Source organism: Narcine bancroftii, chromosome 5, assembly GCF_036971445.1.
Source record: "Narcine bancroftii isolate sNarBan1 chromosome 5, sNarBan1.hap1, whole genome shotgun sequence".
Classification (NCBI taxonomy): Eukaryota; Metazoa; Chordata; class Chondrichthyes; order Torpediniformes; family Narcinidae; genus Narcine; species Narcine bancroftii.
In genome coordinates this window covers 100,853,050-101,141,407 of record NC_091473.1, presented here as the reverse complement: position 1 = coordinate 101,141,407, position 288,358 = coordinate 100,853,050, and the positions used below count along the sequence as shown (strand labels likewise).

The 288,358-nt window shown below is 39.8% G+C and overlaps 1 protein-coding gene and 1 long non-coding RNA gene across 2 annotated transcripts; one reads left to right on the top strand and one right to left on the bottom strand.

Moving 5' to 3' along the window:
• Nucleotides 1–47,052: 47,052 nt before the first annotated feature.
• Nucleotides 47,053–48,956, bottom strand: LOC138762763 (uncharacterized). Its single transcript, XR_011357125.1, has 2 exons — nucleotides 48,878–48,956; nucleotides 47,053–47,163 (listed from the first exon to the last, which is right to left on the bottom strand). It is a non-coding gene; the product is annotated as an uncharacterized lncRNA (long non-coding RNA).
• A 4,169-nt stretch (nucleotides 48,957–53,125) lies between these two features.
• Nucleotides 53,126–266,786, top strand: frem1b (Fras1 related extracellular matrix 1b). Its single transcript, XM_069938520.1, has 35 exons — nucleotides 53,126–53,283; nucleotides 88,495–89,049; nucleotides 92,155–92,249; nucleotides 94,351–94,643; nucleotides 95,122–95,321; nucleotides 104,940–105,263; nucleotides 107,291–107,399; nucleotides 119,562–119,693; nucleotides 121,048–121,392; nucleotides 122,888–123,030; nucleotides 130,185–130,381; nucleotides 138,452–138,542; nucleotides 160,923–161,090; nucleotides 163,169–163,377; nucleotides 169,328–169,421; nucleotides 170,959–171,211; nucleotides 177,007–177,201; nucleotides 182,782–182,967; nucleotides 184,976–185,172; nucleotides 201,907–202,132; nucleotides 204,599–204,743; nucleotides 206,671–206,812; nucleotides 211,467–211,662; nucleotides 222,417–222,681; nucleotides 224,042–224,456; nucleotides 231,039–231,240; nucleotides 231,941–232,085; nucleotides 236,030–236,159; nucleotides 238,417–238,489; nucleotides 241,611–241,760; nucleotides 244,103–244,167; nucleotides 245,010–245,165; nucleotides 253,010–253,125; nucleotides 256,736–256,821; nucleotides 265,716–266,786. Exons 2-35 carry the CDS (start codon nucleotides 88,792–88,794, stop codon nucleotides 265,922–265,924), a joined length of 6,210 nt encoding a protein of 2,069 aa, XP_069794621.1. The 5' UTR covers nucleotides 53,126–53,283; nucleotides 88,495–88,791; the 3' UTR covers nucleotides 265,925–266,786.
• The last annotated feature ends 21,572 nt before the right edge of the window (nucleotides 266,787–288,358 follow it).

Sequence of the window (288,358 nt, the reverse complement as noted above, 5' to 3'; positions counted from 1 at the left end):
GGTGTTTTTCTCATTGGCAATCAGTGGTGAGTGGTGTACTGTAGGGGTTGGATCTGTACCTGCACCAGTTCACGATGTACATTAATGATCAGGAAGATGAGACTGTGTCTAGTGTATCTAAGTTTGCTGATGACACTGTTAACTTAGTTCTCAAATCTTCCCATAATAATATTCTTTTTAAACCTTTTCTTGCTCCTGACATTTTTAGAAAGAAAAGAAGCAAATAAAACAAATCTATTCAATCTATGCTATAATTACCGTTCCCTCCATTTATCATTCCTTGATTTAGTCTTTAGTATAGTTTAGCTTTTAAACATAATCAGATCATACAAGAATTGCAAGATCAATACAACTAATAAAATAACAGCCAGGAAACTCAGACCCTGAATGAATGTCATCCACCATCCTTTGAAAGGCCTCCAAGATGGTCCCGGGTGGTTGTAATTATGGAACTGTTCCCATATTTTCTGGACCTCACATATTTGTTCTCTTATGTGGTTCACCAAATGGGTGATACTTTCAGGGGTATCAAGGAGGAAGGTGCAGTATTCCTGCCTTACTGCACATGTACTGCCAGCAGATCAAGGGCCATCCAATTCTGCAGAGCCACGGTTCGTATAGCCGCTACCTCCACAGCGAGTTCACGAATCTGAGTCTGCATATTTTCTTCCATCCTTGCAGTGGTGTTGGCAAGCTTCTCTAGGGCACTGATCATACTGATCAGTTCCCAACCGGCTTTAATCACACCATAATTGGGAAAGAGAATTATAAAGAACCTTTCAGTTTCAGAGATAGCTCTTTGTACTCTATCCTGTACCAAAGAATAGTTGTAATATCCTCAAAATCCCATATCGCTGTAGCAAGGTAAGTTAAATAATTACACCCTTGCCAATAGTATGGCAATCATGGGCACGCTTTTTGTCCATCACAAATATAGGTTCCATTTAAGGTTATTTCCTCCGTAAAGTAGCCAAATCAATCACCTATTTTGGTACAATGGCCTGTTCTTGTCCTAGTTTTATTTCCCCTGCACAAACAGGTCTCCCTATAGTGTACTTGTTCAGTTTAAAATAAGGAATGTCTTGGACAGATCAAAGTTGGGCTTATACCAATTGTTAAACAAATGTTTAATGGGTTGGCATTCAAATGTTTTTAGAATTCTTAATGTCCAATTAGAGTGGCATTTCCAGGCCTATCATGGGGACTCCCTGACCACTGTAGGTTGGACCCAACAAAGGGACATGTTCATAGTTCCATCATACATCAGGGATATACATGGGTAAGAGTGCTCATGCCATTCTCATTTCGACTTTAAGGATTGTGAACCTGCCTGGAGATTTAATTCCAGACATTCTTTTACCACTAACAGGACAGTCAAAAAAAATGACAAGAGCACCCAGAAATATAATGAGCTATCACGTCAACCATTCATTTGTATTGCCCTTTAATCCCTTTGCTCTTATCAGAATCTTGTTTTTCCTCCGTGGAAACAATCCTTTTGCAATCTGTGCCAGTCTAAACCAACGAGGCTGTCCTTCTGCAGTGAATGTGGTTAGAGTTGTTAGTAGCATTTGGAAGGGGCCCTTCTGCTGTGGTTCCTACTTTCTCCAACCCCAGTACTTGATAAGGATATAATCTCCTGGCACAAGTTGGAGTTGACCCTCTTCAGACTTTATGGATGAAAGGAAGGTAGAGGGTTATGGGGCAGGGAGAGTTTAGTATTTTTTTCGGAAGGAATATATGGGTTGGCATAACATCGAGGGTTAAAAAGCCTGTACTGTGCTGTATTGTTCCATGTTCCCTCTCTTCTGATTCCTTGTAATAGATGTGGAGTACCTGCAAATGTAAAACATGAAATAATTAAGTTAGTTCTTTGACATACTGAATGAATTCTTCTCCCAGGGACAACAAATCACATGCTGCAATTTTCCTGGTCTGTGCTTCCCACGGTGTCCACGCGGGTCACCCATAGATTATCTCTGCAGGTGATAGGCTGTGGACTGGTTGTGGAGAGACACGCATTTCAAATAATGCGAAGGGATATCACCTTGAGCCAACTTAATCTAGTTTCCTCCATTAATAAGTGTTTAATTTTCAACATTCCATTGGCCCGTTCCACAATTCCTGCCGCCTGTGGATGACGGGAGCAATAGAATTGTTGCTCAACATCCAATTGGTTACACAGTTCCTCATTTACTTTAGCCACAAAATGAGGACCTTGTCTGAACATTGTCTCAGGAAGACCGAGCTGGGGTATAATTTCCCGTAATAGTACCTTCACCACAGTTAGAGCAGTATTGCCTCTCTCCATAAAACATATATTATTACTAAACAATGTTTATAACTATGTACACATGGAAACTCAATAAAATCAAGCTGTAAGAACAAAAGTTGTCTATCTGGCAAGAGTGTTTGTCCTGGGGAAAGATATCCCCTTTCCAGGTTATGTTTTTTTTAACATATCATGCAGTCTTTAGCCTTTTTAGTTCATAAATGGAAATTATGTTTGACTGGATTTTGAGGATCCTCTGAGGCCTCTCCCTCTCGGGTTTTCTCAGTCCCCCCCACTGCCTTGGCCTATCTCCTTACCCGGGGCTGTGTTTTTGCTGATCCTGCAATGCTAAGGATTGGACTGGACTTGGGGCCTGACTCAACAATTTCCACTGCTTGGGAAATGGTGGCCACGACAGCTGGAATATCCTGCTAGTGTGGTGAGTTTAATGGTGCTGTGGGTTGGTGGGGTGGGGGGTGGGTGCAAATCTTCCTCATTGTCATTGGGGACAAAGAAAGTGGCTAATCCAAGCATATCATACGGGCCCAAAATCTTTTTTATCATGAACATTCACTTGTTTAACCATGGTTTTCTCCTGCCTCTTCCTTTTTTGTTTCTGTTGTTTCTTTCTACCATCGGCCCATTCGCATTCAGCCTTCAGAGTTTCCCATGATTTGGGTTTCCCATCAGCAATACATACATCTATCCCTTTCTTAAATGCATTGTCCCTCCAACACACCAGCATTTTTACCATTCCACCTTCTTTATGTCTTTAGGTCCCATAAATTTATCAATTTCTTCCTCTTTGATCCCACATCTTTTCTCCACAACAATTGCACTGCCTTTCACATTGTTCAACATTCTATGTTCCCGCTATTGGCCAACATTCTTCACTCAAACGTTTGGTTTATGCATTACATAATTTTCATAGAATGTTCTCATCTTCTGAGTACATATTACACATTGCTTGAATAGCCGACCCATTTCACTTTTATCTAGACCTTGTCCCATTTCTCTATTCTTACTTCTACAAAATGTTTTTCTCTGTGTTTCCACAGTTTTCTCCTCTGCCTTACAGGAAGTTGCTGTATAATCCTGAACCTACTTAATTTTTTCCTCTGCATTTTTCTTTAACAGTTCTCACTAACCTTGAGCTCCTTATACTTCCCATTTGGTTCTTGTGGGGTCTCAACAGGGCGACAGGTCTACTTCAGGAGAGGGATCATACCGATCAGGAGATCTGCCGATAAAAAGGATTCAATGGATTCTCAGGTGCCTTGATTTTCTTCCCGGTCCACCTTTTCCGGTGTCGGCCATTTAGTTAGTCCGCAGGTGACCTCCAATCCCAGCAAAGCCCTGCTCGCAGTGCCAAGTGTTAACATAGATCAAATATAAAGAAGTGTAGGACAAATAATGTGAGTACAACACAATTTTATTAACTTTGCAAAGCAGGGTGCTCCGTTACACGAGAAGATCTGTTGTAATCTACAACAGGATTTTTCTGCAAGAAGGCCCCTATACAGATGGGCACAAGGCTTCTTATATGGTTTAGCTTCCTAGTCTATGGCCTGTTCAAGTCTATTCACATGACCTGCAATCTGCAGACTTCTACCACGAGTTTCAAGAACAACATGGCCTTGGTTCTCACGTCTTGCAGCTGCGTGACAAGAAGAAAACAATTTCTTTAACAGACTTAAGTATTTTCCCATAAAAATATTCTTTTTAAACCTTTTCTTGCTGCTGAAATTTACAGAAAGAAAAGAAGCAAATAAAGCAAATCTACACAATCTACATTATAATCTGTCAACAATAAATTGAGTGGTAAAGCAAATTGTGCCGAGGATACAGAGGAGAGAGGTATAGATAGGTTGAGTGAGTGGGCAAGGGTCTGATAAATGAAATACAATGTTGGTAAATGTGAGATTATTCCCTTTGGAAGGAAAAATGGCAGATCAGATTGTTACTTAAAAGGCAAGCAAATGAAGCATGCTGCTGTGCAGAAGGACTTGGGAGCACTGGTTCATGAATCGTAAAAGGTTAGTTTGCAGGTACAGTAAAATATTAGGAAGGCAAATGGAATGTTAGCCTTTGTGGCTAGAGAGGTTTCATTTTGGAGCAGGGAAGTTTTGCTGCAAATGTAAAGGGTACTGGTGAGGCCGCATCTGGAGTACTTCGTGCAGTTCTGGTCTCTTTCCTTGAAGAATGGTAGACTAGGTTTGGAGGCAGTGCAGAGGATGTTCTCAAGATTGATTCCAGGGATGAGGGGGTTAGCCTATGAAGAGAGGTTGAATCGTCTGGGACTATATTCGCTGGCATTCAGAAGAATGAGAGGAGATCTTATAGAAGCGCATAAAATTTTGAAAGACATATATAAGATAGAGGTGGGTAAGTTGTTTCTACTGGTAGCTGAGTCAAGAACTAGGGGGTGTGGCCTCAAGATTCAGCGTGGTGGATTTAGGAAGGAGATGAGGAGGAACTGCTTTTCCCAGAGTGTGGTGATTCGATTGAATTCTCTGTCCATCGAAGCAGTGGAGGGTCCCTCAGAAAACATATTTAAGGCAAGATTGGATAGATTTTTTCATAGTTTGGCAATTGAGGATTATGGTGATAAAGGCAGGTAAGTGGAGGGAAGCCTATCATCAGATCAGCCATGAACATATTGAATGGCGGAACAAGCTCGACAGACCGCATTTCCTTCTCCTGCGCCTATTTCTTATGTATTTGTCTATGTTTTCACAGTAGCTTCATGGGTGACTGTAAGGCAGACACAGAGTTTCCACTTTGTCCAATGTCCTTCACAGAAACCTACAGCACCTGGTGTTCCAAGGCGGTCTCCCCTCCAAGTACTGACCAAGCCTGAGCCTGTTTAGCTTCCGAGATCAAACAACCTCATGCATATTAGGCTTCTGTCTAATAAAAATTTCAGGGAATAGGAAATGTAGGAAGCGAGTGGCCAATATATTAATTATGTTGGCATGCTTATGTTGTGAGTGGGGATATTCAAAAACATTATGATCTCATTTGGATGATATTGATAAAAGGAACAACAAAAAAGAAAATTTATAATGGAAATGATCTCTTTCAGATGTCAAGGTAGAAAACCAATTACCAGTACAACAATATCATTGTACATTACTATACTTAGACTGGATGTATCTGGTATCAATTAATTCTTTGGTATTTGCATTTTCCCCCTTACTCCCACAAGGTATGCATGCAATAACAGAAACATGATATATTCCTGGAATTTTTTTTTTCATTTGGACACAGAGAGAATTATTTCTGCCTACTACCTTTCCAACAAGGGAAAGGGGATGCAACACAGTATGACTGAATACAATGTTTCAAGGCAATATGGTCAGGTACATGTTTTATAATCCTGACCTCTGATCAGATTATGATTAGAATCATATCAATCTAATCCAGAAGTAACCACTCAGACAGCTGCTGTCAGTCCACTTGTAAATCTGGGTTCAGGCCATAGAGTGGCACTGTGGAGCATCAGTTAACAGCAAGTTGGATTCCATCCATGCATGGAAGATTCTGGTATGTGGGTCATTTAAATAATTTAAAATAAAATAATTGAAGGGTTCTTTCTTGGACAAAAATTCTCCCCAGTTGGTCAACTTCAGGAACCCTGTGCAAAACTAAATAAAACTGAATCTTTCACTTTAGTCCTTGGTCCCTTGTTTGTAGAGATGTTCCTGTTTTTTGGTTCACTTACTCCCACCACACGCTTTCCCAACTTGGTTTTCTAAAATTTGTTCACATTATATCTTTCAAAGTTTCAAAGAAAATTATTTTTAATTAACATCTTCATTGATATCCTCCTGTCCATCTTGCCTCATAACTTATTGCATTAATTCTCTGAAATAATGGAGGCCAGAGAGCAAATATTATTTATGAAAAAAAACTATGTAAACCAGCTTTTTTTTAATCCTGGCTTTCTCAAGAAGCCAAATTTACTTTAGTTATACATTAGTTTCCCTTTGTTGGAGTTGATGTGCCTGTCTACTCCCTTAACCTACCAGGTGAACTGATCCATATCTAGGCTGACATTCCCTCCATTGCAGGGATTATGGTCAAAACATTCATTTTTCACTTGATGTTTTTGGCTGGATTTATCTTCTTTCAATCTCAATCCTCTGGCCCAATTGCCATCATTATGGAACAATTAGCTTAACAGTTAGCACAATGTTGTTAGAGGGACAGTGACTTGGGTTTGAATCTGTAAGGAGTTTGTATGTTCTCCCTATGTCTGCGTGGGTTTCCTCCAGGTGCTCTGGTTTCCTCCCATCCTCCAAATCATATAGGATTGTGGGCCAACAGGGTGTAATCAGGCAGAATGGGCTCAAAAATTTAAATGTAAAATTACCTTCAAATTCAGTCTACAAGGTCCCTTTCAGATTGCAGCCTCAAACTACAATAATGACGATTCCATTTGCCTCTGGGCATCTGAGAGGTACTGTGGTTTGAGTTGTTTTGTTTATTATGTACTGTATTTTGATGGAACCCATACTCACTCATATCCTTGCTTGGCACCATGTACCTTTTCACTCATTGCTCCATTAAGTCAAACCTTCATGGATGCATTGGGAGACATTTCTTTTCAGCAAATCAGCTGACTGCCAAGATACCACTTGCATGCTCTAGAAAGACCTGACAGTAAAACAATCAGTTGGTGGCCTCTTCACTGTCATTGGCAATGCAGTCCAAGTAGTGCATTCACTCCATTGGTTTCCATTGGAGATGAGTTGGCATGCCTTAGACATGGTCTTGCATTCTGAGAGTGAATTGCATTGAGTGAGTTCAAACACTGACACTATGATATTAGAAAGTTATGACTTGAAAAATTCATGTTTCTTAACCCATGTTACTTGATCAGTTGAATATTTGATTGCAATTTAGGTTCTTATTTTAAAGTTTCATCTTTATTATATTTTACTTTTCAATTACCCTTAGAAATTAACTTTGCATGTGTTTTATATGACTATGTTTAACAAGAAAGGAAAATAAATTTTTGCTTTGTTATTTGTGGATGTCATGAAATTATTTTCAAATATTTGTACTAGGTATATCCTATTCATTTTTTATTTCAGCTATACTGCCATATTTATTCATTTGCAGGTTCGGATATCGGCAGTGATGTTGGCATTTATTCCCCTGCTTTTTTGAACTTAATAGTTTGCTGGACCATTTGGGAAGCAGTTAAGAATTCACCACATAGATCAGACCAGGTAAGGCGAGCAAATTTTCTTCTCTGAGGGATTTTATTAATGCATGCATTTTTATAACATTTTCATTAATTTTATATTTACCATTATTAATGTAAACTTAAAAAAATGTTTTTAGCATTGCCTAAGTAGAATTTGAACTCATGTCTCCAAATCATTAGTCAGCTGTGTAACTGGTTTGTCCCTGTTCCTGAATACACAATGGTACAGGTTCACTACACAATCAGGGAACATTTTATCCAGGCTCAGTAGCTTTTATTTGAATATTTGAGGCCAAAAAGCAAACAACTGGAGCAATTCAATTTGTTGGGTCTTGACTTAAAAACTTTGACCATCCCTTTGTATCTACAGATGTTGTCTGGCCCATTGAGTTCCTCGAACAGTTTTGTTTTTTTAGCCCAAAATATTCAGTCTCTTGTGATCCATTTGAATATTGGGATTTATTCTGGAGTTTTATCAATGAGACAGAATTCATTGTGAAGCAATTACATCTTTTACCTGTTGTTCACTTTTTGTCCATTTGAATCGACACATACCGGTGTTTACTGAATGTTTACTGGATTTGCAGCCTGTGAGAAATGATGGAAAATTAAATGTGTTCCTTACTGCGACAGCAAATCCTCAATAAGATTTTGATTTATCTTAGAAAAATAAGGATTTTCTTAATTTTCTTTTCTTAATTCAAAAGAATTTGATGAAGTAGAATCTGAGGTGATATTTTGACTAGAGGGTGAATTAAAAGGCAAAGGGCATATTAGATTAGCTATTTAGGAGGGAAATCAGGACATTTCTCCATGTAGAGATTTATAATTATTTATCCCAGAAGAATATGGTGATCAGAAAGGCTGGATTATTTGAGACAGAGACTTTTGTTAGATAAGGACGTCAAGAGTTGTGGAGTAAAGATTTGATATCTATATCTGACAAATCCAAACTGTGGTACTAAGAAGCTCAGCAGGCTGAATGATCTCTTCTTTGTTTGTTATTGTGTTGAAATTCTATAATATTATAATGGGAGCTGCTTTAACATAACCCATTAAAGTGAATAATAGTAAAATCAAATGAGATGTAATGTGGCAGATGTAACCCTGAGCAATTGCTAAACATCACCCATGTGCGCGCGTACACACACACACACACACACACACACACACACACACACACACACACACACAAATTTATGCTAAAAATCTTTTCAATGATACTGTGTGGGTAAAGTTGTCTGAGGTGAGATTGGTAAAGATTCCCTAATTTAGTTGTTTCCTTCCTGTGTGGCCATGGGATTGCCCCGGTTGACATCTGTCCTAATATCTGGGATAAACACACACACACACACACACACACACACACACACACACACACACACACACACACACACACACACACACAAGCACAATCGCACACATATATACACATGCATGCATGCACACAAATGCACATACATACATACACATGTCCACACACAGATGTGCTAGTGCTCACACACACACATGGTTGTTCATTGCATTCAACTGTTGAAACTGTTTATGTGAAGTAAATTTGTGCAATTATATTCTGATTGTTTTAAAGTTGTTACTTTCATATAAAGCAATTGCTGATTAATGAATTATATGGAATAAGAGATTTTAAAAACCAGGTTCTCGTTTTACACAAAGAAAAAAGTAATTTGATGGTAGAACAGAAAGACAGTTAATGTCACATATGAGAGAGAAAACCAAAAATTTTTAAGAGTTAAGGCAAGTAAGTCATTGGCAGGAATTTAATAAAAGGTTATGTCAAACTGGGAAACAATTTTTCTCTGTCAAATCATAACTCATCAACAATATGTTTAAACTATATTAGGTGCTTTTTGCCTGCTCTGTGGAATCTCTATGTTTAAAAATGCAAAATATTTTTATCAGAATCTATTAAAAGTTTCTACCAATTAACTCAGATGTTTTTGGGGACTGTTGTAAATTATTGGAAAGAGTGTGTGGAAATGATTAAGATATGAAGTGCCAAAGACAAATTTGTAAAAGTAATTTAGTGGAAAGCTACATAGGAGAGAAAGGAATAGAATGGTATCTTAATTGATAGTGTGAAATTAAATAAATTGTAGAAATGGAGTATAAACATTGACTTATGTAAGAATCTGCAACGTTAATATATTAGTGTAGCCGCGTGCTCCTTGAAAGAAGACACACACACGTGGTGTGGTCAGGTTAAATTCTGAGTTTTATTAGGCCTCAGAACTGACTTTTATACTTGCACTGTTCCTGCCGTGGCCCCCCTTGGCTGATGTCACCACATGCCTAACAAAAGCGGGTTTCCCACATTCGGGTACTTTCCTGCATAACAATGCCCTTCTTCCCCGCACGCTGTCCCTGTCTATTGGCTGCTCAGCAAGGCAAGTGCCATTTTAGGGTCACTAGCCTTTAAGCTGCCCTTGCAGTTCACCCGCCGGTTCACTTGTTGGGGCCAGTGCCACTGCGCAGGCTGCTGGCCTTTGGTTGCGCTTGCCGCCCGGAGCGCCAGCTCAATTGCAGCCATGGTGGGCCGCCACATGAGAATGATTTAACAGGGTGAGATGAAGTAAAAGTTCACATTCCCTTTTCCTACCAATTTTCACAGCTCTATCCTCATTCTCCAACAAGTGGCAGCTTTATTTTCACATCTCCCAATAATGATTCTTCATGCATCATCCAAGACTTGCAGCAGTTGGAGGGACTTGGGCAACATCATAGCTGGGCCAATTCCATTGCCAGTCAGTGCCTAAACCTGCACTTCCAACAAATATCACAAGTTAATAACCTGAATTCAGCACCAAATTCCCAGATATTAGGACAGATGTCAACCGGGGCAATCCCATGGCCACACAGGAAGGAAACAACTAAATTAGGGAATCTTTACCAATCTCACCTCAGACAACTTTACCCACACAGTATCATTGAAAAGATTTTTAGAATAAATTTGATGAGCCCTGGCTGCCCAAATGAGAGTAGCTACAAAGCCCTATATCCACATATAAGCTGAATGAACACTGGCTATGATATTTATTTCACTGTTTTGATTACGATACCAGGCAGCTGGTACAGGCAATTCTGCTTCTTGAGGGCTGGCCTGCCAGTAGGCCCCAGATCATATTGGCCTGTGTTTACTCCATAAAGCCAGCAGTTCTTGATGTTTAATGCGACTTCAGAGACAATTTCTGAACTTGTTCACTCCTTGTTAGCTATTGCTTGCCCTAATCCTCCACTTGGTATACAATTCTTATTTTCTCCTTCATTGCCTCATGTGGGGTACATGCAAATGAATGAATAATTGTATATTGCTTGTAATCCCAGAGTTTCGGAATGTACATGCAGTGCCCTCAGCTCATTCACTTACAATAGAGGTTATAAAGTCCAGGCACATTCTGAGAGTTCAAGAAGTGAATCTGAGAAGCTTGAATGCTCTGTACATTACTGTTGCAGTCGAATATGAAACTCATGGGGACAGGCTTTGGTGGTCCTTCCTTCCTTAATTTGTTGGATCAAGAAGAAAAGGTTCAAAAATAGAGGAGCTAGGAAGATACCATCGCACCCATCACAACTACTTGCAAATGTCAATCCCCCAGCAACCTTTTCAATATTGCAGGCTCAAGCTTGGCAATGTGAATGGAGAATTGGCTTCAAAGGTTCATATTCAAATTCAGCCAGGAAACAATTATAGAATTGTGCCATCTGCTGCAAACTGATCTGCAAACCGCCTGCATGGCAGTAAACACACAGTTCAAGTAGTCAAGGTCTTCGCTATCCTCAGCTTTCATGCCTCCAGCTCCTTTGAGATAGCATCTGCTGTATTGGTCAATTTACAGTAAATGTTATAAGTAAAGTGAGTTCTTCTGGAACTGAAGCAGGTCCTGCAATGTGCTAACAGATCAAGTTAGTTGGATAAAGCAGAAACTTGGTGGAGTCCACACCGAACCTGATTGGCACAGAGCCTGAAGCAGGTACAAGATCTGGGCTGACATTGTATCTGTTAACAGTGGGGCTCAGTATTTTATGAAGCTAGAATGAGAAATAAGAAAGATTATTAATCTGTATATGCCCATAAAATTATGGGCTTTGGAATATGTTACGGCAGACCATTGTAATGGGAAGGTATGGGAGGGATCTTGTCCCATACTACTGTCTATCAGTTAATAGGAAGAGAATATTAATTGCAAATTACTGTATACCATGAGGCTTGCACTTGCATTTGCTAACTTGTTAACTGTGCTACATAATTTTGTTTTAAACACAATATCAAAGTAATATTAAGTATTATTTACATTTTTAATAAGAAAACTATTAATAAATTCACTTATCCAGCCACATGAGGGCACCAAATATAGTATTTCAGAGATGGCCACTATGGAACTGCCCATTCCTTTGTTAAATTAAATATCCAGCTTTCAACTATTTTAAAATTCTTTGTCGAATTTAGTAACCACCCAAAATATGCATTTATGATATTTTGGGTCTTTATTGATCTTCTGATAAAAGCAATTTGTCAAAAAATATCAGGCACCATATAATATTAATTATCTTCCCAAATGTCTCTGCCAAAATTCATAAAGTACCTTTTCTCCAGGCACAGTGGCCACAGGGAGGTACTTCTGTCTGATTTTCAGCTCCAAGCTCATTTCTGAGTCATTGGATACATTGAGCTTGACGCCAGAGGAATTTTTGCTGTTGGGAACATTCTCCAACAGTACTGCTGCCTCAGCTCCGGAATAAGTAGCCAAGTGTGCCTTGAGATAAACCAAGGGATACACAGACCCATTAACCCTTTTTTTGAAGGTTGTTCCACCATTGACCTCTACTGAGTAAATCAGTTTGAATCTGCAGTGTGGAAAGGAGGTCCTCCTTAATACTGTCAATGCAGCCATGATAATTGTGTTCTGTAAACTAGTCCTGCAAATTGCATTAGCTCAGTTGGACAGAGGGAAACAGATTAATTAATTAGGCCCTTCCTCCAACTATGTTGGCCATACTGTCAGCACTGTGACAGCATTGTTACTGTGCTTTCCATAATCCTGGGATAAAGACACACTTTTCCTTTATTTGTCCCTGTGCTCCACAATTTTAAATTTGTAATCAAACAATTCACATGTGATTTAAGTGCACGTTCCTGATTTTATTCAAGGTTATTTGTATACATTTTGGTTTGGCCTTATATTAATTTCAACACTTTCTATACATAGTCTCTTCTTTTCAGGGCACCATAATGTTTGGGACATTTAGCTTCATGGGCATTTGTGATCACTCAAGTATGTTTAATTGCTTCAGTGGTGCAGAAATAAGAGAGCTTGGATTGCTTCAAAGCTTTTGATCACCTTTGGAGTCTGTAATTGCCATTTTTCAACTTGAGGACCAGATTTGTGCCAATAAAAGTCAAAGAAGCCGTTACGAGGCTAAAATACAAGAATAAATCAGTAAGAGAGATCACCCAAAATTTAGGATTACCAAAATCAACAGTTTGGAACATCATTAAGAAGAAAGAGTGCACTGGCGAGCTCAGTAATCGCAAAGGGACTAGTATTCCAAGGAAGATCTCCACTGGTCATAACGAAAAAAAATCTCTAAACACATGACCAACAATAAGAAACACTCTACTGAAGCAGATGTGGATATATCAATAACTACTGTCTGCCGAAAACTTCATGAGAAGAAATACAGAGGCTATACTGAGAGAGGCAAACCACTAGTTAGCCACAGAAACAGGATGGCCAGATTACAGTTTGCCAAGAAGTATTTAAAGAAGGCTGCTGAATTCTGGAAAAAGGTCTTGTGGACAAACGAGACCATGATTAACCTGTATCAGAGTGATGGCAAGAGTAAAGTGAGGAAGCATAAAGGAACTGCCCAAGATTAAAAGCATTCCAACTTCATTTGATGTTCTTTGATGTAACAAAATGATGAGGAAGACTTTAGCAGCATCTGTTACATTTACACTACCTTGGATGAAGTGTGGGGTGTCACCTTTAAACAAGGTAACAGAGTTGACAAGCAGGTTAGAGTAAACTATTGAAATGGATAGTTGGCCCATCTTAGCATATGAACTCAACTTGATTCAGAAGAATATGGTGTCAAGCACTGTGAATGAATAGAAAAACAAATGAATTAGAGAAAAGACATGCATCAACATTTCTGATCTGATAGGGAAAAGTACAGCAACAGAATTTCTTGAAGAGGAACCAAGTTAGATTAGGAGAAGCAACTGATTGGGGGAGGGCAGCATATAAACGTTTGAAGGGAACGGGTGCTGGTGTTTGCATGGAAAGATTAATAGATGGAAGAAGATTGAATTTGGCTTATTTTGATAAACAAGGAAATTCAGGAAAAAAATCCTTATTTTTATAATGCTAAATAGGTCAGATAAAATAAATTGAGCAAATTTGTTTAACTTGGATTCTGATCTGATAAATATTATGCAACTCATGTTTAAAATTAATTAATTTCAAGTGAAATTGGAGATTAGAAGAAACTTTTCCCAAGGGATTTGTTGGTTCATATTTTCAAAAAGATTTGGATGATCCCCAGAAAATAGTTTAATCATGTTTATTTCTTTTACATTAAACCCATTAACTGCCTCCCTGTGACAAATCAGCATTGATGACCCTCAACCTTTACCTGAAGCTCATGACACTCCCCATTAGGTTTCAAATTACATCGGTTCTGTACTGACACTTACTCCTCCACCCCCCCATAGAAGCTTTAGACCAGTGAAGCAGCACATACTTTGCATGTGACCTTCATCCCAGCAATGTTCAATTGTGTACAAGGCCCAAGATGATGTTCATAAGACAACAGGCTTTTAAGGCATGCAAATATCTTTCCTCCACTGTTTTCTACCACTATGTACCAAGAAGGGGAAATCAGATGAGTTACAGATTGTACATTGCAAAGGTGGTGATAGGAAGTTCCATTGAGAAAGGGCAGTAGAGGTAGGAAAAGCCAAAGATATCATCTGGATGGGCACCCTGCATCATCACCACAGGTCATGTTTCTCTCTCTCTCTTTTTTTCTTTCTCTCACTTGTTTCACTCTTTGCCTCTGTGTTCTTATGCGAGACTACCTGCAGTATTCGGATAGAGTCAATGTTGTATATGACCCCTCGGATTCTCTGCGCCCAAACATGTGTCAGGGGTGCAAGAGACAATTCATCCCTGAACTAATTAATAATTAATTGCATCAGGATCTCAACAATATATACCAGTAAACTTTTTATTTCCACTCACATATCACCTTAAGTAATCCCTATACCAAAGGTGGTCTGTGATTAGTAAGAGATTACTTAAGGTAGTCTGTGAGCGGGAAGGCAAGGTTGAGAACCTCTGCTCTTGACCCAATTGTTACTGAAATATTTTGCTTGAGGAAAAATTGCCATTGGCCTCTTTCCTTTGGAGTAATGAAACTGTGCACATAATGAATCAATTACATATGATTAAAACAGTGGTTTTCAAACATTTTCTTTCCACTCACACACCTCCTTAAGGAATCCCTTACTAATCACAGAGTACCTATGGCATAGCGAATACTTAAAGTGGTACGTGAGTGGAAAGAAAAAGTTTAAAAACCACTGATATATACTCATGCCCTCCATATACCAGGCTACATCTTCACAATGTAAATGCTGAATAATCTCCAAGAAAGAATGCTCCATTTATTTGCAACAAACTTCACTATTCAACATCCTGCATCAATTGAAAGATCAAATTAGAAGAGTGATTTGGGATGGGCATTTAATCTGATTGCATTGCAATTACCCCTGTATGGTTTTAAAACAATGGTTATGAATGCAGGGTATCACAGATGTGTGCTTTCTCTTCATGCATGTGGTTTACTCATAACCACTGTATCAGGACATTGGATGATTAGAAACTACAAACAATGAAACAAATAACAGGAGTGTTCTCCATATATTTCAGTTGTGTACTATTAATTAATTCACAAAATGGTTAGTTTTGACAAAATCTGACTCCTGTTTTCTCAACTGCACCTACTTCCACTACATTATACATAAACCTATGCACAGAAATGCACCATTTTGCAAGTTATAATTACAATATATTCTCTGCGAAAGACATATAAACACACACAGGGGTCTGCGCAGTAATGCATATTAGTGTTAAGTACTGTAAATGTTGCCACTAATTAAAATGTCATGCTGCCTCTGCTCTGCTCTGTGACTACCAAGGGATGACAGTGCACTGATGAGCAACTGGAAAGACTTAATACAACAGTGGACAAGCAGATAAGATACACATCATTAAAGTCAACATATGGCAAATGCCTTAATGCAGCATCTCCGGGGAGAAAGCTATCAAACAATTGGTGCTGTGACTCTATCGGTATTCATTTGGCTGATGTTATTGCCTTTCCTTGGTGTGCTCTATCACTAAAATGTAGTGACAATGTTGTTTCATTATATCCCCTTCTGCAGGCCCATACTTATTGCATCATCAAACCAATCCACATTGATTTAGCATATCAAGTAGTTATTCATGGATTTCAGTGGAACTGAATAGATTCTATGGGGCATTATGAACCATGCCTGAAGTACATGGGGTCTATTTTCCTAGCATCCAGAACACATCCCACATGCCTGCTGCAAAGAGACATGAGGACCCATTTTGTCACTGGAATCTTATTTTCCATGAAAGACCATCTATCACTTCCTTTTGCTAGTCTGCAAGATAATGAATTTCCACCAATCCACCATATATCCAGCAACATGATAAAACTGGGACCTGCGACATAGATTAGCCTCTGGTTCAGTTCTGTAATTTACCAATACATTTAAAATGTGCTGCTTAAATCTTGCTGCTCTCACTTGTGGCCTATTCCAGTTTGATTGGAGCCGATACTGGCAGTTGAAGACAAATTATAATTATCAGACTGGAATTCCAAAAACCTGGAATGACAATCTTGGGATAAGTGTTCAACTTCCATTATAGATATACAACTTAAATTCAGAATAATCTGCAATTTGGAATCAAACTTCATCGACTAGAAAATGACTGGATTGTAGTAAATGTCCACTAAGAGGATGAGAGGAAATCATCCTTGACTGATTTGGCTCGTAGGTGACTCAGATTGACTCTTAAATGGCCTATGTCGCAATCAATACTGCCTAGCAAGTTTGTGCATGCCATTTACTCTCAGCATGACTATGTCCTCAGTAATAACCAGGAACTGGTGTCTTAAGCCAGAGAGAGTCAGAAAACACCCTGACCTAGTTGTCATCAGAGAATCTTGCTTTTCTGACAATATGCTAGATTACTGCATCTCAAAGCATGGTCACAATTCCTGGTGGCAGAACAGGACCCCCAATGCTTGTGGTGGACAGGAGAGAATAATCATAGAAGTCCAAATTGATTCCAAATCCCGTGACCTTTCATGGTATCAGATCAGCAAAGAGTCAGAATTTTTTTCAGACTAGGATCCTCTGTTAACTGATGAATCCACTCTTCTTCATATCAAGTAACAGTTGGTAGAAGCACTGGTATTGCCCAATGCTCAGGGTGCACACTAACTGCAGGTTTTCGTTGTGCATCACTAAGAGTGGAAGGACACACCCCTCCATTGGACCCATGGCAGGTAGCAAATAAATGAACACATATAACAAATCTATTTAACCCTCTCCTGGTGAAGATTAGAGGTGTCCAATGCACTGTTCTTGTGAAAACAAAATTCCATTTTTATACTAAAGTCACCCTTGATGTTGTAGTCTTCAATCTGTTATATCACATTCCAAATTAGCCCTTGATCTAGTTGACCATCTCTTGTTCAATGAGAAGGGTAGAAATTCCAACCTGGTGAAGCTGGAACAAAGACTGCATTGTGTAATACAGTACATATCCGATTATCTGGAAACTGATTTACCAAAATTCTCAAATATCCACATTTTTTTTTGGTTGAACATGACATCACAATTTGAAAAAATTTGAATTTTTTTACCCACCATACTCAAGTAGGGGTCTGACGAGCAGTTAGCGCCATTTTGAATCAACGGTGCTCTCATGTACTGGTCAAAGATACAGCTGCAAGACAAAGTTTCATCCAACTGCTCAAACGGGGCTTTCTCACCACTGGAATCAATGGAATTCTTGTGGACTGTTCAAAGGTGGTGGTCTGTCACATGTTTTGTGCCATTGGAATCAATGGAGCTCTTGTGTACTGTTTTGTTCAATGATACAGCTCTGGTGGGGGTCTGTCACATGGGGAGCACCATTGGAATTAATGGAGCCTTCATGTAATATTCAAAGATACAACTTTGGTTAGTGTCATTTTGAATCAACGGAGCTCTTGTGTAGTGTTTGAATGGCAATGGCAAAAAGGACTGCAGATAGCACTGTCAATGTCAGTGAGAAGAAAAGGAAAAAGCGTTTAGGTCTGTCTATTGAACAGAAAGTCAAGCTGCTGTGGAAACTGGACTGCGGTGTAGTGTGAAACGTCTAAAGGAGGTGTATGGTGTTGTAATAATCACAATCTATGACCTGGGGAAACAGAGGGATAAACTGTTGAAGTTCTATTCTGAAAGCAAAGAACAGAAATTAATGAAAGACAGAAAAACACTGCTTAAAGGTAAAAATGAAGAACTGAAGCATGTATTGATGGAGTGCATAAGACTGCGTCACAGTAAACATGTGCCACTTAATGGCTTGCTGAACATGAGAAAAGCAAAGCTCTATCATGATAAACTGAATATTGAAGGGAACCGAATATTCAGTAGGCTGGTTCAGCAGATTTAATAAAAGAAACAGCATTAAACTATTCAAAATGAGTAGCGTAAAAGTATCTGCTAATCACGAAGTAGCGGAGAGATTCATCGACGAGTTTACCAAGATCATCAATGATGAAAACTAACGCCAAAACAAGTCTATAATTATGATGAAGCATCATCGTTTTGGTGCTTTTGCCCCAAAACAACACTGGCAACAGCTGATGAGACAGCTCCTATATAAATTAAGGATGCCAAGGACAGAATAACTGTTCTAGGATGTGTTAATGCAGCAGGCATGCATGTGTGTAAACTGGCTGTGATAGGCAAAAGCATGTGTCCTCTTTCTTTTAAAGGTGTGAATTTCTTACCTGTCCATTGTTATGCCAACAGAAAGGCATGGGCCACCAGGGATATCTTTTCTGAATGGTTTAGCAAATATTTTGAGCCAGCGGGTTGTGCTCATTGCAGGGAAGCTGGACTGGATGATGTCTGCAGGATTTCTTTTACAACTGTTCTGCTCATCCTCCATGTGAAAGTCTCTACAAACATAATGTTTATGTCATGTACCTTCCTCCAAATGTGACTTCCTTCATTCAGCCATGTAACCAAGGTATCCTTGGATCACGGAAGAGTGAATATAAAAACACTTTCTTGAAAAACATGCTGTCAGCAGTGAAGAGTATTGGATGTGGCAGGTTTCCAAATGGAGTTTACCATAAAGGATGCCATTTATACTGCTGCCAACGCTTGGAGCAAAGTGTCTAAAGACACAGTTGTACATGCCTGGCACAATCTCTGGCCTGCAACTATGTTCCTAAATGAAAAAGATGATGGTGATTTTGAAAGATTCTGTGTGTCATGGGAGAAAAAATGTTGTCTGATCTTCTTGCAAATACAAGCAAAAAATACCTTCAGAGTCCATCAGTAAGTTGGAAGAAAAGGATAATAAAGAAGTTTTTAACATTGATAATGATGCTCCAGTTGTTCATTCACTGACTGATGGTGAAATAGCTGAACTTGTTCTGCATACAGGCGAGCACAATGAAGAGAACCTAAAAGTGAACACGTGTGATGGACTTATTGATGCAGAAGGCATTCATGGTGGAACAAGAAATCATGTCAGAGTATAGAATCAAAGACAAAAACCATTGTTAATGAGGCAGATGACACTGGTGGAAACATTGAGAAAAAACCATTGTGCAGAAATGGTAGTGTTTGTTGCTGCCTTTTGTAAGAAGTAATCAAATTGTTTTTTGGTAAGAATTAAAATTAATAGATTAGATTCAACTTCATTGTCATTGTGCCAAGTAAAATACAATGAGCATCCAACTAGAAGTTAAAAAATAGTGCTATATACAAATAATTATGTGCAAATAAAAACAGGTGCATTCAGCAATCAAACAATTATAAAAGTACTGACAGTACAATGTGAGTGAAGTACCACTCAGTGCTGTGTTTTAAGGTTTACTGGGATCACAGTCTCAGGGAAAAAGTTCTTATTGAGCCTGCTGGTTTGAGAGCAAAGGCTCCTGTAGCACCTACCAGATGGAAGAAGAGTAAAAAATCCATAGTTAGGGTGAGATGCATCCTTAATTATAATCTTCGCCCTACCCAGACAGCATTCCTGATAGATGTTCTCAACGGTGAGCTATTGAATACTGATATTGAATGCAGGTTTTCACCACCTGCTGAACTGCTTTACGGTCTGATATGAGTCAATTGCTATTCCACACTGAGATGCCATAGGTAAGTATGCTCTCAATGGTACAGCGGCAAAAATCCATCAATATCCTGAGACAGGTGCACTTTCTTCATGCTCCACAGGAAATTGGATAGTTTCATCATAATCTTTTGATCGGGATGAAGAAATTTAGGAACCAGGTGAGATTATCAGAAATGTGGACACCAAGGAATTTGAAGCTTGATACATGTTCCACCGCAACTCCATTGATGTAAATAGGGGCATGAGTGTGACTCCCAGTGCGCCTGAAGTCCACAATGATTTCCTTGGTCTTCTGAGTGTTAAGTGCCAAGTTGTTGTTGGCACACCATGTGGCCAGGAGCTGGACCTCATCCCTATAGGCCAGCTCATCATCCCCTCTGATCAGACCAACCACAGTGGCGTTATCTGTGAACTTAACTATGCTTGATAAACCTTCTGTTGTTATTTGTTGTTGTTTAACCGTGGATACTAATGTTCTGCCGATGGTACTGATCTGCTTAAAGTAATTTCTCAATTACCCGAAAAGTCCGGATAACCAAGATAGACCATGTCCCAAGCATTTCGGATAATCGGAAACCTACTGCATATAGCAAAAATCATATAAAAAACTAAAATAAGCAATCTCGCTATCAACAGACCAAATCAAAGGTCTGCAGACTAGCTACAGCTTGTCTTGATTAACTATTAAGCAGCTAACAGCAGGAAGAACCAAGGATGTCCTCAATTTCACAGTCACGCTCAGCTACAAATTTTAATTAGTGATTCAGTTTGGCTTCTTGGTGAAGTATCTATCATTCCATCAGGCAGTTTTCAGCTAATTTGCTTCGTTTCTGTGATATTAAGAAACATCTAACAGGACTGGATAATGGAAGCAAAGGGGCTGATCAATCCCCTGGCTCTGGTGTAGAATATTAGCTATAGAATATCTAGTTATGGGAATTATGATGAAGAAATCATCACATAGACGTTGTCAGTAAGCTGGGAGAGAGGGTAACCAAGGACATTCCAGACAGGAATCAATTCTCACCTCTTCTACTGAGCCATATCCTAATGCCTGCCTGAAATTTTTAACACAATCGTGCTAACTGACTACTACCCATTAGACGCAATCCAAGGGCTGCAATAAGCATCCAGCACCACTCAGTCCCTGAATGGCATTGTTTCAGTGCTGAAGTTTTGGTCACCATTGTCAACTTTAAGAATCTAAGATTATGATGAAACTATTCAATTACATGTGTAAATTGGAAACCAGAAATCAGACAGGTAGAGAATAGATACTGACGTGTACAGTGAGAAACCCTTCCAGACTTCTGTTGATTCTGTTAATTATAACTGGTACATGAGATTAAATGACCAACAATAAATCATTTCCCTGTCTTTAGGAAGAGGATGTGCAAAATGTAAAACATAAAGTGTAGCAATACCTTCAAAGAAGTGTTATCCAATTTGTATGCAGGGAAATGCCTTAAATATTGTATCCTGTGACTGTGTTCTTTGAATGAGGTTCAAACAGTAGTAGTGAGATGACTCTGTCTACCCACCACTGGCACCCCTCATTCCTGCTGGTGTGATGCAAAAAAACCTGCGTTTTGGACTTTATAGCTTGTTACTCTACCTGTCAGAAGCACGACTTTAACATTGGATAATGGAAGAAATGGGGCTGGCTCTGGTACTAATGAACTGTGCTGAAGAACTGCACTTTTAGCCAAGCTGTTCAAGTACAGTTACAATGCTGAATATTGCTGGGAATGGAAAATTGCCCATTTATGTCTTGTTCACAAATATAAGCAAAATCCAATCCCTCTAATTGGTTCCTATGTAATCTACTCTCAATTGTTAGCAACTTATGGTAGATGTCATCAACAAGGCTATGATATGTAGCATCCTCACCAACAACCTGCTCATCAACATCCAGTTTGGGTTTCACCAGAAGAACTCAGCTACATCATAGCCAAAGAGTTGAATTCCAGATGTGAGGTGACAGCGACTGCCCTTGACATCAAGGCATTTGATTAGATGAGGCATCACTAAGCAAAGAAGATCACTGTGGTGGTGAAGTGACCTTCCTTGTGTTACAAGTCAAAAGCTGGGATGTTTGCTGACAATTGTGCAATGTTTAATTCCACTCAGATTTTTTTAAATGAAGCAGTTCATGTCTGCATGCATAGAGCAGAGAACCGTACAGGAACAGACCCTTCAGCCCATGATGTCTGTGCTAACCACAATGCCAAATTAAACTAATCTATCTGCTTGCACATGGTCTTTATTCCTGCACCGTGTTCATAAGTTTGCCTGACTATCTCTTAAATGCTGCAGCTTAATATAAAAACGAGGAAGTATTTATTCTCTCAGAAGGCTGTGATCATTGTATTTCTCTATCTCAGAAAGATTTGGAGGCTGTCATTAAATATATTCAATGTATAATATTCATTTCTGTACAAAGTGAATGGAGAAAAGTTTAGGGGAAACATCAGGGGTAAGTTTACACAGAGAGTTGAGGGTAACTGGAATGCCTTGCAATGATGGTGGTGGAGGCTGAAGTATTAGGGACATTTAAGAGACTCTTAGACTGGCACATGTATGAAAGAAAAATAGAGGGTTATGAGGAAAGGAGGGGTTTTTTTTGGTGGGGGAGAATGTATAAATAGATTGACACAACATCAAGGGCCAAAGGGCCAGTACTGTGCTGTAATGTTCTATGATCTATATTTGGGCAAAGATGGGCAGATTTTGGGACTGCAAAGGTTAGTGGAAACAGATCAGATCAACTGTAATTCTACTGAATGGTGGAATAGGCCTGTTTATACTCTCATTTTTTTTTTGTAAGTTCTGTGAGATTAACACAAAAATGCTGGGAAAAGTCATCAAGTCGTGCAGCATTTTTTATGTAACAAAGCTAAAGATACATAACCAACCTTTGTCAAGGTATGAGCGAAAAAGCAGGCACCTGAATAAAATGCTGGGCAGAGGGGCAGGGAGAGGAGTACACAGCCACAGGTCGTGGATTGGGAAAAAAAAGATGAGAAGAGCTCTCTGAACGGAGAGGGAATGGGGTGGAGAGTTGGAGGAAAGGAGACAGAGAGATAGGAACGAGAGAGAACATGGAAGGGCCTACCAAAATCCGGAGGAGTTTACGTCTATGCCATTCGGCTGTTTTGGGGAAATATTTTCTGTGAAAGTGTATTTATCCAACCTCACATTTTAGTTCTTGCTCCTTATTGGGGGAAGTTTTTTGAAAAAACTCCCTGAATGGCTACAATGAAATCCTCTCTGCTTATTTTTGAGAAAATTGGAAAAATATAAAGGCAGAATAACATGCAACTGTGAATGGATGGCATGAGAACAAGGAATAAGATCAATTGACAAACTACTCAGAACACATAATGTTAGTACTTTTTTTATGCTGATGCCCAAAAAAGTTGGCAAAGCCATCATTCACAAAAACAAAATGCCATAATTGAGAAACATGGGTACAGGTAAACTAAAAGGATGGACTAAAATGATGCATCAATTAATAGGGCACTAAACATCACTAAAATAATGAATTTATTGAGCCAGACATTATACAAATTAATAAAGCAGTGGATAAATATAAAGGATTAAATAACAGGAAGATCACATTATAAGTTATTAAATTCTAATAATTGAATGCCAGAAAATGCCAAAATACTAAAAAATGAATTAATGAAGCAGCCATAAATCAATTAGTTAATGACTACCAACCAAAACAACATTAATTACATCTCATTTACAACAATTATAGAATACTCCAAAACATGCACTGCCATTAAATGTATATCTAACAGAGCATAAACCAGCAGGGAATCAATACTTTAACAGAGCAGGAGGCAGCTGGAAAAGTATACACCCTGGCCAGAAATTCATAAATTAGTACATTAATGCAGAAGACTGTTTCTCAAACTGTGACATACGGACTATTGGCAATCCATGGGTTTGCTATAGGTGGCCCACAGTGACATGGCAAAGACAAGAGGTACTAATGTAATAACTACATATTGTACAAGAGAAGGTTGCAAGTTTGATGACAAAATAGAAAAAAATAAACCTCAGATGCTCAAAATAATTTCCCACCAAAACAAACTGAAAATCTTGTTGGTGGTCTGGGAAGGGGTTCAAGCATTGGAGACTGCTTTTTAAAATCAATTTTTATGAAGTTAATTGAAATGAATCTTAGTGGATATGCTACTTAAACTTCAACAAAGGACACAAAAATGTACAAATTTCACAGCTTTTCCTGAGCAGAAAGTGGATTTGGCAGTGTTGTTTATTCTGAAAGAAATTCTGACCGTTTTTAAAAGAAAATTCTGCCTGCATCCTCTGAGTATGGCTCTCGTCATTTAGGTGAAAAATATGGGGCACAGCAAATTTTCTGTCGCTAGTTCAGCAGCTGCCTCCTTCTCAATATAAGAAATAGAAGCAGGTGTCTGCCTCCTACCCTATCTGATTGCTCCGCCATTCAACAAGATTATATCTGATCTGGCCTTAGATTCCATGAGGAACAGATAAAGGTGATTCAGTGGATGTTGTTTGCATAGATTTTCAGAAGGTTTTGACAAGGTGCTGCACTTAAGGCTGCTAGATAAGATAAAAGCCCATGGTTTTGCAGCAAAACGTGTTAGCATGGATGGAACATTGGTTGTCTTGGCAGAAGGCAGAAAGTGATAATAAAGGAGGCCTTTTCTGGTTGACTTTTCAGCTGTTGGTCAGACCCTATATGGAGTATTGTGATCAGTTTTGGGCTCCATATCTAAAGAAAGGGTGTGGTGGTATTGGGAGAGAATGCATAGATTTGTGAGAATGACCTTGGGGGTGAAAGGGTTAATATATGAAGAGTGTTTAATGGCTCTGGGCCATTAAGTTTAGAAGGATGGTGAGGGGGTGGGGCGGGGGAGGAGGAAAAGAGGAGGAATCCCATTAAAATATAACGATGAAGGGGCTGGATAGAGCAGATGTAGAGAAAATGTTTCAAGTAGTGGGAGAGTCTGGGACGAGAGGGCACAGCCTCAGAATAAAAGGCTATCCCTTCAGAACAGATTGAGGAGATATTTTCACAGTGGTGAATCTGTGGAATCTGTCACCAAATCATTCGCTAATATTTAAAGCTGAAGTTGATTGGTTCTTGATCAGTAAGTGTGTAAAAGATTAAGGCAAGAAGGCCTGAAAGGGGGTTGATAAACTCCAGAGGGTTGACTGAAATTTTGGGGTCAAAAGAACTGTAGAGCCCGAGGTCCCCGCTTCTGCCTGGGAGCCCAAGATCCCTGCTCCTGCCTGGGAGTCCTAGACGATTTCTTCGATGCAAACAGCACCGTCCCCAATGCTGAAAATGGAATCGACATCACTGACTCCGGCTGCAGCTGATGCTGAAGACTTGGACCCAGCTCCGTTTTGCATCTTCCTGGCCAGAAGTAAATAATTTACACTACATTTTGTTGCTTGGCCATTGGGATGTTGTAACAAAGTTTGGGTTGTTGCTGGGAGGCCAGGTTTGGGAAACGCTATCCTAGATGAAGAGGTGGAAAGATGGGTCAGCACTACGAAGGTTGGAGGAGTTCTGGACAGTGCTGAGGGTTTTCATAGGTAACAAAAGGATGAAGAGTTGAGTGGAAAAGTGGCAGGTGGAGTTCAATCCCTATAAGTGTGAGGAGATGCATTTTGGAAGGACAAACCAGAAGGATGGTTTGTCCTTCTGGTTTATGGTCATTTACTTATGAGTGTGGATGAATGGAGAAACCTTGGGGTCCAAATCCATGCATTCCTCAAGGTCGCTGCACAGGTTGATAAGATGGTTAAGGAGACCTATGGATTGTTGGGCTTCATTAATAGGGGTATTGAGTACAAGAGTCAAAAGGTCATGTTACAACTCTACAAATCTCTGGTGGAACCACACAGAGTATTGTGTTTAATTCTGGTCACCTCATTATAGGGAGGATGTGGAAACTATGGAGAGGGTGCAGAGGAGATTTACCAGGATGTGGCCTGGATTGGAAAATAAGTCTTATGAGGCAAGGTTAGTAGAGCTGGGACCTTTCTCTTTGGATAGAAGAAGGATGAGAGGAGATTTATTAGATTATGAGACCCATTGATAGGGTGGACAGCCAGAGCCTTTTTCCCAGGGCGGTTATAGCAAACACCTGAGAACATATGTATAAAGTGAAGAGAGGGAAGTTTAGGGGAGATGTCAGGGGTAGGATTTTTTTTTTTTAAACACATAGATTTGTGGGTGCCTGGAATGCCTTTCCAGGGATAGTGGTGGAGGCTGAAACCCTAGGGCCATTTCAGTGGATGGAAGAAAAAAATAAAGGCTTACTAGGTAGGGAGGGTTTAGTATTTTTTTAAAGGATAATGTGGCTCAGCACTGCAAAGGCTGAAGAGTCTGTACTGTGCTGTAGTGCCCTATGTTCTATGATGTATAAAATAAAACATGAAGGGTTTGAACAGATTCTGCATTGGCGTTTTTCGGTTTCACCTGGATATTGAAAGTCAATTACCATCAGCTAGATTTGATGATATTTGTATTAAGCTTCATGGACATCAGTTAAAAAAAATCATGGTTTCAGAGGAGTGAATAATTAATATTTATATCTGTGTAAGTTGGCTGTCTCTAGTAAAATATTCTGTGCATTGTTGCATTCTTAATATTAAACAGAGACACCTTAAATTAAAAAGGACAATTTGTTTGGATTTTGACAAAACTTTATGCTGTCTCCTTCATTTCAAAAAACATTTAATTATTCAATGATTATTCAGGAATCTGATGGCAGCGGGGAAGAAGCTGTCCTTGGGCTGCAGGGTGCTTGTCTTTAGGCTCCTGTACCTTTTTCCCAATGGTAGCAGAGTGAAGAGGGCATGGCCTAAGTGGCGGGGGTCTTTGGGGATAGAAGCTGCTTTTTTTAAGACACCACCTCATGTAGATGTCCTGGAGTGAAGTTCATTGTTATCTCACGTTCAAGTTCAAATTTATTTATCATCTGATTATACAAGTACAACCCGACGAAACAGTGTTCTTGCTATTCCTGATGAAGAAGTTTGGCCAGACCCAGCCCCAACAAAATCTTCAAGTTTGCAGATGACACAAGAGTTGTCGGCCTCATCAACTACAATGATGAATCGTACTGCAGAGAAGAGGTGAAAAATCTCTTGAAATTGTGTGAGAATAACAACCTGAGTTTCAACATGAACAAGACAAAGGAGATAATAGTGGACTTCAGGAGGACCAAGGTCGACTACCCTCCAGTACATATTAATATCAAGGTAGTGGAGAGAGCACCAGATTCCTCGGAGCCCACTTAAGAAGTAACATAGCCTGGATACACAACATCTCCGCACTTGTCAGGAAGGCACAACAATGACTGCACTTCCTGAAAAGTCTGAGACAGCCGAGGCTACCTATTGGTCACCATCCTGTCAACTTGCTGCAGGAGCTCTATTGAGAGCACCCTGGCTGGTTGCATCACAGTGTGGTACGGCTGCTGTAGAGCAGGGATTCCCAAACATTTTAGCTCATGGAACCCTTTTGGGGAGCCCTTGGAAATGGCAGAACTCTAATTGTTATATACAGTTTGAAATACCTGGCATATAAAAAATATAGTAAGAAATTAAATAAACTTAGCATTCTCCAAGGTGAAATTATTTGTTGCCTCTAATCTACATTTAATGGGAGGAATTATCCTGTCTCTTAGTTTTTTTATTTAATCCTACGATCCATGGTTCATAATATTACACACATGGAATATCGGTAAAATATGGCCAGCTCCTTTACTGGCTTCACGCCAGAAGAATTTGGATTCTCATTGGTTAAAAATGATGTGCAGGCTTGATGTGTGCGCTGCTGATGTCAGGCCTCATGAGGCCATCATTTTTCTTCTTGGGCTGGAGTGTAGTTTGCTGCCGTCCCAGAAACAAATTGAATTAAGGGCAGAAGAAATAAGTAAATTAAAGAAAAACAGGTATCACGTTATCACTCCCTACCACTTCTTCCACAGAACCCCGTTTGGGAAACCCTGCTGCAGAGCATCAGACCACATGTCAATCCATAGCACCAACAGAACAGCAGAGAGTGATCTCCCTCCCCTTCTCCCTCTCCATTGATGGAATTTACCGGGATCATTGTCTAAAGGGGGCTCTCAAAATTAGGGAGGACCCCTACCACCCTAAGCACATCTTTCAGCTACTCCCCCGTCGGGAAAGTGATATGGGAGAATCATAGCCAGGAGCAGCAGGCTGAGAAACAGCTTCATCCCACAGCTGTTTGAGTACTAAAGACTGAATGAACTCTTCCTATAAAGCATCCGTGACTCAACTATAATTTTTAATTATTTTTAATATTTGTATACATGTTCTGTGGTTATGTATTTTTAGTAATATTTGTTTGCGATGTGTTGCTCTGAGAGCCAGTGAATGCTGTTTCATCAGGTTGATAAATCAACTTGAACTTGAAACACTGAATTTCTATTGCTTTCCATGAGCAAGGCCACTTAAGCCATCGAGTTCCTCCAAAATTTTGTGTGTAGTTACAACTTTAAGCCCGTTTGGGTTCTGCCACATTTTGGATTAGTACTGTATGCTGGCTGTGCTGTGTGAAAAGGTTGTTGCAGCCATCATTCTCTCTGTTGGTTCATTAATTTTTCTTCCATTTTGCAAAATCTGAGATTCACAAATTTTGTCTCCAATTGCTTGGCTTCATGGTCTTGCAAGTATCCCGGCTTCTAAATATTTTAATGTTTTCATACTTCTCTTATCGACAGGCCACAAGACATGAGAACAGGTTCAGGCACATCTGCAACTTAAGCCTTATGTTCCATTCAATAAGATTATAGCTGATCTGACCTTTCACTTCAGCTTAAATATGCTGCCCAATCCTCAAAATCCCTGATGCCACTGTGGTACAAAAATCTTACATTTTGTGTAATTAGTTCAATTAAATTCCTGGTTACATATCACACAGAAAAGAATAGGTTTCTCAACAAATTTATTCTCTTCCACTAATTTACAGGATGTGGGATTCACTGGAAAGGCAATGATTGTATACCATCCTGAATTGCTCTTGAGAATCTCGCGGTGAGCCGACTTACATCACATTAATGATTTCATTTGCGGTGCTACCACTATGTGTATAGATGTATGTATGTGCTGTATGGGCTAGCTTGCCCACTTAACCAGTGACTCCTCCCTCCCAGATATCCCCATAAAGGCTGATATGCCCAAACCCCTCCCTCAGTACCTGCCATGGAGACGGGCCAGCAACATACAAGCTGTGCTGACATTTTAAGGTGATTAATTTCGATTCTCTGTCTGATTGTGGTTGATTGGTAGTACAATTTAATCACCTTAAATTTAGACCATGGACAAGGTAATATGGGCAGATAAATTAGACACCGACCCCAAGGATCCAGAGGCCTCAACTAAATTTAACCAGTGGGTGCACTGCCTCAACACATTTATGAGGCACAATGACATGCGGAGCGAAGAAGATAAGAGGGAAGTGCTCTTTGGTCAGGTCGGCCAAAGGGTTTTCCAAGTGATAAGAGACTTTTCTACTTACTCTGAGGCGATGGAGTTCCTGCAGAAGCAGTACCAGACCCTGATGAACGTCATATACGCACGACTGCATATACATATGCATGTACTGCTGAGAAGTCTCTGTGATCGCCCACCTCAAAGGCCTAACATAGGGTGTGTGCGTGGCCGGGTTCAGCTCTGACTACATCAGACAGAGACTCATGGAAAAGGGCGATCGGAGCCTTCAGTAAATCGCTGGAGACAGCAAAATGAAGCACTGAAGCATTCTCTTCAGGTAACATGGTCGCCGCATGGGGGGCCCACATCACTGCCATCACTATCAAGTACCAGAAGTGCTACTTCTGTGGGCATGGGAAAAGCTGCCCACCCGTAAGTGCCACATGCTCCGCTTGCGAGAAGAAAGGTCACTACGCAAAAGTGTATAACTCCAAACATTCCCCCAGCAGCGCTGTGTGTAGCTGACAGCCGTCGCCATCTTGGACCATCCCACTTCCGGCTCTATCTCAGAAGTTACTTCCGTTGGCCGGGGACGGATCGACAAGGCCCTGTGGACAACAAGCTTGGGTGGTGACATTCCTGGCGGCAAGGGACACCACTGTGTGCGCGACATGGTGGTGGCTATCTTGGTGAGTACCCCCAAACCAACACAGTAGCGGCTTGGACAGTGACCACATGCTTTCCTCTGTCATCCTTGAGAAAAACAGCCCACATCAACTGGACAAAGCCATGATGAACATTGAGGTTAATGGCCATCCTACAAACTGTTTATTTGACACCGGAAGCACTGAGAGCTTCATCCACCTGGGTACTGTACACCAATACACCCTCGTGATAACCCGATGCAAAGTAAAGTCTCTTTGGCCTCCAAATCCCACTCAGCCGAGATCAGTGGGTGCTGCACCATGATGCTGACTGTGCGGGGCACTGAGTACAAGAACTTTAAACTTCTGATCATGCCACACCTCTGCGCACCGGTCATACAGGGACTGGACTTCCTGTGCCAACTACAGAGCGTCTGCATGCAGTTCAACAGTCCCCGTCCGCCCCTCACGGTCTGCAATTCCAACCAGCCAACTCCCCTGAACACGATCTGTGGTCCCTCTACTCTCCAGGTCTCACCATCACCCTTGTTCGAGAACCTCACCCCTGACTGCAAGCCGATAGCCACTAGGAGCAGACAGTACAGTCCCGAGGACAGAACATTAATTAAAGCGGAGGTCAAACAACTTCAAGCGGAAGGGGTCATAGAACCCAGCATCAGCGCTTGGAGAGCCCAAGTAATGATAGTAAAGAGCAGAGAGAAACAATGCATGGTCATTGAATACAGTCCGACCATAAACCGCTTCACCCTAATAGATGCCTACCCACTTCCCATCATTGCCAATATGGTCAACAAGATTGTCCAGTTCAGGGTTTTCTCGACCATTGACCTTAAGTCGGCTTATATCCAGCTAACAATCCGGATGGAGGACAGCCCATATACTGCCTTCTACCACTTCCTCCATGTCCCTTTCAGAGACACCTATGATGTCTCTGTCTTCCAGAGGGAGATGGACCGCTTAGTCGATGACTATGGACTCAAAGCCACATTTTCCTATCTGTGAACAATGTGACCATCTGCGGCCATGACCATCAGAACCATGATGCCAACCTGCACAAGTTTCTCCAGGCAGCCAAAAGCCTCAACCTGACCTATAATCAAAAGAAGTGTGTCTTTAGCTCTCCATGGCTGGCCATCCTGCGCTGCATGATGGAGAATGGCGTCATTGGGCCTGGGCCAGACCCAGACCGCATGTGCCACCTGTTGGTACTCCCATTACCCCAGACCTTCAAGGCCCTGAAAAGATGCTTGGGCTTCTTTTCCTAATATAACCAGTGGGTCCCCAATTACACAGACAAAGCGCGCCCCCTGGTGAAATCAGTCATTTTTCCCTTGTTGCTAAAGCCCAAATGGCATTCACGTGCATCAAGGGCAAATCGGCAAGGCAGTGATGCATGCATCCCCTTCCAGGTGGAGAGTGATGCGTCCATCTTTGCCCTGGTCGCCACGCTCTTCCAGAAAGGCAGGCCCATGGCATTCTTTTCCAGAACCCTCCAAGGCCCCAAGCTCCAACACTCAGTCATCAAGAAGGAGGCCTAACTATAGTGGAATGTGTGCACCATTGGAGGCAATATCTGGCCAGAAAACTGTTCATCCTGCTGACTGACCAACGTGCAGTCGCTTTTATTTTTTTACAAAAAACAGCAGGGAAAAATTAAGAACTGCAAAATCCTAAAGTGGAGAATTGAGCTATCCACCTACAACTACATGATCCTGTACCAGCTGGAAGCTCAACAAGCCTCCTGATGTCCTGTACTGGGGGACATGCGCCAACATGCAGCTGGACCGTCTCCAAGTCCTCCACAACAACACCTCTGCCAACCCAGCATCACCAGGCTCTACCACTTTGTCAGAGCTCACAACCACTCCTTCTTGGTCGAAGACATCAGGGAGTTGACTTGCAACTGCCCCAGTCTGCACTGAGTGCAAACTCTAGTTTTATCAGCCGGACAATACCTTATCAAGTCTACCTTATCTAGTCTACCAACAGCAATGAATACTTTCTAAACATCGTAGATGAATACTCCTTTTTCCCCTTTACCAACCCCTGCCTGGATATGGCCATGGGCATAAAGATGGTACGTGGCATATTCGCTCTGTTCAGTTACCCTGCTATATCCATAGCAACCAGGGCTCTTCCTTTTTGAATAAGGACCTGTGGCAATATCTGTTGGCTGAGGGCATAGACACAAGGACTCTAACCCCCAGGGAGAACAGGCAGGTAGAGAGGGAAAATACCTCTGTTAGAAGGGTGGTCCTCTTAGCCCTTAAATCGAAAAGACTATCCACCTCCCGGTGGCAAGACATCCTCCCTGATGCACACCTTGCACTTGGTCCCTTCTCTGTTTGGCCACGAATGCAATGAAAGGTATTTTACCTTCCCTAGGAAATCGGAATTCGGAACTACTCTGTCATCCTGGCTGACAAACACTGGGCCGGTGCTGGTCTGAAGGCACATCAGACTCTGGTCAGGAAGGGTACCTCCTCCACACCAACCCCAAATATGCTTACATAGAGTATCAGGATGGTCGACAGCACAATATCTCCATCTGGGACCTGGTGCATGCAAGAGACCCCTTGACCAACCAGCCAAACCCCTCCCCCCGGTAACCCCGACCAACCGGACCCACTATCAGTGCCTGATTTCACACCCCAAACTCCAACCGACCTGAACAACACCACAGTATCAACCCCCCAACCTCAGCCACCAGAGGCACCACCCGGAAACTGACTGCTGTGCCACAGCAGACCCTGCGATGGTCACAGTGACAGACAAGACCACCGGACAGGCTGAATCTGTAAGGGACTTTGGAACTGCAATGAACACTAAACCACACCACCCCAACGGACTTTGTTTAAAAAGGAGGGGTGAATATGGTGATCTCACTATGCATATAGATGTATGTATGTCTGTATGGGCTGGCCCACCCCCCTGTACCTGTGACTCCTCCCTCCCAGATATTCCCATAAAGGCAGTTACACTCAAACTCCTCCCTCAGTACCTGCCTTGGAACCAGGCCAGCAACATGCAAGCTGTGCTGACACTTTAAGGTGATTAAAGCCTATTAAGCATGACTCTCTGTCTGATTGTGGTTGATTGGTAGGAGTTTCAGGATTTAGAGCGTGTCATTTTGAAGGTGCTCCAGTATATTTTAACCATACTCGTGTGTTGCTTGCATGAAAACTTGCAGTTGATTGTGTTCCATATGCTTCTTAACCTCATTTGGTGATAGGGCCACAACACCTCTGCCAACCCGGCATCACCAGGCTCTACCACTTTGTCAGAGCTCACAACCTCTCCTTCTTGGTCGAAGACATCAGGGAGTTGACTCGCAACTGAGTGCAAACTCTAGTTTTTTCAGCTGGACAATGCCTTATCAAAGCCACCCGCCCCTTCGAGTGGCTGAGCGTGGTCTTTAAGGGACCCCTCCAGTCCACCAACAGCAATGAATACTTTCTAAACATCGTAGATGAATACTCCTTTTTCCCCTTTACTATCCCCTGCCTGGATATGGCAATGGGGATAAAGATGGAAACATGAAGGAAATATGGCAAGTAACAGGAGTGCATTTTATGCTCTGTAAGTGGAGTGTGATGGCATCAGAGGGACTGCATTTTCAATGTGCTGCAAGGGGTGTGACAACTTCACCCTGGATCTTGTCAATCCTTATTGGAGTTGCACTCTTCTGACAAGTGAAGAATATTTAATAATAACCTTTGTGTTTTCTGGTTGATGAAAAAAACCATGGAAAATCAGGAGGCAAGTTGATCTCCAGAGGTCTGTTATAACCCAATGATTTTCCCCCTACTTGTGCATCTGACACATTCCTCATGTGTAATCAAGGCCTTAGATTACAAATTGTCTTCAAATATTTGTATTTTTGTGGTGCTTATGTTTCTGGAATGTAAACCCCTCACATATTAGGGGCAGGGACAATAATGTCACTGAATGTCAGTTTTAAATGGATAGATCAACACTTGGCAGGAGTGGTCATGTGTGATGCTGATATTAATTGCCACTTGTCAGTCTGAGTGGATTCGCTGCGTGCAGGCATGATGCGTCATCTGTTGAATGAAACGTAACATCGTGCTTGAGTTGCAAATGGAATCGGATGCTTTCAAGGTCACGCTGGTCCTTACTGGAAAGGATGGAGGCGGCTGAACTGATTGGATTTCAAAATCCAGAATCATCTTCGTTTCCATTCTTTGGAATTTCTATGTTTCTTTTTAGTTCTTGAATTTTCTGCATATGTGCTTTTGTCTCCATATCTGACACTTATGAAGTTAACAGCAGCTCTGGGTTTCCTTTAATTTGCATCAAATTTCTATGCTGCAATGGGAAACTAGCATTGAGGTTGCACTCATTCCACAGAACAGCATCCACATTTCCTTTTGCACACAGAGGAAAGGCATTTCCTCTGTATAGAAAGTCTGTGAGAGATTGATATCAAGCAATAACTCAGGGCAATAGAAAAAATCTAATTCAATCTTAATTAAACATTATTTTCATGTTTTACTTTTTACAAACGGGTACAGGCAGTCTCCAGGTTATGTTCCTGAGAAATATCCGTGAATCAATTTTTCCATCAGTCAAAAAAGAATATTTTCCCCAAAACCAAGATTTAAAAACTCATTGCCTGTCATAATCCAGCCTCCTCTTCCTGATAAATGATCATGTTTTCTCTCAATATTGCTTTGTGCTGTTATCCATTTTTATAACTAACTATATCATGGCACTCTGATATAGTTTTAAATTTTTTTCTTTGGAACCTTGCAGAGCCCTGCGTGTTGCTCCCCATCCTGCAGCTTCACGAAGGCTTGGATCTTAAAATCTTTCTTTTTGTGGAATATCTCTATGTTCACCCTAGCCAATACCCATAATTAAATTATTGGAATGTATACTGCACACAGTTGTTGATAAATACCACAAACATTTTAATATTATTTGTGAGGCAAACAAAACATTTATTTTCAAATGTTAGCTGAAATCATAAACAATCAAATTGCAATTGTGTTAAAGAGAAGGGGTGCAGAACTGAAGAGAGAAATGAGAAGGTGCAAGATTGTGGAGATTTAGAAGGAACAGAATGTTCGGTCTTCCTTAAAATTGACCAGATAATGTTTGGATAGTGGCCTTTTTTTTTCAGTGAAATCAGATATTTATAATTCAGGTCTGTTATAACCCAATGGTTTTCCCCCTACTTGTGCATCTGACACATTCCTCATGTGTAATCAAGGCCTTGTAATACAACAGTTTTGCCAATGAATAGTAAATTTACTGCTGGATTTCACTTGGTGATTGAATATCACCCAACAACCAGTTGCTGCAGTTTGAAGAAAATCTGTTTTCAGACTTTGCCCCAGAATTTCCAGTGAGTGATGAAATGATGGTGTTTGTAGTTAGCCTCAAGAAACTCGCACACGGATCAAATGATCATTGTGGTTAGAACTTCCCCTTAGCTGGCTCACCAGCCAAATCATGTAAAATATTTCCCACAGACTGCATGCCAGCAAGGGAAAAAGATAATGGTTATTATTTTTCTGGTGCATGAAATAACAATTGAAATCGAGGGTATTATTAAGGCAGAAGCCAACATGTCTCCATAGGGAGGGGGAGACATCAAACTTGATGAAAGATGGCATTAGGTCAGGCAGTTCTTTTCCATCTGATCTGGACGCAGTAGGGTGCCTTGTAGGCACTTCTACTTTATGACTTTTCAGTGACTTCAAGATTCTTCGATGTGATTGTTTTTTTTGTTCCATTTTAAAATATTAATGGGAAGAAATCACCATAGGATTTCAGAGTGGATAATTTTCTGAATTTCTTTGACTGTAAGGGGTGCCAGGCAATGCCCAATGATGAACCATTTTCTGCCTTATGGCAGACTAAAGACAATTTTAATATTAATTTCTGCTTTACAAGTGCCACTCTGTGCTGATGCTCCACCTATCCCAGGAGTTGTGAAGGATGGGCATGGCCCCATTACCATACAATGTTCCAGTCAGCTGAACCATGCCACATCACCTATCCTTCTTGGAAAGGTTTTGGCAGACCACTACCATTGACTGCAAGGCTATCAGGCAGTGGCCAGCATGGAATATCCTGCATCATTGAGAGAGGAAGGCTCAATGGACATGGTGGGGTGGTTCCCTGAGCAAACGGTCCAGGTCATCTGACGGAATGCCTCATTGCCAGTTCTCATTAACAAGCACCAGGATTTAGCCTGGCTGGTGGGGAACACTCCAAGAAAGATCCCTCTTTAACAACTGGAACATCACTCGCAACGCACGTTGTCCCTAAGAGGAGACAGTCATCTACATCTTTTCAGGTTCGCTAAGAATGTGTGGAGAAGGATGCAAGAGCCCTTGTCATGATTCATCCCCAGCAGCAGTGACAGAGGCTCTGATTTACACGCTCCTCCTGGGGACCCATACGGAGTCAGTCATCCAGAAATGCCGAAAGACCCAGTGAAAGAAGTCCTTTGGTCTGCCTGAAACCTCTTGGTCTTTCAGCACAAAAAAATTGTCAGTGCAGGAAAGCTGCTGACTGGTACATTCCAGGCTGTAGGAGTACATGATGAGGCATGTGCTGAGGCTTGGTGCTGCCAATACAAGGGTGCTGTGGGGGGAAAATTAAAAATCAGTCTAGTCCTTCCATTATCGGGCATTGAGGGGATGAGACTGAGGGGAGGGACAGCAGTGCCACAGTAGTCTAAATAGAAATAAATGGAACAAAGTACAGTGAACGAAATGTATGGATATGAAACAAAGGGTGGGAATAAACTTTGAATGGTTTTCCTTTTGTAAATAATTAATTGTGAATAAAGTCTACTTGCATAACAATGAAGAGTGTCTGATCTGAATGATGACAGAATTATATTTAAAACTCACTTGGAACCTACAATAAAGTAGGACGTCTTTAGATCTATTCGAGTAGGTATAATTTATAAATATCTCAAACTTGCATCTATTCAAATGTTTCATCTTGATTGTTGAGGAGGAGGTGACGTGACCTGTAAGCAGCTTTAGGACTCGACTGAACTGTCTGCACAGAATATTGCTGCCAATTTCAAAAAGTAATAACTAATCATTTCATTGTCAATGCTATCACAAGATCCACGTTACCACATTCCAGTACATGTTTTACTGAATTCCTGATAATACTGCTTTATTTTGCTGGTGAAATTGCTACAACTACCATTGGGCAATGTTGTAAGAATATGAATCTTCTGGTGGGGTTTCCTCAATAAAAACATGCCTGAGGTTTGAAAGACCCAGCACAGTCTAAAATATGTTTTTTCAGTAAGTATGATTATGCCAGTTACTTTCAAGTGTTTAGTTACTGACTTCCTAGATGTACATCCTGAAAAGTAAATGGTTATTACTTTCTCAGGTTAAATCATTCATTCTTTTCAGTACTAATCCTGCCACTTAACTTTTTTAAAAAACACGGGGAGAAAAATGTGTAGATTAACAATGATTCAGTTAAATATCTACAAGAGAACAATGTGCTTCTTACAACAGACAACTTTCACAGCAATGTAAATTAAACTGCATTAATATGGCACTCAACTGAACTTGCCAGGTTTTGTTCCTTTTCACTTGTAAGCCTGGAATTGTCTGAATTTCTTAATAAATTATTTCCACTAAGATTGAAGATTACCATTAGCCCTCCTAAATAATTATAATAGAACACAATGCATGACAACATACAATATTGGCATTTACTTGACCAAATAATCCAATGAAAGCTTATATTTTTAAATGTAAAAAATCCGAGTGATTATACATTTTAAAATATGAATCATTTTAATAGATTTGTTGTTGTATTTTATTAATGGCTATTACATAGATAATTTACTTTTATTCACCTTTGTCTTTCTGGTCATTTTTCTTTTTAAAAAACCTCATTGTTTGGTCACACTCAAAATCAACTCATTTGTTTGCCGCACCAAGTTAAAAGAAAATATGGCTTCCCTTTTCCTGACAGCTTAATGACAAAAGCAGATGCCTCGACCAGCTGACAGCAAAGCCCTTTTCTCGCATACTGTCTCTCTAAAAGGAAGTCAGTGTTAACTGCCATAAATTACATTGACAAGGCAACTCTGCCAGAAACTTCTTGTTAGCACGATCTGATTAAGGTCTTCATTTAAATATAAGGAAGTTATTTTGCATTGGTAAAACTATTTATTATTTTTGACAGCACAAGTGTGACTTTGGAAATTTTTTTTATTAATGAACCAGCAACAATATTGTGCTCAGTTATCTAAATAATGCTTGTATGTGCACTCATTCCATTTAAACATGACTGGGTGAGGTTGGCAAGGAATGCTATCTCGTATTGCTTGCATTCGCACTGTGAATGAGAGCGTTTCTCAGGACAAAGAATAAAAGAGGTTCAGCAGACCCCTTGGAAATGATATATTTTGCCCTACTGGAATTTATGCTGGAAACCAGCTGGTGAAACTATTTCCTGAGAGAACATTACCTTATCAATCAGAGTCCAATTCATAGCTTGTTTAATTCAGTTTTTACTTCAATTTCTGCATTGACAGGGTAAGATAGCTCTTAGATGTTTGGTTCCTAGTTAAAGTGAATATTTTGATGACTATTTCACTTTACATTGTGGCATTGTAACTTGAAAATTATTTCATACAGGCATTAGGAAAGTGGCAGCAACTTCCAAAAACAAATGCCTTTTGATGCATTCCTGTAGCTGAAACAGCATGGGCGTCAAATTGCAACTCACACTAAATATATGACATGGTATATCGTGGCATTATTTTTTTTTTACAATTCCATCAAAAATACGAATACCTATTTAAGAATGAAATGAGGAATAATTTTATCTCTCAGGGATAAAATCACTGATATTATCCGACTCGAATAATTATGAACACCAAAACATTGTCAGAGTTTGTGGGATTATAGGAAAACTTAGAGCTCTAATGACCATGCAGGAAAATGGTGTTGAAGTCAACAAGATGATCATCTATATTATTCACATTGAATGGTAGAATAGGAATGGGGACAGTAAAGCTTCCATCTCTTATTATGCATGTTCTTCTGTGAAAACAAAATGACAGACAAGCATACCCATTACCTTTCATCAAAATAAACTGAACATAGCATTTTATGAGACCAAAAAAAATCTTGGCAAGTAAGTGAAATTGGTTCTCAACAAAAGCAATAGATTAAAAGTAAGACAGAAGTTGACAGATGACATAAAAGATTATTCTATTTAATTTGGAAATCCCTGTGGGGTGCAAACGTGACAATTTAAAGGAAGGAACTTTTCAGTGATGAATGAAGTTGCTGGTTCAAATCCTGCACAGAAGGTTATAGACACAAGAGACATGCAACATGGAAACTAGCCCTTCACCCCACCAAATCCATGATGATCGTCAACATCTCCTTTGCACTCACCCTTTATTAATCGAACATTGTACATTAATTCCGAGAAACGAAGACTGAAGATGCTGGAGTGAGCTGCCAGAGGAACTCATTGAATCAGGCACCGTCCATGGATAGAAATGGTCAGGACCCATTTATTTTTAGACTGAAAGAGGAGGTGACATTTCATACATGAAGGGAGAAAGAAGCTAGGGAGAGCCAAGAGGTGAGAGGGTATTGGTTGGAAGGTGGGAGGATTGGCGAGGAGGAGACTACAGGGGATGTGAGGTTAGAAGAAAAGTAAGAAGGTGAGTTAGTAAAAAAGAGATGGGAACAATGGAACCATGTAAAGGTAGGGGATTACCTAAAATTAGAAAAACCTATGTCCATTCCAAATCATCTCACTACCATTTTTACTTTACTCTCATTAAAGAGTCCCAAGTTGAAATGTTGATGACCATATCTACCTGTGCATGCTGCTATTACCCCCAAGTTCCTTCAGCAGCCCGTCATTTGCTTGTAGATTCATTCTTCCCACTAACTCACCAGCACCCACCCTCCTCAGATTCCACCACTTAGTTATTCAGGGTGGACAATTTACAGTGGCCATTTGTTCATTTACCAACTTCCACAGCTTTTAGCTGTGGGAGGAAACAGGACGTGGTATAAGTTCACACCATTACAGGGTGAATGTGTACATTCCACTCAGAGGTTGCTGTGAGGTTGAGGACCTACTAGCTGCCCTATATTATGAAATTCAATAAAATTATGAATCTGTAGATGAACACAAGAACAGGGCAGGTTGAATGCTTTAAATTCTTATTGTGTTAAGCAATGTTAAAAGAAAGCAACCCTGCTACTTATCCTGAACAAGTAGCAAAATAAGTATACATGATAAAAATCAGACTAATTAAAACAAATAAATTGTGTGACGCACCGTCAATTACTCAAAGACTGAGGTTGAGAAACCAATAGGCTTTTATTCGCTAAAGAAGAAATGCTCGTCCATACTGCTCGACTGTCCTGCACTAAGGAGGCGGCTGTGGAACAGTCACCTTTACACAGGAGCCTATGGGAGGGGTCACAGATACAGCCAGCCAATGGATGTGCCAACCAGACAAATACATACAACAGTGGTTTACCACATCGTGAACAAAACATTAGATAAGATTTGGAAAATAGTGATTATAGCCATCTAATAGTCAAGCCAAATGCACAAACGTGGAGATAATTTTGCCATCAAAACTGACCTTGCTTACTGGGAATATGTCTTACATGGCAGCAGCAGGATGCCCTGGAGAGCAGAACTGGAAGAATATAGAGAAGAAGGAAACAATTGTATGAATGGAGAATGAATGGAAGGAAGGCCATGAAGAGACCTTGCACAAGGATGAGAGTTTTAAAACCATGGCATTGGTTACTGACAACCCCTTTCATACAAGTGAAATTTGGGATATGGGCAACATTTTAAAAAGGTCAAGGTTCAGGAACACAAAAGAGAGGAGGCTGTCAGGGATGTTTTTGGATAAACATCAAACAAAGAACATTGCAACCAGGCCCTTCAGCCCATGATTTTTGTGCTGACTGAGAGAAAGCAACACAACAAACTAAACCTTCCCTACCTGACAATTTTTCTTGTATCCATGTCCCTATCTAAATCTTTTAAAGTTCTCCATTGTATCAGGCTCCACCGGGCCTAGCAATGCATTTCAACCACCCACTACTGTGTAAAAGAAAACTTACCCCTGACATCCCTTCTAAACTTTCCTCCATTCACTTTGTACAAATGTCATCTGGTGTTCACACAGGACAAAGATGTTTGCTGTCCACTCTTCTCTCTGCCTCTCATAATCTTGTAGACCTCTGTTAAGTCACCTCTTAACCTTGACTCAAAAACATATTCACCAATCTAGATAAAGCAAGGTCAGCTGCAGTTGACCTGAGACAATGTTATGGGTGGCAGAGTTGATTGGTTTGGTAATGGAATGATTAGTAAGTCAGCAGCTCATTGCCAAACAAGGCCTGAAGATTGAAAGCAGTGTTGATTAACCAGCAACAATGGCTGGGAGAGAAATAGTATTTTAATCGTGGCATGGAATTGAGGTCAGGGGCTAAGGACAATGGTAGTCGAGCAGGCAGTGAACTGTTGGACTAAGGTTTCGTTAACCAACAGTTGGATTTGAGTTGTGTTATTGTGCCCTGCTGATTTTCAGAAGTGAAAGTTAAAGGTTCTTTGTAATCGTTCAAATGCAACAAAAGTATCTGAAGCTTATTTTTATTGCTCAACAAGGAATCAACCGTAAATACAATTTGGAGCATTTTGCTGTTGGTTGAAATACAATGCCGCTCCTAATTGAAGACATCTGGACCTTGTATGTTAACTGATTTAATGAGAAAGTGGATCGTAATTTTGTAAAGGTCAGATCACAGCTGCTAATCCATAAGTAAAGCATGCCCTGGATCTGACAGTGCCAAAGGATCTGACTCATGTTTATTGTGAAAGCTCTTTGAAGAGCCAAGCCGACATGTAGATCTTCAGAATTGAAAAGATCAGAAAAAATAATGGGAAGATGATTAGCTTGAAAGAAGCAGCACAATCTCTACAGGAAAAAGACAAAAGCTGAGTGAGTAAAGAATGCAAACAGATGAAATAGATGACCATGGCGTTAAATCTTAGAACTTCTGTCTAAAAGGCCAGGATAGCAGTCAGACAGGTGACAGTACATCACTAACCGGTTCCTTATCAGAACTGATGTGAGTGTTCCCATCTTTGTTGGGTCCTCATGCAGTTATCCCAGGCATCTGCCTGTTTCCAATGGTGAACATAGTACTCTGGTTCATTTTTTTGTTACTGTTAATCGAATATATTCATGCATTGAGTAGGAGCAAGAAGTTGGACATCCAGCCCATCAAACCTGCTCGGTTATTCAGTGAGATTGTGGCTCATTTGATGATGGGCTCATCTCCACCTATCTGCCTTATCCCCATATCCCTTAATTCATCTCATAAAAATCTATCTAGCCTTTTCTTAAATATATTCGCTGAGGGAATATATTCACCATCCTCTGGGAAAAGCAGCTCCTCCTTATCCCCGCCTTAAATGTACTACCCTAGATCTTGAGGCTATGACCCTTAGTTCTAGTCTCCTCCACCAATGGGAACAACTCTATCTTATCTATGCCCTTCATAATTTTATACATTTCCAGAAAATCTGCTCTCATTCTTCTAAATTAAGCCCCTAATGGCTCAATCTCTCCTCATAGGATAACCCCTTCAACTCTGGAATCAACCTGGTGAACCTCCTCTCTGCATCGCCCCCAAAGCCAGTACATCATTCTTCAAGTAAAGAGACCAGAACTGTGCACAGCACTCCAGATGCAGCCTCACCAGTACCTGTACAATTGCAATCCTTCAAGCAATGAAGGCCAACATTTCGTTTGCCTTCTTGATAGCCTGCTGCACCTACAAACCAACCTTTTTGCAATTCATACACAAGTACTCCTCAGTCCTTCTCCATGGTAGAATCCTGAAATCATCTGATGTTACATGTTCTATATTGTGTCAGGTCCACTCCACAGAGAGTCTTCTTGCTGGTTGAATAAAATTCCTCTGAGGCATTACTGTTCTAGGAGATTTAAGATTCCTTTTATTGTCATACTGTAACATACATGATATCGCTCTGGTTTTGCTTGCCTTAAAGTCAAACAAAGGGTTGTCATTAGTATTGCCCAGCGCTCCCAATAAGAGGAGGAGAAGCAAAACGAGTCCTTTCAGAAATTCTGAAAGTCTGTGGATTCACCTCCAGCCTCACAGATTCCAGTTCAATCCATTAGCAACCCGATCTCAGATCAAAATCTCTAATATTATCAGGAACCATTCAGTGCCAATGGCCCTTCGAGAGCCCTTCTTGCCCCCAGCATTCTCTCAAATCCCGGTTCCAATGCCTGGTTCCCATGAACCTGTCTCCAGCAGCCTGCGGCCTGGTGTGAGCCCTTTGACTGCAAGTCGCCAGCAGCACACAGCCTGTGTGAGTCCTTCAAATGGAAATTGCCAACCGCCTATAGCCACTGAGCTCCTTGCTGGTCCAATGCTATGCTTCCCTTCCTATCGGGTTGTCACTCAGGCTTCTCTTTCTCAATGGGGCATGTTATCTTCATTTCTGGTGCCCTGCACCAGTTCATTGTTTCCCTGGAGTCTGTAGCCCTTCATGGTATGCTGCCCAGCATAAGCACCACCATCTTGGGCACTGGGAAATTCAAATGTTATGGTCTGGCCCTTTCAATCAAAGAGATGCACATTGAAGTCATTTGCCAGGTGATGCATACAAGCTGCTCTCTGGTCAATTCCAATGTATGAGGCTTGATTTCAATTGAGCGACCATGAAGGAAAGTGGAAGAGCTTGCAGAACCCAATGTGTTGAGACTTAATGAAGAGGAGCAAAAGAAAATAAGATTCTGAACTATGAAATAACATAAGCAAAGCAGAGCTGGATGAGAATAGTTACCATGTTAAAGAATTTTTTTCTTCTTTAATGGTCAAAAGTTCATATTTTAGAAATGCATAATTTCTATATGTAGGCAGAAAATGGTTCAGAGGAAACCCAAGAGAGAGAATGATTGCCTCTTCAATCAAACTCCTTGTTTGCTACAAGGGAGTTACTGCTGAAGACCTTGAGAATCTCATAATGTCCAATACTTAAAACCTTTAGGTTGGTATCAACGCCTCTGAATTTTTAATAGGTAGGCTAGTGGGATTGGCTCCAAGCATCAGGCTTGTGTTAGTTTTAGAAAAGAAAGATTGAGCGGCAGTTCCAGGCAGTGGGTGGGCACACCAGCAAGATGCAGCCCATAATCTTGGCAGATTTTTCAGAGGGACACTGGGAATGCTGACACCTTTCAAACATGTGATTAAAGGAAAAGTGTGTCACCCGGCTCAGGAGGCTACAAGGGATCTCATAGCTCTGCTCAACAGCAGAAGAATTTTCTCTTTCCGAGCCAACCTACCTCAAATAACACCATTAAATAAAACTGTTAACTTATGGTGTTGCTGTTTGTACAAATTAGTTGCCAGACTTTTCTATATGACAATTTTGACTTTATATCTTCCATTTGAGAATAGTGTAAAGTACTGTAGTAGAATATTTTGTAGACTAATTAACTACCTCCATGCGATAAGATGGTTCATCGTAAATAGCAACCGAAACACATAGGACGAAAAGTAAGAGGAAATGGATTGGTTCAAGGTTGATGATGCTATCTGGCTGGTTGCCAACAACATTAGCTGAGGAAGTTGTTGTCTCCAAGGCCTGCTCCATCATTTATTAAGACAGTTTTGGTTCCAAACCTTTTTTTCCACTCACATACCACCTAAAGTAATCCTTTACTAACCCCAGAGCACCTGTGGCATAGGATGCCTTCAGATGCTATAGGTGCTCTGTGGCAAGAAAGGGATACTAGACAACAGACTCGCCAAGGCAAATAGCGCCTTTGGAAGACTACACAAAAGAGTCTGGAAAAACAACCAACTGAAAAACCTCACAAAGATAAGCATATACAGAGCCGTTGTCATACCCACACTCCTGTTCGGCTCCGAATCATGGGTCCTCTACCGGCACCTCCTACGGCTCCTAGAACGCTTCCACCAGCGTTGTCTCCGCTCCATCCTCAACATCCATTGGAGCGCTTTCATCCCTAACGTCGAAGTACTCGAGATGGCAGAGGTCGACAGCATCGAGTCCACGCTGCTGAAGATCCAGCTGCGCTGGGTGGGTCACGTCTCCAGAATGGAGGACCATCGCCTTCCCAAGATCGTGTTATATGGCGAACTCTCCACTGGCCACCATGACAGAGGTGCACCAAAGAAAAGGTACAAGGACTGCCTAAAGAAATCTCTTGGTGCCTGCCACATTGACCACCGCCAGTGGGCTGATAACGCCTCAAACCGTGCATCTTGTTGCCTCACAGTTTGGCGGGCAGCAACCTCCTTTGAAGAAGACCGCAGAGCCCACCTCACTGACAAAAGGCAAAGGAGGAAAAACCCAACACCCAACCCCAACCAACCAATTTTCCCCTGCAACCGCTGCAACCGTGTCTGCCTGTCCCGCATCGGACTTGTCAGCCACAAACGAGCCTGCAGCTGACGTGGACTTTTTACCCCCTCCATAAATCTTCGTCCGCGAAGCCAAGCCAAAGATGTGTGATAGTACAGATTCTATCACCAATGTGTATATGTACAGATTGTAGTGTAGGATGACTGTGATTGGCTGAGAGCGTAGCCATACCTATTGGCAGGTCTTAAAGGATTGCTCCTAGCCAGACCAGGTCATTCTGGACTGGTCGTCCTACTTGTGATAGATATGCTCCAGTCTTTTAGTTAAGAAAAGTCTTGGTTTGGATCAACAAGTCTTTGGTTCTTTCGACGCGGTCTACAGTATGTAAGTGGAAAAGAAAGATTCAGAACCATTACATTAAGATCATGCCTAAACCTAAGTCCATGTTGCTGCTAAATTCCCATATACTCCAAGTCTCTAAAAATCTATTGACTACAGCTCGACATCCACATCCCTCTGAACCCAAGAACTTTAAGGAATTCTCTTAACCTTCACAGTACTTAGTGTGAAGATTTTGTTTTTGCCATCTCAGTCCATAGCAGCTGATCTCTTATGTTAAAACTTTTCCTGTGGCACAATGTTCTCTTGCTACAGTTCTGTTTTTCTCAATGAGATCACTCTATTTCTTCTTTTCCTCATTGAACAAGATTGTTCCTTCAAGATACAGTATTGCCTCTTCACCCTGCTGTACTAAGTCTAGGACAAGTTTATCCTTATGTAGAATTGATTACAGGCCATTCCCAGGTTACGAAGTCCTGACTTATGGATACTCCCACATAGAGTCGAGCTTCCATATTAAATTTAAAAGTCTGAAGTAGGTACAAATGTTCATTTCTATGAACAGTAGGATTAGCTTCCTCTCTCTTTCTCTCTCTCCATTCTTAGTAATTGTACTTTCTTATCAGACCGTGTGCTTTTGATGTCATCCATTATGGCACTGTGGAGTTTAATTACGATATCAAGTGAATTCTGGGCAAAATCAGCATGTACATGTGTAAAAATGGAACCCATTTATCACCTGGAGACAGACTGTACACACTACTCTGAAGGGAATTCCATCCAAGCCATGCAGAATCTCTGCAGTTTTATTCCAACTCATTTTCCTTTCCAACTGCTTATTGTCCTCGCATTTTGACTTTTTGTGACTATACCTGGATGTGACAGGGACATGATGGGGAAAATGGTTTTTATCTTCAAGTGAGCATTTTTTCCACTATTTAAAAATATCCACCTTCTCTGTCCTTCACAAGGTACAGTTAAAAATTGGCAGGTACGATGTTGTGGACATTACAGAGTCATGATGAAGGGAGGATTACAGCTGGAAGAGAAACATATCCTATCAGGTAGCTGGGCAGATGGAGTGGGGTAGTTCTGTTGGTAAAAAAAAATCCTGAGTGATAAGGGACATAGGATCTGAAGATGCAAAGACTCGTGGGAAGAAATCAACTGTTACTGTCAACATTTAAATTTAATTTAAAGTTGAGCAACTTCAAGGATTAAAAAAAGACCCTGAATGGAGCTGTAGATGGACCTCCAGATAGCAGCCAGGATGTGGGATACCTGGAAGATAAAATGCCATGTAAGGAAGGCAATGTCACGGTAGTCATTATGGTCTCCATTATGCAGGTTGACTAATAGAATCGGGTTGGCACTGTACCCCAAGAAAAGGAATTTGTGGAGTGCCTACAAGATGGCTTTTTAGAGCTGCTGTGGTCAAGCTCACTAGGGAAAAGGAAGTTTTCGATTTGATGTTGTGCAATGAACCAAGCTAGATTGTGGAGCTTAAGGAAAAGGTAAACTCTGGAGGCAATGATCCCAATATGATAAACTTCACTCTGAGAAGCTAAAATTGGAGGAATCAGTATAAACAGGTGACTACAGGGGCATGAGAGATGAGCTGGCCAAAGTTGATTGGAAGGTGACCCTGGCAGGGATGATGGTAGAGCTGCAGTGAAGGAGGTTCCATAGTTAGATGTGGAGGCCAAGCAATAGGGTAGATTTAAAGCAGAGGTTGATAGGTTTGTGGTTGATCACTGTAATACGTACATTATACTGGTTGGGCTGCCCCTGATACTGTAATTCCTTCCCCTCAGAATTTCTAATAGGGGCAGTACCACCCAATCCTCTCCTTCAGTACTGCCTTGGAACTGGGCCAACAGTATATAAGATATGCCTGTAAGTTTATAGCCATTAAAGCCTATTAATCTTAACTTTTGGTCTGTTGGGTTTAATTGATACCGCCACAATTTAATCACTTTAACTTTGTGCCATGGACAAGACTATTTCAACGGAGAAGCTGGATGCTGACCCTAAGGATCCAACTGCCTCCATAACATTTGACCAGTAGCCGCAATGCCTGAACGCATTTATGAGGCGACATGATATTCAGGAAGAAGTCGACAAGAGAGACCTGTTGTTTCCTCAGATCGGCCACTGAGTTTTCCAGATGATCAGGGGCTGAAACACCTACTCACTTGCTATGGGGCTCCTGTATAAGCACTACTGGGCCCTGAAGAACATAATCTATGTCAGATATCTCCTGGGCTGCTGTCAACAAGCACCTAGTGAGTTTGTTGATAAACACATTCAGCCCTTGCAGGAGCTGGGGCGAGCATGTGGCTGCACCGACATTACGGCAACCATCTACCAAGAGGAGCTGATCGGAGATGCATGTGTGGCCGGCTTCAGGTCTGACCACATCAGACAAAGGCTCCTGGAGAAGGGCGATTGGACGCTGGAGGAAGTGGTCGATCTCAACAAATCACTAGAGATAGCCTAACGGAATGTAGAGGCTTACTCCTCCACCAATGTGGCTGCCACGTGGGGATCAGAGGCACCGATATCTTGGGATGCGGTGTCCCAAACAGCAGCCGCTATCGCCGAGCACCCAAAGTGCTATTACTGCGGCCAGATGAAACACCCGTGGAAGAACTGCCCTGCCAGAAGCACAACTCCTCCAGCTGCAGAAGAAAAGGTCACTACACAAGGGTATGTAGGCCCAGACTTGCCCCTTACAGCACTGCATGCAGGCTTCAGCCATTGCAATCTTGGACTGCATCAAATCCAGTTCCACTACCAGCCATGGACAACAACACAGTGAGAACCCTGGGATAACAGCCCGGGTCGGTGTCACTTAGACAATGAGCTGATACTGGCATCTATCATCTGGACCAGAGCAGCCCACATCAATTAGCAAGGTCCACCACGGACATTGAGGTAAATGGCCACATTACAAACTGCTTGTTTGACACGGGAGGCACTGAAAGCTTATTACACCCAGGCATTGCACAGCGCTGCTCCCTCAGAGTGACCTCAGTCCAGTGTAAAATCTCGTTGGCTTCCAAGTCCCACTTGACCGAAATCTGAGGTAGCTGTACAGTAATGCTAACTGTGGGTGGCAGCGAGTACAAGAATTTTAAATTGCTTGTTATGTCACAATTCTGTGCACTGGTCATACTGGGGCGGAACTTTCAGTGCCAATTTAAAAATGCTCTGATGGAATATGACTGCCCCTACCCCTCCCTCACAGTCTGTAATAACCAACTTTTATATCACCCACCCGTCCCCCCTGAACACAGTCAATCAGCGACCCGAACACTGCCCACTGCTCACAACCTTCGGTCTATCCACCCTCCAGGTCCCACTGCACTCCCTTTCGAAAACCTCACTCCTGACTGTAAGCCTGTGGCAACTACAAACAGACGATAAAGCCCTGGGTACAGAGCCTTTATCAAGGCTGAGGTTAAACAACCCCTGGCCGAGGGCATCGTAGAGCCCAGCACCAGCCCTTGGAGAGCACAGGTAGTGGTGGTAGAGAATGGAGAGAAGCACAGGACCATCATAGACTGCAGCCAGACCATCAACCAATTCACACTTTTGGATGCTTACCCCCTCCTCCCGCATAGCCGACATGGTGAATGAGATCACCAATACCAGGTCTTCTCCACCATCGACCTCAAGTCAGCCTATCACCAGCTCCCAATCCACCCAGATGGCAGCCCATACACATCATACTCCACTTTGGAGTCACGATGGGGTTTCGGTCTTCCAGAGGGAGATGACTACCAACTGAAAGCCACATTTCCCTACCTGGACATGTATATCAGAAGAAATGCATGTTCCACACTACACTGGGGTGCGTGGTGAAGAATCAAGTAATTGGACTCGACCCTGAGTGCATTCAGCTCTTGCTGGAGCTCTCACTCCCCCATAGCCTCAAGGCACTGCAAAGGTGCCTGAGGTTCTTCTCACATTATACACAATGGTCCCTAATTATGCAGGTAAAGCATGGTCTCTGGTAAAACTACCACCTTTTCCACATCGGCAGAAACCTAAATGGTCTTCACTCACATCAAAGGTGACATTGCCAAGGCAGTGATGCATGCTGTAGACAAATCCATTCCATTCCAGGTGGAGAGTGATGCATCTGACTTCGCCCCGGCTGCCACACTTAACAAGGTGGGCAGGCCGGTGGCATTTTTTCTCCCAAACCCTCCAGGGCCACAAACCCTGGCATTCAGCCATTGAAAAAGAAGTCCAGGCCATAGTGGAAGCTGTTCATCACTGGAGGCATTATCTAGCTGGCAAATCGTTCACCCTGCTGACTGACCAACGTGTAACAACAAAAAGTGGGTAAAAATTAAGAATGACAAGATCCTGAGGTGGAGAATTGAACTGTCCACCTTTGAGATCTTGTACTGGCTCGGGAAGCTCCCATACTAGGTTGAGCACTTCAGGGAACCGACCCACGGCTGCCCAACCGCACTTCTACTGGTTGGAGAAAGCTCACCTGATCAAGGCCACCCACCCTTTTGAATGTCTAAGTATGAATTTCAAGGGCCTCTCCCCTCCATGAACCAGAATGTGTATTTTCTCAACATTGTTGACGAATACTCACAATTCCCATTCGCCTTTCCCCTGCCCAGATATGACTACAGCCACAGTTATTAAGTCCCTGTGTAACCATTTCACACTCTTCGGATACCCCCGTTACATCCACAGTGACCAGAGGTCCTCATTCATGAGCAAAGAGTTGTGCCAATTCCTGCTGGCCAAAGGCATAGCCACCAGCTATAACCCCCTGAGGGAATGGCCAGGTGGAAAGGGAGAATGGCACCATTTGGAGGGCATTCCTCCTGGCCCTCAAGTCAAAAGGGCTATCTGTCTCCCATTGGTAAGAGGTTCTACCAGAGGTGTTCCACACCACCAAATCCCTCCTCTATACAACAACAAATGCGACCCCAGGAGGTTGGCATCGGGAACAATGTTACCAGTCTAGCTGATTACTCCAGGGCCTGTGCTACTCCGGAGACATACCAGAACCCATAAAGCAGACCCCCGGTCAAGAAGGTCCACCTCCTCCATGCGAACCCCCATTATGCCTATGCACAGTACCAGGATGGGTGGAGAGACACTGTCACTGATACGTGGCACATGCAGGAACCCCTACAACTGAGGCAGTCGCTGGACTGACCACTTTCAACTAACCAGCACCCCCCTTCCCCCACGGCCCCAACATTGGCACCAGTTGCACCACCCCAATCCCAACCCTTACTGCCTTTCCCCCAATACAGCCCCAACTGATTTTATTCACCTATCCAAATCGCAAATCGTCACCCAGAGCACTGCCCAGGAGCCAACAGCTACACCACAGTTGGCACTGCAATGGTCAGTTTGACAGACAAAACCACTGGACAGGCTGAACCTGTAAATGGACAATGAATGAACTCTTGACACTTAACAAGAGTGGTTGCTATTAGATACGCCAGACTTTGTTTCAAAAGTAGGGGTGATTATCATGAAACACTGTAATACATGCATTGTACTGGTTGGCCCACCCCGATACTGTAACTCCTCCCCCTCAGGATTTCTAAAGTGGTACTGCCCTGGAATTGGGCCAACAACATGTAAGTTGTGCCTGTAAATTTATAGCGATTAAAGTCTATTAATCTTGACTTCTGGTCTGCTGGGTCTAATTGATAGCGCCACATGGTTCCTGATTAGTAAGGGTGTCAAAGGTTCCAGGAGAATGCCAACATTATGCACACATTCACGCGAATCCAGCCTTAATCCCATGATTTATTTTTCCTGCATTCTCGTCACCTTTCCCCAGATTCAACCTGCACACAAAGGGGCAATTAACACTGGCCGAATAATCTACAAAACCACATGTCTTTGGGATGTGGAAGAACACACAATGGAAACCCATTGGGCCACAGGGAGAACATACAAACTTGAATCCGGATGGAACCCGGATTTCTAGTGTGGCGAGGCATTGGCTCTACTACCTCAGGAGTGGCACTGTAGAGCAAAATTTCATGTCTTTTCAGTTTGAAAAATTCACTCCCAACTTTGTTTTGATTTGCTTACTTGACACACTTTTTTTCTATTTCATCAGATTAATGTTTGAAATTCTTTTCCACAGCTGCTTCTCCATATTGTTGTCGAAATGTCATGGCTGATGTGAAGGCTCTTACAATTTGTATCCTTCAACCCACTCAATTATTAAGCCCCTTACCTGGATTTGCCTCTGAGCAAAGATTACTGTTAGGTTTCTTGAGCCATTTGCTACTGCTGTGTTCTGCTGAAGGATGAAATAATTCTGTAGATTTGCTGGAACCTGTTAGTGCTGCTGGCTAGGATGACCGTGGCTAGTTGCAAGTGGTGAGCAATTCTTTCAAACGTTAGTGGAGAAAAGACTAGACAACAGAAAATTAAATATTTATGAAGATATTTTAAAATGCTTCATCAATCAGTGAATAGTTTACACAGTTACAAGGTGCAAGTTTTATTTTTATGGAATTATTTTTTATCCTAGTTCAGTGGGGGTTTTTTTATGGAGTTATTTGGACAATTGTATCATCAATCTTTTTAAAGAAAATCGACAAAAAGAATTGAGAGTCTAATTGAATTTACAACACAGTTTGCAAACTTAGGTTCTACAAATCTCTTATTCAACAATTCTTCCTTCCATTTGAACTATTATTCTTTAATAGCTGAAGTTCTTGAAAACATTTATTACATTATGTAAACTGCAGAGTTCGGCAATGGTTAGTTTCTCAGTCATCAAGGTGTTATATTATCTGTTACTTTGTGCATATAATTACATTTTTAATGGAACAGGACAGCTGGAAATGTGAAGGAAAACTAATCCATTGCATTATTTGCTAGTGAGTAGGGGTGAGGGGATTGGTGTCAGTCTTTCTGGCTTCTGTTTATTTAACCCATTACCTTGATGGTTAATGGACAGGAGGGAATGGGCTTGTCATTATTTAATAACCATGGAACCTGTAATCCAGGCCACAGATTCATTATTACACTAACTTCTAGTAGTCTAGAATGCGTATCTAATAGCAACCAATGCCTTTTGCTATCTTCTCACATGAAATCCTTTGGGGAGTTGAGAATTTCTATCCCATAGAACCAGTACTGTTAATGTGTAGAAATTCTGTGAGGAAAGTTGCAAACAAAATATCCTCATTGTTAGCACTTCCCTCCCACCAACCCCACCCCCAACTCATGAATGCGGGCCAGCTGTGTTTTTCCTCTTTTTAAAATGGCAATTGGTTGTGGGAGAAGTAAACAGATAAAGGTTATTCTTAAGGAAGCCCACCAGGGTTGTCAGAACTCTTCCTGCAGTTTGGAACAAGATTGAGAAACCACAAGGAGGTAACACTGCAGGTATGTCTCAGTTTTCCTGTTGCCCAATGATTTGCTATGTTCTCTGCTCCTTCCATAAAAAAATATTTGATCCATGAAAAGCAAGCATGGAGTTCAGTGAATGCAAAAAACACATGTGGCAAATGGATGTTTGAAATAATTCATCATTTCTCATTTGTAGCACTGAAATAATTCAGCACTGGTTTTGGATTAATCAATCTGTGGAATTGGGTATTGTTGAATATGTATGTTTTAGATTAATTTCACTTTTTTAAAGAGGTACAATTGCAAAATCATGGAATATTCTATATGGTGTAAATAGAATAGAAACCGTTATTGGAATGTTTCTGCAGACTTTATTGCGTATAATATCAGTTTTAAATTAATCTTTTTGACATTTACTTATGTTAGCCAATGAGTTTATTCAAGTGCATTCGCATTTCTTTGCCTGGTGAACTTGCACGATAAGTTTACAGAGACCTGCAGTTTTTAAAAGAAAATGTTGGTATAGTTGAAGCAAGAGCCAGTTTAGTTATATAAGTGACTGCTCAGAGGCATTGCAGTTCCTGTAAAATGCATTTTTTTAAACTGAGGAATATATTGAAATATTTGAGCACCCTTCTAACCCAGGTGTTGTCAGGCCAGCTTTGCTCTGACCTGGAGCAATGCAATGAACAATCCAAATTGATTAGCAAGGGAGATAAAGAAGATTGCAAATGCTGGAATCTGGAGCAAAACACAAGATACTGGAGGAACTCAGTGGGTCAAGCAACATCTGCGGAGGGAAAGGGAATATCATCTTTCTGTGATGAAGCCTTGCATCTCAATACAGGGTTTCAACCTGAAATGCTGACATTTCCTTTTTCTCTACAGATGCCGTTCGACTCAAGTTTTTCCAGCCATTTTTGGTTTGATAAAGGAGAGTGAGTCATTGAAATTTAATTTAAATAAAATCCAGTCCTGAATATTAAGGATTCTATGAAAGCAATGCATGCTTTAGTGCCACATTGCTCTTTTAAATTCTTCATGTCAGAATATTCTTCTGTGAAAATTTAGCTAACATTCCATATATGCCAATGCATAAGTCTATCCTTGAACGTTAAAAATGTCACCTCAAAACCAGGGGTTGTCTTATAGGCCAAGTTTAAAAGCTGAACCTTAAGAACAATCTCTTAGTGTTCCCCCACGCCAAATTTAAAATCGAATTCTAAACAGCGAAGTCTCAGTACTCTTCGGCATCAAGTATAAAATCCAAACCTTAACAGCAAAGTCACAGCACTCCCCGGGGTAAGTGCCAGACTTGGGGAAGTCTTGAACAATGAGTATAGCTCAAAACCTACATTTTAGGTGGAAATTCAAGAGGTTGCCTGATACGCAAGTTGTCTTGTATGCCGGTATGCATAGTAATTAGTTCACATTATAATTATTTTAAATTTTCCTGCTTAGCTCTTGTTTTTGTGGTAATTATTTCAAAATACTGTTGATGAGGAACAATATTGACCTTAAGTTGTTCAAAAGCATCTAAAGGGGTCATTGTGCAGCACAGCAATGACATTTTTGATCATGGTCTTGCCAATGAAAACAGAACTAACACCTGAGATCCAAGGTAGTGACAATATTTCCTTTGCATGCTGATGTGCGCATCAAGAAAAACTATTAGATGACTAGAGAATGAAGTTTGGTACACCCGCAGATCCAACCGTGAGTGAGGGTATGGCAAGGTGAGATGTAGGGAAGGTGTTGGGTTGGGGGGTATTGTCCCACAGCACCATGCATTCAGATTTTGAGGTACGAATAGCTAAGTTTCTTTTATTCTTTATATTTTGTGATTTGAAACTGGTTGTATGGAGCAACAATTAGAGCACAGTGTCCTCCCTTCATTATACTTTAAGGCGTGGAAGTGATTACACATCATTCCTCTCCCCCGCCCCCTGGTCCAATTCTACAAATCTGTTTCTAAAAATCTGAATTCTACAAATCAAGCATGCATTTCTTAAATCATTCTGGTAAAAACTGTAAATGATACTTCTAAAATAACTTAATAACCTTACACGTATGTTCAGTGTTGGCGATCATCACAATTGATGAACTGAATGACAAAAGCATAAGCTTGAAATAAAAGAATAAATGATTAGCTACTTTTTGAAAGTATCGATAAAGGAAAGGATATTGGCCAGAAAAAAAATGGGAGAGCTTCTTGATATCCAAACATAACCATCTTTTCTATCCATCTGAGGAGGAAATGAGAGGCTGATTTGGATGTCTCAAGCAATAATACAGGACTCATTGAATATAGCAGGGGTATCAGTATCTGATATGCATTTGCAGAATCTCTAGCAGACATTAAAATTTTCTCCTCAAGTGGTGGAAAAGTACATGAGCACGTTTGGTGAAAATATGAATTGTTTTTGCTGAAAATCTGGAGCAAATTCTTAATTAAAGAAAAATTTCACATTAAAACCATAACTTTTGCTCTTGTTTTAGCCATTCAGTATTTACCTTGGAAATTCCATGAAAAACAATTGATTATGGTTCCATCATTTTAGAAACTAATTCCAACATTTTATAAATTGTTACTCGAGCGTCTTGACTAACTAGAAAAACTGACTTGTATTTCAATTAGATTATTCATGAGATTTGTATGTAGCTGGTATTCTAAATTAAAAACACAATGCTGGATAAACTCAGCAGGTCAAACAGTGTTCTTTATATGGCAAAGGTAAAGATACATCACCAACATTTTGGGCTTGAGCCCTTCATCAAGGTATTACCAAAATGTAGGCAGACACCTGAATAAAATGGTGCAGGGACAAGGGGCAGGGGTGAAACACAGGCCCACAGGGGTGAGGATGGTCCATAGAATTTGGTGAGGGAAGCAAAGAGAGCACCAGTCAATGCAATCCAGATATTTGAGATCCTTGTGGGGGTTAAACTGGAAGGCTTGCAATCGGAACTGAAAGCCATGAGGTACAAGATAGCTACGGAGACAAGTAGTGAGGGAGGAAAAGCAGCTGTGGAAGCAAGTCTGGGTGAGTAAATGGTCATAAAACTTGTGAGCTCAGGGATTACTGATGGGGAGTAGTGAGAAGGATTCCCACAGAGCTCCCTTCAGAGAACAGAGAAGAAGTTTTTCAAAGAAATTTTGCAGATTTTTGCAGTTGAATGGAGTAAAACAAGTGATCCCCCAAGTGTGGAAATAAATACAGTGCAGCATATAGAATGATATGGAGGGAATAATGAAACAAAAGATCAGGCTTTACACCTTGTGGAAGGGGTCATTGGAAGGAATGAGTCTTTGGGATTTCCTGAAAAATGAACCTGGCCTTTCCAAAGTGACTGGTTCCCCTGAAAGGCCGAAAAGGACAGAGAAGAGATTTTTGGTAGTACCATTGATGGTGGATATAAGCAAGGTGATCTGAAAGCTGGCTAAATGTTAGAGGCAAAATGCTGGAGGACTCAGCTGGTCTTTTCAGCATCCATAGAAGACAAAAATATATTGCTGATGTTTCGGGCCTGAGCAGGAATAACCAGAATGAGCCAGAAGCAGGAAATCTCAGAAAGTCTCAGAATTCAGGCAATGCCGGATGGGGGAGGAATCCAGACCAACAAAATGTGTTAATTGGACATAAGGGATGGGATATAAATTTATCATGTTTGTCGATCTCTGAATCAAAATCCAGACTGCCAGGATAGGTAACAACTTCTTCTCACAGGCTGTGAGATTGATGAACAGTATCCTATAATCATGTAAATCATCCCAAATATTTATATACATTTATTTTGATTATTTATGTGATCATTATGTATTGCGTGCTTATCCCTGTGTACCGCAGGGGTCAGGCTGGGCCTGCAACTGTTCACAATATACATTAATGATCTGGAAGAGGGGACAGAGTATAGTGTATCTATATTTGCTGATGACATTAAATTGTGGAAAAGCAAATTGTGAAGAGGATATGGAGAGTCTGCAGAGAGATATAGATAGGTTCAGTGAGTGGGCAAGAATCTGGTAGATGGAGTACAATATTGGTAAATATGATGTCATCCACTTAAAAAAAAAGGAAGATCAGATTATTATTTAAATGGCAAGCAATTGCAGCAGGCTGCCATGCAAAAGGACTGGGAGTACTTGTACATGAATTGCAAGAGATAGGTTTGCAGGTGCAGAAGGCTATCAAGAAGGCAAATGGAATGTTGGCCTTCATTGCTAGAGGGATTGAATTTAGGAGCAGAGAGGTTATACTGCAACAGTACGAGGTATCGGTGAGGCCGCATCTGAAGTACTGTGTACGATTTTGGCCTCCTTCCTTGAGGAAAGATATACTGACTTTGGAGGCAGTGCAAAGGAGGATCACCATTGCTGATTCCAGAGATGAGGGGGTTAGCTTACGAGGAAAGATTATGTCGTCTGCAGCTATACCTGCTTGAATTTAGAAGAATGAGAAGAGATCCTAAAGAAAAGTATAAAATTATAAAATTATAAGATAGAGGTAAGTAAGTTGTTTCCATTGGTGGGGGAGACCAGAGGAGGAAGCAGTGCTTTTCCCAGAGGAGTGCATCTATGGAATTCACTGCCCATTGAAGCCGTTGAAGATAACTCAATAAATATATTTAACAGAAGGTTAGATAGATTTTTACATAGTAGAGGTATTAAGTGATATGGAGAAAAGGCAGGTAAGTGGAGATGAGCCTATCATCAGATCAGCCATGACCACAATGAATGGCAGAACAGGTTCGATGGGCCAGACAGCTAATACGTACTCCTTTTTCTTATGTTCTTTCAAAGCTTAACTTTCTCTCTTTATTTAGCACTTTTTTTCTCCTTCTGAATTAATAACATTGTCTCTAGAACTGAGTTTTACAAACCACGTCTAGAAAATTATTTCCATGAAAATATGATTGGTATTGTCAAGAATCAAGACTCACTCCCTCAGCACTATTTGTCTCTGGATATGCCTTTCTCTCTTTTCCAGCTGAAACCCCCAACCATGTCAGTTAAACATGCATTTAAGAGAGGTATAGAAGATTAAACAAAACTAACAGGGTGAATTCTAGTAACATCTACACGTACACATAAATGTTATTGGAACAGAAACTGTTATGTATACAACATCTACATTTTGATATACAAATGTAATGTGTAGAGCAATGAGATCTATATAGCCAAAATTTTAATTAATGTGGAATTTCAGGTTTGCGGACCGAGGTTATTTTTGTGCACTAAAATATTGCAAATATAAATACCATCTCACTAACAAAGAAAATACTTTTCAGAGTGCCATCTACTGGAGTAGCAAGTACTGCAGGTTTCTCTGAAGGTGTACATTTAGTGCAGCCATTCTCAACATTTTTTGGCTATGTCCCCCTTAGGATTCTGCTCATAGTTTATGGACCCACCCCACTTCCTTGTGAAGTAGTCAAGTTTAGACAGTTTCTTCTGTACTTCTCTCCTACCAACTACATAAAAAACATTTTTAAAATTTATGATTTCAGTCTGTTCCTGCCTCCCCCTTTCTTGTGCCTCCAGGGAGGCTGTTTGGCCCACATTGAGAATAATTGATTTAGAGGGTAGTGCCAATTACTATTCGATCTGGCATAGCCCTTCATGACTACCAGCAAGTCTGGGGTTGCATCGTATGTGACGTAAAGGTGGAAATCCTCCACTGTATTCCTCCTGGAGCATAAAGTTGCAGAAATTACCTGGGCAGAGACTTGTCCATCAACAAGGTGATGGAGTTCTTATTTTTAGATTGTTTGTGATGGAGTTTATGAAGATGTTTTTTGTTTTAGATGATATCGAATTTTTTCTTCTAATCGGATAAATATTTCATTGATTTGGATCATTTTAAATCCTTTTTGAACATTGCCACACATCAAAAACTTCCTTGGGTTTTTAATAACTTAAAGGTCAGGGGCCTTGGGTAGGGCATCTGTCACTTTGTCCTACTTCCTCCATCACCTCTACAACCCCACGGGTACCTCCACAGAGGCATTATTATCCCCATTTCTATGATCCCATGACTTAATTTGTTGTTTTATCTAGTGCTATCTCTCATAAAATTATTTTTTTTGGCCATCAATAATTGATCAATTTTTCTCTATATGGAAAATCAAAGGTATTATTTCTTTTGCAAATTTATTTAAGGTTGTTCAATGTCTTTTGAACAGCTGGAAAGTAAAACTTACCAAATATTCATTCTTTAAATATATTTACTGATTAGAAATTTCTTTAATACCATAGTACAGGACTTTCCATTTGTATGTCCACTAGACTTAGTTGAAAATATTTTTCCATTGAATCCTTCACAGAAAGGATTTATTGGAATTATTTATTATAGATTATTGAAATTATATCCAATACTTCATGATAAGATTAAATAGACTTGGGAATTGGAACTTGCAAGTTCCTTCAGTGGAAAAGATAATTGGCAGGTCTCTTCCTACCATGAAGGACATCTACAACACTCAACGCAGGCGAAAGGCAATAAACATTGTGAAGGACTCCACACACCCCTCATGTAAACTGTTCTCCATCCTGCCATCTGGTAGGAGGTACTGCAGTACTTGGGCCCTTATGTCAAGATTGGGCAACACCTTTAACCCCAAGCCATCGGAATCCTGAATTCCCAGAACATTTGTGAATAGAGTACTGTGGACTGTTACTGTATACATCTTAATATTCTAATATTTTAAATGTGTGTAATTTCTAGTCTAACTTTATACAAATTTGCTCCATGGACCTGGAGAAAAGCTATCTCATATTTACTGTGTGAGCATGGTATGAACAATAAATAAAGGTGACTTGATTTGACTTAACCTTATAGGAGGATCTACAGCACAAGATTCTTAAACTGGTGAATATATCTTCAATTTGTGCCTGACAATCATTAATCCAATTCAGTGGTGCATCATGTTCACATGTCCAATATGATGGCTTATATCTTTTCTAATATTAACCCTACTTGTGACAGATGCAAATCTGATATTGCTACATTGACAGATTTGTTTTGGTTTTGTCCATCCTTAGAAACCGATAGGAAAGAAATCTTTAATATCTTTTCAACTGTATTTCAGGTGGTGTTATGGCCCAATCCAATAACTTCTCTTTTTGGGGTTATTGAACCAGTCATAGGGAGTTTTTCTGTACCTGTGCAATGGGTTATGGCCTTCTCTACATTGTTGGCTAGAAGAGCCATTTTATTCAAATAGAATAGACCTCCAACCATGTTTCAATGATTCTCTCATATTATGTCCTGTTTAATTTCAGAAAAAAATTAGATATCATGTATTTGATTTTTCGGTGAAATTTTAAGATATATGGTGACCTTTTATCTTATTTTCATCTGATGTAAATGTTTTTAATGTGATTAGATGTACTCACTCTTCCCGATAAGATATAGTCTTACCTTTGTTTTTTGATTCATGGCGTGAACCAAAAACTACAAAATATATGTAACCCTCAGGGTTAGTTTTCTTATCTTTAATAGAGTAGTTTAGGTGGGGTTTTTATGTATTTTGATGTCTTTTCCGTCTTCACCCAGTGCGGTGGAGGGGGGATGGAGTTTAAACCATTTGAATTTTTACTTTGAAATATATGATATTGTCGTTTCAGTTGCATTTCCTTTTCTTCATTATATTGTATTTATTATAAAAAAACAATAAAAAGATTGAAAAGAAATGTGAAGTGTGCTTTGATGCATTCCATCACCAGACACTGAAAACATTTTATAATAGTGAGGTACGTGCCACATGGCAATAGTCATTGAGACCTCTTTTGTACCGGGATGTCTTGAAATCCAAGGGAACGATGAACTGGTGTGGTGAAAATGTCCTTAAGGACCTCTGTCATTTGGTCTGTGTACTCCTTGAGTACTCGATTCACTGGTCCCACTGCCTTGTGTGGGTTTACCTTGGATAGGGTTCTCTTCACCTCAGCTTCAGCTATGCAGGAGACCCATTCATCAGAGGAAAACAGATTTTTTTGGCGTCAATCTTTGATTCTTCTCATCAGACCCTGCATAGAAGATTCTCAGTCTGTCCAGAAGTTGTCTTTGACTCACAAGGTTGTCTTGTGGTCTGTTATAGTTTTGATCCTTTGCCACATGTGTCTCATGTCACTGGTGTCACACAGCTGACTATGGATCTGTGCATGCTCACATTTTGCCTTCCATATTGCATGGGAGAGTTCAGCCCTGGTTGATCTTAGTGTCCTCTCGTTCTCTGTCCTGAAGGCAGCGTCATGATCTTTGAGAAGGGCCCAGAGCTCTGCATCCAACCATGGTTTCTGGTTAACCTATTTATGAAGCATTTGATCTCGGTGACCTCCTCAATGGACTTGTTGATGTTGCCAATCACTGAACTCATGTAGTCATCGATGTTGACATGGTGTTTTAGATGGTTGTCTTCCTGTTGAGACTGTGGTAAGAGTGTTTTCAAGTTGGCATAATTGAAATTGCCAGTAACAATCATGGCACCATTAGGGTGGGAAGTCTAGGCTTCATAGATGCACCATAAAGCTTCTTCATTGCATCAACCTCATTAGTTGAAGGGGGAATGTAAACTGCGGCAAATAGCATGGTCGAGAATTCCCTGAGCAGGTCTAAGAGTCTGCATTTCACCATCAGGTATTCTATCTGTGATGAATAGTAAGTCATTATAACAGTGATGTTTGTGCACCAGTTTAAATTGATGTAAATGCACAATCCCCTTCCTCATGTCTTGCCAGAGCACCGACATCTCTGTCTGCAATTAAGGAAATAAGGCCATCCAGTTGGATTGCTAAATCTGGAATGGAGTCCTGGAGCCACATTTCCATAATAACCAGAGATCAGGTGCCCTGCAGTACTTTCTGTTTCAGATACAGCCTCAGGTCATCCATTTTCAAAGCTCCAACTGGATCTCAGGAAGTTGGGTGCTGCAGACAAAGACTGCCCAGCCCACGATAGTCATGGTGGGGACAGGCTGTCCAGCCCATGATTGTCATGCTGGCCAAAAATTGACCTTCACTTTCATTCTATTTCCCATTTTATGGTCCATGTACCAGTAAACTATGGTTCCTATTAAAGGTGATACATGTCTTCACCTCTACCACTCCATTGTGCCATCAATTCTAGACACTAACCACTTTTGAGCAATGCAATTTTCTCTCAGCATTCATCTAAACCTTCTATCAAATATCTTGGATCTGTGCTGCTTGGTTCCTGACTTTTCTGCTCTGAATAAAATAATTTATTTCTGATTATAAGACACAAAATGCTGGAGGAACTCAGCAAGTCAGGAAGCATCCATAGAAAACCAAGACAGTCGACATTTGGGATCGAGGCTTTTGGTGAAATGGTGACTATTTTTGCCTTCCACGAGTGCCGCCTGACCCATTGATTTTCTTCAGCACTTTTTGCGTTGCTCCATTTTTCCAGCATCTACAGACATCTTGATTACCTTTATTCTGGTTTTCATCTCTGGACCTCAATACCTCTTCAGACAATTTCTTGTTCCAATGTTCTTGGCAATGTTTTTGAAAATCACTTGTTTTTACACTCCTTCCTGTAGAATGGTGATTAGAATTCTACATAATTCCCAAGTTGTGACCAAAATAATATTTCACCTCTTTGGTTTCCATATGTGTTCAGAAAGATAAGGATTTTAAATGACATAAAATGATTATCTACCTGTGCTACTATCTTCCCTCTCATGCTCTAACTTTCCAAATATTCTGCCCTGCATTATTTGCTTGACAAGTTATTTCAGATTTCTTTAATCTGAATTTGACTTTAAGCCTATGTAACCAATCTATTGATACTTTCCTGCACCCTTGAACTTTTATCCTTGCTGTTAACAAGAGGGGCAGATTTGATAGGATGGACAAATGTTACTTGTGGCCCCTATATTTATATCCAAGTAAAGCAAGGAGCTTACTATTGAACTTGTTAAACACCAGTGCATGGAGTCTTCCAGTCAATATAATTCTTGTTGATTAGTATTCTTTACTTTGAGGCATTGGACAGTATAAAACATAGTTTCCCTTGGTTTCTTAATGAGCCTTCAGTCTACAACTTTCTAAACAGCTCACTAAAACCTAGATATCAGAATCAGAATTTATTGTCATGCACATGTCACAAAATTTGTTGTTTTGTGGTACATTACAGGTTCAAATATTGCTATAAGTTGCATTTTTAAAAATAAAAATAAATAAATTGGTGCAAAGAAAGAGAAAATGAGGTCATGTCTATTGTTCATTGTCCATTCTGAAATTGGATGGCAGAGGGAAAGAAACTTTTTTGTACCATTGGGTGTTCATCTTCAGGCTCCTGTCCCTCCTTTCTGATGGTAGCATGGGTGAAGAGGGCATGGCTTGGGTGGTGAGGGTCCTTGAGGATACAGACTGTGTTCTTAAAACACTGCCTCTTGTATATGCCTTTGATGGAGTGAAAATGGATGCCCATAATGGTATTGGCTGAGTTCACAACTCTCTGTAGTCTTTTCCTGTCCCATGCATTGGCACCACCATACCAGAGAGTGTTGCAACCAGTCAGTCCTGTCCACTGTACACCTGTAGAAAATTGAAAGAGTCTTTGTTCCTCACAAAGTATGGCTGCTGGTGAGCCTTCTTCAAGATTGGATTGACGTAGAGGCCCCAGGATAGATCTTCAAGGATATTGAAGATATTGAGATATTGTGCCTTAATATAGACAAAAAAATTACATCAATTTAGACATGATCTTTTCTTCACAAACCAGTGTTGATGTCCTTGATTTACATCTGTGCCTCTCTAATTTGTTTATAATAATTATACTTTGCTCATTTCCAGCTTCACAAATGCAATTGGTAATGGGCAAGGAATAATGATTCTACCAACGATACCCATACATTACTTCCTTTTTCAATTAGCTGTTAGTAAAATGAAGAATGAATCCACACTGGGGTTTCGGAGTCATAATTCCAGTTGCCAAACTCCAACCTTTCTCACTCATGGAAGACTGGCCATGAGTGGAAAAATGTAATTTTCTCATGAGTTGTAAAGTGGTGATATTGTTTAGTTACTGAACTAATAATCCATAGCCCTGCATTTATATCCACGATGGTAGCTTTGGACTTTCTTTGTAAGATATTTTTATTGAGTTTAACATATAAATTGTGCATGCAAAGTCACCTAATATAACATACAACAGGTCATATCATATACATATCACAAATTAAACATAAAATGTAAATCTATAACCCATCCATAATGGTTTATTTAACATTTTTTAAAAAACATCAAATTCTATCCATATGGTAATTAACAGTTTATCCCTTTCTCATAATATATCCCAATATAGTTCTGGATAGAAAATAGATAGGACTAAAATTAAACAATCCCTTTTTATAAACAAAGGGTAAATTCTATCTTAATTAATGATATGATCCATGACAACCAAGTTTAAACCCATGTTTAATTAACTAATCTTAAAAAAAGAAAAGATAAAAGAAAAAAAAAATCTTCTTACTAATCTAACCTCTCCCTCTAAACAAGGTTAACTAATAAAATTGTAAAGATATGGATCAAATAGCATCCTTCAGACACTGGATAGATTTCTGGAGCATCCAGACTTCTTAAACCTTCCAATTATTTTTTTTTCATGGAGTGAACAGAGCAAGCCCCTATTCCATCTCCCTGGTCCAAAAATCAATTTAATATATAGTCCCTAGATAAGGGACGTATCAGATATTAAACTATGATAGTAATCTATGAATGGGCCTTACATCTTATCAAATTGAAACTTTATCTCTTTAATGTTGTATCTAAATTTTCTCCAAGCTTAAACAGGATATAATATCATGTAACCACTAGGCATGAGTAGGTGGAAAGTCATCCTTCCATTTCATTAAAATTGCTCATCTAGCTATTAATGACGTAAAAGCTAAAATATTCTCATGGGTTGAATTCGAGAGTATATCTTGAGAAAAATCAAACAAAGCAATGAGAGGGCATGGTTATAATTTAATCTTTGATAAAGTCTGAAAAATATCTTTCCAAAATTTTTCTAAATGAGGGCATTCCCAAAACAATTAGGGAGGCTTCAAAGATCTTAAACTTATCAACATCCAGTTAAAAATTAGATAATTTGACTTTGGACATGTGTATCCTATGCTCCACCTTAAATTGTTACAAACAATGTTATGCACAAAATGAAGATTCCTTGTTCTCCCATAGTGCTGCAGGCCCAGGAAAATGGCACCGAATCACTGGATAAAAATGACATGAAACAACCAATGATCTACTCTCCTGTTGATGATTGAAAAATCAAAATAAAATATTTTTTTCAAAAAAGATGGCGCCGGTTGCATGGTCCAAAATGGAGGTTCCCATGACTCACACATGGCATCACTGCTCCGCAGAGGGGATGGTGCCGATTGGGCTGCCCAGGTGGTGGCTGTCTTCATGGGACCCTGCTAGGTTTCAAGGGTGGTTTAGACTGGCAGACCTTTGCGTAATACCCCCTTTTCCTGCATCTAGTACATACCGCCTCCTTGTCAAGGCAGCATTTCCTCAAGTTCTTGCCCTGGTCGCAGAAGTGGAATTTGGGGCAATGACCCACCACGGCGGCCGAGGTCAGGTCACTAGAGGAATGCAATGATGCCTGCGACCATTCGCTCATGGCACGAAATGATTTCCGTCCCAAGATAGTGGGACCCATAGCAGCCAAGAGTGAAGTCTCTCTGCTTTCAGGTTTTGCTCCTTTTCTTTGAAAAATATAGTCAATAAAATTGATGCAACATCAATTACTACAAAAGACTGAGGTTGTGAAACTGATGGGCTTTTATTGACTATAGACTGAAACAGCAACCAACCTCATCAACTGATCATGGCAGAAGAGTGGGGAGCATGCAGAGGGGTAATGGGCAGGCTCGGTCTCGAAACTAACATCTAGCCAGCAGTAGCCAATCACAGTATAACAGTGGTTTACCACACTAATATTTGGAAATGATAGAGCCCCATTCCATTTAGTCGTTTGAAGATTATCTTCATTTATGCAAGGTTGTTTTCCTTGGCATATTTATGAGGAAATAAATTAATCCATTGAATCAAAAAAAATATTTAGGAATGAAGATTGGTATAGCTTGAAAAAGATATAAAAACTCAGGTAAAATGTTAATTTTAATACGTCAGCTTTAGACTTTGTTCAATTATTTTAAAATAAACTAACTATTACTAATGATAGTCACAAAATTGTTCTTGAAGGGAGGAAAATTGCTAGGCTGATCTGCTCTGGCCTACCTGTGAGTCAGCATCCTTCAAATAGCTACTGAAGCGGTCCTATAAGTTGCTCTTTTTTTCCAGGCCTTTTAAGAGTGGGCAATAAATTCTCCTTTTGCCATGATGTCCAGATCCTAAAAACAAATAAATTTTAAAAAATGTCATTTAAATCCTGTAGTTTACGCTGTGGTTATACTCAGTGTTGCTTTATCTGCTTCTTGCACTCGATTGAGGGCAGCTCCACTGTAACTTGACAGCTGGGTCTCTTGCCACATTGATCATCCAGCTTATCTTTGTTTTTGAGTCTATAAGCTACTTACTTACAATGCTGCTACTGAGCCAGTGACCAAGGTTTGAATCGGGTGGTGCCTATAAAGACTCTACATTCTCCACATGTCTGCATGGGTTTCCTCTGGGTGCTCTGGTCTTCTCCCACTGTTCAAAGACATATGGTTGAAGGTTATTAGGTGGCAAGGGCTTGTGGGTCAAAAGGGCCTGCTATGTCTAAATTTAAATTTAAGTCTACTTTTGGACAGTTTCGTTAAAGGGGGAAGTAAGGTGAAATATTTTTGAAAATTCAGCAAAAGGTTTGCAGTCAGAATTTAACTCTTCAATGTTACTTGCTAACATAGAAACATAGAAGATAGGAGCAGGAGTAGGTCATTCGACCCTTCGAGCCTGCTCCGCCATTCAACGAGATCATGGCTGATCTTAAAGTTCAGTACCTCATCCCCGCCTTCTCTCCGAAACCTTTAATACCCTTATATTGAAGAAATATATCTAATTCCTTCTTAAATATATTTAATGAACCTGCCTCTACTGCCCTCTGTGGCAATAAATTCCACAGATTCACCACCCTCTGGGTAAAGAAATTCCTCCTCATCTTGGTCCTAAATGGTTTGCCTATTATCCTCAAACCATGGACCCGGGTTCTGGATTTTCCCATCATTGGAAACATCCCATCTGCATCCATTCTGTCCAGTCCTGCCAGAATTTTATGTCTCTATGAGATCCCCTCTCAATCTTCTAAACTCCAGGGAGTACAATCCCAATTTGCGCAATCTTTCCTCATAAGTCATTCCTGCCATTCCAGGTATCAGCCTGTTGAATTGCCTCTGCACTCCCTCCATTGCAAGAACATCCTTCCTTAGATAAGGTGACCAAAACTGCACACAATACTCCAGGTGGGGTCTCACCAAGGCCCTGTACAGCTGCAGTAAGGTATCCTTGTTCCTATACTCAAACCCTCTTGATATGAAGGCCAACATACCATTTGCCTTTTTAACCGCCTGCTGTACCTGCATGCTCGCCTTCAGAGACTGGTGTACAAGTACCCCTAGGTCTCTCTGCACTTCCCTATCTCTTAATCTATTGCCATTCAAATAGTAATCTGCCCTCTGGTTTGTATTACCAAAGTGGATAACCTCACATTTATCCACATTGTAGTGTATTTGCCATGTATCTACCCAGTCCCTCAATTTATCCAAATCACACTGGAGCTTCCTGACCCCCTCTTCCGTGCACACAACCCCTCCTAGCTTAGTGTCATCTGCAAATTTGGAGATATTACATCCAATCCCCTCATCCAGATCATTAATGTAAATTGTGAGCAGCTGGGGTCCCAGTACAGATCCCTGTGGCACCCCACTGGTCACCGCCTGCCACTCAGAAAATGAGCCATTTATCCCAACTCTCTGTCTTCTACCTGCCAGCCAGTTCTCAATCCACATCAATACTTTGCCCCCAATCCCATGAGCCTTGATTTTGTAAGCCAGTTGTTTATGCGGGACCTTATCGAAGGCCTTTTCGAAGTCCAGGTACACCACATCCACTGGCTCTCCCCCATCTATTTTACCTGTCACCATCTCAAAGAATTCCAATAGATTTGTCAAGCATGATTTACCTTTTGTAAATCCATGTTAACTCCGTCCGATCCCTTCTCATATGTCATATGCTCCGCTATTACATCCTTAATAATGGATTCCATCATTTTGCCCACTACTGATCTAAGGCTCACCGGCCTATAAGGAGTCTGCTGCTCTGGATGATAATTAAGCAGAAGCAAATGTCACCCCATCACTGAATTTTTGATTTCCACAGCTGTGCAATCGGTAGTATCAAGCAATCTTATTTATTCCCATAAGTATATTTTCAAGAGGTTACATTCCCACAGCCGACAAGCATATCACACAAGCTATCTGAAACATATGCTGCTTCAGGAAGAAGTTTTGAGGAACGTGGGAGTCAGTCACCTTCCTTTCTCATGTGAAACAGACTGATGGATAGAGGAAAGCATGTTAATTTTCAGTTTATGTTAAGACAGGAGATTTGAATCTAAACAATGTAATTTTCGTAATCACAGATTAGTTGGGAGGAAAGAGGATAAATGAGCTGTCACTTTCAGTACTTGTTTCGATTTAATGACCTGTTGGAAACACTACCTTAAGGAAATGGCATTCGAAGCAATGGCACAAGCTTTGAGAGGCCTCCCATACTGAAGGCACTGGTATTGGGGAAGTTTGAACTGGATCATTCGCCAACCAACAAATGGTCCCAGAAGGCTGTGGTTCACTGGATAAGAGCAAAGAGACTTCAAAATACAGCTACATAAAATATACCTTGTCAGGCAGCCGTGGAAAACAATTCACTAATCAGGCCAAATTGAAGATGGACTTTGATCAAGTTGCTTGCTTGTTTTATTCTTCATAGGAGTTTGTCTTTTACCTCCTGATAGACATGTAAAGAACAAACCCCAGCTTTCAAATGAACAGAACTGACAGTTGCCAGAAGCTAGCATACACTGGACTTTAAAGATGGCCCTTGAAGGTTAACTTGTCCTATCACAAATAACCAGCTATCATGATGGTCAGCTGATAAACACTTGTCAGGAAGAAGCAAAACCGATTGCACTTCCTGAAAAGACTGAAGCGAGCAAGGCTATGGGACACCATCATGTCAACCTACCACAGGAGCTCTATTGAGAGTGTGCTGGCAGGCTGCATCACAGTGTGGTATGGTTGCAGCAGAGAAATGGATTGGAGGTCAATCACAAGACCATGAGAGTGGAAGAGAGGTTGACTTGGGTCTCCCTAAACCCCATTGATGTGACCTACTGAGATCATTGTTTGAAGAAGGTGTGCATAATCATTGAGGGGCCCCTACCACCCTTCACATAGTATCTTTCAGCTTCTCCTGTTGGGAAAGATGTAAAAGTGTATCAGAGCCTGCACCACCGGGCTGAGAATCGTCTTCTTCCTGTACACAGTGAAAATGCTGAACAACCAAAGGAACTGCTCACACTGACCATCTGAGACTCTAATACTCACTAAACAATATTTATTTTTATATTGGTATAGTTATCCTGCATATGTATTGTTTGTATGTGTGTTATGTCTGGTTGTGTGCCTACATGCTTTGCACTGAGGTCTGGAGAACGCAGTTTCATCGGGTCATACTTGTACAATCCGATGACAATAAACTTGAACATATCGATAGATAAAAACAAGTTGAACCAGTCATTCAATTTATCCTCTTTCCAGCTGGACCAAGTTATAACTGTTGCAATATTTTATTAGTCGTAGCTTCCCAGATGTTCATGCACTGGGAACATGGCAGTAATTGAAATATTATTATGAATGAGACAAAAGAGCCTAACAACCCACCTAACAGTCATTGTCAGACAGCAGAGGTAATTAGTTAAATAGTCTTGTTAAGACGAGCTCTTTAATTGAAGCTAATGATTTCTTGGTGTCTGATTAAGGCCATTAAATGTCTGGAAACTAATTATTCTTAATCTATTTAAGTACTAAAATGATAGCAACAAGTGTACAATTGAATGGCAGGGCTAAAAAGGATTGCAAAATGAATTGTTAATGGGGTGTGTTTGCAAGAGTGAGGTTTTTAATCAATTTATTGCTTTGTGGTGACATTGTGCAATGATTAAATTAATCTTTCTATCCTTGGATATCTGTGTACCAAGCTCTTCAACCATACATAGCAAAAAACAAGGCAAACTACTTCACCCAAAGTGCTTCAGAAAGGAATCTAACTGTTGCATATAATATTTTCACATGCATGTCTAGCTACCGATCAAAGATAAATGCTTCCCTCTTCATGCCTATATAGTTTCCAATAGACAGCGGGATTTATTGTGACAAAATGCAGAGTTCTGCAACATTTGTGAGGAGAGCCGAAACCTTAGTCTTGAGTGTAAATAAACAATATTTCCTGTATTTGTGATTCACGTCAGGAAGGGCGCTGCTCGGAAGGTCTTGGCCACAATGGACACACAGTGGAACTCCAGCAGATTTGTTTAAAATGTGTTTTTTTTTCATAATTACCATGTTAACTCTGCCAAATCCTATTATTTTCACCCAAGTCTCCAGCCTCCACTTCCAAAATAATAGGTTCTAATAATGATAATGGGTTTTATTTTGTCATACACATATGCACATTGAATATATAAAATTCCTACTTGCTGCAACTGAACGGGTACCTATAAATAAAAACTATAATATTAAACTAATTGAATTAAATTAATAGTCAATAAATACATAAAATAGATAATAAATATTCATAGTATTCATAAGCAAAAAAATAACGCCGTAGTGCCGACAATCCATGATTAATGTACTAAGGGGATGTTCAAGAATCTGATAGCAATTGGAATGCAAGGATTCTTGCACCTGGAGTGCTGGTCCCTGGGCTTCTGTACCATTTCCTGAAGGTGGAAGTGAGAAGAGATTGTGATGGGGGTCCTTCTTGGAAGAGCACCTCACACTGATGTCTGCAGTGGATGGGAGGTCAGTGCCTGTGATGGACCTGGCTTGGTTTACTACCTTCTTCAGCCTTGTGTTGCCAAGCCTGGCTGTGATGCAACCTGTCAGTGTGCTTTCCACAGTGCTCCTGTCATAGTTTTATGGAGTATACTTGTCAAATCTCCTCAGACTTCTTAGAAAGTAGAAGCACTGGCATGCATTCTTCATATTTGCCTTGATATGCTGGCTCCTGGTCAGCAAATAGATTAAGAATAATTAGTTTCCAGACATTTAATGGCCTTAATCAGACACCAAGAAATCATCAGCTTCAATTAAAGAGCTCGTCTTAACAAGACCATTTAACTAATTACCTCTGTTGTCTGACAATGACTGTTCGGTGGGTTGTTGGGCTCTTTTGTCTCATTTGTAATAGTATTTCAATTACTGCCATGTTGCCATTGCATGAACATCTGGGAAGCTATGACTAATAGAATATTGCAACAGTTACAACTTGCTCCAGCTGCAAAATGAATAAATCTAATTAGTGGTACTATTTGTTTTTAATCTATCCAGATGTTCATGGACTGACCATCAGGATAGCTAGTCACCTGAGATATGGACTCCAAGGAAGTGGAAGATTCAGTTCCTCGCCATATCCTTCCCATCAATTCAGACAAGTTCCAATTCTGGTTTTTGGCAAGTGTACCAAGATTCAAGATTCCTTTATTGTCATGTAATAGTACAGATCAAGTAATATTATCTGTAAAGCAGATAATGAATCACTACTAGTGTAGCGTGGTGACCATCATAGTAAGAGAGAAAGAGATACAAGAGAGATTCCCCTTAGAGACTCTGAGTGTCCGTAGATTTACATTCCCGGTTCATCTAGCTCCTGTGGTGATCTAGATAACCTTCCTCACTGCCCACATATCCACTAATATTCAAGTTCAAGATTATCATCCATTGTACATATAGAATCAGATGAAACAGCATCTCTCCAGACCATGGCGCACGCACACGCGCGCGCGCGCGCGCGCGCGCGCACACACACACACACACACACACACACACTATTATATACATATAATTTTAAATAAATATAAATATTTTTAGACTGATTTACATGGTTACATACCTTGATTCCACACCTCCTCTCTCACCTCTATTTGTGGCCCTAATCAGTCCTTTCATGTGAGGCAACAACTTCAGTTGTGAATCAGCAGGGGTCATCTACTGTTTCTGGTGCTCCTATTGTGCTCTCCACTGCATCAGAGAGACTGGGTGCAGACTGGGAGATCACTTCGTTGAGCACTTTGGCTTTGTCCGCCACAATAGCGTAGATCTAGGCAATTGAGTTCAGCAGTTGAAAAAGGAGAGACTCAGCAGATAGCAATTGATTTGGCAATCCAGTTTAACAGTTGAAGACAAAGGCGGGAGCATTCATCGTCAGAGTGGACAAAGTCAGATTGGTAAGGCTTTGGCTCAACAGACTTTGGCAAGAACAGGAGTTGAAGTCAGAAAGGGCCACTCTATTTGAAGAACAAAAACGGATTCAGCAGGTAGGCACAGGTAAGGGCAGGTTTTTTTTTATATCATATATTTTGTTCATTTAGTTATAGACAGTGGGAGTGGCAGGCAAGGGAGGGGATGCTTCTCTTGCAGAATGTGGGTCATCAGGAAGCCTGCAGTAACTTTATCTATGAGAAGTGCATCCAGCTACAGCTCGTGTCAAGCCAAGTTAAGGAATTGGAGCTGTAGTTAAATGAACTCTGGGTCATTTGCAAGTGATTGACAGGAATTATAGGGGCACTATCACACTTAGGAGGAAGGAGAATGGTAGTTGGATGAGAGTCAGGAGAGGGAAAGGGAACAGGCAGGCAGTGCAGGACACCCCTGTGGCCATTCCCCTCAATAAAAAGTCTACCATTTTGGATTCTGTTGGGGGGGGGGTGACCTACCAGGGATAAGCCATGGCGATCAGGACTCTGGTACAGAGTAGATAAGAAGAGAAGGGAAGAGAAGAGGTGACCTAAAGCGATAAGGGATTCTACAGCTAGGGGGACAGATGAGAAATTCTGTGGAAGAGATCGAATATCCTGGTTGGTTTGCTGCCTTCCTAGTGTCAGGGTCCGAGATATCTCAGTTCGAGTTCATGGCATTTTTATGAGGCAGGGTGAAGAGCTAGATGTTGTGGTCCATGTAGGGACCAATGACATGGGTAGGAAGGGTAAGGAAGTTCTGCAAGGAGAGTTCAGGATGCTGGACGCTAGGTTGAAGGACAGGCTAGTGATCTCAGGATTTCTATCCTTGCTGCATGTTAGTGAGGTTAGGAATAGGAGGATAAAGCAGCTTTACACATGGCTAAAGACATGGTGTTGGAGGGAGGGCTTCAGGTTTCAGGATCATTGGGCTCTCTTCCAGGGAAGGTGGGTCCTGTTCCTTCAGAATGGTTTGCATCTGAACTGACAGGGAACTAATATCCTTGAGGTAAGGTTTGCTAGTTCTGCTTTGGTGGGTTTAAACTAAATTTTAAGGGGGAGGAGAACCAAAGTGCCAGAGCAGATAGAAGAGTTCAGGAGGTAAGAGATGATGTTAAAATTGCACGTACTGTTAAAACCAACAGGTAGAATGTGGTAGAAATGTTCTCAGGTGCATCTATTTCAATGCAAGGAGTATTGTAGGGAAGGCACACAAGCTTGGAGAGTGGATTGGTACATGGAATTATGACGTTGTGGCCATTAGTGAAACTTGGTTGCAGGAGGGCCAGGATTGGAAGTTCAATGTTCTGGGCTTCCATTGTTTTAGATGTGATAGGAGGGTGGAGAGGGGAGGGGGGGATTGAAGGGGGTGGGAGGAGGAGTGGCATTGCTTGTTGGGGAAAATATCACAGCTGTGCTCAGGCAGGACAGACCAGAGGGCTCGTCTACTGAGGCTATATGGATGGAGCTGAGGAAAGAGAAAGGTATGACCACACACATGGGGTTGTATTATAGACCACCCAATAGTCAACGAGAATTGGAGGAGCAAACTTGTAGAGAGGTAGCAGACAGCTGCAGGAAACAAAAAATTCTAATAGTGGGGGATTTTAATTTTCCACATATTGACTGATGTGGCAGAGGGAACCTTGGTTTTCGAGGGATATTGGGTATCTGGTTCAGAAGAAGACAGGTGTGTAACAGGGATAATGCCACTTAACATGTGTCTAAAGACATGGTATAGGAGGGAGGACTTCAGGTTTCTGGATAACAGGTATGGGCAACATGGAGAAAATGAGGTACTTGAGGAGTATTAAAAAAATGCAAACAAACCCTCAAGAAAGAAATCAGGAAAGCTAAAAGAAAACATGAGGTTGCTTTGGCAGACAATGTGAAGGAAAATCCTAAGTTTTTCTATAGGTATATTAAGAGCAAAAGGATAGTAAGGGACAAAATTCATCCCATTGAAGATCAGAATGGTTGGCTTTGTATGAAACCAAAATAGATGGACGTGGTCTTAAATGTTTTTTTTTATTCATCAGTATTCACTCAGGAAACATGTACAGAGTTGTGGGAAGTAAGGAAAACAAGCAGTGAGGTCATAGAACCTATACAGATTAAAGAGGAGGAAGGGCTTACTGTCTTAAAGCAAATAAGGGTGGATAAATCCCAGAGCCTGACAAAATATTCCCTCTAAACTTGAGGGAGGCCAGTGTAGAAATTACAGGGGCTCTGGCAGAAATACTTAAAATGTCCTTCACCACGAGTGTGGTGCCAGAGGATTGAAGGATAGCTAATGTTATTCATTGTTTAAAAAAGGCTCCAAGAGTAACAATGGAAATTACAGACCAGTGAGCCTGACATCAGTTGTAGGTAAATTATTGGAAGGTATTCTAAGATAATTATTTTGATAGCACTGGATTGATTAGGGATAGTCAACATGGCTTTATGCGTGGTAGGTCGTATTTAACCAATTTTATAGACGAGGTTAACAGGAAAGTTGACTAAGGTAAGGACTTTAGAATGGCCTTTGACAAGATCCCACATGGGAGGTTAGTCAGGAAGGTTCAGACGCTCAGTATTCATGCTGAAGTTGTGAACTGGATTTGACAATGACTGGATGGAAGAAGGCAGACTAGTGGTGGATGATTGCTTCTCAGACTGGAGGACTGTGACTAGTGGTGTGCCTCAGGGATCAGTGATGAGACCATTGTTGCTTGTCATCTATATGATCATGTGGTAAATTGGATCAGAAAGTTTGCAGATGATGTTAAAATTGGAAGTGTTGTGGACAGCAAAAAAGGTTTTCAAAAACTTGCAGAAGGATCTGGACCAGCTGGAAAAAAGGGCTGAAAAATAGTAAATGGAATTTAATGCAGACAAGTGTGAGGTGATGCATTTTGGAAGGACAAACCATAAAAGGTGTCGTACTGCAAGGAAATATTATGAATGTGGATTACAAAGAAAGAATTTTATCTGATCAATTGCCACTTTTAATGGCATTTGTTTTTTTTTTTGGAGAAGGAACAAACTGTTTATAGATGCCAATTAAATTCTACATTGTTAAAAAGGACAGATTTTTTGTGATTTTATAAGAAAACATATTCAGGAGTTTCTAGAATGAAATTCTAATTCAGTTGTTAACAAATTTATTGTGCAGGATACATTAAAGAAAGGTGCCGTATTGGGAAGGGTATCAGGTTTGCTGGCTTCACAGAGAGACGACTCTGGACACAAATGTTACAATCACACATAACTTTAATTAACACACAGGAAACTAATGGGAGAATGTTAAATGGTACTCGATCACTATTTCACTGAAACAATGATATAGACATTCACCTCAGACTTCAGTTGGACTCGACAACAGTCAACCTAAAATCAACCTGCTCACACACTAGAGTACACACACTAAGAGAGACTCTTGCATACACCCAGTTCCCTGACCAACGGGGGTGCGGCTCCCTGCAAGTATTAATCTATCATAATACTACGGCTCAGCTTCAATGTAGTGCACACCCTACCTGCAACACTGCCAGTGATATCCACAGAAACTACCTAGCATGGAGCAATGTCCGGGGCTTGGACCATGAGGCAGAGAGAGAGAGAGAGAGAAATGTGCTATGCATCAATGTTTTATACCAGTGGTTTTAAACTTTTTCTTTCCACTCACACACCACCTTAATTAATTCCTTACCAATCACAAAGAATCTATGGAAGAGGGGTTCTTAAAGCGGTATGTGAGTGGAAAGAAAAAGTTTGAAAACCACTGTTTTATATAGTTCTGTTAACATAGAAACATAGAAGATAGGAGCAGGAGTAGGTCATTCAACCCTTCAAGCCTGCTCCGCCATTCAACGAGATCATGGCTGATCTTAAAGTTCAGTACCCCATCCCCGCCTTCTCTCCGTAACCTTTAATACCCTTATACTGAAGAAATATATCTAATTCCCTCTTAAATATATTTAATGAACCTGCCTCTACTGCCCTCTGTGGCAATGAATTCCACAGATTCACCACCCTCTGGGTCAAGAAATTCCACCTCATCCCTCATCTCGGTCCTAAATGGTTTGCCTATTATCCTCAAACCATGGCCCCGGGTTCTGGATTTTCCCATCATTGGAAACATCCCATCTGCATCCATTCTGTCCAGTCCTGCCAGAATTTTATATGTCTCTATGAGATCCCCTCTCAATCTTCTAAACTCCAGCGAGTACAATCCCAATTTGTGCAATCTTTCCTCATAAGTCATTCCTGCCATTTCAGGTATCAGCCTGGTGAATCACCTCTGCACTCCCTCCATTGCAAGAACATCCTTCCTTAGATAAGGTGACCAAAACTGCACACAATACTCCAGGTGTGGTCTCACCAAGGCCCTGTACAGCTGCAGTAAGGTATCCTTGTTCCTATACTCAAACCCTCTTGATATGAAGGCCATCATACCATTTGCCTTTTTAACAGCCTGCTATACCTGCATGCTCGCCTTCAGAGACTGGTGTACAAGTACCCCTAGGTCCCTCTGCACTTCCCCATCTCTTAATCTATTGCCATTCAAATAGTAATCTGCCCTCCGGTTTGTATTACCAAATTGGATAACCTCACATTCATCTACATTGTAGTGGATTTGCCATGTATCTGCCCAGTCCCTCAATTTATCCAAATCACACTGGAGCTTCCTGACCCCCTCTTCCGTGCACACAACCCCTCCTAGCTTAGTGTCATCTGCAAATTTGGAGATATTACTTCCAATCCCTCATCCAGATCATTAATGTAAATCCAGTACAGATCCCTGTGGCACCCCACTGGTCACCGCCTGCCACTCAGAAAACGAGCCGTTTATCCCAACTCTGTCTTCTACCTGCCAGCCAGTTTTCAATCCACATCAATACTTTGCCCCCAGTCCCATGAGCCTTGATTTTGTAAGCCAGTCGTTCTGTGCTTCCAGCCAATAATGACCCTAGGTGATGTAAATTAGCTAATGGCAAGGTGTGCACTAATGGGTGGCTGGAGTCCAAACTTGATTGACAGATGATGTGACTTCCGAATAAGTTTCATTTGGATAGGACACGTGACCACCCGCAATCCACATTATTCCAGCCAGGCAGGGAAACCACATTTCCTCCACACACAATATTCCACCCCTCGGAAGTCACAGTTCTCTGCAGTCACTATGAAGACAATCAATAACTCTATGTACATGTTATAACTATGAAACAGGAAAATAAAAAAACAAAAATAATATAAAAATGATACAAATCAAAGAAATCAATATATACACAAGTGCCTTCCATATGCTAGACAAGGCACATGAGTAAATTCAATGACAATGCCTCACTAACTCCACTCCAGGATCTCTGTGTTTATGATGGAGCAGGGTGCTGTGGGAGCTGCTCCCCAGTGTCAGAGTGGAGGGTAGATGAATAAATTTGGTCACTGACTTGTGTGCCTGGTTTCTCTGGCTTGGCTGGCAAATGAGAGCAACCTTACCACCAACGTCTGCAAGCAGGCAATGCAAAGCACCAAAGCCCTCTCTTGGCTTGTGCATCATGTGCCTTGGCCTCGTACTCGGGCACTCCTGAGGCATAGTGCCCAAATAGCCATCGCCGTACTATCCCATGGTGGGGCAGGCCAGCAGGCATACATCCAGGGTGTACCCAGAGCACCCGGTTTTTCTGGGCTGTCATTTGACACCAGGATGCCCCTTGTAGCAACTTCCTTCCTATTCATTTGTATAGTCCCTTGGAGGCTAAGTTAGAGGCTTGTCTGCGATGCAATTTCAATCATTTCTAGTACAAGTTCAGTTATATTTAAATCCGTTTTTGTTAACACACAAAACTTGTAATCTTCTTTTCTGATATTCTTTGTAGTAGATTCTTAACAACATAACATTCATATAAAAGTTAACGAGGCCTAAACGATGTTTAAATGATATAACATTCTGAAAGCAGTCAACAGAAATTGTCAACCCCTAACTTGCCATCCTTCTGGTTTCCAACTTCCCATGCTGGCTATAGAACCTCATTTTAAGTATGCACATAACTCCTATGCATGCTCTCTTGGATGGTACATTGGCCCAGTTTTAACCACTCCACAGCCAGTGCTGAGCCAAGCATGAATGCATAATCACGCTCCATGCCACAACTAGGGCTGAGCCAAATGTACTTGGGTCCCCACGCTCTATGGCGCATACATACGGGTGGACACTCTAGCCCTGCTGACACCGCTGCTGCCAGAACCAAGCCAAAAGGGCATGCACCACCACACTCCAGCTCCGTAAATGATGACAGCCGTTAACGCCAACCGACCCGAGTGGACATCGCTGATGTCTGCGATTCCAACGGGTAAGGACGGAGCCTATTGCTCTTATACTGTTACTGCTCACATTTAAACGGGTGCCACAAGTGCCCGTGTTGGATCCATGGTGGTAATGAGAGCCAGGAGGAGTCAGGACTAAAAGTTAGGCAACTGTGATTTTAAATAAAATCTCCCAAAGTGCCCGGCCCATGAGATATTTGTTTCTGTTAATGGGAGTGCTGGGGCGATATTGTCAATGTCAAATGTTTCTCGTGTTTGATCTGTGACATTCTAGTTATAAATTGTAACTTTAAATCTGTGAACTGCAACTCCAATTCTCTGAGTGTCCTTAAAGACATTATTACTGCAGCTCAGGGTGATTAAAAACAAGAACAACAAAACAAAAAGGTCCATTTTAAAATCTGCACCTGGAATGCATATAACAAAAGATTCAATCGAATGTCCCCTGTTGAGGGTTAGGTTTCCATGGCAACAGCTCTTGCCTGTCTTGTGACAATTCTTTGCATAATAAGTGACAAGTGTTTCTTGCTGGTTGCTGGAATGGTGCTGGTGGCTGGAATCAGTGATGGGATGGCAGCAGTGTATTTTGATGAGCTTTTTATAAATCCTCCCATTGAGAAGAGGAACAGCTTGAAGTGTAGTCTTCTCCTGTGGGGGAAGCAGGAGGTGGAGGTTGAGAGAGCTGAAAAAGATTTATTAGTCAGGAGCCACCTCCAGTGGGGGATAGCCAGAGGGGAGGCGGGTCCAGGATGGATGGGCAGTACACGGCAAGCTCCACCCCCACAGGGTTTTCACCCTGCAATGCTCTCTCCAGAGAGCATACATGACACTGTGAGACCCTGGCAGAATGACGTCACTGAACTTCTCCTCAGCCCTGAAAAGTTGAGTGGGTGCTTCCATCTCCATGTACTCTGATCCCACCAGGAGGGTAATGACTTCCCGGATGGGTTTACTGATCGCCAGTCCCATGATGGGCAAGACCACCTCTCTAAGGTTGGAGCATGCAGTGGTGACTAAATAGTCTGCCAAGGCACTAGTCATCTTCATGCTCCCTGGGAAGTGGTGTTTGCGGGTGCCCCCATAGATACCCATAAACGGTGCCCACTTTCTAACAACCTGTGTCCCTACACCAATGATACACCAATGCGGTCAGCTATGTAGGCCCCATTCTAGGTGGGAAGGGTATCAGGTTCAGTGGGTTCACAGAGAGACAAGTCTGAACACAAGTGTTACAATCACACATAAGGTTAATTAACAGATGGGAAATAAACATGGGCGAAAGTTAAGTGGTATTTGATCACTATTTCACTGAAGTAACGATATTGACATTCACCTTGGACTTCAGTTGGACTCCAACAATGGTAAACCTATACTCGACCCATTCATACACTTGAGTACACACATTACAAACAAGGACTCTTCCACACACCTGGTTCCCTGACCAAAGGAGGGGTACAGGTCCCTGCAAGTATTGATCTATCGCAATACTGCAGCTCAGCATCAGTGTAGTGCACATCTTAACAGCGACATTACCAGTGATGTTCACAGTAGTGACCTGGCATGGATTTATGTCTGGGTCTTGGACCACGAGACAGAGAGAGAGAGAGAAATGTGCTATGCATCAACATTTTTTAACAGTTCTAATCTGTCCTTCTAGCCAATAATGACCCTAGGTAGCTAAAATTATCCAACGGCAAGGTGTGCAATAATGGGTGACCGGAGTCCAACCTTGATTAACAGGTGATGTGACTTCTGAATAAGCTTCAGATGGGGAGGATATGTAACCACCCACAATACACACATTCCAGACAGGCAGGGAGGCCATGTTTCGTCGACACACAACAAAAGAACATGTACAGTAAATGGTAGGCCACTGAAGAGTGCAGTAGAACAGAAAGATCTGAGAATACAGATACATAATTCCCTGAAAGTGGCATCACAGGTGGATAGGGTTACAAAGAGAGCTTTTGACATATTGGCCTTCCTAAATCAAAATATTGAATACAAAAGTTGGGATGTTACATTAAATTTGTGTAAGTCATTGGTGAGGCCAAATTTGGAGTATTGTGTGCAGTTTTAGTCACCTAACTACAGGAAAGATATCAATGAGATAGAAAGAGTGCAGAGAAGATTTATTAGGATGTTGCCCAGACTTCTGGAACTGAGTTACAGGGAAAGGTTAAACAGATTAAGACTTTATTCCTTGGAGTGTAGAACAATGAGTGGAGATTTGATAGAAGTATTTAAAATTATGAAGGGGATAGATAGAGTATATGTAGATAGGCTTTTTTTTTCCCGCTGAAGATAGGCAAGATACAAACCAGAGGACATGGGTTAAAAGTGAAAGAAGGAAAGTTTAGGGGGATCATAAAGGGGAACTTGTTCATACACAGAGTAGTGGGGTGTAAGAAGTGGTGAATGCAGGCTGAATTTTAACATTTAAGAGGAATTTGGACAGGTACATGGATGGTAGAGGTATGGAGGGCTATGTCAGTGGGACTAGGCAAAAAAAATGGTTTGGCGCAGACTAGAAAGGCCAAAGAGCCTTGCTTCAGTGCTGTTATGTTCTATGGCTATGTTGTTCTATCTCCCAATGGCCATTCATTTCAATTCTTCACCGTTTCTCTTTCTAACATTTTCTCAGCATTGCTAAAATGAGAACACCTACAAACTTGAGGAAAAACATCTCGTATACCATCTAGGCACCCTCCAACTGAACGATAGTAACATAGACCTCCAGTTTCCATTAGGCCCCCTACACATCTTCCCCTATGTCTCCTTTCCTCTAGCTTTTTCTCTCTCTCTTCTCTTTTCCCTCTTTCTCCTTTCACAGAGCCAAAAACGACACCCTTCACCCTACCAATTCTCACCATTTCTCTCTCCCGTCCTCTTATATTAACATCCTTTGTCTGTTGGTCTTTACTCATCTCCCTCCCATTCTTCCCTTTTCCCCAACCTATTTAATACAGATGCCTGTCTTTTTTTTTACTCATACCTTCTCCGGTCCCAAACTTTGGCAATATACCTATGGACGCTGTAAGACCTGCCGAGTTCCTCCAGCATTTCTGTATTTTTACTGCAATCATAGCGTCTGCAGACTTTTAAGTTTCACTCTATCAGTATTGGTGTCCTCTTTAACTTGCTAATTATACTAAATACATTGGCATCTAAATTGTTAATATTAATGATAGACAACAGTGGACCCATCACAGATCTCTGTAGCACACCACTGGTAAGAGGCTTCCGATCTGAGTAACAACCCTCCATTGCTTCCCTTTGTCTATTACCATGAAGACATTTCTGTATCCAATTGACCATCTCACTAGTATACAGGCATACCTGGTATAATGGAGTTAATACATTCCAAGCACGTTCAGAGCTATGGAAAACTGCACTTTTCAAAGCATCATTACAATGTACTTTGGTGTAATATGTTCCAATCCTTTAATTATTTATTCTTTTGCCTAGAACTCTTATGCAAACACATGCATAAAATATTTCAAAGGGCTATATAAAGCTGAAAAATAACAAAGATCTTTATTGGCAATAAGGGAACATTGATTATTTAAGAAAATATTTGTCTAATGTAGTTTACCCTTTAGTCATTTTTTTCCATCATTCATATCTTTGTAACATTGAGTAGCATTTTGCAATTCTTGCCAAACTCATCATCAATTCACTTGAATGCGAATTAATGCATTAGTCCACATTTTCATAGTCCAAAGCATGAAATCCAACGTCTTAAGAGACAGTTTTAATTTGCACTTCATATAGGTTGAACGTTGAGTGGGTGGAGAGGAGGGAGGGGAGGGAGGGGGGAAAAGGGGAGAAAATTACACTGTGTATATTCAAGAGGGAAATGTTTGTGTGTATTTTGATTAGTATGGTTCATAGTGTGAAAAATAAAAAAAAATTAAAAAAACAGTGATTTCACTTGCAATATGCGGTAAAAGATCACACCAAACAGCTCTCATGTTGCTTGCAGTCACTTCAAGCCAAGATTTACCGATGTTTTCGACTGCATTCTTTATGTTATAACCTTTCCAAAGCTGTCTTAAAGTCATGGAGTTTTCTACAGTTGTGGTTTTAATAGCTTGAGAAAATGTTTGTCATAAATAATAAGCCTTGAATGTGGTCATGTCACCCTGATCCATGGGCTTCAGCAATGAGGTGAGTTTGGCAGCAAAAAAATTATTTTGACATTTTTATTCAACTCAGAAATAACAGTTGAATGAGCTGGTGCATTGTCAAACAACAGTAAAATTTTAAAATCCAGGTTATTATCTTTGCAATAACGTTCGGCTGAAAGACAAAAATAAGTTTTGAACCATTCTTCAAACAATTGTCTTGTCACCTAGGTGTTTCTATTTGACTGTGATATTACAGGGTGCACTTTTTGGTTATGACCATATTAAAATTATATCAAAACCTGTGCTGTACAAAACAGTGTATGCCTTGTACCATCTGGAACTTTGTAAAAGGACATGCTAATGTTCAACATAATTCACACTTTTTCAAAAATTTTTACATAAAATCTCCAGAAAACCTCAATTTATCAAGATATTCCTTTCAGCTATGTCATTCACTGATTAGTCAATAAAACATATATTTTTCAATAGTAGGGGAATTAAGGGATATGGGGAAAAGGCAGATAGCTGGAGATGAGCCTATCATCAGATCAGCCATGATCTTATTGAATGGCAGAATAGGCTTGATAGGTCACATGGCCTATTCCTACCCCTACTTTTTATGTTCTTATGACCTGGTGAAGGATGCTCTGCAATGGTACTCTCAATTTTGCTCTAAAATTTAAAGCCTCAGTAAACAAAATTCATTTTCCATTTCAGAAAAGGAGCAATTCCAATATTTTATAATGCCACTCCTGGCAAAACAAATTATGTACAAATCAGAGAAGGGTATTTTGCTTTCTGAAAAAAAAAGAGAACTGAAGTTAACTTTTTTTAGGTATATTTTTTAAAAGTTCATTTCTTTTTGAAATCAACACCAGCCAATTTAAGGGAGATTTGCTCCAGTGAAAATGAACGGATCTAATCAAGTTTATGTTGTACGTTAAATTAAAAACAGCTACACTCCAACATTCAGACTTGTTATCATGTTGTTGTATCAACAGGCAGCTGTTTTGCATTAGATTCTGTGAAATGGTTTTCCTGGTAACACGTTCATCTTTAGAAACGAAGAGAATTGTACTGGATAACCCTTGTAAACAGATATGGAGATTGTGGCATCAATCATACTGGTGTCCAAGAAGGGCAGAGTGTGGTGCCTCAATGACTATCGCCCAGTAGTACTCAAATCTACTATGATTAAATTATTTTAGAGGTTGGTCATAGCCAGAATTATCTCATACCAAAGTAAAGATCTGGATCCACTGCAATTTGCTTACTGTCACAATTGCTCCACAGCAGATGCTCTCCAGTCAGCTCTGGATTACTTGAACAACAGCAGCACATACATCAAGCTACTCTTCATTGACTACAGTTCACCTTTCACCATTATTATCCACTCGTTACTTGTCAGCAAGCTTTTAAACGTGGGTCACTGCACATTTCTCGACTTCCTCAAAGGAAGGCCATAGTTAGTATGAATCGGAAACAATGTCTCCTGCTCCTCACTGAAAACCAACACGGATGCACCTCAAGGAAGCATGCTTGGCCCACTGCTTTACTCACTCAATACCCATGACTGTTTGGCTAGGGACAAATGCCATTCAAATTTTACAAGTTTGCTGATTACACCACTATTGTTGGCAGAATCTCAGATGGCCATGAGGAAGTGTATAGGAGTGAGATAGATTGGGCTAATTGAACGGTGTCCCAGCAGCAACCTTGCACTCAACAGTAACAAAATTAAGGAACTAATTGTGGACTTTCAGAGGGGGAAATCAGGAGAACGCAAACCAGTCCTCATTGAGGAGTCAGCAGTGGAAAGGGTTAAGAAATTCCTGGGTGTCAATATCTCTAAAGATCTATCCTGGAGCCTCCATGTCAATGCAATCACAAAAAAAGGCTTGCCAGTGGCTATATCTGTTGAAGAGCTTGAGGAGATTTGTTATGTCACCAAAGACTCTTGCAAATTTCTACAGGTGTACCACACAGGGCATTCTGACAGGTTGCATCTCTGTCTGGTATGGAACAGGACAGGAAAAAGCTACAGAGAGTTATCAACTCAGTGCCATCATGGGTATCAGTATTCACTCCTTAAAGGGCATCTACAAAAGGCAGTGTCTTAAGAAGGCGACCTATATCCTCAGGGACACTCACCACCCAGGCCATGCCCTCTTCACACTGCTACCAACAGGAAGTAGGTACAGGAGCCTGAAGAAGAACACCCAGGGGCACAGAAACAGTTTCTTTTTCTCTGCCATCAGATCTCTGAAAGGACAATGAACCACATTCACTTTCTCTTCTTTGCACTGATTTATTTATTTTTATATGTAATTTATACCAATATTTGCACTTGTGCCTGCTGCGAAACAATAAATGTTTATTGTCGTGACATGCTCCTGACAATAAATTCTGATTCCGATTCTGTTGTGTGACTAATCTGTGTCTGCTCACTGAAGTGTAGACAACAAACGTTAAATTTGACAGTGTCTTGGGTTTCCTTCCTTTATGTTAAAAGCAGTCTTTTTTAGTTTGCACTGTATTATGTTAAATTCCATTCACAACTTCCCAGAAAATGAAGCAGTGTAAATTTACACACAGCAAGTTTGAGGCAAGAGCTGAGAGATGGTAAATTTGAACCACAAACAGCCTTGAGTTGGCTTTAACAAGAAACTCAGCTGTTGCTAGTACTTCAAGAGTGGGTCAGAAGAAACCAAAGTTTTTCCATCATGAATGAGAAACAAATCAGAAGGTTGATAGAACATTCTCGACTCCTTGGGTCTTTAATCATAATTAAGAAACCCAGTACAACCCAGGACAGAGCAGCCCATTTGATTTATGCTCTATTCATTTCCAAAATCTTAATTCCCTACATTGCAAGCTCACAGCAGCTACATAATACACCATCCACAAAATCCACTGCAATTACTTCCCTACGTTATTCTGATACCACCTCCCATATTAGCGACCTCAACCGTCTATATGACAGAGGAGCCAACATATAGGAACACCAAGTCACACACCACTCTGCCTTGGAAGTCTGTTTCTGTCACTCTGCAGAACTTTACATAAAAAATATACAACAATAAAATAAAGAATAATTCAAATGAATACAAAAATGGTGAGATTAAATGGATGTGGTGCAGTGTAGCACAGTCTAATTCATTCTTGAGAATAGCTTCTTCTGTGCAGAAGAATGAAACTGACTTGAGAAACACATCGAAGATCCCTGCAGTTTTCAATGTTCAGCTAAGTTGAGAATCTGTGAAGAAATACTGCTGAAGCAAACAGTAGAGCCAGTGGGAACAAAACTGTTGCTCCATGCTTACTTTTTGGATCTGCGCTTTTTTTTTATATTGGAAAAGGCCTTGTAAAATCTGGCACTCTGAAGAAATCAACTATCTTGGCATCCTTTATAATTCATTTCAGGTTTTAATAAAAAAACTAACTATAGTGGGTGAAGCACAAATGTAATGAAAGAACAACTCCAAAGTACTTTGCCTAAGGAAATTTAGCCATCTGTTATGTGTGTGTGTATTTAACATTTAAATAATGTAGTAGGATAAAACAGTCTGAACTGTGTGCCAATAAATGGGGCAAATTGCACTTATCATTTGTATCTAAAATAGTATTGAATGTAATCACTTTAAGTGCCCAAAATACTCCGTTTTATTAAAGCTATCATGTAAATTTGAAAGCGTTATTTTTCTTCCAGATTGCAAGCATTTTATGTACCTCAACTCTCAAAGACAAAGAAATTCCATCATTTTAAAAGACAATAGCTGTTGAAGTCATATTAAAGTCATGTTATTTTCCACTTTCAATACATAATAAATTTTAGGTGAAATTTAAGAATGAACTTTTTCTAATGGCTGTGAAACTACAGGGTAGATATGTCCTAATTTGGTAATAATTGACATTACAATTATTATTTTAGCACAAGTGGATTTATCATTTTTCAGTTGTGCAAACTGGGTGACAGCAGCCAACAGCCTTTTTCATAAATCCCATTGACTCTGACAGCTTGTAGCCTGCTGACTTACTCGCACATACAACCAAAATCAAACTCAGAATGGCTTCAAGTTCATTGGTGTGGGAAATGGAGATGCAATCCTACGTTTTCGATGGTATCTTTTAAGTTTGTGGGGTTCAGACAAATTGGGAGAAAAGGTCTGATCGAAAACTGTAAAGATGGTAAAGAATGGCCTTCATTGCTTTTCAAATTGATCCAAGAAACTGAACTGGTATGTGCATCTGTGCACTGAGCAGAGCTTCTGAGCAGCAGCAACCTCCCCAAGCTGATCTTCCCTTTACTTGTACCATGATCCCTGCTTCCCGTGAGGCATGATGGAGCTTCCAATCCAAGACTGCTTGGTGACTGCGGTTACTTGGTTCCTGTATCGCTTGGTAATTCCTGGCAAGTCGGTCTTGATTCATGTAATTTGAGATTTTAAAAAACTGCAAATGCTGGTAATATTTTAAAAAAAAACAGATCATGGAGATCCAGCAGCATGAAAAAGAATTGAGTTTGTATTTCAGTTCTGGTTCCATATGGCTGAGTCTCTTTGCTGTTGTAAATGACAGGACAACAGGGCTCTTTAGACATCGTGGGCACTCTCATTATAAGGTTATCTATGAGATGCTGCCTAGGAAGGACGATCTATGTGGGGTCCTTGAAAGTTTCAGCTACAATTTTCTTGTGGCATTATTTCCATTATCACCCTTGGATTTGAGCAAGGTTTTGCCAAACCTACTCAACAATCTAAACCTTCCCTACATCACACCCATAACCATCTATTTTACTTGCATTCATGTGCCTGTCTAAGAGTCTTTTTAAACGTCCCTGTTGTACCAGTCTCAACCATCACCCCTGACAATTAATTCCAGACATTTACTACTCTGTGTTTTTTAAAAAAAACTGATGCCTAATATCTCCCCTCAAGGCAGATGGGTGTCATTCATACAGGTGTATGTCAGTCATATCATCATCAGATTCTGTCCTAATACAGTATTATTATCACCCACATGGTCACTCACTTAGAGGAGGATGTAAGCTAACAAGAGAGTCAAGAGTGTTACTACAAGGTCTTTTTTGTCTTATTAATTCCCAACAGATATCGCATGGTTTGGCTTTAAGCTCTTGAAATCGAGCAGATTCAACAACAAAGAATCATGATGAAGTCACAAAATCATCCACTTTTGTTTCTTTTTCAAATCCAATTTGCTTCATCATAATATTTAAAATGAGTTCTTCAAATCTTGCTTTAGAGAGATGTTCAAAGTTTGAAATATTGGTGCAGTTTAAATATTTATTTCTCTGACAGATGCAAATTCAAATTAAAGTCGGGATGAAAAGGAATAAACTGTATGTCGTGCGGAGAGCATGGGATATCTGAGTCTGCTGCAGCTCCTCATCCACTGAATGAAGACAATTAGAGCACATCCCAATCCAGTAAACCTGCTATGGTGGGCTAAGTTCAAGTGGATTACTCCAGCACGTGACGTTAGTTCAACCTGACCTGTGCAAAATAGGAAAACTTGAGAACTCGTGGATTTAATTTTTTTTCTGACCCACTCCTCTTACAAACACTATTCTCATCTGTAACTTCATACTTTAAAAGATGATTTGGCCAGAGAAAACAGATTTTAAAATAAAACTGTTTCTAACTCTGTTCACATTGGTAACTTTCTACAATGAACAAACAAAAGCAGATGGACTTGTTCAGTGGAATGGAGGGATTAAAGTTGGCAAGGGACAATATTCATTTGTGACAGATAATGACTTGCAGTTCAACATGCCTAAAGCTAAAGATTCCTGCAAGGTGGAAGTTGTATTGAATGAGCCAGTAACTCAAAGAGTTGGCAAGTTAACTCCTCAGGTATGTGGGGTAAGATTTTCATGCTTTACTTTTACTTTAAGGAACCCACAGAAGTAACATATGGATATTTTTGCTTGACACGTACTTGCAAGTCAAAACAAGCTGTATGTGTTTTGTCAAACTGAGTCATTTTCAAGCTTTGAAGTTTAATTGCACCCCACTTGATATGCACCCTATCCACACCTGTTCACTGACTCCAGCACTTAGGCATGGCAGCAGTATTTGGTACCATCTGCAACAGTGGTTTTCAAACTTTTCTCTTTCCACTCACATATCTCCTTAAGTAATCCCTATGCCACAAGATGCTCTGTGATTAGTAAGGGATTGCTTAAAGTGGTATATGAATGGAAAGAAAAAGTTTGAAAACCACTCTTTTAATCATATCTAATTGACTCATTATGTGCACGGTTTCATAACTCCAAAGGAAATGGGCCAATGACAATTTTTGTCAAGCAAAATATTTCAGTAACAATTGGATCAAGAGCAGTAATTCTCAACCTTTTATTCCACACTCACATACCACCTTAAGTAATCTCTTACTAATCACAGAGCATCTTGTGGCATAGTTATCCAACTGCACGAAAACCAACAAGGTCGGGTCAGATACAGCAATGAGCTCTCTGAACCCTTCTCCATTAACAATGGCGTGAAGCAAGGCTGTGTTCTCGCACCAACCATCTTTTCAATCTTCTTCAGCATGATGCTGAACCAAGCCATGAAAGACCCCAACAATGAAGACGCTGTTTACATCCGGTACTGCACGGATGGCAGTCTCTTCAATCTGAGGCGCCTGCAAGCTCACACCAAGACACAAGAGCAATTTGTCCGTGAACTACTCTTTGCAGACGATGCCGCTTTAGTTGCCCATTCAGAGCCAGCTCTTCAGCGCTTGACGTCCTGCTTTGCGGAAACTGCCAAAATGTTTGGCCTGGAAGTCAGCCTGAAGAAAACTGAGGTCCTCCATCAGCCAGCTCCCCACCATGACTACCAGCCCCCCCACATCTCCATCGGGCACACAAAACTCAAAACGGTCAACCAGTTTACCTATCTCGGCTGCACCATTTCATCAGATGCAAGGATCGACAATGAGATAGACAACAGACTCGCCAAGGCAAATAGCGCCTTTGGAAGACTACACAAAAGAGTCTGGAAAAACAACCAACTGAAAAACCTCACAAAGATAAGCGTATACAGAGCCGTTGTCATACCCACACTCCTGTTCGGCTCCGAATCATGGGTCCTCTACCGGCACCACCTACGGCTCCTAGAACGCTTCCACCAGCGTTGTCTCCGCTCCATCCTCAACATCCATTGGAGCGCTTTCATCCCTAACGTCGAAGTACTCGAGATGGCAGAGGTCGACAGCATCGAGTCCACGCTGCTGAAGATCCAGCTGCGCTGGATGGGTCACGTCTCCAGAATGGAGGACCATCGCCTTCCCAAGATCGTGTTATATGGCGAGCTCTCCACTGGCCACCGTGACAGAGGTGCACCAAAGAAAAGATACAAGGACTGCCTAAAGAAATCTCTTGGTGCCTGCCACATTGACCACCGCCAGTGGGCTTATCTCGCCTCAAACCGTGCATCTTGGCGCCTCACAGTTTGGCGGGCAGCAACCTCCTTTGAAGAAGACCGCAGAGCCCACCTCACTGACAAAAGGCAAAGGAGGAAAAACCCAACACCCAACCCCAACCAACCAATTTTCCCCTGCAACCGCTGCAACCGTGTCTGCCTGTCCCGCATCGGACTTGTCAGCCACAAACGAGCCTGCAGCTGACGTGGACTTTTACCCCCTCCATAAATCTTCGTCTGCGAAGCCAAGCCAAAGAGAAGAGACAGAGCACCTATGGCATAGGGATTACTTAAAGTGGTATGTGAGTGGAAAGAAAAGGTTGAGAACCACTGATCTACAAGATGCACTGAAAACCACTGATCTACAGGAAGCAGTGCAGCAACTTGCCAATAGGATATTGAGAAATGAAATTCTGGAAAAAAAAAGCACATACAATTGAATTTCTGGTAGATGGGGCAACATTGCTGATGGCATGATGAAAATGTCCTCTGAATGTACTGCTGTGGGCTGCTTAACATCAGCTTGACTAGGGCATTCAATCTAGTGCATTGGTCTAGCATTTGATCTCCGACACTGCCTTTAGAGTTTGTATACTCTCCCTGTGGCTACGTGGGTTTTCCGCTAGTTTCCTCCCACATCCGAAATGATATCCTGGTCGATTAATTGGCTACTGTAAATTACCGTTTCATCTTGGTGAGTGGCAAAACAAAAATTAAATGGCAGTTGATTGGAATATGAAAGAGAATAAATTGCAAGACTCCAGAGAAAGAATTAGGGAATGGGATTCCTCTTCTGTGGTCCAGCATGAGGTGAATGATTTCCTTCCTTGTTGTAATAAATAATTAGTATTTGTTACAGAAGTTTACCATTTTATCTAAAGTTCAACTTGTGATCTATTTGACTTTGGAAGGGTTAACATTGAGATGTCAAATATAAATTTTTAATTTAAATTTAGACATACAGCACGGTAACAGGCCATTTTGGCCCACAAGTCCATGCCACCCAATTTACACTAAATTAACCTACACCCCCAGTGGGCTTCAAAAGGTGGGAGGAAACAGGAGCCCCTGGTTTGTTTTTCCTGATCCAACTTCACCAAGTTTTCATTAAAAACATAGAAAATCCACCTGTATCACCTTCCATCCTTTGAGGTAGGCTGGGTCTATTGTGTTTGACCGTTTTATCTCAGATTGATTGATTCTGACTAAGGCCAATATTCCATATCAGAACAATGAGAATCACCTTTTCTGTAGAAGTGGAAATATTGTTATCTCTTGAATGGAAGAGATTATGAACAGAATTCCAGGTTATTAAAGGTCTATGATGAGAAGATAGTGACCAACAATGGGGCTGAAATGAAAAATATTCAGTCATATCCTTGTTATTTTTAATGTTAGCAAACCATAAATAATAATGCAATTTGAACTCATTATCAATAGGTCCTAATCTGATTAACATTGAAATTAGATTGCCAGTAATCTTGTTGAACAACAAAAACAAAAATAATTGTGACTGACTGTATTTTTGAGCAGGTGTTTGACTGTCATTTCCTTCCCTATGAAGTGAAGTACACTCATAATGGCTGCCCTCTACTTGAAGAAGATAATGTCATGCTAAGAGTTTACAGGTAATCTCAATAATAACAGTCTATTTTCTTTAAAATAAACTTTCCACCCAGCCAAATGCAACATTATGCATTTGTAACTCCAAGTTCGGGGGAGAAAAAAAATTACTTTATTTCTAGAGATCTTGGAATTAGTTACATCGTAGTTGACCTAAAATCTGTTTGTTTTTTTCCCTGCAGATCATGCCTCATCTGAATTGTTTTCAGCATTTTCAGTTTTTAGTCCTGGTTTCGAGCATCTGCAATTTTTTTTCTTTTAAACTTGATTTTCATTTCTTGATTTTGTGAGTTTTATGTTCACATTCTTTTGCCATCTTAAGTCCTAATAAGGATACTTGCTATTTCTATTTTATGCATTCAGCAATCAACACTAAGGTGAATTGTAGCATTGAAACTCCCAGTATTTATTCTACATTTTGTCTCAGTTTCAGCCTGAGAAGTTTATCTGTTTCTGTACTACTTCACACCCAATAATCCTTGGGCAAAGAGTCCTAATTAATTAGAAAATAGATGCTTTTATTCAGTGCCAATTAGAAAGTGAATTAGTTTGCAAGCTCATCTCATAAAGAACCATTGCTATTAAAACAAAATAGAAAGTCTCAATGCAGGTATAATTTCCAACTATTCCATTGTTTTTTTTTCAGTCGATTCATATACATTATCCCACAGGTGTTTCAAATATAAGTGGTAACACTCTAATTAGTGTGGAAGTAATTAGCAGGAGTTGTGTGCTACATTTATATTCTAACCAAGTTCTGGTCCACTGAATTAGATGAATGGGATGTGCCATTTGCTTTGCATGGTTCTAGAATCAGTCAGCCAACCCGATTTGAAAATATTACCAAAGTTTCATTAAAGATTCTAATTTCAGATCCAAGATGCCCTTTTCACTCAATAATCTAGGGAAAGATGGGCCAAATGGTCTCCATCAGTGATGTAAATTAAAATCATGGTGGCACTGGTAACTGAGATGCTGCTGGATAATCATTACCACGTTATGTCATTACGTCATTCCTTACTTAGTGAAAAATCTAAAGATTATATTTTATATAACTTTATCTTTATTTGTTTTTGGTTATTGGTTTTCACTTTTATTGCAAGCAATCTCTCTGACAGCTACTCAAATAATGCTTAAAACATTAACAAGAAGAGCAGTCTTTGTGAGAGAAGGGAGAGCTGATCTATTTAGACATACAATTCCTCCTCTCCTTGAAGCCACATGTTGACAGTGGATGAACATTATAAGCATCTGAAAAGAACTGCTTCAGTGAGGAAGATTTTCGCTAAATTGCCTGTTCGTGACTCCAACCAACTTCCCCACCTATTTATGGTTGCTTCATACAATTTGTTTCATACTGGATGCCACCATGCCTCACCAAGGTCTGGCAGCTCATTAATTGCTTACAGTCATCCATTGATTCTCTGATATAAAGTATGATACTTGTTGTATTGCTGAACCAGCAGTCCAGGCTAAATCTAGAGCAAAATGTTCAAATTTCATCATGGCAGCTAGGAACTTAAATTCATCAACCAAATACATTTGGAGGTAAAAGTCAACATACAATTCAAAAGTAAAACACAAAAATCTGTAGACACCATGGTTGAAGTAAAAACACAATGCTGGAGAAACTCAGCAGGTCAGATAGTAAAAATACATAACCAATGTTTTGGGCATGAACCCTTCATCAAGGTGACATACAATTCATTCTGGTTCCTTTTGGATAGAACATCTGTTGTGTATGGCCTGATCTTTCTATGATTACCAGTGCAATGTGTTAGCTCCGAACTTTGAAAGCCAGTTGCAAGCACTTTGAGATGCATAGCTAAGTAATGCCTTTGCATATTCATGTACTTGAGGGGGGAAATGTATAATTGTACAATTGAAAGCAAGTTGGTGAAAATTCACCATTTCTTTGAAGAACAATTCTTGTTGCATTTGAGCAGAGGAAGAGATTAAAATTGCATTTAGATGTTGAAGCTCGAAAATTGCTGCTTCATGTTAATCAATAACAGTGTCTTTGCAGCGTGTTAGCCTGTAAATTAGAAGACAGATTGAGTAGGTACACTAATGCTTAATGTTTAAAATATTTATTTTAATTTCCAGGTTTACTGAATCCCAGACTTTGATGGAAACATTCCTTTTGAATGTGCAAATTATAGAACCTAAATCCAGTCTCATCAGGTTTGGATTGGTTGGTCTTCAAGTTCAACAATTTTATGGAATATCAAATCCCATTGACAAAAGTGTTGTGTCTTTCAAATACAATGTAAACAGTACCAGTGCAATTTGTACTGTATCAATCTTATCAACTGAGGTTCTTTTTCCAGCCAATGGACAGGTGGTTGTTGATAATCCTCGGCACCTTCGACCTGCACACAAATATAACACTACAAAAGGTACTTGGCATTTTGATTTAAAAATATGTTGGAAGAATAGAAAATACTTGGTTATATGATATAGATGGTAATAATTTTTTTTTTAATTTAAATTTTAAATTTAGACATACAGCATGGAAAATGGCCCTTTCAGCCCATGAGCCCGTCATCTAATTACACTCAATTAACATTCAACTCTGGTACATTTTTAAACAGTGGGAGGATACTGGAACACCCAGAAGAAATCCTCGCAGACACAGAAGAGAGTATACAAACTCCTTACAGACAGCGCCAGATTCGAATCCCGGCCCCAGTGCTGTCAACTAGGCTAATCGTGCTGCCCCTATTAAATAATATTACTTGGGAAAATATTAGGGAAAATGTACAATTGTATGAACATGATACCATCCGATTTGTTATCTAAATGTATTCATTTAATTATCAACATTTTCATTTGATTATATTTTTTTAAGTACGATTGAACATTTTCATTCTTCAGTTGGACAGGTTCGAGCTTTATGTCCCAACAGCAGGGTATGCCTTACTAGTGTTAAGGAAGTGCGATTCTTAAAGACTAACTGTGAAGATTTCTTAGCAATGGGACTGAAATATCAGCATCTGAGACCACCCTCCCCTGACAGTGACTATATTCCAATTAGAGTCGAGATCAAAGATGAAAGGAGCAGATCCCCATTTCAGGTACTCACTTCGTCAAGTTCATTAAAGGATGTTTAACTGTAAAAAGACAATTTAAGTAGTGGCTTGTTATCGAGAGTACATCGATTAAGAATGTTAGTCTCTAATCCAGAAGATTCTTTCTGGCGACTATGCAAAAGCCCCAATCATATGGACTCTATTTCCAACTATTTAACCTCCCATGGTAATTTCCTAATTTCTAAAGGAATTCCTGAAAAACTCCATCCTCAAATTATTTATTTAACCATCCACATTTGCTCACTTTGTTTGATGTGTCCCATTAAACAGTTATTTTCTCCTTGTTTCCTTGCCAGCAGCAAAAATAAATGTATGCAGGAAGAAAACATAATTCCTTTTTAATGACATTAAATAGTAGAGAACAATTTAAGAATTTCAGACAGAAGTTATGAATGTATTTTGTTTTAAATCTTACAAAAGTATCCTTGCATAGTAACCTTTGCGATGACTGAAAGACACGAATTGAAGAGTAAAGAAGCCTAAAGCAAGGAATCAAATCTGTAGCCAAGTTTGAATCATCCAAAGACTCAGCTGTAAAGATGTTTGTGAGCGTGATTCCCTGGTGGGCCAATCTATGAAACACATTGCAAACACATTCTTCCTATGATGCAATGCAGAGTTTCCCTGTTCATTCAATTGACAGAATGTCATTTCAAAAGATGAAACAGGTTTGTCATTAGCTCTCTATCGACCTGTTTCATGAAATGAATTTCCCCAAGCCGTTGTGAGGAAGATGAATGTTCGCAATTAGTTAATCATCAGTGCCTTTACTTACGTGATGTAGTGTATCTGCAGTTTTTCTGTAGCAAAATCCAATATGGTTAGTCAGGTGTTGTAACATGACCTCATGCTGGGATTGAGTTTGCTTTCCCTGGAATAGAATGTACTTTATGTTCTACCTTACTAAAATAAGGTTTGGTCAACACCTTATCTGTTATTTATTTATTTTTTAATTTAAATTTTAAATTAAATTTAGACATACAGCACGGCAACAGGCCATTTAGGCCCACGAGACTATGTTGCCCAAATTTACACCCAATGACCTTTGTTAGGTCTGCTTTGTTCATGAATGAGTGAGACAAACACCAGACTGAGTCGAAATCAGGGTTCTTTGTTCTTTATTACCGGATTGTAACACTTGCAACTAACCATGTTAGTCGGAGAATGCATTCTGCCGTTATCAGCAAAATGGTGATTTTTTATACCCTTGGATACGTGCTTAGAACATCATCATATCATTACTTGTCCAATGACTAAAACTGTTGCTATCCTTTCCCTGCTAGCTTCCTGCCTCTCAATCCATCAATGTCTCTCTTATCTTGTAAGTACAAGGATGCATTCACATCTTGTTACAGCCCTGTACAGGGTAACTCCTTACACATTCCCATCTCATGATGTTTTACCTTACACCTTGCATTCCCTAGTACATTTCGAACAGTGAGAGGAAACTAGAGACCCTGTGGAAAACCCACGCAGACACAGGGAGAACGTACAAACTCCTTACAGACAGCGCAATATTTGAACCCTGGTCCAGATCGTTGGCGCTGTAAAGCTGTTGCTCTAACTGCTATGCTAACTGTGTTGCCCTGATGTAGATGTGGGTGAGAGAGACTGCAAGTGATATGTTTGATTTGTATCCCTCACTTAATCCAAAAAATACTCTGGATGCTGGAAGACTGAAATAAGACAGGAAATAATGGAAATACTCATCAAGTTAGACAACCTCTGTGGAAAAAGTATAAGATTTAACATTTATGTTGACAAAAAGCTTACTGTCTTTCAATCTCTTGGTCTTCTCTCGGTCATCACTGCCTTCTCTCCACCGTAACATAGAACATTACAGCACAGTACAGGCCCTTTGGTACTCAATGTTGTGCCAACCACATATTCCTTAATCTGCCTTCTCTCCACCGTAACATAGAACATTACAGCACAGTACAGGCCCTTTGGTACTCAATGTTGTGCCAACCACATATTCCTTAATCTGCCTTCTCTCCACCGTAACATAGAACATTACAGCACAGTACAGGCCCTTTGGTACTCAATGTTGTGCCAACCACATATTCCTTAATCTTTCCTGACTCGTAACCCTCTTTTTTTTTTCATCCATGTGCTTAAGAGTCTTATAAATGCCTGTAATGTTCCAGCCTCCACCACCACCCCTGGCATCCACAACTCCAGGCATCCACAACTCTCTATATAAAAAAACCTTATATCTGATGTCTCCCCTAAACTTTCATCCCTTCACTTTGTACATATGTCCTCTGGTGTTTACTATTCCTGGCCTGGGAAAAAAAGGCATTGGCTCTAATAATCCTGTAGCCCTCTAATAAGTTTCTTCTCATCCTTCTTCACTCCAAAAAGAAAAATCCAAACTCTGCTAACCTTGCCTCTTAAGACCTATTTTCCTATCCAGGCAACATCCTGGTAAATTTCTTTTCCATAGCTTCCACATCTTTCCTATAATGAGATGACCAGAACTGAACACAATAGTTTAATGTAGTCTCAACAGAGATTTATAGAGTTGCAACATCACCTCTCAAATCAAGTTTATTGTCACCTGATTGTAGAAGTACAGCTCAATGAAATAGCATTCTCCAGTCCTCAGTGCAAAACATGCAGACACACAACCAGACATAACACTCATATAGACAAACAATACATATGGAGAATAAGTAGTTCAGCAATACAAATAAATAAATAAATAGATTTTGTTTTCTACATATGAGTATCTCGGATGGTTAGTGTGAGCAGTTCCTTTGGTCATTCCCCATTCTCACTGCCCGTGGGAAGAAGCTGTTCCTCAGCCTGGTGGTGTTAACTCTTTTATTCCTGTATCTTTTCCCTGATGGAAGTAGCTGAAAGATGCTGTGTGCAACGTGGAAGGGGTCCTCAATGATTTTGCACACCATCTTCAGACAATGATCCCAGTAGATCAAATTGATTGGTGGGGGTGGGGGGGGGAGTGTGGGGGGAGGATGACTCCCTTAATCCTCTGTGCCACTCTTATGATTCAGTGGATTGACTTCTGATCTATTTCTTTGCAGCATCTGTACCATACTATGATGCAGTTGGTCACTACGCTCTTGATAGAGCTCCTACAGATGGTTGACATAATGGTGGCTGCCTTAGTATTCTCAGGAAGTACAGTCACTGATGCACTTTCCTGACAAATGAAGAGATATTGAGTGTCCACAGTAGGTCATTAATTAACTCCAAGGTGTAGTGATAGAGTGCTACCACTAGGAGGAGTCAGAGACAGAGTGTGTAGCATCTGGGGAATGCTGTTGCATCTTGGGTAGATTCAAGATGGAAGCCTCCACATGAGGTCTGATATGTGTATGTTCTGTCCTTCATGGCGTTTGCTTAATTGATAAATCTAGTTGTTTTTGTTTTTAAAAAGAACCCAAGGTTCTTTATTGTAATAGAAGGAACATCACATGATAACAGGAGTGGAAGAAACAGCCTAATTCTGCTGTACACAGAAGTGAAAGAAACACACAGTGTACATAGTGAGTATTAGTCAATATCAGCATTGAAAAGATGGAGAGTTTGAAAACTCCTAATGCTGTAAACTGGACTGGAAATGTCAACCATGACTGGTGGCTGTTTAAACAAAGCTTTATGCTGTACTTGCAAGCCATTGGAATCAATAATGAACCGGTTACATGGAAGATCGCAATGCGACTTAACATGATTGGACCTCAATCTTTAAAGGGTTTTTGCCAAGGAAAAAGACCAGGGCAAGTTTGACAAGGTTATCAAAATGTTTAATGAATACTGTTTAAGGAAAAATGAAATTTTCATGAGGTACATATTTCACTCACACACACAGCTGCAGGGAGAAAGCTTTGATACTTTTTTAACAGATTTAAAATTAAAAGCAAGAACATGCAATTTTGGATCGCTGCAAGATTCAATGATCTGCGATCAAATTGTGTTCAGAATTAATGATAAGAAAGTGAGAGAGAGGTTGCTGTGAGAGACAGAGCTTACCTAAGCTGGAGCTGTGAATTAGTTCTGCAAAAATATTTGGTGAAAGTGTGAAAACCAGTGAAAATGAAGGTATAGTCATAGCCACAGTGTCTGGACACAAATACAAACAAAATATGAGATACAGGAAACAAAAAAAAAATGGAGAGACATTCAATTGTATATGATGTGGCACTAAACATGCACCAAAGCAATTCCTAGCTTATGGGAAAGTCTCCAAAGGGCAGAATCACTATGCAAAGCAGCGTTTATTTTTCAAATGGAAACTAAACAGAAGTAAAGAGTACTCACTATCGAATAAACTGTTCTCAATGGTACCCTTTTCATGGGCAGTGTTGAGGAGGATAAATGGACTGTGTCATTGCATACAAATGGAACAAACATTCCTTTCAAGTTGCACAGGTCAAAGGTCAATTTGATCTCTGAACACAACATCAGGGCAATGAAGATAAAGCCAAACATCCATGCCAATGCTGTACTTCTCAAAGCATAAAACGACAGAGCATTGACACAAAAAGTACATATAAACTCAAGGTGAAATTCAAAGATAAAGAGCACCACCTCAAGTCTGCAGTAGTCGCAGATGGGAATTATTAACTGCTTGGTGACAAAGCATTTGAAAACTTAAACCTAGTCAAGAGGGTGTACCACATTAACAGTGACCATGCACAGAAGAGCATAGGGGAAATACTGAATCAATTTCCAGACATCATCAAGGGGACTAGAATACTACCATTCACCTATAAGATACAATTAAAAGAGGACCCACAGCTAGTAGTGCACATTCCAACATCACTAAAAAAAACCTCATAGGAACTCAACTGAATGACAGCACTAGGTGTCAAAAAGAAAGTGGAGGAGCCCACAGAATGGGTGAATTCAATGGTGTGTGATACTTAGAAGAACGGTGACCTACACTGTGCATGGAGTGAAAAGACTTGAATGCCAATATAAAGAGGGAACATTATCAGATTCCAACCAGGGATGAAATTGCAAGTGAGATGGTTGGTGCAAAGTCTTTTACTAAATTGGATGCATCTCAGGGCTTCTGGCAAATAAAACTGCATGGTGATAGCACAAAACACTGTATATTTAATAATATTTAATAATATTTGGCTGATACCTCTGCTGAGGATGCCTTTTGGAATTTCCTCTGCTCCAGAAGTTTTCCTCAGGACAATGGAACACATGATAGAAAGCATAAATGGGGTATGTGTGTACATGGATGACATGATCTTATGGGGATCCACACAAAAACAACACAATGAGAGGCTGATCAAAGTGCTACAATGCATCCATAAATATGGATTAAAGTTAAATGTCAGCTTGGTGTGAAGGAAATCACCTTTTTGGAAGATAAACTGTCAGAGGCAGGTGTAGAGCTAGACAAGAGCAAGGTGAAAGCAATTTTAGAGATGCCCAGACCCACTGACAATAAAGGTGTATTGAAAGTGCTGGGAATGATCAATTTCTTCCAAAACCTGTCTTCCAAAACAATATACTTAAGGAAGTTGTTACAGTACAAATGTGAATTCATGTGGACAGACAGCCACGAGGAAGAATAGGGATGACTGAAGACCATTCTAACAACAGAACCAGTGCTTTTGATGTTCTTTGATGCATCCAGAAAGATGCACTTCAAAAGATGAAATAGGTGCCATCCTACTTCAAGCTATAGGAGAAGAATGAAGGCCAGTACCATATGCACGAAGGAAGATCACAACATCTGAATGCCAATATGCACAGATTGTGAAAATGTGTCTAGGACTGGTCTATGATCTCAAGAAATTCCACAGTTATATGTATGGTCTACCAACATTCATGGGAGAGACAGACCACAAACCATTAATCATGATAATCAAGTAAAATGTCTTTGAGAATCTAAGGACTGATGAGAAAGCTACAACGTTATGACTTTGAATTGGTGTACACACCATGGAAACTTATTGTGTCACCTAATGAATTATTCATGGGAATGACGCAGAGTGAATCACACAATGAGAGTTCCACAGAGACAGATGCGAATCTCCATTTGAACCTGATCATTGAATCTCTTCCCGTATCTGACATGAAATCCAAACAGATCACAGCTGAAACAGAAAAGGGCACAGTTCTACAAAAACCATCAAGAAACTGAATGATGGCCTAAAGGTGAATGTCTGAGCTGAGTGTTGTCCATGGGCTTTACAGACAGAGCAGAATTGTCATTCGTCAATCACTGTGACGAAAGATGTTGAAAAGGGTGCATGAGGGGCACCTTGGAATGGAAAAATGCAAGAGAAGGGCCAGAACTGCTGTTTATTGGCCAGGGATAAATGCTGACCTTGACAGGATGGTTTCAAGCTGTGAAACTTGTTTGAAACATCACAGAAAGCAGACAGAACCATGACAGCAGAACCATGACAGAAAGTTAGGAGTGATCTGTTCCACATCAATGGAAAAATTACTTGCTGGTTATTGATCTATCCAGAGATTGTATTGCTTCATAACATGTCTGCAGCTTGTGTGATCCAATATATGAATTTGATCTTTGCAAGACATGGAATTGCTCAAATTGTCTACAGTGGCAATGGACTATAGTTGTAGAGAATTCCAGAACTTTCCAAAAGAGTATGATTTCCAACATGTGATTTCAGGTCCTCTGCATCTACAGTCAAAAGAGTTCACATAGTTAAACAGTTACTCAAGAAAGCTTTAGACAGTGGCTCAAATCCATATCTAGCTCTTTTGAGTTACAGATCTTTACCACTTGAACATGGCATATCACCCACTGAGCTTCTGATGGGATGTAGACTACGCACCACACTTCCCCACTCTACAGGCCCAAACAGAACCGAGATGTCAAACGGAAACAAAAATGTCTGCAAGGGAGACAAAAGGCAAATGATGGCAAGTCAGCGAGGAGCTTAGGGTCATTGGCACAACATGGTACAGTGAAGATCAGAAATTCTAACCCTTGGGACAAAAAGGCTATTGTTCTGGGAGAAGCAAATCCAAGATCCTGCACTGTCAGAACAGAGGAAGGTCAAATACTGAGAAGCAATCGAAGGAGCCTGCTGAAAATGCCAGAGATACTGGAGAAACACACAGAAGCAGAGGATTCAGCTTGCACGGAAACTGAGGAAACATCACCTCTGCTAGGCAGTAGTAGACCAGCAGAGCTGACACAAGCACCTGCAGAACTGACTCAAGCACCTGTGTTAAGAAGATCCACACAAGCTGTCAAAGCACCTGACAGACTGAATCTATAAAAGAAAAAGAACTGCACACTTAAATGTTTGTGTTGCTGATGTTCATGTTACATTTGTGTTAAACTTTAAATTGAAAGAAACTGTATTAAAATGTCATAATTGATTAAACATCTCAAGGAAAGAGAATGTAGTGATAGAGTGCTACCACAAGGAGGAGACGGAGTGTAAAGAATCTGCAGAATGTTGAAGATGGATGTCTTCCTCATGAGTTCTGGCATGTGTATGCTCTGTCGTGCATGCTGTTTGCTTAGTTAATGTAGCACTATCAATTAGACCCGACAAGCCAGAAGTTGAGATCAATAGGCTTTAATCATTATAAACTTACAGTCATTCTTAAGTCCAAGGCAGGGGGATTTGGCAATACTGCCTTTAGGGATCCTGGAGAGGGAAGAGTTACAGTATTGGTGTGGGCCAACTAGTACAATGACTACAATACAGTGTTCCCCACAGTTAATAAATCTAGCTTTTTTTAAAAAAAAAGAACCTAAGTTTCTTTATTGTAATAGAAGAAGCATCACACAAGGAACTTTATGCTCTCCACTCTGTCAACTGTTCATGTGCAGTGGAGGGTGGTCATTCCTGGTCCTCCTGAAGATTCAGGTTGTTACTCTTGCACTATTTCACAACATTTTCTAGCTCTTCTCTGTAGTGCAACTCATTGTTATTGCTGATGAGGCCAACTACTGTTGTGTCATTTGCAAACTTGTTGACACTGTTGGAGCTGGATCTGGCAATGCAGTCATGATCAGTAGCATGAATAAGAGTGGGCTGAGCACAGAGCCATGAGGTGTGCCAGTGCTCAGCATAATGGTGCTTAATGCTCTACTGCCAACCCAGACAGACTGCAGAATTTCTGTTAAGAAGTTCAGGATCTAGTTACAGATAGGGGTGTTGAGTTGCAGTGAGGACAGCTTTTCCACCAGCCTCTGGGGAATGATCATATTAAATGCCATGTTGAAGTCAATGAAGACATTTGAGGCATCATTCTCCAGGTAGACCAGAACAGGGTGAAGCGACAAGGCTATAGCACTCAATCCCCCATGAATGAAGTCCAACATCCCATAGGCCTTCTTAATGATCCACTCAACCTGTGCGGTGGCCATGAGAGATTTATGGATTTGGACCCCAGGGTCCCTCTGTTCGTCTACGCTCTTAAGTAACCCTGTGCTCTGCCTTCTGGCTTGACCTTCCAAAATTCATCATCTCACACTTAGCCAGTTTGAACTCCATCTGTCACTTTTACACCCAACTCTCCATCCTGCTTATATCCTTTTGTAACATGCAACAACCTTCAGTACCATCCACAACTCCTCCAAACTTCATATCATCCACAAACTTACTGGCCCATCCTTCCGCCTCTTCATCCAAGTCATTTATAAAAATCACAAAAAGCAGAGGTCCCAGAACAGATCCCTGCCAAACTCCACTAGTCGCTGACCTCCAGGCAGAATACTTTCCTTCCACAATTGCACTCTATATTTCTACATCCAAACCAATTTTTTAAAAATCCACACAGCCAAGGTACCAAGGATCCCATGCATCATCACTTTCTGAACAAGTCTCTCATAGGGACCTTCTCTCTGCCTGTCTTCTTTCTGTCTTCCTTTCAAATAGAAGGAGGAAATCCCTGCATTAAAGCACTTTGATGTTATTAACTGTGTTGACAAAATTGTGATTACATATCTTGACATCAATACATTTCTCCCAATGATGAGGAGAACCTAAATGAAAAAGATCAACACAATAGTAAAAATAACTGCAAAATTATAGATTCAACCTGTAACCTTCTGTGTGTTCCTCCAGTATCTCTGGCGTTTATCACGATTAATAATTAATCTTCATAATTAAATCCATTGCAATGTTCCCATACCCATTGTCTCTTGGAAATATATTTTGTGCTTAAATGTTGGGAAATTAAATATCTGTTTGAAGCAACTACAGATCAATTTTAAAATGATGCATCATTTATCTTTTCAGTGAGCTCTTCCAGTAAGAAACTCAGATGCAGCACAATGCTTCAGGGTTGTGACAAAATTAAATCCAGTTAGAATTTTATAAGCCATGGACATATTGAAACCACTTAAAAGTACTCTTAATGCCATTGATGCTTATGTTATGCACAACATAGGTTTTGGATCTGACTTGACTAGCCACATACAGAAAATCATTAACTAAGCCATTGGTATATGGTCGTTTTAATCTAAGGAGGGTGAAATCTTAATAATTGAAATGTTGTTGAAAATGCTCTATGTTCACAAAATTACTTATTTGGTTTTGAACTTTCATGAATTTTAGCAGAATCTTAAATACTTTTTATATCATAGATCAAGCAGTGACCAACTAGAATATTCTCTTACAGGTGGAATGTGCTTGGCTTCGAGTTGCTATAAAGGGTGCAATGGCAAATCAGCAACCAAAAGCGGCCTTCATGTCAATGTATATCCTGGAGATTGATCAATTCATCTTGACGCCAATGAGCATTGCCACAATTGATGCAGAAGATGATGAGACATCAAAGGACAGACTGATTTTCAACATCACCAAACCTCCTGATGAAGGGTACCTCACTCATTTGGATGACCATACCAAGCCTGTCATTTCATTCAGCCAGCAGGATTTATATGACATGAAGATAGCGTATCAACCGCCGAACATGAGCTATCCTGAAAGAAGGAATTATGAGGTATGTTGAATCAGTTTCCAAAAGTTTAATGAAGATATGAAATTTTCTCCCTCTTCACTTTAGGTATGAATATCCTTTCCTGTGTTTTATGTTAGTTTTCTGGCCTCACTGTTGCTGGGCATTTCCACAACTTAACTCCCAAACCAGTCCCATAACTTCAGAAATTAGAAACCCAGTTTAAATAAAATGATGCTATTCCCCAATTTAGCTCATACTTTGTTCTGACTCTAAAATGTTTAATCTCCCTCCTTTTTCTTCATTCCAAATTCTTCAGATTTTAAAATCCCCCAGATATCATTCAATTTTGAGCAATACCCTCATATTTTTACTAAAACTATGCTATTGTAAAATAGAAAATTTACACCCTTGTGTTATTCAGGTCAGTTTCTCTGTTTATTAAAAAGTCATGATTCTTTTACTCGTAAAGAAAATCTTGAACAGGGGGAGCATTAGGGGGACTTCACACAGATTAGTGGGAGTGTGGAACCAGCTGCCAGATCAAGTGGTGAATGTGGGCTCAATTTTAACATTTAAGAATGATTTGGACAGTATGACAGGCTATATCATATTTTATAACACATATAAATATGTTTTTGGAGGAGATAGATTGTGGGGGTTTAGTATAGGTCACAAACAAACATTTCACAAAACAGATTTCATTTAAAATGCAAGACCTTTGCTAAAAGTGAGTCATGCAGATACCAAGAGCCTTCACAAAGACAATAAAACAAGGAGACTACTTTGCTAAAGAATTTCAAAAGCAACAGATGAACCGACTCAGAAGTTTGGATCCAGTGCCACAATCTGTCTGGATGCAGTTTGCTGTTCTAAAAAGATCATGTGGTTCTTGTAAGCAGAGAGAGAGAGGAGACTAAACAGGCTTTATCTAAGAAAGAGAGAGAGAGAGAGAGAGAGAGAGAGAGAGAGAGAGAGAGAGAACTGGTTTCTGCAGTCATGGCAAGCTGGCAGCTTGTTGAAACCCCATTTTGAAGATGGGTTGTGAGTTCTGAGTTTAGCTTGTTGAAAACCCTTGTGGCTCATACAGGAGGGAGTGGCTGGCTAATAATTGCCTGATAGAGTGTTTCACCTGAAATAAGGGAAACAAATGAACTCTGTGGTGACCTGCAGAAGAAGAGGTTATCATTTGGAAAATCCTGATGGGGCAAGTTTCTTCGGCAAGACACTGAAATGGCTGATGGAAGTAAATCAGTTTGTGTGCGTCCAACGAGCAATAAATTTCTCTCTCAAACCAACAAGAACCATTCTGAATGGTAACCAATTACCTTTAGCACCGGAGCTTGATGTAAATTCATAAATGTTATATTCTGCGCATAGTATAATAATTGCCTGATACTGGTGAACTTGGAGGAGTGAGAAGTGATATTGGACTGTGAATCAAATAACTTTTCTAAACATACACACATTACATACATGGGTACTTAGACTTAGAAGGAAGTTAAATTAATAGTAATAAGTTAACATTTAATACTGTTTTTATGTTTAAAGAAAATTAAAAGTTCCTTTTGTTTAAGTAATCAATTGTCTTGGTGAACTTCTATTGCTGCTGGGTTTTGGGGTCCTCTGGGCCCATAACATTAGGTACATGGATTGGAGGTGTATAAAGGCGTATGGACTGGGTGCAGGTCAGTGGGACAAGACAGAATAATAATGCAGCAAAGACTACAAGGGCTGAAGAGCATGTTTTCCTGTTCTGTAATGTTCTATGTTTCTAATTGAGAACCCAGTCCAGGAATGGAACTAGGGGTCTAAAATAAAAACCAATCCTGGCAAAGTTAACCAGGTCAAGCATTTCCTTTGGAGAGAGTTCTCAGTCTTTTTCTAAATGTGCTGTTGGAGGTGCTGGGAATTTCCAGCATTTTATTTCAGATTCCCAGGGTCTGCATTTTTTGTAATGTTGGTCAAATCTTTCTGACTGAAATAGATTTCCCAAAAAGGAATGCTTCTAAAGGGCATTTGTATTTAATTCATGCAAACTTTAATTTTCTCTGTTCTCTTTTACACCTTAGGTTGAGTTTCAGGCAATAGACACATTTTTCGCAGCCAGTGCTTCCATAGTTGTTCACTTTTCAATCAGAACAGCAGATACGAATGCACCAAGGGTTTCTTGGAATATGGGTATGTGAAATTGATTAGTTTCCTTTTTATGGTTCCTTTTTAATTTTAATGAAAACATTATTTGCAGGGAATTACCAGTTTGCATTTAGATGTAATTGCAATTCTGAAATTTCTGACTTCATTATGATTGTCACTGAATGAAAGCATTGATTCTTCTGCTAGTCCAACCCAACTTTTCCACTTCCAAATGGCTGATGTTCTACTTAGTCCTGCAGACCAGTCTGAAGTATTTTCAGCAGTTTCCATTTTTTTTTAAACGGAGATTTTCAGAACCTGAACCTTTTTGTTTTTTTTGCCTGAAGACCAGACTGCATCAGGCTTGATTTCCAGTATGATTAAATCAGCCTATTTCATCAGTTGCCTAGTAGAGTTGGGTTCAGTATTCCTGGACTGCAAAGTTCCAGCTTTTGCCATTCTCCATTGAGTACTGAGCACATGTGTGAACACGATTCAAGAATTGAGGTCCTACTCATGCACACATGGCAAATGCACAAACCAACAAAGCTCTCAAGGATGCTTTTGCCATAACATTTTGTCCAGTAATACCCAATACCTTTACAAAAGAGGAATAAATCAAAGGAGTGAGTGTTTTTGGTACTGAGGGGCTGTGGCAGGTGCAGAATCAGATTCCACTGAGCATTATGTAAATTCAAACTTTAAATGAAATGGGAGAAATTTAGCCAAAATGTGTATAGATTGCCAAACAAAATAGCCTTGATTTCTCATGAGTTTCTTTAAGTTAATGAAGAAGTTGTATTTGACAATTATCAACTTGAATTCCAAGAAGTTATAAACAATATTAATTTCTAATCATTCATTTTATTCTTAAGCTGTCTCCATTAAAAATAAATGCTTTGAAAATCCAATTACTTGTGTACTGTAGACCCAAATAAAAGGCTGAAACCATTGTGCATCTGTGGAACAACAACTTGCTTTTCTCAAATGAGTCCTGACCTTGCTTGATCCCTGTAAATGAACTGTGAATTTTTCTGGCTCCAGGCTGGACACACTCGACCATATTTTCACTTTTGGACTGATTACAATTGTTTCCTCACAATTTTTTGTTTAAAAGGTAATATCTACAAAAGCAAAATCATGTTTATTTACTGTTCAGGTGCCTTGCCGTTTGGCGTGGGCGATCATGTCTCTCCATCCATCATGGTCTCTGACCCTCTGAATTGTAGCTTTTGCCTCCCCTGTTTCTAATCATGTTGTTAATCCATCTATCATTTTCATTCTCTGTCGACCTCTGTTTCTTTTCCCTTCCAGTTGTAATTAATGTTCTAATGTATCTCTCCGCATGATGTGTCTAAAGAATTTTGATTGCTGTTTTCTGATTCTTCTAAGTAATATAGATTTTAACCATATAACCATATAACGATTTACGGAGTGGAAACAGGCCTGTTTTTGTTCTTTGTAGAACTTTAGTTTATAATCCTATCCTTCTATGATATGCATAGCATTCTTCTGAGACACTACATTTTTGCTGCATTGATTATTTTCCCCATTGCTTTTGTGATGGTCCATGACTCGTAGCGTTACATCAATATAGGAAGAATGTAGCAGCTGAGAGTTTCTAAGGCAGATGTCAATTGCTTTGTTGTTGTTCATTTCTATAAATACTGTTCTTTCCATTGTTATTCTTGCTTTTATGTCTATTTCACATTTGCCAGCAGATGTTACCCATAATCCAAGGTACTTGAAGTTGTGAACTTGTTTCAGGGTTTCATTACCCAATACGATCCTACAATTTGGAATATCAGGTTTCTTTGATATTACCATTACTTCAGTTTTCTTTTTGATTAAAGTTAGGCCAAGTCTTTTGGTCTCTGTGTTGACCCTAGATACTAATTTGTGTAAACTTACTTCACTGTCTGCGATCTGTACAGTATCATGTGCAGAGCGAAGGTTGTTGATATTGTGTCCTCCTATACTTACCCCAGGTAGATCTTGCACGATTATCATTACACTTTCACTGTACAGTGAGAACAGATCAACACAACCCTATCTGATTACTAATCTTTATTGGCTGATATTCACCAATCTTTCACTGTCCAGGGTCAACACGACCCTATCTGATTACTAAGCTTTATTGGCTGATATTCACCAATCTCATTGTCTATCTGTATGGCTGCACATTGTTGCCAGTAGAATTTGCTGACTATTTTAGATCTTTTCTGTCAATATTAATTTCATGATGATTTGGTGTTTCACTGTGTCAAAGGCTTTTGTGCAGTCAATGAAACAGAAATATAGGTCTTGTTGTACTTCGATTGACCTTTCAATAATATTCCTGAGGATATAAGTAGTGTTTGATGTTCCCTTGCCTTTGACAAAGCCACACAGTTCTTCAGTGATCTCTGGTTGAATTTTGTTTCTTATTCTGACCATGATGGCTCTAAGTGGAGCTTTTGTGATGTGGTTTATTAAACTAATTGTTCTGTGTTGTCCACACTCTGTTGCACTTAGTATCCATTGGACTGCCAAAGAAACTGTCTTTAAAAAAAATCTTCGGGTATTTTGCCACTCTTATATATTCAATATGATTGCTAATTTCTCTGCGCCAAAATCTTATAGCACTTCATACAGTTCAACCGAAATGTCATTTGGTCCTGATGATTTCCCCTTTTACATTTTCTTCATAGCATGTTCCACTTCTTCTTTCATTATTGCTGGGCCCTCGTTGTTGCTGCCAATATCAAACTTGTCCTCTCAGTCTTTGTCACCTTATAGATCTTTGATGTATTCTGACCATCTTAGCATTATTTTCTTTTTTTCCATAATTGTAGAGCCATCTTTTGCTTTCATACATCCTGTTATTACCCCACTTTACATCTGATTTGTGACCTCTTTAAGCTCGTCGAGCATACATTTGCTGTTGTTGGTCTATTAACTCACATTTGTCCTTGAGAGATCTTTCTTTTGCTTGCTTGCATTTGGTTATTATCTGTGGATGCAAAGATAAGTAGGCTTCTTCGAATACTTTACGTTTTCTTCTTTGTTCCATAACATTCAGAATTTCTTCTGTCATCTATTTCTTTTTAGCTTTTTTATGTTGTTTGGGAATCACCTCCTGTGCTGCTTGTGTAATGCTGTCTCTGAGGTTTTCCCATTGCTGTCCTATAGTAGTGATATTTTGTAGAGTCTCAAATTTGTTCTTCACTGTTATTTGGAATTCATTTTTGATGTCACTGTTTTTTCTCAAATGTCTCAAGTTGAGCTTTGGCTCTTGTAGTGATATGTTTTCTCCTGGTATATTATTACCTAACTGTACTGTGGTATGTATGAGGCTGGCCCGCCCACTAGTGACTCATCTCCTATGTCTCCACCCCTTATAATCTGGCCATAAATGTCGATCTTCCTCCTCCCTTCCGGAAATCCTGTGCCTGGATCCGGCCCAGCCAAAGTCTCATGTTTATTAAAGCCGATCATTCCCTGTTCTTGACTTTGTGGTTATTGATAGAGTCTATTAATTTAATAAACACAAATGTCTCTCTGGTAATGGAGAAACTGCTGCACCCAGAATGCTTGGATGAGGACCCCCAGCTACCAGGGTCCTACGAGTACTCTGAACAGTGGATTGGCTTCTTCAACAATTTCCTAGAGGCCGACTCCGACCTTGTGGATTCTGACAACAAAAAGCTGAAAGTTTTGCAAGCAAGGGTTGGTCAGAAGCTGCAATACATACACATGGAGATGATGGCTGGGCTCCGTGCTCTTTACAACCCCAAGCTCAATGAGGTTTACTCATGCTACCTCCTCATGTCCTGGAAACAGTAGCCCATTGAGTCATTAGATGAGTCCCTTCATGCCCTGTGCACACTAGGAAGAGACTGTTGGGGTAGCTCCTCATCCCCTGTGTCAGTAGCTCAGTGCATAGAAGACTTAGTCCGGGACGCCTGTGTGTCGGGGTTAAGGTCTGATTACATCAGGCAACATCTGCTTGCAGAGGACCAGCTACCGTTAAAACAGACTGTACAGCTGGGAAGGATGCTCAACTCAGCCCAGCGCCATGCTGTATTGATCGCTGGCAAGAACGGGCCCACCACATGCACACCACGAGAACGACTATCTTGGGAAATTGCGTCCAGGATGGCTGACCCCACTGCTGCTGCTGTGGCGACTGCGCACCCGAAGTGCTACTTCTGCAAGCAAACAAAGCACTCACGACGACTCTGCCCGGCTAAAGGCACTATCTGCTCTGGTTGGTTTTTTAAGTTTTCTGAATCTCAGGTGCATCAAGCTGATTATTGTCATGTGATCAATGTAGCAGTCTGCACCCAGCTACATCTGACCGATGTAGCTATACTGCAATCCCCAATGTGGTCCTCATCCTGGTCTTGCCTACTTTTGCATTAAGGTCACCTTGATTAATGGTATTTTTTGACCTTTTACATTGACTTATTGCTGTTTCTAGTTCATCATAAAATTTACTGCTGTCTGCTGTTGGGGCATAAACTTGAATGATATTAATGTGTAGTTACACAAGTAACCTTCGATCAGATATATCATACCTTTAATGTAAAAAAACTGTTCCAAGATACTTCCGAGGAACATTACCAGGTTAAATAAGGAGACAAGTATGGATGATGAAAAGATGCTCTTGTTTTCAAACTTTATTTAAAGATAAAGAAAAACAGAAAATACAATCCAATAATCATCAAAAATTGATTTTTACAAAGATAAACCCCAAACTCACCCTCCCACCCCTTCAGCCAGCTCCCTAAAGGGGAGCCAAAAATATAAATCATATATTTTTAAAAATTATAAATGTTGAGAACAATTCAAAGTACATCTCAATGCATATATTTCAAATATGGAGACTATATGCTAACAAAAAGGGAATAATTATAATGTAAATTATAAGTAATTTTTTCCATAAAAATACAAGCTTTCAATTCATTATGCCAACGTTGTATATTAATCTCTGTATTGTCTTTCCAAGTACCCGCAACACATTTATGCGCTACTGATAACACAAAATGTACAAAAGCAATTTGAATTTTATCCAAACCTAATCCCCTCAATGAAATCAAGTTACCCAACAAAAAAATTGTTGGGTCTAATGGTAATGTAAAGTTATACAATTTTTCCAAAACTACTTTAATTCCTTGCAAAATGGTAGAACTTTAACACAAGTCCAAACAGCATGTAAAAAAAAGTTCCAATACATGAATCACATCTAAAACATAAATCTGAAATATTAAACCCATATTTTTTCAATTTCTCTGATAATTGATGTAAAAAATTATAATTAATCATTCCATACCTTACATTTGTCAATGTGATTACATTGTCCTGATACATATCTGCCCAATCATCTTCAGGAAAAATAAACACTAAATCACTCTCCCATTTAAGTTTAGATTTATCCCAATCAAGTTTATCCATATTATCTTGTAACAAATTGTACATAATCAAAATATAATCCTTCTTTGGTACAGAGGAAATCAAAGACTCAAATCTCGACAAAGTAGATAAATTCATCTCTCTACCATAATTATCCTTTACCAAGGCTCTAAATTGGTATAAACAAACAAAGAATTTGCAGATATATCAAATCTCTCTCTCTCAATTGATTAAAAGAAAGAAATTGTCCCTCTTCAAAACAATCCTGTATTGTCTTTATACCCTTAAACCCCCAACTCTTAAACATTGAAAAAAGGAATAAGCTGATTATTATACAATGGAGTTAAAATTGATAATTTATCTTTTGATCCCAAAACCCTATTTTTTTTTAAATCCAGTACTTTAACAAATGTTTCAATATCAGCATATTATATTCCTGTAGCAAATACAAGTTCCAACGAAATATAAATTCATGTACCTTAACCTCAGAAATCCATACCATTTCCACCTTAGCCCAGCTAAGAGGATAGTCTAAATCCATCAACCTGCTAATAAATTTCAACTGGACCGCTTCATAAGAATTTTGAAAATGTGGTAACTGAAGTCCACTTAATGCATATTTCCATGCTAGTTTATACAATGCCACTCAAGCTAATTTACCTTTCCATAAAAACTCCTGCATTACCTTATTTAAATCCTGAAAAAAAACCTTTTGAAAGTAGACAAGGTATTGACTGAAATAAATATTGAATTTGGGGGAAAATATTCATTTTAATACAATTGACCTTACCAATCAAAGTTAATGGAATATCTTTCCACTTAATCAAATCTGCTTTAATCTATTTTAATATAGGCACATAATTTAACTGATACACTGAATGAAAATTAACATCTACAAACACACCTAAATATTTAATTTTATTTGTTCACCTTAATTTTGTAATAATTTTAAATACTGAATAATCTCCTATTCCAACTGGCAAAATTTTACTTTTATCCCAATTAACTTTATATCCTGACAATTCTCCAAATTTTGACAAACACTCTTGTAACTGCTTCAATTACTATTCTGGTTCCATCAAATATATCAATACATCATCTGCAAACAAATTAATCTTATATTCTTCATTCATAATCTTCATTCCTCTAATTTTATCATTTTGCCTAATAGTCTGAACTAATGGTTCAATAGCCAATGCAAATAAGGCTGGTGAAATGAGCAGCCATGCCGAGTTGAACAAGTCAACCTAAACGGTAAAGAAATCTGACCATTTGTCACCACCCTAGCAACGGGTTCATATATAAAGCTTTAACCCAACCAATAAAAAAAGGGCTAAATTTAACCTTTTCAAACACCTTAAATAAAAAATCCCACTCAACCCTATCAAAAGCCTTTTCTGCATCTAGTGCAATCAATGATTTTGGTATGCATTGACCAAAGTAATTAATCGAAGAATATTATCAGATGCATTTCTGTTCTTAATAAAATCTGTTTGATTAGTATGTATCAACTTAGGTAAGTACGTAGCAAGTCTATTAGCTAGAACCTTGACAATAATTTTATAATCTACATGTAATAAAGAAATAGGTCTATATGAAAACATTTTTAATGGATCTCTATCTTTTTTTGGAATAATAGTTATTAAAGCATTGAACAAGATTCTAGCAGCTTCTGTTCTTCAATAACTTGTTTTAACACATCTCCAAATACACTAGATGAATCAACATAAAAAATTTATAAAATTCCACAGGAAATCCATCATCCCCTGGGGACTTTCCATTTGGCATTTCCTGTATAGCTTCCTTGATTTCAAAATCTGTAAATGGTTATTACAATTCCTGAGTATCTTTCTCATCTAATACTGGTAACCTCAATTTAAATAAATAAGATCCAATAGAACCATTATCTTGCTTCCCCTCAGAAGTATATAATTTTTGATAGAATGAATAAAACTGATCATTAATTTCCTAAGGCTTATAGGTAATTATTGAATTATTTTTAACAACATTAATAGTCTGAGATTCCTGTTCAGCTTTCAGTTGCCAAGCAAGTACCTTATGAGCTTTCTCCCAACTTATAATAATGTTGTTTATTTCGATTAATTAAATGCACAAACTGATAAGTTTGTAAAGTATTATAGCATCATTTAAATTTCACTAATGCAGCTTTTTTGTCTTCTGTCACATCCTTCTGAAAATCTTTCTCTAACTCAGCAATCTGATTTTCCAACATTAAATTTTCTGCCATAAATTGTTTCTTAACTTTCGTAGAATAACTAATAACCTGTCCCATCAAATAAGCTTTTAACGCATCTCATACTACAAAATGACTATCCACAGAATTAATTTTCTCAGTCAAGAATAAAGAGATGTGCTCTTTAACAAAAGTAACAAACTCTGTTTTTTTCAATAACATTGCATTAAACCTCCATCTATACGACAAGCATACCATTTTTAAACTTTCACAAGAAAAAAATAATAATGAATGGTCTGATAGAACTCTACTTTTATATTCAGCTTGCAATACTCTATTCTGTAGGTGTGCTGATATAAAAAAAAATCAATCCTAGAAAATGAATCATATCATGATGAATAAAAAGAAAAATCTTTCACTGTAGGATTAACCTTTCTCCAAATATCTACCAGATTTAAATCTTTAATCAATGCTTTGATCTGTATTGGTGTCTTTGATTTCCTTTAGTCTTCGGGTTTATGTCCAATAAAGGTTCCAAAACACAATTAAAATCGCTCCCAACTAAAATATTTTCATTAGCTTGAGTTAACAATAAGAAAGCTTCTGAAATAAACTGCTCATCATCTACATTAGGTGCATAAAGATTAAGCAAAGTCCAAGATTCAGCAAAGATTTCACAATTTACCCATAAAACTCTACCTACAGTTTCCTCTGAAGATTCCAATTCAAATGATATTTTTTTATGAATCAAAATCTCCATCCCTCTTGCCTTAGAATTAAAAGAAGAAAAATACACATGTCCAAACCAATCTCTTTTCAATTTCAAATGTTCCTTTAAGGTCCAATGTGTTTCTTGTAAAAAGGCAATATCAATTTTCATTTTTTTTTTTATAAGCCTCCTTCGCTTAATTAGATTATTTAATCCAAGAACATTAAAAGCTGCAAAATTCAAAGTAGACATTTTTTCTATCTACTAATATATTAACACTCTATAAAATAATGCTCCCCTTTATAATTCTTCAAAAAACACAGAAAAACAAAACCCACCCCTCAATTAACAATTTTTTTAAATTAAACCCCCCACCCCAAAAAAAAAATAAAAAACACCCGAAGTTAGTAACACCCTAAAATCTGGGTGTGGTAAGCCCACTAGTGGTAGGTGACAGTCAAAGCTTTCAGTGTCATCCACCTTCTCAGGCAGATGCATATTCATTATGTAATTAAGAACCATCAAATATAGTAAATATATTCAACTAAATGATTCCAAGCCCCATGATTGTTCCGGATCTTCAATGTCAAGAAGACTTTGTGTCAGCTCTTCTTTCTTTCAATTCTTACCATTCTTTCCAAACCCATTCCCCTACCAATTTCCATTTCCATTTACACTCCCCTTAGAAGATGATGGTGAAGACTGCCCATTTCTTTGCAATTCTGGAAATGAATTAGCAAAAACCAAGACATCGTGATCGTTCTCAAAAAATTGAGATTGAAAGTTTACATAAAACCTTCAAAATTGCAGGATAACGAAAAGCAAACTTGTGGCCCTTTTTCCATAAGACATCTTTAGCCGAATTAAATTCCCTTCATCTTCTAATAACATCTTGACTCAAATGGGCATTAAAAAACCACTATTATTTTGAATCATCAATGGGGATTGACTCTGCCGCACTTTCTGTACTGCCATTCGTAAAATCATTCCTCTACCTTGATTCTCAAACAACGAATCAAGATCGTCCAGGAAGTGTTTTTTTCCTCAACACTCTATGGGCCCAATCCAGTTCCAAACCTTCAGGAAAAAAATCTTTACCCAATACCTCAGGGATCCAATGTTTAAAAATTTTTATTGGATCAGAACCTTCAAAGTCCTCTGGAAGACCAACTATTTTCATATTATTTCTCCAGCTTTGATTTTGCAAAGAATCAATCTTTTTCAATGAATCCCTTCTTTGAATCCCCCAATCTACAAAAGAACCTTCCACTTTTTCCATTTTTTCTTCATTGCATTCCATCTGATTTTGACATTCAGAAAAAGCTGTTACAATTTTAAAAAAATTATCTTGTACAATATAAACAGATTTTATACATCTGTTAATATCACTCTTAACTACAGTCATTTCTTGTTTCATAGTTGGCATTTCTTCACACAAAATATTCATTTTTGTTTTCACATCCATAAATCCCTAGGTTATTTGAGTTGACATTTGTTTTGACATATTATCCATTTGGAAAGCAATCCCTTCCAAAACAGTGAACATTGAGTCCAATCCAGATTCCATAGCCACTTTTTGAGGTCTACCTTCTTTAACTGCAGGCTCTTCCTCCTGGGCAAATTCCAATAAGGTAAGTTCCTCTTCACCTTCAGTCACTGTAGGTCCTCTGACTGTGTGGCTGAGGGTTTGGAGACCCGACGCCGGCACCCCGGCCTCGTTGGGGCACTGGCACTCGGGCTCCCCCACAGCCCACACTTTCTCCAAAAGGTCATGGACCTGGGATGCTCCATGCATGCCCGGCAGATCCGCCGGATGCGCAGGGGTGTCCTCCGACATGACACTGCGTGTCCCCGGGCCACCCAGCAATGTCGTGGGCTCATGGGCCCCTTTGTCGGTTGGGCCACCCACGCGCACGGCTTCACGTGCACACGGGTCGGCTACAACCGAACTCATAGAAGTGCCGGTGCCATCTTGCGACTGCAGGATCGGTGCCAAGGTCAAGCTTAAGCGGGCAGGAGTCCTCAGAGGTTTGGAGACTCCCAACAACGACTCCATGGATTCAGCTGTGCAGGTAGGACTCGGATCATCTAATTTCTTCTGAAGATGAGTTTTAGATTTCTTCACATTGGTAGACATGATGAATCACTGTTATTCAAAAGAATGTAAATATTATTCTTAACCACTTTTATACTTTTAAAAATTGTGTATTTAATAATCCAGCTGGGGAAAGGTGGAACACATGTCTTTCTTCTATGCTATCTTGCCATGCCCCCCGAAAAGATGCTCTTTGAGGTAGATTTTAAGGAGCCTCTTAAACAGGAAAGGAAAGGCGGAAATATTATGGCATTCAGGGAGGGAAAACTTGGCACTCATGAAAACACAAGAGTCTAGAAATGGAGTGATACTGATATCTCAAATGGTTGCTTGATTGGAAGAGATTACAGAGGTAAGGAGTGACAATGCCATTAAAAGATTTAAGAAGTATAGAATTTTAAAATCAAGACACAGTTTATTCCAGAGGTACTTCTAATGGTGAGGTCAGTGGACCAAAGGGCCTGATTCCATATCTCTCTGACTTTTTGACTCTATAAATGAGCAACTTGGAATGGAACTTGGTGAGAGTTAACACATGGCACCAAAGCTTGCTATTGATGATAATGAGTTTATTTTTATACACATTGTACAATATACCTGTGATAGTACAGATTCTATCACCAATGTGTATATGTACAGATTGTCATGTAGGATGACTGTGATTGGCTGAGAGCATAGCCACACCTACTGGCAGGTCTTAAAGTGTTGCTCCTAGCCAGACTAGGTCATTCTGGACTGATTAACCTACTTGTGATATGCTCCAGTCTTCTAGTTAATAAAAGCCTTGGTTTGGATCAACAAGTCTTTGATTCTTTCAACGCGCTCTAAAATACCCATAGTCCAAAAGCCTTGCTGTAGCTGAACTGGTAATTGTAAAGAAAAATTATAGTAGTAAGTAAATTGAATTAAATTAAAATACACAATAAATACATAAAATGTATAACAGATATTTAGAGGAATCATAATGAATTGCAATTGTGCAGACAGTTCTTTTTTGATGTTGGGGCGGTCTACAATTATTGTATCAAGCTGATGCTCAAAAGTCTGATGGCTGTTGCAAAACTTTTCTTGAACCTAGTGTGGTGATATGTAATTACACCACGAGGTCACCACTGGTTATCCCGGTGACCTTGTATATAAAGCAGTCCAGAGCTACAGTCGAGCCTTCCAGGTTTGTCTTGCAGAGAGACAAGACTTCTTAGTGTTCATGTTAGTTTATTAAAGCTGTCTTATACTCCCACTGATGGTGTGGTTATTGTCAATAGACCTAGAAGTGGTGGTTTTCAGGCTTCTGTACCTTTTTGACTAAAGATAGTAGTGAGAAGAGGTTGGTGACCAGTGTAATGAGGGTCTGTATGATTTTGCCCACCTTCTTGAAGCAGCGCCTCACATAGATGTCTGCAATTGATGGGAAGTTAGAGCTTGTGATGCATCTGGCTATGTTTGCCTGGACACATGAATTCCCAAGCTTGGCTGTGACAGCCAGTATAGTTTCTACTGTGCATCTGACCACATGCCAAATTTTCCTCAGACTCATTAGAAAGTAAAGTAAGGCTACTCAGAATGTGAATGAAAAGGCATCCACGGGAAGGATGAAGTCACTTGGATTCTTTGTAACAGTTCAACGGTTTCATTTTATTTTTAATAATGCAAGGTTTGTACTTCCAAATATATTTTAAATTGCATCAAAATTATGAAGCTTTCTTCTCTGAACTTCTATTCCAGTAAAATTAGATATCTGGAGTTACTTAAAGCTTGATAGTTTGAAAACTGGTATTAAATAGTTATATATTCAGATATTTCTAATTTGTGCAGGTCTGGACTTACTGGAAGGCCAGTCTCGACCAATTACTTGGGATAATTTCCAGATAGTGGACAACGATAATATGAATGCAGTACGTTTAATAACAGTGGAAGGTTTGCAACATGGACAGCTCACAGTTAGAGGTAAAAGGTCAACAATGTTAAATAAGCCATTTAGCAATTCTCTCCATATATATATTTTTTGGAACTTTGCTCCAGACCTCTCAATTATGCTATTGCATATGATTGCCTCAGAATTAATTTAATCATCTTCATTAAATAAAAGGGAGATTAGCAATTCAAAATTAAAGTAAATGCTTTACCTGTTACATGGAGTTTACTGCCCATAAGTCGTTTACTCTGACTTGTCAAAGATCTCCAGAGGGAATGGAGGCAAAAAGTTGTAGAACTGGAGCTGCTAATGGGGCAAGCAACTTTTGACATCTCTAGTCAGCAGAACATGATCTTCAAGTGCTCCATTGGTGATCTGCACACTCCCTAAGTTTTAGCTCTTGCTCCTTTGTGATCTCTTGGGCAATAGAAATCACAGGGAAGAGGTTAAAAATCTAACTGGTATGGTCTTATTATTTGGTAATGTGATTAAAATATTTGTTTCATTCCAGGAGTAGCACAATTGGACCAGATGAACTGGTTACTGATTTAAACTGCCCCAACACCTTCCAAACCTGCTTTCTCTACCACCTAGATGGACAAAGTTAGCAGATGCAATGGCACGCCATGTCCTGCAGGTCCCCCTCAAAGTTAAATGTAAATTTTCTTAAATTTAGGCCTATAGCACAGTCTTAGGCCCTTTCAACCCACGAGACCGTGTTGCCCAAATAAACCAAATTCACCTACAGCCGTGGTATATTTTTGAATGGTTGGAGGAAACCAGAGCAACTGGAGGAAGCCTGCAGACATGGGGAGAATCTACAAACTCCTTACAGACAGTACAGGATTTCCACTCTGGTTCCCGATTCCTGGTGCTGTAGCAGCATTGTTCTAACTGTTACACTAACCATCCTGACTTGGAAATATATCACTGTTCCTTTGTTATTGTTGGACCTTGTAAATCCATACCCAATAGATTTTGAGATTATCTTCAGTAGAAGGACTGCAGTGGCTCCAAAAAATAGCTCATGGCCACCTTTTTTTTCCCAAGAGGAATGAAGGGTTTACAGTGAATCCAGATCAACAACTGAAAATAAAACTCTTCAACTTGTCCAGATGTGAATATTTTCAACCTAAAATAATATCTCAGATTTGATCTTACATTAAAGGATGCTTTCTCTGTTACCAGTATTTACAAGTTTTAGCTTGGGTTACAGTAAACACTTTAGAAATATTTTAATGTAGAGGTTGATAGTAAATCGTTAAATGTTATCATATCAACATAAAATGCATGACAAATGACGGTGTGAAATTTTAAATCAACTTTTATAGGTTTAGTCTCAAATTTCACAAAAGTTCTCTGTTTTTTGGTTTGTACAATTACCAGGTGCCAAGGGATTCATGTGTAGCATAAAAGACATTATGGATGGAGTTGTGCTCTACCACCATGACAACACTGATACAACCAAAGATTACATTGTATTCCGAATCTTTGATGGTAAACATGCAATACGACAAAAGTTTCCAATTAATATTTTACCCAAAGATGACAGCCCTCCTTTCTTAATTAACAACCTTGCCATTGAACTAGCAGAAGGAGAGACAAAATTAATAGAGGACTATATGCTGTTGTCTTCTGATTTGGATTCTAGTGATGATTACATTTCATACAAGATTATAAATCTACCACAGGCTGGAGAAATTGTGAAAAAAATGGCACCACATCTACCAGGTAAGTGCAGGTTGGACATAAAGGCATGAAAGTGAACAAATAATTTAATGCTGTAATATCAAGCAATAATCTCAAAGAACAGTTGTACTTGTTTCTTCTACTTGTGTTTTGTTTGTCACATTATCTTGGAATAATCTTCCAGCAACATTCTCAGACTTTTTGTTGTCTAACCTTGTGACGCATTCTTCATGAGTCCATATTGTCGATCCTTCATTTATCTTTCCTGATCAGGGTTTACTAGATTATTGTTATTTCTTACCATGTTAAAAAATTATATTATTAATAATTAAAATGAAGATATTGCAAATTTTTAAAAAATGACCAGCAGAGACTTGGAATATTTTATAATGACATTTTTACCATATACCATAGACATTTTTTTTTACTTTACCAAATGAAATTTATGGCAGAGAGAACTGTTTAGGCCCAATGAGTTGCAACTCTCAGGTGAACCCATTGTCCCACTAATTGTCCCCACATTCTCATCAACTCCCCCCAGATTCTACCAATAACCTACACGCTAGAGATATGTTACAATGTCCAAATAACCTGCAAACCCACACATTTTTGAAGGCTAAAACTTAGGCAGTTTGTTCCTACTATAAGCAATATAGCTGACATTACAAACCAATAGGTTATTTGTTTGCTGCTAACCATTGTAATTCAGCTAAGTTTGTAAGTTTGTAAGCAGCATTTTTTTTTTTTAAAAACTGAAATCTTCATGAAAACCTTCTCAAGAAAATATTATTGGGATAGAAATTAAAATGGAATTGTCGAATGAAGAAAGGTGGGCTTTGTGAAATGTAATTCTGTGAACTATATGTTAGAGCATTCTAAAAGTGTTTGATAAATAATATATTTAATATTTTATGACCACTTCAGGAAGAAAGGTGCTCAGATGACACTGATATTTAATTCTGCAGAACAAGCACCGTTCATCACAAATGTAATCAATTTGATGTTATCTATTGGATTTTTAAACAATTCCACTTGTAATCAAGTTAGATTTTATGAGCTTGTGTTTCCACAGAGTTATCAAAATGTTATGAGAGGAAGTCAACAGATATTGCAGAACAATCTTTGGTTGACATGACATACAAAGTACCTATATGTATTCTCATTTATGGAACGTGCAGAATGTGTCCTTACCTGTTCATTTTTGAGGTGTAAGGGTCCAATAGTACCAGAATTAGTGAGAAAAAATCCTAAAAGGATGCAATTTCAGAAAAATTCCACAGATCCAGAGGCCAAATGAACTAAACAAATATTGGAATGAAAAAGACATTTTGCTTGAGTCAGAAAGAGGTTGTTTTTGATGGAAAATTAATCTGGAAACTAACACCATCTAGATATTCCATCTGCCCCAATAAGGCTTAGAGTAAGATAAAATAAAAGCTACTTTTATCTGTACTTCTCCAAGTTCATCTGTATAAATATTATTTTTAAAGATGAAAGAAATATATCTTTCACTGATTATTTTTGTTCATATTCATAGGTCATCCCATAAATAGTTTTCTGCAGCAAGATCTATTCCACGGTCTGATTTATTACCATCATTTTGGAAGTGAGATCTTTGAGGATTCATTTGAGTTCGTACTGTCTGATAGTCATGAACCCCCCAACTTTTCTGACCTCCAGGTAAGAATGATGATCGATTAAATGAGGCATCTCTTCTTTCGAGCAGCCATTCTCACCCTTTTATTTGCTGTGGCCCCCTTAGGACTCTGCTCATAGTTTATGGGCCCCCTTCCCTGTGAAGCAGTCAAGTTTTGATTTCTTCCATTCCTCTCACTGACCAACTACATAAAAACTATAAACAAATATTTGTGTTATATGAAGTGAAAAGAAAACAAGGTTTTTACTTAAGTGTGCTGGTGCGCCCATTGAAAATGGATGACTTAGAGGGTAAAAGAGGCTAAATATATTAAAATATATCATCTCAGTGGTTGTTGGAATTAATATTATTTTAAATGAAAATACTAATAACTAATAAAAATACCAATTCTAAACAACAAATATTTCAGATTATTTGCCGCAAACGCTGGACAAATCACCAAAGTTCCTGTTATCAAGATCAAAATGAATAGAATATTTTTACTATCTGTCAATACAGAGAACAATACATCCCTTTCAAAAAATCATGAGTAAACATCCACGTTAAAGTTTAACAGGTGGAACCAATACAGGCTTGTTGACTGGTGAAAGTCTTTGGCCAGGTCTGGGTTGAAGATGTAGACTACAGTTAGGGCACAAGAGAAGATCACAAGACAAATTTTTACTAATCAAAAGATGGAAAATTCTGCAAGGTTCCGTTCCCAGTACAGAGCTGTCGTCCACACAAAAAAAATCAGTTAAGAGTGTCATGCTTGTTCTGTACCTTGGGGTCCTGTTGAATGAAACTCAGTACAGGATGCAGAATATTATAGAATTACCTTCTGTGATTCAATAATATAGCAAGAAGAATTTCTCTGCTACTTCTGAACACATTTTAAATATACTCACTACTTTTTTGTCTTTAGATATTTTCTTAGGTTCAGTGATTTAGAGTAATACTATTTTGCATTATAGCATTTCTTTTGTCTTGAGCTTTTTTTAATATTGGAAGGCAACACTGTAGTTTCAGCTCATTGCAAAATGAGTAAGAGAGCAAAATTAATGCCAAACTGGGTGATATATACTGGACAATGTGGGTGTATTTTATGGATTTTGGACTGCTGATCACAAAAATCACTTTAAAATGTTCATATCCTGTACCTTTATTTTAGATAAAACCTATTTTGTGATTTCCTATCATATTTTAAGTCTATTAGTATATTGCCCACAAAGCAAGCTGTTTTCGTCAGTCCAAGCATGCTTGAGCATGCTATAGAATACATATATATATATATATATATATATATATTTGGGGTGACACTGTTGGCGTAGTTGTTAGCACAACACCTTTACAGCGTCAGTGATTGAGACCAATCCGGGGTTTGAATCCTACACTGTCTGTAAGGAGTTTGTACGTTCTCCCTAGGTCTGCCTGGGTTTTCTCTCAGGGCTCTGGTTTCCTCCCACCATTCAAAAACGTACCAGGGTATAGGTTAATGGGGTGTAAATTGAGTAGCATTGACTTATGGGCCAAAATGGCCAGTTACTGTGCTGTATGTCTAAATTTAAAATTTAAATTTAAATGTTGTCTTAGGCCTGGGCATGTTGAGTCAGGATAGATGCAAACAAGCTATAAAAGCAGCTGATGGTTACAGATTCTATGCATCACATTGCTATAGATTGAATGGATGTTGATGCACATGTTCTTTAGGCAATAGCATCATGAATGTACTTAACAAATTTATTGTTCTGGGAAGATTCAGTACACCATAAATGTCTTGTCAGTGTTGCAACAGCTGTGATATGTATTTGTGGCGTGTATGTGCAGCATGACTGCACTTATTAAGAAAGCCTATGAGTTGTTCTTCAGTTGTAAAATTGGTGACCAAGACAAACCTGGGCTCCTCACAATGGTTGTGCAACATGTGCAATCAACCCGTGACCTTGATGTCAGCATCATTATGTGATTAAGCAATTGCTAAATTCAGTAAAAGTTAATCAATGCCTCTCCAACTTCCTACGTTATACAGAAAATCTGAAATTATCATTGTGCCCATCTTGAAAGCATTTCAAACCTTTTGGAAAAAAAAATGTTGTCTAGTGTAATTGATGCAAACTGAACCATTCAGCCATATTGCATTTTATTATCATGTTGTAAGCTGGGCCAGGCACAAAGGAGGCAATTTTCAAACTCGACCTTTGAGGAATATTTCATAGAACTCACCTGATTATGACCCATTGATTTAAGTGAAATGAAAATTAGGCTGCTTGCAAATATGAATGAAGAACATGAAATTCTGAATAGACTCCCATAAATCAGACAGTATGGAGCGAGAAATGTAGAAAACATTTCAGTTTAATGTCAGTAAATTTGGCATCTAGGTCTCATAGCTGAAAGTTACCTCTATCATTATTGAATGTCGTCTGTTCTTCAACACAGTTGCCTTTTTTTTCTGATTATTTGTGCTGCCTTTATATTCTAACAAGCAATATAAATTCTTCCTTATGCAGCAGTTTTTCATGTAAGTATATATCGTACCTTAAACTCTAAAACCATTTTCAGTCAAACAAATAAAATCTCACAATACTTATATTTGAGTTGTTTGCCTTGGATCTTTCTTACCCCTTAGTTGCCACAGAAGAGAAACTATCTCCTTGGAGCACAGACTTGCTATCTTTGGATGACAGAATTTCTGCATCTTTCAAGCAGCATCCTTGCTAGATGTCTAGACCAGAGTGACACAGTCTAAGATAAGGTTATCTAGGCCCAGAGTTTGAAACATCTGCAATCATTTATCAGTCAGAAGCCTTCAATTGCCCATTCTATAACCACAGTCCTCCTCATAGGAGGGCTAAGATGCATGTCAGTGTAGTACGCGTCGAAAGAACCAAAGACGTTGATCCAAACCAAGGCTTTTATTAACTAAAAGATTGGAGCATATCACAAGTCCAGAATGACCTGGTCTGGCTAGGAGCAATCCTTTAAGACCTGCCAGTAGGTGTGGCTACACTCTCAGCCAATCACAGTCATCCTACACTACCATCTGTACATATGTACATAAACACATTGGTGATAGAATCTGTACTGTCACAGTCATGCAATGCAATTTGTGTGGTGTCAGCCAAACGATCGTTTTTAAAGAAAAGAAAGAGGTTCGGACACTTCTTGAGTAGGAAAGTGTGATTGAGTTTGTTGGTAAGACTTGTGGATAATGTCCCCTGGAGCTTGTGCAGAAAGAGACTTGCTCATCAAGGCTGTATGTATGACACACTGAAATCTGCAGTGAAAATCATTTCTCTGCATCAAGAACCAAAGTGACATTTTTGATTTGCAGCAACTGGGAGAAGCAGCAAAAGCCATGAAGAGGACAGCAGCAAAATTAAGAAATGTATTCAATGTAGCCCCTTTTCCACTGGCACTCTGTCCCAGGAATTAACTGGGAATTTACTCAGACAGGGACCAGTAGAAAATGAACATTGTCTAAATGCCGCTGTCAAATGATGTCATTTCAGGCCAGGAATTAACCAACTTTTAGCCTACTCATATCTCCGGCTTTTCCTGACGCCCATGTGCTGATAAAACCAGTGGAAAATGGATAGCAGAAAGTCACCCCTTTCCAGTTGAAGGTAGAGCACTCAGATCTCTGGGTATGAGTATGTTCAATGGAAAAACAATTAGTGTCCCAGTGGAAATGGCACCAAGGGTTTCCTATCTCAGGGACACTGCGCAGCAAATTAACTGGAATGCCAGTAGAAAAGGGTCTCTTGATAGCCACAGGTTCTGGTATTCATTCATATTCCACTTGTGCAGCAGGCACTCAGTAGATGTGAAATGAAGATGCCTCATTACTGAAGTTAGGAAGATGCAAAATGCTTCGTGGAGTTCAGGAGGAGTGGTCCTGTCAAGAATTCAGGATGAGACTGACTGAAGTTGCAATGTTTTCTCTGTGTTTAGTTGGCATTTATTAGGTCTATCTGTGAAATTTCTTCCACCGGAATGCCACCTTGCATACTTCTGTTTGTATCCCAGTTCTTTTTTTTTGTACAATACTAAAATATAGACAGTACAAAACTCAATTTAGCTCCTTCCACTTTATTATTAAATGTTGGTGCCCTGAACACTTATACCTGGATGATTAAAAAACAGAAAGTTCTTGAATCACTCAACAGGTCAGGCAAGAGAAAAAGAATTAAGACCTCTTGTCAGAACTGGGAAAGAGACTTTGGACTAATCTACAGGCTTAATGAAGTTTACGTGAATTTATTAATATAAACTGACCATCAATTCTGCTGAAATACGTAGGTAACCTAATTTGCCATGTAGTTAGCTAATAGTAGAGAAATGCAGCAATTGCTGAGCAGCCTGAACACCAATTTAGTGAAGAAGTTCCTTGAATTCCGATTATTTTCTTTGGCATTTAATTTTCCTGCCTCTCTAAGACTTTGTTTCTCCTTTTATTATCAGTTTGGTAGCATGAATGCAATGAACAGGGGATTGTGAAATGCTGTGACCTTCAATACAATCAATTTTATCATGTGGGCACAGTAAAGAAAGAATGCAGAAGTGTCCTTGATTAACTGTTGCACCAAATGCATTCTCACAAGAATTATTCGTTTTTTTCTATGGAGTACACAACACTGAATTTATCCTGCCTGATTAATGTCGTGATTTCGATGAGCAGCCAAAATCTTAATCATGCCATTTAAAGCCAGAGCATGTCAACTCCTGTTCGGCTCCGAATCATGGGTCCTCTACCGGCATCACCTACGGCTCCTAGAACGTTTCCACCAGCGTTGTCTCCGCTCCATCCTCAACATTCATTGGAGCGCTTTCATCCCTAACGTCGAAGTACTCGAGATGGCAGAGGTCGAAAGCATCGAGTCCACGCTGCTGAAGATCCAGCTGCGCTGGGTGGATCACGTCTCCAGAATGGAGGACCATCGCCTTCCCAAGATCGTGTTATATGGCGAGCTCTCCACTGGCCACCGTGACAGAGGTGCACCAAAGAAAAGGTACAAGGACTGCCTAAAGAAATCTCTTGGTGCCTGCCACATTGACCACCGCCAGTGGGCTGATCTCGCCTCAAACCGTGCATCTTGGCGCCTCACAGTTTGGCGGGCAGCAACCTCCTTTGAAGAAGACCGCAGAGCCCACCTCACTGACAAAAGGCAAAGGAGGAAAAACCCAACACCCAACCCCAACCCATCAATTTTCCCCTGCAACCGCTGCAACCGTGTCTGCCTGTCCCGCATCGGACTTGTCAGCCACAAATGTGCCTGCAGCTGACGTGGACATTTACCCCCTCCATAAATCTTCGTCCGCGAAGCCAAGCCAAAGAAGGATGTCAGTAGATTTTATTTGGTGCAATATCAGTTCAAACTGGGTGAAGCTGATTAAAAGCTGTCCCTAAAATAGAAGTGGACATACTATGTGGTTGGAGCCAGTGACAGAATTCATTTCCAAACTTTGGACAATTTGCTGTGGCTGAATATTAGCAGGATCAACAACCAAGGCTTTAATGTAGCACTGAAGACCTTTATATGCAAAAGTAGAGGAGTGAGGCCTTGAACCTGCAGGGTGCAAGGAGAACCTCCCAGGCACAGACTAAAACAGCAGCAGGAGAGGGGAGCTGTTAAAGGGAAGACCCGAAGCACAACCTTAGAACATTGATGTTGCAAGAAATTAATTGACCTCACATGCTGGGTCAAGGTCAGTGAACCTTTCAGAGCTTCTAACTGCATCACTAGATTTTCATGCTTCTATTTATTGGCCAACATTATCCATCAATCAGGATTAATATTCACTTGTTTCACTTCATTCTCAAATATCTAAATCTCGTCGCTGGTATTGAAAATCGACTATTCCAAATTGGAGTGTGGTGATTTTTTTTTAGAGATCTCTTCTTAGTGCTGTGGAGGTTCAGTCACTGTGTTCATTCACAACAAATTGATTGATGTTTGAATATTAAAAAAGGGACATGAGGATAGTGCGGGAAAATGGTGCTGGATTAAAAGACCAGCTATGTTCTTGATGAATGGCAGACTAGGCTCAAATCTTTCTGCTCCTTGTTTTATGTTTTTTTTTAACCAAGGCAATTCTCAAAGGTGATTATTTATTAATTGGATGCTTTTTTTTGTCATGGTTCAAATGACGATGATCTTGTCTTTAATTCTGAACAACCAGCAAAGCAAAGTAGAAACAATGTAAAGGGTTGTAGGGCTCATCAAACTCTTCCCCAGAAAGGGTATCCCATAGTACAGCCATAACCATGATAATGGTACCTGGTTTGGATACTGCAGTGTAGCTCAGGCATAGAAATATTATTTAACTACATCAATGATCTGCTCAGAGGTTGGCAATCTTGACCTCTGGTTTTATCTGTCTCTGACATGGGAAAAGTTTCCTGGAGTTTATTCTATCTACATCCATCAATGTTTTATATTCCTCACTCATGTCCCCTCTAAAATAGACCTGGATTCTCTGAGCTGTTCCTTCCCAGGCAACATCCTGCTGAATCTCTTTTGCATCCTCTCCAACACTATCCCATCCTTCCCATGCCTTGGCATCCAGAACTGCACACAGTGTGTCCACCTGTGGTATGACTAAGATTTTATAGAGGGAATATAATCTCCGTAGCCAACTAATATCCTATATGCCTTCTTAGCAGTGGACTGCCACCTTCGACTATCTCTGGACGTGCTCCAAGATCCCTCAGTTCATATATGCACCCTTCCTTTAGTGGTACATATCCATGCCTCATTAATGTTCCCAAATTTCACTATCTCACATTTAACTGCATTAAACCTATCAACCATTTTCCAAGCCATTTCCCCAACACATCAATCGTAAATCCCCTTCCTCAGAATTTTTTTCTAATATTTTCCCCTCCACTGATGTTAGACTCACAGATCTCTAGTTACCAGCAAGTCATCACTACACATTGTTATTGCAATCTGTCTGCTCTGCACACTTCCAGAGTTCATATGCTTTATATGTACTAATGTTCTTCTGGACAGAAGAGATTTGTGTAAATTCTGCTCTCAATCTGTTTACTTGAATCGCACAGTAATTCAGTAATTGGCACACAAACACTTGGTGCTATAGAGCCAAATATCATTTGATGTTGGGGGGGATTTTCTATGATTACTTTCCCACAAAGCAATGTCAACCTTACATTGTCATCTTTCTTATTTTCCAGGTGGTGATAATTCATATAACTTCAGTGAAGGACCAGTTGCCAAAAGAAATTGATGGTGCAAAACGTTACTTGGTAGTGAAAGAAACAGAAATTACATACATCACCAAGAATCACCTTCACTTCACAGACACCGAGTCCCCTGAGAATGAATTGATGTTTCTAATAACTAAACCGTGTTTCTCTCCAACTCAGCAAAGGTAACTTTTCTGTTTTTGTATTCAGTTTATTGCTTAAAATTTCTTCCTTTCCTTGAGTGACATTGTGGATGCATTTAACAGTGGTAAAGAGAAGTTTTGATCTCCTGGGTTTTTTTTAATGGGGCTGGATTTATGGAGTGCAATCAAGAGTCTTGACCTCCCTAAATTGCACTGATTTTGACATGTACTTTGCCCTTACCGCCATTCAAGGTTCCTCCCAATAATTTGGTTTAAAAAATATATCATGACAGATTTAAATGTGGTTACATGGTGCAGATTGATTAATCAGTAGAAAATGGGGACACAAGAAAAACAAGCATTTCATGTTTCGATGAAGAGCATTCAGCCACAACATTGACAATTACTCACCTGCCCACTGATGCTCTTCAACCCAGTAGATTGCTTTTTGCTCCAGATTCCTACATCTGTAGTTTCTTGTGTCTAAGCATTTTGAGTCATTCTGTGAATAAATTGATTTTAAATAGCCCCAAAGGACTTTTAGAAATCATGCCAAATAATGTTCAGGTTGGATTATTACCTACAAGAAGTTCTTTCACTAATTTTTCTTAAAATTTAATTCAAAACTTTTCAAAACATACAGCTGGTGTCCTTGTGCTTCAGTTGAGTTTCCAGATACTCCATGTAATTTATGGAATGCTGTGCAATAGGGCTATCCAAGGCTATAGTGAATTCCAGGAGGCCCTACCTCCAGTACAATGTGTTTTCCAAACTTCACCTGAGTAGTGCCAATTGTAATTTATGAACAAAATTCAGGGTGATAAAACGTACCACAATAAAGTGGCCTCCTCCAGTGGTTGTGGTTCTACACCTCTGATAGTCACTGGCTTGTTGATCAGTGTCGACTGTGCCCTCTGCAGGGCACAGGCCAGGGCAGAGTTGATATGGAGAGCCGTCTGTTGCCCATGCAGTGCTCCCCCCTCCATATCAATGACAGGTTCAAAGGAATGATGAAAGTCAATACAGTTTGGTGCCAGCAGCATCAGAGGAGATGGTGCTGGGTATAGCAGTCAGCCGTCTTTGGGACTCCAACTCCAGATTTTTACTTCGGGTTTAGTCCAAAAGCTTTTCCCTTGAGTGGGTATAGCCACAAGGCAGCAGAGGTTTGAAATTGGTGTTTTCCCTCTCCTAGATGAGTTAACAACCCCCATCTGCCTGGAGCAACTGGTTTCAAGCTGCCAGTGTCCCACCTTTGCCCCATCTCCTGTCAGTGAGAACAGCTCTGCCAGGCATAAGAACTATGCCACGCATGAAGGCCAGGAGTTGGACTTGGTTGTCAGAATCTGTTTGAGATACACGTCACGAAGAGCATTTGTGTAGCAGTGGGAGCTCGTCCCCATTGCCACCCTTCGGCTATGGTGACAAAGTAGAGATAGGTAAAAGCACAAAGCTGGAGAAAGTCAACATGTCCAAATAGCATCCTTTATATAGCAAAGGTGAAAATACATAACCGACATTTCGGGCTTGAGCCCTTCAAGGTGTGGAAAAATGTTGGCAGGCGTCCAAATAAAAGAGTGCGGGGGAGGCATGGAGGTAATAGGTGGAGAAGGGAGGGAGGGGATAGCAGCAAACAAGGGAAGTAGGGATGGCTGGGTGAATAGAGAGGGAAGGGGAAGGAGGAAGGGAAGGGGGAGAGAAGAGCAGGTTAGCACAACTGGAAAAGTAAATGTTAATGCCATCTGGCTGGAGTGTGCCCAAATAGAAAATCAGGTGCTGTTACTCCAATTTACAGCTGGTCTTTATGGGATAGTACATAAGGCCATGGGTAGATATATGAGTATGGGAGGGTGACACAGAACTGAAATGGTTGTCTACTGGGAGGTCTCTGTCAAGGTGAGGATGGAATGAAGGTGCTCAGTAAAGCGATCTCCCAGTCTGCGCCCAGTCTCTCCAGTGCAGAGCAGGCTACAAAGGGAGCACAGGATGCAGTAAATCAATCCTGTGAATACACAAATGAAGTGTTATTTCACTTAAAAGGCCCGCTTGGGACCTCTGATTGTGGTGAGGGAGGAGATGTGGGCATGTGTGGCACCTCCTGAAGTCACAGGGGAAAGTGCTAGAAGGCAATTGGTGGGAGGATGCATGCACAAGGGAGTCACAGAGGGAACAGTTCCTACAGAAGCCAGAGAGGGGAAGATGTGTCTGGTGGTAGGATCCTGTGGTAAATGCTGGAAATTCTAGAGGATAACATGTTGGATGGGGAGGCTGGTGGGGTAGTTGGTGAGGATGTGGGGATTCTATGATTCTATGTTTGTTGCATCTGGGGGCAGATGAGCGAGAATTGGAGGAGATGTGGCTGAGAGCTGAGTTGATAGTGGTGGAGGGGAAGCCATGTTTGTAGGAGAGGGCAGACATTTCAGAAGATCTGGACTGAAAGACCTCATCTTGGAAAAGATGCAGCAGAGACCAAGAAATAGGGAGAAGGGAATAGAATCTTTGCAGGGTACAGGGTGTAAGGAAGTATAGTCAAGTTAGTTGTAGAAGTTAGAGGGTTTGTAATATATGTCAGTGGAAAGCTTGTCTCCTGAGATGAAGAAAGAGATATCCAGGAAGAGGAGAGTGTTGTTTGAGATGGACCTAGTTGAGTTTGAGATCGGGGTGGAAGTTGGCCGTGAAGTGAATGAAGTTCACAAGCTCATTGCTGGTGCATGAGGCAGCCCTGATGTAGTCATCAATATAATGGAGGGTCTTACCTGTGTAGGCTTGCAGCATGGATTGCTCCACAAAGCCCACAAACAGGCAGACGTAGCTGGGACCCATGTGTGTACCCATGGTTACTCTTCTGATTTGGACAAAGTGAGATGAGTTAAAGGAGTTGTTTAGAGTGAGAACAAGTTCTGCCAGGTGGAGGAGGGTGGTGGTAGATGGTGACTGATCAGATCTTTTGTCCAGGAAGAAGCAAAATGCTTTCAGATCTTCGTGTGGGGGTTGGAGGTATAAATGGATTGGACATCCATAATGAAGATGTGGTGGTCCAGTTCATGGAACCTGAAATAATTGAAGGGATAGAAGGCATGTGAGGTATCATAGATGTAGGTGGGGAAGGATTGGGCCAGCAGAGAAAAGATAGAGTCAAGGTAAGATGAAATTAGTTTGGTGGGGCAAGAGCAAGTGAAAACAATGGGTCTACCCAAATAGTTGGGTTTGTGTATCTTGGGTAGAAGGTAGAAACGAGCAGTGCAGGGATGGGAATTTCTTTAAGACCTCCTGTATGGGGGATGAAGGTATAAAAGGATTGGACATCCATTGTGAAGATTTCTTTAAGATCTTGTGAACACACTTCCCCCTACTCTTTTATTTGGATGCCAGCTGACATTTTTCCTTATCTTGATAAAGAGTTCAAGTCCAAAACGTCAGTTACAGATTTTTACTTTTGCTATGTAAAAGACACTGTTTGACATGCTAAATTTCTCCAGCATTGTGTTTTTATTTCAACCACAGTGTCTACAGATTTTCATGTTTTACTTCAGAGACAGGTTATGTGAATCACCTGACTGGAGGTATTTATAAGATCTACACAATCCTTTTTCCATTTTGTTTGTGCCTTTGTTTCTTAAATGGTTTATTTGAGTTATATTAACATGGGAGTTGTGGTGTTAAATGAAGGATGCATATTGATAGATGTAATAACACATCAAATTCAAGATCTTTATCATTCTTAAAATACCAGATAAATAAAATACCAGTTAAATAAAATAATAATACCAGGTAAATAAAATACCAGGTAAATAAAATAATAATCTTTTCTTTGGCTTGGCTTCGCAGACGAAGACTTACGGAGGGGTATGTCCACGTCTGCTGCAGGCTCATTGGTGACTGACAAGTCCAATGCAGGACAGGCAGGCACAGTTGCAGCGGTTGCAAGGGAAAATTGGTTGGTTGGGGTTGAGTGTTGGGTTTTTCCTCCTTTGTCTTTTGTCAGTGAGGTGGGCTCTGCGGTCTTCTTCAAAGGAGGTTGCTGCCCGCCGAAATGTGAGGCACCAAGATGCATGGTTGGAGGTGATATCAGCCCACTGGCGGTGGTCAATGTGGCAGGCACCAAGAGATTTCTTTAAGCAGTCCTTGTACCTCTTCTTTAGTGCACCTCTGTCTCGGTGGCCAGTGGAGAGCTCGCCATATAACACGATCTTGGGAAGGCGATGGTCCTCCATTCTGGAGACGTAATCCACCCAGCGCAGTTGGGTCTTCAGCAGCGTGGATTCGATGCTTGTGGACTCTGCCAGCTTGAGTACTTCACTGTTGGTGATGAAGTCACTCCAATGAATGTTGAGGATGGAGCGAAGACAGCGGTGATGGAAGTATTCTAGGAGCCGTAGGTGATGCCGGTAGAGGACCCATGACTCAGAGCTGAACAGGAGCGTGGGTATGACAACGGCTCTGTACACGCTGATCTTTGTGTGTTTCTTCAGGTGGTTGTTTTTCCAGACTCTTCTGTGTAGTCTTCCAAAGCTATTTGCTTTGGCGAGTCTGTTGTCTATCTCGTTGTCGATCCTTGCATCTGATGAAATGGTGCAGCCGAGGTAGGTAAGCTGGTTGACCGTTTTGAGTTTTGTGTGCCCAATGGAGATGTGGGAGGGCTGGTAGTCATGGTGGGGAGCTGGCTGATGGAGGACCTCAGTTTTCTTCAGGCTGACTTCCAGGCCAAACATTTTGGCAGTTTCCGCAAAACAAGACGTCATGCGCTGGAGAGCTGGCTCTGAATGGGCAACTAAAGCGGCATCCTCTGCAAAGAGTAGTTCACAGACAAGTTGCTCTTGTGTCTTGGTATGAGCTCGCAGGCGCCTCAGATTCAAGAGACTGCCATCCGTGCGGTATTGGATGTAAACAGCGTCTTCGTTATTGAGGTCTTTCATGGTTTGTTTCAGCATCATGCTGAAGAAGATAGTAAAGAAGGTTGGTGTGAGGATGCAGCTCGCTTTACGCTGTTGTCAATGGAGAAGGGTTCGGAGAGCTCATTGCTGTATCTGACCTGACCTTGTTGGTTTTTGTGCAGTTGGATAACCATGTTGAGGAACTTGGGGGGGCATCTGAGGCACTCTAGTATTTGCCAAAGCCCTTTCCTGCTCACAATGTCGAAGGCTTTGGTGAGGCCAACAAAGGTGATGTAGAGTCCTTTGTTTTGTTCTCTGCACTTTTCTTGGAGCTGTCTGAGGGCAAAGACCATGTCAGTAGTTCCTCTGTTTGTGGAAAGCCGCACTGTGATTCTGGGAGAACATTTTCGGCGACACTAGGTATTATTCTATTTAGGAGAATCCTAGCGAAGATTTTGCCTGCAATGGAGAGCAGCGTAATTCCCTTGTGGTTTGAACAGTCTGATTTTTCGCCTTTGTTTTTGTACAGGGTGATGATGATGGCATCACAAAGGTCCTGAGGCAGCTTTCCTTGGTCCCAGCAGAGCATGAAAAACTCATGCAGTTTGGTATGCAGAGTTTTGCTGCCAGCCTTCCAGACCTCTGGGGGGATTCCATCCATACCTGCTGCTTTTCCACTTTTCAGTTGTTCAATTTCCTTATATGTCTCTTCCCAGGTAAGGACCTCATCCAGCTCTAGACTCAAGGGTTGTTGAGGGAGCTGGAGCATGGCGGACTCTTGGACTGAGCGGTTGGCACTGAAAAGAGATTGGAAGTGTTCTGACCATCGATTGAGGATGGAGATCTTGTCGCTGAGGAGGACTTCGCCATCTGAGCTATGCAGAGGGCTTTGGACTTGGGGTGAGGGGCCATACACAGCCTTTAGTGTCTCATAAAAACCCCTGAAGTCGCCAATGTCGGCACTAAGCAGGGTTCATTTGGCGAGGCTAGTCCACCACTCATTTTGGATCTGCCGGAGTTTGCGCTGAAGATGGCTGCATGCGAGACGGAAGGCTCATTTTTTCTCTGGCCAGGAAGGCTTTGCAAGGTGAGCCTGGTGGGCAGCTCGCTTCTTTGCCAGCAGCTCCTGGATTTCCTTGTTGTTTTTGTCAAACCAGTCCTTGTTTTTTGTGGAGGAGAAGCCCAGTTCCTCTTCAGTGGATTGCAGTATGGCCGTTTTCAGCTGATCCCAGAGGGTTTCAGGAGATGTGTCCATGAGGCAGTTTGCATCCTCGAGCTTTGCTTGGAGGTTTGCCTGGAAGTTTCCTCTCACTTCATCTGACTGCAAGTTTCCAACATTGAACCACTTTCTGGGGGCTCCACTGTTCTTGAACATTGGCTTGAAGTGAAGGTTGAGCTTGCAGTGAACAAGCCGGTGGTCAGTGTGGCATTCTGCGCTGGGCATGACCCTGGTGTGGAGCACATCTCGTTTGTCTCTTCCTCGCACCAGAACGTAGTCCAGGAAGTGCCAGTGTTTGGATCGAGGATGCATCCAGGTAGTCTTCAAGCTGTCTCTCTGCTGGAAAAAGGTGTTTGTAATGACAAGCCACTGTTCTGCGCAGAGCTCCAACAGGAGGTGCCCTTTGTCATTGCGCTTGCCGACACCATGCTTGCCAAGGATTCCTGGCCAGGTTTCTGAGTCTTTGCCGACGCGAGCGTTGAAGTCACCAAGGATGACAACCTTGTCAGCTGTAGGGGTGCGTTGGATGAGGTTGCGCAGATCAGTGTAGAACTTGACCTTTTCTGCTGGTTCCGCCTGAAGGGTTGGAGCATAGACACTGATGAGAGTGATGGGTTGCTTGTTTTGAAGGGGGAGTCGCATGGACATGATCCGGTCAGAGTGGCCTGTCGGGAGGTTTTTGAGTTTGGAGGCAATGGAGTTCTTGACCATGAAGCCAAAACCAGATAGGTGTCGTTCAGCGAGGCTTGCCAGACCAGTAGAGTGTGTAGCCCGTGCCGTGTTCTTGGAGGCTGCCTACATCTGCAAGGCAGACTTCGCTGAGAGCGGCTATGTCGATGTTGAGTCTGAGGAGTTCATGTGCGTTGAGGGCAGACCGACGTTCAGGTCGGTGGCTGTCAGCCTTGTCTAGCATGGTTCTGATGTTCCAGCATGCTAGCTTGAGTTTGTGTGCATCTTTTGAGGGGGAGGACGTGGACATGTCCTCGGGCCTGCGCAAAATAATAATACCAGGTAAATAAAATACCAGGTAAATAAAATACCAGGTAAATAAATGTACATGATTTCATGATTTCCACTATTCCCAGTTCCTCCCTGTTTTCATCATTTGGATTCAGAAAGTATGTTAGGATAAGTAAAAATCCTTTTACTTATTGTCAACTGCACTCTTTCAGACTGAGATCCTCCACTTTTTTTAAAACCAAAACAACCATTGAAATTATTATGAATGAAGTAGCATTTTACAATAGCTATGTTACATTCTGCCAAGTTCACGTAAGATGCCAGCTTGGGACAGACAAAGAGCAAATTAAATTTTAATTTTAAATTAAATTTACATTTAGACTTACAGCACAGTAACAGGCTATTTTGGCCTATAAGTCTGTGCCGACCAATTTTACATCCAATTAGCCTACACCCCCGGAACGTTTCAAAATGGGAGGAAAGCAGAGCCCCTGGGGAAAATCCATGAAGACATGGGGAGAATCCACACAGACATGGGGAAAACATGCAAACTCCTCACAGACAGCATGGGAGACAAACCCCATTCCCAGTCACTGGCACAAAAAAGGCATTGCACTAACTGCTACACCAACCATGTTCCCCAAATTAAGGCAATGCCAAGAATTCTAAGATTTGCAAAATTTTGCCAAGAGCAACAATTTCTTGAAAAGTTTTGTCATTGAACACAAAAGTGGAAAAATATCCTTGTATTTTAGTGTCTGATTTATAATTTAAATTTCTGGGCAATGAATCCATAATTAGATTAACATGCTGATACGCCATAAGCAAGGACCAGAGTTGCATCATAGTATAGGTTTTTATTAACAGAAGAAGCCACCTCTACTGACCAGTGGGATAAATTGCACTATCTGTTCTACCAGTCGGGTGGAGCAGTCACCAATGGCAAGCAGTCAGCTAAATACATTACATCACTACACATGCCACCCTATGTAAGAAATGTACACTTATAATGCGGAGGAAGTTGACGTTGTTCAGAGTTTTTGTTTTGATTTGCCATTACAGAATACCTGATGCGGGCAAAATTGTTTTCGTAGATAGTACAAAAAATAAGAAGAAGGATCCTTCTGTTCCAGTCCTGAAATCTTTTACACAGGTACCTTCAAGTTTAATTTCAGTTCAAGTACATTGTCACATACACTGAAGCACAGTGAGAAATTTTGTTTTGTGAGCACTCCAGCTAGTCAACCCACATAAAAATCCAATATAGAGAGATCGGTTGGTACAGAGCCAAGGCAAAATTGTGCGAATATGAGATTTGATCAGCAGCAAATAAACTCTCCTTGAAACGGGTTACGCATTGATCTTGCACTCGTGCATCTTCTTCCTGATTGGAGGAGGGTGAAGAGTGTATGGCAGAAGTGGGATGAGTCTTTTAATATGTTAGCTGTTGTTCCGAGGCAGCGGGAAACTTTCTTTGGAGTTGATGGAGGGGAACGGATTTGTGTTCACGACTCTCTTCAGTTTTTCAAGGTCAAGATTCCTTTATTGTCATGTAATAATACAGAAAATTTTATACTATACAAAATGTTCCTTTGCCTGCTGTAAGACATCAAAGAGTCACCATTATTATTGCCCTTTACAGCAGTTTTAGATGAAGTTTTTGCAGTCTTCAATGAAGCAGTTCCCATACCACACTGTGATGCATCCTTACAGGATACTCTCAATGGGGCATCTATGGAACTTGAAGGATGCAAGTGCCATGCCAAATTTCCTCAGGCTTCCAGGAAAATCGAGATGCTGGTACACTTCCTCGGCCAATGCACTGACTTGGGTGAACCAGTATAGGTTGCCTGAGAATGTGTGCAGACAACATTCTGAATGATGAAATGAATTGCTTTTTGTTACGTATTCTGAAATGGGCTAGTAAAGTTTGTTTTCTGTTCCCTCCAGGCAAGTTAACTTACTGTGCAATAAGAACAAAGAACAATATAGAGTAGTGTTACAATAAATTAAATAGTGTAATGTATGGAGAAAAGTATAATTTAAAAACTGTTCGTGCATCATAGTTTGTCACTGAGAGATCCATTTAATATTCTGATAAAAGTAAGAAAGAAATTGCCATTGAATCTGGAGTTTTGTGTTTTGACGCACACCTATCATTTGCCCGATGGAAGAGGGGGTAGGGTGGGAGAGAGTATAACAGGAGTAGGATGTCTTTTAATATATCAGCAGCTTTTCCTGGACAATAGGAGGTATATGCGAGTCCATAGATGGGAGGTTGGTTTATGTGATGGGTTAAGCTGCCTTCAGGGATTGGACAATATAAGCTGCAATGCAGCTTATACAGACTCACGCCTCAGCACAGTATGAACAATGGTTGCCTTAATTTTTTTGCCAGAAGTCCGATACTGGACATGCATAAAGTCATACATACAGAGTAATAAAGAAGAAATATACACAGTGTTTAGAAAAAAGGAAATGTAATACCATAGCATAACCAAAACATCCTTCCACATATTAACTAAAGGAAACATTCTGATTTTCTTCATCTTCATATTGGTTGTTATCAAGTCCGTCAGATGTGAGGGTGGTTTCCTCTGTGCAGTGGATAATAAGTAATCATTGCTGAATATGAATTCACTAAGACTTCTCAGTTTCTTTTTTGATTTGAGTCTATCTGTTTCAGAATCAGAGACATTGGATAGAGTTTTGAGTGTCTGTGTTGGGGTGAAGAATGATGAATTTATATGAATCATTGTGAATCATTTGATGCAGAGATCCTTTGGGATACTGGACTGATGTTCAATAGAGATGACTTCAAGGAGATTATATTCTGGGTGCATATGACATGGAACTACTTCCTTGCTAAGTTTATCTATCATATTACACCAGGTATTGTGAGAAGGTTCTTCTGGGTGCATCTCCATGGATCTGAATTTACTGTGTTTTCCAAGTGGGCTTTCAAGCTGCTTTACAACTTCCTCATGCTTGCATGGATATTGATAATTGATCTCACAAAAATCAACACCAGTATCAATCCGTAGCCTACTCGGTTACTCAAGTATTTGTATTAATCCTTGTGTTTGCTTAATGTTGTATATGTTGATTTTGTGTTCCTGGAAACTATATCTTCTCTGTCAACTATTGCTTAGTTTTAATTATCTCTTGAGGGATTTCATGAGAAATATCTATAAACATTCTGTTAGCGACTATATCATTGCATAAGGTGTCAAGTAGACACAATCATAAGTTATTCAAGAAGTTGGTGTAAATCGTAAGCACATCTGTGAAAGGGTAGATTTATGTTTCAGTTTTTCTGAAGTGTTGCGTCCTTGCAGCTTTGATTTCACTCATGGTTATCCTATTAGTGCATTCATGCTTGCATTTGCTAGAAAGATGTTTTGTAGCTTCTCTACAACTAGAATGGCCAATTATGGAGATTATAAATATGACCTCTTCAAAACAAAGAGCTGGCAATGTATTAAAATACAGAAGAGTATCACAGTTAATGGAGGTTACATTGAATTCTGAGATGGCATGTACAATGAAAGTGTGATCTGAACTGGTAATAGTGGTATGAAAATGCCCTGGCATTTCTTCACAGAATAGGATATCAATTAAAAATTTGAATACTGGTCACGTTGACAAATTTCAAATATGGAAAATGTCCTCCTGTTTGACCAGATGTCTTTTTGTTTAAACAGGTGTCCTTACCAAACATTCGTTGTTTCAGGCTTTCATCGGAGAGCAATGACACTGGTTTTATAACCCTAAATGTAGGTGCCTTTGCATCTGGGTTTCAAAACCCCCACAATAGATCTCTAAAATATAATATCTAAAAATACAGATCAAAAAATAATATAAGTCTGCAACAATTAGCTCACTGACACACAGGTGATCCTAACACTTCGACTCTCCTCCTCCTGCAACTGAGATCCATCACCCATATACTGAGGTTTAACACACTCGTCCGTGCATGCACGCTATTTCTCAGAGGCATCGCATTGCTGACAGAGGCATCGCATTGCTGACATCATCAGTAGCGACCAGCACCACTCCTGATGAAGGTAAGTACACAACCACGCCAGGCACCCCCCACCACCCCCCCCCCCCCCCCACCAGCCCCCATAGTTCGGCCTGACCTTGTTTGATAGTGGAAGACAGATGATGTATGGTCCGAATGGAAAGGATACACCTGGTCCTCTGACTCTGACTCCAATGTAGAACATGGATGGCCAATGTACGCCGGCTTCAACTTGTCGATGGAAACCACGGGTGATGTCTTAAGACCTGAAAAGGATCATCGAAAACAAGCTGAAGTGGTTTGCGAACAGTGTCATGCCAAAAGAACACGTGAGTACAACATTATAGATCATTCACCTCATGCACTGCAGGTGACGCATGTCGTGTAGGTGTATGTCGAAGTAATCTCATGCTTTCTGAAGGACAATCAACATAACTAGTCAATTCTTTGTGCTTGGACTTGGATTCACAAACTCGCCTAGCAAGGTTATGTAGGGTCGTTTACTAGCTTTGCTACTGAACATCCAAGATTTGCCTTAACAGCAGCATGCACACCAAGGAGAACCATGGGCAAACATTCACTCCACATGGATGCATCACCACCTGCTGTTAATGCTGCATTCAATTGTCATTGGAAAAGCTCAATGAGGCCATTGGCCTGTGAATCGTAATCCATAGTGCAGATATGGGTTATGCTCAGAAGATTAGTGAAAACTCAGAATAACGGCGACTCAAACCGAGACCCTCGATGCATTGTGATAGTGACCAGAACACCGAAAGATGGAATAAAATAATCCGTAAAAACCCTAGAAACCTTCTCTGCAGGGATGTCAGTGATAGGAATAGCCTCCTGCTACCTGGTCATCCGGTCTTCACACATTAGCAACTAAGTATATTCTGAAGTGACAGAAGCTGGCCTACCAAGTCTAGCTGCACGTGCTGGAAACAGGAATCCGGAACAACAAAACCCCCAGCTTGGATTTCATGTGTCTGGAATCTTTAGAGCATTGCCCATAATCTAACATCTCATTTAACATGAGGCCAGGTAAAATGTTTATAACTAGTTTGATTCATGCTCTTCTACCAGGATGCAACAGATTGTGAAGAGACTCAAAAATCTCCCACCTCATAGCCGCCAGCACAAAAGGCCTAGACCTTCCTGTGAAAAAATCACAGCCTAACTTTTCACCCAATTCATCCAGTGTCACAACTTGAAAATGGAGATCAGAATTGATCTAGTAATAGCGATGAGATTTGGATCGGTGTGCTGTGCACAAGCCATGGCGGTGAATTCGATGGCAGTAGTCATATGCATCAAAGTTGCGCCTAGACAGGACGTCGGACACAGCATTTGCTTTTCCTCGGTTGTGCCATATGTCCGATGGAAATTGTAAGATGAATTCCAAGTGCTGAATCTCTCTGAGTGAGTAAAAATGTGTGTTTGTACTTCTGGTACGCATCAAAGGCTGTGTAAATGGTGAAAGACCTTCCAATTAAAAGCAGAAATGTTTCACTGCAAGATAAATGACCAAGAGTTCTCGATCAAACATATTATAATTTGCTTCAGCCAGGGACAATTTGGCAGATGTTCCAAATGCCCACAGACTCATTCTAACACTGCTCCCATAGCGCTGACAGATACATCCGTGGTAAGAGAGAGCAAGGCATTGGGCTTTTGATGTACAAGCATCATGGCACTCACAAGCACAGTTTTCACATCATCTCCCAAAGTTTATGTCTTTTTGGACACAGACTTATTGGATCCTTTTAGTCGTTCAGTAAGGGGAATAGATATTCTGCAGAAATTAGTGATAAAAATTCATCATCCCTAAAAAACCATCGCAACTGAGAAACATAATGGGTGTAGGAAATTCTCAAACCTCTCACACTTTCAATTAATCAGGCAAAGTACCATTTTGCATAACTCCAAAAATATAAGATCAGCAGGCACCAAAAACATATTTACTGGGATTGATCACAAGGCCAAACTCACTAAGCCTCTGTAACAATGAGATAAGGTGGCGCTTGTGCTCATCTTTCTTCATCCACGCTTGTGACCAGAATATCAGTGATATTCTGGCCAGCGAGTACATGGTCCATAAACTATTGGAATGTGTGAGCTGCATTCAGTCAACCAAATGACATTCGTAGAAACTCAAACATGCCGAAAGGGGTAATAACTGCCGTCTTCGTGACATCAGAAGGCTCAACTAGATAGTAAGCACATACTTGCAAATACATGTTTGCCGTGGAGGTTTGCTGTAAAGTCTTGTAAATTTAGGAATGTTATATTGGTTAGGCACGGTGCAATTGCTCAGGACATGATAATCACCACAAGGCCGTCAACCCCCAGGATTTTATTTTGGAACCATATGCAACGGTGAAGCCCAGCAACTGTCAGATCGGTAAACTATGCCCAACTCTTGCATGTGGTCGAATTCCCCTTTTGTGGTTTTAAGACGGTCTGAGGGTAATCTATGAGACCGTGCTACTACTGGAGAACCCAGAGTTTCTATATGGTGGATTATTGTATGTTTAATGTCTGTGTGATGATACAATGGGGTAACTAGACAAGAGAAACACTTGAGCAAGGCTTGGAAAGGGCAGCAGTCAAGTTGAAGGCTCGTCAGGCAGACGATGAAAGATGACAGATGCAGCTCAGTGCATACAGGAGCTGTGGTCCTTGACACAATGATTTTTCATATCCACCAACAGTGAAAAATGTGACAAGAAATTCTCTTCAAAAATGGAATTTGCCACATTGCAACCATATAAACCCACCAAAAAAGGTTTCTTGAGACCAAAATCTAATGTGAGTGATCTATGGCCATACATTTGATTGTGAGAATCATTTGTGGCTGAAAGAACAGATGACATATTGGGGTATCTATGTTCCTCTGTGGTTGGAGGGACCATAGAAATCTCTGCACTGGAATTGACAAGAAAGTGAACACAGTCTTTGGAAAAAAAAAGTGACTGGCATGCCCATGACCAGCAGTTCCCTCTACTGCTGGGCCAGCTCGTTTCCCAGCTGTCATTTGTAGAAGGTGGCTGGCAGGACCAGGCAGCAGCACCAAATCTCTGATGCTTCCAACAAACACGCCGTCTGTCATCTCTATCACATCTGTGACCACCACGATTCCAACCAAGTTGTCGGAAGGAATTCCATTACGTGCCCAAAGCCTGGTCCTGCATAGTCAGCGCTGCTATTTTCTGCTCCGATTCTGCTAAATGATGCATATACTATCTTTGCTGGAAATGGTGATGACACTTCACAAGGCACAGTAAGCAGTTGTTCCAGCTACATTTGCTCCTTCTGACTCAGGGAAGTTACCAATCCTTCTGTCTTCGAAGTGGTGGTCGTGTAAATAATAAGGTCGGCATGATCCACCAACTGATTGAGGGGGGACATTCAAAAGACATTCACCTAATGCTCTTGAACATGACGAGGTAAACATTGAAGGAACCTCTGTTTCCAAAAAGAGCCTTCAACGGGGTCTGTTCCAGCTAGCCTGCACCCCCTCCTCAACATCTAGCCTAAGCTGTCATCAGCTGGCAATTGGGGAATACAAGTCTCCTGGATGACTGGGTATGCCACAGAATAGCCACCTTGACAATGTCGTATGGGAGATTACCATCCGGATCCACTAAGACATCCTGCACTTCACAGGCAAGCTGCTCTGGAAGACACTTCACAATTAAACTGCTCTTCATCTTCTGACTCGTCACACTGAAGGCAAAGAGACAAGCTTCAAGAATCGTGAACAATGCTGGGGCATTGTTAATAAAAAAGGGGGAATCTTCAGTTTGACCATCCAATCTTCTCCTGTAAGCAGTTTATCCTCAACATTATCCATTTTAAATTAGAAGGTACTGTGAACTCACGGGGTCGCCACTTGTAACAGCACTGATTTACCATAGCTTACAAACAAATAAAGAATACACACACTCGTTTCTTTCAGCACACCATGAAGTCGACTTTCTTTTATTAATCACTAGACACAACATTGCATTCTTCACCACCCAGCTAAACTCCTCTGACCTTCTCACTGGCTCACTGCTACATGGGTGATCCTGACATTCTCACTCTCCTACTCCTGTATCTGAGATTTTACACCTGTATACTGACGCTTACACACCCGCGTATCCGTGCTATTACCCACATATGTCGCATTGCTTACATCATCAATGGCAAATGGCACCACTCCTGATGTAGGTAAGTACAGGACCATGACAATGTATTCAGGATACTTCATCATAATTGATGGTATATATATCAGCTACAACACTTGTCACATGCAGTAAAAAAGAAAATGCTGGAAATAGCAAATCAGGCTGTATTTTGTTTAAAAAAAGAAACAGTAGATTCAGGTCAAACACCTTCAGCTAAACTAGAACTTGCTACATGAAGTTCAGATGCGCTGGGTTTACCGAGTGGCAAACTTTTACAAAATGGTTGATTTTATTTTAAGTGCATTGTGGAGTCTTCTGACAACAATGCTCCCACATCCATGTCCATGCAGCAATTCATCTTGTGGCCAAGATTTCCAATACCTATCACCTGTTGCCTGTGGCAGTGAAGAACACATTGGTCTGAATCATTTAGTTCTGGATGCCAGCCATATATCTCAATTCAAAACTTAATCTATGGTGTTATATTGAGTTCCTTGTAAGTCATTTTGGTGTAATTGGGCGGCATGCGTTCATGGACCAAAATGGCCATCTACCATGAAATGAAATATTGTAGGGCATCAAAAGGCAGGGAACAAAATGCTGAACTAACAGCGCAGGGAGCTTTGGACCTGACCAGAGGCCAAATAGTCCATTACCATCATAAATGTTTCATGCTATGCTTTTAAATTTCTGATATCTAAAATGTCATGAATTTGGAATCTAGAATGTACAGCCATTTGACTTTCTTACTTGGATTCTAATTACTTGTTCTCAGTAATTTTTCAATGGTGTTCATACCTCACAATGCTTTAATGAGTGCTAAAGGGGCAGGAGCTTTTATGTTCAGTGGAAGCAAAAAATGGATGTTTGAAACAGCTGTTGGACTGATGGACAGTTGTCACTTGCAACGTGTTACTGACTCACAAGAGCTGAGAATTTTCATAGCATCTGAAAAGACGTGTTAAACAAGACAATGTTGCTTAACCCATAACTCCCAATGACAATGTTTTGTTGCAGAGCATCAAATATGTTGTGTATTGTTCGTGAAAATGCAATGGTACCCTTTTCTTCACTCTGGCTTTGTCCAGCAGGTCAGACTGCATCTGCAGAATTAATGCTTCAGGTCGATAACTTTTTGTCAGAACGGGGGGTGGGGGGAGCGAAAATAAGTTAGGAGGAAGAGGCAGAATAAAACAAATATCTCCAATGGCTGAGATCTGGTTTTCATGTGATAAGGCAGAACTGAAATAATTTGGTCAGTTAATGAGGGCAGTAGGAGAGGGATGATATGGACAGTTGAATCATAGGATCCGGGAAGTATTGTTGAACAGAGAGATCCAAGGGTACAAGTATATAGTTCACTGAAAGCAGAAACATGGGTAGACGGTGAGGTAAAGAAGCCATATGGCACGCTTGGCTTCATCAGACATTTTCTTGCTCTTGTTATCTCTCTCTCTCTCTCATAATCCACCAACAACGATACTTCAAGTTCAAATTAATTATCAGAGTACACGCATGGCATCACATACAACTCTGGGACTTTTTTTCTCCTGCAGGCCATGCAGAACTTTTACTTATCAGTAATGTAAACTGTACTCAAGAAAATAATATGTATACAAAAGCAAGAAAGGTAAACAGAAAGAATGTAAACAAACTGAAAATATAGGAAAAATGTTTAGTAATAAATAACATGCAAATTAAGAGTCTTTAAATGATATTCTGACTGAGTCTGTTTAGGAGTCTGATGGTGGAGGGGTAGCAACTGTTCCTGGACCTGATGTCTTGTGACACCTATACCTCTTTCCTGATGGCAGAAGGCAGAACAAAGCATGTTCTGAGTGGTATGGATCCTTGATGATTGCTGCTGCTCTCTGATGGTAGAGTTCCAAGTAGACTTTCTCAATAGTGGGGAGAGTTTTGCCTGTGATGTACTGGGATGTATCCATGACCTTTTTCACTCAGAGGTATTGGTACCCCCATAGCTGACCATGATGCAGCTGGTCAGCACACTTTCTTTGACACAGCTGTAAAAGTTTGCCAAGGTTTTGGATGTCTTACTGAACCTCCTCGAACATCTAAGGAAGTAGAGGTGCTGACATGCTTTCTTCACAATGACATTAGTGTATTGGGTCAAGGAAAGGTCCTCCGAAATAGTGACTCCCAGGAAGTTAAATTTGCTTACCCTTTCCACCTCTGGTTCCACAATGATCACTGGATTAAATATCTCTGATTTTCCCTTCCTCAAGTCTACAATCAGCTCCTTGCTTTTGATGACATTAAGTAAGAAGTTGTTGCCAGTGCTCCATTCAGCCAAGTTTTCAATCTCCTTCCTGAATGCTGGCTCATAGCACAGCAGTGGGTTGTATAAAAAGGGACAATCGTCACAAATTTGTAAATGATGTTGTTGTACAGAGCCACAGTCAATTCACCAACAATTTATCTGCATGGGAGCTCTGACCTCAGCCATCAGAGATATGTACCTTTTTTCTCATCCTTCTCACCCTCATCCACTTTGCAATTCAAAATCAACTTGTTTTGTTTTTAAATCTTTCCCAGTTCTAGTAAAGGGTTTTTGACTTGAGGTGCAAACTCTGTTTCCCTTTCCATGAGTGGTGCCAGTCCAGCTGAGTGTTTGAGCATTTTTACAATTCTGTGCAATTAACATAAGAACGTGAATTGTTTGCCACTTGATGGTTTGCATGCCCACAGCTTCTCTCACCATTAGCAGCATTCTGTCCCACAGGACAGTTGTTTGTGGAATGGTAGTTAGCCCTCATTGATCATCAGCTGGTATCGTTCAGGAGCTCTACTCCAACACTTCACTGCAGATGAAGGCAGGGACTGAGGACGTACAACTTTTACTCATCTCTGTTTCCCTGAGATTTTCATTCGGCCAGTCAAACTATACATTTTCCCCTCTTCTTCTGAGGCCCTGCTCAACAGTCCTCTCCAATACCCCTTGTCTCCTAGTTGTCAGTATCAATGCCTGACAGCTTCATTATATGTCACTTAGAGTTGGTCAGACTGAGATATGGAAATGTATCATCATGACTCATTCACCCTAAGACTAATGTATAAATGACATCACTCTGATGAACACAGCCAAACCATTGCAGATATCATTCGCTTTAGCGATGGAAGTTTTCTGAGAGAAAACTATTTTACCCTTAAAAAGGTGACTTTGTCTTATCAGCAAATGCATGCTTCTGAGGCAGTAAAGGTGGACAATATTAAGCCTTTTTACATGCTCTTTGTAGGTTCATCAGAGCTAATTACTGTAGAAAAGTGAACCAAGAATGAGAAGTGCATTATGGGCTAGTGTTTTCAGCCAGTTTGCTGTCCACACTTTCAGCTTGTGGAGAACTGTTGCAGCTTTTTCAATGTGTGTGTTCATTTCAGCATCAAGTTGACAGATTCTTGGGGATTGTGGAGCAATGATATGTGAAGCTGTTATCAATGTTAATGTAACAGCATGGTTGTGAAACAGCACCGCTGTACCATTACAATTCTCCTCATGATGCTGTTGGTCGTATATGTAAGAGTCTGTCTATTTGAAGGTAGACCTTGCTATGGGATGCTGGTGTGGCATCTTCAACAGCAGGCAGCTCCACTGTGAGGACCTGGCTCTCAGGGAGGCAAGGATGACAGATTCCATTAGTTCTGGTGTGCAGCAGAGAGAAGAAGGTGCTAAAGTAGCTTGGCATCGGGACACAGGCATGTTTGACCTGCTGTGCATTTTGAAGGATATGAAATGTAGCTAAATTTGTTCCTCACCACAAAAGCAACCTCAGCAAGTGTACATGTTTCAGAAACTGCTCATATAATCAAATACATTGGTGAGTTCAGCAAGTGGAATAGATCATATCTCCTGTGTTTATGATATTTCACCTCTAACTGACAAACAGAAGGTGCATAGATTGTAGATCTCCTGGTCCATGAACCACATATAGATTTGGATACAGTGTTTACAGTCAAGATCTGGCCTCATGTCAGGACAATAGGCAAGTACATTTTCTCAAAGCTCTGCAGGGAAAAGCCTTAGTAGTGCTACAATCACCTCCTATGGAGATATCCCATGATATCCTCCCACAGAGATATGTGAGACATAGTCTCCTTCCTCCTAATGAGATATCCCAAAACATACTCCCCTTCCTTCCACAGAGTTATCCCAAGGCACAGGCCATTCCTCCCACAGAGATATCCCAGCAAGCAGTCCCGTTCCTCCCACATTGATATCCCGGAACATGGGCCTCTTTCCCTTGCAGAGATATCCTGGGATACAAATCTGTTCCTGTCACAGAGATATGTCGACACGCTGTCCCCTTCACCTTACAGAGCTATCCTGGGACAGAGTCTCATTTCTTCCACAGTGATATCCCAGGACATAGTCCCCTTCCTCCCACAAAGATATCCCGGGACATGAAAGGAGCATTCATCGCCAGAATTGTCTGAGTCAGAATGGTAAGGCTTTGGCTCATCTGGTTTCAGTCAGAACAGTAAGAGCGGAAGAATAGTAGCAATTGAAGTAGGAAAGAGCCACAATTTTCAACAGGTAAGCACAGGTAAGGGCAGGTTTTATATGTCGTATATTTTGTTCATCTAGTCATAAACAGTGGGAATGACAGTCAAGTCAGGGGAATGCTCCTCCTGTAGAATGTAGGACGTCAGGGAAGCCAGCAGTATCCCTGACGACTTCATCTGCATGAAATGCATCCAGCTGCAGCTCCTGTCAAGCCAAGTTAAGAAATAGGAGCAGGAGTTGGATGAATTTCGAATCATTAGGGAGGTAAAGGCGGTGATTGACAGGAGTATAAGGGACACTATCACAACTAGGAGGCAGGAGGAGGGTAGATGAGTGACAGTCAGGAGAGGGAAAGGGAACAAGCAGGCAGTGCAGGGTACCCCTGTGGTCATTCCCCTCAATAACAAGTATACCATTTTGGATACTGTTGGGGAGATGACCTACCAGGCACAAGCCACGGCGACCAGGACTCTGGGAAGGGAGGAGAAGAGGTGAACTGTAATGAAAGAGGATTCCCCCCCCCCCCTGTAATGAAAGGGGGGACAGATAAGAGTTACTGTGGAAGAGATTGAGTATCCCGGATGGTATGTTGCCTCCTGGTACCAGGGTCTGAGATATCTCAGATCATGTTCACAGAATCATCAGGAAGGTGGGTGAGCAGCCAGATGTTGTGGTCCATGTTGGGGTCAATGACAAGGGTAGGAAAGGTGAGGATGTCCTGCAAAGAGAGTTCTGGGAGTTACTCTTCAGCCTGCACACATATCCCTGGACAGAGTCCCCTCCCTTCAGATATATTGTTAATTTATCAGCTGATTGTTACAGTACAACCCAGTAAAACAACATTTGGTGCACAGTGTAAAAATAGTCCAAAGTCACATACAAACAAACTATATATATATATATATATATATATATATATATATACAAATATATATATTTATATATATATAAATATGGCCTGTGTCTTGGGATAACTCTGTGGAAGGAAGGGGAGTATGTTTTGGGATATCTCAGTAGGAGGAAGGAGACTATGTCTCACATATCTCTGTGGGAGGATATCATGGGATATCTCCATAGGAGGTGATTGTAGCACTACTAAGGCTTTTCCCTGCAAAGCTTTGAGAAAATGTACTTGCCTATTGTCCTGACATGAGGCCAGATCTTGACTGTAAACACTGTGTCCAAATCTATATGTGGTTCATGTTTACATACATATATTAGAAATAAATATCATTAATAAATAATGAAGTAATTAAAGTTGTTTTGATAGTTTAGTAATCATTCACCAGTCTTACTGCCCATGGGTTGAAGCTGTTCCTCAGCCTGGTGGATCAGCTCTAATACTTCTGTATCTTTTCCCAATGAACGTAGCTGGAAGGTTCTATGAATGAGGTGGTAGGGGTCTGAACAGATTTTGCAAGCCCTCTTTAAACAATGATCCAAGTAAATCACATTGATCAGGGGAGGAGGGCAGAGAGACCTCAGTGATTCTCTCCCACTTTTGTAGTCCCATGGATTGACCTCGACAGCAATTGTACCACACTGTAATAGAACTAGCGAGGGCGCTCTTGATTGAGCTCCTGTTCACAGAATGGTGGCCGGTAGCCTTGCCTGCTTCAGCCTTGTCAGGAAGTGCAGTCACCTTTGCACCTTCCTTTCTTTTTAAATTATTTTTATTGATGTTTATATTATGCAAAATTGAACAGTATAGTTATACAGAACAACTCTGATTATCCAAATTGGTTGGGACTGGGCCTATGTCGGATAAATGGTTTTATCAGAAGAACTGGTCATTTTTTTAAAAAACAGCCCAAAGGCAAAGGCAAATCATTTTTTATCAATGCTTAAACAATGACTAACAAGGGAAGCTTAAGCAAAAACAAAATCTAGCAGCTGATCCCTGACATGTATGTACTGCTGCCGTTGATCCCTGGGGAGACTTCCCAGGTCGATGGAACACTCACTGGCGAGTCGGCGGGCTCCTGTCTCCCCGGTCACCAGCGCTCCCAACCCCGATTCTGAATCCTCCCCTGCTAGGCCTAACGCATATGTACACCTGGAAGAGTGTGGTAGTAGGCTGACAGGAGGATTCAGAGTCTGCACTGGGGAGCTCCACAGTGCTGAGGATGGAGGGAAGGAGATGGGAGGGAATTCCACTGAGCCCGAGGTCCTGCTCTTACCCGGAAGCTGCTCTCCTTGACGGCGCAGAGGACCAGAGAATTTTTCGATCGCTTGCAGCTGGGAATCGGTAACATACGGTTTGAGAGGGAGAGTTGGAGAGAAAAGTCAATAGGAGAAGGTAAAAAATAAATGGAAAGAGAGAATGGAGGGAGTTACCTGAAATGTGGACAATCGTCATTCTTTTTTTTAAACTTTATTTATTCGTTCAAAATACAGATAGTAAATAACATATACAACAATAAACCAAAAACATGAATGTTATATTTTATAGAAAAATAAATGAAAAAAGAAATAAAAAAAAGAACCCCCCCCACCCAACTTCAGCCAGCTGTCCTAAGGAGAGTCATAAAGAAAGGCAAAAAAAATTAAGGAAAAATGAAACATATATATTAAAATCTAATTACATAAATCAAAATGTAAATATTCTGAATATAACAACCATTTACTAATAAAAAAGCTATAGTTATCATGCGAAACATATGTAATTTTTCCCATTATTAAACAATATTTCATCTCGTTATGCCATCTATTAATATCAATCATATTTGTATCTTTCCACATACTAACAATACATTTTTTTCTCTACAAATAATGCTAAATATACAAAAGCAAGTTGAAATTTATCTAATCCCAAACCTTTCAGAGGTTGCAAACTGCCCAATAAAGATACTATCAGATATAAAGATATTTTAATCTTATACAGATTTGGATTTATCCCAACCCTTTTTATCCATACCATCCTATAATATTTAATACATAAATGAAATATAACCCTTTTCTGGTACCTTCATAAGAAAAGTCTCAAATTTAATCATTTCAGATAAAATCATATCGCTACCAAACACACATTTTACCAAAGATCAAATTTAAAAATAAAGAAACAAAGAATTCTTATCAATACCATAGCTGTCCCTCATCATTACGCTTAATCGAACTGTTTAAACCTTGAACATTAGAAGTAGCAAACCTCAACTTTAAGATATCTACTAATATTACTAAAGACCAATAATATCTTTATATGAAAACTCAAATAATCGTATATAGGCCCTCCAATAGGAGGAAAAAAAAATCACAAAATAAAAGCTAGATAAAATTAAAAAAATTTAAAAATTAGAAAATAAATTAACAAAAAACATCCCCCCCAAAAAACTACCAAAAAGTAGTAATCCCTAAACAAAATTTGGGTGTGGATCACCCACCAGTGGCTGATGACTAATAGAACCTAGAACAAATCTCTTCCTCCCCAGCCAAACAAAAAAAAATCTCAAAATATCATAATAACATAAAAAATAAAATAAGAATAAGAAGATTCTGCTATTCATCCAAGAGGTTCCAAACTCGAAGATCCCATTTTAAAAGAAGTTGGACTCCTTCCATTCCTGTTTTTCCCATTTCTACCATTTCTTCCATTTCCAGAACAACCAGATTTTTCTTTAGGAGACAATGGTGATCTACTTCTTTGTCCTCTTATATCAGGCAATGAATTAGCAAAAATCATTGCTTCATGATCATCCTCAAAAAACCAAGATTGATAGTCTCCAACACTGCCAGATAGCGAAAAGTAGACTTATAACCTTTACGCCACAAATCTTCTTTAACTGGATTAAATCGACGTTGACGTTGAATGACCTCTTGATAGAAAAAAAACTCTGCTACTCTGAATCAATAACAGAGTTTGTCATTTTCTCGCATTTTGCACTGCTAGTCGAAGTATTGCTTCTCTATCCAAATAATTCAAACATCGAATTATTACAGGTCGCAGTGGCTGACCAGGTAAAGGTGATCTCCTTAAAGTTCTGTGAGCTCTTTCCAATACCAAGCCTTCAGAAAAAAAATTCTTGCTCTAGTACTTGTGAGATCCAATCTGTAAAAAAATGAAGAGGATCTCGTCCTTCCATACCTTCTGGCAAACCAACAATTTTCACATTATTCCTTCTGCTTTGATTCTGCAAATAGTCTATTTTCCTCTCTAACTCCTTCTTACGATCTCGCAATTCTATAACGGATTTTTCAACCTTCAACACTTTTTCTGCATTAGAAGCCACTTGTTGTTGACATTCCAAAAAAGCAGACTAAAATTTTTTAAAATCTTCACTAGATGCTTCTACACGTGTTTTAAGTGTATTCAATTCTGAATTTATCCTTTGAGTCAACTCATTCATTATAGGCTGAATGACTGCATTTAACTGGTTACATTGTAATTCAGAAAAGCTCAGCCCAGCTTTCTCTAACGTAGTGGCAAAACCAGGTAACTGCAGCTCCTGCTGCAACTCAACAAAAGGCATTTTAACAGTCTGGACTCCCAGCGACGGCAACCCAACTTCCTCAGGGGGTCGACGCTGGCCCTCCCCCGCAGCTCGTTGTTTTTTCAAAAAATCACGGAAGAGATCGAAATCTTCAGGTTGGAGCATTGCCAGAAACGTTTCAGACAATGGAGTCGTCTTCCTACGTGGTCCCTCCGTTAAAATCAGCAGGCTGCCAGAATCGGGATCCACTACATGGGAACATGCACCTTCTGCCAGAGAATGAGTAATTCCAGCACTATCCTTCATTTGGTGAGTAGTAGACTTTTTTTTCAGCTCCCACAGGCAGGCTTTGTAGTTTAGGCACTGAAGAAATTAAACCTGAAGCTGTAGCAAGTTGTTCAGGCCCCATATCTTCAGTACTTCGAAAATGTAACTTCTTCTGCACTTGAGGTTTAATCTTTTTACCATTAATGGCCATAATAATTCCTTAACACTTTAAACTAAAATTTAAGAAGTTTAAACTTGAAAACAAAGGGTTAAAAAACGGGTATTTAAAAGTCCGGACAGAGAGGTCGAGATCACAGGTCTAGACTCTACACCATCTTGCCATGTCCCCGATAGTCGTCGTTCTAATTACATGTCGAGTGATTTTTCTTTCAACCTGTGAGGTCAATTCAGTTCCAAAAAAATTTCAGATAAATAAGGTTTTCTGATTTGTTGCGAATATCCTAATTTATCTGAAGCTTTTAAAAAAAAATTTGGATAAGTGAGGATTTAAGAGAATCTGATTTTGAATAATCAGAATTGTGCTGTATATTGTAGTGTACAATTCAAAAGATCTTTTTTTTTTATAACCCTTATAATTCAAAACCCTTACCACTAAACAAGATTAAGATGGACAGCACAGCACCAGAAGTCAGAACAATCATCATTCTTTAGGTTATGATAATAATCCATAAATGGGCCTGATGTCTTTTGAAACTTATTATTTGTCTCTTTAATGGCATATCTGATTTTTTTTCTAAATTTAAACAAGACATGGTATCATTTAACCATTGTGTATATGTAGGTGGAGTATTGTCTCTCCATTTCATCAAAATTGCACATCTGGGTATCAATGAAGTAAAAGATAAAATTTGCTTTTGAGTTGCAGTCATCATCTTGAAATTATCCAAATAGAGCAATTAAAGGACAAGGTTATGTCCTAGGCAGTCTCCCCTCCAAGTTCTGACCAGTCCCTGTGGCTGCTTTGCCTCCGAGATCAGACAATCTCAGGCGTATTCTCGCTATTAGGTGCTGCAGACAGAAACAGGGAGGCAACAACTACAACTCAGAGGTTCAGAGGCCGTGATGGATGGAGAGACATGATCATCCACACCAAACGGCAAGACACCTGAGCATACATTACGTGACAATAAAATGAAGCTTGAACCTTAAACCATGTCCTATCACTTTTCTTGCAGTGTAGAAGGATGAGGGGCAAACTTAGATTTCCAGATTTCACTTTTATTGTCAGAGTTCTTACATGACATCATATACAACCCTGAGATTCTTTCTCTGCAGACAATGCCAAATTACTACTTATTGGTAGTGCAAAAATACCACATAATGTAAACATGTAAACAAATAAAGAAATGTAAACATATAACAAATGTAAAAATCTGACCATGTAATACAGAGAGAATTTTTAAAACTCAATAAAGTGCACAAGTAAGAGTCCTTTAAAAAAGGGCAAGGTTCTAATTTGAACTTAAGAATCACTCATAGCATTTGAAAGATTTCTTTCCAAAATTTTTCCAAACTAGGGTAAGTCCAGAACGTGTGAACCAATGAAACATTACCAATTTTACATTTGTTACATAAAGGATTTATATCTTAATAAAAATAAGATAATTTAACTTTAGACATATGTACTCTATGGACCACGTTAAATTGCAAAAAAAGCAGTGTCATGCACAAAAGGAAGGTAGTATTAATCAGATTACAAATGGAGTTCCAAACCACATCTGAGAATGAAAGATTCAAATCTTTCCCAACACAAGGAAGGAGACAGGATAGGTCACTTAAGTGGACTCCGTGGAACTTGATGGTCTCCACTACAGAGGTATTAATGTGCAATGGAGGGTGGTTATAGCTGGCCCTCCTGAAGTCCACAATCATCTCCTTCATCTTGTCGATGTGGAGACTCAGGTGGTTACTCTTGCACTATATCATGAGATTTTCCACTTCTCTGCAGTGTAACTCATCGTTGTAGCTGATGAAGCAACTATTGTTGTGTCATCTGCAAACTCAATATCTTTGTTGGAGCTGGATCTGGTGATCCCTTCCCCTCTTTCGTAAGAGGTCTAAGAGATATCCTTGGACACCATCCTCATCCTACATTGCAGATATCATGGGAAATAGTTGTCAGGATGCTTTCATTAATATCCAAGGACGTTCAAATCTTGCCACTGCAAATAGAACAGAATGAGGAACAATACAGCACAGGAAAACGAATTTTGGACTATGTTGTCCTTGCCAACAATGATGTCAAATTAAATTAAGGCCATCTGGCCTGCCCATCACCTCCATTTCCTGCATGTTCATGTGCCTGTCTAAATGTCTTGGAAATATCACCACCATATTTGCTTCACCACCTCTCCTTGATAGCACTTTCCAACCACCTGTGTAAAGAAAAAGTCACTGTGCACATTTCCATTAATTGTCCCTTCTCACCTGAAAGCTACGCGCTCTAATATTTTGCATTTCCACTTTGAGATAAAGACTTTAACCATCTAACCTGTCTATATCTTTCATAAATGTATTAATTTCCATTAGGTTACTGCTCAGTTTTCAATTCTTCAGAGAAAACTGTCTAAGTTTCTCCAACCTCTCCTTACAGCTAATATTCTCTAATCCAGGCAACATCCTTTTGTATCTCTTCTGGACCTTCGCCATAGCTTCCACATTCTTCCTGTAATAAGGTGACCAGAAGTGCACACAAAATCCCAAATGTGGTTGACCCAAAGTCTTAGATAGCTGCAACATTACTTCCTGATAAAACTTAGCATCCCTTCTTTACCACCCTACCTACCTGTATTGCCATTTTCCGGAAGCTATTGTCTTATATCCAAGATTTCTCTGTCATTGCTCCTCTACTATTTCATTTCATTTAACCTCCTCAGCCTTGTTTGAATTAAACTCCATCTGCCATTTCTCTGCCCATATTTCCACTTAAACTATATCCTGCTATGACCTTCTTCACTAATCTCCACTGTACCAATTTAGGTTTCATCTGTCAACTTGCTTATCAACCCATCCATGTTTCTGTCCAAATTGTTTTATCACTAACAGAAGTCCAAGCACCATTCCTTGCTGAATGCCACCAGTTACAGGCACTCAGCCAGACAAACACCCTTCCACCATGACCCAAGCCGACTTTGAATCCAATCTGCTAAGATACCAAGGATCTTGTGTATCTTAATTTTATGCATCAGCTTACTTTGAGGGATCTTGTTAAATGCTTTACTAAACTCCACATCGACAACATTCAGTCCCCTACCCTCATTAATTTTTAATCATCTTTAACACCATCAAGAACACCAAGTTTGTAAGACATAAGGTACCCTGCACAAAGTCATGCTGATGATCTCATGCTTTTCCAAGTGCAGTTAAATCCCATCCTGAACAATCCAAGTTAATTCTGCAAAACTGATGCAAGACTCACTGGTCTCTAATTTCGTGGAATATCTCTGTTGCTCTGAATTAAGGATTGAGCATTGATTACTCTTCAGTCCTCCGGCATCTTGTCTATGGCTAGAGATGACATAGACATGGAATTTAAATTCAGTTAATATTCTAACTTTTGGACATGTAATGAAAAGTGTTATAACAATGGCCACATAAGAAGAAGAATCAGAATGACAGTTGTTGCTTTGGGGCATCATTACAGGTTCAAAATTCCTATAAATTAAAGTTAAAAAATTCAGTGCAAAAAAATAGAAAGTGAAGTAGTGTCTGTGGTCCATTGAAATTTGATAGCAGTGAGGAAGAAGCTGTTTTTCTACCACTGGGTGTGTGTCTTCAGGCTCCTGTAACTCCTTTCTCATGGTAGTGGCACAGAAGTGAGAAGAGGGCATTGTCTGGGTGATGAGGGTCCTTGAGGATTGAGGATGCTTTCTTGAGACATTGCTCTCTTGTTCATGTTCTTAATGGAGTAAAGACTGAAGCCCATGTTGGCCCTGGCTGATTTCATAACTCTGTAGTCTTCTCCTGCCCTGTGCAGAGACATTTCCATAGCAGACACTGATGCAACCTATTAGAATGCTCTCCTTGGTGCATCTGGAGAAATTTGCAAGTTTTTGGTGACATCTCCTCAAACCCCTCATGAAGTATAGCCACTGGTGAGTCATCTTCATGATTGCATTGATATGGAGGCCCCAAGATAGATCTTTAGAGATGTTGACACAAAGGAATTTGAAGTTTTTAACCCTTTCTGCTGCTGAGAACTGGTTTGTATTCTCCTCATTTCCCTTTACTGAAGTCCAAAAATTAGTCCTTTAGTTTTGCTCTATTGAGTTCAAGGTTGTTGTTGTGACACCACTCAATCAGCTGATCTATCTTAGGCCTGTACACTTCCTCATTGCTGTCTGTGATTCTGTTGATGACCGTGGTGTCATAGGCAATTTTGTAGATGTCATTGGAATTGCACTATACAGTCATGGGTGTAGAGAGTGCAAGGCAGTATACATGGCATACATCCTTGTATACATCCTTGAGGTGAACCTGTGTTGATTGTCAATGTTTTCAATTTACACTGACTGTGGTCTTCTGATGAAGAAGTCAAGAATCCAGTTGTAGAGGTAGGGTGCAGAGGCCTAGGTTTTGAAGCTTATTGACCAGGACTGAGGGTGTGATGGTGTTGAAACCTGAGCTGTAGTTAATAAAAAGTAGCCTTATATATGTATTGCTGTTGACTCAGTAGCCCTTTTCACATTTGCAAGTGATCCCAGGAATTAACCGCCAATCAGCCTTTAAAGTATCTAGTGTGAAAGCAATATCAGCTCAATGCTGGCATTTGATTAGATCATCTCTCGCCAGGGATTGGTGGCCTCAATCCCTAGTACAATCCCCGGTGTCTGCAGATGCAGGCATTGCAATCAGGTAAGTGTGAAACAGGCAATTGCATTGTGGGATTGAAATGACACAAATTTTTGCATGAGTGTCGGAATGTGAAGGAAGATTAAAATGAAGGTATAAATTTTGTCATAGAAAGTCGCAGCAGGAGAGAGAGAGAGAGAGAGACAGAGAGAGAGAGAGAGAGAGAGAGAGAGAGGAATTAAATAGCAATAGCGGAAAATTTTTAAACTGCGTGGGAATGTTGGTAGCTCTACAGCGCACAATTTATAAAGACCATGGGAAAAAGCAATGGCAGACCTCACTTCCCAGAATGCCATGTGGCAGAGAAATCCCTCCATAAATGTTCCGTTGTTGCAGCCAGGCATACAGCCCTATCTCTGCTGCATGGCATTCTGGGAGGGCAGGTCCGCGACTGCTTTTTCCTATGGTATTTATAAATTGTTTGCAATAGGGCTACCATCTTTCCCACTCTGTATAAATTGTGTGTTGTAGTGCTACAAACTTTTCCACCTCGTTAAAAAGTGGTCTGCTACTGTTATGTATTTCTAGCACTTTCCCATGGTCCCTTATAAAGATTTCTATAGGTCAGCACAACAGGGGCTGAAGGGCTCATACTGTGTGGTACATAAAGCTTAATTATGTTATAATTAACATAATTAATTTCGCTCAAATAGAAGATCATAATACATTGATCAGGATTTACAGCAGGTCCACCAGATTTCTCCACTTTTCCTGCAAAGATTCTCTTCTCCAAACATCCATCAAAGCAGAGGTTTTTCACAAGGCAGCAGCTGACCAGCTTAAGGTGGGCACTAGTTGAAATAGAATTGTCCAACCAAGTTGGGTGAATGGGATTTGTCGTTTCTGCTGTTGTATTAAGGCTGTAGAGTGAGCCTTCAATGTCTACTGCAGAAGGCAAGCCAAAGCAGAATTTATGAAAGCCCTGGTTTGCTCAAATATTAGTGGTTCCCTTAACCTTCACATTTACTCTGAGAAAATGCTGAACATTATTTTTGGTGCCAGGCTAATTCTATTTGCAGGAGAATTCAGAATGATAAAAGCACCAGTCACCTTCTGCACTACACTTCAAATAATTTTGTCAGGGTTTATTTGACCAGCTCACTCCTGAAACCCTCAAAGTTTATGTGTGAGATATACTCTGAAAATAATGCAATGGGGGGGGGGGGGGTAAATCAAATCCTTTATGTAGAGCACAGAAAACTGGTGAGGTTTTCTCTGTTTGATTCTAAGTGTTCACTTTATATTCCAGCATGCTGTGAACCACATGAAAGTAGCGTACATGCCTCCTCTTGGGGACATTGGTCCTCATCCACTCTTGGTTCAGTTTGTATTTTCTGTCAGTGATCACCAGGGAGGTTCCTTGACTGGACTTGTCTTCAACATAACCATCATGCCTGTGGATAACCAGCAACCTGAGGTATTGGAGAGTCTGCCATTTTACAATTTACTAATGTGAAAATTGTGCTTAAATAAGCACTTTTTTATTGAACAATTGTTTAACCTATTTGTTCTGCACCATCTACCTGTCTATTTACAATTCAAGTCCTGGAAAGATCAGATGTACTCCAATCACAGAACTAGTTTTTGCCACCAAAAATACTTAGTTTAACAATTTGATCTTTGTTAAGTAAAACAATTTGCAAAATTTATTTTTTAAATGCATATTAACAGAGATAGGAAATAAATAAACAAAACAGCAACATCCTGGGAAATAATTATTAGTTTACTTCGTCTTCCACATCTCTTATCTTGGGTTCATTTACAATCAATGCCATTTGCCATTTTTCAAACATCTCATCTGACTTTTTGAAATGCAGGGACGAATGAATGAAAAACTTCAGAGATCTCCCAGATGAAAAAGTTTCGATGGTCACAAAGGCATTTAATAATGAAATTGTTCTAACTAAGTGTTGCATGTTTCAAAGTAGATTTGATTAGTTTATTTGCAAACACTGCATTTTATTTCTTAATGAACAGGTACAGTAGAACAGATGGAAAATCAAAATGCTCAAGACTCCCATCTGTCTGCTATGGAAATTTTTGACGTTTCATCCTGTCTCAGAAGTTACTGACAAACAGCAAAGTAACAGGCCCTTCTGGCCCACGAGCCCATGCCTCCCAAATATACCAAGTTCACTAACTAATCTATAAACTCCGTGCGTATTTTGTAAGTGGGAGGAAACCCACACACACACACACACACACACACACACACACACACACACACACACAGGGAGAGCGTACAAACTCCTGACACAATGCCAGCTTCGAACCCAGGTCACTGGCACTGTAATTGCACTGTGCTAACCTGTATGGTACCTAAGTGCTGAGTTTCTCCGGTGGAACCCTTAGCTCCTTAGTGTAACAGAGGAATTGGAGTCAGGTTGAGGTCCTGTATTTCACAAGATGATGATCTTGCCACCTTAGGGGTGAAGAACAATTTTATTAATTTTCAAATTCAGTCATCACTTTGATCAATGATTTTTGAGTCCTCTGAGATTAATTTTTCCTCTCTTTTCATGTCCTCTAAAGTAAATTTGGGCAAGTGTTATGTGAAGCACCAGTTAATGTACAAGAAATGGAAACGTTCAAATTCAAGTCTATCATCTAATTGTACCAGTACAACCTGATAAAACAGTTTTCTCTGGTCCACTGCGGAGAACAGTGCAAACATGCATACAGACAAATAATATACACACCAACAGTACATATATTAAAATAAATTATTAATAAACAGTGGCCATGCATTGCTTTAGCAATTCATCAGTCATTTGGCAGTCTCACTCCCTGTGGAAAGAAGATGTTCCTCAGCCAAGTGGATCAGACTCCAATACTTCTGTATCTCTTTCCCCATGAAGATGCTACATGCGGGATTTTGTGAGCCGTCTTTAAACAATGATTCTAGTAAATCACATCAGCGGGGGAAGTGGTAGAGGGGGTGGTGGGGCAGAGGGAGACCACAGGAAACCTCTCTCCCTCTTTTATGTTCCTGTGGATTAACCTCCGAACAGATGCTCTATGGCAATGGGACGATACTGTAATGCCACACAGGACTCTATCGATAGAGCTCCTGTAGAAAGCTGACAGGATGGTCTCCAGTAGCCTTTCCCACCTCAGGAAGTTCAGTCACTGTTTTACTTTCCTGACAAGTGAGGAGATGTTTTGTGTTCAGGGTAGGTCACTTCTTAAGTGAGCTCTGAAGAACTTGTGCTCTCTATTTTCTCCACTACCCAACTATTAATCTGTTGTGAAAGCTGGTCATTCCTGGTTTTTCTACAGTTCACAGTCATCTCCTTTGTCTTGTTTGCAATGAGACTCAGGTTGTTATTCTTGCAAGATTTTTCACCTCTTCCTTCTACCTTAGAATGTCTTTCAAATGCTTATTTGTTTCTTTTTCTGTCTTCTTTCGCATCTTTTTGATGACCTTCTTTGAACTTGAATGAGTTCTTGCATTTTTAGAAGCATGAAGAAACATTTTATTGGTTATTTTGTTAGATATTTACCAATGAAATAAAAGCAGAGGAAGGTTCAGGCTGCTTCATCACTCAAGACAATCTCATGGTGACAGACAAGGATACGATTGATGAGGATCTCCGAATCCAACTGCAACAAAAACCAAAACATGGAAGGATTGAGTTGCATGAAAACATCATGCTGGAGGGTGTCATGTTTACACTGGATGACCTCAAATCCTTTCAAGTCAGGTGAGCAACATAAACGGTGCATTGGTTTTTCTTGTAAGATTAGATTAACTTCTTTGAGAATATTTGTCATTCTAAAACTCAGTACATAACCTGCAGTTTGTCAAACCAAAATTTTTCAATGCAAGTGTGAAGTACTGTGGATACTGAAACTCTAAATTTTGTTCAGGAAATACCTGGAAATACTCATCAATTCAAGAAATGTCCCTGGAAAATGCGGCCACAGATAGCATCAATATTGATCCTTTCCCCCAGTCTCTCTCTTTACTTTCCCCTCTGTCTTTTTTCTCCAGTTTCCCACCCCTTCCTTCTTTCTCCTATTAGAAATCTATGTGTCATAGCCCTCTGCCCTCTCCCCATCATTTCTCAGTTCTCCTCTTTACCTTCCTGCCTATCTTCACCTATTATCTCTGTTAGCCTGCCCTCCTACCCTTTCCTGTCTCCTCTCATCTTCCCCTCGCCTTTTTATTCAGTTGTTTACCTGTTTTTTTTTCCTCCCAGATTGATTGTCTTTTACAGTATGAGAGGTATAGATAGGGTGGACAGCACACACCTTTTTCCCGGGATGAGAGTAGCAAACACCAGATGACATCTGTACAAGGTGAGGGGAGAAAATTTTAGGGGAGATGTCAGAGGTAAGATTTTTTTTAACCCAGAGAATAGTGGGCACTTGGATGGTGGTGGAAGTGGGTGCAATTGAGTCATTTAAAAGACTCTTAAACAGGTACATGAATACAAGAAAAATAGAGGGTTATGGGTGTAAGGTAGGGAAGGTTTAGTTTGTTGAGTAGGTTTCTGTTGGTCGGCACAATATCATGGGCTGAAGGATCTGTACTGTGCTGTAATATACAATGTTGCATGACTCACTGTGCTTCTCCACCAAATTTGTGTATTACACTTCACCCCAGCATCTACAGATTTTCATGCTTACAGAATTGGTTTGGGTCTCACTGAGTTAAGCAATGTTTCAGATTTGATACTCGCATTCGTGTTTTTAAATCTCTCTGTGGTACAATTGTTCCTTCAAAATGCACCTTGTTGGTCAATTTTTTAACTAAACTTTTGATTAAATGCTCCAATATCTTCTTATCTGCATGGGATTGAATTTCATATAAACCACCTTGATACATTGTTACCTTTGTATTTGAACAAGTTTTAGAAATATTAAATCAAACAAGACATGAATCAAATAATAAATGTAAAAATGCAAAATGTTCGAGGAACTCAGTCGATCAGGCAGCATCTATAGGAGGTAAAGATGTATAACTAATGTTTCAGGCATAAGCGTTGATTATATATCTTTATCTTCTTCATACCTTGAAGAGGTGCTCAGGCTTAAAATGTTAGCTACAATATATATCTTTACCTCCTAAGGACGCTGTGAGACCTGCTGAGTTCCTTTAGCATTTTTGTATTTTTACTACAATAACAGAGTCTGCAGACTTTTGTGTTTCCCACATAATCAGATAGGATGTTTTCTGATTTATGCAAGGACATAAGGGTTGAGGGTGCAGAAGACCCTTGCCATTGCCTTCCAAAATAGGGAAGGTGGCAGAAGACTGGGAAATGTTAATGCGGTGGTCAGGAGATTCTGGGGAAGTTTAGGCTAGAAGATTTATTTCAACCATGTGAAAGTTTTTAGAGACAAAGGAAGTGCTAGTATGCACTTGGAGACGTTGGTAAAGGGAGACAGCAGTTCTTTGTAAAAGGTATCTTGTGTTGCGTAACTTGATCAAATCTATTGAGTTGACTGAGAGGTTGGGGGAAATATCGCCGAAATAATGTACAAGGCTTTTCAGAAGGTGTAAAGTCTCCCACAAAAGGCTGGTGTGCAAAATGTAAGTCCAAGAAATGAAAGGGACAATGGCAGCATGAATGGGGAATTGGCTGAAAGGGCGGCACAGTTGGCATAGCAGTTACAGCGCCGGCAATCAGGACTTGGGTTCGAATCCCACACTGTCTGTAAGGAGACTGTACATTCTCCACATGTCTGCGTGTGTTTTCCCTTGGGCTCCTGTTTCCTCCCACCATTTGAAATGCACCGGGGATGAGTTTAATTGGGTGTAAATTGGGCAGCACAGACTTGTGGGCTGAAAAGGCCTTCTTACTGTGCTGTATGGCTAAAAAAAAAGAGACAGTTTTGGGAAGTGTTTCTTCATTATAAAAATGATAGAGAGGGTTGAGCTCTCATGATGAGACCTCTATGTTTACTTTTAACTTAAATTGCAGAATAACATTTCCAAACTTAAACAAACTGGTAGAAATGCAGTAAGTAGTTTTCTTTAATACTTTATTTTAAGTTTTCATACATGTAGTATATAATCATTTGTAAACATCAATCACAATGTACAAATTAATCCTGACTACAAATAAAAGAATTATACCCCTTCCCTTAACAAGCTCTCCCTAACCCTAACCCACTAAAGCAAATCAACAAATAGTGCTTACATATTATATAGTAACATATTAAAGAAAAAAATAAACTAAGAAGAACTACTGGATTGCACTAGGATAGGCTATGGGACATCAAGGACTTTATCAAACAAACAAGTACCTAAACTCATCTTATGGGTGGTGTTGTAGGCTTCAGCAATTGGAAGAGATAAAATTAAACAATAAAACCTATCTTTTTCATATATGGGGCCTATATTTGTAAATATATATTATACTTATTCCTTAAATTATAAGTATTTTTTTCTAATGGAATACACTTTTGAATTTCTGCATGTAATCTATCTACACCTAAACATGAATCCAATTTAAAAGTAACTACAATACACTTTCTTGCCAATATTATTTTCATATATTTCTTTTGATTTCATAAAAATTTCATTTTGGGCTTCGTCCCTTCCATGTTCCCTAATAAAAATAGACATGAAATACCAGTGATTTGTTCGAATAATTTGTGGTGCGCTGTTAGCCAGAATCAGACACACACAAGGTAAGACTGTACAACAGGCTTTAATCCACAAAGACTTCCACAGAGCCAGGCTGGCTGTGGCTGCAGCAACTCTGATTGAGGCCTTGGGAGGCCGGCACAGGCTTATATCCTGGAGGGTGATTGACACCTGACCTGGTGGGGCTTGATCCATTCAGGCCAACTGATTGACAGCTGTGGTCCCCTTACACCCCTGCAGGTACAGAGGTTGCCCCCTGCAGTAGGCCGGTGGTGTACCACCACATAATTCTCCTACTTTCACCCAAAAAGGTCTCACTTTCTGACAAATCCATGTAGAGTGCAGGCAAGTACCTCTTCTATACCGCACCTAAAACATTTATTTGATAAATCCAGTTTTATTTTATGCAACTTATACGGTGTGATATTTAATTGATGCATAAAATTATACTGCATTAATCTATATCATATATTGATTGTATTAGTCATGCAAAATCTCTACATAAGTCTGTCCATGTGTGTTCATCTATTATAATACTCAAATCCTGTTCCCATTTTTGTTTAGATTTATAAATCCTGGGTTTAGAAGTTGCTTTTTGCAACAAATGATACATTGCAAAATAAATTTCCATACAGTCCCTCGTCTAATACGAGTTTCCACTTCACTATAAGAGGGCAATAATCTCTCTGATCCTAGTTTATCTCTTAAAAATATTTTTATTTGACAATAGCAAAAAAAAAACTGGTTCTAGATTGTCCACATTTATCTCTCAATTGAGTAAAGGACATTAACTGCCCTTGTTCATAACAATCTTCAATGCCTCTAATTCCATTATCAAACCATAATTTCAAAAACTGGTTGTCTTGTGAAAACAGCATCAAACTATTCTGGAACCAAGGGGTTTTAGGTGATATAACTCCTTTTGTTCCAATTTCCCCATCTATCTTACCCCAAATATCTATTAAATGCTTTAATAAAGGTGTATCTTTAATTCCAGTCACTAGTTTTGAATTCCATTTATAGATTAAAGCTGCAGCTGATTTTTCTTGAATTTTTCCTGATTAAGGTTGACCCATGCTGGTGTAGTCTCTCCCTCGAAAAAGGACACAATAAATTAATCATATTTGAGCTGCCCTATAATAATTGTTGAAGTTTGGAAGTTGTAATCCCACCCCCCATTTCATAGTTCCATGTTAAATTCTGCATCAATACTCGAGACATTTTACCTTTTCATAAAAAAATTCCTCACTCATTTATTAAGTTCCTTAAAAGATTCTGAGGTATTGAAATAAGTAATAGTTTGAAAAAAAATACTGAATTCTTGGAAAATACTCATCATAAAAGTTGACTCCCCCTATTAAAGTAAAAGGTAATGTCATCCATTTTTTCAGAACTTCCTCGACTTTATGAAGCAAAGATAAATAATTCAATTTCTATAAGTTTTTCAAATTATCATTAGTCCTCTTCCCTAGATAATTGACCCAGAAATGCAATAAGTAGTGAGAAGGATTGCAGTTGTGTTGTGTTGTGTTTGAGGAGATATAGATCTGTTGACTGCAGTTGTGTTGTGTGTGAGGAGATATAGATCTGTTGACTGCAGTTGTGTTGTGTGTGAGGAGATATAGATCTGTTGACTGCAGTTGTGTTGTGTGTGAGGAGATTGTATAAGACGTTGGTGCGGCCTAATTTGGAGTTCTGTGTGCAGTTCTGGTCGCCTAATTATAGGAAGGATATAAACAGAGTGGAGAGAGTGCAGAGAAGGTTTACCAGAATGTTGCCTGGGTTTAAGCATCTGGAGTATGGGGAGAGATTGGACAGATTGGGTCTTTATTCTTTGGAGCGTAGAAGGTTGAGAGGGGATTTGATAGAAGTATTTAAGATTATGAAAGGGATAGACAGAGTGGATGTGGATAGACTATTTCCGTTAAGAGGAGGAAAGATTAAAACAAGAGGACATGAGTTAAGAATTAAGGGGCAGAGGTTTAGAGGTAACATGAGGGGGAACTTCTTTACTCAGAGAGTGGTAGCTGTGTGGAATGATCTTCCGGGAGAAATAGTGGCGGAGGAGTCAATTGTATTATTTAAGAAAAGATTGGACAGGTATATGGATGAGAGGAAGATGGAGGGTTATGGGCATTGTGCAGGGAGGTGGGATTAGAAAGGGGTGTTTGGTTCGGTGCGGACTAGAAGGGCCTAATGGCCTGTTTCCGTGCTGTAATTGTTATGTTATGTTATATAGATCTGTTGACTGCAGTTGTGTTGTGTGTGAGGAGATATAGATCTGTTGATTGCATTAGCAGAAAAGTAGCTGATAAAATTAAAGCAGAGAAAAGGAAGCACAGTTAAAATCCCTGTTACCTGGAATTCAGGCAACCGGCAGCCTCAAGCAGCCAGCAAAAAAAAATCATGGAAAATAAATAGGGTAAAAAAAGACAAAAGTTTAACATTGCCCCCCCCCCCCCCCCACCCCCAGCAGTTGGTTCATCAATCACACAACAAACAATCTCAAGTAACCAGAAAAATCACATATCCGGCACCTACCAATCCCCATGGGTGACAAATATCAGGGGTTTTACTGTATACCATATTTGCTGTCATTATCACGTGGGAATAATTTTTTTTAAATTCCACAATTACCAAGGTGGGTTGAATTGAATCTCTGGATTATTACTCCAGCCCGTTGGATTATTTGTAATCATTTTGCTGTTATACTCCCACCATATAATCACTCAATAAAGACTTTCAGATGATTTTTTTATCAGTTGCCTGTTAAGTTGGATGTAAAGTCTTTCCATTTATTAAAGAGATGACAGCCCTTTGATCATAGTTGTGTTATTGCTTAATTTAAGTACATTTTGTCCTGAATATGTGCTTAAATTGGGAATATATTTTCCAATAACTTTTGTACAAAATAATAAACGTTAATTTGTATGTTTCAAGCAATTTTTCTTATGTCTATGTACAGTATCTTAAACATATCTTGATGGGAAGAAAGTACTTGAACTGTTATATTTCCCTTGGTTTGATTCGTGGCATGATTTCTACTTTGTTCACAGGTACAAACATGATGATTCAGAGACACTGAATGATTTAGTCGTATTTACAGCCACAGATGGATTAAACACTGCAGATGGGGTGTTGAGAGTAAAGGTATTATAAATTATGGCATATTACAGGAGCCCATGAAACTAGATGCACATTACTAAATGGGCATTTGATTCCCACAAACATATTATTATATATAGTTTTTAAAATGTTTTTGTTCCAACCAGACACAATGATACACAAAATATTTGAAAAAGATTTAATTACAAGGTGCTTATAACATAGGAATAAACAATTTGCAGGTTTATGCAGTGCTTTTGTTGCATGTTCATCTTCTCAAAGAATTTCATCAACATAGCATTCTCTTTCCTTCTTCCTCATCTACTCTGTCTTACTCTGTCTCACCATCCTGGTGAAGGATTCCAACCCGAACAGTTGATCATTCTTTTTTGTGTCACCAATGCTGCTCAACTTGCTGAATTGCTCCAGATTCCAACATCCACAGGCTCTCATCCATCTCTATGCATTTAGCTTATTTACTTCAGCTACTTCCTATAGAAGAGAGTTTAATTCCCAACCACACTAGGTAAAGTCGATTCCACCAGATAAAGTAATGCTTGGTCTGTAGTTATAGCAGCACCACCACCCCCCCCCCCACCCCCCATTTGACATCTCATTAAACCTTATTAAGATTTTGGATGTTTCTGAAAACTCCTCATTCTTCTCCTTTCTCAGCTGAATTCCCTAAATTAGACATACCGCACGGTAACAGGCCCTTTCAGCCTACAAGCCCGAGCTGCCCAATTATATTCGATTGACCAACAAGCCACGGTGTGTTTTGAAGGGTGGGGGAAAAAGAACAAAACAGCCAGAGGAAGCCCACACAGACATGGGGAGAATGTACAAACTTCTTAAAGACAGCACAGGATTTGAACCCTGGTCCCAATGACTGGCACTGTAATTAGCATTGCGCTAATCGCCTCACTAATCAGATAGATACAATCTTCTAGTTCTTTCATCAGATTAATGAATTTCATAAGATTTATGGGGAGACAGAGACATTGGGAGAGAAGTCAGACATTTTAATTCCACACACGATTCCCACACTGACATGTCAGTCCATGGCCTCATGCATTGCCAAACTGAGGCCACATGCAAAGTGGAAGAACAACTCCTTATATTCCATCTCAGCAGTCACCAACCAGACAGCATTAACAGACATATGGATGTTCTCTCTATTTTTGCTGGACATTGTAGTTCTTTATCTCCCAGCTTGCAACTGTGGGTTAAGTTCGTAGGAAAATTATGGTCAGTAGCTGCCCCTTTACGATGGAAGTGTTGGGAGGCCAGAAATAAACACTTGAGTGGATGGGTCTGATTAGCAGAAGAGAGATCACAATCAATAGTGTGAGGGCAGGAGGAGCTGCCCACTCCTGGTTTAAAAAAGTACAGCAGAAGGGGCTCATGCTCTATCAAAATCAACTTTGTGACCACAGGAGAGTCTGTACCTGTAGCCTTTTGCTGGGAGTGGATATGTGGGATGGATGGAGAAGGGAAGGTGCTGGGAGAGTTAGTGTTTGAAAACAAAGAAAGTTTCTACATCCTCTTAGATAAACATGAACTCTTTGTTGTCTTTTAACAGATTATACCAATCAATGACGAATCTCCAGAGCTACAGCCACATTTAAAATCTGAACTACAATGCCATGAAGGAGAAAGGGTCTTAATTACCTCAGAGTACCTTTATTCTACAGATGCGGACAGTGATGACATGAAACTGATGTACATGATTGTTCGTTCGCCCACATATGGAGTGATAAAAAGGAACAATGTCATCATTGATAAATTTTTACAACTGGATATAATTGAAGGGTCAATTTCCTATTGGCATACTGGTAGGAATGTTGTATTGTGGAACTGTTGGTCCTAATTGGTGCAGTTTCTGTAATTCTGCTGTTTCACAAATTGACAATATTTACAAAATAGTGAGTGACATTTTATGAAAAGAATTTTTTTTTGAGCTAACAAAAGCCAGAAACGGTATGAAGTTACATCTTTGACAAGTATTCAAAAGGCAGATATCCATCAGATGCTAATCAATCAAAAGATCTTTCAGATGATTCTTATCCTAGGCAATGCTTAATTAAAATATAAATAGAAAATGCATGAAATATTCAGCAAGACGGACAGTACCTGCAGAGGGAGAAACAGTTTATATTTAGGTCATTGATCTTTAGACCTTTAGCAGCTTGTAATATAAAACCTATTAAGATATAATGAACACAAGGACAGCAAGGAATAAAAGGCATCTGATAGCAAGCAAGAAAGGAAAGATTCAAAGGATAAATGGATGATTTTGCAAGGCAAATGAAGGTGATAATAAGGCATGAAGCAAATGTATTCAGGAGATCACCAAAATCAAAAATCAAAATGGAAAACTCAAGAAAAATTGAACAGGAGGTAATGTTTCAGGTTGATGATGTTTCTTCAGAAATTTCAAAGAGCAATATTCTGATGAAAACTTGTTGACTTCAAACATTAACCCTGTTTCTGTTTGACCTGGTGAGTGTTTAAAGTATTTTCTGTTTCTACTTTTTTGCTTTGAGATGAGCGGAATCTGAATCATGGTCTAAAATTCTCCAACTCATATTTGAGTTTCAAATGCTGTAATATGCCTATCCAAAAGAGAGGTTGCTCAAATTCATGAGTAATGAACCCGTGATGATTTCATGAGAGATCCTGCTGCTACAGATGAAAATGTTGCAAGAGCCCATGAAGTTAAGCTGTGTGGAATAATCATCACATCTTTCTTTTTTATGCTCTGCTTTGTAAAACTTTGAAAATCAGCACTTGGGGTGGCCAAGCTGTGGAAAGAGTGTGGTCTGGATATCACAATGCCAGCCAGGAGTTTGTTAGAGGGGCTCAATCAGTAACTGGGGGGGATTGTCAGACTTGGAGGTTCATCTAAGTTTTGGATCAGGAGTTTAGTGAGAAGATTTAGGGAATGCCTGGAGCTTAAGTTTACTGCTGGAATGAAAAAGAAGTCTTGTGGCCACAGAGGTTTACAGGAGTTTAATAGGTAGTGCCATCATGGAAGGTGATGGGGAAAACAGACCTCCTAAGTCTCTCTTTTACATATCTTTCTCTTCATGACAGGGGTGGTGGACTAGTTGTGCCTCTTTGTGTGCCTTTATGGGCAAACAAAATTAACAAACTGTGTTTATGTACTTGCCAATAAAAGAACCTTGCACCTTAAGTTGGGTTAGGGTCAGCAGGCTGGGGATTGATGCAAGGAAGATTGGACTGGGAGGTTTGTAGATTGATCAGGCCTGGAGGTTGGGAAATGGAAAAGTATTTCATGAGAGAGAGGGTGGGAGGAGAAGATTGTATTAGTCATGGAAAGAGGTAAACCTTTGTGGGTTGAGGAAAGTTCATGGGCATTCTAGAGAGAAAGGTCAGATAAGCACGATGGTAGTTAGAAGAGGTGGTGATATTCTGATAAAGTTCATGAGCACCAGAGGTGCAAGGGTGGCTAACGGAATAGGGGTATCAAAGAGAGAATTGGCCAAGAACATTGTCTAAAGAAGGCACATGTCTGTATATATTATTTTCTCAGAACATTTTCATATGGAGACAATCCTGCAATGTGTTCAATATTTGCATAAGATTACACAGCAAGTATATCATCTAGATTTTCTTCAACTCCAAGAAGTTCTTCACCTCAAAGTGGAATACCTCCACCTCATGCAATGTATCCTCTACTTTTTTTGTGTCTCTAATCTCCCCTGACCTACCTCTACTCAGCAATAAGAACACAAAAACATAAGAAATAGGAGCAGGAACAGTCCATCTGGCCCATTGAGCCTGCTCCACCATTTAATAAGACCATTGACTCAATTCCACCTACCTGTCTTTTCACCATATCTTCTAATTCCTTTTATATAAAAATCTATCTAACTGAATGTCCCTTAGTTCTGGTCTCACCTACCAGTGAAAACAATTTTTCTGCCTCTATTTTATCTATCCCTTTCATAATTTTATTTGTTTCTATAAGATCTCCTCTCATCCTTCTGAATTCAAGGAGTATAATCCTAGACAATTTAGTCTCTTCTCGTAGGTCAACCCCCTTATCTCCTGGTGAACCTCCTCTAGACTGCCTCCAAGGCCAGTATATCCTTCCTCAAGTATGGAGACCAGAACTGCACACAGTATTCCAGGTGTGGCCTCATCAATACCTTATACAGTTGCAGCATGAGCTCCCTGCTCTTGAATTCAATTCCTCTACCTATGAAGGCCAACATTCCTTTTGCCTTCTTAATAACCTGTTGTACCTGCAACTCAACTTTTTGCGATTCATGCACAAGCACTCCCAAGTCCTTCTGCACTACAGCATACTGCAGTTTTTTACCATTTAAATAATAATTTGCTCTTCTATTTTTCCTATCAAAGTGGATGACCTTGCATTTACTAACATTGTACTCCATCTGCCAGACCTTTGCCCACTCACCTCACTTAACTATATCCTTCTGCAGCCTCTTCACATTCCCTGTACAATTTTCTTTCCACTCAATTTAGTATAATCCACAAACTTGGCCACACTCACTCTGTCCCCTCTTCCAAATCATCGGTGTAAATGGTGAACAACTGCGGGCCCAGCACTGCCCCCCGCGGCCCCCCACTTACCACTGTCTGCCAATCAGAAAAAACACCCATTCATCCCGACTCTCTGCTTTCTCTCAGTTAACCAATCATCAATCTATGCCACTATACTTCCCCTGACTCCATTCATCTATATCTTATTTATAAGTTTCTTGTGCAGCACTTTATCAAGTGCCTTCTGGAAATCCAAATATACAACATCAACCCTTTATCTACCGCACCCATTATATCCTCCAAGAACTCCAGCAAGTTTGTCAAACAAGACCTTCTAAATCCATGCTGCATCTGCCTGATGGAACCCCTTCATTCTAAATGTCATCCTTAATGACAGCTTCAAGCATTTTCCCGACTACAGACATTAAGCTAACTGGCCAACCTCTCTTCTGCCTACATCCTTCTTTAAAAAGTGGTGTGACATTTGCTGTCTTCCAATCTGCTAGCACCTGCCTAGAATCTAGAGAATTTTGGTAAATGACTTCTAACGCATCGACTATAATTCCTGCCCGTTCCCTCAGTACCCTGGGATGCATCCCATCAGGACCAGGGGATTTGTCCACTTTCAATCCCATTAATTTTCTCATCACAATCTCTTTTATAACAATTATTTTATAGAGGCCCTCACCTCCCTTCACATCCCTATCACCACTCTTTAACATGCTGGATGTGTCCTCCACCATGAAGACTGACACAGAATATTTATTCAATGCCATTTTCTCATTACTCAATATCAATCTCCCTTTCTCATCTTCCAAGGGACCTGTGTTGATTCTAGCCACCCTCTTCCAAATTATATAGTTATAATTTTTTTTTGTTACCTGTTTTTATATTTTGTGCTAATTTACCTTCATAATCCTTCTTCCCTTTCCTTATTTCCTGTTTAGTTGTCCTTTGTTGCATTTTAAAGTTTTCCCAATCATTCAGTTTCCCACTACTCTTGGCTACTTTGTACATATGAGCTTTTAATTTTATACTTTATTTCCTTAATTAACCAAGGCTGACTCTTCCCTCTCTTACTGCCCTTATTTTTAATGGGAATATATTTTTGTTGAACCCTAAAAAAATTCTTTGAAAGTCTTCCACTGTTCTGCCAATTAGCCTGTTCTCCCAGTCCACACTGACCAATTCCTCCCTCATCTTGTTGTAGTCTTCCCAGTTCAAGCATAATACACTAGTATTAGATCTAACTATTGTACCCTCCATCTGTATGAGAAATTCAATCACACTATGATCGCTTTTTCCAAAAGGGGACCTAACCATTAGATTGTTAATTTTACCTATCTCATTCCACAATACAAGATCTAAAATAGCATTCTCCCTTTTTGTTTCCTTAATATGATATTCAGTAATGCGATCATGGATACATTCTATAAAGTCATCCTCCAGACTCCCTCAACCAACTTGATTTTCCCAATCTACGTGAAAGTTAAAGTCCCCCAGACAACTCCCGTTCCGTTCTTACATGCCTCAGTTATCTTTCGGTTAATTGCTTGTGCTATTGTTATTTGATGGGCGATAGACAACTCCCACCAGTGATTTCCCCCCCCCCCCCTTTACTATTCTTAATCTCTACACTATCCTGTGTTCTCCACTAGCACTTCAATGGTATTTTTAGCTCTCAAGAGCAGAGGCAAATGTCCGAAGCTTCCACTTGTCACGCTTGCCAACAATTTCTCAAAGACCATTGCCTGCCATCACTGCAGCTTTACCAAGATACCTGCATTCTTGGTTACTTAAAACTTGATTACTACCTGACAGCTTGCTTAAGTAACAACATCCCAAACACTTTGAATGTCTATAGGTTCTTTTCTTTTGGGATTTATCTCACTTAGGTAAGTAACGAGGCCACACAGTATTCACAGTTATTAAATGTTCATTCACATTCTCATACACTGCAAATATTTGGGAAGGACGTTCCTCCTGTTACAGTTTGAAGAAAGATCAATTCCAATGTGGATTTTCTGACAATAAATGCAGTTTTTTTCTGGTTTAATGGTTCCCCATATTTTTTGCACTATTGTCCAATTATTTTGTCATTTTTTACATATATTTCCTAAAATTAAAATATTCTCCTTATGCACTTAGTTTTTCTTTTGAATGCACATAACTTTGGGATTTTCTCCACTCCTCAACACAACACAAAGTTGTCAGAGAGAAATATTTAACAAACTTTCTTCATGAGGAAATGGAGTTCACCATCGCTGCCACTTTTCCAGAGGTAGACTGCAGAGTTCTGCACAGATTACTCCTCTGCCTGAAAGATGGTAAAACATCACCTTCAGGAAGACTTCTACGATTCTATTACTCTTCCCCGAAAAATAGTCATTTTGCCTTACTTGTGCATGCCTGAAGCTGCGTGCGAATCAACCAAATCTGACTTTAAAACACCGGATCAATTTGTTAAATATGTTGTCACATCACATGATTGAAACCCCAGCTTCCATGAATCCTATGCAGGCTCACATTCTGCTGCGTGTTCTGCATAATGGACTGAATTGAGTTGGATTCAAGCCTGTCTCCTAGACTTGTTGCCTGTTGACACTGACCTCTGTGCTTATTTGGGAGAGTCAGAGGACTGGAGGAGCTGATGCTCTATCCCTGAGAGTTGGGTGGAGATGTGCAGTGAAGCATCACTACTTCTCCTCACCATCATACAGCTGAGATGCCGCTAAGATGCTGGAATACACCTTCAGCTTTTGACAGTGTACAATTCAGAGATATTTGTAAATTATTAACAAAGCTGTAAATAATACCTTAAAAAAGGTAAAAGAAACTTATCTTTCCAGGCCAGGAATCAAGCTGGGGTGCCTTCTGTCAATCAGTTTGTCTAGACTTGCACCAAATCCATTTTGGTTACAGTTACCTGTGAATGACCTCAGTGCTAACCTCAACCAACATAATACAGAACAATATTTGAATAAGTGGGAGGTACAAATTGACTCACATTCAACTGAATGTGCTTGGGATGTTATGTTTGGTTGACAATATTGACCCACAATGATATAAAGCAATAATCACCTTTTCTTTATTATAGGTGGTGAAATAGGATACAATCCTTGCATGGACACAGTAACAATAATTGTCTCTGATACAGAAAGTGGCACAGTGGATAGCTGTTGTTATGATGGACCTCTTCCACCACCAGTGCCACTCCATGGCTCCCTCCCTATCTATGATCTGAACATCACTGTAATGCCAGTCAACAATCAATGTCCTAAAATTAAAGTTGGTTAGTCAACAATCTTTATATCTGTAAAGAGTCTGAACATGGACTTCTTGATGTAGTTAATGGGAAAATAGGATGGTTATGGTAATAGTGTCATTTAATTTTATTTCCTGTTTTGTTGTCCTCTGTTACCTTTTAAAGTTTTCCCAATCATTCAGTTTCCCACTAACCTTGGCTACTTTGTACACATGAGCTTTTAATTTTATACTTTATTTCCTTAGTTAACCTCTCTTACTGCCCTTATTTTTAACGGGAATATATTTTTGTTGAGCACGGAAAAATCCCTTTGAAAGTCTTCCACTGTTCTGCCAATTAGCCTGTGCTCCCAGTCTCTCAAATTCTATTCTGCATATGATCTGTTGTATGAAATATTTTCAGAGATGATTGTTAAATTTCCATTTTATCAAATTAAACCTGGCCTTTCACCTTATTTAATTACTTGGTTTAAAATAACATTATGGGCTTTTTTGCTATCTCCTGCTATTTGAAATTTCTTAGTGTCAATGACAATAGATCTAGTAATCATGTGTGAACCTCTCTCCATAGATGTTTATCCTGCTCTAATAACCAGGTAAGGTAACAATGAAAGAGCATTTTAGCCTGAAAGAATATTAAACCATGGTGCAATCTAGAGCATTCATCATATTCCTTCCAGTAGAATTGACCAGAAAATACTTAAATCAATGATCTTCAAGCCAAGTTTTGTAAGCTTGCGTGTCTTTTCTCTTCATGTTGAGCTTCATTGTTCTCGCTTGATGTCCTTCAAGGGTCTCTGACACAATGTATTATGAACCCTTATCCAATCAAACATTGCAAAACATGTATATTTGACTGACTTCCTTACAGTAATTTTGCTTTTAACATGCATCCACCGACTGTCCTTATGGATTAGTATTAACATTGGCCTTTTCAGATTAAAGATAGTCAAGTACCATGATTAATTTTATAGCTGCTTACTTCACATGGAATCAAATCATTCCCCAGATGAACAACATTCAGTGCAATTTCCTCCAGTTTTGGAAGATTTGATAACTGTAAACTGTACCATTTGATGTTTCCAATGAAGTGCAATTCAGGATGCTTTGATTTTAAAACAAATCTCTATCTGAATTATTAATACTGTTGCTAGACCCAAATAGTTGTAAACATTTCATTCTCATTACTGACCTTGATCAATATAAATATTTAACAAGAAAATATGCCCATAAATAGACCTTTTCTTTTAATTCCTAGAAGGCATCATCATGTATAACTCCAGCATAATAGATGAAGTAGCAAATTATAATATAGATGTGAGTTTAAGATAAATTGTGTAAGATGACCATGTAGAGAGCAGCAGTCTTTTGAAATATGATTCCGTCATATCATTGGAGAAAATATAAGAGTTAGTGTGAAAGTGCTTTCATGCAGAAAGCTGATCAAGGTCACTGGTGACAGAGCAGCCCATCTGCTAGATTGTAAAGCCATACATGTGTTTCCTTTTGAAGTCCAATGTATTCTGAGTTAAGAATGTGGAAGCTTTGTATCTACCAAACACAATGCTGAATACCATGTGGGAGCTGGAGCAATTACTATCTTTCAGTTTTTTATTTAAATAATAGATGTGGATACAAAAGTTATTGAAATGGGTCTGCACAACAATTCATAGTTGCAGTGTTGTGATTTAATATATTTAATGTTAATTTTACTGCACATAGTTTCCCTGATATTTTAATATTTTACCCCTCCAAATTTTTCTCCCATCCAAACATGCTGAGATAAAGATGAATGTCAGCAATAAGGCATATTTGATCTATCAATGTTTGTGCTTTTCTCCCACATAAGGTCAGTACCAGAATTCTGCATCTAAAATTCTTCATTAGGCCCCCCTTCTACCTCTTTTTTCCTTTAATGACACTTATCTTTCACATTAAAATTATTTGTTTGATCAAACTTTTGATAACCTGTCAATATCTCCTTGTAAATTGATCTATAATTTTGTTTGTTAAAGCCCCAATTGATTTCCTTATAGAAAGCCTTATGAAAATCCAAATGCGTCACATTCGAGAGTTCCCTTTATTCATTTTACAAGTCTTACCTCCTCCAAGAAGTCTGTATATTAGTCAAACATGGTTTCCCTTTCATAAATACATGCTGATTCTAGTGAATCGTATTATTCTTCATCGATTACTGCATTTTCCCCACAACTAATAATATGACACAACAGATAGGAAGTCCCCTCTATTTTCCTTTCTTTCTTAAAATATTGGGTCATATCTGCTCTGCTGCAACCCACAGGAATTATTACAGAATTTACAGAAATAAGAAAGATTCTAAGCATCTTTTCAAACTCTAGCTTTTATACCTAGATCCTTGAAAATTATTTGTTTTTAATATCCCACTGTTTTCTCATACCATTTTCTTCCAAATGCTTACTTCAGTTCCTTATCACGTTAGATCCTTTGTTCTCAAGTATCTCTTGTTTCCATGAATATATACACAAAATAGTTGTTTAGTTTCCCAGCCATTTCTTTATTACCCAATGTAAGTTTTCCCATCTTCATCTACAAGGTGCCCACTTTGCCCTTTTGAATATTTTACATGGTAAATATCAATGGAAGGTATTACAGTTTAATTGCAATATCTCTTGACAGTTCTCATGTTCTACCCGACTTCTTTTTCATTTTTTTAAATTTTTCATTCGCTAGGTACTAAAGTTCTTACAATTTTCAGACCAATTGCTCATTCTGACAACTAGATAAGCCTCATCCTTGGAATTAAGACCATCTTTAATTTCTCCTTATCGTCAGCCATGGGTCAGCCACTTATCCAGTTGGGTTTTTATTCCTAATAGAAATATATATTTTTTGCATAGTGTGCATTTTGTAATGCTTGTTAGGCTTTTCTTCGTTATCCCTTTCAATGTAAATCTCAATCTACTACAGCCAATTCTCCTCTCATTCTTTCATAGTTCCATTAGTTTGGAATTAAGGTACTCATTTCAGATTGATCTACATCACTTACACTCTCAATATAAATTCCTATCATGTTAAAGTCACTTTTCCCTAATGGCCTCTTTATGGCAAGGATATCAATTTACATTTTTTCATTGCATTAAATGGGATCTAAAATAGCTTTTTCCCTCATTTGTTCCTCCATATATTGATCTAGAGAATTATCTTGTGTACATTCCATGATTTCATCTTTCATCTTATTGTAGCAAATTTGATTCATCCAGTCTATATGTAGGACAAGATACTCCTGTAATTTTCTGATTTATGCCTTACCCTATATTTCAACTGCTGTTTTATGGCTCAAAATAACCCCTATCAATGTTTTCTGATCTTTGCTGTTTCTTAATTTGTCCCAAACCAAATCTAATTCTGCATCATTGTGAAGCCTAAATTGTTACTCGTTATTGAACTGAGCTCCCTTTCCTTTGGCTCGTCCATCAGGAGTTTTTATGTTTTCCCCATGTCTGGATGGGTTTCCTTTGGATGCTCTGGTTTTCTCCCACCCTTCAAAAAAGTATGGGGGTTATAGGTTAATTGGGCAGCATGGGGTCGTGGGCCAGAAGGGCCTGTTACTGAGTTGTACACCTAAAAAATATTTTAAAAATAAATATTAGATCCCAGCGTTATTGAGCCTGCAGCCACATTTCCATGATAGGAATTAGGTAAGCCCATACTTTTATTTGTACCATTAGATAATCTTTTTTGTTTTACATCCCTAAAATCTGCTGCAGGACCCCAAATACTTTTTGTTTGTGTCATTGGTACCAGTGTGGACCACAGCTTAAGGCTCTCTTCAAAGAAACCATAGAACACTACAACACAGAAAACAGGCTATTCGGCCATTCTAGTCAGTGCCAACCATTATTTTGCTAGTCCCATTGACCTGCTCCCATTCCAGAACCCTCCAGACCTCTCCCGTCCATGTCTTTATCCAATTTATTCTTAAAACTCAAGATCAAGCCCGCATTCACTGCACCAGATGGTAGCCCACTCCACACTCCCACCACTCTCTGAGTGAAGAACTTTCCCCTGATGTTCCCCCCTAAACCTTTCCCCTTTCAGCTTAAAACTATAACCTCTTGTATTTATCTCCCCCTAGCTAAGTTGAAAAAGCCTCGTCCACTCTATCTATACTTCTCATAATCTTGTAAACTTCTATTAAATCTCCCCTCATTCTTTTTCACTCCAAGGAATAAAGTCCTAACCTGTTTAATCTTACCCTGTAACTCAACTCCTAAAGACCTGGCAACATCCTAGTAAATCTTCACTGCACTTTTTCAATCTTATTGATATCCTTCTTGTAGTTAGGTGTGGTGATACACCACCATATTACTGTTACTTGGTTACTGGCGCTGTGTATATGTTTGGTTCATATGTATGGCTGGCCCGCCTTCCTTTGGTGACTCCACCCCCTGGAATCCCCTAATAAAGACAGTTAAGCCAAGTCCCTCCCTTAGTATGAGTCCTGGGATTGGGCCAGAAGAGGAGTATGGTTCAAGTCTTATGATAGTAAAAGCTGGTGGTCCAGCATCTCCAGCCTTTATTGTACATAGTCTTGTCTCAGAGGTATTAGTAGTCTTCCACATTAGACGAGACACATGCATTCTTCAAAGCCAGCCTTTCTTGCCATAAGACTGCTCATTAACACATTAAGTATTTTAGAGTATGTGATTATGGAGAGGGTTGAAGAGTTTAAGGTCTGGAGGGGAAATGAGAAGCAATTTGGAGCAGACTAATTGAGGAGATGGAGGCAAGTACTTGAACAATATGTCAGAAGCACAACTTGAAATAACAAGGCAAAGTAGACTTTAGACCAAGTGTTGGGAACTGTGATTTCCAGAGATAAGACATGGAGAGTCTGTTTCTGTGCACTTCCTCTGCTAATGTTTAACAGAAGCAGCTTGAAAATTACTTATAAATACACCTCTTCCAGGAGCTCTATTCCAGTAACACTGTAATGATGTAAGGTACTGTGCTGAGTTGTCCTAAGCCATCTTGACAATTTAAGGCCACCATGTTGCTGGTAGAATAAAAGCTGATTCTGTGCATAAATTTCTTTAGCTGAGGTTCAGACCTGTAATTGAAAGCCAGCTGAATTTTTTTTTCCTAACAGCATTGTTTAAACCTAGAGTTAAAATTATTTCTAACATCTACTAGAAGCATTGTTTTAGTAGGAGTCGATGTAAGACAGCAAACTCAAGAACAACAAGTGTATAGTATTTACTACAATTTGAGATGCATTTGTAGAGTCAAATTGATGAGGATAAAATCAGATTGTTTGAGGGCAGCATGTAGATAAAATAATAGGAAAGAGATGGGAATACACCAACATGCTGGAGAAACTCAGCTGGTCACACAGCATCCATAGGAAGAAAATGTAACCAATGTTCTGGACTTGAGCCCTTCATCACAATTTAGGGGGCAAAAGAAGCAATGGTTTGAATGTGAGGTAAGAAGTTAATGCCGATGAGCTTCTAGCTGGATCAAATTGCAGTGCAAACTCCCTTGTATCTTTTGTGAGATTTCCATTTATGTTGGTATTGTAAAGCTAATTTGGTTGTATAACTCAGTATAACCTCTTTGTTTATAGGAGACATGCTTCTAGTGGATGAAGCATCAAGTGCCAGTTTGTTGCTGGATTTCCTTTCTGCCACAGATGAGGATACCATATTAGAGGAACTCATCTTTGAACTGGAAAGTTTGCCCCAATATGGCTACCTGGAGAACATACTACCATCACCAGGGTATGAGAAAAGCAATGCTGGAATAAACATAGGTACACTATAACAGTTTCATCTTAAGTATAAAGAATAATTGATGAAATATTTCTGCCCAATAACCAATATACCTGCACAATTATAATGATCTGCAGGCCACCCTCAGTTTTCAAACACTCAACTTATTACATAATTAAATTCAAAAAAGATCAGCGCACATCCCTTATCCTTCTCTTCCTTCAAGTGACAGAAATGTTCTCACTCTCTCCACTTTTAGTAATTGTTCTTTCTGATCAATCTTATGTGCTTTTGATGTCCAAATCAAACTAAAATGTTGCTGCTTGCACCTGGGAGATTTAAATTTAGATTTAGACATTCAGCAGGTTAACAGGCCCTTTCGGCTCATGTGCCCATGCTCCCAATACACCCAATTGATCTATACTCTCTGTACATTTTTGATATCCCTCCTTCCCTGTTATGTTCATGTGCCCATCTAGAAATCTCCTAGATACTACTTGTGTATTTATTTCCACCATCAACCCAACCAGCCCTTTCTAGACTCCTATCACTCTCTGTGTAAAAATATTTGCTCCTCACATCTCCCTTAAACTTCCTCTCCCTCACGTTAAATGCATGTCCTCTAGCAGGTGGCATTTTTACCCTGGTGAAAAGATTCTGAATGTCCACTCTGTCAGATCATTCCTCAGCCTCCTACACTCCAGAGAAAACAATTTAAGTTTGTCCAATGTCTCCCGATAACCAATGCCCTCTAAAGAAGGCACCTCTTGTACCCTTCTTATTATGGGACAACCAGATGGCACACTGTATTCCAAGTGTGGCCTAACCAAAGTTTTATATAGCTGCAATCTGACTTCCTTACTTTTGTACTCAATGCCTCAACTAATGAAGCCAAGCATACATTATGTCTTCTTAGCCACCCTATCTATTTACATGGCCACTTTCAATATGCTATGTACCTGGACCCTCAGATCCCTCAGCAATTGTTTACATTCCTGTTATATTTGACCTCCCAAAGTGCATCACCTCACACTTCTCCAGATTAAACTCTATCTACCATTTCTCTGTCCATATTTGTAACTGCTCTGTATCCTGTTGCATTCTGTGTAAACCCTCTACACTGTCCATAGCTCCACCAATGTTTGTATCATCTGCAAACTTATTAACCCACCCATCTATTTTTTTCATCCAAGTTATTTACGTATATCACATACAATAGGGATCCTAACACCAATCCCTGCAGAACACCACTGGTCATAGGTCTCCAGGCTCCAGCCTAAATAACCCATTCCAGCATCACCCTTTTTCTTCTCTGGCCCAGCCAGTTTCGAAGATCCAAACTCACTGTGGATCCCGTGCATTGACTGAATCATGAGGAATCTCAACAAACTCCTTTCTAAAGCCCACGTATACAATATCCACTGTGTTATCCCATCATCAATCTTTGGCACATCCCTAAAAAAACTCAATTAAATTGATAAGGCATGATCTTCCCCTCACAAAGTACCAACTCTGACTACAACTTTCCAAATGTGCATAAATCCTATCCATAAGTATCCTTTCCAATAGTTTCCCTACCACTGATGTAAGATTTACTGGCATATAATTCTGTGGATTTTCTTTATTTCCCTTCCTGAACAAAGGTAAAATATTAGCTCCACTCCAGTCCTCTGGGACCACTTCGTTGTTAGTGAAAATGCATTGTTAAAGTCCAGCAATCTCTTCATTTGCCTCTTTTAATAAGCATATATATATTTGATCAGGCCCAGGGGACTTGTCAGATTTAATCATCTTAAATCCACACATCTCTTTCCTAAATATTGTATCATTTATCTTGGTTGTTGAAAATGACCTCCTTTTTTTTAAGCTTCCAGACTCTTGTAGTAAGCTTCGTGTGAAGATAAGAACCATTAAAAACTGATAGATTGTTTACCATGATCCCAACCAGAACATTGTGTGATGAATGTGAATGTTTTAGAGGTATTTTTTCATAAGTTTTTATGTAATGTAAAATGGTAGGTCTTTTGATTGGATATATTCCTTTAATAGCTTCCTTCAGTCTGGAGCACCTCAGGGCAGGTCACATCAACTATGTCCAGTCCATTCATAACCAGATGGAGCCCACTGCTGACCACTTCATGATATCTGTTAGTGATGCTGTACATAAATCTATGGCAGTGCCGTTTTATGTCATCATCAACCCAATCAACGATGAAACTCCAGAATTGCAACTGGGAAATATCACAGTGAGTATGAATGTAGCAAAAAAGTACTTTTCATGTTTATTCACAGTATATGCCAGTTCATTCAGATTTTATAATTTAGTTCACAATCAACCAGGGATGACTTCACAAGTAAATATTTCAAATACGAATGCCTAGAGTTATATTATCAAATTTCAAATAATAATACATTGATTTCTGGTTTAAAAAAAAGTAATTATTGTCATTCGAGAATAAAGAAAGACAGTAGATATGCCCAGAGAGATCCATGGCTTAATTCATATTGTGCTTGGTCAGAGCACTCCAAGCATTGCAGTGAATTAATATGTTTTTTTAATTTAACTACTGACTTTGAAGATTCATTAACCTATGGAAATTTATTATTTTAATTTTTGTGATATCCCATGAAATCTGCATCTCTTAATGTTGTTGCCATTCAATTCACCAATGAACACTATAACTGAAATTCATGTAGGAAACCCACCTAAAGCCACAACTACAGGATGTATACCGTCATTCACATCACACTTTGGGTAAGATTTAATGGATTTGGAAGGAATGCATAAACATTTGTTAAAATGATAACTGGACTCTGAAGGATACATTTTAAGGAAAAGTTACACAAATTAGCATGATGTTACTTGAAATTTTAAAAATTAAGAGAATATTTAATCAAGCATTTGCAAAATATAAGAGGAAAGCAGAAGGATAGTTGGAAATTTTTTTTTGCTGTAAGGAATCTAAGACTAGATTCACAGCCTGGAAATTAGAATCAGCTATTCTGATGATTGATCATAGACCCTAGTAACTGACAGCAAAAAGAGAAGATAATTTAGTCCATCATGTCGATGTAGCCCAGAAAGCTATTCACTCTGATTAGACTGTCCAGCTATTGATTTGTCAGTTGTCATGGAGGGAGTTTTCTTTAACTGGAAAAAAAAAGTTTTCTGTAGTTCTCTGGTAATCCTTCTACCCATTTAATGGTGTCACCCACACCATGGAACTCCTCTTGTACCAGACCTTGCAGAATCCTTAGTAATTTTTTTTGTCCTAATGTTACTCGTACATCATAATTCCCGTAGATCACTGAATGTAACGGCAATAGCAGTGAGATAAACAACTATCAAAATTAAAATTACACCTTTAAATTACAATATCATACAGCCTAAATGTATTTACATTTACATAGTTTCTTGTGGTTAAAGAGAAAATTCGGTAAGAAAATAATAGAATTCAAAATAAAGATGTTTAAGAACTACATCAAAATTACGTTGATTTTAATGTTAAACTTTATTGTTAAATTCTCAAAAGTTATTGATCTCGGTTCACAAATACTAATTAGCACAATATTGTAGCTAAAACACCAGAAAATTTGACAAAAGTAGTGATTATAGAAACATCAGCAGCCACAGACAGTAATTTTGGTGTCACGCCCTCTGACGGTGTCACTCGGTGTGGTCTGCACTCCACGCACTCCCTTGGTGATGCCAGTGTACCATTCCTTTGTCTATGTCTGTGATGAACTTGTATATTCTCCACATGAATGCATGATTTTTCTCCCAGATTCACTGGCAAAGCAATGCTGGCTCCTAGGTTAAAAGTCGTTCTGAGTGCAGGTGAATGGTAGGAGAATCAGGATGTTGTTAGTTGGCTGTGTTTAATAATAGGTTACAGGGACACAAGTGTGGTAATGGGATTGATGAGGTTGCACTGAGAGCTGGCATCGACTTGATTAGCTGAATAGCCTCCTTCCACATTGTAAGGAACTATGAAAAATCCCCTTGCTAAAGCAATTAACATTACTTGCTCTGCATGCAACTTTATGCATTTCAATTAACTTGCAGGTACACATTTAACATCCTCTGTTCCAGTTAATCAAGGATAATAACCAAATTTTCCAATCCTGACAAATTCCTTGTAAATTACATACATAGAACTATAGAACATTGCAGCACAGAAGCAGGCCCTTCTAGTCTGTGCCAAACTATTATTTTTCTGACTGGTCACACCCAGTCTTAGTACATCTCCCATCCATGTACCTGTTCAAATTCTTCTTAAATGTGAAAATTGAGCCTGATTCTTCACTTCAGCTGGCAATTCATTCCATGCCCCTACCACTCTCTCTGTGAAGAAGTTTTTAGTAATGTTCCCCTAAACATTTCCCCTTTCACTCTTAATCTATGTCGTCTGGTTTGTATCTCACCTACCCTCAGTGGAAAAAGCCAACCTACATTTATTCTATACCCCTCATAATTTTAAATACCTCTATCAAATTTCCCCTCATTCTTTTACATTCCAGGAAAATAACAGCGTGTGTTGGCAGCGCATGCAGATGAAACCTATTTAACCTTTCCCTGTAATTCAGTTTTTGAAGTCTGGGCAGCATCCTAGTAAATCTTCTCAGCACTCTTTCAATCTTACTAATGTCTTTTCTGTAGTTAGGTGACCAAAACTTCACACAATACTCCAAATTTGGCCTCATCAATGTCTTATGCAACTTTGATTTATGATGGTCAAAATGCCAAAAGCTCTATTTACAAACCTATCTACCCGTCTTGGCACTTTCAGGGAATTATATATCTGTATTCCCAGATCTCTCTGTTCTACCGCACTCATAGAAACATAGAAAATTGGTGTAGGAGTAGGCCATTTGGCCCTTCAAGCCTACATCGCCATTCATTTTGATGATGGCCGATCTTCTACTCAGTACCCAGTACCTGCCTTCTCCCCGTACCCCCTGATCCCCTTAGCCACAGGGGCCAAATCTATATCCCTCTTAAACATAGATAAAGAACCAGCTTCAACCACTTCCTGTGGCAAACAATTCTATAAATTCACCACTCTCTGAAATTAAAAAAAAATTACATCCTCCTTATCCTTAAACTGTGACCCCTGGTTCTGGTTTACCCCAACATCGGGAACAACCTTCCTGCATCTAGCCTGTCCAATCCCTTAAGAATTTTATATGTTTCTATAAGATCCCCCCCCCTCAATCTTCTAAATTCCAGCGAGTATAAGCCTAGTTGTTCCAACCATATGTAAGTCCTGCCATCCCTGGTATCAATCTAGTGAACCTTCTTTGCACTTCCTCTATGGCAACGATGTCTTTCCTGAGATAAGGAGACTAAAACTGTACACAATAATCTTGGTGTGGTTTCACCAAGGCCCTGTACAGCTGCAGTAGAACCTCTCTGCTCCTGTACTTGAATCTTCTTGCTATGAATGCCAACATACTTTCCTCACTGCCTGTTGTACATTCATGCCCACTTTCAATGACTGGTGTACAGCGACACCCAGGTCTCGTTGCATCTCTCCTTTTCCTAATCGGACACCATGTAGGTAATAATCTTCTCTCCTGTTCTTGCCTCCAAAGTGGATAACCTCACATTTATCCACATTATATTGCATCTGCAATGCCTTGACCCACTCGCTTAAATGTCCAAATTACCCTGATCCTCTTAGCATCTTTACCCAGCTAACCCTACCACCCAGCTTCATGTTGTCTGCAAACTTGGAGATGCTGCTTTCTATGCCCTCATCTAAGTCATTGATATAGATTGTAAATAACTGTGGTCCCAGCACTAAGCCTTGTGATTCCCCACTAGTCACTGGCTATCATTCTGCAAAGAACCCATTTATTCTTACTTTTTGCTTCCTGTCTGTCAACAAATTCTCTATTCACTTCAATATCATACCTCCTATACTGTATGCTTTAAGTTTGTACACTAATTTCCTGTGAAGGACCTTATCAAAGGCTTTCTGAAACTCCAGATATACCACATCACTGGTTCTCCTTTATCCACTCTACTAGTTACATCCTCAAAAAATTCTAGTAGATTCATTCGACATGATTTTCCCTTCATAAAGCCATGCTGACTCTGTTTACTGTTTTCTCTCTCCCTCCCTTCATAAAAAGTGGGGTTACGTGTGCCACCCTCCAATCTTCAGGAACTAATCCAGAATCAAAAGAGTTTTGAAAAATTATCACGTGCATCCACTATTTCTTGGACTACTTCCTTAAGCACTCTTGGATGCAGACTATCTGGCCCTGGGGATTTATCTGCCTTTAATCCCTTCAATTTATCTAACATAACCTCTTGACTTGCATTTATTTCTTTCAGTCCTTCCCTCACATTAGATCCTTGGTCCCCTACAATTTCCTGAATATTATTTGTTTTCCTTCTTGAAGACAGAACTAAAATAGTTATTCAATTGGTTTGCTTGTTCTCCATGATCAATTCCCCTGTTTCTGACTGTAACAGACTAACTAACTTAAGTTAGTCTTAACTAACTTCTTTCTCTTTACATATCTATAAAAGCTTTACAGACATTTTCTATGTTCCCTGCCAGTTTTCTCTCATAATCCCTTTTACCTTTCCTAAATAATCCTTTAGTCCTCTTCTGTTGAACTCTGAATTTCTTCCAGTCCATAGGAATACTGGTTTTTTTTTTGGCTAGTCTATATGTTGATTCTTTGGATTTGATATCTCCCTATTTCCCTTGTTAGCCACGGATTCACAATTGTTGTATTTCATCCAAGTTATCTTTAAATGACCGCCATTACATTTCCACCATTAGTCCTTTAAATATCATTTGCCAAACTATCTTAGCTAATTCACATCTCATAGCATCAAAGTTACTCTCCTTTAAGTTCAGAACCTTTGTATTTGAATTAACTCTGTCTCTCTCCAGCTTAATGAAGAATTCCACCATATTGTGGTCACTCTTGCCCAAGGGGCTTCTCACAACACGATTGCTAATTAACCCTTCCCCATTACTCAATACCCCATCTAGAATGGCATTGGTTCCTTGACAGGCTGGTTTAGAAAACAATCCTGCATACATTCTAAGAAATCCTCTTCCTCCGTACCCTTATTATCAATTTGGTTCACCCAATCTACATGTAGATTAAATTCACCCATTATAACTGCTGTACCTTTGTTACACACATTACTAATTTCCTGTTTAATGCCATCCCAATCTCACTGCTGCTGTTAGGTGGCCTGTACACAACTCCCACTAGTGTCTTCTGCCCCTTAGTGTTTTTCAGCTCTACCGGTATCGCTTCCACATCCTCCAAGTTAATGTCCTTCCTTTCTATTGTGTTTATCTCCTCTCTAACCAACAATTCCACCCTACCTACTTTTCCTTTCTGTCTGTCCCTCCTGAATACCAAATATCCCTGAATGTTGAGCTCCCAATCTTGGTCCCCCTGAGCCACGTCTCTGTAATCCCAACTATATCATAGACATTAATAGCTATCTCCCCATTCAATTCATCCACCTTATTATGAATGCTCCTTGCCTTGAGACTCAAAGCCTTGCTTTTGCCACACTCTTATCCCTTTTACCATTATGTTGAAAAGTGGTCCTTTTTGATTTTTGGCCCGGATTTATCTGCCTGCCACTTTTGCTTTTCACCTTGTTATCTTTTGCTTCCACCCTCATATTACACATTTCTGTCTCTCTGCACTTGCTCCCATCCCCCTGCCACATTAGTTTAAACCTTCTACAACAGTGCTAGCAATCAAACTCCCTAGGACATTGGTCCTGGCTCTGCCCAGATATAAACCATTCTGTTTGTACTGGTCCCATCTGCCCCAGAACCAATCCAATGTGCCAAGAATCTGAAACCTTCCCTCCTACACCACTGTTCAAGCAACATATTCATTCTTACTATCCTGTTATTTCTACTCTGGCTAGCTCATGGAACTGGTAATAATCCAGAGATTATTACCCTTGAGGTCCTACTCCTTAATTTATTTCCTTGCTCCCTAAATTCATCTTGTTGAACCTCATCCTAATTTTTTTCCTATATTGTTGGTTCCAATATGGGCTGTGACAGCTAGCTGTTCACCCTCCCCTTTTCAGAATGCCTGCAGCTGCTCCAAGACATCCTTGACCCTTTCACCCAGGAGGCAACACAACATCAGTTTACCATGTATTTTCTTCCTTGGTGTGTCCTTCCAAAATGCAACACCTCACATTTATTTGCATTAAATTCCAACTGTCATTTATCAGCCTATTTTTTTGCAGCTTCTTTGAAAACCTTCTTTGCTGTCCACAACGCATCATAACATAACATAACATAACATAACAATTACAGCACGGAAACAGGCCATTAGGCCCTTCTAGTCCGCACCGAACCAAACACCCCTTTCTAGTCCCACCTCCCTGCACAATGCCCATAACACTCCATCTTCTTCTTATCCATATACCTGTCCAACCTTTTCTTAAATAATACAATTGACTCCGCCGCCACTATTTCTCCCGGAAGATCATTCCACACGGCTACCACTCTCTGAGTAAAGAAGTTCCCCCTCATGTTACCTCTAAACCTCTGCCCCTTAAATCTTAACTCATGTCCTCTTGTTTTAATCTTTCCTCCTCTTAATGGAAATAGTCTATCCACATCCACTCTGTCTATCCCTTTCATAATCTTAAATACTTCTATCAAATCCCCTCTCAACCTTCTACGCTCCAAAGAATAAAGACCTAATCTGTCCAATCTCTCCCTATACTCTAGATGCTTAAACCCAGGTAACATTCTGGTAAACCTTCTCTGCACTCTCTCCACTCTGTTTATATCCTTCCTATAATTAGGCGACCAGAACTGCACACAGAACTCCAAATTAGGCCGCACCAACGTCTTATACAATCTCAACATCACCTCCCAACTCCTATATTCCATGCAATGATTGATAAAGGCCAGCATACTAAAAGCCTTCTTCACCACCCTATTCACGTGAGTTTCTACCATCAGGGAACGATGTACCGTTACTCCTAAATCTTTCTGCTCTTCTGTATTCCTCAATGCTCTCCCATTTACCACGTATGTCCTATTCTGATTCTTCTTACCAAAATGAAGCACCTCACACTTATCAGCATTAAATTCCATCTGCCATTTTTCAGCCCACTTTTCTAAGCAGCCCAAATCCCTCTGCAATCCTTGAAAACCTTCTTCATTATCCACTATTCCACCTATCTTAGTATCGTCTGCATATTTACTAATCCAATTCACCACCCCATCATCTAGATCATTAATGTATATAATGAACAACAATGGGCCCAATATAGATCCTTGAGGCACACCACTGGTCACCGGCCTCCAACCTGACAGACAATTATCCACTACCACTCTCTGGCCTCTCCCTTTCAGCCAATGTTCAATCCATTTGACTATCTTAAAATTTATACCTAAAGACTGCACCTTCCTAACTAACCTTCCATGTGGTACCTTATCGAAGGCCTTACTGAAGTCCATATAGACAACATCCACTGCGCTACCCTCATCCACATTCCTAGTCACCTCTTCAAAAAATTCAATCAGATTGGTCAAACATGACCTTCCTCCCACAAATCCATGTTGAGTGCTCCTGATCAGACCCTGTCTATCCAGATGTTTATAAGTACTATCTCTAAGAATTTTCTCCATTAATTTACCTACCACAGACGTCAAACTTACAGGCCGATAGTTGCCAGGCTTCCTCCTTGAACCCTTTTTAAATAACGGAACCACATGCGCAATGCGCCAATCCTCCGGCACTATCCCCATATCTAATGACATTTGGAAAATTACCGCCAGAGCCTCTGCTATTTCCTCCTGCACTTCTCTCAATGTCCTGGGGAAGATCCCGTCTGGTCCCGGAGACTTATCCACCTTTATATTCTTCAAAAGCCTTAAAACTACACCTTTTGTAATCTCTATATTCCCCATATTTACCCAATTTGCTTTTTTTATCTCACATCTCCCAATATCCTTCTCCTTAGTGAATACCGAAGAAAAGAAACTGTTCAATATCTCCCCCATTTCTCTAGGCTCCACACACAGTTTTCCGCTCTGATTTTCTAAGGGACCAATTTTGTCTCTAGCTTTCCTCTTACCATTAACATATTTGTAGAACTCTTTTGGATTAGTTTTCACCCTGCTTGCCATAGTTTTCTCGTACCTTCATTTAGCTTTCCTAATTCCTCTCTTAAGATTCCTCTTACATTCAATGTATCTTTCAAACATCTCCTTAACTCCATGCTTCTTATATCTAATGTACGCCTCCCTTTTTCTTCGAACCAAGTTTCCAATATTCCTTGAAAACCACGGCTCTCTCAAACCTTTTGCCCCTCCTTTTAACCTAACAGGAACATAAAGCTTTTGCACTCTCAAAATCTGATCTTTAAAAGACTTCCATCTCTCTACTACATCCTGCCCATAAAACAAATTGTCCCAATGCACACCCTGCAAGTCCTTTCGCATCTCCTCAAATCTAGCTTTTCCCCAATCAAAAACCTCAATCCTTGGCCCTGATTTCTCTCTTTCCATAATGACATTGAAGCTGATGGCATTATGATCACTGGACCCGAAGTGCTCGCCAACACTAACCTCCGTCACTTGACCCATCCCATTTGCCAACAGTAGATCTAACACTGCTCCTTCTCTGGTCGGCACCTCTACATATTGTTGTAAAAAACTATCTTGCACACATTTCACAAACTCTAACCCATCCAGTCCTTTCACAGAATGTGTTTCCCAATCTATATGTGGAAAATTAAAATCTCCCATAATTACAACCCTGTGCCTATCACAAATATCTACTATCTCCCTACAGATTTGCTCCTCTAGGTCTCGGTCCCCTCCGGGTGGTCTATAATACACCCCTACAAGTGTAACCTCTCCTTTCCTACTCCTCAGTTCCACCCAAATAGCCTCCGTGGATGTGCCCTCTAATCTATCCTTCCTAGGCACCGCTGTAATATTTTCCCTGACAAGCAATGCAACCCCACCTCCTCTTGCCCCTCCGACTCTATCACACCTAAAACAACGAAACCCAGGGATATTCAGTTGCCAATCACATCCCTCCTGCAACCATGTCTCACTAATCGCTATCACATCATACTTCCAAGTATCAATCCACACCTTCAGCTCATCCACCTTTTTTACAATACTCCTGGCATTAAAATATATGAATTTCAGAGATTTCCCAATTTTTAATCCCTGTTTTCCCTCATCTTTAATAACAACATTATTTACTTTTCCTGCCAATTGCCCTTCATCTTCTTCCAGAGCATTTCCCTTCTCTATCACCTGCCCATCCATATTCAAATACTTACTACAAACTTTCTTTGTTTGCATTCTAACCTTCTCCTTACTGCTCTGTACTATTTTGTTCCCTCACCCCAACCATTCTAGTTTAAAGGATCCTGAGTAGCCCTAGCAAATACCTCTGCCAGGATTCTGGTCCCCCTGGGATTTAAGTGTAACCCGTCCTTACTGTACAGGTCACATCTCCCCCAAAAAAGGTCCCAGTTATCCAGAAACTTAAAACCCTGCCCCTTACTCCACCCCTTCAGCCACGTGTTAATCCTCCACCTCATTCTATTTCTATTCACACTGTCACGTGGCACAGGGAGTAATCCAGAGATTACCCCCTTTGCGGTCCTTCTTTTTAACTCCCTACCTAACTGCCTGTACTCACTTTTTAGGACCTCTTCTCTAATTCTCCCTATGTCATTGGTACCTACATGTACCACGACCTCTGGCTCCTGTCCCTCCCACTTTAGGATATCTGGGACACGAGCAGCAACATCTCGGACCCTGGCATCAGGGAGGCAAACCACCATCCGGTTCTCCTTGCTGCGTCCGCAGAATCCCCTATCCGTCCTCTTAACTATGGAGTCTCCTACCACAATTGCCCTCCTCTTCCTTTCCCTCCCTTTCTGAGCTACAGGGGCCGACCTCGTGCCGGAGGCACAGCCACTGTCACTCCCCCCAACCTTGATGTCCCCCTCAACAGTGCTCAAAGAGGCGTACTTATTGCTGAGGGTTACATTCACAGGGCTCGTCTCTGGCACCTTACGTTCTTTTGTCCCTCTCCTAACAGTTACCCACCTTTCATCCTCCCGTGGCCCTGGCGTGACCACCAATCTTAGAGTCATTTGCAAACTTGCTGATCCAACTTACCACATTATGATCCAGATCATTGATATAGATGGCAAACAACAATGGTCTCTTCACTGATCCCTGAGGCACACCACTAATCACAGGCCTCCAATCTGAGAAGCAATCATCCACTACCACTCTCTGGCTTCCCATCCAGCCAGTCTCAAATCCAGTTTACTACCTCTCCATGAATATAGAGCATCTGAACCTTCCATGTGCTTTTTGATGTAATCTCTCTGTTACTGTGAACACTGAATGATTCTACTTTCCTTTTAACTCTATCTATCTGATCAGTTTTGCATCCATGCTCCTTTTGATCCACTGCCCCTTCACATCAGGGATGACCTAAGCACCATTTTAAACAATGTTAGAATGCTTTTATATTTATACCACAATTGATAATGGCAATAATCATCAATGTCTTCAAAACCATAAAACCACAAGATTTCAGAGAAAATTCAACTAGTCATCTCATCGAGTCTGTTCTGCCATTTGAATCATTGCTGTTGCTTTTTTCCTCTCAACCCCCTTCTTCCGTCTTCTCCCTATAACCTTTGACACCTCTACTAACCAGGAACCCGTCATCCTCCACTTTAAATCTGTCCAATAATTTGGCCTCCATAGCCATATGTGGCAACAAATTACAAAGTTTTAAACACCATCTGGCTGAAGAAAATTTTGATCATCTGTGTTCTAAAGGGCTGTCATTTTATTCTGAGACTGTGCCCTTTGTTCCTCAGTTCTCTCATTATTGGGAAAGATCCTCTCCATGCCCACTCTATCCAGCCCTTTTAATATTCGATTGGTTTCAATGAGTTCCCCATTCATTCTTCTGACCTGTAGTGAGTGCAGGCAAGAGCCATCAAATGCTCTACATCCGTTAACCCTCTCATCCCCAGATTTATTCTGTTAAACCTCCTTTGGACCCTCATAAATGACAGGATATCCTTCCTTAGATATGGGACTGAGACTGCAGTGCTAACAGTACTGTTGTCTGACAACCACCTTATAAAGCCTTGGAATTACATCTTTGCTTTTATACTTTAGTGCTCTCAAAATTAATGCTAACATTGAATTTGTATTTCTTACTACTAACACAATTCGCAAGTTAACCTTTAGGGAGTTCTGCATGAGGACTTTGGACCCTTTGGACCTCTGCTTTTTTGAATTCTTTCCCTATTCAGAAAATAGTCAATTTCTCTGTTCTTTCTACCTGAGTGCATGACTATACACTTCCCGAGGATGCATTCTTTCTGCCACTACTTGGCCCATTCCCCCAACCTGTCCATGTCCCTTTGTACAATCCTGCTTCTTCAACACTACCTGCCACTCCTCCTATCTTTGTATCATCCTTAAATCCGTCAATTTCATCATCTTATAGCAGGGTTGCTATGGTTATAGCTCAAGGTTGAAGAATGAAGGGAGTGTAATCGACGCTGACTTTATTAGGGTGCAGCTCTACCTTTTATAGGCAGCCAGCCGCATCACACCTGGGCATGGCTTGAGCAAGGCTGGCTGCCGATTTGCTGTCCTGGATGCACAGGACATAAGGATGGATCTGCAGAAGCTGTGATTGAATAAAGCACAACACTGGAGAAACGTAGCAGGTCATACGGCATACTTTATATAGCAAAGATAAAGATATGTAACCAGCATTTTGAGTTTGAGCCTTCTGTATGGACCAATCCCTCCATGACTCCCTCATCCACTCATCCCTTCCTACTTCTCTATATTCACGTGTAATAATTGATATTTGTGGTCCAATTTTTAGGGTAAAATTTAGGGGGGGAGGGGTCATCTATTACATGCATACTACTTTTGACCATGATAAGTACTTGTGTTATTCAAGGTGTTGGGAGCTCAGATGGGTGGGCAGCTGGGGCTAAGGTGTGGATGGCAGTTGGAGCATCAGGAGCTCAGATGGGCAGAAGGGTGATGCAAAGATCCATGGTCGGGTCGTTAGGAGTTCCGGTGGGCTTGCAGTCAGGGCCAACAATAAGGGGGATCAACTTTTACACACGATGTATAGAAAATACCAGATTTTTGGGGCCAAAAATGGGGCATCAACTTTTACTCAGTATCAACTATTACACCCTACAACTATGGTAATCGCCCCTTTGCCACCTTCCCCTGTGACCACAGTAAGTGCCACACTTGCGGTTGTGCTCTCCCTCCCTTATCTACCCACCTCTTGCCAGTGTGTCTGTGCTCTTCACCCTCCCCCTGTAGGGCTTAAACCTGAAATGTTGGTTAGGTATCTTTATCTTTGCTATATAAAGGATGAGATGTAGCCCAGGTTGCTATGGGAAGGAAATGAAGAGGTTGTAAGGGGCATTGATGATGATATTTGCAGGGAAAGTGCAGGAAAATTGGAGAATACTAAAAGTGATCCCCTTGTTTAAAAATGGTAATAGGGAGAATCCTGAAAATTACAGACCAGTGAGTCTTATATCAGTGGTGGGAAAACTATTGGAGAGTTTTCTGAAGGACAGGATTTATGAGCATACAGTCTTCTCATGGGAGGTCAGCATGAATTTGTGAGGGGAAAGTTGTGCCTCATGAGCCTGATTGAGTTTTTTGTGGAGGTGGACAAAAGAAATTGATGAAGGTAGTGTGATAGGTGTGATGTAAATGAATTTTAATTAGGCAATTGACAAGGTCACCCATGGGAGACACATTCAGAAAGTCATGAGACATGGGACCTTAGCTGTGTGGATTCAGAATTGGCTTACCTGTAGAAGCAGAGAGTAGTAATGGACAGAAACTAGTGGATTTCCATAGAGATCTGTTCTGGGACCCAAGCTGTTTGTAATTTTTATAAAAGGCCTGAACAAAGAAGTAGAGGGATAGGTCAATAAGTTTGCGGATGATACAAATGTTGGAGGTGTTGTTGAAAGTGATTAAAGTTGTCAAAGTTTCCATCAGGATGCAGAGTTGGGCAGAAAAGTGGCAGATGGAGTTTTATCTGGATAAGTGTAAGATGATGCATTTTGGTAGGTCAAATGTATATCTGAGTACATGGTTAATAGTAGGATACTTAATAGTGTGGAAGAATAGGGACCTTGGGGTTCAAATCCATTGATCTCTCAAGGTTACCATGCAGGTTGATAGGATAGTTCAGAAGGCCTATGTATGTTGGGCTTCATTAGTTGAGTGGAGGAGCTATGAGGTAATGTTGCAGCTCTATAAATCTCTGGTGAGACCACATTTAGACTATTGTGTTCAGTTCTGGTCATCTCATTATAGGAAGGATGTGGAAGCTATGGAGAGGGTGCAGAGGAGATTTACCTGGATATTGCCTGGATTAGAAAATATGTCGTAAGCAGCAAGTTTAGCAAATATAGGCCTTTTCTTGTTGGAGTAACTAAGGATGAAAGGTGCCTTAATAGTTGTATACAAGATTATGAGAGTCATAGAAAAGGTAGACAGCCAGCATCTTTTTTTTTCCCATGGCAGGAGTAGAAAACACCAGAGGACATCGGTACAAAGTAAGGGAGGACAATTTAGGGGAGACCTCAGGGGTATATTTTTTACACAGAGTTGTGGGTGCATGGAATACATTCTCAAGGGTGGTGGTGGAGTTTGGAAGAATAGGGACTTTTAAGAGACTCTTAAACAGGTACATGGATGAAAGAAAAATGCAGAGTTATGAGGTAGGAAGCTTTAGTTTTTTTATAGATATTTATAGGTCAGCAGAACATTGTGGACTGAAGGGCCTGTTCTATGCTGTAATGATCTATGTTTAAAGAGACCAGAACTATACACAGTTCTCCATGTACAGTTGCAGCATCACCTCCCTGCTCCTCTACCAATGAAGGCCAGTATTTCATTTGCCTTCCTGATAGCCTGCTGCACCTGAAAACCAACTTTTATCAATTCATGCACAAGCTCTCCCAAGTCCTTCAGCACGGCAGCATGTTGCTATTGCTTGCCATTTAAATAATAATCTGATCTTTCATTTTTCCTTCCCAAGCGGATAATATAACATTTACTGACATTGTAGACCATCTGCCACACTATTGCCCATTCACTTAACCTATGCAGACACTCCATATCCTCTGCACATTTTGCTTTTCCACTCAATATAGTGTTATTCTTCTAGTTTCCTGCTGCTCTTGGTGACTTTGTATGCATAGCCATTTAGTTTGATAACTTTGCTTATTTCCTTAGTTATCCAATGCTGACTGTCCCCACCCTTACTGTCCTTGCTTTTAACTGGAATATTTTTTTTTGTTGAGCACCATGAAAAAGCTCTTTGAAAGTCTTCAACCATCTTGCCATAAAGCCTGTGTTCTCTGTCCACACAGGCCAACTCCTCCCTTATCCCCTTGTAGTATCTTTGTTTAGACCTAATACACTGGTTTTAGACCAATCTATTGTATCCTTTATTTATATGAGAAACTCATTCATACTGTGATCACTCTTTCCAAGGGGATCCCTAAACATCACTAATTTTACCTGTCTCATTGCACACGACCAGATCCAAGACAGCAGGTTCCCTTCTACATTCAGTAACATGCTGTTCAAGAAAGCTGTCATGAATGCATTCTCTGAAGTTCTCTTCAAGTTTGCATCAACCAACTTGATTCATCCAGTCTATGAGCTTGTGAAAGTCCCCCACAATAAATGCTGTTCCATTTCTTGCACGCCTCCAATGTTTCTTCATTATTGGCTGTGCCACTTTAATGTTATTACTGGGTGGCCTACAGATAACTCCCACCAGTGATTTTTTTCCCTTTGCTATTCTTAACCTCTACGCAGATGATTCAACATTTTGCTTCTTAGATCTTATTATCATCTCTCAATATTGTCTTGATCTTATTCTTAATTAAGACCACTAGGCCAGCTCCCTTACCTACCTACCCGCCTGCCCTTTCATATTACCTGATATCCTTAGATATTTAATTCCCATTCATCTCATTCTTGCATCCACATTTCTGTAATAGCAACTAAGTCATACCTCATTGTACTGATTAGCGCCACAAGTTCACTGACCTTGCTTTGAATACTATGGGCATTCAGATAAAGTGCCGTTATACTCACTGTGCTTTTAAAATCTTTGCCTCTTTTGCTCTTGAATTCTATACATTTGACTTTTACTTTTCTCTTTTTAACTTTTGCTTTTACTTTATTGACACTCTTCTCTTATTTTATCCATCCTTCTCCAATCTGTTGAATCCAGTTACCTACTATTTATTTTAAAGCCCTACCCATGGTCCTAGTTATGTGACTCACTCAATCCAGGTTCTATCACAGTTCAGGTTGAGCCTGTCCCTTTTGAATAGTTCCTTCCTTTCCCAGTACTGGTGCCAATTTCGCATGAATTGAATCCCATTTCTCCCACACCAATCCTTGAGCCACACATTTAATGCTCTAAGAGTTAGTGCCAGATTACCACCATTTTGATTCTACTTTTTAGTTACCTTTACTCAACTGTAATACTGACACAAATGATTTAACTCTCTCTCAAACTGAAGAGTGAATTTTATGTTATATGTATGTTCTGCTACTTTCAAGATCCGATGGGTTCCAGGATTTTGATTTTCCTTTATACGTTTCTGTATCCTAATATTTCTTACTTTCATTGTTTAACTCTTCCCAGATCCTCTAATCTCTATTAAATCAACTTTAAACTTTTAATTACACTCCTCATATTTATCTCTGAATTATTGAAATGTATCACCAACGCAGAACACCATATCTCTCACTTTCCAAACACTAAAGCACCCATCAACTATTATCATTTTCTTTTCAATGCAGAACAAAAACTTGCCTATTAGATCCTATGAACTTTTATTTTTTGAAGAATTCTCTGTGAGAGTTCATTAAAGCCTTCCTTAAATCCTTTTAGAAAAGGAAAGATGAGAAACATTTCTACATTCAAGTGAAGTTTTGAATTGATTTTTTTTTTAAACTGCAGATGCTTGAACCGTGAATAAAAGCAGAAAATTATGCAAGTACTCTATAGGTCCCAGTTCTGACCTGAAACGTTAATTCTGTTTCTTGTCCCACAGGTGCAGCTTGGCTTGCTGGGTAGGGACTGAAAAACTTTTCTGCCAATAGTTAAAATTAATAAATGAAGATTTATTGCTTCAATTAATTTTCTATATTTCATGTTCTTGACAATGGTAAAGATATTTTCCATGCTTTCAAACATTAATCTTGGACAAGATGAGTATTTTTGGAAAAAGTATCAATGTTACTTCAAGTATAGAAGCCTCCTTTCCATTGCTTATTCCTCCCCTCCTTCATTCCCATTAAACACCATTCCTCATTCAATTTTTTGTATTCATTCTCTCTTTGATACATTGTTTCTTTATCTGCTTGATAATTTTAGCCTGATAATTATCTGCCTGATAATTTTTGCCTCTCCAACTCTCTCTCTTTCTCTCTCCCCCTCATTTCTTCTCTGCTTAAAATCATTGAAATGTTGGGAATCTAATATTTTCTTTAGATTCAGACTTGTTGGCTTTCAAAATCAAATGTGACATTAGAATTCAAGTTAGTGTATTGACACTGTGTATAATCCAGGTAATTTCCCAGAGTCACTCATTGAAAACTTTTGAAAGATGTGAATGGGATGGGAATGTAGCAAACCTGGCTTCCATTACATATTTGTGTTCCCTCAAAATTGTGTGTTCTCTCCACCAAAATGGCAATGACAATTCTTCTACCCACAATACTACCACACTCTGCCCACCATCACGCCTATGACTGGCCAAAGTTTTCAAGCCCTGGCATAAGTTTAAAATATTTATAGCTTAATGCTTACTAAGGAAGCTGACTGTAGATTCAGAAAATTAGTTAAACTATCTTTTTATGCAGATACTAGAGGGCGATATATGTGAGATTGGTCCTGGAGTGCTGAATGCTATAGATTTAGATGTTCCTCGTGATTCATTGATCTTCTCTGTGGTTAGCCCTCCATCCCATGGATTGCTTCTGAATGGCATCTATGGCACCGACATTCTCACCTACAAAGAGATGAATGCTGAAATACTACATCACAGTCTGTCAGGGTACAACTTCAGCATGGATGAACTCAAACAAGGTCTGTATACAGTGTGCTGCAGATGTCCTCTGCTGGACACCTAATATTACTACATGGCTCAATATCTGTGGCGGGTTTATGTGTTAGTCAAAGTAGAAAACATGGCTCAAATGCAATTGTAAAACTGAAAGCTACTGCAGGAAAGCCGTGTGAAATCAAAATAAGTTATTTTGGAATTCTTTTTTCCATAACCTATTTGAAGAAAATGTTAGCTAACAATTGTGTGGTTATTTTGTGGTAATAGTTGAAGGAGCACAAGACAACTTATTTTGATTAATGAATTGTTGAAAAACAATTTATGTATATTACTTGATAAAAATGTAAAAAAAACAATGGTGGCCTGTTCATATTTGTGTATCGTTGGACATTTTTGTTCTCCTTTGAGAACCTGATGCCAAAAGATCATTCATTAGGAGCTAAAGATAATCCTTTAACTAACAGTCAAAAGAATGGCAGCAAGAAGCAGATAGAGTCAAACAGGTGTCCATTGTCAAAATTTAGCTGGGCTATAATTAAGCTCCACTGCTACTTCAATCAATTAAGGTTTGAGGTGTGTAGTCTGAGATATTAAAATCTTAAACTGGTTGAGCTTACCTGTGTGGGAAAACGGGAAGGGCTATATTTTCCGCAGTGTAGAAACCCAACATTAAAAGTAAGTGTTTTCAATATTGATTTCATTATTTATTTCAACATTTAGAATGTGAATGTAGATTTTATGTAGAATTTTGCTGATATTTTGAATGCAACAAAATGCTAACCATGTCACAGCAAATTTCTCCTGATAAGTTTGATATTTTACGCGACAGTAACTATATTTCAATCACGTTGGTAACTTGATTTGAATTAAAGAGATAGGCAACTGAAGTGAGATTAGATTGTGAGTGTAACGGAGCAAATTTGAAATGTAGTAAAAATAATGGTCATAATGATTGAAAGAATGATTGCATTATTAAATTAAGGGTGTCTCAATGTGATAAAGGGATATAGAGAGTCAAACAGATGGGCAGTGAGATTAGTTGAAACTGAATATCCATCTTATTTTCTCACTTAATAAAATTGACAAGGAATTTTCCAGTATTTTGACCATGAGTCCCACTTCTGTGATCTCAGGTACCTTCATGTTGGAGCCTAAATTTTGGATTTTAGTCTGTAAAATGGGCAATCTTGCAGTCCCACTTCTGCGATCTCAAGTACCTTCATGTTGGAGCCTAAATTTTGGATTTTAGTCTGTAAAATGGGCAATCTTGCAGTCCCACTTCTGCGATCTCAGGTACCTTCATGTTGGAGCCTAAATTTTGGATTTTAGCCTGTAAAATGGGCAATCTTGCAGTCCCACTTCTGCGATCTCAGGTACCTTCATGTTGGAGCCTAAATTTTGGATTTTAGTCTGTAAAATGGGTAATCTTGCAGTCCCACTTCTGCGATCTCAGGTACCTTCATGTTGGAGCCTAAATTTTGGATTTTAGCCTGTAAAATGGGCAATCTTGCAGTCCCACTTCTGCGATCTCAGGTACCTTCATGTTGGAGCCTAAATTTTGGATTTTAGCCTGTAAAATGGGCAATCTTGCAGTCCCACTTCTGCGATCTCAGGTACCTTCATGTTGGAGCCTAAATTTTGGATTTTAGCCTGTAAAATGGGAAATCTTGCAGTCCCACTTCTGCGATCTCAGGTACCTTCATGTTGGAGCCTAAATTTTGGATTTTAGCCTGTAAAATGGGCAATCTTGCAGTCCCACTTCTGCGATCTCAGGTACCTTCATGTTGGAGCCTAAATTTTGGATTTTAGCCTGTAAAATGGGCAATCTTGCAGTCCCACTTCTGCGATCTCAGGTACCTTCATGTTGGAGCCTAAATTTTGGACTTTAGCCTGTAAAATGGGCAATCTTGCAGTCCCACTTCTGCGATCTCAGGTACCTTCATGTTGGAGCCTAAATTTTGGATTTTAGCTTGTAAAATGAGCAATCTTGCAGTCCCACTTCTGCGATCTCAGGTACCTTCATGCTGGAGCCTAAATTTTGGACTTTAGTCTGTAAAATGGGCAATCTTGCACTGGGTGGGGGAGGGGGAGGGTAATCCTAGGTTTAGGTGGCAACCCCGTGGATGATTTTTCTGATATGATCATTGCATTATTGCCAAGCATTTCCCTCTGCCTTAGTCAGGGTAAATGTGTGCAATTATAATGTTCCATCTCGATGCCCAAATTGAGGACAGCAGTTCAAGTTAGAGCATAATTCCAGGGATCACACGGGGCAGGTCGTGATGTCTAAACCTCAGCTCATTTTATTATTTATTGGGAGCAGTTCATCACACCAAATTATGGAGCCTTCTCCAGAGACGAGAATGGTTTCAATCCTTATTTCAAATAAGTCTTGCAGATTTTTCCCATAACTAGGATTGAATGCTGTGGAGTCCTGAAAATGTCTGAAGGGTCATGAGTGTTCATTGGCTTGTAACTTTCTTTTGCAGGGATGAATCTCTTATACATGCACGATGACAGTGAAACCCAGAAGGATTGTTTTGCCATTCAGTTGACAGATGGCAAACACGTGGTCCACGGGATGGTACACATCCATGTTATACCAGTCAATGACGAGGGGCCTATTCTTTTAAAGTAAGCTTCAATTTTCTGGTGAAAAGCCCACAACATGAATTTCTTGAGTGGCTTATTCCAAACACTGAATCAGCATGTTTTTGAGAGAGGCGAGAAGTGACTATTTGGCTGCTTTTTGGAGTATAATTCAGTTTTTCATATGTTGATTTAATCATTTGAAGCAATTTTTGAGTTTCATAAAATGAGATAACTGTTTCTCACAAAGCTATTTATTTGGCATTGATTAATGAAGGACTTTTTAAAACTTCTAAGCAGTACAGAAAAATTGCTGGAGAAACTCAATAGGTCACACAGAATCCTTCAAAAGCCAAAGGTAATTGACGTTTCAGGCCTGAACCATTCTTTAGGGGCGTAAGACATCAGGCAGATGCCTGAATAAAAATGGTGTGGGGGGGCAGGGGAAGTAGGGGGAGGAAGAGAAGGGGAGGAGCACAGGCTAACTCGTAAGAGGTAATAGGTGAATACAGGTAGGAGAGTAGAAGAGAAAGAGGCTGAGATGATGGGGAGAGGGCAGAGGATTAACAAAGAGAAGGGGATTAGGGGTATTGACAGCATCAATATTGAATTTTCCTCTTTCTGTTAATCCCCACCCCCTCTCTCTTTCCCTCATCTCTCTCTCTCTCCCTTCCTCCACCTCCCCACCCTTTCCCTTCTTTCTATCCTCAGAGACCTATCTTTTTTAAACCTCTTTTCCCTCTCTCACTTCTTTCTCTTCATCCTTCCGCCTGCATCCTCCTGATAGCCTGTGTTCTGACCATTCTCCCCTGTATGATTCTTGGCACTCCCTGAAAAAAAGAGCTGAATCCTGAAACTTCCACTGCCTTTTGATCTCTATGGATGTTGCGGGAACTATTGAGTTTCTCCAGCAATTTCTGCAGGTGTCTGCAGATTTCTTGTCTGCCTTTAAACTACTATGCCTGTGATTGGTAAATGTATAAGTATGTAGAAGTGTTTAAAAGTAAAGGAGACTGGAGATTATAGTTATATCAATTTGGAAGAAGATTATGCAAATACTATTTTTCTCTATATTTTTGAGTGGTGTTTCTACTGAGAATAACCACACCAGCAGTGCGAGTATAAGACAGCTTTAATAAACTAATACGTACACTAAGAGGTCTTGTCTCTCTGCAAGACGAACCTGGAAGACTAGACTGTAGGTCTGAACTGTTTTATATACAAGGTCATCAGGGTGACCCCTGGTGACCTAGTAGTGCAATTACATATCACCACAATGTTTAAAAAATTGTTGGCTCTATTTTCCAAAATAAATTCAGCTGCCACTGCCTAATGTTTTCATTTTAGCCCTTTCTGCTCAGGTTGATGGTTTTAGTTGTTGCTTTGGTTCAGTAGTTACGTGAACTTTGCAATGTGAAACTCTACAATGCAGCCACGGAAGTTGCTGTGATGAGTTGGCTGATTTCAGGTGGGCTAGTAGTGTTTCTGATGCACTTGGCTCCAGCACCCACCACTGGGGAGAAGAACATCAGCTGAGCTTTCCATTTTTGTGACTGCTTTCCTTTGAAAATTTGCTGTCAAATCTATGTGTGTGGATTTTAGTTGAGTACCACCTGGTTAACATCTCCCCATAGCTCCACATCCAGTGCTCAAGTTTCTAAACATTTATATTGAAAAATTTAATGGAATTGATAATACCAGTAGCATTTGGTTTCTTAAATCTTTTGCTTTCATTGTCTTCATATACTGGAAGGTAAACCTGCTCACTTCAGTGAAATATTTCTATTGTAGGAATGTTGGATGGCAAATATATGAAGATGTGCTGGTAATCTTCATTGCTTAAAACTATAAATGAGGATGTTTCATTAATAATTGTCTAGTGATTGTGCTTTGAATCCCAAACTGTTGAAACACTGGATGGAGTTGCACTGATGGTTGTGTTTTTTTTTTTCCATCGCTCTCCCCTGTTCAGGAACACTGGATTAGAAGTGGAAACGGGAGAAAACAAGGTGATTTCCAGTGTGGCTTTAGAAGCCGAAGACAAGGACACACCACGATTCGAGCTTTACTATATTATCAACAGTGTACCCGAATTTGGACAGCTGCAGTTGAAGGTAAAATCAGAGACAATATTTCAAGATATTCCCATATGCTACACATGGAAGGAGTTCAGAGAAGAACTAATTCCTGGCTTTAAATCACTGCACTGTACAGGAAGTGTGATTATTCTCCTCAGAAAAGCAAGACCCATTAATCATTCATGGGCAATTATTTTTAAATTGTGGTGGGGCCTGAGGGAAAGATTTCCTTTGCTTCTTTTGCGCAGTGATTTCTTAAAGGTGATGAAGGTTCCCTATGGTCAGTAGTTCCACTGAAATGAAATAAATGTTTTGGAGGGAACGCATATCAGTGGGTGTAAAACACAAACCAGAGGCATTCACGATTTCCCGTACAATATTGCTTGCCCACAGATGCTGAAGAAACTCAACCCTCCCCCTGCCTTATGTAATTCTATCCCCCCCCCTCTCCAAATTGGGATTTCATTGTAAAGGTTTAATCATTCTAGTTGTGCTACTGCAACAGTGGTAGGGTGAAACTTAGTCTTCATTTTGTCCTCACCATGTCTTTGGTCTCCGATCCAAGATATAGGGTTATTACTCAGTGTTGAGTATCTCTTTCAGAAGTACTACAAGGGCATGTATCCAGCAAAGTAGCCTGAGAGTTCAGGGAGCTGTGCATCATACCTCAGGCTTCTTATCGTGTTGTGCTAAGCAGTTCAAACTTATCTATACGACAACTGTTGCCTTTAAGCTGAATCAGCATTATCGTCACCATGCATTTTAATGAAGAAAATAAAAGCTTTGGTTTCCTCATCTTGATTACCCAGGACAAGAAATTGTCTGTGAAAACACAGATTTTACAGAAGTGCCACTGGAGGGGACACCATGCTAGTTCTTGTCTGGGCTTTGGAAGCGTGATGTCTGCACAGTGAATACCTTTGTATGTGCCTGAATCAACAATTCCAGACTGTAATGCAAATAATCATACTAAACTGTGGGGTAAGCCCAAAGTGGCAAGCAGTGCAAATTGGATAAAAATCAAAAATAAAACTGCAGATGCTGTAAATAAAAACAGAAAAGTGTAGGAACATTTAGCATTTTAAACAGCGTCTGTGGTAAGAGAAATGGATTTAAAGTCTGAGTCCCTTCACCATAACAAATGACTTGGCAAGAAATATTAGTGTGTTTCTCTTTAAACAGCTCTTGCCTGAAAGGCTGAGTATTTCCAGAATGTTCTGTTTTTATTGAGAATCAACTTTTGTTTCTGCAATCTTTTGTGGTGGGAACTCATAAAACATCTATTTGCAGGTGGCAGGTGTCAAAGTAGTGAGGGGTTGAATTATTCCTCCTGTTGCCCACCCCAAGGAAATGAAAACTTTTTCTTGTGAGGTTTCCTGGCAGAAATCCAAATGAAGCAAATTCTTTACATGATGCTGGAGTGAGCCTGGGTTTCAACGTATTGCCAGTCCCAGCAAATAAGGCCCAAGCATATAATTAATGTACTTCTAGGGTCATGAAAGTGACATCAATTGTACGTAACAAGCCCAATGTTGCCATGTAAACTTAGCCAGCACCCCTCCAGTATGAATGTGTTTTAAAAATTGTACTTGGCTCTACAATTTGTGGAAAGTCATGTGTACACACAGGACAAAGTGATTGAGTTTTAGATGATATCCCATGTGCTTGAAAGTGCTTGAATTTCTAGTCCAAATCTTTTTATCCACTGGTGCAGGTTTGACTCTGCTGATGTTATTTTTCCATCTAAGATATTATTTATTCAACAGAATGAGTAAATAATCCAGACAATATTCATCATGTTGTAATAACAAAGAACTGATGATATTCAATGTCGGCTATGCAGGGTTAAGAAATATATATTCTCAAAAAAGTAAATTCTTGATCAACGGGTGCTGAGACACATAAAGCGTGAGGTTTATGATGAGTATTGAAGAGGAGTTGATGACATTGGTAAGGTTGATTGGAAAGAGACAAATATATTTTTTTCAATTTTCAAAACTAGATACCATTTAAAGTTTTCTCCGTGGGATTCTCTTCAGGGTAATGAAAAACATTTTTCGAAGACAAGTCATTGGTGTTCTCTCAAGTACAATTAGGATTGAAAATGATTGCTGGTCTTACCAATGATGTCTACGTTTTCTGAAAGAATTATTGTAAAAGAAAATAATCTATATGTCTTACTTCCATTGCAAGCATTAGAACCGAACATTACGGCACAATACATGCCCATCAGCCCACAATTTTGTGCCAACTTATGTGTAAACCTACCCTTCCCTACCTCACACTCATAACCCAATTTTTCTTGCATCATGTGCCTGTCTAAGAGTCTTTTAAATGTCCTTATTGTACCAGCCTCCACCACCACCCCTGGCAATGCATTCCAGACACCTAATGTGTGAAAAACATACCCCTAACATTTCTCTAAACTTTGCTCCCTCGCCTTATACAGAGGTCCTCTGGCATTTGGAGTGAAAGATGACTTAAGTTTAATGCAAGGGAATGAAGAATACCATGCTTAGCCAGTAAAAAATGGTTGACTTGCACCTTGCATGAATCGTGCTTGCAAGGCCAAGTGTTAACATGAAAAAAGTTTAAGAATGAACTCGATACAAGAAGTCCAACATATACAGAATCAATAACAATTTAACTGCAAGGCAAGTAAGAGATCAGGCTATTTCTGTGGGAAGAGAAATAGAATCAACTTTTCAGGATGGAGACGCTGAGAGTTTTTATTTCATATTAAAAGCATCCAAAGGTCTTACTTTAATTTCTCTTATTGAGAAATTGATAATATTGCATTTGTTCAATATTGTATGGTTGTTAAGAAACTAGTGAAATGCCAGTGCACAGTGATACCTAAACATTGAATAATATTGGAAAAGGATCATGAGGCTAATCCCCATGTTGGGATCTAAGGTGAAAGAAATCTGGACTTCTCAGTTTTGAAAGGAACTGACTGAGCATTATCATTTTTGGCTTAGCAAGTTTGAGGAAGATACTCAATAGCCTGGGAAATAATTTTGAAATTAAAGATTCAAATCAATAAAATAAGACCATTAGACATAGGAGCAGAAACAGGCTATTCATCCCATTGAGTCTCTCCTTCATTTAATCATGAGTTGAACCATTTTACATCTTTTCCCCACTGTCCTGCCTTCTCCCCGTGACCATAGCCTTGACTAATCAAGAGCCTATCAATCTCTGCCTTAAGTACACTCAATGACTTGGCTGGTGACAACAAATTCACCGTCTTCTAAAGAAATTCCTCCACATCACCATGAAACACAAAGGAAATTATTCTTCACATAAAGAGCGCATGGAATGTGAAATGGATTTACTGAAAGTAAAATCTATCAACAACCATTAAGAAACAAATGGACGCAATAGTAGAGTGGATGACAATGGGTTTATGGCCTTTGAAGCAGTAGCTATCTTTTAAAACAGTGGTTCTCAACCTTTTTCTTTCTACTCAGATACCACTTTAAATAATGCCGATGCCATCGGTGCTCTGTGATTACAAAGGGATTGCTTAAGGTGGGATGTGAGTGAGAAGGGAAGGTTGAGAATCACCCAATTGTTTCTGAAATATTTTGCTTGAGATAAAATTGTCATTGGCCCATTTCCTTTGGAGTTATGAAACCGAGCACATAACAAGTCAATTAGGTATGATTAAAACAGTGGTTTTCAAATTTTTTTTAGTTCCACCCAGATATCACCTTAAGCAATCCCTTATTAATCACAGAGCACCTATGGCATAGAGAATACTTAAAGTGGTATGTGATTGGAAAGAAAAAGATTGAAAACCTCTGTTTTAAAATATTAAGGATGATATATGAAACAGAGGCCCTCTCTCCACCTGCTCAATGGATTTAAAAACCATCTTGGAGAAGACTGGATGATTTTAATTGTGTCTTGCTCAACATACAACCTACAATCAAAACTAAAAGCAGATTTACTGTTTAGAGATTTAATTGTGAGAGAGGCAGCAATTGCTTAAAATTATGTAATGTCAAGTCAGTGAACTCCATAGTAGCCAATAATATTTTAAAATATACAGAAAAAAAATTCATCTTATTGCTTCCTCATTCTGTTGCTATCAAAATACTACATTGTTGTAATTCATAGGGTGGGAATGATGTGAAAGGGGAATTGGTTACAGCCTGCAATTATTTCTTCTTAAAGGCCTGACAGTTCCACATGGAGCTGCTGGCATTTACCGTCAGGGGCCTTGGCACTCTTATGCAAGCATATGTGAATGCGAAAGTCCCGAACTTTTGTCTTTAAATTGTGCTCTGGCCTGTATTTCTTGGCAGTAAAGTATGAATGTCCTACGGTGGCTAGCCTATACATTGGTAAATCTGCAACATGCATGTCATTGTTTTTAAATGCTTTGCGTTTTACTATGTTTGACATTTTTAATGTTTTTTGAGTGTTTATTCCAATAGCCAGCCAGGAGGCATGGAGAAACTGGCTGTCCAAGCATTTATCTAATTGGCAATAGATTGGAATTGGCTCCATTTGACTAAATTCTCACCAGGTAATTTGTCTCAAGATTAGAGAGTGAGATTAGCAGGGAGTCAGCTCTCCACTCTGTGGAGAGTACAGATTTCGTGATCACGGGGTAAATGTAATGATCCAATCTATATTAAAAATCATGTATTAATACAGTTTATTTATTCTCTTTAAAAAGACTATGTTTGAATGGATTAGACTATATCCAGGCATGAATTTTAGTCAAGAAGATATCGACATGAACCGACTCTGGTATCTCCACACCACCATTGTGGGGTCAACAAGTCATGACAGCTTTCGCTTCCATGTGACAGATGGGGATAATACATCACTGTCAAAGAATTTTTATATATCACTAAAAAACATGAAGAAAGGTGAGTAAATTCATAATTCTGTGGAGATTTTTCTATTTCTCTGTTTCAAAATATTAAATTATTTATTTTGCCTTGGATTTGTTGGGAAAGTATGATTGAAAACTAAAGATTCAGTGCATTTGTATTTGTGGAAATCTGCAAAATAGTAACTTTTTTTAGTTTGCCTTATGGACTCATAATTATTCCATTTTAAGTTACCTAATTTTAATTTTGCAATGTGTTATTGAACTCTTTTACAGCTGCAGATGACTTATGTACCGGGGTGGCCAAACTTGCTTAATGTAAGAGCCACAAATGATAAAGCTCAGATGCTTCAGAGCCGCAGGACATGAATAAAATTCACATACACATTTTTATTGTTACATACACATTTTGTAACAAAAATGTTATATATATTTTAAGAAATGCATATTAAATGCAATAATATTTATTTATGCATGCAGTATTTAAACTGTTAATTTGTATTAGTTTCAGTTATCACAAAGACACAAATATGTAAAAAAAAAGTAAACCCAAAAAATGAGAGATATTTTAATCCAATTTCCACCTTACAAGATTATTCTTATTATAATCATAATTTTTATGACTAAAATACAATGCTACAAATATCAGTTCTATTAAAGACTTGAGTTAGGCGGGCGAGGGGGAGAGAGTGGCAGTGCGAGTCAGGCAGGCAAGAGATCGGCAGCGCGACTTGGGCGGGCGAGGGGGGAGATTGAAAGTGCAAGTCAGGCGGGCAAGGGGGGGAGACCACCAGCGCGACTTGGGCGGGCGAGGGGGGGAGACCGGCAGTGCGAGTCGAGCGGGTGAAGGGGGGAGGCTGGCAGCGAGCCGCATATTAAAGGTCAAAGAGCTGCATGTGGCTCGCGAGCCGTGGTTTGGCCACCCCTGGTACTCTAGGTATAGCATTTTTATAAGCCTGTAGAAGTTGTTCTATCTCATCCATCTCCAGCAGCTTTAATGTGTGAGACAAAAGTCTGCTGATATTGTGATTGCAGTAAAACCCCACCAAAATGCTGGAGGAACTCAACCGGTCTTTCAGCATATATGGGAGACAAAGATAAATTTCCAATGTTTTGGACCTGAGCCCTTCTTCAAGAAATAACCAGAATAAGCCAGAAGCAAGAAGTCTCAGATTTCAATCAATGGGGGGGGAATCCAGAACGATGGATATGATAAGGGACTAGGTAGAATTTATCATGTCTGTGCGAATGGAGAGACAGAAATAGAGAAAGGTGACAGGGGAAGAAGGGTTGGGGTGTTTAAGAAAGCCAAAGTCAATATTAATGCCCTCTGGTTGGAGGGTGGCCAGTCAGAAGATGAGGTGTTCTTCCTCCTATTTACGGGTGGTCTCAATCTGGCAGTGAATGAGACTGTGGTCAGACATGTCAGCATGGGACTGGGATGGAGAATTGAAATGGGTGGCCACTGGGAGATCCACACTATTGCAGTGGACAAAACTCAGGTGCTTAACAAAGCGATCTCCCAGTTTACATCCAGTCTCTGTGACGTAGAGGAGATCACAACAGGTTGCAGTAGATGACCCCTGTAGATTCAAAAGTAAAATGTTGCTTCACTTGGAAGGAATGTTTGGGGCTCTGAATGGAGGAGGTATAGCCACAAGTGGAGCATCTCCTGAGGTCACAGGGGTAGGTCACCAAGGGAGCGATTGGTGGGGAGGGGAGGAGTGGAATGAGGGAGTAATGGAGGGAGTGGTCCCTATGGGGAGGGGGGAGAGAGGAATATGCATCTAGTGGTGGGATCATGTAATAGGTGGTGGAAATGTCGGAGGAGCATGTGCTGGAGGTGGAGGCTGGTGGGTGGCAGGTGAAGGCAAGAGGTATCCTGCCTGTCCTGCACATCTGGGCTGGCCCTCTCTACCACCACTTGCAACAAGGACAGGATTCTTCTTGTCCATTTAACACTGCCAGACTAAGACCACCCGTAAATTGGAAGAACAACACCTCATCTTCTGACTGGGTGCCCTCTAACCAGATGGCATTAATATTGACTTCTCTGGCTTTCATTAAACCCCTCCCAACCCTTCTTCCCCTGTTGCTTTTCTCTATTTCTGTCTCTCCATTCGCACAGACATGATAAATTCTGCCTAGTCCCTTATCATATTCATTGTTCTGGATTCCTCCCTCATTGTTTGAATTCTGAGATTTCCTGCATCTGGCATTCTGCTAATTCCTTCAAGAAGGGCTCAGCCCAAAATGTCGGTAACATATCTTTGTCTCTTACAGCAGCCCAGTACGCCAGCTGTATCTCAGTTAGCAGCATTCATATTTCTGAATCATAAACTTAATGATTCAAGGTCTACCTCAGAGACCTAAGCATAAAAATCTAAGCTGACTCATTTCAACACTGAGCACATACTTTGCTATTAAAAATATTATCTTTCAAATGGAATATTAAACCTTAACTCCATCACAGCTATACATGAAGAGCAAGGGATTTATCTCAGGTGTTTTGACCATTGCTTATCTGTCAACACCATTAAAATCAGTAAAACACAAAAATGCTGGAGAAACTCAACAGGTCTTGCAGAGTCCAGAGGAGGTAAAGATATCATGGCTTGGCTTTGTGCTGTAAGTCCAGGAAGAATCGAAGACATGGACATGTCCTTTGAGTGTGCAAAATGGATTCTTTAGTTGAAGAGCAATGTTTGCAGTACTGGCCCCACCCTTTACACCTGGGGTTTATCTGCCACGGCCTAGCAAGCTACAACAGTGACAGCCAGGTTCTTGGGTCTTAGGTATTACGCCGGGGTGTCTTTCTCCTAGATGGATGGCCTGCCGAGGCTAATGAGCCCATTCTGTCCGGGTTTCAATTCAGAGATTTCCTTCTCTTAGCCTGGCTGCCAACCAAGGCTAACGAGCCCATACAGTTATACCACCGGACACATGGTTATGCCATGACGTAACAAACTCATTGAGAATTGGGGACAGTACGAAGGGTGTGGCTACTGTTACGAGCCCAGAGGACCCATAAACCCAGCAGCAATAGATATTCACCAAGACAAATGATTGCTTAAACAAAAGTTGCTTTCAATTATCTTTAAACATGAAAACAGAATCAAATTTTAACTTATCACTATTGGATTAACTAACCTAACTTAACCCCCTTCTAATTCTAAGTGTATGTGTATGTAATGTGTGTGTAAGTTCAGAAAAAGTTTTTGGTTCACAGTCCAATCTCACTTCTCATTCCTTCAAGTTCACTGGTTGCAGGCAATTCTTATACTGTGCACAGAATTTAACATTTATAAAGTTCACCAGGCTTTGATGCTTTAAAGGTAAATAGTTACTGCTCAGGAAGGTTCTTATCGGTTTTCAAAGAGAGATTTGTTGTACACTGGACACCCACAACTGATTCCTTTTTTTAATCAGCCATTTCACTGTCTTGCCGAAGAAATTGCCCCATCAGGGTTCTCTAGGTGATAACCTTTTTCTTTCAGGTCACCGCAGAGTTCCTTTTGTTTCTCTTATTTCGAGTGAAATATTAGACAGCCACTCCTCTCCTCTTGCACAAACCAGAAGGGCTTTGACCAGGCTGAATTGAGCACTCACAACCCATCTTCTAAATGGGGTTTTCCACAAGCTTGCCAGTTTGTCCTATTCCAGTCCCAGTTGCTGCTGCTGACTGTAAAACTGTAGAACTGATCTCTGTCTGCCTGTCTGTCTCTCTGTCTCTCTCTCGCACACACACACACACACACACACACACACACACACACACACACACACACACACACACACACACACACACACACACACAGAAAGCCTGTTTCTCTCTCTGCTTGCAAAACCATATGACCCTCTTAGATCAGCAAGTTGCCCTCCATACAATCTGCTGCTCTAACAAGTTCTTTCATCTGTAGCCTTTTTGTAAACAACAATCCATTAGTAAAGTCTCTTGGGGGCTCTCCAAAGCTTTTGCAAAGGCTGCTGGCCCCGACATGTCTAGCATGAGCAGAGTTCCAGTATTTTAAATAAGATCTGTTTTAAGGTGTTTGTATGTGACCTACACTAAAAAAAAATGCCTCAATTTGTCTCCCAAAAACATATCTCTATTCTGTCACACTATAGACACAGTAGTGTAGGAAAAGCCATTTGCAGTGATCTCCTGCCTGGCAAGCTGGACAGTGGCCACTCAGTGATCACTACAGCAAGAAAGGAGAGGTAATGCATTACAGAGCTAGAGGATAAGAGAAATGGCAAGTGAGGTGATGGTGGGTGAGGGGGGGGGGGGTGATTAATGGAAACCTGAGAAGCCAAAATGTCATTTATATTTCCTTATCTCCTAAGGACGCTCTGAGGACTGCTGAATTCCTCCAGCATTTTTATGTTTTTACTACAGTCGCAGCATCAGTCACAGCATCTGCAGAATTTCATTTTCAACTCCAATAAAGTCAAATTTTGCATTGTCACATTGTTGTTTGGGAAGCTTCATAAGCAACAATTGCTTGCTCTCATCATTTGGAATATACTTTGCCTATGTCTTTCTACCAAAGTGTGTGATCTTACTTTTGTTTTCAATCTGCTAAGTCCATTTTCTTTCATTGAATTTGTTTATATCCCCTGAAGCCTCTCTCCATCCTTTTCACAAGCCCATACTGCTGCATAACTTTGTATCAGCAGACAACAAGGATATCCTCTACTTTTTCTCCTCATCTTATGGTAATTATTGATATGAATTCTGACTCCTACATCCCAGATCCAAAAAAATAATCATTTATTCTCTAGCTTTGTTTTTCTGTCTATTAACCAATCTTCAACCTCAAATCCCATGTACTATAATTTTGCTTGGCAAATTGTTATATGGCACCTTATCAAAAGCCTCATGAAAGTTCAATGCACCACATCCACTGATCCTCCTTAGCATTTCTGCCAGTTACAATCTCTGAAAAATTGCCAAACACTTTCATCAATCCATCCACCCCATCATATTATTATTTTTCAATTATCCTTTTTCCACATCTTTAATAATAAGTTGCTACATTTTCACTTCGAATATCAAGCTAATTGTTGATTCGTTCCGTATGTTCCGAACATTAATATTGGGATTACAATTCCTATCTGTGGAGATGTAGAATTTCTGAAATTTTGAAAGATGACAACCATTGCATCCAGTTGCTCCATAATCACCTATTTCAAACAGGTCAACGATAGGTCAACGTTCAATTTCATTATTATACTCTGTTTTTTTATAACTATTGCTAATTTCTTTGAGCTTCTTGTTCATTCTAGGCAGGTTGTTCTCCACTATTTCTGAGAGATATTCTATGTTTTTTTTCCTTAAAGATAGACACATAAATGTTTCATTTCTATTCCATTTCTTTTTTCCTTGATGTATGTCCTCCTGACTCAGTTTCCGGGGGACCCACATTGCCATTTGCTTTTTGTATTCCTGATCAAACTTTTATAATCTTTTTTGTATTCCTCTTTAGATGGCTCACATGTTTTAATTTTTCCTTGCTTATCAGCTTGCTGGTTTGTTGAATTCAAAATGTTCCCAGTCATTAGGTTCAGAACTATTTTTGGTGATACCATGATACTTTCCTTTTGTTATAAAACTGTATTTAAATTCTCTTCTAAACCATGAACATATCACTTTTTATGTTGGGATTTTGTGCTTTAAAAAGATATATATTGGTTGCAGCCATGCATTCATTCTTCAAGAATTAGGCATTGCTAGTTTCCTGACATTCTGAAAGGGACAGGATAGATTCATGTAGGTTTGCCATTTTTTTTAATCACAGGAAATAAGAATCCATTCCTTTGATAATGTTCTGCAGATATATCTTGTTCAACAAAGCTATGTCTAAGAAAATTCAACTATTGTTTTCATCGTTGGAAGTCAGTTCCCATTGCCTCCAAGCAAAAGCAATACCACCCATTCCAAATTAGGGTAACATTTTGCCCATGGGTGACCAATAGAGTCAACATAGCAGTTTGTTTAACATCTTTAACATTGACTCTCAGTTCTTCTTGCCACTGCAGTCAATCCAAGTTCATTCAAGCTACTGTTCAATCCATTGAACATTCCCAATGTAGAAGAGAACAAGAAGCAGGAAAACTTGGTTTTGGAGTCAAATAATAAACTCCAACATTATTAACATTTATGATGATGACTATTTTATTGTCATACACATTGTACAATGTACATATGCACCAAAATTCTTACTTCCTGCAGCCAAACAGGTAGCTGTAAAAAAAACTTCTCATGATAAACTAATTTGCGTAAAAGAGTCAATAAATAATAGATATAAATATTTAGAGTAATCCAAGGGCAATAAAAGTGATTTGCAGTGGTGCAGATAGTCCTCGATTAGTGTACCAAGAGGAGGTATTTAGCTCTCTGCCTATAGAGTTTCATGTGCAACTGTCTAATCATTCCTTACAGAACGTAAAAATGTTTAACTCCCATTACCCACAAAATACCTTGAAGGGTTTTGTTAATTTACATTAATTATATCTATTTCTGCCTCTAAAGATGCTCAACGATATATTCTGGTTGTTTTTGACATTCATAGAGTCATGGATAGAAGTGTCAAGCAAATAATTTTCATTGCCAATTTAATTTCAAAGAGTGAAAGCCAATGACAGAGGAAGAGTAGAAACCTGATAACTTGACAACGATGTTGCCATCAATAACCTTTCAGTAAGTAGGGTAGACAAATTTGTAAAACTGCTTTTGATGCTGAGAAATAAGTGTGAGAACAGCATAAATTTACAAGACTTTTCTGCATATGTTTTTAATCTTAATTAAGAAAGGCTAGATTCGCTTTGCATGCAGCATGGAAATTGTTTCTTGAGATGAAGGATTTGTCTAATGCAGAGGGATGGTGCATATTGGGTCTATATTATGCTGTAAAGTTTGAAAAAACAAGTAGCTTCACTGGAACATGTGATTCTGAAGGAATTTATGAGTTTAGATGGCATGATAATGCTTCTCCTGGTGGCATAATCTGGCCAGTGTCTTATCTAAGTCAGCCATGATCTTACTCCTGTTTAAATGCCTTATGTTCTAATGTAAAATAGTAGCTGCATTTCAAAAATCCAATGATGAGGAGAGATTCTCTAGAATAATAAAAACATTGGATGCTCTCAACAGCTCAGATAGCATCTTTGGAGAGAGAAACAAAGTAAATGTCAATAAAGCCAAGGCCAATACCCAACCCCTTTGCAAATTAGGTGGTGGGGGGGGGTGGAGAAGAGAGCAGATGTAACGTGGAAAATATTTCTCCTTCACAGCTGTAAAGTTTTATTGGTGCAGGATGACTCCCTATGTCCTTAGACCAATATAACTTTATGAAAGTTGTTGTTGCTGATAATGAGTCAGTGAAACAATTTCCTTAAAGATATTGACTGATGGAAGTTTTAGAATGAGTGCCATAAAGCATCTCTCCGTACTATACCAGTTGTTCTTGACACCCCCCCTCATGCCTTTTTCCATCTTGCATCACTTTTCCCATTAAATAATATACCTGCAATCCCTCATCATAACCTTCACTCAACACCTGAAGTATCAAACTAACTTTGATTGGATGCCTTTTTACTGCTTCTTATGAATATTTTCCTTTAACATTTCCTTTTTTACATTCCCTCTTCTTGTTTGTCAAATTATAACTGGTTCATTCGCACCTTGATTTAAATTAGCAATCAATATTTGGACATTTTGTTTCCGTATAAGCATTGCCCCCTGTCCTTTGCATCTACCTCGCACCACCCATCACTCCTCAATTCTGTCTCCTAACTTCACCATCCTTCACCTGAGCGCAAGTGCTGAGTACCAGCTCTGAGGATGTTTGACAGCAGTCACCTGGCTTTGCCTCTCTGCCGCTTTATCTTCACACTGCAACATATCAGGTCTTTAAAGTTTAGATTCTTAAAACTCCAGGAGCACATGTTTTAGTAAATCATATTTCATAAAAAAAGTTGTTGCCAAGTAAGATATGTAAAACTTGGTAGACAATAAGCTCAGATAGATAGTGCACTTAAGATATGATTCATATGGTATCTTTGCACACAGCCTTCTCCTCACTACCCTTGTCTCAACTCTTGCCTTTTACCCACCGATCCACCCTTGTCCTTTCACACACAGAGTTCTCTTTGTCCCTGCAACTTCCAGGGCTTGCTTGGCAGATCTTAGGTATTTGAAAGCCAAAAGAGACAGATGAAAGCAGATATTAGGGAAAACAACTAAAATAGAAGTTAAATTTAATTTCAATTTACTTCAAAATATCATTAGTTATGTTTTAATAACTTTAAAATAAATCAATATATATTTTTAATTTTTACAGATTATTTACAAAATTTTATTTGTTTTTACAGCCATGTTTGAATATAAGAAATGTATAAAAATAGTAAAGAACAATTGAGGTTTTATGACTGCCAAAACTCTCATACTTGTCTTACTGACAATCAAAAACCAATGTGAGGATTGAAAGGCAGAGCCAATACAGTGTTGGCCTTTTTCTGTTCAGACTACATAACCGGACTTTGCCTTACAGAAGGCAAAATCTGTCCCATTGTCATCTTCGATTGTATTTGATCCATGGGAATAACTTATTTTTCATCTGCTCCTACAAATTGTACAGAATATGCTTGGAGATTTGACTACCTCTTCTCTATATGTCCTCCACCGAAACCCACAATGCACTATAACAAAACTTTGGAGGCCTCTATCCTGTGTGGTGTGTCACCCTGCAATGTGTCACTCAGAGATCAGACTGAGTTCTTGAATGACAACCTTCACTTGCTGCAGTCACAATGTCCCTCATTTTTAAGTGGTACTTCTGACATTAAGTAGCCCAGGATAGTGTTAAATGGAGCTGGGCACAGGATGTTGCCTCTTTTATTTTGCCGTACAACTAATGAATAACACTGGCTGCACACTGCTCTCACGCAAATAACCAAGCAGCTCAAATTGGGCATGCAGCCTGTATCAGAAGCAATGGACCCCACAGCTGGTTTAGGAAGTTATTGAATTTAGCCCCTTCAGTATCCAAACATTTTCAGTATTTGTCATCATTTCTGCCAAAATTAAATAATCAATACAAGTTGAAAAGTTCCTGGTTGAATATTTCATTAAAATAATAAAACCATGTTAACCCTCAAATGAAAATGTCATTGTTTATTAATTGACAAAAATCAAATGGTGCATTTCATTGATATTAATTTTATGAAAAAACCTGCTATTATTGTTAATCACAAAGCACATTAGTTTGTTATTTTATGAAGAAATCTTGTCACGTAATTCTAACAGGTACAGTATTCTATTCAGAAGTCAGCTGAAGTGGAATTAAGCTGTTGTCATCTCAAACATAACCAAATGAGGTATTTTCCTCAGCCTTTGAATCAAAAAAAACAAAATTACAGATGAGCTTGACAATAAAAATCCAATGCTATTAAAAGGACTGGAGCCAATATCTGAAAACACCATTGTCTGGAGTATGCATAAATTACCATTACTGGCACAAGCAGGTCATTAATCATATATTAACTGAAAAGAGAACTTTATTTAATAATGTTTTGAATGTAACAAACACAAGATAAAGTAGAATAATCAGAAGGGCAACCATGAGTCCTTTAAAATTTAACAATTGCAAAAGGTCAGTAAACTGAAGAATTGGCCATAACTCATCAGAGATAATATCCTTTAGGGTTGAACTGTCCTTTGTTCCTACCTGCAAGTTTAAACGTTTATTTGTTTTTTGCGCCTACTTCAGTCAATTTTTCCAAGCTTAAATGCTTGTCATTCAAAAGCAGAATGAATATAGTTGTTGGAAGATCAGGTGAAGATGTAAGAAAACAAGAATATTCTATGCAAAACCTCAGGATTAAAAATAGCACAGGGAATGGAATATTCTGCCTCCAAATTTGCTTTGAACATCTGCAATATTTTTGTTGCTCCTCTTTGACACGCCTTGGAACCTAATCTTAACATTATTTCAAGATTAATTCATTTAAAAGCGCTGTAGGAGCTCTCAATGGCACATCAGAAATAAAAGAGTTTAGCCCAACTGTGTGACATATTGATTTTTTTTCATACATTGCAAATTGGCTGTACTGTGTGGAGCACCAGCTGGAAGCAGTGTACAGAACCCATGTGTTCACCTTTAATGCATTGAAGCTTACAGTAAGAGAACCCTCTGAAAATGATGTCAAATATCAAGCTGCTTGACACTTAATAGCCTCTTTGATCTTCCAGTTTTCATGCTCCTGTTGTATGCATTCAGAATTGATGAAGTGAATATGAGCATTTAATATATCTTTTCATATTGTAAGATAAGGATCTTCATGATTGATAGCCACAAGTTTAGAAAATCTGGTAAATCTGCCTGAAATGGTGTCAGTCAACTTAGAGAGCTGGGTTCAGCTTCTGTGGAGCAGCAGAGCTGCCAGCAAGTGATTGGTATGAGAGAAGTGGAAGCAGCCGTCTCTCTGGAGGCTGAGCCTGGCACCGTTTTCTGACGAACATTCACAGTCACAACTGGTGAGAACGAGGAGTGCCATCTGCAAACTGTAAATCCTGAACATTTACTCAATCTGCTGCATCGTGCTGACAATAGGGAGTTCATAAAATCAAAGCCGTCTCACAAATGAAAGAGGAGAGATGCATTTTTCCAATTAAATTAAGCTAATTCATCACCAACACAGCTGAGGCTTTGTTCGTGAGCGACAGTATATGAATTTTGCTTTCTCTTTTATCCCTTCATTCTCTTCTTTTTTTTATTATTTTTACAGGTGATATTGTTGTATTCACCAAACCTGTAACTTTAACAGAGGGTGACAGGGTCACCTTGACGACAGATGTTCTCATGGCAACAGATGGCACTGACAAACCCAAAGAGCTGTTGTATGCCATCTCCATGCCACCTGCACATGGTCAGATTGAGTACATCAATTATCCTGGATTGGCCATTTCCAGTTTCAGCCAGTTGGAGGTAGCAGCCCAGAAGGTCTGCTACAGCCATGACAACAGTCGCGATGCCAGCACGGATGGATTCAGGTGAGGAGGCCTGCTTACTATGCTCTGGCTATCTTAATAAGATCAGTATAAATCAAAGCACAATAAGCTGATCATGAATGAGGATTTCTCATTTTTTAAATAAACGGAAAAAGTCTCAAATATTCACACACACAGCTAAGCATGAGTGTCATACAATGAAAATGTGCACAAGAACAATGCTTCAGACATGAAATCATTACATTTAATTTTGTTATTTATTAGCTCTGCATTAAGTTAAAATTGGCTTTCCGAAAGCCACTCAAATCTTACTTGAAGTAACACAAATATAATTTGGCAATCCTATAGATTAGTCAAAAGAGTACTTTTTTAAGGGATGACTGACCACCAAGAGTTCAAAGCACATACAGGAAATGAATTTATATCTAGGTATAATCCAATTGTAGCATTTAATTGCTTTCTATAGAGAAACATGCTGAGTTCACAAACTGTGATTAAGATGTGGATTATAATTCAATAGACCTATATATTGTCCTTCATTTTCTACTTTAACATGGAAAAATAAGTTTTTTGGAATATAGAGGCCTGAGTGGGCCCCTGTTTTTGACTATGATGAAGAGATGTTTTTCATGAATGTTTATCACTTTTTATAGCTGGTACCTTCTGGCATAATCTTGTGCCAAAGCCCTGCTCCCTATCAGCTTTGCCATAATTCATTCTCAGCATTTGGAAGTGATCTGGTTCCAGGTGATTTATTAAATTACTTTTGATTGTACGACTCCTAACTTGTCCATCTGTTCAGCAGCTCCTAACTCACAATCTGTCCGTACTTTGTAGAAAGACAAACTGTCAGGGCCTGTTCATGCACCAACACTTGACAATTCTCTTTCAGATTAGATTAATACCAATTGTGACAGATTCTAAAGCTTGAAAAGAGACGCAAAAAAAAATCTTATTAGAGCTTGTTGGAGCCCTGATCGATTTTGACAGACACAGGCTGGGTGCAAGAGATAGAGAATAATTCATTTTATATAAAAAAAAACCACATAGATATAAAGTGTGAACAGAAAATGTGTTTCTAGAATTTCAAAGGAACCTGCATGAAAATGTCTAAAAGATTACAGAATAATCCTGTTATCAACAATTAGGGTGTGTTTGCACATTGGCCAGAAAGAAAGATGGGTATTTCTATTTGTGAACAAGCCTAAAAGCACCCACAGATGATGGATGCAGATGATTAACAAAATGACTACCCTTGGCACAGACATTTGAATTTAAAGTGAAAACCTTTTCATCAGGATTGATTGGGATAATTACACTAAAAAAATCAGAATTCCTAACAGATGTCGTTATCTTATGATAGAATTAAATCCTTTCTCATTCAAACTCTTCTTTCCCATAGATTTTTTGTCAGCAATGGAATGATTGTCAAAAACAGCTCCATGAAGTTTTACATTGAACGTACTGACCGAATCCTGCCCACTGTAGTTAATAATAAAGGACTCCAGTTACCAGATGGAGCCTCGATGGTCATCACCCCTGATAACCTTCAACTTACAGATCCAGACACACCTACGATAAATCTAACTTATATTATTATCCAGCCTCCTAAGTATGGCAATCTGTACTTAAGGAGAAATATTCTTTCCCAGGACCACTTCACGCAGCTGAATGTGAATAATTTGGACATTTCATACAAGCACAATCTTGGGCCCTCTGAGCTTGACCACTTTACATTCATGGCTTCTGATGGAACCAATCGTGGGTTTTTAATCAATGGCCAGATGAGAGAGGAGCCTGTTACATTCAGCATACAGGTATGTGGCTAACATTTTGACAAAGACTCTAACTCCAACCTACTGATTAGTTATGAAATCAGGTCATTAAATTTCAATATTCTTTCAGTGATGTTTTACATTTTAGATTTCATGGCAATAAATTATAAAACACATTCACAGCTGATAAATTAAATTAATTTTGAAGAAATTAAACTCCTGCAAGTTATACAATTACACCAAGTAATTCTGTGCTCAATTGCATTAAGATTACATGTTATTTCCTGAATGATATTACTTAGCATTAATACATGAAATAAGTTTTACTTCATTTTAAAGCCAATTCATAAGAATTTTCCTTGCAATTAACAGTTTTTATTATTATTTTTGGGAATTGTCAATTATGTTTTTAAAGAAACTAACATCTCTATCCCAACATCTTTCTCATGTATCTTGTAGCACAGTATTAATTGAAGTTCAAAATGTAACAACTTGATTTTAAATAACTAATTTTAAAATTCCTTCAGACTCAAAAAATAATTCCTAGTCCAAGTTTTTATATGTTTCACTTAATCATAAATATCAGAAGTCAGTAAATGAGAAATGTTGATGGAATTTTGGGGGGAAAAAAATTCTTGATAAAGCCTAATTGAGAATAATTTGTTTTTATGCAATAGGTCATCAGGATTTGAAATGCAAGGCACAAAGGAATCTTGGAATCATATTCAGTACCGTTTTCAAAATTAAATTGAATGTATATCTGAAAGGAAAACATTTGTGAGGATATGACCAGGAGATAGGGAAGTGGAAACTAATTGGATAGCTGATTCAAAGAGCCAACACAGACACCTCGGGCTGAATGGCTACTTTATGCTCTAAATATTATGATTTAAAGATCCATCATTAATAGTAAGAAAATACATTTCTTTGAAAGTGAAACATCTCTCACCATTCTTTTCTACATTCATTGCAACTGCAATGACAAATGTTCGGTCACACATGCTCACACATATGTAACAAAAATAAACACAGGATATATACGTTCGTGAGTATTACAGTTACGCAAATGAATATTTTGGTCCAAATTTAGCTCTTATTATAGTAATTAATTCTTGTTCCAACATATGCCAGGAAGTGTTGATCATTTTTTCAGATCTACAATTTGGTTACCAGACATATTCATTTTGAACTAGAATTAATTAAACAGTTGTACTGTCATAAAATGTAACATTTCTTTTTTCTATTTCCTTCCTTTTCCACTAAATTACACTACTTTAAGACCTTTCATATAGTTTTGAAAACATAAAAAAGCATACAGGCTATGTTTAAAGAAAGGATAGTTTAAGACATAACAAGGATTAGTCACAGAATAGAGTTGTGAAAGTAAAATCTATTCTGAATTTAAGATTAGAGTTAAAATGTTTGGTTTTATACAAATGTGTTGCTGAATAAATCAAGAATTTACTGATTATAAACTCATTTAATGTTGTAACTAGTGCTATTCCAAAAAGGATATTAAGTTATCTTTTTTTACACCATTTTATATTAGCTTGTTTGTGCATTCAATTAATGACATCATCGATATGGATCACTAGAATTCAAGAATAAAGGCTTTTAAGGTAAATTGATAGAAAGTTCCCATAAATCACACACAGATATTTCTGCTTTAGCATTCCATAAATGAACTTGTTGAGCACTGCTCAAGGTAGACATTCAGCCCAATATGTCTGTGTTGGCTCTTTGAATGGGCTACCCAATAAATTCCCACTTCCTTAATTCCTGGCTATAGTCTTATAAATATTTTCTTTTTAGGTGTACATTCAATTCAGTTTTTAAACTAGTACTGAGTTTGCTTCCAAAATCCTTTACTGCTAATGCTAAAGATAACTAATTGCTTCAAATAAAATGTCCTCAATTTCTCTTTGGATTTTTGCTAAGTGTTTATTATTAGATATGTCAATAAATATTTTTTCTTAGAATTACATCAAAATTCTTCATTTTATGTACATTTTATGGTTGGGCATCAAATGCCTCATTAAAAGAATAGAATGGCCTTCTATAAATATACTTTGGGGTCAATAAAAGGTCGTAATTTGAGGACTCTTTGATCGCACATATTTTCCCACTGTCAGAGAGATCGGAGTCCATTTTACTTAATATATTTGCTAGATGTTATTAATGCATGGATGAAATGCTTCTTTTGAACCACTGATGGGGAACTCTCGACATAGTAAGAACCTATCTGCAGTTCACATCTCTGGTTCTGTCACCTACAAGGCAGACCGAGAATCCTGGAATTTGGAGTTCGACCACATTGGCCCCAGGACCAGCAGACCATTGAAACTCATCAGTGTATTGGATATTGAAATTGAAATGGGTAGCCGAGGTCCAATAATGCAATGGTGAAAAGTGTAAGCAGTAAAGGAAAATGAAAAATTAATGGTTGGGATACTCGTCGCATGTTGAAAGTATGTACAATGGTTACATCATAATTCTATGGGCAGAATAGTGGACATATTAAAATCTCATCATTGTTATATCAACATTTGAAAATAATTGTGATGACATGAAAATTCAAATTGTTCATCAACTAGTCCTTAAAAAACTAAAGCTTTCCACATCATTACGCCAAGTTCAGTTCATGGTTGACTCTTCCAATCACTGAAATCATCTGGTAAATCACTCATCTGTATCAAAATACAATTATGGTAGTTTAAGTAGGGTCATAACCACCATTATGCTACATGATATGGGAAATAATAATTATCCAGGAGTTGAAGGTCTCTTCTTATAAGAGGCGGTGATGCCCACTCTAAAATGCAGTCAAAATGTGAGACTGAAGGATGTGACCATTCGGTGGCTTTCAGGAAAATTTATTTCATTGCAGACAAATACACATTGTGAACTCAGATAGATGAAGGAAAATGGATGTTGTTTTAACTGGCTGTAGTAAAACAAGAAAGGAAATTTAGAATATAAAGAATTATTATTGTATCAATTGCAGTAAAGTTGGAATCAAGTTGGAGGATTGCTGGTGAAAGGTCAGAGGAAGATAATTTAGCAGAGGCTTAAATGCATTCATTTCATTATCAATTTTCACATTTTAATTCTTATTTTATTAAAATGTGATTATTTAGCTTCTTCTTTTCTTTGGCTTGGCTTCGCGGACGAAGGTTTATGGAGGGGTAATGTCCACGTCAGCTGCAGGCTCGTTTGTGGCTGACAAGTCCGATGAGGGACAGGCAGACACAGTTGCAGCGGTTGCAAGGGAAAATTGGTTGGTTGGGGTTGGGTGTTGGGTTTTTCCTCCTTTGTCTTAATATATAACATATTTATACCCACACACACACATGCACACAGAGTGTACATATTGTATACTGGTGTATATATATAAAAATGTGTGCATATAATATATACACATATGTATGTATGTATATATTTGTGTGTGTGTGTGTGTGTATGTACATTCACTCTCACACACACATATATACTGTGTGTGTTCTTAAATGCAGTTATGGCATGAACAGAAATTTATCTTCATACAACTGAGGATAAATAGATACATTTTTGAAACAAAAATGATCCAAAATGGACTTTGCCTTCATTAAACACATATAGAAAGAAATATGAAAGTTAGTAATTTAAAATTTGCCCTTAAATGGTCAAACTTTTTTAACTGCAGTAAATAAATATTATATTTTACATTATAATTTTAATTAAATAATCGCCTGCAATGTTCATTACAATGTTATTAAATTTATTCATTCTATGAGATGACAGACACATGCAATACAAATGCTAAACACTAGAATTATGTAAATATTTGTATGTCACATGTGTGCATAATATTGCAATGATTAAATACATCTTTATCTCATTTAACAGCAATTTCTCACATAATAAACCTGAAAGTAAGTGACTGGAAAAAACAAGTTGGTTTCCTGTACAGAGGGTGTCTGTTTAATACCTACATGGGTTAATTAAGCAGGTGCTGATGCAGACTGAATCTGAGAGACATGTTTGGCAAAATTCCAAAAGTGAATATTCTGGAATAAATTAACTCTGTGAATCTCAAGAGCCCTAATCCAAAGGTTGCAATTCTGCTTTAAATGTGAATGTAGCTTAACTCAACGAAGAGTGACTTTCAGTAGCTACATCAATCAGATAGTCCAACAATTGCCTTTCTGAGCACTCTGTATTAACATCGCTGAATGTTCCACTCCGGCCCTGATTACAATGTTCTCTCCTAATAATGAAGGCACTCACCTGCACTTGATCACTAATTAAAGTGAAGTGGCCAGGTGAGCTATATCAGAGTCAAGGTGGTGTGAAGCATGGGATAATGATCCTAAAAAAAACTCAATGGGTGCTTTTATTGCTTACAACTATGTAATTTGGCTTGGATACAGAAATCAAGGTGGAAAGCAAAGGCCAGTTATTTGGTGAGTGAGGGATTGCTGTAAAGTATTCCAATCAGACATCAGGGGACAAGATTGTGAGACAAGATTGGAGGCTGGAACACCTGAATTTTTGTGTCCTCATGTATTTTCTACCACATTCTGCAGCATGTGTACCAGGATTTAATCAGGCCTTTAGGTTATCATGGTGTTCACGTAGAACACACAAAATCTTGGGCCTGAATAGGACCCAAAAAGTTACAAGCTTTTCACAGTTGTCATTTTTTTTTTTTGTAAAGGGGTCTGATTACATCTTGATGTTCCCCTGCCACTGTTCCTTTGATGTGAAATCCTTACCCATGTCTTAGTTATTTCTAGACTGTCCATATCTAGTGACTGCCTTCCACACCCCAACCTTCACATACGTAGTGCTATTCAAGTTTCAACGGCCTGTGGCCTTCATCTTGGCTACCCTCTCAGAGTTTGCTGACCTGTAGTAATTAACAGTGAAGATTTTTGTCAGTTTTTGAGTTCTCATTTTTTTTCTGATCCTTGACTAGCTATGCCTCTCTCTATGTCAGCTGGACAGGCTCGGAGGTACCTACACCCATCCAATTTTGATTACTTGACATCTCAGAAGGCTGAAAATGCCTTCATCTCTGAAATGAACATTCCTAAACACCAACTCTCAACTCTCTTTCCTCCTTTAACATACCCTGTGAAACCTGTCTCTTTGACTAATATTCTGATCAGATCCTTATTAGCTTTTTGCATGACTCCTTGTCAAATTTTGTTTGATAATGAACCTGCAAAGCTTCTTGACATATCTTGCTACTTTTTAAAGATACTCTCCAAATTAAAGTTGTGGCCAAATTATTGTCTTTCTTGAGTTAATTTGCTTGGAGGAATATGATGCATATTCTTGGAGTATTGCTTGGAATATTATGAAATGTTTTTCCCATCATCCCCAATGATAGAAAAATGTGAAATAAAACAAGCAATGCTGGAAAAACTAGCAGAATCAAGTAGCATCTGTTGGGAGAGAAGCTCAGAGATATTTCAAGTCACTGCCCCGTAATCTGATCTGAAACATGAGTTATATAGATGCAAAATATTTGAGAGCATAAGCATAAAAAAAGTTTTACTGCAGAGTTCAGGTGAAGATTTTGATGAATAAGAGACTGTGAACTATGGACAATGACAAGTTTGATGCATTAGAAACTCTAATATGATTGTCAGTGCATATGGAGGAGATGGTAACAAGGTGCACAGGGTTTGGGGCATAGTCCACCATTTCCAATAGGAAAGTGGAGATTATTTCCATTTATGAACCCAAGATGTCACAGCTTCTCTTGGGGAACAAACAGGGGTGATCCATGAGTGCTACAGTAAAACTTCAGACTGTAAATTTATTTGGCAATCATGCAAGTTCTGTCTACTGATAGTTCTGGGCAACAAAACTTGCATTGATCTAAGAAACTAAAGGATTGATGGGATTTGTGAGCAACCCCCCCCCCACCTCCATCTCTGGGAGTGACCATAGCTCCGTGGAATTTCAACCTGTTGCCCTCTCTGCAGGTCACCCCAGCCACTTCAAAGCTCTTGGTGTAGCCTTCCAGCACCACACCAAAACTGTTCAGTCAGTGATGCTGTAGTCTAGTCTTTTAGATGATCATCCAGCGGCCTTCACATTGAAAGCCAAAGTAGTTGTGTATAGGAATACTAATGGAACCAAAGTTGTGTGGAATGCTGATCAGCTAACTTTTCTACGCAATTTAACAGAGCTATCTGTGGAAAAAATAATTTATGTAATTCCAACCTCCCAATTCCCCATTCACCAACAGTTTATCTTGCCACAGTCACTCTCACTATCTTCTGTTTAGTCAATCATTATCTGGGGATAAAAACTGGATGGAGCATAAATTAAACACACGATGCTGAAATCTGAGTAAAATGATCCAAGTTTCAAGAGAAAGTTAGGGATCATGAATGAAAGTGGAGTTTCAAAAATATCCTCACAACAAGTCATGGTAATTTTCATGAATATTAAAAAATAAAAATATTAAAATAATAATGTTTATTCTGTTGAGGAATTATTACAATAGCTCATCAACTTTAACATAAATAATTCAGGACCTGGGGTTAAAGTGTAAGATGAAACCAAATTTAAAAGCAGCTACAAAATAGATTATTGTTTTTCCAGTTACAAATGCGACATTAATTTCAGGTGGAATACTTTGACAAGGTTTCTCCCCTTATCCTGATCAATCAAAGCCCAACTACAATTTATCATCTGAGAGATGGACGGTTTGGTATCTATATCACTGCACGCCACTTAAAAGCCTCAGATACGGCCAGCAAAGATGAAGAACTGATCTACACAATTCTTCGCCCACCTTATTATGGATATTTGGAGAGTGAAAATACAGGTATAGACAATACAGGTATTCAAATAACTGTAATGAATGCAAAAAATAGTGAATAGTATTTAAAATTATGCAAAAATTATGGCAGTATGATTTACAACTAGTGATGCATACAGAAATTTTCTGATGATGAGTTTCTTTGTTTCATGATGTGAAAGATGGAAGGTATGAATATCACAACGTTTTAATCTGGCAATCAGCACACAAACCAAATAGCTTTGACCAGATTGGTACAATGCCAGATATTTGCCCTGTTCTCTTAAAATCTTAGATGCATGAAGAAACTAATTTCTTTCTTTCCCAGCATTCATGTTGGGACAGTTCCAAGTAATAGAACTGAATATTTTCTCATAGAAACATTTTATTTTTATTTCTGTACATTTCTGCTGTATTTGTTTTCTCTCCCCATTAAATAGCACTTAGTGACAAGGTTACTATAAATGCCAAATAGAAGAAATTTGGGGCTGCCATCGTTTCAGCATAATTTGCATCGTTTTTCATATTGAGATCATCCTTTCTCCATTTTCAGGGAGATTACTGCATGCCAAAATGTTGGTGACAGACTGCTTTTGGCACATAAGCCAGCAGAGATCTAACAGGACAGAATGGAAAATCTACCAGTTTTATTTTACAAATAATTTTGTTAATAAACTGCATTTTTGCTACTTTCCCCAATAACACTGAAGATCTTGTTTTATTTTAGGTGAATACATTCGAAGTAGATTCACCCAGAAAGATGTTGACAGACGTGCAGTTCGCTATATAATCAATCCCTCTGGAGATCAGACATCTGACAACTTTGAGTTCAAAATATCTGACGCTGCTGGAAATTCTAATGTTCCAGAAATGTAAGTGTGCAGCATATTCGATCGTCCAAAAAAAAATCACATTCTCTAGAGCAGATATGGGCTTTTTGTGGAAAAAAAATATTGTTATTCAAGATTTAGTGCAGACTCTTTTTCCTGGACTGTTGCCTTGAAGTAAATGTAATTTCTTTATACTTCGACAAATAATCATTCATTTTACATAAAGCTATGAAAATATAAATGTAGTCATATTTTCTTTCAATAATGTGTAGAGGATTCACTCGATCTGCAATCAGTGTCAATTCTGTTGATGCTGAATGCATGTACCCTTGATGAAACACCAAGTGTAAAAGAATGTGATCAATTGTTAAAGGAATATATAACAGGTTTTAGCAGTGGACATTTGAACAGAGAACTAATATAAGTGACTTGAAACAGAAGGCTGATTGGAATTCAAAAGGATATTACCCAGCCATGGGAGTACTGAAAATGTTGAGGCCAGAAGTGCCCTCTTGATATCTATCTCTGAAGCCAATGTCAGAACATCCATCAAAAGGGTGAACCCTCACAAGGCATCAGGCCCTGATGGCATACATGGAAGGGTACAGAAAATCTGTGTCAACCAACTTGCTAGGGGATTCATGGACATTCTCTCTTATTGCTGCAGTTGGAGGTCCCCACCTGCGTTTAAAAAGGCAACAATCATCCCAGTGTCCAAGAAGAGCAGGGTGAGCTGCCTGAATAACTATCACATCTACTGTGATTAAAAAGCTTTGGGGGGGTTGGTCATGGCCAGAATTAACTTGTACCTAAGTAAAGATCTGGACCCACTGTAATTTGCCTATCATCACAATGGCTCCACAGCAGATGCAGCATAATTGGCTCTCCAATGAGCTCTGGATCACCTAGAACTGAGTAACATATACATCAGGCTACTCTTCATTGATTACAGTTCAGCTTTTCACACCATCGTACTGGTCAAGTGCTGGTCAACAAGCTCTAAAACCTGAGCCTCTGCAACTGGATCCTTGACTTCCTCATCAGAAGACCACAGTCAGTATGAATTAGAAACAGCATCTTCTCACGGACGATCAACACAGGCGCACTTCAAGGATGAGTGCTTAGCCCACTACTCTACTCACTATACACCCATGTCTATGTGGCTAGGCATAATTCAAATGCCATCTACAAATTTGCCGATGACACCATGGACATTGGCAGAATAGAATCACAGAAAGCAATAAGGTAGAGTACAAGAGGGAGATAGATCAGTTAGTTGAGTGGTGTCACAGAAACAATCTTGCCCTCAACATTAGCAAAACCCAGGAGCAGATTGTGGACTTCAGGAAGAGGAAATCAGGAGATCACAAACCAATCCTTATTAAGGGCTCATCAGTACAAAGGTTTAAGAGCTTCATGTTCCTGGGTGTCAACATCCATGAGAATCTCTGGGGCCTCTATGTTGATGCAATCACAAAGAAGGTTCACCAGCAGCTATACTTTGAGGAGTTTGTGGAAATTTGGTATGTCACCAAAGATACTTGCAAATTTCTATAGGTTTACCGTGGAGAGCATTTTGACTGCATCCCTGACGGGTTCAGAGGTGTCACTGCACAGGACAAGCAAAACCACTATCACAGGTATAAGTCTCCACTCCATCAAGGACATCTACAAGAACCGGTGCCTTTTCTCAAGGACGCTCACCACCCAGGCCATCCTCTCTTCCCACTACTACCATTGGAAAGAAGATGCAGGAGCTAGAGGATGAACAAGTAATGGCACAAGAACAGCTTCTTCCCAACTGCCATCAGATTTTTGAAAAGACAATGAACCATAGACATCACTTCACTCCCTCTTATTTTTGCAATAATTTATATTTAAATGTAATTTTATAGCAATATTTGCACTATAATGCTGCCACATTTTGTGACATGTTCTTGATAATAAATTCTGATTTTGAGTTTTATGACATACCTTGTTGGAAGAGGCAAATACCAATTCAAGAATGAGGAGGTCATTGGTGCAGAGAGATCATGTTCTAGCAATTTACCCTGTACATTACTGCCGCCTGAACTAATTGCTTCATGTATCATTAATGGCATAGCTGCAACCAGTAGCACCTTGCCTTTGGAGGCATGTTGATCATTTGAGAATCCGATTGCCTTTGCTACAAAGGAGAATTATGGTTATTATTCATGCATGACACAACATATGGCTCAAATAAAACAGCAGGTATAAAAGCCCTATTTTCATGTCGTATTTGCAAATCTGACTGAATACATAAAAAAAGATTAATAGAAGAAAACATCAGACATTCCCAAGATGTTTTCTCAGCTAAAGTTGCAAAGGTTTTAACTTGGTATTAGGATCTAAGGATAGCATTTGAGTACTGGTCATGAATTTTACTCAAGAACGGTTTTCATTAAAGCAAGAAGTTTGGCTTTGAAATTACTGGTTGTGTTAAACCCCATGCCAATAGCATTGGAGTATTGTGAAACCGCAACTTAGTGAGTCTTCATTAGTCCTTATGTGTCGTCTGTCTGTTTGTGAACACTTCACAATTACTATATAGTGAGAGTTAATGCCTGAGTTCTATGGCACTCCAGATGTGTACCACAGTGATTAGGCTTGATTTTGCTTGCAGGAGATCATATTAGCAAGTGAGTGTACTTCATTCTAAAGTTAATTCATTACATGTTCAGTATTATTCACAGTTTTGGTTCAGTGCATGAAGCTTGCCTAATTGGTGCAGTGTAAAACCCAGAAAATTGCAGTACAAGTGAAAAATAATTGAGATGTGGCAATGACTCTGAAGCTATAAAAGGTATTTAGCCTTATTGAGAGCTAGGTGCAGGAAAAGAGTCCCAAGCCAAAAAAAGATCCAAAATACAATGCAAAGTTCAGGTGAACTAAGTGAAGAAGTAATGTGATCATGGCTGTGATGAAGGATGTTTACCAATTTATGGCAGAAGAACGGGACACCGGAGCAACTTGGAATGAGAACAAAAGGCAGCTGGGCTGTGGTGGTGTGGCAATGAGCAAGTAGCTAAAAGGTCAGCATGAAAGGATAAAGCCAGGCCACATGCTAAATCAGTATGAGAGATTTGGAGAGAACCAGCAGGAAATGGTATGACCATGTCCTCGACTGCCCTTGGCTTGGTATTAGAGAGTATAGATTTGGGACTGCTAACAGAGCAGCCCTGAAAAAGAACTGCAGTACGTTTAGTGGATGGCACACACCACAGCCATGATGCAAGTATAGTAGGGATCCAGGCTTCTTCACCTGCACTTCTAGCCATGTTATTTTTAGTAGCTGGTTCCTAGATGGTGGAAGTCTATAGGATGTAGATGGTGGATGATTTCAGTGAAGGATATGCTGATGAAGAGCAGGGGTTCATCATTAGATTTTTCACATGGGCTCATAATGTGAAAGTCATGGTGCATGGAATGGTTAGAAGAATAGTTGCTCTACTGGCACTCAATAGAGCCTTCCACTCAATAGAGCCTTCCACTCAATAGAGCCTTCCACTCAATAGAGCCTTCCACTCAATAGAGCCTTCCACTCAATAGAGCCTTCCACTCAATAGAGCCTTCCACTCAATAGAGCCTTCCACTCAATAGAGCCTTCCACTCAATAGAGCCTTCCACTCAATAGAGCCTTCCACTCAATAGAGCCTTCCACTCAATAGAGCCTTCCACTCAATAGAGCCTTCCACTCAATAGAGCCTTCCACTCAAGTGTAAGCAACAGTGGACTTGAACAAGGTGCAATCATCTGTGAACATTTCCACTTCTGATATAATGCAGGGAAGGTCATTGATTGGCTGAGGATAATTATACCTTGAAAAAATGCCAATGATGTATTAATATGGTCAGCAATTAAGGAGGTTTTTTTATGATGTACATAATGACTTTAGTCCCTTTGAACAATGAGCTTTTTTGCTGTTTAATCATATCTTTATTAAAATATATTTCCTATTTTGATAGAATGGAACTGAAATGGTCACAGATTGAAATGGCATCCAGCTGCTATAGAGTTTGTGAGGACATAGGAATGCTCTCCATTAGGGTGATCAGAGAAGGATACAGTACTGATCCCTCGTATGTTAGCATAAAGGTACAGTAACTCCATTTGTTCATATACCTTTGATTCATCTATTGCCATTTGAGTTCTTGAGCATCTATTGGAGAGGTCATTGAGTCTGAAAGGAATCTATGTAACATCCATGATGAAAAGATCTCTGGACTAAACACCAAGTGGTGCAGTTCTACCAATGAAATATTATCTGCATTCCTCCATCACTCCCCATCAGAAAACTGTGGGCTTATTTCACATAATTTTCCATACATCTGAGGAACATGTCAGGGATCCTTGCGAGTGCATGCTAAGCTTGTTAAATCACCCAATAGGTATAGGAGATGTGATAATGGATGGCATGATTAATGTAGCAGTTTGATCAACGCTATTAGAGCACTAGCGCACAGTGCCAGCAACCCGGGTTCAAATCCGATGTTGTCTGTAAGGTGTTTGTACATCCTCTCCCTGTCTGCGTGAGTTTCCTCCAGGTTCTCCGGTTTCCTCCTGCCTTCCAAAATGTACAGGGTTGTAGATTAATTGTGTGTAATTGGGCAGCAGGGTTTATATGGCTAGAATCAGCTTTTATCATGGTGTAATTTTTTTAAAAATGTACTTGAGAAGCTGTTGTATCATAGTATGTTTGGCAATCAAGTAAAAAAAAAAGTTTCATTAAAAAAAATGTTTCTGCAAGTTAAGTCTAAACTACTGGAAGAAAATTAGTGGTACCATATGGAAGGGATGACCTGTGCTTTGGAGGTATTACAGCAGAATCCCAGAGTTGCAATTTTTTAAATCTTTAAAAGTGTTTATGGTACCTCAAAATATTGCATTCTTCAAGTTACATATTGGAACTCTGTTGAAATGTGACCGTATTTTATAAATGCGACCTCCATGCTTTATTTCAGTTATTGAGCAATTCAGTCAGTCTGGGACCCCTGTGCCATTTTGCACTCTCAACAATTGGGAGCTTTAGTTTTGTTTGCAATAGCATGAGCAGCCATTTTCTTTCGTGCTTAACTCGGCACCTCAGACTTCCTGTGATTAATTGCGACCTCTACAGATGTGCCCTACAAACACAATTATGTTAATGTCCTCAATAGCATCTCCACTTTTTATGACTGTGATTTTTCACCATTCCGTCTTTGTTGCAAGTATAAAAATTTGTGTGCCCAATGGGCTCTTAACCTCTATCAAAGTCCACTGCTGACTGAGTCCAGGGGAACTAAACAAAGTGCATGAATTAATTTTCAGTGACTTCACAACTGAGTCAAGAACATCCTGCATATGTCAGTGTGATTCAGAGAATATTTAGTCACTTTTGTAATCCATCAGAGGTGACAGAAGCAATAATTACTGTTGACAACCCAACTTTTTATTGACTTTATTTCTCTTTATGGTAGAAACTTTAGTTCCATTCCAATAGTCATTGTCAATGCAGTCACCATTACTGCCTTATATATGTATATATATAGATAGATATATATATATATCTATCTATATATATATAGATAGATATATAGATATAGCTATAGATACATATATCTATAGATCTATATATATAGATCTATAGATATATATATCTATCTATATATAGATAGATATAGATAGATAGATATAGATAGATAGATATAGATAGATAGATATAGATAGATAGATATAGATAGATAGATATAGATAGATAGATATAGATAGATATAGATAGATAGATATAGATAGATAGATATAGATAGATAGATATAGATAGATAGATATAGATAGATAGATATAGATAGATAGATATAGATAGATAGATATAGATAGATAGATATAGATAGATAGATATAGATAGATAGATATAGATAGATAGATATAGATAGATAGATATAGATAGATAGATATAGATAGATAGATATAGATAGATAGATATAGATAGATAGATATAGATAGATAGATATAGATAGATAGATATAGATAGATAGATAGATATAGATAGATAGATAGATATAGATAGATAGATAGATATAGATAGATAGATAGATATAGATAGATAGATAGATATAGATAGATAGATAGATATAGATAGATAGATAGATATAGATAGATAGATAGATATAGATAGATAGATAGATATAGATAGATAGATAGATAGATAGATATAGATAGATAGATAGATATAGATAGATAGATATAGATATATATATATAGATATATAAAGGTATATCATGGTGCTGAGATCTCCACAGTATAACTACTCTATGACATGTTGTGATCACTCTCAAAATTTAATAATAGTACATTGTTTACCCTCTTTCTGCAGGTTCAGGAGTTAACCGCAACAGTCGGTCGAGACATCACCCTTAGCTCAGCAAGCCTAATTCAGTTTGATCCTGGTAGGTTGCTGTTAATAAGACAAACACAGTTGAAGTACTCTTCATCCATATTTTGCTGATAAAATAAAAAAGATCCATAGGCAGTATAGTATATGAATTGTAAAACTGTACCTGGATTTTTAAAAATGTAATTGAAGTGTTCTGGTCTGAAGCTATTGGTCCTGCTTGGGCTGGACTGGAATTTCTGCCTCTAGTTTTTTTGCTCCTTGTACTTACCCATGCCTGATGGGAAGAACCTATTTTGCCAGGCCTTCAATCAGACAGTGAGAACCATTCAGTAACAACCACTGGGCAGCATAAGGTTGAGGTTCTGCTTCCAAAATGCCCAAGAGGCTTCAACAGAGGGCAAAGCTGAGAGCATAGCTATATCTTTTGACAAAGCTGTCATTAATTTTAACAAGTTTTAAATGTTCTGGATGTTTTAAAAACTCTGAATAATACTAAATATGAAAGAGGAAATTGTTTCAGCAGTCCAGCCTGCTTTGGTCTGGCCACTGGTATCAAACTAGTGTGTAGTATGTCCTTCTGATGAACAGGAGCATGCACAGTTCAAGTCATCATGGATCTGCAGCCACCCATTTCTCAACAAGAGTGGATGGCACACTTCCCCCAAAATTCACTTGGCTGAGAATTAACTTGGAACTCTTGCTCTCCTCCCTTTGTTAAAGATGGACTAAAACACCATGAGCTAAGGTGCCACATCACTCGAAGTCAACAAACTGGTTCTTTTTTACCTGAAATATCAGAACACACAGACTATACTTCTCGTGATTATTTCAATCAATTTCTAATGTTCTTTGTTTCATTATATCATAACTTTACCAATGCATATGATATTTCCTGTTCAACAAAGAGCGTGAATCAGATTTCTGTTGTAGGCTGTCTGGATTCACTCTGTACCTTTGGCAGAAATGAAAATGCCACCTGTTGGGGGTGCTCATTTTCCAATGAACTGACTGATCTAAACTGATATCTGAAAAACTTCCTCTTTTGATTCAAAAGCAGAATCACCAAATTCACTGGACGTTTGGAATAAGATGAAACCTGACCTCTCTTGTTTCAATAAGAAAGCATCAATTGTATGGTCTAAAACCATTAAAATACAGCACAATAATCTTTTTGTTTGTAAAGTAATAACATTAATGCTGGTTTAACATCATAAAACAAGTTTAAAGTATGATTAGAACAATTTGGAAAATGCAATTATTGAGGTTAAACATGAAAGGTTAAAGTCAAAAATATTATATTCATATTTTTAAAAGTTTAGTTTTCTTGTTGGCTGCAGAGTGTTCAATCAAGTGTTGAGAAGCTTTCACTTGGGAAGCAATGACCAAATTCGGGGAGGGGGGGCCTTTACTTCTTAAATGACAAAGTCTTTGGTATATTGGCTATCTATTAGAAAATTGAACTCCGTTTCATTCCATGAATATGAATTAGTTACACCTCAACAATCATGAGAATTATCTCCAATAATAACCATATAAAAATTACAGAACAGAAACAAGCCATCTCGGCCCCTCTAAGAGATCTCCTCTCGTTCCACCTTCCTGCACTTTGCCCATAACCCTCCAATCCCCTCTCATCCATATACCTATCCAATTTTTCCTTAAATGACAAAATTGACTTTGCTACAACCACCTCTTTCGGAAGATCATTCCACTCAGCCATAAGTTCCTTCTTATATTACTTCTAAACTTTTTCCCCCTAACTCTTAACTCATGACCTCTTGTTTGAATCTCACCTACCCTCAAGGGAAAAAGCCTATTCACACCTATTCTATTCCCCTTATAATTTTAAATACCTCTATCAAATCCCCCCTCAATCTTCTACGCTTGAATGAATAAAGACCTAATCTACTCAATCTTTCTTTGTAATCTAGATTATGAAATCCAGGCAACATTGTAGTAAATCTTCTCTGCACCCTCTCTACCTTATTGCTATCCTTCCCATAATTCGGTGACAGAACTATACGCAGTATTCTAAATTTGTCCTCACCAATGCCACTTCCCAACTCCTATATTCTATGCTTTGATTTATAAAGGCCAGCATACCAAAAGCTTTCTTCACCATTCTATCCACATGAGATTCTACCTTCAAGGAACAATGAACCGTTATTCCAAGATCTCTCTATTCCTCTGCATTCCTCAACGCCGTCTCCTTCACTACATATGTCGTGTTTTGATTATTCTCTCCAAATTGAAGCACTTCACATCTGCCATCTGCCATCTTTCAGCCCACTCTTCTAAGCCATCCAAATCCTCTGAAAACCTTCTTCACTATCCACAACTCCATCTATTTTTGTATCATCTGCATATTTACTAATCCAGTTTACCACTCCATCATCCAGATCATTAATGTAAATGACAAATAACAGGGGACCCAATACCGATCCCTGAGGCATACCACTTGTTACCAGCCTCCATCCTGACTGAACAGTTATCCACAATGACTCATTGGCATCTACCTTCTATCCACTGTTAAACCCATTTGACTATTTCTAAATTAATACCTAGCGCTGAACCTTCCTTACCAACCTTCCATGTGGAACATTATCGAAGGCTTTACTGACATCCATATAGATGTGTGACCCTTATCACACGTTGTAAGTTCATCTTTTTTTTTAAATTCTCCTTTCCACAAAAATAAACACAAATTCACTATTCGATTCCAAAACCAATAAAAAATAATCTGTTCCTTTTATTATCTTTAAGGTAAAAGAATTGAAACACCTCATAATTTGATAAGAGTTGCCTATTTGCTCCAATCTCATGATGGCTCAACCTCGTGGATTACTTTTTCAAAACCTCTTTTCCATCAGTTAGGGTAAATATTGTAAACCACTCAAAATAAAAAGGGAGAATGAAGGCTTTACATTTTTCAGACTACAGTGTAATGTGTTTTAATGAAGACATGCACAGGGGAAAGTTGGAAGGGACACAGATAGGACTATACCTTCCACCTATAACTATTAAGCATCTAAAGGTAAGAAGGTATGTTGAAAATACACAACTTGTGAAGAGTCCCATCAAAAATTATATACCTTAACTTCCTACACATGTGTCTGGTTTCTTCATTTTTGAGGTGTTTTCATCCATGGGTAATATTTTATATTTGAATCTAGGTATTTCCATGAAGATGTGGAATATTTTTATTAAAAATGATGGACTTGAAGAGAATCATGAAAAACTGCAAGTGATCCTAATGAAACCAATGAATGCCATCATCGGAAAAAAAGACACCTCTTTGGTGGAAATTATTGATTTGCGTGAAGGTATGAGTTAGGAATTGGGTCTCAGAATCATGCAGCCCTTCAGCCCAACGTGTGTGTGATCCTTTTGCCATTCGACAGACATCCCATTTGCTCACATTCAGACCACATCCTTCTATGCTTTGCCAAATTTGAGTATGTCTCTTCAATGTGTGAAAAGGAAAAAGTGTGTATCATGGTTAATGCGATTTATGGTGTGAAAAAAAAAATATAAATAAATAAATAAGATAGTAATTGTTCTGATTCCACCACCTTCTCTGACAATGTATTCCAGAAATCAACCACTCTGTGCAAAAAAAAAAAAGTTACTTTTAAAGCTTCCCCTTGTCTTAAATCTATGCCTTCTTGTTAATATCCTTACCATAGGAAAGTGATTGTGATATTAGAGGTAACACCATCTGCTGGGACAGATTTTTTTTCTTTTGTTCCAGATTTCAATATTAGGTGTCTCCTAAGTATTTCTTGTCATTGGTGATTTTTAGTGTTGGAGATCCTGTTGTAATAGCTAGGCAAGTAATTACAGTATATTCAGTAAATGGCAAATGTTAAAGGCACTGTTCAGAGATACAGGAGTGTGAGATAGTCCTGTATCAAGAATATTTCTGTGCATCCTGTACAGAAAGAGATACAGGAGTATCGGAACAAGTCCCACAACAGTTTCTTCCCAGGGGTAGTGGTAATGCTGAATGACTGAAGTAACTGCTTACGCTAACCATTCGAGATTTTCGAATTCATGAAACGATATTTATTTGTGTAGATGAAATACAGTACAACTCCAATGATCCAAAATGGTCGGGACCAAGCCTATTTCGGATAAACGTTTTATTCGAAGAACTGGTCATTTTTTTAAAAACAGCCCAGTAACAACAGCACATCACTTTTAGCAGTCAACAAGGGATGACTTTTTAGGCATTAAAATAGTGATTACTTCTCACAAAAAAATTCTGGCTTTCGACACCTCCCCATCAAGGCCCGTCAGGAGCCCTACATCCCCACTCCAGCTGGTCCACAGTCAGTTGAGGTCCACAGTAAGTTCAGCTCCGAGAAAAAAAAAATTGGATAAATGAGGATTTCTGAATTGTTTTGGATATCCTCATTTATCTGAATTATTTAAAATTTTTCAGATAATTGAGAATTTCAGAGAATCCAATTTCAGATAATCGGAGTTGTACTGTACTTGTCCTGCATATGTATTATTTGTCTGTATGTGTGCTATGTCTGGTTGTATGTCTGTGTGTTTTGCACTGAGGACTGGAGAATGCAGTTTCGTCGGATTGTACTTGTACAATCAGATGACTATAAACTTGACTTTGCTTGAGTCGTGATAATGGAAATCCAATGTTGGGGGGCAGGGAGAGTGATGTACTTTGTCCCAGATCCTGTCAGCCAGTGGCGTCACTAGGGTTGGTGTCACCCGGTGCAGTAACTCATGGTGTCACAACCACCCCCCCCCACAAACATTGGACCTCCTCCCATACATGACAATACAGAATCTTTTGTACTATTGTTACTTGTAAATCACATACTAATTATCATAATATTGTAGTTAAAACACCAGAGAATGTGACAAAAGCAATGACTATAAAAACACCAGTACATGCTTGTTGGGCATGCAGATGAAACTACTTGATTGGGTAATAATGAAAGCTCTGACCAGAGCACATCAGAATGTTCAAAAAGTAAATTACCATGGAGTTTTAGCCTGAAACATGCAAGCTGGGCTTACAAAAAAAATGTTTTTGTTGTTATAACTAACTACAGGGATATTATAATTTTTTTAAAATTCTGCTGAAACACTGCACAAAATTTTTATAGACAATCATCTTGGTATCACCGCCTTTGATGGTGTCGCCCGGTGTGGTCCACCTAGCCCTAGTAATGCCAGTGCTGTCGGCTTCTTGTATTGTTGGAACAATACTCATCCATCTAAATGGAGAATATTCCACCAGGCTCCTGCCTGGAATCTTGTAGGTGAAGGAAAGGCTTTGGGGTGCTGGAACCTGAGTCACTCAGTGCAGAATCTCAGTGCAGTGCAGTCCAGAATCTCATCTGATCTTGCAGCCATATTATTCAGTTGAGCTGGTCAATGGTGAAACCCCATTTCCTTCCCCAAACTGTTGATGATGAGAGAACTCTGTGATGGTGATTATAAACATCTTTCCTGTTGGAGATGATGATTGTATGGAGGTTTGTGGAAATTGTTACCTGTAAACTAACAGACCACACTCGAGATTTGCTGAGATTTTGGTGCTTGCAGGCATGGATTTCTTCATTTGTTGAGGAGTTGTTTATGGAATGGAATGTGTATTGTTCATAGGTATATTTTTCAATTTGTTTTGATTCAGGGAGATGTCATCCAATTGATTTAAGAAGTGGTGAAAATACTTTTGACAGTGAAGTGGACAGCATTGTAAGTAAAGTGCCAATGGCATTTTCCAAGCCAGTTACCAATGAAAAAATAATATCCACTATGGAAGAAAAGACATTTACCCAGCCTTATCTATTTTGGGGTCACAATACTTCCCCTCCTAGAGGTGATGTTCCTCAGACCAGCCACTTTTTGGCCCATCATGGAACTTTGATCACAGATAATATTTTTCCATCGGTTTCCAGGACACAATTCAAGGCTGTTTCAAGCAGAAGTGTGGTATGTTCAATAAGATAATGCTAGACATTGTTTCTTTTGACTTGAAATTAAAATTCGAGGATCTTTCAACCATTTTTAAATGGGAAACCAAACTTTTACAATTTTTTTAATATCAGGGATTTATTTTCATATACGATACTGTAATTCACTTGCCAATTGTGATTTGAAACCAACTAATTTAACACATCATTTATTTACAGAACGAGGCTAGTAAGGTTGCATCAACATATTTTCACTTTTTAAATCAGTTTTTAAGTAGAAAAGAATGGAGATCCCAGTTAAGCTGGGTGGCATCTGTGAGGACAAGCAGTTAACTTTTCAGATCAGTGCATCTATTAGAAGGTCTGACGAAGGATCATTTTCTCAAAATGTTTATTTTCTTTCTCTTCCAGTTGCTATCTGACCCACAGAGTATCCCAACGTTTTCTGTTTTTACTTCATATTTCTGACAACAGTGTTTTGTTTCAATTAATGTATTTTTAAAACAAATTAACTTTTCAAAAATTACATCAGTGAGGTAACTGATGTGATAGAGATGAATAATGAGTAGAGAATATAGACAATTTGGTTGAAGAAAATAACCTGTTTTCTCTGCTATTTTACAGTACCATCGGATATCAAAAAGTATTGAAGATTTTTCTTTATCCTCACAACCCAACAGTTGGCAATGGCCTTGGCTCAAAATTCAAAGGCATGACTTCCTCCAAAAAGACTTCCCATTTACAGCTGAAAATACTCACTCATTCAGCAACATGGATCAGGTAGATTTCATCATTGAGTACCACTGCTACATTTAAAATCATGGCACTGATTTATATTGACCTCTGTAATTATTCTTCTATTGGTGGAGGACTTAAAGGCATTTGTAGGATATTTTGATTCTCCTGGGGCACTCATGTGGGTCTTTGGGTAAACTGGCTTCTGATTTCAAATGGAATATTCATTGGGACCATTGGAAGGACAATTAGAAGATCAGATCCTTTGCTTAAACCCTTCTCCCAATTACACAGCCCTAGTATTCTTCCTCTTAACTGTCTTGTGTTTTAAAAATAAAGTTGAGATACACATTACATTTTTTTGGGAGTACTCAGGAATCATGAGACTAGCAGAGAAGAGGAATTGATGGAAATTGTACATGAAATAGTACAAAGTAAATTGATGGCATTGAAATTCATGAAATCCTTGGAGCCTGATGGTCCGCATTTGCAGAGTATATATGGAGGTAGCCTGAGAGACGTGGATGCGTTAATGATTATTTTTCAACTTTCTCTGCACTCTGGGTCAGTTCCTTTGGATTTGAGGGCTGCTGAGATGACATAATTTTCTAAGAAAGGAGAGGGAGAAAATCATACAGGTAAAGAACAGTTAGCCTGACTTCAATGGTGGAGAAAATGCTGAATTAACAATATAATTTGGAGACGAGTAACAGGACTAGAACGATACACATATGCTGGAGAAATTCAGCAAGTCACACCACATCCATAGGAAATAAAGGGTAACAGGATCTGTCTAAGTCAACAAAAATGAAAATAGTGTTTGTCAAATCTTCTCAATTTTTTAAGGATGTAACCAGTAGAATGGACAATGGCAAACCAATTGATGTGATGTTTTTGGACTTTCAAAATAATTTTGATAAGGTCCTGCACAAGAAATTCATGTGCAAAATTAGAGAATATGGTGTAGGAGGTGAGGGACTGATGTGGATAGAAAATTGGTTGGCAGGCAGGAAAGAGAAAGTGGAAACAGGCGATTGTGGCAGCCAAGCCATTGAGTGTATTTAAGGGAGAGATTAATAGGTTCTTGATTAGCCAGGGCATCAAAGGTTACGGAGAGAATGCCAGGCAGTGGAGTTAAATGGGGAAAATGGATCAGTTCATGATTGAAAGGCAGGGCAGACAATGGGCTGAATAGTCTATTTCTGCTCCTATGTCTTATGGGTCCTTTATAGACTGGCACACAATTATTTGTGGGGTAACTCAAGGTTCAGTGCCAAGACCCCAGCTATTTACAGTCTATATTGATGATCAAGATGAAAGAATTTACCCTTTAAAGGAAATGTGGAGATACCAATTTTAAAACATAAATTAGGGCGAGCACTTTGGGTCCAGTGATCATAATGCCATCAGCTTCAATGTCATTATAGAAAGAGATAAGTCAGGGCCAAGGGTTGAGGTTTTTGATTGGGGAAAAGCTAGATTTGAGGAGATGCAAAAGAACTTGCAGGGTGTGCATTGGGACAATTTGTTTTATAGGCAGGATGTAGTAGAGAGATGGAAGTCTTTTAAAGATCAGATTTTGAGAGTGCAAAAGCTTTATGTTCCTGTTAGGTTAAAAGGAGGGGCAAAAGGTTTGAGAGAGCCGTGGTTTTCAAGGAATATTGGAAACTTGGTTCGAAGAAAAAGGGAGGCGTACATTAGGTATAAGAAGCATGGAATTAAGGAGATGTTTGAAAAATACATTGAATGTAAGAGGAACCTTAAGAGAGGAATTAGGAAAGCTAAAAGAAGGTACGAGGAGACTATAGCAAGCAGGGTGAAAATTAATCCAAAAGGGTTCTACAAATATGTTAATGGTAAAAGGAAAGCGAAGACAAAATTGGTCCCTTAGAGAATCAGAGCGGAAAACTGTGTGTGGAGCCTAGAGAAATGGGGGAGATATTGAACAGTTTCTTTTCTTTGGTATTCACCAAGGAGAAGGATATTGGGATGTGAGATAAAAAAAGCAAATTGGGTAAATATGGAGAATATAGTGATTACGAAAGATGTAGTGTTAGGGCTTTTGAGGAATATAAAGGTGGATAAGTCTCCGGGACCAGACGGGATCTTCCCCAGGACATTGAGAGAAGTAAAGGAGGAAATAGCAGAGGCTCTGACGGTAATTTTCCAAATGTCATTAGAGATGGGGATAGTGCCGGAGGATTGGTGTATTGCGCATGTGGTTCCGTTATTTAAAAAGGGTTCAAAGAGGGAGCCTGGCAATTATTGGCCTGTAAGTTTGACGTCTGTGGTAGGTAAATTAATGGAGAAAGTTCTTAGAGATAGTACTTATAAATATCTGGATAGACAGGGTCTGATCAGGAGCACTCAACACAGATTTGTGGGCGGAAGGTCCTGTTTGACCAATCTGATTGAATTTTTTGAAGAGGTGACTAGGAATGTGGATAAGGGTAGTGCGGTGGATGTTGTCTATATGGACTTCAGTAAGGCCTTTGATAAGGTACCACATGGAAGGTTAATTAGGAAGGTGCAGTCTTTAGGTATAAATTTTGAGATAGTCAAATGGATTGAACATTGGCTGAAAGGGAGAGGCCAGAGAGTGGTAGTGGAAAATTGTCTGTCAGGTTGGAGGCCAGTGACCAGTGGTGTGCCTCAGGGATCTGTATTGGGCTCATTATTGTTCGTTATATATATTAATGATCTAGATGATGGGGTGGTGAATTGGATTAGTAAATATGCAGACGATACTAAGATAGGTGGAATAGTGGATAATGAAGAAGGTTTTCAAGGATTGCAGAGGGATTTGGGCTGCTTAGAAAAGTGGACTGAAAAATGGCAGATGGAATTTAATGCTGATAAGTGTGAGGTGCTTCATTTTGGTAAGAATAATCAGAACAAGACATACGTGGTAAATGGGAGAGCATTGATGAATACAGAAGAGCAGAAAGATTTAGGAGTAACGGTACATTGTTCCCTGAAGGTAGAAACTCACGTGAATAGGGTGGTGAAGAAGGCTTTTAGTATGCTGGCCTTTATCAATCATTGCATGGAATATAGGAGTTGGGAGGTGATGTTGAGATTGTATAAGACGTTGGTGCGGCCTAATTTGGAGTTCTGTGTGCAGTTCTGGTCGCCTAATTATAGGAAGGATATAAACAGAGTGGAGAGAGTGCAGAGAAGATTTACCAGAATGTTACCTGGGTTTAAGCATCTAGAGTACAGGGAGAGATTGGGCAGATTAGGTCTTTATTCTTTGGAGCGTAGATGGTTGAGAGGGGATTTGATAGAGGTATTTAAGAGTATGAAAGGGATAGACAGAGTGGATGTGGATAGACTATTTCCGTTAAGAGTAGGAGAGATTGAAACAAGAGGACATGAGTTAAGAGTTAAGGGGCAGAGGTTTAGAGGTAACATGAGGGGGAACTTCTTTACTCAGAGAGTGGTAGCGGTGTGGAATGAGCTTCCGGGAGAAATAGTGGCGGCAGAGTCAATTTTATTATTTAAGAAAAAGCTGGACAGATATATGGATGAGAAGAAGGTGGAGGGTTATGGTCATTGTGCAGGTAGGTGGGACTAGAGAGGAGTGTTTGGTTCGGTGCGGACTAGAAGGGCCTAATGGCCTGTTTCCGTGCTGTAATTGTTATGTTATGTTAAAATATGGAATGGAATTCATATGGAGAGAGGAATTAAGAATGTTAAAACAAAATCAACTTATTCCTTTTCTTTGACTAATTCTTTATTTGATAGTTGGGTACAGTAAAGGTACACAGCGGTTCAAAGTTGTTTTTGTGGATCATTCTTTTTTAACTTTTGAGCAATTAAAAGATAAATATAATAGACAAAATAATACAATTTTTGCATATCACTAATTAAAATTGTTTAAAAAAAAGAAATTAGGAAAAGATTTGAGACTCCCAGAACAAAGTCAATTTGAAGATACAATTAAATTTCAATATTAATATATAAAATATTGATATTAATATATAAAATTACAAGAAACTACAAGGAAAAAAGATTTATATAAATCAAAATTACAATGGAAGAAAGATCTAAACATACCAATTCAAGAGGAAATATGGCCAAATTGTGCCAAGAGATTGTTATAAATACAGTTAATGCTAGATATAATTTTCTTCATCAATTATATAATACTCCATATAAATTAAATGGACTTAATTCTAATTATTCTGATAAATGTTTTCAACGTACTAAAGAAAGAGGGACTTTTTACATTCGGTATGGTCCTGTGAAAAAGTGGAAAGGTTTTGGAATGATTTGAGTGTAGTATAAGGGCAAATTATTAAGGCAAAGGTACAAAAAGATCCAATAATATTTTTACTTGGGAATATATATGAAAAAGATATAAAAATTAAATTGGATAAATACCAAGAAAAAGAAATTAAGTATAGCAGTAGCGACTGCAAAGAAATGTATAGCAGTAACATTGAAAATGGAAAATGTATTATATGAAATGCAAAATTGTATAGATTTTGAAAAAAAATTACATATAGTCTAAGAAAATTAGAAATTTTTTATAGAATTTGGAAACCATATTTATGGATTTTATGAATAAAATTCCATCCACCTTATCCACTTCACCTACCCCTCTCAATTAAAATAATCAATGAATAGTATATATGCTAATAACTGAGAGTTATTCTTTCTGGGGGGGGGGGGGGGTTGGGAGAAAAAAAATTCAAAATTGTATCATTGTGTATGACATGATAATTGCTATATTATTGAATTATTCCTTTTTGATACAAATGATTGTGATAGTACAGATCTATCACCAATGTACATAGTGTATATAGTTACTGTATCTCGACTGTGCTTTCAGTGATTGGCTGAGAGCTAAGCCACGCCTATTGTCTGGGCCTTAAAGGGTTGTGTCCCTAGCCAGGTCGGATCATTCCGGACTGGTCGGCCACCTGTGAAGAGCTCTTGTCTTTTGCTAATAAAAGCCTTGGTTTGGATCAACAAGTCTTTGATTCTTTCGACGAGCTCTACAATGATAAATAAAATGTTCAAAAAGAATTTTATATAATCTCTCTAAACTTGCGGAGGACACTAAGTTGGGTGGCAGTGTGAACTGTGAGGAAGATTCCAAGAGTCTGAAGATTATGAGAATGGGCAAATGTATGGCTGATGTAATGTAGATGAAGTGTAATAGGAAGACAGAGGAGCTAGAGATTAGGGAAAGGAAGTTGTGCTATGAGACCTCTGTGTGCACAAGGTTTTGAACATCAAAGCAGGAGGACTTACTGCAGTTGTATAGGGCATTGGAGAGGCCACACCTTGAGTTGTGTGCAGCTTTGGTCTCCTCAGGAGGAAGGACACTTTTGCTATTGAGGGAGTGGAGCAAAGATTTACCCAACTGATTCCTGGAATGAATGAAGACTGGATAGATGAAGGTAATACTCATAATAATTTGGGAAAATGAGAGGGAGACGCCCAAAATTCTGAGGAATGCAGGAAGAAGTTTCCCAGTGATGAAGTCCAGAACAAGGGGTCATGGTCTAAAGATAAAAGCAATCCATTTAGTACAGAGATTAAGAGAAATATTTTCACTCAGTTGTGAATTTGTGGATCTCCCTGCCACAGAAAATGGCTGAGGTCAGTTTATTAGATGTAGTCACGAGTGTTGGATGTGGCTAAAGGGACGGGGAAGAGAAAGCAGGTATAAGGCTACTGAAACTGTACCATCAGCCATGATTTTGTTGAATGATGTTGCAGCCTTCTCCTCAGCCTATTATTTCATGTTTCTATATATAATCAAATGATCATAATTTTATAATTCCACAACCATGAGAGAGAGATGGCTCAGCAAGGCCATCAGCAGAAATACCTGGTGAGCTGATCTGAAACAATGACTTGAGTCATAGTATCCATCATAAGTGTCAAATTGAATGGCTGAATCAGTTTTGCATTTCTAATTTGTATTTGCATATCAGGTTCATCATTCACAGTGACTGTTTTTTTCAGTCATGTGCATCAAATAATTCCTCAGGTACGGAAATAAAAATACAATCAAGTAGAATATTAAAATCAGTCTCGTAGAGCTCGTCGAAAGAACCAAAGACTTGTTGATCCAAACCAAGGCTTTTATTAGCAAAAGACAGAAGCTCTTCACAGTTGGCCAAACAGTCTGGAATGATCTGACCTGGCTAGAGACACAACCCTTTAAGGCCCAGACAAAAGGTGTGGCTAAGCTCTCAGCCAATCGCTGTAAGCACAGTCATTACATACTCTAGATACTGTCATTATATACATTGGTGATAGATCTGTACTATCACATTCACCCCTTCTTGGAGAACTGACCCTGGGGTGGAAGGGCTGAAAAGGGAGAAGGGAAGGAATGGGTAGGTTAAGGACTGTAGCGGTCAGGGGGTCTGACCGCCGTGGTGCCAGGATTGGGGTCGCTGGAGTGGTGTCGCCAGCGGGCTTGTTGGGTGCGACCACTCCTTCGCTCAATTCCCCAGCTGTGTTGTCGTCAGGATGGCCCGGGTCGTTGGGGTGCTGTTGGTCATTCTGTTCCAGCACGGGGCCTGGGGAATAAAGAGTTGGGGAAGGTTGAGTTGGGGGGGGTTGTTGGGCCTACCGCGTCCTGAGCTAGGTCCCGCACCGAAACAGTGTCCTCCCGCCCGTCTGGGAACTCAACATAGGCGTAATGCGGGTTCGCGTGGAGTAGAGTTACTCAGTCGACCAAGGGGTCGTTCTTTGAGTGCCGGACATGGCTTCACAAAAGGACGGGGCCAGGGACGGTGAGCCATGCCGGTCCCCCAAAGTGTAGGGATACCCTTCGAAACTGACACTGAAAGTCTAATCCCAGCAACACTGGGGCGCAAAATTGGGGAAGGATGAATAATTTGAAGTGGATGACCGTTACGCCCTGTACTTCCAGCGTGGTGATGCAATACCCCTTTATCCCGGTCAAGTGCGACCTCGTCGCTAATGAGATCCTCTGGGTAGTGGGGATAATGTCAAGTCCGCAACGGAGGGCCAGGTCTGGCCGGATAAAACTGTCAGTTGACCCAGAGTCAAATAATCAGTTGGTGTAGTGTCCATGCACTTTAATCAGATCCATTGCTATAGTGAGAGGATGAGAGCATTGCTGGTTTAGTGTTATAGAAGCAGCCTCTGATCCTGTTGACGGAAATTCCGCGTGTTGACGTCATCCCGTTGCAACGGGATGACGTCATAGACGTAGTCAGCGCTGGAGGAGCAGGTTGGAGGTACTCCCGGAGGTGCTGTTGTGGCGGCGTTGGCGGATGAACTGTAACTATATACATTGGTGATAGGTCTGTACTATCACAAGTCTACAACGCAATTATAAGTGGGCTTAAAATAATGGATTTGGTTTTGAAAATAAAGCAGCAAATTAAATCACTATGGATTAAAAAATTGATTTTCTTCAACTACAAAGTTGAAATATTTTCTTCTATTTGTCCTCCTTTTCTCATAGAGGCTCAGACAACAATATAATGAAAGTGGTATGACTCGGAGCCCTCTGGATCTTTGAGTGATTTTTCCTTGTGTATCAGTCCAGACATTAAATGATAGTTAAATGTAACCACACAGAATGCATTACAACTGAATCTAATTGTCTATTTCTGATGTCCAAGCAGTCACATTTTGTAGTAAGGACCACTGGATAGTAAGCAGGATAGCAATTTCCTTCCTTAGCTTCAGAGGCCTCGAATAATTGGGATGCTTTAGTCTTGAGTCTCAGTTGAAAGCCACTAACTCAGAACAGAAGACAGGTTTGAACCATGGGTTTGTTAGTTTGGCTCCTGAACTGCATTTAAAAAGAAGAAATTTGTATCCTCAAACTGTAACATATTGGAAGAAATCCCTTGCTATGGAAAAATTATAATTTTGTGCCTTTGCAGGGTAATCAGCAAATGGAATGTCCTTCAGGCTGGACCCTTCACAAGAAGCATTGTTATCTTCTGAATCCTGAGAGAAATGAAACCTGGGAAGGAGCTGAAATAGCCTGCAGACAAAGGTGAGTTATGGCTATCAATTTCCAAATAAAGTTGCCATCATCTTGTCCACCATTCAGTATAAGGGTATTAAATTCAGTATAAGGGTATTAAAGGTTATGGAGAGAAGGCGGGGACGGGGTACTGAACTTTAAGATCAGCCATGATCTCGTTGAATGGCAGAGCAGGCTCGAAGGGTCAAATGACCTACTCCTGCTCCCTTCTATGTTTCTACACAGTAAGTAAGCCATCGGAAATCGAAGAACATGAGATTGAGACTAATGGGCACTGTATTCTAACATAGATCTGACAAAAACTATTTCACAATGGGTGTTGCAGCTCCATTGCTAGAAAACTGTGTTAGATTACAAGGATATTGCTATACAAAGTGAATTGCATTAATAGCATATTACAGCTTCTAATAGCATTTCAGTATTGTTGTTGTCACATAGAAACCATTCAAAATTACTTTCTTGCTAAACAGGTCGAAAATGTTAGCTAATTTCCAAACTTTACTACCAAATAATGAAGGTATACTTACCTAGCTGCCATAATTTTTGAACCACAAATAAAAAAAAGAGAAAAGATAAATCCTAAAGCAAAGGCTGAGTTCATCCAGATTTTTGAAGTTGATTGAGTGTAGAACCAAGAACATTCCATAAGGTTTGACCTTTCACTGTTTTGATCTCCCAAAGATCAATGACTTCTGATAGAATCTGATAATAATCAGTCTTGATTTCAGCACCAAGATAAAAGGATATAACAATTGTTTTGATAAGTAGTTCAAGCATAGCTAGGATATGCTGAATGGAGAAAAAAGACAGCTGAAATAATAAAAAAAGAAAAATATCCAAGAACAAGAGGGTATTATCTTAAAAAAAAATAGAGCCTTATTTAGGTGGATACACTGCTAAATAGCAGTCCTATCTTTATTGAACTACTTTCAATGCCTAAAACACAAAAGGTGTTTTTGTCCCAATGCACACAGGGTGTGCATTGGGACAATTTGTTTTATGGGCAGGATGTAGTAGAGAGATGGAAGTCTTTAAAAGATCAGATTTTGAGAGTGCAAAAGCTTTATGTTCCTGTTAGGTTAAAAGGAGGGGCAAAAGGTTTGAGAGAGCCGTGGTTTTCAAGGAATATTGGAAACTTGGTTTGAAGAAAAAGGGAGGCGTACATTAGATATAAGAAGCATGGAGTTAAGGAGATGTTTGAAAGATACATTGAATGTAAGAGGAATCTTAAGAGAGGAATTAGGAAAGCTAAAAGAAGGTATGAGGAAACTATGGCAAGCAGGGTGAAAACTAATCCAAAAGAGTTCTACAAATATGTTAATGGTAAGAGGAAAGCTAGAGACAAAATTGGTCCCTTAGAAAATCAGAGCGGAAAATTGTGTGTGGAGCCTAGAGAAATGGGGGAGATATTGAACAGTTTCTTTTCTTTGGTATTCACTAAGGAGAAGGATATTGGGAGATGTGAGATAAAAAAAAGCAAATTGGGTAAATATGGGGAATATAGAGATTACAAAAGGTGTAGTTTTAAGGCTTTTGAAGAATATAAAGGTGGATAAGTCTCCGGGACCAGACGGGATCTTCCCCAGGACATTGAGAGAAGTGAAGGAGGAAATAGCAGAGGCTCTGGTGGTAATTTTCCAAATGTCATTAGATATGGGGATAGTGCTGGAGGATTGGCGCATTGTGCATGTGGTTCCGTTATTTAAAAAGGGTTCAAGCAGGAAGCCTGGCAACTATCGGCCTGTAAGTTTGACGTCTGTGGTAGGTAAATTAATGGAGAAAATTCTTAGAGATAGTACTTATAAACATCTGGATAGACAGGGTCTGATCAGGAGCACACAACATGGATTTGTGGGAGGAAGGTCATGTTTGACCAATCTGATTGAATTTTTTGAAGAGGTGACTAGGAATGTGGATGAGGGTAGCGCAGTGGATGTTGTCTATATGGACTTCAGTAAGGCCTTCGATAAGGTACCACATGGAAGGTTAGTTAGGAAGGTGCAGTCTTTAGGTATAAATTTTGAGATAGTCAAATGGATTGAACATTGGCTGAAAGGGAGAGGCCAGAGAGTGGTAGTGGATAATTGTCTGTCAGGTTGGAGGCCGGTGACCAGTGGTGTGCCTCAAGGATCTGTATTGGGCCCATTGTTGTTCGTTATATACATTAATGATCCAGATGATGGGGTGGTGAATTGGATTAGTAAATATGCAGACGATACTAAGATAGGTGGAATAGTGGATAATGAAGAAGGTTTTCAAGGATTGCAGAGGGATTTGGGCTGCTTAGAAAAGTGGGCTGAAAAATGGCAGATGGAATTTAATGCTGATAAGTGTGAGGTGCTTCATTTTGGTAAGAAGAATCAGAATAGGACATACGTGATAAATGGGAGAGCATTGATGAATACAGAAGAGCAGAAAGATTTAGGAGTAACGGTACATTGTTCCCTGAAGGTAGAAACTCACGTGAATAGGGTGGTGAAGAAGGCTTTTAGTATGCTGGCCTTTATCAATCATTGCATGGAATATAGGAGTTGGGAGGTGATGTTGAGATTGTATAAGACGTTGGTGCGGCCTAATTTGGAGTTCTGTGTGCAGTTCTGGTCGCCTAGTTATAGGAAGGATATAAACAGAGTGGAGAGCGTGCAGAGAAGGTTTACCAGAATGTTACCTGAGTTTAAGTATCTAGAGTATAGGGAGAGATTGGACAGATTAGGTCTTTATTCTTTGGAGCGTAGAAGGTTGAGAGGGGATTTGATAGAAGTATTTAAGATTATGAAAGGGATAGACAGAGTGGATGTGGATAGACTATTTCCGTTAAGAGGAGGAAAGATTAAAACAAGAGGACATGAGTTAAGAATTAAGGGGCAGACGTTTAGAGGTAACATGAGGGGGAACTTCTTTACTCAGAGAGTGGTAGCGGTGTGGAATGAGCTTCCAGGAGAAATAGTGGCGGCGGAGTCAATTGTATTATTTAAGAAAAGGTTGGACAGGTATATGGATGAGAAGAAGATGGAGGGTTATGGGCATTGTGCAGGGAGGTGGGACTAGAAAGGGGTGTTTGGTTCGGTGCAGACTAGAAGGGCCTAATGGCCTGTTTCCGTGCTGTAATTGTTACGTTATGTTATGTTAAGGTGGAAAGTATTTTACTGTTGGAAGTTTTGAGACTTAAACCATGGCCCTGTGTCCTCTCTCAGGTCTATGGTAATAAATGATGAAAAGGGGTATTCTCCCTTGAGTACTCCCAATTACTTTTATCTCAAATAACTTCATTAAAACGGATCTTGTTTCTTGCACAACATTGGTGTATAGAAATTAGTTTCCATAGTTCTGTGAAAATAGATTTAAAATAGGCAAATCTGATGAGAAAGCACCTGATGTCATGTAAATTAAAACCTTTCCACATCATACACTATTCAAAACAGTCCCGAATCTAGCATAACCAAAACAGCAAAAATGAAGATCAAGTACTACATTCTGGGTATACAATTTATATTTACAGCTATTTTAAAACATATTTTGCTTCTTACTGTAATTTAATTGTCTTACTGTTCTGCCCTTGTTACAAAATGAATTATAACATCTTCAACTGCGACTTTCTAATGTTTTTCTCTGTATTTAGGTTTAGTGCTAACTTAGTCAGTGTACATTCCAAGAAGGAACTAAAATGGCTTTGGAACTTTGCCAGGAAACGGCCATTCTGGATTGGTATGTACATGTGGAGAATTTCAGATGCAGCGATCTTGTGTCTAAAGAGTATAATGGCAATACATTGGACATTGTTAAGAGCCCAAAGGATCCCAAAACCCAGCAGCAATAGACATTCACCAAGACAAGTAGTTACTTAAGCAAAATTTGTTTTTAATTATCTTTAAACATGAAAACAGAATCAAACTTTAACTTATCTCTATTAACTTAACTAACCTTAACCCCCTTCTAATTCTAAGTACACGTGTATGTAATGTGTGTGTGAATTTAAGAAAAGTTCTTTGGTTCACAATTCAATCTCACTTCTCATTCTTCCAAGTTCACTGGTTGTAGGCAATTCTTACACTGTGCACAGAATTTAACATGTATAAAGTTCACCAGACTTTGGTGCTTGAAAGGTAAATGTTTACCACTCAGGAAGGTTCTTTGGAGGTTTGCAGAGAGATATCTGTTGTTCCAGGATGTCCACAACTGAGATACCACCATTAGTCACCTCAATGTCTCGCTAATGAAACTTTCCCCATCAGGATTTTCCAAATGGTAACCTCTTTCTTTCAGGCTATCACAGAGTTCCTTTCTTTTCCAAATATTCCAAGAGAAACATCAGACAGATAGCACTTTCAGCCATCACACTCTTGAACTTTCTGTTTCCAACCAACTTCTCCTGGCTTGCACTGTTCAGCTGCTTTCAGTATCACACACACTGGCTGAGAGAGCTTGTCTCCTCTCCTTCTCTCTCTCTCCAACTGCCAGGAAGCCCATGTGACTCTCTCACTTGCAAAAAACACCACCTTCTTCAGCAAACAACAGGAGTTATCCTTCTTGTTCAAGCTGTTGTCTTAGGTAAACAAAACCCAGGAGTAACCCTTCTGTGAGCATTTTGCAGAAAGGTCAGAAGCCTTGTAGTTATCCAACCAGCCAGTCTGTCTCCAATTCCAAACAATGGTCTATTAATTTCATGATGTAATTTCAATTAGCACCTACTTGTGAAATGTGCATATCATTCTCCAAAGTTTCTGCAATGTTATTGAATATGAATTCTTAGTATTTCAAATAAGATCTGTTTTAAAATATGTGTATGTATGTATCTTACCAAATTCCTCCCAATATTTATCCATTACAACATGCAGCATCAAAAATCTGGCTGCAGGCCAACTTTTGTATTTGGCATAAGCTGATTTTAGTTTGGCTATCAAAATAAAAGATATCTCCAGTCAAAACCACAAATTAAAACATAATTTCAACTGCATAACTCACCGAATAAACAACTCTGTAAAATAAGGTAAAGTCAAAACAAGAAAAATATCATCCTTTCTACAATTAAACACACACCCATGTATGCCCATTGGTCATACTTGCCTCACTCCTTAAAATGTTAACTTCAACTGTGGGTTGAGCAGTGTGTATAGCTGGCAATTGATATTTTTGCACATATTAAGGAACATAAACCAAAAGTATATCTCTGACCTAGAGTTTCTGAAGTGGAAAAGAAAATTGCACTCTCATCAAACTACCATAAGTTTTTAAATGCTCAGCCTGGCCGTGCATCTATCTTCCTGACAAACATAACTACAGTATACTACCCAAAACCTGGTCCAAATCATCAACTGGGAAGCATTTGAGTTTTGTCATATTTCATCATCTGATGTGTTGAATAGAATAAATTGTAGCCGACTGCTACAAAGAAACATACATACAGTGTGGCAAGTTAAGCTCACTCCTTTATTAAGGCTGCTTTTAAACTGTTCAAGTTCCCGCCGTTTTTGCTGATTGACTGAGTCATTCATATGAATAACAATAGCGGGTGGGAACATCCATGCATATGAAGGCCCTTCTCCGGCCCGTTTCTGCTGAGTTAGCTGACAACTTGACCAATGCCATTTTAGGGCTGTTGGTTTGATGCTGCCCCAGCTTCTACCCCTGACGGTTCGTTGTCCTGGGAGTTGCTTTAGCGATTTCTGTCCGCGTCTGCTGCTGCGCGATGTGCCGGCCTGATCTCCACAATTGCGGGCCGCCACATGACACCCCCCCACCTCCAGAATGGACGTTACAGTCTATAGTGTCCGTAGGTATAGTCCCCAAAGCCTTTTAGAGTCTGCCTCTGCGTTGAGGTATTGGTGTCTCCACAGGTTCTGCTGGGTCTGTGTGGGCAGACTTGAGTCTATCTGTCGTGAAGACCTTTGGTTTACCACCAATGTCCAGCTTGAAGTTGGCTCCATTGATCCGGATGACTTGAAAGGAACCTTTGTATGGCTTCTGCAGTGGTGAACAGTGGGGTCCTCTGCATACAAACTTGTACTCACAGTCCTTGAGTTCTTTAGGGATGTTGGTCTTGGCTTGTCCATGTCTGAAGGGTAGGATCGGAGCCAGGTTACCAACCATTTCGCACAGCCTGTCAAGGAAGGTGGTTGTCTCCTCCTGCTATCCTCTGGCCTGTGGAATGAAATCCCCAGGAACCGTGAGGGGGGCTCTGTAGAAGAGTTCAGTGGAGGATGTGTGGAGGTCTTCTTTTGGTGCTGTTCGGATGCCCAGTAGTGCCCATGGTAGCTCGTCCACCCAGTTGGGTCCCTTGAGTCTGGTCATGAGGGTGGTCTTGAGGTGCCTGTGGAAACAATCCACCATGCCATTGGCATGTTGTTGTATGGTATAGCTGGATGCCCCACAGTTTGACAATATCAGTCCACAAACTGGAGGTGAACTGTGCGCCTCGGTCAGAAGTGATGTGCTGTGGCAGTCCGAATCTTACAATCCAGGACAGGAGGAGTGCTTTGGCACAGGACCTAGAGGATGTGTCAGCCAGGGGGATTGCTTCTGGCCACCAGGTGAAGCGGTTGACCACAGTGAACAGGTAGCAGAAATCCTGAGAGACTGGCAAGGGTCCCACTATGTCCATGTAAATGTGGTCAAACCTGCTGCGTTCCATTGGCTCAAAAGGCTGTGAAGGGACCTTGGTGTGTTGCTGCACTTTAGATGTTTGGCACTGTGTACATGTCTTGGCCCACTCCCGGACTTGTTTCTGCAATCCATGCCACACGTATTTGCTGATCACCAGCCAGACTGTTGTCCTGATGGATGGGTGTACCAGCCCGTGGATGGAGTCAAAAACTCGTCACCTCCATGCCATTGGGACAAAAGGTCGAACCTGCCCAGTGGCTACCTCACAGTCACACAGGAGGGTGGTCGTACCTGTGCCGACTGGAATGTCCTGAAGCCGAAGGACTGTGACAGCGGTCCTGTACTGCAGGATCTCGTCATCCTGCTTCTGTGCAAAGTCCAGACCGTTGACCACGGAGTTAATGCTGTGTCTTGACAAGGCATCCGTGACCACATTGTCTTTGCCTGAGATGTGCTGGACGTCGGTGGTGTACTCTGAGAGGTAAGACAAGTGTCTCTGTTAGCGGGCTGACCAGGGATCAGAGATTTTAGCCAGGGAAAAAGTCAGTGGTTTGCGGTCCATGAAAGCCCTTCCCTCAAGAAAGTACCAGAAGTGGAGGATGGCTAAGAACAGTGCCAGCAGCTCTCTATCAAAAGTACTGTACTTTAGTTCACAGGGCGCAGATGTTTGCTGAAGAATGCTAGTGGGTAAAACTTCCTTCTATCTGCTGCTCCAGGACTGCACCAATCGCTGTTCCTGAGGCATCAACTGTAGGGCTGTGGGTGCATTTAGTCTGGGGTGGGTCAGGAGTGCAGCTTTGGCCAGGGCTTCTTTGGTTTCCACAAACACACGTGTGGATTCATCATCCCAGGTAAGGTCCTTCTTCCCGGACATCAGGATGAACAGAGGGTGCATCACTCGGGCAGCTGCTGGGATAAACCTGTGATAAAAGTTTATCATCCCCCATGAACTCTTGCAGACCTTTGTTTGTACTGGGCTTCTGGAAACTGGGGATGGCCTCTACCTTGTCAGGCAGTGGTGTGGCCCTATCCTTTGTAATCCTGTGGTCCAGGAAGTCGGTGGTGTTCAGGCCAAACTGGCATTTGGCTAAGTTGCTGGTGAGGCCGAACTCCTGCAGATGACTACAGAGATTTTGGAGGTGCTGAAGGTTATACTGTCGGGTTCTACTTGCCACGAGGATATCGTCGAGGTAGATGAAAGTGCTATCCAGGTCTCAGCCCACTGCGTCCATCACTCACTGGAATGTCTGTGCCGCATTTTTGAGCGACAAAGAGATACAAGCAGCTCATCAGGAAAAACAGAAGAGACACACACACAAAGAAGAGAAGAAGACACAAACACAGATACAGACACAGAAGAAGAGGAAGAAAACCAAAATCTTCACAGAGAAATATAAGGTAAAACTGATGGACAAAGAGAAATAAAAGGTAAAACTGATGAACAGAATATAGATAGTCTTTTTTGAAGAACAAATGAGATCACTAAAAGAATAGTTATCATTAGAGCTTAATTCAATTAAAATGAAAATGAACAGAACAGATAAAATGCAAAGGTTAGAACTGGTAATGACAGAAATAGGAAAAAGAGTATAGAGAGTGTGGAAGAGCGGGAAATGGCTGTAGAAATGGAAGTGAATGACTTAAGAGAAAAATTGGAAGAAAGTGACAAAAAAATTAGAGACACATGAGTTGTTATCTCAGAAAATTCATATGTTGGAAAATTATAGTAGGCGAAACAACATAAAAATAGTGGGCCTGAAGGAGGGTGAAGAAAGCACAGACATGAAGGAATTTATAAAAGGATGGATCCTGAAGGTCCTGGGAATGACAGAAATGCAGGAAGAAATGGAAATAGAAAGGAAATGGAAATGGAAATAGAAAGGGCACATCAGCTCCAAAACCACAGACATATCAAAAACCAAGATGCATCTTAGTAAAATTTTTGAGATACTCAACAAGAGAAAATATATTGGAATGGACAAGGAATAAAATTAGAGAAGATAATAAACCATTGGAATACAAGGGTCAAAAAATATTTTTTTACCCAGACATAAGTTTTGAACTCTTAAAGAGGAGGAAGGAATTTAATACAGTGAAATCAACTTTATGGAAAAAAAGTTACAAATTCATATTAAGACATCCAGCAGTGCTTAAAATTTTTATACCCGGGAAGCAAAACAGACTGTTCTCGGATCCAGAGAAAGTGCAAGAATTCATAGAATGTTTGCAGGACAGGAGAAGAGATGAAGAGATGTAACAAGAATGAAGAATGCCAATAAAGTATATATAAAGATGTAAATACAATGTATATGTCAAGAACTAGAAGGAAAAGAGAAGGGAAGGAAGGGAGTGGGGAAGAGAGAGAGAGCTTTGTTATATGTGTTTTAAAAAAGTTTTCTGGAGAGGGCTGGGTGGAGGGGGAATAACCGTCACTGCAAAATCAGTTGACCCTGCGAGCAAGATCGCAACCCAAATGAAAAGGGGAGTTGTGGTTGCCCGGCAAGGGGTATGGGGGAACTTTTGGGGTTAAGGTATTAGTGGATGTGGGAACTCCAGGGGTACTTTATGTCTTAAATATGTTGTCATACATTGTTAAATGTGTTGTCGTACATTAAGTGTTATAAGAGCAAAACTAAGAGATGAAAATCTGGAAAAGGGGGATGGAGGTGGGAAAGAGATGTATGGAAGGTATAAGATGGCCATGTTGAACTATATGACTATAAACATTAATGGAATACATAACCAAATTAAAAGGAAGAGGCTACTAAATTTATTGAAGAAGGAAAAAATAGATATAGCATTTGTGCAGGAAATGCATCTAACTGAAGCGGAACATAACAAACTAAAGAGAGACTGAGTAGGACACGTAATGGCAGCATCCTATAATTCAAAAGCTAGAGGTGTAGCCATACTGGTTAACAAAAATGTACCAATCAAAATAGAGGAGGAAATAATAGATCCGGCAGGGAGGTATGCAATGATAAAGTGTCAGATATACTCAGATTTTTGGAATTTGCTTATTATATACGCACCTAATGAGGAGGATCAAAAGTTTATGCAGGATATTTTTTTGAAGATTGCAGACACACAAGGAAATATATTGATAGGAGGGGATTTTAACCTTAATTTGGACCCAATGTTAGATAAAACTGGACAAAAGACAAGTAAAAAGAATAAAGTATCCAATTTTATGGTTAAATCAATGCAGGAAATGAAACTTATGGATATATGGAGGAGGCAACACCCAAGAGAGAAGGAATTTTCATATTATTCGAGTAGGCACAAAACTTACTCAAGGATTGATATGTTTTTGTTGTCAGCCCATATTCAAGGGAGAGTTAGGAAAACTGAGTATAAAGCTAGACTACTATCAGATCATTCACCCCTATTATTAGCAATAGAACTGGAGGACATCCCACCAAGAGCATATAGGTGGAGGTTAAACTGCATGCTTCTTAAAAGACAGGAATTTAGGGAATTTATTGAATGCCAAATTAAAACATATTTTGAAATAAACACAGGATCAGTGAAAGACATTTACATTATGGGACGTAATGAAAGCCTTCATTAGAGGGCAGATAATAAGTTATGTGACTAAGATGAAAAAGGATTACAATTGGGAAATAGAGCAGTTGGAAAAGGAGATAGTAAGTATAGAAAAGGAATTAGTAAAAAGGGATGATATAACGAAAAGGAGAGAATTGGCAGACAAAAAAATTAAATATGAAACATTACAAACGTACAAGGTGGAGAAGAACATAATGAAAACAAAGCAAAAGTATTACGAACTTGGAGAAAAAACACACAAAATATTAGCCTGGCAACTTAAAACAGAACAAGCTAAAAGAACGATACTGGCTTCAAGGAAAAAGGACAAACAAATTACATATAATCCAACAGAGATTAATGAAAATTTTAAGGAATTTTATGAACAATTGTATCAAACTGAGAACGAGGGGAAAGATGATAATTTAGAGGAATTTTAGCTAAAATTGAACTGCCGAAATTGCAAGAAGAGGAACAAAACAAACTAATAAAACAATTTGAAATAGAGGAAGTACAGGATATATTTAAAAAGCTGCCAAACAATAAAACACCAGGAGAGGATGGATTTCCAATAGAGTTTTATAAAACATTTAAAGAGTTATTAATTCCTCCTTTCCTGGAAGTAATGAACCAGATAGAAGAAACACAGAACTTGTCAGATTCATGTAAGACAGCAATAATTACAGTAATACCAAAGATGGGGAAGGATCCATTAACACCAGGATCATATAGATCAATATCTCTACTTAACTCAATTATAAGATAATAGCGAAATTATTAGCAAACAGATTGGCCAATTGTGTACCTAAAATAGTAAAACAAGATCAAACTGGATTTATTAAGAAAAGACGAACAGCGGACAATTTCTGCAAACTTGTTAATCTAATCCACGTAGTTCAAGGAAATAAGAAACCAATAGTGGCTGTTGCTCTAGACACAGGAAAAGCCTTTGACAGAGTAGAGTGGAATTACTTATTTAAAGTATTACAGAAGTTCAATCTACCAGAAAAATATATTAATTGGATTAAAGCATTGTATAATGGACTGTTGGCGAAGGTAACAGTAAATGGACATGTATCGAGTCACTTTAAATGAAGTAGGTCAACTAGACAGGGATGTCCACTATCCCCCTCATTGTTCGCCTTTGCAATAGAACCTTTGGCAGAACTGAGAAGAATAGAAAATAAAATAAAAGGGATAAAAATAAAGGAGAAGGAGTATAAAATCAGCTTATTTGCAGATGACATCATAGTATACCTAACAGAACCAGAGGTATCAGTAAAAGAATTACATAAGAAATTGAAGGAATATGTAGAAATATCAGGGTACAAGATCAATGCAAATAAAAGTGAAGTGATGCCAATGAGTAACGCAGACTATACAGAATTTAAAAAAGAATCACCATTTAAATGACAAGCACAAGCAATGCGATACCTAGGGATCAGGTTAGATAATAACTTAAGCCACTTGTACCAACTAAATTATCAGTCACTAATAAAGAAATTGCAGGAAGACTTAGAACATTGGAAATAATTACCGCTAACGTTGGTAGGGAGGGTAAACTGCATTAAAATAAACGTGTTCCCAAGGATACAATACTTATTTCAAACATTACCAATTCCCTCAACAGAAAAATTCTTTAAGGAACTAAAGAGAATAATAAGGAAATTCTTGTGGAAAGGGAAGAATTCAAGGGTAGCGTTAGATAAATTAACAGAGAGGTATAATCAAGGTGGTTTACCGTTACCAAATTTTAGAAATTATTATAGAGCCGCACAATTGAGGTATTTATCAGATTTCTACCAGACAAGGGAAAAACCAGACTGGACTAAGGTAGAACTAGATTAAAATTAGGAAAAAGGTACCAGAACATACACTTTATAAGAGGGATGAAAAGCTGGTGGAAGAAGATCCACTTAGAAAGGAAAAAAAACAAATTATCAAATACCAAAATTACTACTGATGCAAAATCCGCTAATCCCTTTTACAATAGACAACCTTTCCTTTAGAGAATGGGAGAGAAAAGGAATCAAAAGAATAGAAAACTGTTTTTTGGGAAATAATTTGAACAGTTTAAGTACAAATATGCAATAACTCATGGTACAATGTTTGCATATCATCAATTGAAAGCTTATTTAAAGGATGAATTATTTAAAGGATGAATAGACAAGCACATGGACAGCACAGGTTTGGAGGATATATACCAGACACAAATTGTTTCTATTCTCTGTAATTCTGTGACTAACAGCATTAAGGAGCATTGAAATGCTAATAGCTGTAAGACAACTAGAATTGTGAACGTATTTGCATGAAATTCATTGAGAACTAATGAATAGCATGTGATTAAAGGTTGTGATTTTGAGTGCTAGATTTAGTGATGCTTTATATGACATTGGTTATGAAATGTATGTGTGAATGTCATCAAGATGGATTTTTTTTTAAATGTGTTGCAGGTTTAATCAATGAGGTTGGTTCTGGAAAATGGATGTGGACAAATGGAAGGCCAGTAACATTTACAAACTGGATGAAAAAGCAAATTTCACCAGCTACAAGTTTGCAAACTGAGTGTGCTCTGGTGCGGAGCAAGGCCAAGTGGGTGCAGAGGAAGTGCAATGAAAGTCTGGCGAGCTACGTATGTGGCTCTTCTTTCCCGAGACTTTAAATTACCCATCGCTGAACATGTAATACTTTTATGAATGTCTCATCAAACCCCTTTGAAATGCAATATATTGAATTTTTATATTCAATTAATTATATGAGGTCTATAGGTTAAGTGACTTTTTTTAAATCCTCTCAAGGTGCGGCAGTACTGATAAAGTTGTCATTAATAACTTTCTGCCTCTAATCAGTTCAGGCTGCTGATCAATAATATAAACATTTGGAATGTTTCTGTTTTGTTTGCATCGTCAACTGTAAAACTAGACACTACCCATAGAAATGAACAGGATGCACCAATGGAATAACCATAAAATGAGTAAAAACTACAATTGAACTTTCAAGAGTAGGTAGAACATAATGGTAAAATGTTTACGTAGAATATAAGCTAAACAATGGTAGAATAATTGATTGAATTTTGACATGCTTAACATTTCACTTAATCAATGGTGTTCCTTCATGTGGATGGTGGTGCTGTAATGGGATTGATTTAACACAGCTAACAAACAAATAAAGAATACATTCATTTGTTTCTTTCAGCACATCATGAAGTCACCATTTTTATTCTTCTCTAGACACAGCACTGCATTCTTCAACTCCCCAAGCACCACCTGTCACATTTGTGGCCCGAAATGTGGTTAATAAAACATTAAACACAAGTTTTATCAGGTAAACTTCTCAGTGGCTTTATTCTCCAGTTTTCTTTGTTCTCCTGCTTGTGCTCTTATCTCTCTCTCATACCACGTGACTTCCGGCACATCTCATACATATTCATTATCATGACACCACCCAGTTAAACTCCTCCGACCTTCTCACTGGCTCCCTGCCACACGGGTGATCCTGACCACTCTCACTCTCCTCTTCCTGACGAAGTACACGACCACGCCAGCACCACCCCCCCCCCCCGCCCCAAGCCTCCGAGCCATGCAAGGAAGCGACTGATAGGAACTGACCCGCTACGTAACCTTCCAGGGGGCTAACAGTTCGGCCTGACCTCGTACGATAGTGCATTTGGCACAGACCTGGCAGTTTTTTGTCATTGTCTTAGTCAATTTGTCTCTGTTTGGTATATATCCTCCAAACCTGTGCTGTCCATGTGCTTGTCTAAATACCTATTAAAAATCATAGATCTGCATTATATCCATTTTCCAACCATAGATAATAACTTTCCTTAAAGATCATCAATGTAAATGGAGGAAGGTTGGTTCTGAGCTTTGATAAAATGGAAAAACCTAGTAACTCTGGGGTGACAGAGGTTGTTATGGAGGGACTGCAGTCTGTCCATTTGGACACTGGCACAAGTCCCACGGGATAGAGCACCTGAGGGATAATTAAGTTTGTCAGGCCGTTAGAGGATGTTGTAGTTGTAAGTGGACTGTTCAATTCTCCCCCCTGAGAGTCTCATTGTCCTTGATTTTTTTTCCCCCATTACTTATTACTAAACATGAATGTGACCGCTCGCTGATCCATGAGGAGAGTGAATAGTTTTCCAATGAGGTAGCACCTCCAGTGGTGTACTGTCTCCATGGTGGCTTGGGCCTCCTTCTCGATGGAGGAGTGGTGAATTTCAGGGCCCTGGAGGGTGCGTGAGAAAAAGGCAATGGCTCTGCCTGCTTGGTTGAGTGTGGCAGCCAGGGCAAAGTCGGATGCATCGCTCTCAATTGGAACAGTGTGGACTCGTCTATGGCATGCATGGTTGTCTTGGCAATGTCATCTTTGATAGCAGCTTGGGCCACTACCAGCAGGAGAAGCATGGTGGCTTTGACCAGTGGGTGAATCTTGACTGCATAGTTGGGGACCCATTGAGCATAATATGAGAAAAACTCAAGGCGTCTCTTCTGTGCTTTGAAGGTACTTTGGAGAGGTAGCTCCATCAACGGACGCATGTGGTCAGGGTTGGGATCAATGTCACCATTTCTGACCACACAGCTGAGGATGGCTAGTCGTGGTGTCCAGAACACACATTTGTCCTCGTTATAAGTAAGTTTCAGGCAGCCGGGAGTAACTTGTGGAGATTTGCTGCAGATGGTAAAGGTTCCATTATCATCATACAGAAGACAAAGTTAAAGAATTTCATGTAAGGTAGACAGAGAGTACTTTGTCCAGTGCCCCTCACAGAGATGAGGCCCCAGCGAAGAACAAACGCACAACCCCTGGTTTACAAGACCACTGAGCCATCAGAGTCAGATAGTTACATTATCTTAGTATGGGAAGGTGGCTTGCAGATTATAGTGGTCCTCTATGCGGTGCATCTCCCACTGGAAGATGGAGATCCCATTTATGGCGCCAAAACGGACCCAGAGGAAGTGGTAGTGGCAGCCATCCCCCTCAAATGCAGTATGCTGGTGGTCCTCCAGGTGGATTGGAAACTGGTGATACCATAATTTCAGGTCAATTTTACTTGGACCACCCTCCAAGGGGTATTGCTAGCCTCAATGATGCTCTTGCCCAGTGAGCACTGAGCCTTCGACTGAATGAACGCACAGCACTGTCTACTGGTGGCCACCAACTTGTAGTCGGGGGTGAGGTTGGTGAACAGTTGGGGGGAAGGGGTTGACTTTGAGAGTTGAGAGGCTAACAGGTCACAAACTCTAAGGGGGGGATGAGGCCCATTGAATTTTAGTGTTACTTTCCGAAGTTGGCACTGGAAGTCCAGCCCCAGTTCCAATGGACACAGAGTTGTGGCATGACAAGAAGCCTGAAATGTTTGTAAACTATGTCTCCAACAGTCAGGGTCACTACGCAGGGCCCATGGATGGCTGTTGTGTGTGATTGGTATGCAAGTGGTATCTTGTGTTTGGCAAATTATACTTTAAGGGATAGGCGCTTAGCAGAATCGGGGTGAATAAATCTTTTCTGTACTCCAGCTATTGAATAAACAGTTGGTATCGTGCCTGTTTACCTGGATGTCCATCATAGAGCTGGTGAGTTTGTGTGTTGATAGAGGCCAGTATAGACTCACTGTCTGAGTCAAATGGGTGCTCACGATCCCAGGATGGCTGCCCTCGCTGTTCCCTTGTGGTGCCGTATGCCTGAAAAGATGGCACTTTCCGCAAGGTCCAAGTGGGCAGCTGCCATGATTTGCACATGGCGCCACTGGTCTGTAGTGGAAATGCACCAATCACGCTGTCCAGAGTAGCAACTTTCTCCACGCAGTGCTGTTAGGTTTCGCAGATTGTTTAGGCTGGCAAACTTTGGTATAATGTCACTTTTTCCTGCACCTAGCACATACTGCATCCTTGGCAGGGCAGCAGTTCCTTGGGTGCTGACATTACCCACAAAGTAGCAAATGGGGAGATCACCCACAGTGGCAGCTGAGGTCAAGTCACTAGAGGAGTGGAATGGTGCCAGCGACCAGTCGCTCATGACACGGGACAATCTCCCATTCCAAGATGGTGGCACCCATGGCAATCAAGAGGAGGATGAGTAATTATCCATATTTTGGAGGGCCACCTTCAGTGTCTCTGTCAGCTCAACTGCCCTCTATAGATCAAGTACCTTTTATTCCAGGAACTGTGTCTTATGTCGCCAGGGTGAATATCAGCCACGTAAGCATCCTGGATGAGGTCCTCATCATTCTGGGCAGCTGTCACGGCCTTACAGTCGCATGCTCTGCATAGGGACCGAGGGGGGGGGGGGGGCGGCCCACAAGTACTTAGCACTTGATTTCCTGGGTCACTGCATCTGGTGGCCAAGAGGTGCCTGGCATAGACCTCATTTACTTTCTTCAGGATTTCCATAGCAACCAGGGACAAGCTGGAGTCACTGATCATTGGGAATACTTGGGGTCAAACTCGGAAGAAGAGTAATCTCAGTCGGTTAGCATTGTAGTGATAATGTCTGCGGCTGCTGCAGTCAGGAAATCTTTAAAATAATATAGCCAGAGTTCAAACATTTTCAGGCTATCGGGCAATTGAGGGTCAATGATGAGCTTCTCAGGTTTCAGGTACTGTTCCGTGCTTTTTTTAAAAATATAGTTAATAAAATTGATGCACCATCAATAATCACAAAAGACGGAAGTTGTGAAACTGACAGGCTTTTATTAACTATAGATTGGAACAGCTGTCAATCTTCTTGACTGATCAAGGCAGAGTGGATTGGAGAGCACACAAAGGGTTATGGGTAGAATTGATCTTGGAAGGTGTGTCCAGCCAGCAGCAGCCAATCATAGCATAAAAGTGGTTTACCACAGGGTATCTGCGTTCCTCCATAGTTGGAGGGACCACAGAAATCTCTGCACCAGAATTGACAAGAAATTGAACACCCAAGATAAAATCTTTGAGGAAAATACAGTGGCCGTTGTGCACACGGCCTTCTACTGCTGGGCCTGGTCATTTCCTGGCTTCCATTTGTAGAAGTTGCAAAATGGCTGACAGGACCAGGTAGCAGGTAGATGCTTCCAACAAATACGCCATCCATGGCCTCTATCACTTCCTCGATCAGCACAATTCCTAGCAGGTTAACCACAGGAATTCGGTTGAGTCCCCAAAGCACTCAAACTTGAGTGTTCTATGTAGTCAGTGCTGCCATTCGCTGTTCCAACTCAATTATCTTTGATACTATGGTATTAAATTCAATTGATAAGATGCTGACACTTCACAAGGTGCAGTAAGCAGTTGGTCCAGCTCCTTTTGCCCCTTCTGACTAGGGGAAGTTACCAATCCTTCTTTCTTCAATGCACAGACCGTGGACTTAACAAGACCGGCATTTTCCACGAACTGATCGAGGGTGGACATTCAAAGCTCACCAAATGCTCTTGGACATGATGAAGTAAAGATTGAAGGAACCTACAGGATTTGTGGGGAGAGAGCAGGGCAGTGGGATCAATGTGGGGACTGATACAGGGCTGTGGAGAGAGTGCGGGGCTGTGGGATCAGTGTGGGGAGAGCACGAGGCAGTGGGATCAATGTGGGGACTGATACAGGGCTGTGGGGAGAGTGTGGGGCTGTGGGATGCAGAGCTGTGGGGAGAGTGCGGGACCGTGGGATGCAGAGCTGTGGGAGAGTGCAGGGCTGTGGGGAGAGAACGGGGCTGTGCGATCAATCAGTGTGGGGAGAGTGCTGGGCTGTGGGATCAGTGTGGGGACTGATACAGGGCTGTGAGGAGAGTGCGGGGCTGTGGGATCAGTGTGGGGAGAGCACGAGGCAGTGGGATCAGTGTGGGAACTGATACAGGATTGTGGGGAGAGTGTGGGGCCGTGGGATGCAGAGCTGCGGGGAGAGTGCAGGGCCGTGGGATGCAGAGCTGTGGGGAGAGTGCAGGGCTGTGGGGAGAGTACGGGGCTGTGGGATCAGTGTGGGGAGAGTGCTGGGCTGTGGGATCAGTGTGGGGACTGATACAGGGCTGTGAGGAGAGTGCGGGGCTGTGGGATCAGTGTGGGGAGAGCACGAGGCAGTGGGATCAGTGTGGGAACTGATACAGGGTTGTGGGGAGAGTGTGGGGCCATGGGATGCAGAGCTATGGGGAGAGTGCAGGGCTGTGGGATCAGTGTGGGGACTGATACAGGGCTGTGAGGAGAGTGCGGGATCAGTGTGGGGAGAGCACGAGGCAGTGGGATCAGTGTGGGAACTGATACAGGGTTGTGGGGAGAGTGCGGGGCCATGGGATGCAGAGCTGTGGGGAGAGTGCGGGGCCGTGGGATCAGTGTGGGGAGAGTGCTGGGCTGTGGGATCAGTGTGGGGACTGATACAGGGCTGTGAGGAGAGTGCGGGGCTGTGGGATCAGTGTGGGGAGAGTGCTGGGCTGTGGGATCAGTGTGGGGAGAGCACGAAGCAGTGGGATCAGTGTGGGAACTGATACAGGGTTGTGGGGAGAGTGCGGGGCCGTGGGATGCAGAGCTGTGGGGAGAGTGCGGGGCCGTGGGATGCAGAGCTGTGGGGAGAGTGCGGGGCCGTGGGATGCAGAGCTGTGGGGAGAGTGCGGGGCTGTGGGGAGAGTCCAGGGCTTGTGGGATCAGTGTGGGGAGAGCGCGAGGCAGTGGGGTCAATGTGGGGACTGATACAGGGCTGTGGGGAGAATGCAGGGGCAATAACAGTTTAAGTCATTGCACCTGCTGCAAACTGTAATTGGACACCACAAACCCCAAGAGATGGATTTTAACAGAATCTGTAACCTCATGAGCTAGTGCAGGATGGCCAAAGGACATAGGCTGATGATTGCTGGACAAGTTGAAATGCATGTCCTTCGATTATGTATGGTCAGATCACGTAGGAAAAATAGCAAGTTGTCAGCACAGTGATAGATGGTTAGGGTAGAGATGGCAAGATGGGCTGTAGGAAGAAATGCACAGTGACAGAGGGTAGGGCTCAGGCAGGTCAGAAGGGTGGGGCTACTTTGATAAGATCCTAAAACAGTGATGTGGATCAAAGAAATTGTGATGTCAGATGATGGGTGATTTAGGGAGGAAACTGCTCCAACTGCAGCCAGAAATTGGAGAATTCTGAATTTTAGATGATGGGGAACTTGCTAAAGAATAGTAGGTGAGCTTCTGATTTACCTGCCAGTCATGCCTCTCCATTGCTGGGGAAAGCAGTTGTCCTCTGGAATCCAGTAATGGATACTCCCAGTCCAAATTTTCTTGTAGTGCATGGGAAGATGATGTTTTCATCTTGCTTTAATCTGATATAGAAATCATATCAGGGCACAAAGTCCATGCAGAGGGATTTTCATGTTGAATTATCAGAGCTGATGTGGTACAACACAGGCATGGTTGTTAGCACATTGCATTCTAATGAAAGAAAACAATGTTTAATCACTTTATGCTTTATATTGAAAACAGACATCAGATATTTTTGACCAGATTCTCCATGTATGGCTTGCATTACAAATAGACCCCACTTTACGAATACTCAAATTACGAAAATTCACTTCTATGAAGAAACCCGTGTTCCCTTTTACAAAGGAATTATAATGCTTTTATAATGGGTTTTCATTTTTACAAAAATTGCCTCCAATAGTAGTCAATAGGTCTTCACTTTACAAATTTTCAGTTTACAAACTGTTTCTCAGGAACACTCTACCTTTGTAAAGCAGGGTGCACCTGTATTATCTTTCTCTGCCATTAAAATCAAAATGTTTTGGTTAAATTCTTTTGCATATACTTATGAACATTAAAGTTACATTTTCTAATAATAGCACTTCAGAGCACTGAAAGTAAAAGCATGATGCAAGTGGAAGGTATTCATGATCTGAGTGACTGAGGGAGATGATTTTTGATGTTCTATTAAACTCCATCCGAAAAGAAGACATGATTTCTAAGTTACAAACAATAGGATTACTTCATCAAGTAATATTTCCTTTCTACAATCGATAAACATTCAAGGCACTATGGCACTGCCTTTGCTTTAATAGTAGTCATTTCTTCAGCTATTTTCAGACATTTTCTTATACTTTTGCATCATTATCCCAGTAAATAAATGTTGTTACTTGCATGTATGGTGTTGCTTTTCCCAGCATTTTAGGTTTTGATTTGGGTATGCTATTCAGTGTTCTGTATGGAAAACATATTCAACAATAGTACTGTAACATAACATCTTAGACCAGTTGAATTTAAATCCATTGAATTTAAAAATGGTTTACAAATTCTTGTTATCTTTTTAGCTCAACAACTAATGTCAGATTGTGAACTATGTGATATTATGTATATGCTTATACTATTGCAAAGTGTAATTAAATTTCCATTGATTAAATGGATAGATGCTGCAACAGCCTGCTGTGTGATGTTTCCAGCCTTGGGATATTAAATAAGATTATTTAATTATCGTATTCAAGAAAACACAACTTTCGTTCCATGGTTATGAAATGTCTGTGGGATTCATACTGTATTAAAAAAAGATTAAGCAAATAAAATGCTAAAAGTAATTTTTCTTGGCTCAATTACAATCTTTGGTTGAATTCATGGCCTTCTAAGTTTCAAAACAGCTGTCATGTAAATCTATTGCATTACGAGCTCCCGTTTTAGTAAAATGGGATTATCACTGTAAGGGATAATATAGACAGGAGGGACTGAATGGTCACAGTTAACATTTAACACAGGGGTCTCCATACTTTTTAGACCATTGACCCCTTATGGAATCCTTGATCCCTCAAGGACCCCCAAGACGTGGAATCTTTGGGGCGATGGCGGTGCTGGATGGGGGTGGTGGGATGGCAGCACTGGACAAGGGTAGACTGGTGGCAGCGTTAGACACATACCTCCTTTTTGGCTCCATTAGTCCTTCACTCTCTCCTTATAAAGAAGTCAAAGCCAAATACAACATCGTGGCCACCAAACCCAGCTCTCACGAGAAGTTGGCCACCACTGCCATAGATATTATTTTCTGTAGATTCGCCCTTGCTTTCGACCACAAAAGTTCAATCAACCCCCCCCTCATGCCTTTCAAAGACCCCCTTTTGACCCCCAGGCATTTATCGACCCCTTGGTTTGTCCCATTGACCCTAAGGGGTCGATATCGACCACTCAACACAAGTCACAGCCCAGCGATAATTCGATACATTGGAAGAACTGAGGGAAGGATTGACACAGTCTGTTCCAGAATTCGATACATTTGCAAAGACCTGCTGACTGATGAAGAGAACAGAGCTTTTGAAAGCAGCTCTTGTGACCAGCCATTTTTGGGGAATTCATAACAAAGCCTGCTCTGTGAAAGACTGGGCCTTTTCGGTGGATTGACCTGTGCCAGGAGGGTCTTTTGAGGAAGCAAAGTACTTCATTTTGATTGTGTCCAACAGTGGAGGTCACTTGGAGGGACCACTTCATTTTAAGTGTGACTAGCAGTGAAGTTACATGGAGAGACCGGTGCCAGGGTTTTGGAAGCTTCGTGGAGACCGCCCAGTTTGAGTCTTGCCTACAAAAGGACCAGGAGTGTTGTGACCACAGCTCATGTGGATGGACATTTCTTCAAAGGCAATGCAAGAAAAAATTGTGTCTCTGTAGCAGCCACATCTGCAGTCTTCCCATCAGTTCAACATTAATTCTGGGCATCAAATTTCAAAGGACTGGGGTTCAACACTGAATTTGGAAGACTGAACTTTGAAGTGTATAAAACACACACACACATGCGCATAGCTGGGGATAGATTTAGTGTGAAGGATAGTTTAAGAGTTAGAAATAAAATTAGTGTTTTAAAATTAAACACTGGTTCAGTGTCTATTGCTGCTTTTTACGTGCGGTTTGTAACAATTGTTATGAGGATAAATTTTGCTTCCCTCGAGACCAATAGGTACGTTGGGCTTTTCTGCTTCTGTCCTGTTACACTAATTCTTCACATCACTCCCTATCTAACCCATGCAGCCTTCTGCATTGTTCAAGCAAGACTCAAGCTTAAAGAAAAACACCTCATCTTCCTCTATGGTCATTACTGAATTCTCCAATTTTAGGTTATCCACCTTCTGTTTCTGACAATCATTATTTTGGATGGGTGAGCATGCATCACAGTCTTTCTTTGAGCAAGACAGTACACAGACTAAAAGCATAATGAACTTCGACCTAAACTATTTTGTCTCACTTTTCAGAGATATTCCCTTTGTTCTATCCTTCTTCTTTGCCAATTAAACAGTGGGTGGCATGGTTAGTGTGGCGACGCTATTACAGCCTGAGTGACCCTGGCTCAAAACCAGCGCTAAGGAGTTGATATATTTTCCCGTGTTTGCTCCGGTTTCCTCTGACCTTCCAAAGCATATGAGGTTGTAGGATAATTGTGTGAAATTGGAGAGTACAGGTTTAAATGCCCCAAATCAACTTCTGCAGTTTTGTAATTTTTTTTAATTAACTTTTTATCTCCTTCCCAATTAACTGTTATTCTTTCCACTGTTGCTGTCTGACCTGCGCAGTGTTTCCAGCACTTTTTGTTCTTAATATTGACTTTTTGCACTGGACAAAGCATTCAACTTCTTATATTCTCCATGCAATCTGTATTCATCGGAGGTGATAAAACAAAAGTGGCCAAATAGCAAGAAGCTGTTATAATTTTGAACGATTCATTCTTAAACACCGAACACACTGTTATTGGGATGGATCATCTGATGACCAGCTAGCTGCAATCTTCACATCATTTAGATTCCTGCTTCTGAGCATTGGCATGAAAAACATGCTGGGAATCGGAGACCTCCCACCTTCCCCCTGGAGTCTCAGTTAGTGATTGGGCTGCAAGTGGTGGAAAATGAGACCCTCCATTCACACACCATGTTGCATTTCTGACAGCATTTCCATTGTATCTAAAGATCTCCAATCATTAGGAGGTACTTGGAGTAATCGAAAGCACGTAATTATTTTTTTAAGAGAGGATTAAAACACAAAATTCTGCAGTCATCATGAATGAAGTAAAAACACAAAGCTGGAGAAATTCAGCAGCTGAATGTACTTTATATCCCAAAGATAAAGATACAAATCCAATGTTTTTTTTAAAAATCCACATTCAACTTCCACCTTAATTATTGAAATGAATTTTAAAATACTTACAATTTGGGTTAAGCTTGGTAACCTACTTCAAATGAATCAGGTCATGCTAAGTACTCCATGTGTTTGGAAACATTAACTGCGTTTATTATTGCAGGTATTTAAGAGATGGTCATTCCCACCGATTCTGTCTGTTTGGCAGATAACCTCCACTGCCATTTACACAGCTTAAAATGCATCAACTGTCAGGACAGAAAATGATGTAAGCCCCTGGGACAATTTGAAATAAGTTGAAGACCAAACCTCGCAAATGCTTTCATTCACCTAATAAACCTATCAGTTGTGATATATATTCTAATCCACTATTGACTGCTTTTTTGCACAGAAAGTATCAGTTTTTTTTAAATCAGTATTGTCCTAAAGCAAAACAAAACATGTTAAAATACTGCTCCATGATTGCAAATATGACCCAACAAAAGTTGTACTGCTCACATCCAATGCTTGCTGCAAGATCTGCTCAATGCATAGCTCCCTGGCTGCAGAGGTCATGTTTATCACTCCTCGAGACTCTTCAAAGCCTCCAAGGAGAGCATTGTATAACAACTGTATTACCAAGAATATGACATACCCTATTAATTCTGGACCCCTCCATGAACATCATTCTTATAAAGAGATACAATTATCCAGAAATAATTTTGCATTTATTTTGTTAGAGGCATGCAGCTCTGAAAGGATACTTGGGTCCAGAATCTGTACCAACCGTCCAGTTCCCATCTCCACCAATCCCTATTTTATTCTTTCCACATTCACATCAATGCCCTCCGAGATTCTGCAATTCACCTAAACTGCCAACCAACCCCACACATCTTTAGAATGTTGAAGGAAACTGGAGCATTCAGAGAACATGGAAACTCTACGCAGAAAGCACCAGAAGATTGATCCCAAGTCGCTGGAGTTGAAGACAGTAGCTCTACCAGCTGCGTTATCCTGCCATGCGACTATTCCAAAAAAATTATGCATAAACGTTTAGCAACAGTGGCTACAATGTCAAAAATTACAGTTGAGAGATTTTCCAGTTCATACATATAAAATTATGGACACATGCACTGCAACAGAGCAATCAATATAAGACCACTATCTGCACCAGCCAGTCCGAGTCAATTATTACCTTTCCTTTCTGTAGGAATTTACGGTGTCAGAAACAACATAAAAACTGCACCATTCCATTCATAGCAATCCTCACTTGATGAACTATAATTAAAACATTATCCCCCTTGGAATGCAGTTCAGAATGTTTTGTCTTAGCTTTAGCACATGGAAACTCCAGGCTACTGGTGTTAGTGATCAATCTGCCTGAATTCCAAGGTCTTCCATTTATTTCCAGTAAATGAGTCCTGTTTATCCCTTTAATGGAAAATCACACAATTTGGTATCTTAAGGCAGGAAAAAAATTGCATTCACATCCCTGTTCACGTAAATGTATAAATTCTTCTTAATCTGTACACACTAGTACTTGTGATTTGTCATTGCTGTTGTTTTGCTGTTATATGGAAATATAAGCACCCTTTGAACTGTCTGCAGCCTGAGGTAATTTATTAAAATGATAAATGACATTGATTACAATACCAATCTGCAGCATACCACTACCAACTGACTTAAAAACCAGATGGCTTCCCTACAGCACCACCTTGTTCACTGGTTGTTCATTTCAAATCAGCATTCTTTCATTTGACTCCAGTAATCTGTCCTTCACAGTTTAATTCTTCATCCTATCCTCAACCATTATTTAAAGTAACAGTGTCACAATTCAGGTGAGAATTACAGGTGGATTTTATTTACTTCATGCAACATCGCAAATGCCTGCTTAAAGTGGGCTACCTTACACCCATGTCATGTGCCCGGCAATGTGGGAATTTAGGTGGTACAGTAATTGAAGCAGTTTCCATTTGAAGAAAAGAGTTCAAATTATCAGCAATTCAAGTTACATCTAAAGGGAAGAACGTCAGACATTATCTCCGTTACTTTTCCCTCACGTGGCCAGATCTGCAGTGTTTTTCCAACATTTTGTGGTTTCATTTCAGATTTCCAATATCTGCAGTTTTTCTTTTAGTTGAAGTCATCAATCACTGGCTCAGTTGTTTCCCAGCACTTGGCAAGACTTTAGATATCGTCCATCAATAAAGCAAAAACACTTTGTGATGTTTTTTGCGTTTTGTAAATTCTCACACACCTTGGGTAAGGATGAGATTTGGATAGTGCAGGAGATTATGTTGAGATGCAGATAAGGTGGGACGTGGGTAGCTGAGCGAATGACAGTAACGCGGGTGCGCGACTGAGTCTTGCAATGTCCCCAGCAGTACCTGGAAGGATCAATCTGAGAGAGTCACAACAACCTCCATGACGTTGCAGTTCAGATGGTAAACTCTCATCACAGGCCATCACGCCCCCAGTGACCTGGATCCTGACACTGCAGGAGCTCTTTACCAGACACAGTTATCCTTTGTGGTAGTTATGAGACAACATGACCATGCCTGTATTGGTACATTACCACCACTGGAAACACTAACACTGTTTTTTCTTTCAGTTCTGATGAGGGTTAAATCCATTTTTCATTTTGCAGATGCTACCTGACCTGCTTGGTGTTACCACCAGATTTTAGATTTTTTTCCAGATTTCCAACATCTGCAATTTGTTTCTACTTATGTGTTAACAATGACCAATTCACATTACCAAGATGTCTTCAGTTGCAACCAACCTCAACCATCATTACCCATAATATGTGTGGAAAAAATCTGGGATATTGTTAAAAATTAAGCCTGGTTTTGATTAAAAGCAATGGTTAAATATTAATATTTATATAAGCTTAGGCTTGCAAATCAGAAATTGCAGGGAGTTGTGAAAAATGATGAAAATGGAAACTCACATGTTTAACTGGTCCTACTGAAACATCTACTTCAGCTCAAACATTAATTTTTCATGTTTTACCCAATGCTCACGTGAATGTGAAAGGCTGCTTCAAGTTTCCAAAGGGTTCAAATCTTTTCTGATGTTCATTTCTGGCATTTGAAGGTGGACCTAAAGTTAGGCAAGGTCAGGGAAAGTGGTGACGGTACACTGCCAACCACCAAAGAGCCCACCTCACAGTTAAATATTAAATGTAATAAATATGAATTATCAGGATCTAACATATTCCGACCATACTGCCCAGCATGACAAGGATGCTGAGAATGAGGAGTGAACATGTAAGATGGAAATAAAGAGGTTGTGGGTCCAGGAAGCCTCAGCAAGCTGATGCATGTTATTTAAGTTTTCCCTGTACCCTAGGAGGAGAAAGATTGATCCTTCAGTTCTCACAGAAAACCTTAGGCCTTCCTTTCCTAAACATAAAAGCTTACAGACCCAGTCCTTAGATAGCAGATTTTCTGAGGGACCATCTTGTAGAAACTCTTTCCTATTTGTCCTCTTCTTGGTTACAGCCACAAGGGACATTTGGTCTATTTGGCAGTCGCAAAGGCCAGAGTCAAAACTGGCTAGAAATTAAGGAAGAAAGTCTGCAGTAATGGAAAATGTGATTAAAGGTTACAGTGGCCTGCCCTGCACATCAGAGGAAAACCGCTCTGCTTTCTGTTCAATAATTTTGTCATTCAAATTGTTGTTCTTCAATACTGCCAGATACACAGCTCACTGGAAACATTTTCAGTAAAATCCCCGCTATCTGAAATTCAAGCAACTGGAAGAAAAAAAAAGCAGAAATAAATGGGTAAAACTTACAGAAATTTAAAATTGGTGCTCCTAGCGATTAATTCGCCACTCACACGACAGGCAATCTCAAGCAAACTGCAAGTTCACTTATCCGACATCTACCAGTCCCCACAGGTGAAGATTTACTTTTTGTTTGATTGCAAACTTTCGTGAAATCGCCCCACACCAAATATGTTTCCCTATTTCAAATCTCACTCACTTTGTCACAGTTTTCAAATGTAGATTTCTTACTCACAATAAAGTTCCAGTAATTAACTCAATGTTAATAGAAGATCTTACATCTTTGAGTAAAAACTATTATTGCAATGTAGCTTTCTTGTATAAATCTTCCAGCTTGCACCTAGTGTCAGCATATGCTCAGTGATGCATGGCTTTGAAGAATGGAATTGTATAGGACCAAGTCTAAATCAATGAGTACATGGAAGAGAGCCAATTCTGCTTGGAAACGAATAAAAGAAAGGACATAGTATGATGCAAACCTTTCAGGACAGAAAGAAATTGGGCAGGAAAAGACGAGAGAAGGAGGGAAGAAAGACTAAACTCAGCATTGCAAGTTGTAGTTAATTGTAGCCAGTACTACAAGGTGAGACACAGAATCCACTGTGATCTGAATGTGTGGCAGAGCAGGCCTGAGGGGGGTGGGGGCCAGTGTGACTTTTCATTTATTTTACTGGTTCTATGGGCACAGTATGAACAAAGGAACACAACTTTCTACTCAACCAGAAACAAAGATCATACTGGCAAATTCTCCATACAAATGCTGGGATATACTGATTTATTTATTGTCAAAGAGTACCTGAAAATAGTATTTCTCATTCTCAGAAGACCCCAATTGAATGCAAAACCTGCATTAAAAGGGTAAGCAAAGATGCAACAAAGGAAATCAACAGCAGAATAGAATCTCCGATAACTTCCGTCGAAGCGGACTATAATTTTTTTCATATTTAATCGTGATGAAAATTAAGCCAAGGCAGCTGTGAGTAAATATGGGAGAAAGACTCTGCTTTCTAATAAGTTAAAAATTCTAACTGGATAATTTGCTGCAGCTGGTGACCCTGGTGACCCACATGTAGAGAACAGAAGCATTTTGGACTGCATTCATGTACTAAGATGGAAACCAGTGATAAAAGACTCTATCCTGGTATCAAGCAATTAATGACGTCTACTGTGAAATGTGGCCAACAGCTGTGAAAGAAATGGGGGGAAACAAGTAGCAATTATGAACAATAGCAAATCACAGAAACGTATCATTTTTTAAAAAATAGATTTCTAATAAACTTGTGCCTGATTCAGATGTTTTAAAAACAAATGCTGATAATTACACATGCAACAGGAATATTGTCCTGTGTCAATGGAGACTAACATTGGCGCTGGTCGTTCAAACACCCTGTTAGTGACACAGGTGTCCCGAGCCTGTGCTCAGATTCCTGGAATGTTCAAAGTTTGCATATTATTGGATTTGCAGTACCTGCAATACATTTGCCTCATTGTCCAGCCACCTGCGAAATAACCCTCTAAGTACTGTAAAGAGTGCTGGCCAAACTGGGTTTGAGTCAATCCTCTCAGGGGCGGGTGTGCAGCAGATTCACTGGAGGGACTATGATTTGTCGATTTTCATAACAGCTTTGAACAAAAGATATTGAAATCGATGTAAACAAGTCATTTTATACTTTTACCCTGTTAAAGATAGTCCTCTCTACTGGCAAAGGGCTTAGGCCCGAAACGTTGACCAACTTTTACTTTACATGGATGCTGCTGAGTTTCTCCAGTACTTTGGAGGATCTGTAGATTTTCTATTTACCTCTCACATTATCAGGTTACTTCAAACTTCAAAGGAATATTAGCACTTACTGTTATTTTTTGCATGTTTGTTGTGCAATTACAGGGAGTAAGATCATGAGGAGCAATGCGCTGGATGAAAAGGTAAAACCAATGAAAGAACGAAAAAAGAGACCATGTATTTAAGGTCTGAAGGGGTGACTGAAATTTGTAACATTGTTAAAAAGCACATGGATAAGCCATCAATGTGCTGTTGGCCTACGCCACAGTGGTTCTCAACCTTTTTCTTTCCATTCACATACCACTTTAAGTATTCCCTATGCCTTAGGTGCTATGTGATTAGTGCTTAAGGTGGTATGTGGGTGAAAAGAAAGAGGTTGAGAACCACTGGCCTACAGGGTCATAGACTGAGGAAGTGGCTATTTTTCAGTTGGACCAAATATTTTTCACCCAAGGTATAAATGCCTGTGATTCTTTAATTCTGTGAGATTCTATGCAGAGAGTGTAAAACTGAAGTCACATAATCATAACATCAGCAGGATTTTTTCTGGAGTAATTTTAAACAGTGGCAATCTGTGTCCAGCACATTATTACCATAATTTTGCATTGACCAAAGTTGTGGAGGAGCAAGACAATATTTTCCATTAGTGAGTTAATATTTACTAGATCAAAAAAAAAACAGCTTGCTGGAAGAACTCATGAGCAGCAGCTGTGGGTGGAAAGGAACTGATAATATTCCGGGTCAAAACTCGTCATCAAAATGAGAATGGAGAGGGAAGATATAAAGAGAAGGTGGGGTGAGACCAGGTCCAAGAAGTCATAGGTGTATCGTGAGAGATGATGGGCAGATGGAGCCGGGGAGGCAAGTTAATGGACTTCGGTAACAGAAGCAGGTAGTGGAGGCAGATGGAACCAGAATCCAGTGGGTGAAGTGTGTTGGATTTGGGTGGATGGAATGAGGATGGGAGGGGGTTTAAATCTGGAGAAATTGGGGGAGAGGGGGCTGTAGGGGAAAGGGAATGAAAATGGGAGGATCAGAGGTCAATCAGGGGTGGGGTGGGGGTCGAGGGCACAGGAGGTAATGGTGACCTGAAATTAGAAAGCTCAGTGTTTGTGCCATTGAGTTGTCAATGACCCAAGCCCAATTCAAGGTGTTGCTCTTGTAGTTTGTGATGAGCCTCACACCAGCAATGGAGAAGGCTGATGTGGACAGGTTTAGTGAGAAAATGTAAAGTCAAAATGACATGCAGCTGGGAACTTGGAATGGTCATCAGGTTTTGACTCAAAATGTCAACAATTCCTTTTCCCCAACAAGATGCTGCTCAAACTGCTGAGTGTTTTTGTTTCTGATTCCACCATTTGCACCAATATTTAATGGAGTTGTGTGATTCTGGAATGTTTGGAAACCACTGGTGTAGAAGAACATAAGAATACAAGAAATAGGAGCCATCTGGCCCATCTGGCCCATCTGCTCCAGCATTCATTAAGATCATGGCTGATCTGAAGATTGGCTCATCTCCACCTACCTGCCCTTTCCCCTTATCCCTTAATTCCCCTACTTTGCAAAACTCTATCCAACCTTGTCTTAAATATATTCACTGAGGTAGACTCTACTGCTTCAATGGGCAGCGAATTCCATAGATTTACTAATTCCTCCTCATCTCTGTCCTATATCTACTATCCTGGATCTTGAGGCTATGTCCCCTAGTTTTAGCCTTCCCCACCAATGGAAACATCTCCATCTTATCTATGCCTTTCATAATTTTATACCTTTCTAGAGGAAGAGAAAATGGTTTTGAAGGGTCCCTCATTTTCTAGGTGGCACTAGGCTAGTGCAGATCTCAATCTCTGTGCACTCTCATAATCTGGCCACTCTCCCCTTCTGGGTAACCATGATGAGCAGTTCTAACTTCAAAAGGCACCATCAAAAGTTTGGTCACCGTGCAATTGAAAAGATATCAAGCTGGAGAGGGTGCAGAGAATGTTTAGAAGGATATAGGGAGAGGTTGTATGGGCTTGGGCTTTATTCCTTGGAGGATGAAGGGTGATGTCATAGAGTTACACTTAGTCATGAGAGGAACAGATCGGGTGAACACATAGTCTTTTGCCCTGAGTAGGGGACTTGGTACTCAGAGGACATAGATTTAAGGTGAGAGAGAGAGATTGTATAGAAATCTTTAGTTTTGGAAAAAAATCTGCACTGATGCAGATCTGGGAGAGTGAGGAGCAGAGACACAGCACTGCCTGAAAGGGTTCAACTGCCAAGGGCTCCATGCAGGCTTGAAATGGCCTGTTAAAGGAACTGACGATGTAAGTAAAATTCTGCAACCATGGAGGTCTATACCTTAGATGGTAGCATCTGTACTTGGCAGCAGCTGTTATGGGAATGCAGGTATGCAGTGTGCATTGTGGTGAGAGTTGGAGTTGGTGCCATCTTCGGACAAATAAAGACACGCTTACCGCTTCTCCAAAGTGATGTTATATAGAAAGGGAAAATACACAACCAAGTCGTGACGAGGATAAACTCTGGACGACTGGATCTACAGGATTTTGGGGTAAAAGGATGGTGGAGGTGGAAATTGAGTGAAAAAAAGGAACAACGTTGGGCTACAGGGAGACAGAAGCACATGTTCAGCAGCATAAAGAAAGAAAAGGGAAGAAGCGAGAGGATTTACTTTGTTACTGAATAATAAGTAGTTAAAATGATGGAAGGACGATTTAGAGAATATAAAGAAATGGAAAATTGGTATGATTATGTGGTTAGGTTTGATCGCAAAAAGATACAAATTCTATGCCTGAAAGCAAAAGACAGGTGAAACGGTGAGCCAATATTTTGTCAAATTGCATAAGTTGTCGGAGACATGCAGTTTTGGAATATTTTTGGACGAGGCCTTGAGAGACATGTTGGTAATTGGTTTGGCTGACCGCCATGCCCAATAACAATTGTTGAGGAGGAAAAGTTTGGACATTAAATCTGCCTATGAGATAGCATTGAGTTTTGAAATGGCAGATCATAACTATAGAACACTACAGCACAGAAAACAGGCTAGACTGTGCCAAAACATCATCCCGGTAGTCCCATTGACCTGCTCCCATTCCATAATCCTCCAGACCTCTCCTATCCATGTATCTATCCAATTTATTTTTAAAACATAGAAACATAGAAACATAGAAGATAGGAGCAGGAGTAGGTCATTCGACCCTTCGAGCCTGCTCCGCCATTCAGCGAGATCATGGCTGATCTTAAAGTTCAGTACCCCGTCCCCGCCTTCTCTCCATAACCTTTAATACCCTTATACTGAAGAAATATATCTAATTCCCTCTTAAATATATTTAATGAACCTACCTCTACTGCCCTCTGTGGCAATGAATTCCACAGATTCACCACCCTCTGGGTCAAGAAATTCCTCCTCATCTCGGTCCTAAATGGTTTGCCTATTATCCTCAAACCATGGCCCCGGGTTCTGGATTTTCCCATCATTGGAAACATCCCATCTGCATCCATTCTGTCCAGTCCTGCCAGAATTTTATATGTCTCTATGAGATCCCCTCTCAATCTTCTAAACTCCAGTGAGTACAATCCCAATTTGCGCAATCTTTCCTCATAAGTCATTCCTGCCATTCCAGGTATCAGCCTGGTGAATCGCCTCTGCACTCTCTCCATTGCAAGAACATCCTTCCTTAGATAAGGTGACCAAAACTACACACAATACTCCAGGTGTGGTCTCACCAAGGCCCTGTACAGCTGCAGTAAGGTATCCTTGTTCCTATACTCAAACCCTCTTGATATGAAGGCCAACATACCATTTACCTTTTTAACCGCCTGTTGTACCTGCATGCTCGCCTTCAGAGACTGGTGTACAAGTACCCCTAGTTCTCTCTGCACTTCCCCATCTCATAATCTATTGCCATTCAAATAGTAATCTGCCCTCCGGTTATACAATTCCACCATAACATCCCAGCTCAATACTTTGGCCAAGATGCCAAAAGTTTTCTTCATAACCCTCTCTACCTGTGACACCTCTTTCACGGAATTATGTTTCTGAATTTCCAGATCCCTTTGTTCCTCCACTCTCCTCAGTGCCCTACCATATACTGTGTATGTCCTACATTGGTTTCTCCTTCCAAAATGCAACACCTCACACTTGTCTGCATTAAATTCCATCTGCCATTTTCTGGTCCATTTTTCCAGTTGGTCCAGATCCCTCTTCAAGCTTTTAAAGACTTCCTCATTGTCCACAACGCCTCTAATCTTAGTGTCATCAGCAAACTTGTTGATTCAATTTACCACGTTATCATCCAGATTATTGATATAGATGACAAACAACAATGGTCCCAGCACCGATCCCTGGAGCACAACTCTAATCATAGGCCTCCAGTCTGAGAAACAATCAATCACCACCACTCTCTGTCTTTTCCCACTCAACAAATTTCGAATCCAGTTTACAACCTCTCTATGAATATCTAGTGCTTGAATCTTCTGAAATAACCTCCCATGTGGGACCTTGTCAAAGGCCTTACTAAAGTCCACGTAGACAACATCAACCGACTTTCCTTCATCTACCTTCTTGGTAACCTCCTCAAAAAACTCTATAAGATTTGTTAAACATGACCTACCATGCACAAAGCCTGCTGACTGTCCTTAATCAGCCTTTGGCTGTCCAAATACTTTCATATCTGATCTCTCAGAGCACCAATAATTTACCTTTTACTGACATCAGGGTCACCATTTTTAACCTTCGGAGCCTTTTTTAAACAACAGAACAACATGAGCTTCACTCCAGTCCTCCAGCACCTCACCCATGGCTAAGGACGTTTTAAATATTTCTGCCAGGTCCCCTGTAATTTCTACACTACCCTCCCTCAAGGTCCGAGTGAAATATCATATCAGAACTGGGGGATTTATCTACCTTTATTTGCTGTAAATGAATCAGAATCAGAATTTATTGTCATGTAATTCGGTGTTTACTGCAGTGTCGTGTAACATTCATATTTATAACCATCTTACGACATTACATTAAAAAATAAAAGTAATGGTGCATGAAATGTAAGGCAGCATCTTTGATTCATTGATTATTCAGGATTCTGATGGCGGTGGGGGGGGAAGAAGCAGTCCTTGTGCCATTGAGTGCTTGTCTTTAGCCTCCTTTACCTGTTTCCAGAAGGTAGCAGAGTGAAGAGGGCATGGTCTGGGTGGTGGTGGGGGTCCTTGAGGTTAAAGGCTGCTTTTTTTAAGACCGCCTCATGTAGATCTCCTTGATGGAGTGAAATCTGGTGCCTGTGATGTTGCAGGCCGAGTTAACAACCCTCTGGAGTTTATTCTTGTTCCTCAACTATACTTTTGCCATCTTCACCTCTGGTCTCTCCTTGTACGCCAGGAATAGAAGTGCGGCCAGTTGATCAGTCTTGCTGAAGTGCAGTCATGGTATGGCTCGGTAGGCGTTCTTCATGGTGGTGTAGCAGTGGTCAAGTGTGTTGGTTCCCCTGATCTCGTATGTGACGTGTTGATGCTAGTTTGTCAGAGACTTTTTCAGGTTGGCCTGATTGAAGTCTCCCACAATGATCGGGAAGGCATCAGGATGCGCTGCCTCATGGCTGTTTATCACTGTTCTCAGTCTCTCCAACGCCAGCCTGACCTTAGCCTGGGGCAGAATGTATACTGTGACCAGGATGATGGCAGTGAACGTCCTTGGCAGGTAGAATGGGAGACACTTGATCGCCAGATTTTCCAGGTTGGGGATGCAGGACTGGAACGTGACCGTACCATCTGTGCACCACAATGACACAAACGCTGCTTCCCCTGGTTTTTCCAGACTCCGGTGTTTGGTCAGTACGATGGAGGGTGTAGCCCTTGGGCTGTAGCGACGTGTCCATAATGTCCATGTTTCTGTAAAGCACATCTTGCAGCACTCTCTGATGTCTCTCTGATGTTGAAGTCTGGCTTGGTGTTCATCAAATTCGTTCTCCAGGGACTGTACATTGGCCAGTAGGATGGTAGGGAGCAGGAGCCTCAGGGCCCAGTGTCTATGTGGCCGAGTCTTCTTTACCTGACCCATGGGTCCGCTGCTGGTAATTCTTACGGTGCTTTAAATTGTCCGTGCACTGTCCCTTTAAATCCTCTGCAATGTTTAAATTTGCCAAGCGTTTACAAAGTTTGAATGGCCCATTCTCTGGCTGTTTAAAACTCCCTCCTGCGGTGGTGGTGTTGTATTTTCGTGAGCTGTTTAAAGGACCATCCCAATGGAGACTGTCGATTCTACCGATTCCAAGAACCCACACAGCCTGCAGGCAACATGCAGTCAGGGGACCTGCAGAGCCTGTCGGCTGCTGGAGAACCAGGTATCAGACAGAGCAAGACTTCGAGATAATGCTTCTCTTGTAAGGGGTGCTGGGTAACTCCAATGAAAACTCTTTGTCTGCCATGGCAGACAGAAGGCCATTTGGTGCAATATTACATGTTCTATGCTGTCGAGTCCACGCTGCTGAAGATCCAGCTGCGCTGGA

What these genes read in the sequence shown, in the direction of transcription:
- frem1b (XM_069938520.1), top strand. Translation starts at nt 88,792, where the DNA reads ATGATTTGGCCAGAGAAAACAGATTTTAAAATAAAACTGTTTCTAACT. An exon ending in AATGGCACCACATCTACCAG is followed by an intron (nt 121,393 to 122,887) that starts GTAAGTGCAGGT and finishes TCATATTCATAG; the next exon opens with GTCATCCCATAAATAGTTTT. An exon ending in TTTGGAGAGTGAAAATACAG is followed by an intron (nt 231,241 to 231,940) that starts GTATAGACAATA and finishes GTTTTATTTTAG; the next exon opens with GTGAATACATTCGAAGTAGA.